Genomic DNA, 288,358 nt, shown 5'->3' with positions numbered 1-288,358 from the left:
CGCTTAACAGAATAAAAATAAGTCAAGTGGTTCAAAAGTTATTATAATTATTCTTTATTTTTCTTAAAAAGTGTGTCTGTACACATTGAAAGCATATACAGTACTGGGGGTATAAAAATAAGAATGTTTATATTTCGGAAAGCTTTATTGTTGAAAAATTGTTGCCTATTGTATTGCGAATAACATAGGCAAAAACACTTTAAAATCTGTTAATATCTTCAGCATGCGCTGAGCATTTGAAATTTACAAAAGCTTAAAAAAAATTTTAGTTGGCTAAAACTGATGAAGCAAGCACGCTTTAGTTTGATGTGCTTGTTTGAATAAACTAAATAAATTAAATTCTGATCAGTAATTCTTTACGTTCGTGCAGTGTTTTAAAAAGAAAGAAAAACATACATTTACAGACTTTTCAGAATTTTTACTTCACTCATTGTTTTAGATAAGAACAACTCGAATCTCGCCACGTGAACATGGTTGCATATCTAGTTCCCTCTACACTCTGCCAAACCGGCCATTCAATGTATTGGTGGGTTATTTATATTATGTTTACTTTTATACACAAGCATTTTAAATGCAGTAGGATTCTTTGGTATACTATTTTTCATCTACTACATATTTAATGTCTAGTTCTTTTGAGAAATAAGATAAATGATCTACATCTTAGTGTTATTTGGATATATCCATCTCATAGTTCGCATATTTTATTCGAAACCTCAGCAACATGTTTCACTTATCTTTCCCCAGCCTGAATGTGATGGAGAAATGTTGGTAATGCACGTAGTGACAGATAAAATTTGTAATTTAATATGATACTCAGTTAAGTCAGGAAAAATAATATCACACAAGAATAAAACACAAATTAATAATTACAAAGTAATTTGTAATGCGAAATTTTTTGCAGTCTTTTTCGCTTTGATGGCTTGCCTTACTTTTAAGATTCTTCGTATATGGGTCATTCTCACGAAAACTGTCATTTTTCAGTTCATAAAATCCCAAAAAAGTAAAGTGAATAAAAAGCTCTGAAACTTTTTATATTAATAGAAATATGTAATGACATTATAAAGAAAGTATATATCCTATAAATTATACTTAATATTTAAATTAATTAATTTTTTAAATAATTAATTTATAATTAATTAATTTATAATAATTAATAATTAATTAATTAATTAATTTAAAAAATAAATTAATTAATTTAATAAATTAATTTATTAATTTTTAGTTCATTTTTCAAATTAATTAATAAGTAAATTAATTATTTTCACGATTTAAAAAGTGAGGGAATGATATTTTATTTTAATACATGTTTTTATCTAAGTTACATCTACCTAAAGTTTGAAAATGATAACATACTAAGTATATCTAATATTTATTATAATTTAGTCTTATATATTTAATAGTTTTTACAGGTTTGGGAAATAAAATTGACTGGCACGATTGAACAAAAAAAAATTTAATAATATACTCATCTTGAATCATTCCCTCACTTCAGCGTCATTCCCTCACTTTATACACAAGTGAGGGAATGACGAATTCAATAAAATTTGAAAATAACAGTTAGGCCTAATGAATTTCTGAAATCAATCACATACAATTATATTCATACAAGAAAGCAACATATAATTATCCACTTTCTCGATGAAGTTGTATTTTATTTTACTCTAAAAAATTACATGAGGGAATGACAAATGTAAAAAATTTTACCTGGTTTGATTCATTCAAATTTATTTCACAGCAAAGCTTCTTTAAGTTGAAAATGGAAACATATACTGCAATTTTGTTCTATGATGCCAGTTGTTAACTTCTGAAGTTTTTATTAAAATATTTTTATTCTAAGAAGATTGCAGGTGATAAGAACATTGTTGTGAGGGAATGACGCGAAACACTGGGGACAAAGTTTAAAATAGTGCTGTGTTAATATTTTTATCAGAAATTCAATTTAAAATTGATTTTCTGAATTCTATATTTTAGTATTCTGAAATAAAAAACACGAATTTGTAAAAAAAATTTTTGTATTTCAGAAACAATTTTTTTCTTTTTTTAAATCAGCAGTGGGGACAAGTGAGGGAATGACATATTGGTATATTTTAATTACCTAAAATAAATAAAAAATAAAAATTGATAATTTTATTTTTATTATTTTGTTAGCTTGCATTCTGAAGGACACTTTCCCTGAATTTTTTTTCTTCGTAAGCTGTAAAACAAACATAAAATATACTGGGGACATGAAAATGACTGTTTTTGTGAGAATGACCCATATATAACCTAATGACTCCACTTATAACAGTTAGCTGTTTGGAAGTTAACCTAAACAATCAGTTTGTGTCTTCTGAACAATGTCTTAAATTGATTGCATTTAAAATGAATAGCAGATGTTATTGTTTGACAGGTATTTGTCGAGAAAAGACCCTATTTTGTACAACCGAAGATGAACCTTCAAGCTTTGGATTGCTTTGAAATCAATAATCGGTATTCTTGTGGGGTATATTCCCACCCAAAACTACAGGACTTGAATAAAAAATAATATTAAATCACTCTTAGATTCTGTTGCAATATGTATCAGAGAAATACTAAAATTTTGCTGCCACTCCCAAGCTATAGAAAGATGCGTCCAACTTGTTACTTGATATAATAAAATAAGTGAATATGAAGCTAGAGGTGGATGTATCCTTGCAACACTTAGATCTAGATCAGTTCAACTGTTTTATTCAACAAAAAGAAGTATGATTTAAAATTTTTAATAGACATTAAAAAGAAAGCTTTATAATTTAGTGAGCCAAAGAATCCTTTTATAATGAAAGTCTTTGTAACTAGCTGTAAATATGCTGTAATTAACACTCAAAAAAATTGGATAGTTGGTTGTGTAGGGTGTAGATAGAACTTGATATGCAACCATCTTTATGTCCAGTGTTGTTCTCATCTAACACAATGAACAAAAAAATATACCTTGAAAATTTACGAAAAATTGGCGAACTTATGTTTTATTCTAAAAAGTTGAGCGAAACTATAAAATTAAATTACTAATCAAAATTTAATTTACTTATGGTATTCAAATCATCAAATAAGCATAAAAACTAAACTGTGTTCATTTCAAAAGTCTTAGCCAACTTTTAAAAAAAAATTTGAAAAAGCAGGATTTTTTTCAAGTTTTTATTAATTTTAAGTACAATGCGCGAACGGAAAATTGTAATCAATTTCAATTATTCTCACGCCGATTTCATTCTTATTACGATTAGCAAAGCGATGAAGTTCAAAAATTCATTGTTCTCGAGCCATAATATGTATTCTAATCCATTTAGAAAATTTTTTTCTTTTTTAACCCTAATTTTAGAATAAATAAAGTTCATCGTTATTTAGGTGCATATGGTTGTTTAGAAAAAAATATATTTTCATAAATCTTAGTTTTAGATTAAATAAGCTTTTCTGTTAAGAAGCTTAGATGAATATATATTTAAAATATAATTTTAGAATGAATGAGCTTTTTCGTTACACAAGATAATATAATTGTTTAAAAATGTCCTTTTCAACCCTAATTTTAAGATAAATATTTTTCCTTATTATATACGGCTATACAGTTATTTAGAGAAAAAAATGTTCGTTATAATAATTTTTTGATAAAAAAAAACTATTTCTTTAGTTCACTGATTTGTTTATTAGCAAAACAAAATATTACAAAAAATATTTCAAAAAGTTATACGCAATTGTCTAAACAGTCTCTTAAGTTTCGAAGTTTAGCAAATATTCCACATAATGATGCCCTTAAATTACTTTTCCAGAAGACTTTGTCAAAACCAGCTGAGATACATAAATCTGGTATAAAAGGGAAGAAAACAGAAACAATATCGTAACTGCCTGTAAGTTGTCAGAAATCAAAAACGAATATAACTGGACTTCCCTTCAAGCTATAAGCTGTTTTCACATGACATTTTCAAAAACAAAGTAGAAGGAAATCAAATTGAAACGAAACTTTATAACTTTAAAAGAGAAAAGATATCTTCGGCTATCATTCGCAGAAATTCAAAACAATAGATATTTAGACATAAAGAAAAATAAAATAAAATTACTGCTACAGTCAGAACAAAATGTTTTTTATATATATATAACTTTTTTTTCTTGCTTCCTTTTTTCTCCAGGCAACAAAATATTGGTTCCATCAGGCAGAAATTCAATTTTGTGTTAGGCCAGTTCTACCTTCTTTTTTTCTTCCTTCAAACGAAGTAAAGAGAGAAATTCCAACTCTCTGATATGTGACCGAAAATATTCAAAATATTATTTCTTCTTTAAAATAAAAGAAATGATAACAATAATAAGAAAGAAGAAGTAAAGCCCACCGGGTTTGAGGATTGAAAAACCTTTGCAATATAGCCGGAAGGCAGGGGAAAAGTATTGGTCTGTATAGTACAGTCTGTTCGCGCTTGAGTTTCCTCTGGAGGGACATTTTTAAAAGAATAAAACAATTCAGTAAGAAATATTTACAAAGAATATATCAGGTGAAAGAAGGGAAGAACGCATTTCTTTTCTTTAACTGCTGAGAATGCGCATTTAAATCGCTGAATTGTCACTTTTTTCCCTTCATTTCTGAATTTCTTTTCTCTTTTCCAACCTGCATCTTTCACTATAAATACTCCTTAAACGTTTGCTTCTTATTTTAGAATTTCTAAAATACAGAATAGTCGAAATCATTTGCAATCATTTGAAACATTAATTTTTATTTTTTAAAGCTTTATTTCATTATTTTTTAGTGCATGATTCAATAACGTTCACGATCGTAAAATTATTGAAGAAATCGACAACAAAAATATACTGAATATTGACTGAATATAAACTGAATGTTCAGAAAATTCCAATGAAACTATTAAAAACTTAATTCTAAATTTATACTAATGCTTCGATTTTGGTTTTAAAAACGTTAAAGAGAATTTATAATATATATATTTCTCTTACACGGCGACAAAAAAAGCCTCATTACAACTCCTCGAATGGCAACGATAGAAAATCGACCAATGATTGCCGCTAAAAATGTAATTTGCCAAATCTAGCTGAGGTGGCTCAACATAAGCGCTTTGAAAAACGGAAACTGAAATAGCCTTAAGCTAGGCAGAAGTGAGTAGTCTTTGTCGATAGATCTCTATTTTAGTATTTTTCGAAAGCGCTTTTTTTCACGTATTTATATATTAGGAATTTATCTGACGATTTTTGATTTATATCACGAATTTATTTGTTTTATTATTGTTATTAGTTATTCATTGAAAAATGAGTCTCAGTCGTGCTGTTACGCTTTAAGATTTTATACTATAGCACATTTCTAATAGGTTTAACGAATTACATGTCATTTATTTGAATTTAAATTTATTTTAATGACTTAGTATTTACTAAAAAGATGTAATTTTTTTTAAAAAAATGTTGTTATATGGATTTGAATGATTGTTTTGAATTCTTAGAATTTTGTGTATTTGCAATGTACCTAAGTTAGTAGCGAGCGGAACGAGCTTGGTTTGCGAAGCATACCATATAATATTATGTAGCAATTTTCGGGAGTTGGCACGCGTTAGCGAACAGGGGGGGCAATCCACTAGTGTTATATACTACTTAAACGCTAGCTTTGTTTTGATTTTAAGAACAGAATAGTGAAAATTATCTCTATCTTTAGAACAATTACTTTTTTGACTTTCAAAAATTTCATTTCATTGCATTTTGTGCATGATTCATTAGCATTCATAATAATGCTTTAATAAGAGAAATTGACAGCAAAAATCAGCAAAATATTGACAAGTAATGTTCTGGTAATTTATTTCGTACTGTCAAAAACTTAACTCTAAATTTCTATGAATGTTTCTTTTTTGTTTAAATTTTCTTGTATAATGGTTAAACGTTTGCGTCTTTTTTTTTAATTTCTGGGAACAGAAGAGTCAGCACTATTTCAGCTATTTGACATAATTATTTTTATTTTTCAAGGTAATATTTCTTTATTTTTTGTGCAGAATTGATAGCGTTTACAATTGTGCTTTAATGAATTGACGGTAAAATTCAAATGAATATTTTGACAAGCAAAATTCAGACAATTCATATCCAACCATTAGTAAATAAACTCTTAATTTATACTATATGTTCGCAAATTTCTGTTTTTTTTCCTCCTTTACTCCTTAAACACTCCTTAAGCACCTGGTATGTTTTTTGAATAACTAAAAATTGGAATATTCAAAACTATTTTCACTCAATTGATCTAAACTCTGAATTTATATCATTTATTTTAAGACTTCTGTTTCCTTTTTGTCTTAATTAAAAAAAGGACTAGCTTTCATTACGGAATTTATTTTTATATTCTTTATTATTATTTTATATATTCCATTTCACTGTTTTTATTATTTCTAAGTCTTAAATTTTTCACACTTACACTTAATTAAATCTGTATATGTAAAAAATAGATGATAAAAAATTCTTTAAAAGAAAGAAAAATGCACCTCAGCATTCTTTGTATTTCCCCAACAGTAACATACATTAAAAATATTAATAATACGTGTGTATGTGTTTTTTCCTTGAAAAATAAATCTCCTTTTCCCTAGAAAAAGATAAGTCGAAATTGCTTTAAGAATTAAGAAACTCACATATACATTAAATTTTATTATTTATGTCTTTTTTTAAATCTGCCATTTTTCAAATTACATTGTTCATAAATTGTTTCCTATTCATTAATGCTTAAAAACTTTTCATGAATCTCTAATTCGAATAAAAAAAAATGTTTCATTATCCAGTTAATATCAAAACTTATTTATCCCTTGTGTTTATGAATCTAATATAAACTGAAAATACATTAAGAGATAAAAAAATCTGCAAAAATAAAATAAAAAGTAATAAATGGAAAAACATAAAAATAGCACACTATTAATAACTTTAAATCTAATCATCATCTATTTATTGGATTTTTACCAGATATAAAGTATAAATACGCTAATTAATCAATACAGACGATATTTTAAGTTACAAATTCAGGCGCAAAATTTTTCGACCTCTACAGAACATGCTTTTTGCGATGATTTTGGATTATTAAACCTCAAAGTTGAGGAGGTTGTCGCAAAGTTAGAAATATGTCACCAGTGTTCTTATCGGCAGAGTGAACAATAGTTTGAGCACTTTACTACTGATATCATTTTTTGTGAACTTTATCATATTGAATTTGGTCTGTGGAACTTTGAATACCGATCAAATTATACTTGCACGCAACCATAAAAATTGCTCTTCTAAAACTATTGTTGTAAAAGCAATTTTAAATTAATATTTATTCATTTTTTATAATCTGTGTTTAGAATATTTAAAATATTGTGAAATCTAATTCAAATACTTTTTTAGTTTCAAACTATGTGAAGTTAAATTACAAAATCTAAAATTTGAACGCAGTCAGTCTGTCGAATACTTTTTATACTCAAAAAGCCAAATTTTTCAAAAGTATTATATTCTATAATATGAATTTTTTAAAAATTAATTTTTCAAAAAAGATTTGTCCGATGTGTTTAAATTTTCATAATGAGATAAAATAAAAATTTTAATTGTAATAGCAATTCAAAAATTTCTATCATTATTGAATTAATTCATATATATACATTTAAATACTTATTTAAAATAATAACTAAAATTAAGCTGTGATCCTACACAAAGTTGGATCCCTTAGGAAAAAAGTTGTTTTGGTGGGGTAGCAATTTTTTAACTACTTCCTTACATGCTTCAGATAGCACCGTTTTCCTCTAATACCCTTTAAAAACAAGAAAATTTAGCCAACTTTTTACAATACGCGAGTGAGGGGAGAAGTCAAAACACCCTTCTATAATGAATCGACTAGTCACTAGACCTTCGAGACCTCTATTGTGAATCGACTAAACCTCGAGACCTCACAGAGGGAAAGTAATAAATATTTTACCATTTAAATTTCCTCTAAAGGGCCCTCAAATTGAGAAAAATCATTAAAATTGAGCGTTTTTTACAGTTTTTTTTCCGTAATTTTTTTAGATCATATTATATATATATATTTAAACTTCTATCGCTAATTTTCTATGACATAAGACTCTTAAATAAAGATAATAATAATAATTTTTTTTTTACAAAAACCGGGTGTGAAGGAGAGTTACTGATGTTCTCGCGAGAAAGTCTGGAAGATTCCTTTTCGAATGTTTCTCGATTCCTTCCCCTTCATCCATATATATATATATATATATATATATATATATATATATATATATATATATATATATATATATATATATATATATATATATATATATATATATATATATATATATATATATATATATACTGTAAGAAAACTCGGTAAATCTTTAGCCATCAGTACTTGGTGCAAAGTTTCTCATTATTCCAAACTTTAGTTAAATGATAGATCGTTTTATTTTAGTTACACCATAAATTGTGAAGTATGATCGAGAAATACTTCCATGCTGCAACTGAATGCACCAAACTTTGGTAAAAGATACAGGACTTTGATGGTGACTGTAAACGGAACGATACTTGTTTACGGCGGTTACTATATTACCATATATATATATATATATATATATATATATATATATATATATATATATATATATATATATATATATATATATATATATATATATATATATATATATATATATATATATATATATATATATATATATATTATATATATATAAATATATATATATATATATATATATATATATATATATATATATATATATATATATATATATATATATATATATATATATATATATATATATATATATATATATACATATAGTAATTTTTATTAATTTTTATTTCTTTCTCAGGTACCTCAACAAAGCATTACCAGACTACCTCCAAAGAAGCAAATAGATGGTCTTCTCAGCTCACAGCTGGGTCTCAGATTTGTTGTTGTTCCAAATCATCTCAAGAATGGTGTTCTCACACTCACATGTAGAGCGTATATTTCAAAAGCAAATATGACGACCAAGAACGAGATAACAGCCACGAACAAAGCTAAAATTTCAGAAAACAGAGCAAGTAAATGACCAATAGTTATATAAGATTTACCAGTATTTAAATTATTAATCAACCATTCATTATTTTTCTTACATTTATTCCACCTAACATATTCGTCTTTACATTCGACGTTCATATTCGACTTTAGTTTCGATATTTTTTAAAATTTTTATTATACATTAGCTGAATATCAAGAGAAAAATAAATTAATCAATAAATAAGGATAAGCATTAAAAAATCATGCAGAACACTGAAACACAATGCTGGTACAGTTAATAAAGCTACTATAAATTAATTTTTTTATTTATTATAATTCTTTTCGTGGTGGCCTTAAGTTATTAGATTAAGGTGAATCATCCTTTTAGAGGTTCATCCCATTAAAATGACGATTAATTGTATCTTGTATAATTTTTGGTTGAAAAAAAAACACTCGAAACTCATATTCTTAAAGTTGATTCACCGTTGAATTAGTTAGTGCTAATTAATTGGTTAATCTGTCACTAGTTTTTCAGTCAAGTCAATCTCTTTTGAATTTAATTCCCAATTTCCCAATTTTAAGGCAAAATTATTAAATCTAAAACAGTTTTTCAACCAAAATATAAATGTATTTTAAATTATGCACATATTATATATATACTATTATATATAAAAAATATAATATTTATGTTTAATTAAGAGCTATTTTGCGGCAATTTAATTGGTCAAAAATTGATATAGGGTGATTTCTCTTAAAGCTACATAAACCTTTCCTAAAATCTTAATAAATTAGTTGTTAAAAATATAGAGATATCTCCGTTTTGAAAGCCATAAAATGCCTTTACCATTTCATCTATATCAGTAAATTAAATACCTAATACCGCGATAATCATTACTGTTATTGACATTAGTAATAAATGCCTAATTATTGAGGCATTCATTACTAATGTCAATAAGAGTTTGGAAGATAGATAGATAGTTAGATAGATATATACAAATATTTTGGAGTTCACGGAAAAAATTCACCGAAAAAATAGTATGTTTATTCAGAGAAAGCTAATTTTTGTGCTTGATTTCATAGCTAGAAATATCTTCTGCTCTTGCTAATTGGCATATTGAAATCCCCCATTCAAACCATTAATCCTACATGAAAATTCAACCATTAGCTCCAAAGTTATTTAGGTTGATAATTTTTTGTTCTTATTGTATGTAGTCCACAAGTACATAAAATTAAAATGCTTTTTAATTGAATTCTTGCAATCATTCCATTTTGATGAGAACTACATGGGAATAATTTTACCAGTTTTAAATCAGTAGATTAAAAAATAGATTTCGATTCAATTCATGAAGACATTAATGATACTATAAACAGTGCATCTTTGCTATATTTATCAGTAATAATAAATCGAATATCGTATTGCGTGTTCGCTTTGTTTAAGACTATCAAACTATTAAAAATAAATTCAAATACAATCTAATTTTTTAATGAGATTTGTTCTCAATTTTTCCTTGTATTCAGCAGTTAATGAAGATGGACCGTTAATCACTGGTGGCCGTCTAAGATATCAAGAAGGCAACGTTGTAAATGTGAATTGTTCTGCTGTTAAAAGCCACCCTCCAGCTGAATTACGATGGTATATTAACGATAAAGAAGTAAGTCAAACGAAATCAGCACGTGAGTATAAGTTTCAAAAGTATCATAAGTATGATTAAATGTGTTCATAAGTTTCGTCATAAGTATGATTAAATGTGTGGTGTCAACGGTGGGTTTCGTTTCCCAGTTCATCCGGTCATGAGATTGACATATTAGGCCTTCCGGGTCAGGCATGTACCCAGGTTCAAGCAACTAAGCTGCTTCATATGGTGTTCACTAAACACTTATTATTATATGTTTATATAGGCATCCATTGTTGTGTTAGGCATCCGATGGTGGAAAATAAAAATATAAATTCATAATCCTTCTCACATGGCGTTACTTCTAGCTTTCGAAGAACATGCGCTCGATTCTCATTGGCTGTAGGCCAAGTTGGCACGAATAAAATTCTATTCTGGTTGTTTAAACGTATAAGAAGAAAACAGTCAATAAATTATTTGTCTCATAGTTTATAGCTTGGCTACCATTTTTTGGGGTAATTTGACTCTGCTGAAATGGTAAAATTGCAATTAAATAAATGGTTATTTTACAACTTATTAAATTTTTTATTTACCATATCAAATTTCCAACTATTATTCTGTTTTTTCTTTTTACAAAACTAAATCGCTTTCTGTAAACTCAGATGAAACATGAGGTCATTCTGACCAGTGGTTTCCTTGGTTTTTAAAAGTGAAACTTTAATTGTAATCATCCATTATAGGAATGTTTTTAATGTGCTTGGATATTGCTCTATTCTACTATGACGGATTAACACGTATTTTTTACAGATAATTCATTTGTGTAATTTTTGAAACAAAAGAACACCAGTAAATAATACCAATATAAGAACTGTGAGACCGCTTTTGTTTTACTTCAAGTAATTTAAACCTTTGAATAAGAGCAATGAAAATTTTTATTGCATAAACGCTATATCACATCTCTCATACATTGATATGTTGATTTTTTTCACGGTTTTGTTGTTGCTGACTTGATATTTATTGCTTTTTTAACGTTACTTCATTTTCGGTTTTAGTTACGTACTGGGAAAAATCGGTTCAATTTCAAAATCCCGATATTAATATCGTGTCGCATATTAAATTGCAGCTTTTATAATGGACAAAAATAAAACAAAATTCTGTCCAAATTGAATCTTAATATTAGATAATTAAAATTCAGAAGTGCAATAATATAACTCAATTTTGTATTTCATTAAATTTGCAGAAGACTCTAATTAACTCTAATCTAATTCTAATCTAATCTCATACTCTTACATTCTTTGGAGCATGACTTAACTTTTTGACTAACTAACTAACTTTTGGACTTTTTCCAATAAGTTAAAAAAGTCATGAAAATAGGTAAAATATAATTTCAAAAGCTCTGAGTGCAAACATTTATAAAACAAATATAATAAGAATTCAACTGTCTCATTATTAATCATATATTAAATTTGAAAAAAAAACCTCTTCTTTGAGTACTTGTGGTCGTCTGATGGTACAGAGTAATTTAAAGTTAAACTCAATGTTTGAAAGCTCCAGTCTTAGTTTCTGTATCTATCTTTCAAACAGGTTAATGTTGCAACTTTAGGCATGTTGTGAAAAAGGTATTCATAAAAGTAATATTAAGTATATAATTAAATATTAAATAAATATTAATAAAATTCAAAAGAATTTCTTTGCAAATTATGATTGACATAAAAATTCCCAAGAAATTATCAACACAACTATCATTTTTATCGATTCATTTTAGGAAAAGTCAACTAAAAGCTATAGTTAAAAATAGCTTTTCAGTAGTATTACTGGATAACTGAATGAACTTTTCTTTTTTCATTAAAAGTTAGACACATCTCTAAATATTATATCTCCTTTTCGTATCCCAGTGTCTATAGATGCTTGATAGAGATATACGGCACTGCTAAGAAAAGAAAACGTGCATTGAATATTCTTATAGAAAACTGTTGAGAACCGAAAATTTTCTTACATATTAGTGTGAGAGAATACAAACAACAACACTCGCAAACGTTAAAGTAATGAGCCGATGAACCATCTTAGCAAGTCTTCCATGAACATTGAAAATGGAGACGAATGCGTCTTGTATTCAAATATTTAATTTTTTTAATTTACATAAGATATCTGCTAAGTATTGAACCTTTAGGGTAAAAGAAAATGGTTTATATTACTTTGTTTATATTGAATACTCTGTTTAACTATAACAGTCTATTAAAGTATGTGCTATTTTATTGTGATGATGTTCAGTTCATCACCACAAACATTAAGATAAGAATAAAAATAAAACAACAATTAAAAAGAATACATTCTTAAGTAAGAGAACAAGATCATTAGAATGATCACTATTCGCAAGGTGTTAAAATTATTTATTTAATATAGATCAACTAAGATATTTAGAGTTACAAATTTTGTTCCAGGGAGGCATTCACTCCAATTAATAATACATAAAAATTTTACATGAAATTATACAATATGAAGCTGCACTGCTAATTAATAAATAAAAAATAATAATTATGGGTGTAATAGAAAATTTTATAATATGACTTAGCTGTTGAGGATCCTCATCTTTTTTGTATCTTAACCCCAGCTCTCCAAAACCATGTGTGTCCCTGCCTTTTCTCTCACCTCCTCTAACCAAGCCCCCAAAACCTACTCCACTCTTATTGGCTGTTACCACCATCACAAAATAAGTAGAGCTATACTCGCTATTTCTTTTATTTTTATTTTGGCTGAATTATTTAAGGGCAGAAAAGGGCAGGTGAAAACTTATGAAAGAGAAACTAAAACTTTAAAGTAATTATAGCAGTGCAGCACAGATAAAAGTAACAAAACATCATAAAAGCAATACCACATTATTTAATATAAGTTATACATTAATCTCTTGAAATTTCTTCTTTGATATGGATATTTATTTATGGATATTCAACTTCAGGCTAATCGAGATTACTTGCGACCACTTAGCCCTATCCGTTATCCAGATGGTCAAGAATCTACATTACTTGGCTTACGTTTCACTGTCCAAGCTAGGCATTTTCAAAGAGGTGAAATGAGGTTGAAGTGTGTGGCCACTCACTTCAAAGTGGAAAATGAGAGAAAAACAGACTTGATAATCAGCAGTCGACAAGAGAGCTCTGGGTTGGTAGTCATTATTAACAGGAGTGGTAATTATCATTTTATAAGACTTTTGAATGGTATTCCTTATTCACATATATTTTTTTTTTTTTTATAAGAGTTGAATAATGATTCTCTTTTAGTTTAACCGTTAAAGAGAATTGTTTGATTTAAAGAGTTCTAACTATATATTCTGACAACTTCATCTTTTTTTTTTTTTTTTTTTTTTTTTTTACAACAGAATTTCAAAATTAGAAACCAAAATGATGAATCTGCGTGTAAAGCAAATAACAAAACGCATAGGAGTATAGCATCGCTACTATCCGCAGTTGCTACAGGGAGTTGAAAATTGTGCTTAATATTCAAGGAATCTAAACAAAATCATTCTGTATTTTCAGACACGTTAGCCATTTACGCTCATTATTTCTGCAGGTGATGCTAAATGTTTTTCCAGATGCCACGAGAGATGCATTACACCATATACCTGGAGGCATACATATAAGCGCACGTTCTCAAATATACCAATTCTGCTGTCAGGAGACTAAGTCTTCCTATGATTAAACAGTCTTTTAAAAAAACCTCGAAAAACCAGATTTAAAAAATCTGGTGATCATGGTGGCCATGTGATTGGTGTTAGGCTTACGGTTACTAGGTTTATGGCTCTGACAGCTACGAGAACGGAGTGTGCGGCCAAATGCTCTTGAGCGTTTTTTTAGTATATTTGTATGACTGTGAGTAAATTTTTATAATTTATCTTAAATTTATGCAATAATTTTGCATGAAAAATGTACAAAAGAATTGTTCTTTGAAAAATATTATACGTAAAAATACTGTAATGCTGCCACTTGTTTTTTTTTTAAGTTTTAAAAATTTTAGATATCATTAATCTTTTAAATTTTCCTTTAATTATAATAGCATTTTTTAGAAATCAAACAATTTTCACTGTTAAAGAAAAAAAATAATGACGTGTAGGTTTTAACGGTGTATATTTTATTATACATTTATTCAACCAATTATATACATTTATTAAATAAATTTTAGAACAGATATCAAACAAAATAAAAACTTTAAATGAAACATTTCATAGAATCTTACATTTTTTCTTAAGATTATTCTTAGAATATGTTAACAGTTTCCAGGAATGAATTACTATAGTATGAAAAAATGCATTTGAAAAGTAATGTTTGATATTTCAGCATTCTTTGCAATAAGTTATTCAAGCAAATATATATAACACAAACCCTAAGTGAAGCATTAATAAAGTGTTTTTCTTAAGTTAAAATAATACATTCAAAACACTGCATAATGTTTTTTAATATTTGCTGAAAAATATTTTTCGAAGATATAAATCAGTTTCCAAGAAAACTTCCAACTAAAGAAAATTTAACATTTCTTCCAAAAAATATCTTGTACTATCCAAATAAAGTTATTCGAGGTACGTGTTTTTTTTTTTTTTTTTTTTTTTTTTTTTTTTTTTTTTTTTTTTTTTTTTAAATAATTATTCTAAAAGTTCTTTCCTTTGATGTTATTCACTGTTTCGCGTCACTCAAATTTCAACCTTTTTGACAATATTATGTTTTTAGAATAATTCCGAAATCCATTAGTTTTCAAATGAATAGCTTACTAAATAAAAAAATAATAAATTACAAATTAATTTAAATATTTGTAATTTAATATTTTATATAAATGAATTTAAAACAATAATATATTGAATACAAATCATTTGCAATTTAAATAAATTACAAATAATTTAGTCGTAATAACTGCTTAATGTGTGTATTAAGTTAACAAGAATTTAATAAAAACAAGAATTTACAAATATGAAAACAATGAATCAGGGTAATTGTTAAGTTTAAATGCCAATTTTTTGTTGAAAATATGCTTTGAAATGACTTGAATAATATTTTTTGACTTATATTACTTAAAATTATAGGTGCATTAAAAGTATCTGAAAAGTTTTAGGTTTTTATATACCTAAACGTCAATTGCTTTGAAAAAGAAATTGCATATAGCTATTTTTTATTTCTTACACGCAGACCCTAATAAGTGTTTTGAAATAAATATAAAAAATAATAATAAATTGCTTAAATGCTATAAATTTTTTCATGATAGTGTTTTAGATTTGAAAAAAAGGGCTTTTATGGATGAAGATAAGCTGATTCTAATACTTAAAAGAGAAACATCGCATTACTTATGTCAATATTTGCAAAATTATACTAGTTTTTGAAAATTGTTGGCAATCTTAAAAATATACAATGTACAATAACAATATTTGCTAACAGCGATGAACATTTCTAAACTAAAACATACCATCTGGTTAGATTTTAAACCTTTTATTTCTAAAATACTGATAATTATATTCGCATAAAAGCGCAAATAAGAAAAATGAAGTAATTTCTAAGAAGCTGATTTCTTCCTTCTATAATATTCGCTATAATACATAAGGCAAAGTAATATAACAAAGATAATTTAGTTAGTTCTCAGTGTTTTATATCTGAACCGTGTTGACTTAAACTGTTCAATGAGGTGTGATGGCTCAGTGTTAACTACTGAGCTCTCGTTGTGGGAAGAACCGAAGTTCGATACCCGGTAGTGGCTTGAAGCGTTCCCAGAATCCGTTGTATCCGTAGGAAAAGTGAGACAGTGTCAGTAAGAGCATTGTTATCATCATGCAGTTCTTCACGAAATTGTGAAACCTTAACATCTGGCCTTCTTGGCATTCAACGAACTGTTACGGGAATGCTTTACGAGTATTATATTTTTTCCAGTTGTTTAGTATGCTTTATCGCGATTTTGTTTTCCTTTCTGAATTTGACATTGTCCTGTTTAGACTAAAATTTTAAAGAAAAAGTTTTCTAAATTTCTTGAAGGTTTACAAGAAAACGAAAATAAAAACACAAATAGCGCCGAAGTAAATAATAGTCGAATTCAAAGACCTCTTTCCTTGAAAATTAAAACAGTATATATTCACTTACTTTTGAGCAAAATACATTGCGTCGAAAAAGATGGGGAAGGAAAAATGCCTGAGAGAGATGCTCGTTGGCTGTCGGCAGGATTTGAACGGAGGACCACCAGTTTCGTAGTTGGATACTCTAACCACCATACTTGTACAGCCCAATCCAGGAAAATTTAAGAAGATTTATGCTCTCCATTCACTTGAAAGTTTTTAAGACATGGCGAAATAAACAAAAAGTAAAATTATTGATCTATTAACTAAACAATTGGGACTACATTTTCCAAATTGCAACTCCTTGTACCATTGAAATTAGAAATCAGTATGTCATGATGTGTTATAGCGGCGGACACAATCTAAAGCTTCCTTACTTTCCCTGGACTTGGTTGTACAGCTGTAGTGATAGAAGCATCCTACTGCAAACTTGGAGGTCCTTGATTCGAATCCTGGAAACATCTCTTTCTCTCATTTCTTCTTCCCCATCACTTTTGAGACTATGATGTTATAATTAGTATATGATGTTTCAATTTTGAATAAACGAGGTTTTCAAAATCGACTATTATTTGTTTCGGAGCTCTTTTGACACTTTTTTTTTTTCAATTTTAGGAATCCTTTTTTACAGTGCAAAACACCCATTTGCATTTCGCATTGTTTTATACATACATTGTTTCAACAATGTTAGAGCAATTTTTTTTCTTTAAAGAAGCTTTTCTATTTAAAATTAAAATCTATCTATTTTCTCAGTAATTTTTTTTCCTAAAGTTTGATAAAGAATTGAAATAAAAAATAATAATTTAAGCAGGCACGCTAATACACATTTAAAGTTTTAAAGGGCTGGTTTGATTTGTTTCAAAACCTACTGTTCGAGACAGCATGTTCGTTTTTGGTCTACGTACCGTTCAACTTTACGTTCGATTTAATAAATCAGAAACACTTAGTTGAGCATTTGTAAAATTATATCTAGTCAGAGAATTTTCTGTGGTATAGAATAAGGATAAAATTCGTCGTGCTCTTATAAAACATATGAAAGACATATATTTCTTCACTTTTATTCCATAAACTGGTGAATGCACCAAGATTTCTCTTATTATCCATTTCAATTTATTTTTCAATAGATTTATAACCTTCTTAAAGCACAAGAAAAATAATTCAGAACACTTCTATCAAAGCTTCTGTAAGCAAAGTCAGCTTCCAAAGCAAAGATTAGCCATTTTCTCGATAATTAATCTGTCTTTTCATTTCCTTTTCAGGAGAAAGTGACCTGAAGACAAATGGGACTTCTCTTTGGCTTGTCCTGCTTCTAACTATTCTGATATGCATTCGGTAGCAAGAATTCTCACTGAAGCATAATTTATTTCCTCGCTGCTATGCAGTGACCGACTCTGTGATTGGAATTGCTTGTTCCTCCCCCCTCACCCAAAAAGATTAATCGGTATCTTTCATTTAATGAACAGCCCAACAACAACAAGAATGGTGTAGTCGTCAACCCCAAATAAAAATACAGAAGTTAATTGTTAAAATTGTATTGTTGAATATATTCCTGAATGATGACTGGTTATCCCGAAGTTAAGTGTATATATATAAATTGGAGTCATAATTATATACAAGTTAAGTGTAAATAGTTGTATGTAAACCTTCTGGAAAAACACTTAAAGCGTCAACTGAACCATAGAGTCTATGGGAAACTCAATATACTTTTGTGTTACCTCAGCAGCGCAAAATTATGAGCAACATTGTAACGAACTTCTCACAATATTGAATCGAAAAGTTGGACAAAATCAGTCAAAAGTCTAATAGTTTTCTGTATTGAAGGACTTTTTGTATTGTTTCCAACAGCATTAATATGAAACACATTATACCAATCTCACCAAAGCGTTAAACTAATTTTGCAATGGTGTACAACATCAATTTATGGACTTCTAATATTTATATTGAAAAAGCTTTTGTGTTATTTCAAACGAAAGATACTGTGCTATAAATAAAGATACTGTGCTGGCATAACCAATGTAATCAAACATATTTGAAACATCAATAGGGGTAATAAACAATAATTGCACTTCATGACCTTTTGGGCTGTTTCCAACAGCTCAAAAATGAGAAAGATGCTGTAGCACAATTATAAGCAAAGTTTTTAATTGAATTCACAATGATTTATAAAATGCATCATTAAAATGATGTCATGCAATATCTATTATTAAAAGATATTATTTAAACTTTTATGCTGTTTTCAGCTGCCTAATATTTAAAGGAAATTGTACCATAACGTTTACAGTTTTCAATTAAATTAGTGCTGTTGTACGCCATTCGTATGAGGTAGGTCATAAAATGTTTTGTGATTAGTGACCTTTTGTGCTGCACAAAAACTAATGCTACTATATATCATAATATTTCCAGTATTCAACAGAATCCCCAATGTTGAGATTATGTGTAAGAAGTATTAAACCTCAGAAAGAGGCTATGTGCTGCTTGAGGTATTATGATTTTTAAAAAAATTTAAAAATGACAAACAAATCAGATTAATATGTTAATGCTGAAGAGTAAAATGTTTTTATAACCCCGAAAAGGAGGTAGCATAAAGCGGCGCCAAAAGTAAATGCTGAAGCATATTTGAATTAGTAATGTAATAAATTTAGTACTCATTAAATTACTAAAGCGTTGCACGTTTTGTTTTTATTTTTTTTCCTTCTAATAAGCCAGGTTTCATCACGGATTTTTGTAAAAAATTGTATAGATGTTACCAGTTATCTAAAATTTAAAAAAAAAATATTTGCCAAAATAAAATAAAAAAATGCTTAGTTCTTGTTTACTTGTTTGTGACTTTATTACCATATAATGTCTTTGTAAATAATACATACCTCCTATTTTCCTAACATAAATATATGCCTGTATCTTATGAATTAAAATTATATGGCACAAATTGTTACTGAATTTCGTTTCAGAAATTGTAATACAAGCAAAAACAATAAAAACTATATACCTCGGTGAGATTTACTTGGTTATTTGTTCGCTTCAACTTAAACATTTTTTAATATACGATCGAAACTCATAATTAGATAAAAAATAGAAATATGAATAAAATTTTAATAAAGAGGAATTTATGTTAATATTTCAAGGTAAAAATGATGCAGAAATTTAAATAAAATTATAAATTGTGTTCTTTATTCGTTAGGTACCGACATTTATCAGAAAATCTTCCTTCCGGTGCTTAAAGAATCGAACTACAATCAGTTTGCTCTCTCCCCAAATTTTATCTCATTTTTTACTAATGTTTTCCACCTTATCAAACCAGAAAATATTTATATTACTTTTGTTGTCGTTGTTGTTATTGTTGCTTATACTCTTGGTCAAGAGCCTTAGACCAAGTCCAGAAGATCATGTCGCATCTGCAAGTCATAGACAGTCTCTCCATCACTCATCAGTTGCCTCACAGAGGCACCAATGCAATCCAAAAGATGAGATGGAGAAGCGATGGCCGAGCAATGACAATAATAAGTCTTTTCTTTCGCTCTGAAGGTCAAACACTTCATATGGCCGGTCCTAAGTCTTGACAAAGCTGTTTGAGCAAATCCGGGACAAGTGCACTGCAGGGATAATCCGGGGCATTTGGCGGCATACCAATCATGATCTGGTGGGTGCTTCCACGCTGAATTTACTCCAGCTAACTTCAGTGAGTGAACCTCAGACACTAGTAGTTTAGAGGAAGGGGGAGTAGCAAGTTCACTCCCTTCCTTGGCAAGCCGATCAGCAATCTCATTTCCATAAATATCCACATGGGAGGGTTTGCACCGAGCCGATCTGAGACAAAGTAGTCAATTTGATAACGATTTCCTGTCCCAAATTTTCCAAGACACTTGGCCAGTTCTTCAAATATTGAACTGAACTTTTGCTACCCGTTAATATGTCAGGTATGCCAGAGTCCATGGATTAATTTTATAATTACTCATTATGACGCAATGAATAGTGAATTCTCAAAAATTTTAACAGCAAACATTTGAGAATTGCTGTTCGTTGAATAAAATTCAAGATACTTTTAAAAGAATACAAAATTTACCAGCTGAATAGGATCTTGAAATTATGACTTGAAATATTGTAGATATAAAAATAAACTGGACTTACATTTGCTTAGTAAAATACGCTTATCAAAAGGAATGCATTTTCAATGACTTTACACTTCAAACCTTCCTTCAGATTCATATTTATTATTAAGTTACAACTGCAGAAATTTGAAACCGAAGATGCATATTTTTTTTACTCAAATGATTCAATGATAATAGGATTGCGTGGATTTAGATACGAAAGTCCAATTAATATGTGACATTGATCTGCAATCATTTTCTCAATAACATAATCAAATCGATAACTAGTTGTTTAACATATTGCAGCATGCCTTTTGTGGATAAGAGTATAGCTTTTATGCGTATAGGGAAAAAAATATCATGTTTTCACATGCTCTAGCTTTAAAGTAGAAAATCTTTATATATCTACTTTTCTGTGTTTTTAATAGATTGTAATAAACAGAACAATTATAAATTATAACTATAATCCATTATTTTATGATGATAGAGAAGATAACTGAATCGTGTCTGTTTATTATATGAATTTTTTATGATAAAAATAGTCAATTGGATCATGTCGTTTCAAGGTATTAAATTATAAAACGAGAAAATTGAATTACTCGGCAAGTTGCATGGCAAATAGAGCACAAAATATTACCTAATTAAAAAAGGCTATTCACACTGTTTTTTAAAACTCATTAAGCTGATCTGCATTAGTTTCAGTTGCAAGTTCGAAGTTTAGAATCATTTGAATATTCCAATTATAATTATTATATTATAAAAAAAATTATAAACATATAAATTGAAGTAACAACTATGTAGGGAATTTCGTAAATATCAGCCACAGTATGTAATTTTTGGAATGCTTTTCAAAATAAAGTTGAAAATGCCTACGTTTTGGGATTCACTAATTTAAATTAAAGAAGGAAAGAAGCAAATCAATTCATCAAAATCTTATGAATCACCGATGCGTAGGGAGAGATTGAAAGGAATATCCAGTTTGAGTGCTGTGAAACTTAGATGCGTTTTTCAACAATCACCTTGACAGTCTTCTTCCTCCTGACAATCAAACAGGTTTAGATGTCTTCCATCTCACCAAAAGTCTTCTAGATAACTTTTTTTTTAATTGGTTTGATTATAGATTTTTCAAACATTGATTTTCCTACTTCACATAAGTTCAAAATAAAAATTTGCTCCTCAAAGTAAGTGAGAAACTGAACGTAATCAATTAAAAAAAAAGGAAAACAACAACACAAATTTGTGAAGCCTTTCAATGAATGAAAATCATATTAAGATATTTGACCAATCACCACCATCAGCTTTAATCACGTGCCGTGAAATACAAAGCTTTTTAGTATTAAGTTTATGCATTAAAATGAAACTGGTCAAACGATAAAAGGGACTTGTTCCCTTTGTCAGAAAATTTTTGAATGAAAACTACAAACTCGGGGTAAAATTCTAACGTTAAGCCTTTTCTCATTTTATTTTTTTTCTCTGTTATAAATTTTTAAAAATCTTCATTCTAATTCATATTACTTAGTACCTACTAAAAGGCAATTTTACAAAATATTCTTCACATTTTAATTAGGCTTAATAAAAATGTATGCAAATACAATACTCAACAACACGTTTATTTAAATCAAATTATCAATAAAGTAATTTCCTAAAGGTAAAAGAAAAATCCTTTCTAACTCTTTATGCTGATTTTTGTTTAAGGGCCCCTATTTTGCTCTAAAAAAACTCTTCTTTAACTAGGCTATATATTAATCTATTAATATTTATTAGACGAAATAGTGTTGTTGAATATGACAAAAATAATGAATTCAGTTTATAATGAACCTATATATTAGGCAGAGTGTAAATACAGATTCCATTAATATGTATATAATGTAAATGCAGATCCCATTATCATTTGCATAATAAAAAGAAAATAAAAATAAAAATCGATTTTTTTTTTCTAGATTACAATTGTAAAAGATGCAAGATTTAAAATTTTTAGCCATCTACAAAAATTAAAATACATATTTTTATTATTGGAAACAGCTTGCTTTTGAATAGGAAATAAAAGTATATTTTAAAATTACTTTCAGCTAACCTAATTAACTGCTGACATTATTATATTTTAAAATTACAACTATCAATATGCATAAGCAAAGAGTAGCGAATGAATTACGCATCCAAGATACGACGCCAGAATAAGCGCATTAGATTTAATGAATGGCGGAAATTGAACAAGAAAATACTTCAAATGAATTACGTATTATTAGGGGAAAATCATCAGGAAAAGGAAATTATCATAAATAATTTAAACACAGAAAAGATCACGTTCGCTAAATTAGTGGAATGGATATTGCAACTACTAAGACAATAAATTACGTAATCCATCTGAAATTTAAATTCAGTATTTAAACTTTTGTGTGCTATCTTTTCATATTTTATGCTTTGGCTGAGTGGCATATAGCTAGTGATAAAAATCAAATAATTCCACTGATTAAGTCCGTAGATTAATTAAAAAGTTTCTTATCGTGTGAGTTTGATAATACTCATGCATTTTAGATCTTATTTAATATGAATTAAATTAAATTCATCTTATTATAATATTATGTCGGAATTTTCAACTATGACTAAATGAATCCATTACTTTCAATTTGGATAAAATTGGTGATTCAATTAAATGATGCAAATTACTCTGGAGTTCGGGAAAGGCAGACTTTAACCAAAATAATTCATATCTTTTAATAAAAGATCAAACAAAAACTACGAATGCAAAACAATTTTTTATTTTGCAGCAATTCTGATTTTATTTTCATTATATAACAATACCAACTCATGATATTTCTACCAGTGTCCCCGATTCTGAGTTTACGACCGTAGACTTTTAATTTTTAACCTAACCCAGAAGATAAGGCAACTTCTGGATCAGACATTAAGACAAACTAGCCCACGCGTAAGAATTTCTGATGGAACTAACCCTAACTTGCTTTGCATAGAGAGGAAAACTACGAAAACCTCCCACGGTAGCCCGAAGGATTCCAACCCTGATCCGTCTACCACTGAGGATATTTTATGTGAGAATTGCAGCCGAAGCGAGCCATGAGCGAGATTCGTGTAAACCAAACACAGCTGGAATTCGAATTTGGGGCACTTAATAGAAAGGCAAACTCTATACCCCCTGAGCTACCACAACTCAACACAATTTTATTCAATAAATTATTATTGTTTCTCAGAGTACAAATAAATGAATCATACTGCAACGCGAAGAATATGGTCTAATTAGTGTTGAATAATACTATTGTATAAATTCGCTGTGCCCTTAAGGCTCTGGGAGGCAGAAAAAATTGGAAAAAAAATTTCAACGAAAATTATGAGAATTGTAGTCAACGGATGCATATACAAAATGAAGTGATATGTTTTTCCTACTTTTTAAAGTGATTGATCAGAATCAGAAAACTTTATGAAATAAAAACTAAATACAATTTTACAATTTTAATGGCTTACACCAGGGGTGTCAAACTCGCGGCCCGAGATGAACATTTTTGCAGCCCAGTCAGTATATCCAACTCAAAGTGAAAATAAAATAGAAATGTGAATTAGAAAGGAAACTAGCATATAAAATTATAATATACTTTATTTATAAGCCATATGGATCATTTTAAATTGTACGGGCGAAAATGTAAAATTCTAATTGGCTTGTGGCATCTGCCATTTCAGGGATACTGCATCTTATCAAAAATACGCAGAAAAAATTTCAAATCTTAGAACAGAATTTGAAACAAGGTTTAAAGATTTTAATTCCTTGGAAGACAACTTTTGTTTGTTTTCTTCGATTTTCTCAATAAATATAGACTCAGTACCCAGTAATATGCGAATGGAAGTGATTGAGATTCAGTGCGACTCAAATTTGAAGACAAAATTCATTGAAGTGGGTGTGCCTGAATTTTACAAATATTTACCGGCAAGGTTTGAAAATACTCGAAAATTCGCATATAAAATTATTTCCATGTTTGGAAGTTTTTATCAGTGCGAGCAATTTTTTTTCTGTTATGAATGAAAATAAATCTCCTGTCCGAAACCATATTAATAGCTCTCGTTGGGTCAATTTTTAAATTGGTTTGGCCCATTAAAATTTCTCCCGAAATAGGATTGATAGTAGCAGAGAAGAGATGTCAAACAATAATTTTACTTTATATATGCTTATTACAATGTACTATTCAAAATAAAGATATTTTTTTCTGCAAACACTGATTTTTTTCTTAACTTTTATTTTGAGGCCCACCTAAAGTTAAGCATTGTTTATTAGGCCCAAGTTTGCTTTTGAGTTTGACACCCCTGGTTTACACTATATTTAAAAATATGCCCGATAGTTTTTATCCCAGTGTTAATTATTCACTTAATGTGGTATAGAGTTTTAAGATATACCGTACTTCTTAAAGCTGATTTTGCGATAAAATTAACTGGAATGGTAACGTTGTTCGATTTAATTCTTATTATTTATTTTTTGAGAGTGTGGGCAATCATCATAATTCATCTTATTTAATAATAAGAATTATAGTTTCTGCGGGCGTTAATTAAGGTAATAGAAATATCGATCGTTGTGTTCATTCTATTTTTTCTTTTAATCACAAAACGATTTACCCATTTACTATCCAAAACGCTATGTTTGTTCTTGCAATTTCTGCTACGCTAGGTAATAGAATTTTTACATTCGCTCAATCCTAATGCCACTCTATTTACTCCTTTTATATTTCATCTGTTAACACATAATAAGAAAAACATGTACGAGAAATATTAATTTTCGGAGGAGTATATGTAAGACATTTCTAAACTCTTACGAAAAAATATCTTTTTCTATGGTGGTTTCGAATTTCTGAGCCGAGCTCCAAAATAGAAGGGGTCGTCGCAATCTGAGAAATATGCTCCCCATAGTTTTCTCATGAGAGCAATCTGAAGTCTGGAGCCCTTAATGTTAATTATTCTTCTCATGCATTTTGCCATTTCTCGAGAACATTGTAGGAGAATTTAAAAACTTTTCCACATAATTATAAAGTTTGTTTATCTATAGATAATTCCGTGCAAAAAGTAACTTTATACGTATAATAAATGTTTACTATATTATATAATAAATAATAGTAGAGAAACTTTTGAATTGTAATGTATACAATTTTAATATCGTTTTCAAACACGTAATTTTACACTGCAAAATGCAAAATTTGGGCAAAATCAGTCAAATTAGTTCATCGAGTTCTAAATGTACAACTTTTTTAAACCGAACTATGGGGACCATATTTCCCAGATTTCGGGTACTCTCTATATTTTGGAGGTCATAAATCCGAATCCATCATAAAAAGGTATGTTTATTTCGAAGAAGTACGTTTTTGTGTCTGATTTCGAATTTTAAAACATCGTCTGTGCTATTTAATTAGCATATTTGAGGCCAACCCCTCGAACCATTAAGATAGAGTTCTAAAACGTAAAGATTCGATCATTAGATCAAAAGTTATTCTGAGTGGTCTGTTTTTTTTTCCTTTTGCTAATTATACACTTGATTTTTTTTAAATAATTCATTTTTTGGGTACTTTCTTTTAACCCTGATAATTTCACCCTGATATAAATAACCCTGATACTCATATTGAAAAAGATAATTATTCTAAATTTATCTTCTGTACCTATCTTCAGTAAGTAATTTCATAAAAATAGTAATTTTACTTTTAATCCATTGAAAACATTATCTTCAATTCTTTTATGAGAAAGAGTTTTTTTTTAATAATTGGAAAAGGAAAAAGGAAATCCATTCGAAAATTCAACATTTGAGCAAAACAAAGCATTAAAAGTAGATTTCGAGCAGTAACGTAATCATAAAAAAATTTGGACTTATTACTAATTAAAATGCTAATTTTTTTGTAAAATACTTCTGATTTTAAATATTTTTTTTTCTCCAGAAATTATCACTCTTATCATATTTGCATACAAGAAATTAGCGTATTTTTGTGCCTTTATCATAATGTAAAACGGCACAAATTATATTTTTTTTCGTTATTTTGATTTGATTATAAAAAAAAGTTTGAAAGATTTTTTAAATTTGCCTGATTTCTTTGATTTTAAGCCCGATAAAATTATCCTCTCAAAGTTGATGCATTAAACCAAACCAGCAAATGCCTTAAACCATATGTCACATCACTAATAAGGTGTTAAATTAAACCATGTTCCCGACGTTCACATTAAACCATACAATCAAGTCCCATACATAATCAACTCTAAAAAGTACAAAAATTATTGTTTGACTTATGGCATAATTAAGGTAATAGAAAATTTAAGAGATATCAAGTTAAGGAATAACAGATTTTTAACAGTATCTGCTATTATTTTTTAACAGTATTAAGTATGTGCTATGTCGATTTTATGTTTCATTATTTAGATACGGAAAAATCAAAGTTTCAATCCGTACATTTCCAGTTCAAATTCATTCAACAATTATACGATCTATAAATTTCCTTACCTTTCCTACTTCATTGCTTTTAGAAGGAGAGAAGTAATAGCGAATAACATGATTAACTTAGATTGGAGATCACATGTATGAAGAAATTTTCACAGTCCTTTAATTTTACAAATTGTTTAAACTATTTAAAACAAAAATTTGAGTAATCCTGAGTAGCTAAATTCAATTAAACTTTAAAGAGCCAATTTTCAATTTATACCTTCTTAAGAAAGAAATAAGAATAAAACTACCAACACCCAACCCCTATGGCTTAATAAAAACTTAAAGGTAGCGGGTACGTATCCCACCATAACAGTGGATTTATTTTTGTGCTACCCTTTTGTGCAATTTATCCTTCTTTAATTGACAAAATGTTTATTCCGTACTTTGTAATGATTACAAAAGCCTTGATGAAGAAATTAAATATTTGGTAATTTAATATTAGATCATATAAATATACGAAACAAAAGTTTTGAAATTCGTTTAAGGTCATTTTTCAAAAAAAAATTTATTTTTTTAAGTGTTACGTGTAAAGGATGCATATTGCTGCATCATTTATAGATTTTATAAACTGAAATAATTTAGTAAATGAAATTCACTATGAATTTTTAGGCAAAATTTATTTTTTTATATAATTGCATAAATTTTAAACAATTTATTAGAATTTCATAAATCTTGTTTTGGAATTCAAATAATTTCATTATGGAAGATAACATATGATTATATTTTATTGTTAGTTTTGAAACTTAAATGATAAATTGGTTCTATTTTAAACTCATTTATTTAACTCTAAAAAAAGCGCAAATTGTAATAAATACAAATTGCTCCTTTTTAGCTTTTATATTGAATCAAATATTTTCTTAAATTTTTCAGAACTATTATCACAAAAAAACTCGAAAGGATTAAAAGTAAATTAGCTTTTCAGCTGAAAAAGTTTTTTTTCTCATCCTTTCGTAAAAATCTTTATTTTGTTGATTTCTAAAACATTTTGCTTTTATTGAAACAAAGAACAGTTCTAAATCGCTTTTTATTTCCTCACCCATTTGTAAATTCACTTTAAGAGGAAGAAACTCAATTAATATAAATGATAAATAAACGCTGCTGCTTAATTGAATTATTTTTTTTCTGAAAACGTTTCAGGCATTTTTTTCAGAAATAATGCTTTTTTTTCTTTTGTTTCTCACTAAAACAATTCTCTTCTGCAATAAAACTTTATTGAACTTTTCACCGAAGTGAGAGAAAAAAATTCTTCAAATTGGGTGGAAACTATGCAATCTGTATATTAGTACCAAAACTATTAAGCTTTAATATACTATCTATACTTTCCCCTCTCCATAAAATAAGAAATCTTTTTCACTTACATTTTATAAAAGAAACTCTACTAAAATAGAAAAATAAGAACAATATTGTGTACTCATTTTATTGTGTATTTTATTGTAGAATTTAGACTGTTCTAAAACTATTTTTTGCTTCATTTATTCCCTGTCCTTTATAGTTGTGAAAGCTCTATATATGTTCGATATACATACTATATATATATATATATATATATATATATATATATATATATATATATATATATATATATATATATATATATATATATATATATATATATATATATATACAGTCAAACCCCGCTATAATGAACACGGCTTATAGTGAACTCCCGGATATAGTGACCCGAAAAAGTGAGGAAGTTGGATATAATAAACTTTTTTCTGTCTTCGACTGATTCCCCCCCCCCCCCAATTTTCTTTGTATTAATTTTGAAATTTCTACTTCAAAATAAATACATATACCGATTTTTAAAACCATCTATAGAAACTACTTTTATGTGCTCGAATGGCAGGTTAGACAGGTTTAGAAAGCGGAATAACAGAAATTCAGGAAAAATTATCTGAGAGTCGGGAAGCGTTTCCATATCTGATGTTGAGGATTGCTCATCAGCTAAAGATTACCAATTTTTATTTGTACGCAAGACGAAGAGTTATGAAAAATAACAAATTTTTTGCTACTACATAATATTTTTCAGTCATGTATACGAATACAATGTAATAAAAGGGAGGATTTAAGGAACCATTAGTTAAATTGCCTGCGTAACGGATATAGTGAACTCCCGGTTATAGTGAACCGAAATTTCGGTCCCTTGAAGGTTCACTATAGCGGGGTTTGACTGTATATATATTATATTACATATATATAAATATATATATATATATATAATATATATATATATATATATATATATATATATATATATATATATATATATATATATATATATATATATATATATATATAATATATATATATATATATATATATATATATATATATATATATATATATATATATATATATATATATATATATATATATATATATATATATATATATATATATATAATATATAAAATGTTTAGTAATGCTATTTTTTCATATTATCAAAAAAGCTTGGAGCTCTCAGAAGTATGAAGGAACGGAAATAAATTACTCAAAAATTAGTGCCTTTGAACAGTCTATGCCAGAAAATACAGCAATTTAATTTATAATATCCAAAAACAGCATATAATTCTTTAAACTTAGCTGAAATATTCATAGAGGTATTGCCATAAAGAAACTAAATTTTTTAGCATTGCCTTATCATACTGAAACTATAAAAATTTTAATAAAAGAATAACTAACGAGGAAAATAAAATTTGTTTAGCAAATTTGAATGAAAACAAAGTACTAAGTTTGAAAGTATCATTGAAAATTACGCAAGGTACGAGCATTTATAGTAGTACGCACATATTGCGCTTGCGCAAAAAAAATTTAAAATTGATTTTTCATAATTTTGTTGTCATTCATGTTCGGTCATTTTATTGAATATTTATTTTTTGACGATATTTTGCTTCAGTTCAACTCCAAAAAATAATTTTTTGTCAAACAATTCATTTTCTCCGGAAGATTAATTTAAATAAGTAATTTTTTCCCATATAAAAATAATCAAAAACAACAATTTTGATGTAAGGGCTACAAATTTTTACAACTTTTTAAACTATGATTTTAAAATGAGAAAAAATGTAATATATTAAATAATAAATATAATATAAATATAATTATAATAAATATGGTAAAAAATTAAAAATATAATAATAGTCTACACACTTAATGAAAAAACAATTTGTGTTTGAGTGTTTGCATACCGGATTACGGGTAAACCATAGGTACTAAATTTATTGCATCAAACATGAAGCTAAAATCGTAGAACCATGAGTGGATTAAGCCACCAAATGGGATACTTGCAAGTAACGTAGTGTGGGTATCTCGATCCTGATGAGTGGCTTTTGTTTAAGTAAGCAGCTGTTCTTTCCTTTCAGTTTCGAGTATGGAAAGCCATACAAGTATCAATTCTTTCAAGTGACGCATGCTATATTCTTACACAAAGATTTCAATTCTATTACTATATATTTCTTACTTTAAGCATAGACAGCCATGAAGAACATAAACACAATCATTATGCATTGAATTTGCTAGGTACACAAAACAAAAATGTATCACTCTTACAATAAAATTCATAAACAAAGTAATAAGTCTAAGTTAAGTAATAGACGCAGATGAGAATGAATTATATTTCTACTATTTCGATGCGTGATACGTCACTGTATTTAATTAACCTCACGTTAATTAACATTCCAACTTATGTGGAAAAACTTGGTCAACTTTAACACGCTATTTTGCTTTTAAGAATTAGCTGGGGCTGACGTAATGGGTCACATGCGTGAGTGTGTTTGACGTCATCATCTTGAAGCGCAAGTACCTAAGGTTTTAAGGTTTAAGTTTTTAAGTGTCTAATTCAGGGGCTCTACAAGTGCCCAATTGTTATTTCTAACGTTAACTGAAACCACGAGTTTATTTTGTCTATTTTTAAACTTTTCAAATATGTTATTTTAAAACTAAATAATTTTAAATCAACGGTAATTGTAATTAAAAAATAAAATTTTGTACGGAGAAGCAAAATTGTTGAAGAAATGGTTCTAGTAAGTTTTAGACAGAGTAAAAAATTAGCAAACTGTTGTTCACTTGAACGATTCTTAATTTCAGTAATGAGTACAAATTGAATTTAAAAAAAAATAATCTACGCATTAAAAAGCAAAATGAATGGAGATAGTGTACTAGTTCTTTATAAGGAACCGTAAAAAGCTGCCATACTGTTATTGACTCCAAAGGTGCTTAATTTTGATTATTGGCACAATTTGGCTTATGGAAGGCGCAGTTTTAATAGGAACCAAATATAGGTATAAAGCATTTTATGAGTAAATTTGAAGCTTATTACAGCTGCACCAATACGGTGCATTTTTATGATAGATGCTGCTGAAATGTTTTTAACTGCACCAAGAAGAAAGTATCTTGATTGTGGAAAATTTTAAATGTCATGTGGTGCCTCGAGCAACTATATTATGTCAGACGATATTGAATGCAGTTAATCTTTATTTTGATGAGATGAACTACTAAATACGTGTTTAGTTTAATCTAATAACGCAAAGTCACTAGGAAATGTAACAATTAATAAGTTTTTTTATTTGTGTTGGTACTTGTCTTTCAGCTTTGGGCGTGATTTTGTAGTGTTTATCATAACTGATTTATTGATTCTTTTTTTCATCCTGTACAATGTACAGTTATCCAAGTTTTCATTAATCATAACTTTATAAACAACTCTTTATTTATAAAAATGTAACCATATATTTACTAAGGGAAGGAGGAAAACATAGTTTTATGTACATAGACTAGTCATTAAGATTAAATTAGGATTTTTTGGAGTTAATTTTGATTTACTCATGAATATAAAAAAAAAGAGAAGAAAGAATACTACAGTTTTTAATTATTTATATTAAACATGCATATATTACCTTAATATGAATATTATGCATATATACCTTAAATACGCATATTGATCTGCATATGCAAAGATTTTTATTAATAATTTTTTCTTTTTAATCTTGTAGTTCAAAATTTTGCTTTTAGCTGTATCTGGTAGCATATAGGTTTTTTTTCGATAACTCATTTTCAATTATTCATGCTAAATGAACAATTTTCCTCCACTATCAGTTATAACAAGCAAGTCGATTGTTGTCATCAGCATGGCATTATTTATGATAGAAATTAGCTATCATGATTCAAGATCAAATTTGTTGCTGATGTTTTTTTCTTTACCATTATTGAATAAATAAGAAATCGCCTCGTATATTGCTTCTGGCAGAAGAAACTATTTTGGTAAACCATCAAGTATGTTGTTATTATTCTACACAACTTACTGCAAAGAATGTTTATGTGATCGTTTGTCTTTAAAATTATTCGCTTAGAAAGTGTTTACATAGCGCAAAATCTGTTACCACAATTTAACGATCAGCTTGGTCGCCGAAGTTGATCGCTACACTGAAAAATGTAATAACTACAAATTTTCAGTGAAATTGGTCGAAGAGCTCTTGAGAAATAAAAATATTTTTTAAATATTTCAATATTGGAATTTTAAACTAATTTACATTGCTTTTTTAAATAAACTTTTATATAGAGAGGATATATCATTAAAATAATCATTTTTTCACTCAATTAGGAGATCATAAGTATTTGTTTAAAATTATTCATACATCAAAACTAAAAATAAAACTATAAAAATATTATAATTATATTCCAAATAATAAAAATTAAATGTGAAAACTAAAAATAAATTTAGTTTGGATAAGCTAAAGAATATTTCTTTTTTATTTAATTAACTTATCTATTACTAAATAATCAAAATTGTCTTTGCATAAAAGTTACAGCTCTAAAACTAATGTTCTTTTTATTTTTATGTAATTTTTTACCTGCACTGAAACGTTTTATTTCAATATGAACATTATTTCCCTTTTCTTTTTGAAGAATAAAAGTTATTCTTACAATCTTAACTTTTATTTTTAATACCCTAAGCTTTAAATCTAATTATTTTCATCCATTAATTAATATTAAGGCAGAAATTCTAATCAAAACACCTTAAAAAGCTTGAGTTTTATGATGAAATCTATTCGAGCACTTGACAATCTTAAGCGTTGGGGATTTATGATCCCCAGTTCGTTTCTTCCAAAGTCAATTTTATTTTTATTTTTATTCTAGAAATAACTTTAAAAGAAAGAAAAAGTAACTTTAAACAGTATGGTCGTTGAGCGTTTTTATCTAAAATAGATCTGGCTCTTTCAATCATGCTGGTAGGCTGCAAAGTACCTAGATTTTGCATAAATCTTTCACCTCTCTCTCTCTTATAGTAAAGAGGAAAAATAGTTTCTATTGAAGTAACCTGCATTTTCTTCCCTTGACTTGGAAGAAAAACTGTGTTTCAAAGCTGAGATAACCAAAGGAGAATGTTTAATTTTATCTTGATAAAAAGTGATGTCTATTATTTCTACTTCGTTGCTCTGAATTGAGATTTTGTTCCCTATACTTTTGCATGAGTTATTTAGTAGATTTAAGCTATTCCTGCATTTGGAAATATACTTCATATTATAATATACAATTTATAAGATGTTTATATTTCTTCTCTCATATTCGACTTATCTTTATTAGTTAAGACGTGCAATGTTATGCAAATTCACTGTTAGAAACATTTTATCAATTATAGTTTAAAATATTTTCACTTTAAATTCTAAAAGGAAGACATGTTGCACTTAGTATAACAAGTTTTAAAAGCATGGTAAGTATGAGTGCTTAAGGTTAGCTCACATTTAGCATAAAAAACACAAAACTGAAATGTAAATTTTACCGAATAAATCGTTTTTATGTCATGCTCTGAAGTATTCTGATAAAAATGCGATATTTTGTCACCTTCATCAAATATTTTATCACATAATTTAAAGCCACCTTTTATTATTAAATTTACCAAAATCTTTACAAATTCTTTACTATGTTTTCATTAGAAATTATCGAATTTTATGATGTACCCATAGAGCCAGAAACATAGTAAATATTACCATATTCTGGTAGTTTTACGCCTCCTTCTTTCCTTAGTGAATAGATAAGTAAAACTTTAAAATTTAAATTTTTGCTTTAGTAACTTCCGAGTTATTTTTTTAACTTAAAAAAGTAAATATTTTTCAAACTTAAGTTAACCGAAAAAAAGAATGAACAAAAAATTATATGAAAAGATTTGCTTGATATAAAATGATGATTATTATCATTAATTTTCTATAAAGGTTTTGATTAATAGTGGGCTTGTTACGTAGTGGCAAAGTACAACTCCATTTATAAGAGCTTTATAACGAATTAAAAATACTCGGTGTTTCAAAAATGAATAAGGGTTTCAAAAATCGATTGTTCACCAACAAAAATAAATATAAATGCATAGTTTACTTGATGATTTTAACGGACGCTTAAGAAACCAAATAATTTATTCTCACCAAGTTTTAGAAATAGTTTTCAAGATCGTCAAAAGGTAATTTTGATAGGTGAGAAAGATTATGAGACCCTGTTTACGAAATTATTTTTTTTTAACCGCAGGCAGTGAACTTTCGTTCATCACCTCGGACGATGCAGGAAGTGTTGCTAATTTAACGTAACACAGTAAGCACCTGTAAACCAAAGTCACGGAGGCGAGCAACATTACGCACGCCACACAGCCACAGATACCCATTCATAGGATGGGCCACATTCACGCATTATACAGCAGAGAACAACACACAGAGAGGAAAACATCCATGCCCTGAGCGGGATACGAACCCTCTGCCACTGGCTTCACAGTCAGGCGCGCTGACAGCTCGACCACCTGGCGGGCGTTTGCAAAATTATCAAACTTTGAAGCTACAATGTGACACAATCAAAGGATAAATTTACCAAATGCCTTTATTAATATTTCACTTGAAGTGATTTGACTGCAACCGAAACCTTGTTTTATATTTTTTCCCAGCCAGGCAGTGACAGTTGTTTTATTATCAACTTTAAAATTTTATCAAACAAATGGATAAAGGCAATCTTTTAAACGGAACGGAACAAAGCGTAGTTATTTTTCTTCCATTTTTTAAAAGATTTTTAAAACTGTCGGTCACATTTTTTAACATCCCAAAAAAATGTGTAACGAAAATTAACTCAAGACGTATTCCCACTAAGTGCATTTTATGCGGTCAGAATGGATAAACTTAAATTTATTTGGTTCGTTTCATGAATGATGAATGCGAATGATACTTTATGAAATATTCAAAAGAAACTTGAGTACTCAGTTTCATAATTGAAAAATAAGTTAAAAACTGTAAAAACTTTTTTAAATTTTGAATTGAACTAGAACAGGTTAAATAAACTGTGAAATTATTCAAATATTTTTTTTTTTAATCTGATTTAATTATTTAAAAAATGCATTCTTTAAATAACAACAAAAAATTGTTTTTGTATATAAAATTGTATTCAAAATTTAATAATGTTTAAAAATTGATTTACGTCTAAGCTGTATGCTTTTAACTATTAGCTGATTCTACTTTTAAAAGACATCATTTTTCTATTGTTTATAAAAGTTGCAAAACTTTTTAATATGCATTTACTTTTATAGTAAGACATTAAACGAACAGAAACTCTAGTTTCTTTTTGTATGTTTATAATTAATATATTGTTACAATTCTTGTACTTATTTTCCATTACTTAAAGCAGTAAATTTATGTATGACATGGGATATATCTATTTACAAATCTTCCAGATTTTATTAAAATGTTGAGACTCTCACTAAAAACTAAATTACTTTTTTACACAAACTTTTAATTGACTTTGTCTATCGTAAGGCTTTGGCATGACTTAAAGGAGCTTAGAAAAAAATAGTCATCTAAGCTTTGTCTAGGTTTATTAGTCTGAGAAGCATCTGCAAGTGTACCCAGGAGGAAGTCTTAATAAGAAATTATGGTCCCAGGTTGAATGAAAACCATCAACAGGATCTCTTTTAATGCGCAACACGATCATCTGTTTCTCAAGCAGCAATGATCTCAAAATAAAAAGCAACTCTTAGATAGAGAATAGCCATATTCAGCCAAGGCTACATATATATATATATATATATATATATATATATATATATATATATATATATATATATATATATATATATATATATATATATATATATATATATATATATATATATATATATATATATATATATATATATATATATATATATATATATATATATATATATATATATATATATATATATATATATATATATATATATATATATATATATATCTTTGAAAGTAGACATTCTCAATGCTCATCGACAAATATGAGAATTGCCTCCATTTATTATCGCCAACAATTGTAAGCCAAGGTAAAGTAATAATGGTGTCATTATGGGAGTCAATCATTATGAGAAAACGAGTTGAAATTTGAAGAAGACATTAAGTTCTAATTTTAAAAAATAAAATTTATCACTTCTTATACCAATAATAAATTTCCAGAATATATTTTATAGTACAAGTGCTATCGTTCATATATATTAAAAATGATTGAGTGTAATATTAGAATTTTTTTTATCATTTTGAACAACATCTTAGAGGGGTGTAATTAAATGATTATTTGCACAATTGAGAAAATGTTATAAGTTAATATGGTGTAGTCATGATGTAAAATGCCAATGCAATTTAATGCACAATTTCCTACAATATATATCATTTAATTATTAACCACCTAAGAAGCTATTTTTAATTTATAAGTTATTTATAATAATGCTATTATATAATTGTATAATGTATGTACGATTAGAAAAATCAGAATTTGCAGTAAAAGTTCATTTCCGCAATCTCCAAGCCTTTTTAAAAAGCATCAATTTACATTCGAATAAATATTTAATAATATTGAATTTATGTTTAACAGCCTGAATCAAATCGATCATTAAATTCATGTAATTGTTAAAGTAGTACCTTTTTCTTCGATACTTTTTGCCAGTATTCTTTCTCCTCGTTTTTTCTTTCAGAGCTTTTTTCCACCTGCGTTTTTTTCTGTGTTTCCAGTACTATGCATATTCTAGTATTTACTCATTGCAAAGACATTCATAAACTCTTAGTGTCTGTGATTAAAATGTGTAGTCATAGTAGCCAATGATAGTAAATTCCATTGAAATTAATAAACTTAAAACAACATTTAACTAAAATTAATAAAATATTTAAACAGTATTTTTTTTTTAAAATTAATAAGGTTTCAACCGTTTTCCATTAAATTTAATCAAATTTAAGCAGTAGTTTTTCCATTAAATTTACTAACATTTAAACAGTATTCTGTGAAATTAAAATGTGCTCCTTGAAAATTAATTTTTGTCAATATCTTAAAATCCTTATGGGATATAAAGAAAACGGAACAACGAAGTTAAATGATTTTTCAGCTTGATATCAGCATAGCAAGCAACACTGGAAAATGTAAACACCATGTCAGATATCTATAGCTATATACCTATAACTATCTATATAAATCTATATCTATTTATATATATAACTTGTTGATCAGTGTTGTGAGACACTAATTTACAACATATTCTTTCATTGTTATTGAGTAATATTGATTAGGATTTTAATATCAAAAGAATTGAATGTCTTCACATTAATAAAAAAAATTAGGGTTAAAACTACCAGAATATGGTACAATTTACAATATTAGATCTAACTAAATGGGAACACCAAAAAGCTAGGGTTTTTTATAAAATAACTAACAAAATAATGCATTATAATGAGTGATAACGTGGGGAAATTTAGTAAATTTATCATTACTTAGATCATGGTAAAAAAAAAAATTTTTTTTCGATGAAATTTACTTTTCAGTTTTATATTTTTTACTACAAGTGAGGTAATAAGAATTTTAAATTTGAAAACCGGTACCATCTGAACGGAAAAATAACCAAATCAAAGGTTTAAATACCGTATATTTTAACTTTTTTAACCAGAATTACGGATTATTTTTTTACAAAGGAAGGTCATCACCAAACAGTACGGTAATTTTACCAGAATTTCTTTCCCCGTAATACCAGAAAAGTAACAGTTTAAGCTTGGGGCAGAACTGGAAGCTGCTATGTTTGAAACCTAGGATAATAGTGATGCTAACGGACTTTAGCAAATGAAACGCAACATCATAATCATATATTTCATGTTTGATATAAGGCTGACGGATATATTACCTGTAATCAGAATGAGTATCAGTGATTTTATTTCAATATGACAATTTTTCTCCGCATTTTTTGCTTTTTTTTTTTTTTTTTTTTTACATTACTGCTTTTTTTTCTTGTAAACACTTAATTAAATAAGGACTTTCCTATTATATAAGCTTGATTCTTATTGGTTTTCGTTGCATTAAATCATGACAAAAATATCAAGGTGGCCTTATTTATTTGAGACACGCTGTAGCTGAATTATCATTCTTCGTAAGGTGTGAAAAAGAGAAAGAAATAATCTAGACTCTGAAATGACGCAAAAAAATATGGGATACCTATACCAACATAATTATTCAAGCTGAAATGATTCATTTTTAGAATTTATTATTATTTCATCCCCTTACTGTTGTTTTAACTAACGTTAGATTAAGCAATACAAGTTTTTAAAAGCCCATCCCATCAAAATTAAGATTAACTTTATTTAGTACCATCTGGTATAATGCTGTAGCTCGGGATCAACTGTTAATATTTAAAATTTATCACAATGAAGTAATTTTCTCCTGCAGATTTCTTTCGAGGAGCTCTGTAAGCTCATTTCCACAGCATCTGTAGTAAAAATGTATAGTATTGGTGAAATTTTAAAAAGTATCAAATTGTGCTCATCAATTCTTCGTACATGCATATAGGAGCATATATTAACGCAATGAAAATGGCACAAATCACCATAATACCAGTGGTGCAAATTACCAAATCTCAATAAGCACCATAGGCGTCAATAATAATTTGGATACATTTTACGGTCTCCCATAATCAATTTCTCTCCTTTAAATCGGCTTTTTAGTACACAAAAAAAATTTTATTCCAATTGGTTTCTACAACTAAAACTAACTCATTGGCGTAAAAAAAATTATGCTTTTTTATGGTTTATCTAAAAGAATAAGCAGTATTTGTAGCTAAATTTTGCTATTGCTTAGTTTTTTATTTAAATATGCACCTCTTATCAAACTTAATTAAATATCATTGACCGCGACAATAATAATATTTCAGCGTTTTTACGCTTTTCTTCAAAGAATTAGTACCATTTTCCCACTAATATTGTTTATCAATGCAAAACATTTTTTTTATTACGATTACTGCTGATTTTAAATTATTTAGTTTTATAATAACATGGTTTAAAAGCATAGCTATGAAGAAAACTAACGTAGATTTGACAAAAACAAGTAACGTAACTACCATTACCTTTAAAAATACTAATTAACAATTTAAGAAATCATGCATGTAATTTACATGTGATATTTTCACAAATGCCCATGCAAAGATATAGTATATCTATTTTAACTTTTATATATATATATATATATATATATATATATATATATATATATATATATATATATATATATATATATATATATATATATATATATATATATATATATATATATATATATATATATATATATATATATATATATATATATATATATATATATATATATATATATATATATATATATATATATATATATATATATATATATATATATATATATATATATATATATATATATATATATATATATATATATATATATATATATATATATATATATATATATATATATATATATATATATATATATATATATATAAAGATAGATGCATAGGTTATGTATTAGATGGTACATATGCATAGTTTAGTAGATTCCTTAGAAACATCCTTTTAATTTGTTATTTAACTAAACAGTTAATGAAATTTGAAAATGAAAATATATGGAACTTTTTAATAGGTTTAAAAATGTGCTCAATGTTGTTTAACTCGTTGTTCGTTTTTAACGCAATTGTTTAAAAAAAATTGCCTTCCTATTTCCTTATTATTTGAAATCAGAACTTTTCAATTAAATATGTCACAGATACACTTTCAAAAAGCCCTTATTTTGACCACATTAGAATTGAAATTTTCGTAGTTAAATAAATTTAAATTCCATTCCAATAAATACGAGATTTGAATGAGGTTTAGTCATGTTTATTCTACCAATGTTTAACTTAGAACATTAATCTTGTTTAACTCTAAAATGTGTTTGCTAAATTGATCAAATAAAGTGAGTATTTGTATTTCAAACAGTTTCAAAAGTTTTGGAATATCAGAACAAAATAGAAAAATTCTGTTAAGGAAAGAGGTTAACTTAAAAAGTTTCTTATCAAATTCCTAGGTTCTTTTCATTTTGCAGAAATTTTTAACTTATTGTTTGAAAAAAATAATTGCTTTTAAGGAAGGATTACATGAAATTGAAAGCACGACTTTAAAAAAAGACACATTAAAGTTTGAAAGACAAACAGACAATCAATTTCCAAAAAATAACTCCTAATGAGTTTTAAAATATTAAAAGCAATAGTCCAGTTCATATTTATCATCTTTAAATTTTCAAGTTTTTACAATTTCAAGAAATAAATCAGCATTCAAATTCTTCTTACAAATAAAGTCAATTTTCTCGGGGGTAGATATTTACTTTTTCATTTAATTTGAGTTTTGTGTTCTTGACTTGAAAAGTATAGATGAATAAATTTTATTCCGCATAAAAGTTTATTTTTCACAAAAATATATAGTGTAAAACTGTAGTTTTTTCTTTTTAAATCGGAAAATAATGGCAAAAATAATTTTTTGGAAAAGAAATTAAAAAACTAAGCACATAAAAATATTCCAGCAATTCCGAAATGATTTTAAAATATATTCAACATTGCATTTTTATTTTTAAATCTTTTTGACTTCGTCTGCCATTCGCTTCGCTAATAAACCCCTTCGCAGCCATTTTTGATTCTTTAAATGTTTCCTCAAAATTAAAAATTATTAAATTCACAAATTTCAGCTCACAAATTTTTTTATTGTATTTGTAAAAAATTTACTAAATATCTATTATTTAAATACGCGTTTCATAATAAAGTTATACTAGACAATTAACTTTTAATGTAACAAGTTATTAACTCCTTTCTTTCACTCCTTAAATTTTGAATAGTAATCTGAAACGATATCGCAATAATAACAGAGAATAAAATGGAGCAAAATATATTTAAATAAAGAATCAATAAATAGTTTCCAGGTGAACATCTTTATAATTTGAATTAATTTTTTCCTGATTGCAGACAAATATCTTTTCTTGGATCTATATCTGCTTTGTTTACGAAATATTGCATCATGAAGTTTTTCGGTGAATTTTAATACTTGAACGATTTTTATTTAAGGCCAGTGTAACACTATCAAAATGTTTCATCAAAATTTTTTCTTTTGTACAGTTTAGTTACATTCTTCTCGTGACAAGTATAGTAAAGAATGTTTTACTTACATAAAATATAATAAAAATATTAGCGAATATGTAATAGTTAACAACAGTTTAGTTTAAATTACTTCATTAATAATCATTACAATTTTTTTTAAATAATAAAACTTCATGGTACAAAATTATACAATATTTTTGCACTTTGTAGTTAAAAATACAAAATATAAATACGTTTTAATAAATATAGAAGTTTAGAAATGAATAAATGTTATTAAGTCTATGTCAATTTTAATAAAAACTGTAACAGTCTTAAGTGTCCAAATTTGATCTGCTCATTACTGCAGAAAATTATGAATTTAAAATGAAATAAATGAAATATATGCTATTATTTCTGAAGCAAAAATGTATAAGTAAATTAAGTCTTTTAATTCATTTGTTTCATAGAAGTATGATATAGTATATTTAATAAATATAGCTTTCGAATCATATAGTTATTTCTTTTTTTTTAAAAAAAAGCCCATTTAGGACTAATGGGTCATGGTGGTTAATACTCCGTAATTCCGTGATCAACGGCATTGCGATTGAAATGCGGTCAGAATTTTCCACAGGTCACTATACTTACAAGACAAGCGTGTACCCATCGATGTGAAGTTGGGTAATCTTCAAGCTGCAACCGGGGTTCAAACATCAGTTAGTCAAAATGACTGTTCAATGCTTTAACCAGTGCAAAATTGCAGATCAATTTATAATTTAAATTGTTTGATTAGAAACGCAACATTTTTTATATTCAAATTTCAAAAATAATAAATTACAATAGAAAATTGGGCAGTGGTGGCTCAGGAGATGGAGTACTCGTCTCTCTAATAAGGTAGCTCGGGTTCAAATCCCAGCGATGGCTGATCGATACGAATTCCGCTACCGGCTTTCACCGACCACAGAGCTGACGTAAAATACCCTCAGTAGTAGATAAATATGGGTAGTAGTAGAAGTCATCTGGTCGTCCGGCTAACCATGGGAGGTTTTCATGGTTTTCTCCTTTATGTAACGCAAATGCGGATTAGTTCCATTTGCTGCTTCCACGAAGGCAAGTTTCTTCCAATACTTGATCCAGGAGCTCCCTTGTCTTCTGAATTAGATTCCAAATTACAAGGCTAAGGTGTTGAACATTGGCAATCGTAACATCAAAATTTTGTCGGCTGTTCAACGATGATTAAAATATAAAATTAAAAAATATATATATAAAAGTTTAAAATAAAATCTTCTGGAACTTTTCCTAATAATTATTTTAAATAATATAATTGGCGGACATAAAAAAATCTTTACTTAGAAATTTTCTTTCAAATTAAAAACCAATGAACAAAATGGTAATTTTCACTATTACATGCTGTTAGAATATCACCAACAAACCAGTCCATTTGTACAAGCTAAATGATCTTCAAATAGAAGGCGTTATAATGATATTTAAATTACTTTACTTTTCCGTACTTTTGAAGAAACGATATAATGCCAAAGGTATCTTTACAAAACTTTGATCATTTTAGATAGGCTCTTCATTTTTTACTGATCCACCCTTCTCCGAGGCATTTTCTGAAAGCGACCAAGATTTTACCGTTAATTACTTCCTTTCTTGAAACGCGTGTCTTGCTGCTTTTCTCTCAGAACCTCATAGAGCACCTCTCGCAACCTCATAGAATAAGTAACGCCAGCTCTTCCTCATCCTTGTCGACCCCCCTGTGATTGGGTTGGGGGTGTACGAAGGGAAATGGATCACGCGAATCGTCAAACATCCGCCTTCCTTTACGTCAAAAACATATGATGCTGCTCCCATTGCTAAAGGCTGCTCTCTCTCGATTTTGTTGTCGTTTATGGGGGGTTCCGCTTTCTCTCTTATGTGATGCTCACAATATTTTTCTTTTCCCATCGCTTTCTCATATTTTGAGTTCATGATTCGAAAGTAGGAGTCAAAACTTTCGCTTGGGGATCAGATTTTGAAGGGTGTAATGTTGTTGCCATGCCAGGTTATAGCCCGTAGCAATAAAGTTCTCGATAGATATTCGATGGTGTTGAATCATTGGAATATATTTGCTTATGGAAATATGCGTTATACTTATATGAGTTTGTTTATTTACATCTGAATTTGTTTTATTCAAATGTGAACTTTGTATTCATATTCAGATACATCATTATAGAAAGAACATTTTGTATTACATACGTGGCTTAGTGCAAGAATAATGTATATCAATGTGTGGTGAAAGCTTATGTAATCTATTATGGTTAGGGTTTTTTTTTCTGTTAGAAAATTCAATACTTAAGAGAATTAACAAAACATTACTTTTTCTGTTTCTGTTAACCAATACCATTGCATAAGCTTGTAATTAATTATTGTGATATTTTTTCGAACATTTCAGCCACAAATATAATATAATTAATATCGGACACAGAAACAAGATAGTAAATCTTTACTGCTCGATTCAAAACTCTGCTGCATCCTACTTTGATTTATTAAAAACCAAAGAAAAGCAAGAAAATAAAATGGCTTTTAAACATAAAATAAACTTGTTAGAACTATTTAAATTTTATAACTAACCAGAACTTTAGTTTAATAATATACTAAAATAAGAATACTATTATACTGAAGCAAGTTTTGTTTCAAGTTTCAATACAATAAAAAAGTTTAAAAACTTAGAAATTCTGACAATGACTGATACAATTTTATTACTTTTTTATTTTCATTAGAAACAAGAAAAAAAATCTATTTATAGCAGAGATACAAGAATAAAATGGAGCAATTATATTCTCGATAGTTGTTCAAAGAAGTTGAATCTTTCGAATGGTTTTATTTAAAGAATTATGGGTTTTTAAGGGATGACATTGCCTTACTACCTTAAGAGAGAATTGAGACACTAGGGGCGCACGCACTGATCACTCTGCTCTCCAACTATATTCTTCATTCATTTATTTCATAATACTGTTTAAAAAAATGCAGAGTATTGTTCATTCTGTAGATTTACATTCAAAAATTAACTAAGTATTTATTCCATTTTAAATATATTAGCAAGTAAATATATTAAAAATAAGTTAAAAATTTTGTTACAAAACGCGTTAATTATTTGATATTTTCCTTAAAATAATTATAATAAAAATAACACCTGAATAGACCCTTTAATTTATTCATTGAGAAAAAAAGTATGGTCAAAACAAATAGAGTATGGTAAAATTCACGGTACTTCTGACTCTATGGGAACAACAAAACGATCGATAATTTCTGCCGAACCACTTTTCCTATGATTATGAAAGATAAAATTATGTAAATGTCGTTCGATTCGCTAATTTTTTTCATATTGCCTTAGAGATCAAATCCAGGTATCGATAAAATTTATTTTTCAGTTTTATATAATTTAATAAATCAATGGTAATAAGAACTAAAATTTCGAAAGGAAGAATTTCCTTTGAATTATTACCATATGAATGGAAAAAATTACTAAATGAATGCTTTAAATTCCGTTCATTTTGGTAAATTAACCGTAATTATGGTTCGTTAACCATAACCATTAATTTTACCAGAAATGTGCCATATGTTACGGTAAATTTACCAGAATATTTTATATGCATGTACGTTGTGGGGAGAGTAGTTACAGACCATGTCAACCTTCATCTATGAAAAGGTACCCCAACATAGAGTCGAGTTAACATGTCTTATATACTAGTGAATTGTAGTTGTAATTTTGTAGTGGTAGATACTCTACAGTACTCCCCCACCAGAATTATAGCTATGATAGAATTCGATGAATGGATGCCACTTGTTGATTCATTGCTGTTTTGTGCGAAGCCGGGAGAGCTGTATTAAGATCACCGTATTTTTTTAGTGCTGAATGTGAGAGGTGTATTAACTTCACGGTTGTAATCGCTCCTGTGTTGCCGTTAGCAGTCGAGTGTATGCAAGCCAACGTTGTGTGTGATCGAGATGAGACTGAGTAACAACTGCGTGAGGAGGTGGATAATGATGCAGTCACAAGTAGCAAGTCAACTGTTCAATGTGGACCATCCAACGAAGTAGGCGTTACTGCCGATGTAGGCGTATCCAGATCAGACTGGGCGTTTTTTTTGCCAAGGTAGGCGTGTTCACATCACGTCCGAAGGTCACCAATGTGGGGGGTGGAGTTATCGACCATGTCAACCGTCATCTATGAAAAGGTACCCCAAAATAGAGTCGAGTTAACATGTCTTATATACTAGTGAATTGTAGTTGTAATTTTGTAGTGGTAGATACTCTAGTGGTAGATACGTATTCTTAGTAGCAAAATTAATAATAGAAATTAAATAATTCGTTCCTTTGTTTTACAACAGGCATACATATTTCAAAATTTCATTATGTATCTAAGAATAGCAGCTAAATTGACACCCATTTTCACTTAATATATTTTTATCTATATATAATAAAATATCTCGTAAAATATAAGAGAAACCTTTCTTTCGGCAACTTAATCAATAAATCTATAACACTGCTCTTTCTATGAAAATGTTCTAAAATACACTCCAACGGTTTTTACGTCATTTGTAACGTTCTAATATAATTTATTTTTGACGCTAACTTAAAGCTAATATAGATATCATAAATGATGTTAGACGGCAAAGAAAAAAGTTAAATGGATTTCTTCATTCCTGTTTGTGGCGTGAACAACTATCATTTTCTTTGTAGAACTTATTTGACCTTGTTTATTCAATATCTTCCACTTCATGTTCACCCTTAGCTCATAAAAACCGCAGCATCAAGCACCATCAATTTTAGTCCTTGAAAGATTAGGGAGGTGGTAGAAATAAGAACATTATTTTTCTTTCATTCGAGCTTCTGAAAGAGGAACTTAAAATAGAATTTTTCACATAAAAGTATTTTAATTCCGTAGACCAGATCCCACCAGCCAGTCCATTAGTGTTTCTGAAATGTTTAAGTTTGGTGATATAGAAAACATTTTATTTTCATAGAAATGTCATCTTTGTAGAATTTAATATCGGTTGTAATTGTAAACGTATCTCAGACCTTTTTTATGCAATTTTATCTTCATAACGCAATTTATAATTTCCAGAAATTCACAAATCTTTGTAATAAATATTTCATTAAAATCTTCATTTATGCATAAAATCTTCATTAAGTGCGGTTAGCATGTTTTTCTTAAGCATTGATATATATACCGAAGAGCCATTACATTATGACCACCCTGCTAATAAAATATAGGACCACTTTTAGCCCCCAAAACTGCTAGCACCAGCCGTGGCATTGATTCCACAAGGTGCTGATAGGTAGTCTGAGGTATCTGGTACCAAGCGCTCATCAACTGGTCCTGCAATTCCCTCACATTGCGAGGGGGTAGCGTAGCAGTACGAATTTGGTTTTCCAAGTAGGACCACAAATGCTCTATTGGATTAAGGTCAGGTGAATTTGGGGACCAAGACATGACTTGAAAGTCACTGGAATGTTCCTCGACGATTCGACCCTTATGACATGGTGCATTATCCTGTTGGCATCCCCCGAAGGAAAAACTGTTGCCATGAATGGGTGAACCTGATCTGCAACTAAATTCAAGTAGCTTACAGCCGTCAGGGATTGTTCTATGGGGATTATGGGTCCTAATGTGCACCATGAAAATATTGTTTCTAGGCGAGAAACCATGAAAACCTAGATGAGCACATAATTATAGAAGGAGGGTGATCATAATGTAATGATTCTTCGGTGTATAAAACAAATCCATTTTTTCAGTGAATTACAAGATAGTCATTGTTAAGCTCAGAGATTGTTTCAGGATATTGTTTCATGACCCCAAAAATGTTCATAATTAACTTTCAAAACACCTGCAAAACATTTTAAATCGAAGAGAACTCATGGCACAACGAAGTGTAAGGACAAAATGAAGATATCTGAGAGTGATTGCATGCCATCTGTAATCAGTACACTTCGCCAACCTACTACGGCTACCATGTTACGTTTTGTTGGTTTTTTTAGTGTTGGTTTTGCTGTGCGATTTGTTACATGTCGGTATAGTAACATTTGATGAATTTGCATCATCGGCGAAATGTACAAGTTTCTTTAATTTTCGAGGTATGTTAAACTGCCGTCAGTCTAATTAGACGTTCGATTGCATATATTTCTCGAGTAACCTTTACTCTCTGACCTGAGTCTTGTACATCGAGAGATGAAGTACTAAGTGAGAGTGTTGTTTTCCATAGCTTCTTATTTTTAAAAAAAGGACAAATAGGCTTTTTAATTCTTATGCAACTCTTATAATTTTTTTAAGCAAAAGTTTTACTATGAATGTTAAAATTTATACCTGGCAACTCGTAGTCTCCCTTGCACTCTACTCGAGCATCAACGTACAAAATAAAAATATAAATTTCTCGTGAAAAAAACAAATTAACTATTACAATGGATAAATAGTCAATATCTAAAGCAAAAAAAACTGAAAAAAATAACGAAAAAGCACTTAAATTTTCAATGACTTTCGAATAAATGAGAATTTTGAAGAAGCATCTCATTAAAATTGTAATACATAATTATCCTAACATCGCATCAAATTTCAACTTTGCATTTCAGCGGGCAGTAGATCGATCAGCATTATACTTTTTTGCTACAAGTTTAGCAGTTGTTAATAAAGGTTTCCCAAAATTAACACATGGTTTGAATTAAATAAAAAACGCAGTTTTTAATCTTTAGATTGTTATTTTTGCATTGAATCATAAAGTACAAAGGATAGGGTTATTTATGGAATAACACATCGGGGAAATGGCCTCCATGGCTTTGCTTGCACATACGCACTCTTTTGTCAAAATTTTTAATGACCTTTATTCATGACCATGAATTGGAGCTGAATTTCGTCGATGCAGCGTTCAATTTCCTCTTGTAATGCATGGGTGTTTCTGAGCTTGTTGACATAGACCTGTGACTTCAAATAACCCAATGAGAATAAATCTAATGGCGTTAAATCACGCGGTCTAGGGGTCAATTCTGATGACCGAAACTAGAGAGTACAGGACCAGGAAATGTCTCATGCAGTATTTGAATTGTTTCACTGACTGTATGGCATGTGGCATCGTCTTGTTGAAACCACATATTGGCCACATCAATAGCATTCAATTTCAGCAGAAAGAACTGTGTTACCATGTCACGATATCGCACCAATTACAGTTACTACTTGACCAGCCTTATTTTCATATAAAGTATGGCCTAATGATGCCTCCAGCTCAAAATCTGCTCCAAACAGTGACACGTTGTGGGTTCATTTGGTGTTCGACGATCACATGTGGGTTCTTCAAATCCCAAACAAAGAAATTTTGGCGATTAACAAAGCCACCAAGATGAAAATGTTCTTCATCGCTTAGGATGATTTTAACCGAAAAATAAGCACCCACTTGTTGATGTTCAGTAATCGACGAACAATAATCAATAATCGAATGTTCAATAACCGAATGTTCAACAATCGAACAATGTTCAATAATCGAATCCACGAACTCTCTTCGCTGTACATGGTCATTAGTCTTCAGTTGTTGTGTTAATTGAATTTTGTTAGCGTAGAGACACTTATCTTTTGTGAGTATACGCTGTAGAGAGCCTTTTGAAATTTGCAATTCTTCTCCATGACGCCGAATTGAGGATGCACTTGGATTTTCACGAACACTCTCCCGACATTTGAACGGCTTGTTTTTGGACGACCGGAGTGTGTATCGTCTCGATCTGATCCAGTCTCCCAGAATTTTTCAATTCATCTTTTCACAGTTGATGAGGTTAAAATACTATTTTGACCAAATGTTGAATATAAGTTTGAACTGCGACAGCCAAACTTTCGATATTTTTTAAATATCGTTCAATAATGAAAACACGTTGTTGTATCGTACAAAACTCCATTTTTACTAACCCTAAACTCTCAGCTGTCAAATTGTTCTTTTTTCAGGATTGTCAAGAGTTTACTGCAAAAATGGAGGCAAATTTAAATCTTACTGTAATTTTGGAACACCCTTTAATTTTCAATTAACAATCAACAACTCTGTAACAATTGAATTGTAATTTTCTTATTCCACCTAACTCGTTGATCATATCTCTGCACTCTTTCGTAATTTCAAGTTTCTTAGAATTAGTCTTATAGATTCTTAGAAACACAGCAAAATGTAACGTAAAGCAAAAAAAAGTGGCAAAAAGTTCACAAATAAGCACTTAAAATCCTAATACCTTTCGAACAAATTAGCACAAAAGAAAAAAGTTATGTTTAGTTCATAAACAAATGTTACCCTTTCATCATGTCAAATTTCAACTCTGTAGATGCATTCTCATGGCCTGTAGAGCGGACCGTATGGTATTTTTTCAAAAACAAGTTAAATATTTAATAATTCTCGAACAAATAATTGAATGTTACATCTTCTTTTTCCCTCGTAGTTCCTGTACACTTTTCTACACACTTTACAATTTCAAGTTCCTAAGTTCTATAGTATCTGCTCAGCAAAAGAAAAAGTGAGATTAAGTTGACCACCTAAGAGTAGTAGAGTCGTCTTTTGCGTTTTTTTTAAAATATGTGGTTACCTAGATATATAAGGTTTAATATTTTTTCCTCAAAAAGCTTAAATAAATTGCAACTATTCATATTGATATTTTGGGCTCAAAAATGTAGTGAAATACAGCTTAATTGATTACTAAATGAAAAGACGACTTAAAGCATGATATACAACTTTTTTTCTATTCATCTCATATACTTTAACATTCATTCTACAAAACCCATCCAACTCCACTATAACAATTAATTACTAATTTGAGAAAAATAAATGGTGCTAACAATGAAATGAAAGACCTGGTTTAGTTTACATGATTAGTCTATAAAATTTGATTTATTGGCCTTTTATAGTAAGCACAGTATTCTTACTGTCTTAAAACTAAACCCATTCAAATGCTGCTTCGAATACTTTGTAATTAATAATAACCCCTCCAACTAAACGTTTAGGCAACCATAAACAATTTTTTTTTTAATTTTATACGATTTCCCTAAAGATTATGAAAAACAACATTAAAATCCGTAATCAAATTTTAATTCATTTCAATTCTCATTTGGATATTTTCAGAAAAGTTAAGCAACTGTCCATTCAAATTAGAAATCTCCTGCTTCATATTTTGTGGTTAAGTGCATGAATATTTATGGCAACAAAAATCACGCAACTTACCTTCCCACAAACAGAAGAGCACAAAAAATAAATTTGTTGAATTAAGAATCATTAACCATGAAATTGTTATGCCATTTAATTTAACACAAGAATAAACACTACAATTTCCCGCCACATCGCCTCAGTCTTTTGAATAAAATTCAAGATAATTAGGAACCGTGAGGTTGTTTCCTTAGATTCTTCGAATGGTTCTGATTTGATCTTTCTCAAATAAGATCTGGAAGTAATTAAAATATTTGATCTAAGGGGATTGTTTGAAAATAGCTTTTGTTGTCTTTGCTAAATCAAAGCCTAATGCTATTTAAGCGCAACTAAAATTATTTGAAATTGATTATTTTAAGAGTTAGGCGGTTTCTTACAATCCCCAAAAGCGGATAAGTATCTGTTTATAAAGATTTGATTTTGTAAAAAAAATTTATTACCTACTATTTATTTATAGAATGCTTATTTTGATGGTCAAAAGGCAGCATTTTGATCAATAAAATTATATTTTTATGATTATGACTTAAAGCATTATCAAAATGTAGTATAAATGCTAAAGTTTAACCTCAAAGCAAAAAGAGTAGATAAAAGTTTGATGATAAGAACAAAACGCAAAATCTGAATCGAAAGAAACTGCAACAACAGTACCACTGAAAGCATAGCCGACCGGCCTGTGTAGGGGGCAGGGAACTATCCTTGCATCAGAAAGGTCCTGCTTTCGAATCCCGGGCAAGGCATGGATGTTTCTTTCTCTCTCTCTCTGTGTTCTATGTCCTTTCTCCTTTGAATGTGAATGTGTGCGAATGTGACCCGCCCTATAAACGGGTTGCTGTTGTGTGAATGGCGTGACAGAAGTCGAATTCCTGGCCATAGATGCCGCCATTGAAAAATAGGAACAATCGCACCCCCACTGCCTAAACAGGCATACGACAAAAGAAAAACTGAAAGCATAGCTGTTTAAATATAAGGAAAACACATTTTCTTTTATTATTTACTTATAGGAAAACCAGACAGCTTTATAATACATAATTATGATGGGAATTTATATTACATAATTACTTAATATAAGGGGTTTTTTTAATATGGGGGTTCACAGTTTATAGTAGCAAAAGGTTTATTATATTTATTAATTTTTATTATATTTATTATTATATTATATATTTTGGCAAGAGTTTTAGTAGCAAGAGTTTTATTATATTTATATAAGAAATGTGGTTTACTAGAAGAATCACCAAGAATCACTTATTAAATATCCTTATAATTTAATCCATTTAAAAATTGATTTCTCACAAAAATTTTAAAATGGTCATTGTCGGAATTCAGAAAGCACATTTCATGAAATTTGATAGAGTTTATCTTAAATATACTTAAAGTTCAAAATCTTAATCTTTTATCTTGAAGTTCAAAATCTCTATAAAAAATTATCAAAAACGATATTTATAAAATAATAAAATTCATTCTCAGTTTTAATTAAAATTCCTTTTAATTAATATTTGTATTTGACTTCTCATTTAAACTTACTTCAAATTTCGACAAGTTTTTTTTTTTTAATTTAAAAAGCAATTTGACTGTCCATCGTCCTAATTTTATTTTTCTCTTCAAACTGTGATCTAAGGGACTGAATTTTGGTTTCTTCACTTCTTTTCCATCCTATTCTGGTTAATGAACAATTCATAACAAAACTCCATATTTTTTCAAGCAACACACAGTTTTTGTTTTCCGAAATATGCATTTTAATAGAAAAACATCAAAATAGAAAGAAAAGTTGAGAAAAATAAGACAAATAAAAAATATATTATTGCATGCAGTCGTTACACTCAAACATTAAATTATTTACAACATTTAAAACATGACTGTCACTAAAAACTTTCAATGTATTTAAAAATACTTGAAAGTTGCCAATTTTAAGAAATACCAAAAGCAAGTTTCATACAATATTTGAGCCTCAATTCTTATTAATTATTTACCGAATAAATAGTTTTCACTTTCTTTTATCCCATTGAAAAATAATTAAGAGTGTGCTGAAGAAAGCATAAGGAAACGATGTCACGAAAAAAACAGTTGTGTGCGAATGGCATAAGTGTTTTTGTGAAGGTCGCAAAAACATCGGAGATGAAATTCGGCGATAACCATCGAAGATAACCATTGATGCTATTGCCCCTGAACTTTTAATTTTACATGGGAGTGTTCACAGCATTCTTCATGATGATTTAACGTGTTTGTTTGAATTATGGTTCCTTTTACACGACAATACTCCACCATACTGTGCTCTGATTGTGAACAACTATATTGTCAGACATTCTTATACCCTTTTTGGAACACCTTCCTTATTTTCTCGATCTAGAACCAGGGAATATTTATCTGTTCCCACGGCTGAAAATGAAATTGAAAGGACACCATTTTGTGAATTCAGATGAGGTAATCGAAAATACAACAAAGCACATGAAGGACAACTCAAAAAATGGATTCCAGGAGTATTTTGAACAGTTATACGAGCGCTGGAAGAAGTGTATTAATGCAAGAAAAAAGTATTTTGAAGGTCAATAAAGTAAAGTTACTGGTTCATATCTTAATAATTTGTAATTGACCTATTCCGGGAGCTTTTCGACCCTGCCTGATATACTAGCTATTTCATGTGATCCAAGCTTCCTTAAAAATATTGAAAATTTATGGAAACATTAATTAAAAAAATTTTTTTAGTTAGATTCAATTCCACGCATTCTTTAAACAACAATCTTCACGAAGTAATTTCCATTTATAAATCATTGTTCACAAATAAATAAGATTTTGAACATACGCCACATAAAATTATTTAAAGAGAAATAAAAACAATGGCTAAATCTTGACAATGTTCAGAAAAGGTTCAATTCTTGAACTAGATCTAATATTTTCAATTAGTCATGTATGGGCATCAGAAATTCTTTTCATAGCTATAAAATTGTAAAAAAAAAGTCAACGTATATATTTTTTGCACCACATTCTCAAATGTGAAATTATATTTTCTTAGCTTAATTCGATGTAGAATCGGTAATTTAGCATATTTTTACGACACATATTTATTGATAATAAAAACACATTTGTTATATTATACGATTGATCTGCTCAAGCATTCACTTTCTTGACAACTTTTAGAGCGTTACCATCATTCATAGAAACCATTAGAGAGCTTTCGATGTTTTGAAGAACATAGCAGAGATATTTTCCTCTGCATGCATAACTCATTTCATATTAAATTTTTTTCCACTGTAAAAGATTTCTTCTCTGCCTTTCTGCTTTCGTGAGTCTCTTTGGAGAAAAGAAAATCTTGATAACGCTTCCTTGAACCACGAGGTCCGGTTAACACCGGCCCTAAAGATAAATGAAGCAGGCGTAAAACAATTTACATAAGAAGAAAACCGGAATGCATAAGTAATGGAACTCAGATGGAAATCAACTGAATATTTAATATATAGACTTTTCGGTGAAAACCCAAATCGTAGTTGATATTACATTCATTTCATTTGGAGCGAATTTTAAGCGACAATCACGTGACGTTGACGTCATTTGCATGATTATTAATGCATTTTAAATAACATTGTTTTGACATTTGGAATAAAGGCGAATGATTTTTATTTCGAGAGATTACACGTAATGAAAGAAGTTTGATGTTAGCAATAATTTTTGGAAAAAAAAATTGATTTTTATTATGTACTTCATTTGAGAAACCTTTGGTAAACGGTTAGAGCCTGTAGCGATAAAGATATATTTCAAATTTAAAAGAAATCTATTTTAATGTATGAAATGTGATGTTTAAAGCTAGTTTGATTTATCAAGACATAATTCTCATTTAATGCACATTAAAATGAAGTCATTTATTTTCTTCTTTTAAAAATTTCCATTGAAATTTGGAAAATCTAAGTTTAGATTGAATAAATTCAATAGCCTTAATGATTGTGTAACTTTATGTGATAGATAATTTATTTTAAACATAGAACTAAATAGATTCTTAAATAGACCTACATAATAAATTCTATATCATAGAAATAAAAACATTAATGCTAATCTTTTTCTTTCAGAGGGTGCCTCATACCTGTCAACCTTAATACTAAATTTTTGAACGCTAATCACGCAAGAAATTATATATTAAGACACTCAAATTGATATTTAAGTGAAAAATAGATAAATTTGTTATCAAAATCTGACGGATCATTATCGAGGCCAGTTAGAAAAAAAGTCAATTGATAAACCTTAAACAGCAAACTGTTTGTGGAATAAAACTAAAATCAGATTCTCAATAAATGCATTTTGAGTGTATAACAAGAAATTATGCTTTTCATTATAAAAACTTGTATTCGATCCGTTTTAAATATATATTCTATATAGATATAAATAATAGAAAAATATTGATTTGCACTGAAAAAAATTTAGTCATCCAGACAGTCAATTTTAAATATTATTGATAAAAATTAATTAAATCATTAAGTATTCTTTGAGATATTTTGCGTAACCAAATGCTTTAATATTTTCGTACAACAAACATCGCAAATCTGTAATAAAAAAAAATTACTTTTATCTTAAATTTTAAAACGAAATAATATTTATACATTGTAAGTTTTAAAGGAAAAAAAAGCAAATAAATGATAGTTAATGAAAAAAATCTTTTTATTATAACTTGAAATCATGTTTTTCAATTAAAATTGAAACATAGTATCTAAGAAACATGCATTTCAACAAAAGATATAATAAAAATTTTCAACAAACTCGCAAAAAAGCATAAAAATAATTCATCTGGAAAACGGGAAAAAGATACAAATTTTAAGAACCTAAGATCAATAGTGTAATTCTTCAAAGAAAATAATATTTCTCTGAGGAATATTATTCTTAGAAAACCAAACACATACATTTATTGAAGTTATTAATATATTATTGCTATCTTGTAAGATGAATAAGTTAATTCTTGCGTTAAAATTGATTGAAAATTTTGAAATCAGCTTTATTTATAGCAGTTTTTTAAGTTAAGCAAATAATTGAGTTTTTTAATAAAATATTTAAGTATGTCTCAAGATCTGGATAATTTTTCTTTCAATTTATTGAATTAATTTCTTCAAAAACCACGTTTAAAGCACATTTTATCACACATAAAATTATTAAGGTTATTATAAAGGATCTTCAGTAATTAATGGCAATAGAAGAGAGAATGAAAAAGTTATTTGCATATGTCTTGTAATAGTTGCGCATTTTAAGTAATATTTTCCTAATATATTGAATATATTGAGGTATTACTCTTTTTATTATGCAGAAATATCGTTTTCATATATAAAAAATAACAAGCCATATTAATTAATTCATTTTCACTTTATTTAGAAACGGTTTACATCAGTTTTGTAAAAATGCGCTTACTCACTTAGTTCCAATAAACTCTCTAACATGGTATTTTATAAAGTAAACGTTTTTCAAAAATGTATTGAATTCATCCAATTACAGTTTTATGTTATTAGGCGTAAGTTCAAAATAAAGATAAAACAAAGGAAAATTACAGACATATGAAAAAAGGCGGGAAAAGAATAGTTTGCTTTGGTTATATTGATACAATATTAGAAAGCACTCTTTTTGCGAATATAATCGTGTGGGCTGATGAAAAGATTATATCTTTTATTTTCCGGATTTTTCAAAATTTTATCCTTTTTATTCGGATTTTCATTATTATTATTTTTTTCAGTTTTTGTTTTTCTTATTCCTATTATTATTTTTCTTTTTCCTCCTTTTGTCATATGTCTGCAATTTTCCTTTGTTTTATCTTCATTTTGAACTTATTTTATGAGTTCTATTTACTTGCAGCTTATGCGCAATAAATGAAACTTATTGTTTTTCTTAATTTTCTCCGTGTTTTTCTGTATTTATTTATTTTACTTTATATATATATATATATATATATATATATATATATATATATATATATATATATATATATATATATATATATATATATATATATATATATATATATATATATATATATATATATATATATATATATATATATATATATATATATATATATATATATATATGTTTACATTTTTGTTCGCTTAGCGAACAAAATTAAAATCGTTTTCCTGGTGATCAGCTGGCAATTTTTTGGCACCAACATCACATAGAGAGAATATAATAGGATTGTAATATATCAGAGGTCCTTGTTATCAGCATTATAAACTTATATAAAGCAATTTTAATACAGACAATAATATAAAATTATATAAAGCGAGGAAGCAATATTATTTAACAAATTACTATAGGGCATTAACCGGAGATTAATCTCCGAATTCGAAGCTCACATAGCACAGCCCAACACGTGGCACAGCTTAACTCGGGCCCCTTTATTCTCGCCAAGTTCTAATCGCGGTTGATCACCAAGCTGGACGATGTTGAAACCCAATCGTGATTCTGATTGGTTTAGATTTTAGCGTTATTTTTAAATGTTCAACGGTATATGTGATTTCAGAGGTCCGTTAGTTCTAAGTTGGATACCGGCTGGCAAGGTTACTTTTTCTTCTGGTCAATAAGATTAAAAGTATGTGGGCAGTCATATAAAGGGACTTTAGAAAAAAATGTCATCGCCAGTCCGGTACCACAGACGCAATTTTCGATTCGTATTTCGCCGAATTTATGTGGCAATGGAGGTTCACAGATTCTATTCATGATAAATTTAGACAGTATCTAACTGCTATTAGAGAATTCGGTGCACCTAAATCGGAGGATATTCAAGCTTAAAGAAGAAGTGAGTTGTTGTTTTTCCTTTTCTTTCTGTGCTTACTCCATTAACTTTTGTTTCGATTCAAAATGCATTTTCTTGGGTTTATTAATTTTGCTCATATCGGGTCCATTGCAATTTTATAAAGTTTTGGCCGATGTTTTGCTTTAATTTTCCAATGTTTTATCGCAATATTATTATATTTTGGCAGGCATTCCTGTTACAACGGTCCGCGCAAACAGGAATGGCACCAAACATAAGTCGCCAATTTCGCCAGGGGGCACCCTCTAGTACATTTTAACCCCTACTAACTTAAATCATTGTTGATCTTATAGGATGCCGGACGCTCCCTATATGGTGCCTTATCTCCCCCCCCCCAACCAGTAACTGAAAGCAATTAAAGTCTAATGAAAAAAAAAACTTAAAATATGGCAAACAAATTAAAACATGTAATAATAATAAGTTGATGCTGAGTAATATTTCAAAAGCAAAACCCATCGCAAATAATTATCCAATTAACTGCAATACTGTCAACTGACAAAATATTTTAGTTTCAATCAGACAAAAAGCAAATTATATAATAAAAACATATGTAACTGAAATTCGACAAATTAAATTAAGCAATTCAATTTTTTCGTCATATTGAATACTAATAAAATAACAAATGTAAAATGAAATAATTATGTTATCAATGATCAATAAACATTTTTGTCTGAATTGTTATAAAAAAATAAGGTGAAAACAATAAAATTGAAAATTATTTGCAATAGATCACTGAATATTCACAAAACCTAGCTATTTACATTTTTCATTGAGTTTTCTTTTCACATCATTTTGTGTACCAATGATTTGCACTTTTATGCATTATTTAAGAAATATCTCAAACAAATATGAGCTGTTAATTAATATTTTTTGCTGCACGATTTTTTGAAAGTAAGTAAAAAACAATAAATAGTAAGAAAAACAATGATAAAATTAAAAATTATTTACAAAACCTCCTTCGATCTATACAACATTTTTTTATCGATTTCTTTCCCGTATTATTCGACTCAACTCTTTAACGTTTCTTCGTCGAGCATTTCGCTGTAGCGCATTGATAGTACAGCGATTATTTTCTCGGTAATTTCGTACTGCTAAATTTCAGCCCTATGTCGCTGTTGATATCTCCTAAGATATTCACGGTGATCCATTTTTTTTAAAAGATATAAGTATTTTAAAATAAACTCTGTTTAATTTATTTCACACATTTAAAACAAACAAGAAATCGCCACAAGATTTAGCTGGTAAGTTTAGTTGTAACATTTCTGCAGACAGCATTATTAAAAATTATTACCTTTACACACACATGCGTTCTCAATTTTGATTGGCTGTTTTGTGCGTTACTAACCAGAAGTCTTCTGTAATTGGCTATGTGTTATCATTCCACTCTCTTCTTACATATAAAGACAAGAAGTTCATGAAACGAACTTTATAAAAATTATTAAGTTCGAAATTTTCAAAAGATTAAAAGATTGTCAATCGATTCAAGCATTGCAAAAATTTGAAAAGCAAAAAACCACGAAACACTTGACTTTATTTCCTTTAGAGACAAATTATGTATTTGAAACAAAACCATTTTTTTAAAAATTCATTTCGTATTTCCTATAAATTTTAAGTGTTTTTTATACATCCTTTAGCCTTAAAAATTTTCTGTTTAAAAACACGTCAGAACAGAAACTGATAAAGGTATTCTTTATACCAGATCATTATATATACATATATATATATATATATATATATATATATATATATATATATATATATATATATATATATATATATATATATATATATATATATATATATATATATATATATATATATATATATATATATATATATATATATATGGCAGTACTTTTACTTTCGTTACTTGTACCTTCGTTACTCTTTTAGAGAAAAAGTACAAGTATTTGTAACGGAAATGTCGAATGAAATCGTTACTTTTTTTCTGAAACTCGGTAAGCTTTCTAAAAAAAAATTTAATTAAAAAAATGCTTAGATTTTTTTTAATTTATAAAATTACAGTGCTATATGTATGCATTCACAGCTAACTTCGTGTTTAATTACCTTGTCCTCCCGTGGAGCGCTTATTCAGCGTGGATAAGCACGTTCTGAGAAATTCTCGCAGCAGATTCAGTGACACCACTTTCGAAATGCAATTATTTTGCAAAATGAGTGAAAATATTAATTAGCAAGTTATTTTTATTCATTTTCGAGTTTTATGCATTTTTCAATACATTTTAAATAAAAAATGTTGGATTTTGTTATTACATTTTTCAATTTTCTTTTTGATTTCACTAATAATACATTTTTTACTAAATACATTTTTACCTAGTGCATTTTTTACTAAAATTATGTTTACACCAAACCTTCTCAAACAACGCCCAGTCAAATCTCTAAGAACTCCAGAACTATTTGTGCTATTGAAAACTATTATAATTACTATTTTAACTCTTGAAAACTCGAAGGTATTAATTAAGCCGCTGATACTAAAATTCGCTTACAAATTTTAATTATTCCGTTAGGCCGAAATGTTTGGAAAATGATTTTCTCGCATGACTTCAGCATTAGCCATTGCTGCAAATAAAACTGTAGACTGTTCTGTTTCAACTTATACTGCACATTCAATTATTTTTTACTAGCTCAAAGATCACAAAGCTATCTGAAACACTTTGTTTGCTTTGTTTATGTTTGTGCTTTTAAAACGCGTTTCTATAGAGCAAAACAATTTTATATCAATGGTAATTTAAATAAATAAAAATAATAAACTAAAAATTAAAATCAGTAGATAAAATTTCTTTTTCATGCAAATCCATAAAAAGTTTGATATTAAAATTATATTTGATTTTAAAATTATATTATACGATTATATTATAAAATTATATTATAATATTCTTCCGAATTTAAAAATAAATTAATGTCCATAACTTTCAAAATTAAAAATAATTAAATAAATAACAACAATTTTGCAAAAACATTAAAAAACATAAGAATATTATTCAATAAAATTTCAGGTTACTTTGAATTTTCGATTTCCTAAAACGTACTTTTAAATCGTTACTTTTTAAAAGTAACGTTGCCATATATATATATATATATATATATATATATATATACATATATATATATATATATATATATATATATATATATATATATATATATATATATATATATATATATATATATATATATATATATATATATATATATATATATATATATATATATATATATATATATATATATATATATATATATATATATATATATATATATATATATATATATATATATATATATATATATATATATATATATAATTATATATAATTATATTAATATAATTAAATATTAATTAAATATTTAATTAAATAATATTTCATTTTAGCAATTTGAAACTATTTCCAATGGTATAGAACAATACAAAAACATTACAATTTTTTTCTTTCAAAATCAGAAAGAGTTTTGAACATATTTAATATTTCTATTTTAAAAAAATACAAGAGTTCTGTGAGTGTTTAAAACAAGTAAGAAATTATCCAAAAGTCGGAAATTTATTTGAGTTAACAAAACATTATAGCGTAAGAAACGAAACATGTCAGTTTATGAAAAAAGAGAAGCAAAACTTAAATTTTTCTCATAAAAGGGACGGTTCAACTTTAAACAATAATCATACTATCTTTGCCAATATCTTCATGCAAAATTCCTGTAACTTTAATAAGATGTTAAATTGAACTTTGACAACTAACAGCTCCAGTTAATTTGAAAATATTTAGCCAAATCTGCTAGAAAGTGTCTTATTTTTATGATAAATACAAATAAAATTCATAACAACTTATTAATTATACATTTTTAAAACAAATTATTTATAAAAGTTTTCAAATACATTTTATGCTATTTCAAGCAATTTGTTATTGTAATAAACTGCATGTTTGCTTTTTTTGTTTAAAATATAAACATGTTTTATTCTTTTGTAGCAAAATCTTGTACATTATGAGTATTTTTACGGATGCCTTTTTTTTGGAAAAAATGCTTATAAATTGTGTAAAATTCAAAAAGATATTTCATGCGACATCACCTAAAGAAAACTATATTTGAAATGAAACAAATTATTTATTAAATTGAAACTGACACTGCTCTTCTGTTACGAATTTCGTCACATTCGAGGAAAATTTGCCTTTTTATACATTCCATAACTTAATAATCAACCATTCTCGTTTAGCTCCCAAGCGTGCGTGGGAACTAAACACTGGGGGTTCCACTTTGGGCTGACCACCCAACCGGAACATCTGTTCTTGCACCTCAGAGCCCAATGGTCAAGAAAACTGAGATGGGCACAGTAGGCTTTGGCCTTTTATGGGCTGTCGCGCCACTGAGTTTAGTTTAGTATAACTTTTTGGTTGGTTCTAATGCCACTTGCCGCAAAGCAAGCCTGCTTGGTGAAACCGAGCAAATTTAAGACAGAGTGTGCGATTCTTGTTTTTCAGTGGTCCCATCTATGACCAAGAATTCAACTTCGCCAAATCATACGTCACACCTGTTTATAAGGCGGACCTATTCATACATCCATTCATTCATCCACAGATCGTAATTTTGACCTGAATCAGAGAACGATCGATCTCCAATCCAGTACCCCCAGAGGTATTTATTTGTTATGGGAACATGGAGGACTTTTGCGACTCGACAGATTTAACGTACATCAGTCACTTTACTACACGGAGAGTCTTCGGTCGGCTGGGTTCGAACCCACGAACTCTCGGACATAGGCCAGCACGTTATTTTAGAGCTGTGCAACTTATTTCCTAAAATTTCAAGCCTTAAAAAACTGATCTTAAAACCCCAGTTTTGTTTTATTTAATTTTTAAATAATGCTATTTGAATTATAATTATAAATTTAAATTTAATTTAATACATTAAAAAATTAGGAATTCTACTTAAATGCTGGACTGAAAAATATTTCACGATCACCAAATTCGTAATGAATCCAACAAAAGCATGAAAAATCTATGGCACAAAAAATTTTAATAGCTTTTAGAAGGAATAAACAAAATTGTTGAATAAAGTATTAAAATAATATTTAAAAATGTCTTTCAATAATAAAAAATACATTGTTTGAAAAATAATACGTATTCTTAAATAAAAAGTTTAAAACTGACATAGAAATATAAAAATTATAAACAATATGTTTTAAAACTCGCCAGTGTAATTATCTAAAAATATTTTCAAGACACATTCTCGAAAGTAAAATAATCAAAATAACCTATCATACACAATCCATCACACATTGTAATTTGAGAATTTCTTTGAAACATTTTTTGGCGATCAAACAAAAAAATATTTGTTGTCACATTTCAGAAAGAAAATTGTTTTTATTCTCACGCAACAAAATTTTAAATTGATATTTTTTAACACCATGTCACGAATCATATCAAGTTTTAAAAGCAAAAACAAAATAATAATTTTTAAAGTTTACTTTCCCTTTTAGAGAGATATTTTTTAACAGGCTCAAAACATATCTCGGTTTATTTTTTAATAAAGAATAATAGATAAAACATGAATTCATTTAATTTTGATGTATCCTCTAGAGATTATGTAACAAAGTACAATCCAAATTATTCTAAAAATGTCACAGAACGACAATTTTATTAAAATATTAAAAAAAAACGTAGTTTTCTGAGAAAAAAGTTTTCTATTTTTATATATATATATATATCAATCTTCTATTAATAAACTTCGAAATTTTATTCGAATAAATATTCCAAAAGTAAATAATTTGAATCGAAAGTATTTTTTTAATAACAATACAAAAATTTATATCCTCAGCATTAATCATGTTAAAGAATGCCATACTAAACATTTGCAACATTAAACATTCTGATTAAATTGGTTATAGTATAAAATTTTCCATTAAAACTATGTTAATATGTTAAATATATAATATTACTCATTTAAACAATCTTGAAAATAATAATATTTTACAAGGATAAACTTTCGCAAATTCATCAATTTCTTTTTCAATTTTTGAAAGATTTACTGTGCTCTTCTCCCTTAAATTTATAGTTTTCACTTGAATAACTGATAAATTTTTATTCAATTAATGTTAAATTATTTTAAATTAATTATTTTAATTTATGTTAAATTAATGCTAAATCATGCTAAATTAATGTTAAATCATGTTAAATTAATGTTAAATCATGTTAAATTAATGTTAAATTTTGTTTTTTATATTTAGAATTATCGTGCTCAATCATATTAGACTATAAATGCTTGAATAAATTTTTTATTATAGAATAGCATTAGATAACACTACATTTTGGTGAAACTGCCGATTTGAAAAATAAATACGTCTCTTTATTTGATTAAGAGAAGCAGGACTTGATATTTTTTAGAATTTTTATGGATTATTTTGCAAAAATGTAAAACAATAAAATTATGAGGTTAGTAATTTTGAGTAAGTACTGCTTTTAAAATTTTAAAATTCAAAAGCAGTACAATGGGGCAACTCCATGGTGTCGGACATAAAAAATGAACATTAAATATTCAGAAAAGCTCCCTCATAAAACATAAGTTAAACTTATAATCATAAAGTTTTTATATCAAATATTTAGTACATTATAACTTATTAAAAAACAATTTATTTTATAAAATTTGATTATAATAACTTCAAATTAAGCAGATTAAGTTGTTGGCGGACATAAATTATTCAGTTACAAATTGTCTAAAATCTGTGAATTTGCTTGTGATTTACATGTAATTTTTATTAAATTTTGAAGATAGCATTTGATTAAAGAATTCTATGCCGTTCATAACTTGTTTAAACTAATTACTTCTTTATAGAATAAGGAATTTTATAGAATAAGTATAATATTATAAGGATAATATGAAGACATTATTGTTGATGCCAATAATGCTTAATTAATTTTAATGATATATGCATATTGAAATAAAAGAAATAGGCTTTGTTCTAGAAACAAAAATAATGGAGATAATCTATTTATTTGTCTTGAAGAACCGTAAGAAATTGTCATATTATCAATGACAACAATGCTTAATTAATGTTGGTAATTTGTTAATTGACATAAGAAACTGATCAAAATTATAGCAAAAATATTGGAGAAAAGATACTTATTTATTTTGAATCGACATATTATTACTGACACTAATGCTTTATTAATACTGATAATGTGTATTAATTGAAATAAAATAATATAAGCTATGTGATAAAAAGCAAAGTTAAAGGAGAAAAGGTTAATAAGAAATTAGCTTAGAAAAACCGGAGAAAATCACCATTCACAGATGACGCTTAATTCATATGTATCCCTGACGGTAATATGTACTACTGGTATTATACTAATTGGTACAGTTTTGATAAGAATTCTACAACGGGTTTTCCGTGGTTCAAAAAAATATTTTTCCTGTGGTAGCAAAGATAGTTTATTAATATTTGAATGAATGAGAGCAAAAGAACTTTGTTCTTCCACTACTAAATATTTTAGTAGTAAGTTAAAAGTTAGATAGAGAAATGGCCATTCTCTAAAATCCTTATCAAGTTCTAATAAGAATTCAATTTTTTTTCTTTTAAAATTTCAGCTTTAGTTGGCCGTCGCTGACAAATATATTTTTCACAAAACTTAAATGTTGAAGGGTAATGTAATAAGTACCAAGTATGCCAATCTAGGTATGAAATATTGTAATGATATATTCTGTGATGATTAAAACAGAACCAATGCTAAGCTGTTTAAATACTTATACTTTAGAACGGCCCCTCAAAAAGGATATGCACCGGAGAAAATTATTTAATAATGATAAAGTTTGACTATTATGGTTTGTCCGCGAGTAATAGTGAGCCATGCCACGTGAGGCTAAATACATTTTATCTTTATTCTAATGAGATGAACTACAAAAAACAAGTTTTATTTCAATAACGTAAAGCCACCGTAAAGGGCAACAAATAATATTAAGTTAAAAAAAATTACATTATTTTATCGATATTAAATGAAAACCTTAGTAGAAGAAGCAGATAAGGGACATTTTCAGATTGAAATAAAAAGTTGCATCCGAACTATTTTATTGCCAGTTAAATAGAAGACGGGACTAACAATTCTTCGCTTTATTGTTCCTGATTTTAAATAATGCTTAACTACCTAAAAAATAAAACCATATTGCCTAATTTGAAATAAAAAATCATACCTGCATACTAAAAATGTATGTGATTAGTTGCGTTAAGATTTAAAGAAAGGCAAAAACCAGTGATTCATTAATTCTACTAAAGTATCCCTTACCCGGCTCTTCCATCAAGCTCTTTAATTGTGTCGGTATATGCTTTTCAGTTATGAGCATGATTTCGTAGTGTTTCTTTACTATGATTTGTTAATTCCTTACTTATTTTTTATTCACCCCGTGCGAAGAACGGGCATTCAGCTAGTTCTTCAATAAAAATAAACATCTAAGTGTAATAGAAACTACATACAATAGTTACGTATACTATTCAATTTTAAACCAAATCGAATAAATGTTTTTACATTGTTGAGTTACGTTGATTTAAAATTGCAAAATCTCATTCAATGTAAAATTTAATTAATGAGTTTAGTTTCACAGAATCAAAATTTATAACAGTCTCAAGCCCAAGTTCTGTAAGGCCCAACAACATCTTAGTTTGAATTAGCAAGATTTCGTACTTTATATCTGCACGCATATGGCAACCCTTTTGCTAGCATTTGTGCTAACTTAAGTAAAAGCATATGCTGAAACTCAAGAATGTTCTAAATGAAGTTAAATTGTTTCTCAAAGAATTAAAATTGAGTTGTTTAGATTAAAAAATAATTTTAAAAAATAAATTATTTAAATGAAATGAAATAAAAATAAATAAATAAAACTTTATCAATTTTATTTCCAGTGATTAATTTTAAATTCTAATGTAAATAACTTTAAGTATTGCATAGTTACGCAGATTTTATTAGGTTAGTGAGAGGAAATACGTTATTTTAAATTAACCTGAAATAATATTTAGATGGTTTCTAATCATATTTCACTTCATTTTATAAAGAAAAAACAAATTATAAAATGAAAATAGAAGAAAACAAATGTAACGAAAAGGAAAGCAGTGGTGTCGGACGAAAAAATAATTCATTATTAATTTACATTAAAATAGAACGCAGATCTTATTAGGTTGAGATGAAATGCGTTATTCTAAATTAACCTAAAATAATATGTAAATTGTTTCTAATGATATTTCACTTCATTTTATAAAGAAAAAAAGTATGAGACGAAAATAGATGAAAACAAATGTAACGAAATGAAAAGCAGTGGTGTCGAGCGTAATTGGTGTCGGTAAAAAAATTAATTAAAAGTATAATTAATTAAAAGTAAAATTAATTAAAAGTAAAATTAATTAAAAGCAAAATTAATTAAAAGTAAATTAATTAAAAGTAAAATCAATTAAAAGTAAATTAATTAAAAGTAAATTAATTAAAAGTAAATTTAATTGAAAGTAAAATTAATTAAGAGTAAAATTAATTAAAAGTAGTAAAAATAGTTCATTATTAATTTACAATAAGATAATCATTATTTTCAAAATCAACATAAACCATAGAAAGAAGCCTTAGACTTTTGCTTTAAACAGAAAAAAATAATTTAATTATGTTAAATACTAGTAGAAAAGTACAATTAATTATGCATTTCGGTATCGTCCGTAAAATATCAAAACTACGTCTGGGAAATTTTTGTTAATCAAAATGGGAAATGAGTAAGATAATCTACACATTTGTGCAAGATAATTTTTTTTATTACAATTTATTCTAACTATCATTTATTCCATTTTCCCATAACTATCATTTATTCCATTATTCTAACTATCATTAGTGTAAATTCGAAAAAACAAAGAAAACAGTACTTGTTCAAGATTTACTTACCATGGTTAAAAATTTCAAATGATGTAGCCCTTCATTTAACAGCCTATATTTTATTGAAACCAGACATTAATAAGATAAAAGTCATTATTTCTAAATCTTCAGATTTTTACCTTGAAAATAATGCCTTGATTGCTTAAAATTATTAAGTTGAAAACTTTGGACATCTGCCTGATCTTCGTTGAAATGCCCTATTGCGATTCCTTAACCTGTGATTACCAACTTGATTTGATGCAAAGAAAAAATAATGCATATTACGATGAGTCAAAATGGAAGTCAATCACCATGCAGACAGGATTACGAGGAATAATGACCTCGATAGGAGTTCACGAGTACAGACCAACAGGCTTTCGTAGATACAATGCAGCAATCATTAAATTAGCAAAAATTTAGTATAATTATTGTAAATTTAATGACTTCTGTATTGTTAAATTTCCATTGAAAACAATCATCATTTTAATACCATTTCCATAAACTTCAATTTCATAATATTGAAAAAGATTCTATAAATATGAAAGGAAATAAGCGAGAACAAACATTTTAATTAATTTCTTACCTTGCTGATCTAAGTTCGTAGCCTGAGGACAAAATCAAGGAAATATTTCTAACTATAGACTAGCACAAAGATGTAGGGAACAAAACAAATTTCGATGAAAACATATCAATGTTGTTGTTGTTTTTTTTTTTTTTTTTGGATGTAAGAAGGAATTCTTTGTTGAACTAACTATTCAAGTCAAAAAATATTGAAAAGAGTAACATTTTTCTTGCACAATGCTAATGGACATTAAGATTATTAAAGCAGTATTTTTTTCCTTCAAAGAAGAAACTGTTGTTTTTTAATGTTGTCAGATAATATTTAATTCTTTTTTTATAATACTAGGTTGTATTATTGGCCGAACAAGACTATACTATATATGTTTTAGTGTTACAGATAATAAATAATATATATATATATATATATATATATATATATATATATATATATATATATATATATATATATATATATATATATATATATATATATATATATATATATATATATATATATATATATATATATATATATATATATATATATATATATATATATAGACCATATGTATGTACCATGACTGAGACCATATATATATATATAGGGACTGACTACACAGGGACCACCAAAAGCGTGGTATAAACGATAACGTAGTATGATCAATTTTTACTTTCAAAAGTAGAAACTAACTCTGTTTTCAGTTAATTTTAATGTTTAACATATGGATTTTCGTAAATTTCTAAATTAGATAAAGCAACAAACAAATAACCATAAAATCAAAGAAAAATTACAGTATGAATGTACGTTACCTTTATTTATTTTTTTGATACTACAATTTTTTTTCCTCTTTAATCATTTTACGCTAAGTTTACAGAAAAAATTACCTGCGGTTGTTTGATGTGATGATTGACGTTGAACTGTAATTAATGACTTGTGCAATGAATCAAGGTTCTGAAGAGTTTTTTCGCCAGTATTGTGGTAAAGAAAATAAGTTCTTAGTGTTTAAATGGAATTTATTGCATCTTGAAAAGATGGCGGAGCAACTTCTTGGCATTCCTCGTCATCCTCGCTGTCACTGTGGCTCAGGCTTTGTGTTCTGAATAAGCTCATCAACTGTGCAAATCGCAGGTGTTACTACATTCTCATCGCAATCCATGTATTCATCACAAGTTGTCTTTGTTGCGAGCAAATTCCAATCATTATCATAGATTATTGTATCATCATCGCTTACGTCATCACCCCCATTATCATCGGATGTTTGATGGGCAAATCCGGCTTTTATAAAACAATTCTTTATTGTTGTCTTTGTAACCTGAGACCACGCCAACGAAATCATATTCATTGCTTGAAGAACACTTATTTTCTTAGGATTAGGCTCTGCAATGCTTCGAATAGTGAGTTGAACTACCTGCTTTCCATACTGCAATTCTAGATTCCAAATCACGGCCAAATCTAATGACTGAAACACACTTGTGCAGTTTGCAGGAAGAAAGTGAATTTTTACATTTTCCAAAAATTAGTATCCGATGGGTGAGCTCGACATTGGTTGATAAATAGCAAAATTTTTCGTTTTTGCCTCGTCATAGCATTGTCATTTTTCAGAGATCTAGTAAAAATTTCGATCGTCATCCACGCATTCTTATTGGCATCATAAACCAGCGGAAGCGTTTTGATATTCTTTAGATATCTGAGATTTCTTGATTTTCCTACCACTAAAGGAGTGATCTTTTCACTTCCATCAGAGTTTACACAAAGCAGCACAGTAAGGCGATCTTTGCTTTTTTTTTTCCTCCTTTACATTTTTCGTCTTCATAAGCTTATGTCCGATTCGGCAATAAATGATAGAAAGGACCCGTGTTTAGGGTGAAGAATAAGAATAAAATAAACGTGAACAAAATCTGGAAACTGGCGCATAACTGATTCTGTGCGTCGTATAAACGATACATATATATATATATATATATATATATATATATATAGAGAGAGAGAGAGAGATAGATAGATAGATAGATAGATAGATTGACAGATAGATAGATAGATAGACAGACAGATAGACAGACAGATAGATAGATAGATAGATAGATAGATAGATAGATAGATAGATAGATAGATATTTTGGGCAAATCCATGGGTAAAATTATTTACTAAAAATTTCTTTATTAATTTATACAATTTTTCCATGTGCAAAACAGGCAGTTCATGTTTCTATTTTATATTTTATATTTTTTTCTTAAATGAATATTTATTTTCTAAAATTATGTATGGTCAACTTCTTTAAATTATCCAGTATAATATTACCATGCGCACATCCGTTTCGGGCCCCTCCTTGGTTACTAACAAATCAAACGCACTTCAGCAATGCAGTAAGAACGGCACTTTGAAACAAAACTCCTTTAGTTACGCTCAATTTACCCTTTTGCTTTCATATTTTGCAATCTGGCAATCTTGTTACGAAAATATTTTTTAAATCATTCTTGAAAAAATTTCCATTCATGTAAGTACATTTGAATTCGCTACTCGCTATATAGATTCTGTGTTATTCTGATTTTTCGTCTTATTTAATTTTATTTTCTGTTTTTACGTGCTATTTTTACTTATTGTGTTCTATTTTATTTGGTGCAATTTTTGTAAAAAAAGTGTTGAGTGCTCCTCACACTATTGTGTTAATATATTTTGCTTTGGCTATATTGATACAATATCAGAAAGCTCTCTTTTTTGCGGATATAATCGTGTGAGCAGATGAAAAGATTACATCTTTTATTATTATTTTTCTTCCCCCCCCCCCTTTTTTTTCATATGTCTGTAATTTTCCTTTGTTTCATCTTTATTTTGTACGACACGAAATGTGCTTTACCAGTATATAAATACTTTTCATAATAAACCAATGGATTAGGTATTTTCTCCCGTACAATATAGAGGTTAACTGCAATTTAGGAAATATGGTCCTAATAGTTTTGCTAGGAGAAGTGTCGAAAGTTTGGGTAATGTAAGTTAAATTCTTTATGTATTTTGCCATTTATCTTTAACTCCTTAAGAAAATCAGAATCTTTTATCATGCAGTTATAAAAATCCTCTTCTTAAAGATACAAGACAAATTTGCAATTATTTACGATTTTTTTTAGTTAAAACTTAAGATATCGTTTTCGATAATTAATAAGCAGATTTTTGGTCTAACTCTTATGTCATCAATATTACATCCTTGCACGGGAAAATCTGCCTATTTGATCAAAGTTCTTTAGGGTCTTCTATCTTTGATTTAACACACTATACAGCTATCATTTGTTTATGGAAATAATTATTTATAAAATCATCTATCCATGCAAAATATATTTTTATAACAGAGTTAAAGGCGCCTGATGCGCAGTTTGCTGTGTATTCATAACATTGTTTCAAATAAATTGTTTTTGTTTGTTATAAACAAGTCAGAGTTTAATTTCTAATTGAATATAATTCTGTTTACTTTTTTAAAAGCAGGAAAAAGATTGCAATTTCCAATACAATCAATAAATAAGAATTTAAGAATCAATAAGAAGAGTTTAAAGACACATAATTCATACCACGAGAAAGAAGCTTTGTCAGTTTCTCGCATTTGAAGTGGAAGATCAACACAAACTCTGCCCCATCACAAATTGATACTCGGTATCTGTCACAAAAGAATGACTATTCTAACTTCCGACTGTCGGAAATAATTTTCTTCCGTGCAATAAGAAAATAAACTGCGGTAATTCGAAGATGACTATGTATTTCAGAAGTGTTGTCGTTATCAGGAAATTTAAGCTTTTTATTTAAAACAAATTCACTTCTAACAAATTTCAAACAAATTCATTTTATGATATGAAGTATTTTTAATTTTCATAACAAAATTTGTTAGGTTCTAATTTATTACACACTTCTTGCTCGGTTCAACATGTAGAATTCTGTATTCTAAATCAACTATTAGAATCAACTTTTTCCTGATGGAGCTGCAGGCAGAATTTGTTACTGTATCACACTATAAAACAAAACTTTTTTCTCTAGTTTAATATAAACAGTCAGTTTTTTTTATCATCAGAAAGTGCTTGATTCATATATGAAAGCAAAAATTATGCGTTAAGTACAGTTTTTGTGGAGAAAAAAAATCGCCAAGATTCTCCGGAATTCTAGGGTACCTTTTTATAAAGCAATTCTTATAATTCTTCTTGGGAATTCTTATCATGCACTTAGAGCCCCGGAACTTCGGGAGGGTAGATAAGGGTATTGTTATAAAAATTGCTACTAAATTCGCCTAGATCACTTAAAATTGTAGTCAAGTTGTTACGATTCCATTGTCAATGAGAACGATTTCATCACTTGCCTAATGTTATTATTTACTGTTAAAAAACATAATTTTCTAGGATCTTTGGGTAAATGGTACTTAGCAGCAAACAAAAAATATTTGCAGATTTGTGAATTTCGGCTAAACATATATTTTACATATACAGCACGTATTTTTCTTCTTTTTAAAGGAGTTTTTCTCGTTTCACAGTGCCGTTATAGTTATCGCTATAGTTAATAATAAAATTTATTGTTCTTTATTGAAGATTTCTTATAACTATAATTATTATAAATGTACTTTTAAACTTATTATTAAAATTTTCAAGAATATTTAGGCTTAACTAAAAATTTAATACACTAATTTAATTATTAGTTATGGTATTTAATAATTATGATACAATGCAAGATTATATTTAACAGGTTAATATAACACAGACTAATCTCAAACCGTCACTATAGTAGTTAATATTATGATTAACAATATTTTTTTAAAAAACTGGAAAAAAACAGTAAAATTAATGTATAGTTGTTTCATCTTTCCAATAATAAAATAAATCCCACTAACACAATTTTTATCAAAACATTTCATATAAATGTTTGTGTCATTAAAAATATCTTTGAAATATCTTAAATCCCTTTTTACTCTTAAATTAATTTAAAATGTCACTGAGTAAAAATGGTGGTGCCACTTATCTATCTACATTGAGTTTCTATTTCTTTCTTAACTTTATTATAATTTGTGATTAAAATTTTGCTAACTACTATTTTGAATTAATCTTTGCAAAAATTCTAAAAGTAAATATTCACTTTGGAGAATATGGAACACTTTCTATACTAACAATGATATATATAATATATTACAAGAAAAATCTGTAATCAAGATTTGATCTTCAAAAACATTTTAGGGAACATATATTAAGATAACGTATATATATAAATTTGGTAGTATATAAATCTAACATATAGTGATAAGAATATAAATATATGTTTGGGGAATATTTAAAAATAAATTTTTAAAAAATATTTAAAAAGAAATAAATAATATTTTCTCTATAAAATTCATTCTTTGAACGAATTTATCTAATGGTGCTTTATTGTCTGTTTCTTTTTTGTTTTTATATCTTTCTTTATTAATTTTATAGCATCATTTTTTTTCAAATTATGATCAGTGTCACATAATAATGAATAATTTTTTGCAAGCAAATTATTATTTTCATCATTTTTAAATAACTTTTCCTTTTTGAAAGTGGAAATGAAAAGGATGCAGAAAATTTTTTTGTTTCGCTGCATTCTTCGACACAAAAAGAAACGTTATGCATTAGTTTTTTTTTTTTTCAAAATGTTAAATTTGACTTTAAAATATCGAAATTTTATTCTTTCAAGTGCCGCCTATAAACTTTGTTAAAATTCTTCAGAAATTCTTATAAGAATAAATTTTAGGGACTAAGTCTTTTGATGGATTTTTTTTGTAAGGGAATATTCTTTCAATAATAAGATTAGAATGTATTTTTTAAAAACATCATATATTCTCTTGCATGTATGTTCACAAATTGCTGGAATTTTATGGATTTAATAATAAGACAGAACTTTTTATCTTCTTATCAAAATACTACTTTATATTTAAACTAATAAAGCTACAACGTGGTTAAACTTAGGAATATTTAAAAGCTAGAGAAACTAATTAATGATCAAATAACAACAAAGCTTTTGAAACCAACGAATTTTTTAGATCAAATATCTTTTAAAAGAAAGCATTTTTAAGATGAAATAAACATCTCAGATTTATACTCAAGGCTATGTTTGCTAATAATTTCCTTTTTCTAAGAGAAGAATTTTTTAAAGAAATTTAATTTGAATTAAAAACTGCGAACAAAATATTACATTTGACACTTCGGTTTTTTCTTAATAAAAAGTATTATATTTGAAAAAATATGCCAGTCTTTTGATTTAACATAAGAATTTATTATTTTTATTATGTTATTATAAAAACTAAAAATTTAAGCTGACGCATTTTTAAAAATAAGTTGAAAATCATAACAGGGTTTAAAAATAAATAAAACGTTTTCGTGTTATTTTTTTCGCTTGTATCTGTAATGCAACATTCTGTTCAATTAGAGTGAAAACGCTTTTGTGAAGAAATTAGGATCTAAGTTTTAAAAAAAAATTGACTAATATATCATGGAATTTGAGAAAAAATATTTTTAAAATATTTAAAGTGTTTACAAAAATAAAAAATATTAAAAGACAGATTATAATGTTTGATTTCACCCTATTTAAAGATTACGAAACGCGAATCTAGGTATAATAGTATACATTTACAATATATGTCCTCATTTATAATATATATTGTTCATTTAGAGAAAAAACGTTTTGTGAAGAAAATAAGATCTTAGTTAGAAACGATACTGAGTGACAGATTAGTAGATTTGAGGAAAAAAAACAGTCTTGAAATAATTAAATTGTTTGTTAAAAATAAAGAAATATTAAAAGACATATTTTAATTTTTTAATTCCACCTCATTTAAAGATTTAGAAACGCAGATTTTTAGAAACGCAAAGTATACATTTATTATACATGTTCATCAAAATCTTAAAGAATGTGGTTTATCACATGAAAAATAAGATTACAATGAATAAAAAAAATGCTTAATTGATTAATGCAGCTATTGAAGACTATTCAAGCAAAAAGTCATTAAGAGCGATTTGTAGAAAGATGATATCTTTCTATAAATAGCATAACCATCTTAACAAAAGCCAATTATTTGGCTTCAGTTTCCTAATCAAATTTTATCCAAAGTTTTGGATTCGAATCATTATTCTAATGACTAGGAATACTAGATCGCTGGTAAAGAACTAAAAATTAAGACCGAAAAGAAAGAACTAACTGCATAATTATTTCGATCAAATGATAAACTAGCATTAAGTGCGTGGCAAATCCTTTTAGACTTACATAAATCGATAGAAGAAAGCAAACATGGACGACACAATGCCTTATAAAGTTGACAATATCGCTTTGTAAAATTTATCGAGGATACTTTAGAAATGCATGTTTTCATAACGTGAAAAAGTATAGTATAAGGTGAAAAAAGAATGTTCCAGACATTGCGGGCCTGATTAGTATTCCTTTAAAAGATTCAAAACTATTCAGTGCATGCTATGATAATTAAAGAAAATTGCTAGTGTTACAAAATCCCATTTCTTGTTTTCATTACATTCATTTAAATGTTTGATATTTACTCTGAATTTGATACTATATTTATATTCTCTCTGTTAAAATTCATTTAAAAAATAGTACCTGTTTAAACTTCAAAAGGAAATTGTTTAAAATCAATGTAAAAATTATAAAAAATATAATGCATTCTAATTAGGAAAGATTTATTTTAAAATAATCTAAATGTATTTTATTTCAATATAATTATATTGCAAAATTAAAGAAGCAAACAAACATTTTTTTTGTTTGTTTAAGTTTTTTATATTTTAATTTATAAACTTGGTTGCTCTCAATTTTGAGTTTACGACTGCCAATGTTCAACTCATGGCCTTGCAGTTTTGAATCCAGCCCAGAAGACGAGGAAAATCCTGGATCAAATATTGGGAGAGATTTATCTTCGTTAAAAACGTTTTGAGGGAACTAACCCGCATTTGTGTTGTATGGAGAGGAAAACTACGAAAAGCTTCTACCGTTAGCCTGACGGCAAGGGGACCCTAACCAATGATCCGTCTACCACTGAGGATATTTTGTGTAAAATTAGTCCATCTGCATCAAGAACTTTATTTTAACCCACCATTATCTTTAATAATACCATAATACGCCTGTTTCTTTATTATTATTAAAACTCTAAGCACCTGGATAGGTTCATAGGGAATTTCCTTTTATAATTTATCTTTTTTGAAAAAAAATAAGTTAATTAAACCTTGTTTGTTAGTACCAACCATCGCTGAGAATCGAACCCTGTTCACCTCATTAGAAGGCGAGAGCTCTAAACCTTGAGCCACTAAGGCTTAATATTTTGTATTCTAGATAATCTTTCAATTTGGTATGAAATGCTTAATATTTATATAAAATAATAATGTTACACTCAATTTTAAAAACTGATGAGTGCCTTAACCGTCACCGGCACTGCTTTTGTTATTCAGATTTAGGTCACATTTTGTTTTGTTGCTCACTAGCTATAAATTATGAATAATAGTGCATTGGTTAAAAAATTTGAATTACAACCTTTTGTTTACGGTTGGTATATTATTAAATTAGTATATTATCAAATTATTGAATAATCAATTAAAGCTATCGAATAATTTAATACTAATTTTTATATGGTATAAAAATTAGCATTGAATGATTCAATAACTTTTTTTATTATAATTTATTATCCTTCTCAATAGCTCTAAGTTATTAAATTAAGCAAAACACATTTTTGTAGTTTAACTCATCGAAATTAAGATTAACTAAGTATCATTCATCACCGAAAATGATGCTATTGTTGGTTGAAGCTTGTCAACTTGAAGCTTGTCAAAACTTATAATCAAGCAATAATTTCCGGTAAAGCACATATGAACGGAAAAATTACCAAATGAATGGTTTAAATGTCGTATATTTTTGATTAATGAACCTGAATCAGGTTTATTTGTTTTGTTTTTTTACCAGAAATGTCATTATCATACAGTACGATAATTTGACTAGAATTGTTTTCTCCGAGTAGAAACCAGGTGCTTATAAAAAAAAAATTTAAGTTTTATTGTCTTCATGTTTAAAAACTTAAACAAATTAATAGCGCAACTAAGGATATTTTCCAATCTATGAATCTGGTGATGTTATCCAATGTTTATTTTTTTTAATCCTTACCTGACAGTATTGATAAAAGTTAAATTATTAATAAAGAAGTTGCATTAAACTTCATGAAAACCAATTTTAACCATGAAGAGCCTTAAGACAACAAATATACATTGTCTTTTGAATGTTTTCAAAAAATATAAATAATTGTCCACATTTTAATCTAAAAGAATGTCTGATGATAAATCCAAGCGAAAAATTTATCTTTTGAACATTCATTCCGAAAAAATCTAAAGTCTTTTCACCCACTGTTTAAATTTCAAGACCCTAGCACAAATGCTCTGGACCTTTAAAAGTGATATACTTACACAAAACTAAACAAGTGCAAAAACTCTTCCTTTTATTATTATAAATAAATTAGTAAAAAGAAAATTATTTTTAGCCATTACTAGAGTACTTCTTTGAAAGTAATTTTAACCACATTTGTCGGAAGAATACTTTAATCTTTTTCGTTCAAAATTTTCATTATATATATATATATATATATATATATATATATATATATATATATATATATATATATATATATATATATATATATATATATATATATAAGTAGTATATGGGGGGGGGCTAGAGGACACTTTTGCCCTTCCCTATATACTACTATTGATTTCCTATTTTTATATTAAAAAAAATTAAAATAGGCCTATATTTTACATTTTTTATTAAATATTAAACAAAATCAGCATATTTAAAAATTCTTATTTTTATATTAATAATTTTTATTTTATTAAAACCTTATTGAAAATATCGTTTTTTATTTTACATGCAATTCATAATCGTAATATTTATTTTTACCTTTAAAATCAAAAATATATTTTCCACTATTAATTTTTCTTATAGCTTTATCAGATAATTCACCATGACATTTCGAGAGATAAAAATCTTTCTCATCATTGTCTACTTCTAATCTAGCTATAATAGAGTCACCGTATTTTGTATTTATTTTTCTCAATGATATTAAATTATATTTACCTATCTCGAGTTCATTTAATTTGTATGTTTCAGGAAATCGTTTGAGGTCATTAAATTCTTCCATTTATTTAGAAACATTTTTTGTAATATAATTTCTGTAATACATACACTTGTATAACGAACATTTTACTACCTATAAATGGAAAGTATTGAAAAAGAGAGAAATAAAAAGTTGTTAGAGCAATTAAAAAATGATCTAAGATTAGTTAAACTACAATCAGAAATTAGGAAAAATAATGAAATAAAATTAGAAGAAGATATAGGAATACAAAAATCATTAGCCGATTTTCACGAACCTGTACTTCATCAAATGGAAAAACTAGAAACTTCTAGACAACAAAACTTGCTAGGTATAAAAGATGCTGTTGATAATTTATCTTTCACTATGAATGAGACCTATAGATCTTTACCTCAGATAGAGAATCAGTCAGAGGAAGATTATACTGAAGATGTAGGAAGTATGTTTTTAAAAATAGATATAGACAAAAATTTAGATAAAGAATTATTAGAAGAATTAGAATTTGAATTACCTTCAATAATGTGGAATAAAACTGATGAAGATATTGAAGAAGTTATTAAAAGGGCAAAAGCAAAAAGAGATCAATTTAAAAGAGAAAAAGGAAATGAAACCAAAAATAGAAATTTAACAAACAACAAAGATGAGTATCAGAAAAGGATTGATAATGCTGATTATAAAATGAATATGATGAAAAGATATTTAGAAGCTTTATCAGCTATTAAACAAGGTAGACATTACACAGGAAAAGGTTTAGAAGATAAACTGAATATCTTAGTTGATCTGACAGATAAAATTTGTAAAGGTTCAAAAAGTAAAAAATTGTATAATAAAACTGTAGATTTGTTGGATTTACTTTTAAGAGAGGGAACTATGACAAACGATCAGGTAAAGGAATACTATGGAAAATTTCTTAGTATATAAATGAGTAATTATATTGTAAAAAAAGTATACTTGAGCGACAGTCAGATTTCTAAATTGAAATCAGCTTATAAAAATGGTGAAGAACTTAGTTTACAAATAGATAAAAGTAAAACACCCAATTTTGATTTACATTTAACAGCTACACAAATTAACCAAATTGATAAAGGTAAAAGAATTAAAATATCAAAGACTCAACTGAAAAAGAATGGAGGGTTTTTACCATTTTTAGTACCTTTACTTTCTACTTTAGCATTAGGAGCAGCTAGTGGAGCAGCTGGTTGGGGTACTAAAAAAGTATTGGACAAAATTTCTGGATCAGGTAAAAAAAAAAAAAACTTGTGGAAAGGGAGTCTATCAGCCATGGGAATATCCAACAAAATGATTGAAAACAATATGAAAAATGAAAAAGGATTTAGAGGTATATTTACTATAGATATGTTACCTAAAAAGATAAGAAAATTTGAAAACGGAATTATAAATTTAGATGTATCTACAGGTCCTGGAACTCATTGGGTTTGTTATTATAATGATCCAAAATATAATTTTGTTGAATATTTTGATCCTTTTGGAGAATATAAATATAACAATAGAATAATAAAAAATGATTTTCTTCCTCAAAACATACTAAGTTATTTAAATACTTCTGGAAAAGAAATTAGATATAACGATAGTTTTTTACAAAGTCCGAGTTCTGTAAGATGTGGTTTCTATTGTATGAAATATATAACTGAAAGAAATAAAAATAAATCTCCTATTGAAGTTTTATATTCATTTACTCAAGAACCTAGTAAATTAAATGAAAAAATTGTTCTTTATAAATGAAGTATATTATATTAGATTCGAAAAACGTAGATAAATCTGAAGATTTCACCATTGAGTATTCGAGACCTTTTCATTTTACAGAGATAGCTCTTCAGTCTTTTTCAATGTATATTTCATGGAATAATATTACGGAGAAAAACAATAAATTTTCATATTTTGATGGAGTCAAATGGACAGATTTCATTATTCCTCATGGTCATTACAATATAAGAGGTTTGAATCGTTATATGGTAAAATATTTTGGAAATGATTCACCTATATTATTTGGAATAATAGAAGAAAGACAAAGGTTTAGTATTAAACTCGAGAAGAATTATAAAATTGATTTATCTAAAAGTGAATTGTACAAAATTTTAGGATTCGAACCTAAAATATATGAAGAGGAAGAGCAAGAAGGTAAATTTATTGCGGATATAGCTAATGGTAATGATAATATTTATATTCACTGTGATATAGTGGATGGTGCTTATATAAATCAGTTTCAATCTCAAGTTATTTATTCTTTTACATCATCAAATCCTCCTGGAAGTTTATATGCTAAAGAATTTGATAAACTAATATTTTTTCCGGTTAAATCTGATTCTATTAATCGAATTAGAATGAGAATTACAAATCATAGAGGTGAACTAATTGATTTAAATAAACAAGAAGTACAGTACAAATTTATTGCTAAATAAATGAATAAACAAAGATTGTACAGAAAGAGTAAAAAAATACAAGGAAGAGGCTTCTTTTCAGACTTTATAAGTCCTATTGTAGAAGATAAATCTAAGGAATTTGTGAGAGAAAAATTGAATGAAATATTTTCTAAAAATAAAAAAACATGGTACTGGATTGAAATTTTTTATTCCTAAATAAATGGATAAAATTTACGATTTGAAAGACACTAGTTATTATTATAATAACGACGTTGAAAGTTTTGAATATAGAGAATTAAAAAGTGAAAATAGAAATAATATTCATGAAAATGCTACATATAATTTCTTTATCAATGATACAAATGCTAATATTTTATATTCTGCGGGATATCTGCAACAAGAATTAAAAATTGTAAAAGGAGATGGAGGTGTAATAAGTAATGAAAATGTTACTCTAGTGAATGGAGGAGGTCTCATAAATTCAAACAGGTTGATTATAGGAAATACTGAAGTTGAATCCACTATAAATTATAAAGCCATTATGAATCAAGTATTAGGGATGATACACTTCACCCCTGATTATTCAACATCGGAAGCTACTAACATGTTCTTTTATGTAGATACAACTGATTCTGTAGATAGAAACAATTTCAAATATAATGGAAATCTGATAGATACTACCAAAATAACTGATTTTTTTAAAAACCTTAAACTAAATGAAAGTTTTAATGAAGGATTTTCAAAAAGATGTAAATTTACTAAAAATAGTCAAACAGTAAAAATATGGATTCCTTTAAAGTATATATTTGATTTCTTTAACGAATATAAAAAAGTAATGACAGGTTTCCAAGTTAAAATAGAAATTCAAAGAAATGATAGTAAAAATATGCTGTATACAGATATTCAAAATCCAGATTTTAAGGTTCTTGTTGAAGATTTATCACTTTGGTTACCTTATGTTAGATTTAAAAATTCAGCATCTGTAAAATTCAATGAATTAAAATTATCAAATACTCCTATAGAAATAAATTGGGATCATTATAACATTATCAAATCAAATGTATTTTATAAAAATTCCAGTGGGTCTTATTCTATTCCTGCTACATCTGATGAAGTTTTGAGTTTATATGTCATTCCTCAATATGAAGATAGAAATGAAAACATGAATCAAAATAATATGATGTTTGATCACTTGGATATGATAGAATGTTGGTTAATGATTAATAACATTAAAGTTCCCACTGTAAGTTATATGATGGACTTTAATAAAAATGATTATAATCGATTATATTATGCTCTTTTAGAATCAGGAATGAATAATATAAATTCTGAAACTGGTTGTATGATAAACTATTCAAATTTCAGTAAGTATCCTATAATTTGTTTCAACTTGGCAAACCATGAAAATTATACGAACTTGAGTAATTTAATGATTGAATTCAATTGGAGATTGAGAAATAATACTACTAAAAATTATGTTTTTTACTTTATTTTGAAAGAAAGAAACAAATGCTCCTTGAATATGTCAACTCAGGATATAAAAATGATTAAAACTCTGAAAACATAAAGGATTTTTTCTATTTTAATAAATGGCTGCTTATTATCCACTTTACGACAATGAAATAAAAGAAGGACCTTTAGGACCACCAGGTGTAGGATTTAAATTAACGAATGATGGTAATTATGATATGGAAAGTAAACTATTAAAAAATGTTTTACATCCTCAGGAAGATAATGATTCTTCAACTAAAAAATATGTAGATGATTTAAAAAATAAGTGTTTGATTCGTAATAACGGTTATTTTAATGCTAGAAATAAATGTATTAGAAATATAGCTACTCCTCTAGAGGACAATGATGCTTCAACTAAAAAATATGTCGATGAATTAAAAGACAAAAGTTTAATACATGATGAAAATAATTTTGATGCTAAAAATAAAATCATATCAAATGTAAAAGAACCTGAAAAAGAAGGCGATGTGGTTACCAAAAAACATCTTGATTATTATTGTATACTGTGGGATAAAATTAATAGAAGTTATTATGCTCACAATCAAAGAATATCGAGTGTAAAATGGCCCATAAATGATACTGACGTTGCTAATAAATATTACGTTGATAATAAAACTTTTTGCGCTACCACAGATAGACTTGTTCAGTTTACAGGTGTGGGTTACAAGACTTTTGAATTCAACGAAACTACTTCAAAACTTTTAGATTCAAACTTGAAATTATCACAAAACATGTATATGAAAATTACAATTTTTTTAGCCTGTGACAAAATGAATGAAAAGCCAAAAATACGTTTAGAAAAAGTGAAAGAAGTACTTCTTGATAAAGAGATAAATGTTAATGAAGATGCGATAACTATGTTTGCGTATGGAAAGTTAAATGAAGTTTTAACATTATCAGTGCTAACAGGAGGAGGTTGTAAATTAAAGCCTTATTTACATATTGAAAAGATAAATTTTTCTTCTTAATAAATGGCCAATGAAATTAATTGGAACGACTTTTCTAGAAAGAAACTTTCAGAAGATGTAATTATAAGTTTAGCAGATTATTTAAAATGGGAATATGTGTTTCAATTTTCTGAATTATCTGAAGTTTTAATCGAACGATATGTACAGCCAAATGATTGGTATATTATTTCTCAATATCAAAAACTCAATGAACCTTTTATTGAAAAACATGCCTCTGATGTAGATTGGGAAAAAATATGTAGATACCAAACCTTATCTATCCGTTTTATTGAGAGACATTTAGATAAAGTGACTTGGTATGAAATATCAAGATTCCAAAAATTGGATTTAAGATTTATAGAAAATTATTCTGACCGTTTAAATATGAATGTTGTATCTAGATATCAAAAATTATCAATGGACCTTATAAGAAAATTTCAAGATTATGTAAATTGGGATTATATTATACAATATCAAGATATTGATAAAGACTTTGTAATAGAATTTGTTTCTAAAATAGATTTCTGTCTTTTAATAAAAAATAAAAGTAATATATTACCAGAAGAATTTTATAATTCAAACAAAGAAAAAATAGTTTGTATACTTCTTGCGGAAATTTGTCATAATACACGAGTACCGCTATATGAACCATTAAAAGAATAAATTATTTAAAAAAAAATATTTTTATTTTAATAATAGTTTTTACTCGTAGTAGATTATTTTTTACTCGTAGTAGATTATTTTTTAATTAATAAATGTATTCTAAAATTGTAATTAAAGACTATAATGAACCAGATGAATTTAAAGATCCAAATCAACATCCTCTATTGCCTATACATCCCTTTAGATTAATCATAAATGGTTCTTCCAACAGTGGAAAATCAAACTTATTAATCAATTTAATTTATGACTATTTACACTTTGATAGACTTTACATGTGTACAAAAGACATATTTGAATCTAAGTATGAAAAATTACAAGAAAAATACATTCAATTTACAGATGTAGAATTAGAAGATATTCAAAAATGTAAAGGTTTAAAGAATAAAAAAGAAGTTTTGAAAGAATATAAAAAATTTAAAAAAGATCAAGTTTTGTTTTCTTCCAAACTAGAGGATTTTATTACCGTAGATGACTTGGATTCTTCCTATATGAATTTAGTTGTATTTGATGATTGTATATGTGAAAAAGATCAACAATCTATAGAAGAATTTTTTATACGAGGAAGAAAGAAAAATACATCCCTTATCTATATAAGTCAGTACTATTATAAAATACCTATAACCATCAGAAGTAACAGCAATTATTTTATATTTTTCGATATGAAACAAAAAGAAATTAAACAAATAATACGAGAAATAGATGGTCAATTAACAAAAGAAGAATTTAATAAAATGTATAAGAACTGTATCAAAAAACCATATGATTTTTTAGTTTTAGATTTAGTCAATCCTAATATGAGGTACCGAAATAAAGAATTTATGTATATATAAATGGAAGAATATTTAGAGAAAAGAATTTTTATTCACAGAAAAAGTTATAATTTCTATCAAAAGATTAGTATCGCACTATCTATGAGTAAGTTTTTATTTAGTGCGTCTGGCTTATCTGGTTTTATTTTAATCCCTTTATCAGCTTTGAGTTTAGGAGCTGGTGTTATTGAAGTGGTTGACAGATCTTTAAATATATCCGAAAGAAAAGAAGAATATAAATATACTTACAAATTTTATAAGCAACTACTGAATTTGTTTAAAGCTAATACATTAACTGAAGAAGAAATTCATAAAAAAGAGGCTGAATTTATTCAAAGTTTGAAATATTTTCCTTTAGAGAAATACGTTAAAAAAACTCAATTGAATGGCTATAAATACATATAATTTTTTATTGCCTATAAATGACGTGTAAAAGTAATATATTCAAAGTTGGAAAATTAAGTAAAGACGGAAAGTTCAAGTTTTGTTGTAAAGAATGTGGTCAAAAAGGATCTGGCTTTATCAATTCAACAATTAATAATTTACCCTTTGAAATGCATTTACCAGGACATCAATTTACAGGACCTGGAACACAATTATTACATGGAAAGAAAAGATTAAACGATGATTTAACATATAAAGAATGGAGTAAGCCCATTAACAGAGTAGATGAAATAGCATATAAACATGATGTTTGTTACCTTAAAAATAAAGATACTAAAACTAGAAATGATGTATGTGATAAAAATATGATAGAAGAGTTAAATACAATTCCAAATCCTACAATCAGGGAAAGAATAGAAAGAGGAATTGTTAAACCTATTATCAAAGCCAAAAGAACATTTGGTATGGGAATGATTTATTGTTTAAAATGTAAAAATTTTACTAATACTAAAGATGTTTATGAAGAAACTTCTAAAAATGGAAGATTGACGAGGAAAGGTATATGTGAAGTTTGTGGATCTAAAAAAAGTACTTTTTTAAAGAAAACGGGGTCATAGAAACAGTATATTATGATCCCGAAAAAGGTTATTGTGGTATCAATGAATTAAAAAGAAAAACAGGTTTATCTCAAAAACAAATTACAGAATTTTTACATGAGCAAGATGTTTATACTAGATATAAACCAATTATTCGTAAATTTAGAAGAAGGAGATGTTACGTTTCACATATTGATGATCAATGGCAAGCCGATTTATTATTTATAAAACCATTTAGTAAATATAATAGTGGAGTTAATTATATTTTAACAGTTATTGATATGTTTAGTAAATATGCTTGGGTTATTCCAATAAAAAGAAAAACAGGCGAAGAAGTATCAAATGCTTTCAAGTTAATATTTAAAGAACGAATTCCAGAGAAACTACAAACGGATAAAGGTACGGAATTTATTAATAAAGATACTCAAAAATTATTCAAAGATAATAATATTCATTGGTTTACTACTGAAAATGTTGAAATAAAATGTTCTATTGTTGAAAGATTTAATCAAACAATTAATGGAAAAATAAGAAAATATATGGCAGCAAATAATACAAATAAATACTTAGAAGTACTAGATAAATTAGTTTGTAATTATAATAATTCTTATCATCGATCTATTAAAATGACACCCTCACAAGCCAGTCGGACAGAAAATGAAAGTATCGTATACAATAATTTATTTTCTAAAAAAGAAATAAAGAAACCAAAGTTCAAAATAGGCGATAAAGTTAGAATTTCAAAATATAAAGAAACATTTACCAGAGGTTATCATCCTACATTTACAGAAGAAATTTTTATAATATCTGAAATATTGAAAACAGATCCTATAACTTATAGAGTGAAAGATTTAAATGGTGAAGAAATTAAAGGAACTTATTATGAAAAAGAATTAGTAAAATATAATAAGAAAAATGAAACATATAAGATTGAAAAAATAATAAGAAAGAAAGGAAATAAATTATTAGTGAAATGGGTTGGTTACCCTGAAGAATTTAATAGTTGGATAGATGAAAAAAATATTATTCTAATTTAGGAATCAATTGAATTATATCATTTTTAAATCTTTCCATATCATAATCTTTTAATTTTAAATGATTAAATTTAGTTTCTATATAAGAAATATTTTCTTTTATTCTGTTAAATAAATTAATAGCATTCGGATTATATTGAATTTCATGAGCTATTTTTAAATTAGGATATCTAAGTTTTAAATCTCGTATAGTTTTATTATATAAACCTCTTTGACATCTAATAACATAATAATGATAATCAGAATCATTTTTATTCTTTTCTATTATTGTAAACATTGTTTTTCATTTTTTATTTTTAAGTCATTCATTTTAATTTTTATTATATCTAATTTCTTTTGAAGTTTATCATTATCATTAAATTTATTAGCATAATAATTAATTACAACATCGTTTACTTTTTTAGAAAATTCAGGTGAAATCCAACATTGTAATTAAATCCTTAGAAATCCCATTATATTTTAATTCTTCTACCTTTAATTTCATAGTCTCTAGAGGGCCCGAATTCGGGCCTTCTAGGAATTTAGCTAAATATAAAATTAACTCTTTAGATTCTTTATTTTCTAAACAGTGTTGCTTATAAAGTAGATTATCATCAGATAAGAACATCACACCACTCTGCGGTTAGAATCCCACGAAGCGGTCAATTTTTATCGCAAAGTGGCATGAAAAAAGTTTCTTCGATTTTCCTCCCGCTGATAAGGTCAGAGAGGAAAGTGTTTTAATTATTATTATGTAAATAAATGGAAAGTCATTATTTCGAAATATTTAATCAGATTAAAAGGAATAGCCATTCAAATTTAAAAATTACATTTGATAAGGAAGAAGAAAAATATTATTATGATACGAAAGCCTTTGACCAATATTTAAAACAGAGATACAATTCGAGAATTAGTTTTTTTAAAAAGTTAAAAAGAAAATTGAACTTGATTTTTACAGTTGAAGCAGATGAAATGTTTTTAAACTCTTTAGATTATATGTATTTTAAAAAGAGTTTAAATTATAAATATTTTATGAAAAAGATATGTGATTATTATAATATTCCTAATAATATTAAGTTAGGTAGTCCGAAAAAACAAAACATTTATGATGAAATTTGGAATTCGTTTCTTAAAGAGACAGAAAAGTATTTATAAAAACTCCATTTAATAAATGGAAGATAAATTTTGTTGCGATTGTAAGACTTTGAAATCAGCTGACGAATTTTACAAATATAAAAAATATTTATTTAAAAGATGTATAGATTGTGATCTTAAAAGAAAATATATATATTATGAATGCGATTGTGGTAAAAATTATACTTATTCGCATAAACAAAGACATTTTAGAAGTAATTTTCATATAAAACGTATGAACTCCTTTTTATAAAAGTATTTATAAATTTTCTTCCTTATAAATGAGTAACATGACAAAGGAGTTCAAACACTTGAGTAATGTACTCTCAACTTTCAGTATTAAAAAACTAAAAGAATTGATAACTAAACTTAACATTCCTGTCCTGACTGATAAGAGATTAAAATCAAATATTATTGAATCAGTAGTTTCTTATATCAAAAGTACAGTAAATTATAAATCTGTTTTATCAGATTATTTAGGATTAGATGCTACTAACTATTTAGATCGTAAGAGGAAAATATTTATAAATCATCCAGAAAGAAGAAAGAGAATCAAGAATTTATTTGATTCTTATAATTTAAAATATAAAGATGGTAAATTTATACCTAAAGAAGAAAAAAATATAATAACTGAAACTAATTTAAATGCTTTGTATAGGCCTCAAAAAATAAAAGATAAGGTAAAAGTAGAGGTAAATCTTAAAAATTTCTTTAAACCAGATTATAAAATTATTGAATTCAGAGGTCAATATATTGAAAAATATAAAGTTTATAGAAAACAATATAGAGTGGCAGGATCTAAAATTTTACCTGAACAATATTATAATATTTTAAGAAATATATTTAAAAGGGCTATTGGAAATATTACAGGAAAAGTAGATGTAATTATACATAATCCTAAATTAAATGTACCTTTTCATGATAAAATGATGTCAACTAAAACTGCTTTTAATGAATACATTGATAAATTATCCAACCAAATTGAATATAAAGAACTCGATATAACAGAGTGTATATTTGATTTTAATGTCATCGAATTACCTCATGGTGGTAGACACAAGGCTTTAAAAATGTATTCTGAAACAGATCCAGCAAAAAAGAAAAGTATTTGTCAAATAAAAAATGATGATAATATATGTTTGGCTAGATCAATTGTAACAGCTTTAGCTATCCAAAATCCTGAACTGTTAAGTGATAAATTATGTACTGAAAAATTATCAAGTAATGAAATAATTTATATTAAAAAAGGTCGTGTTTTACAAAAAACATTAGCTATAAAATTACATGATGTATGTAAAATTCCTTTAGAAGTGTGTAGTTTAGAAGAAGTTAAAATATTTGAAAAATGTTTAGACATTCAGATCAATATAGTTTGTAGAGAAAATGGTAATGAAATTATATATAATGGTGATTATAAATCAACATGTATTTTTATATATAAGAATAGAAATCATTTCGATGTCATTACATCAATGACAGGATTTTTAGGTAAGAATAATTATTGTAATTATTGTAAAGTGGGTTATAAACGTTCAAATCAACATAAATGCCCTTTAAAATGTGATAGGTGTTTTGTTGAAGAATCTAATTGTGAAGGAGAGGAAATATTTTGTAAAAAATGTAATCGGAAATTCTTAGGAGAAAATTGTTTTGATAATCATAACAAGAAAAATTCAGAAGGTTTTACTGTTTGCAAATTACTATGGAAATGTCTAAAATGTAAAAGAAATATTAATAGAAATGAAAGGAAAACAGAAGAACATATATGTGGTGAATATCGTTGTAATAATTGTTGGAAATGGGTTATGAAAGGTCATGAGTGTTTCATGAAATATGAAAACAGTAAAGGAGGTGTATGTGAAGATAATTGTGTAAAAAATAAAAGTATTAAATTAGATTGGTGTAAGAAATGTAAAACAGGAAAATACTTATTTTTTGATGTTGAAACCAAGCAAGATACAGGAATTCATGAAGTGAATCTAGTTATATGTCATGATTTTCATGGAAACGAAACAGAATTTAAAAATGAAAACGATTTTTGTGAATGGTTATTTTGCGAGGAACACGAAGGATATACAGTTATAGCTCATTATGGAAAAGGATTTGATTTTCAATTTTTAGCTAAATATTGTTTCAAAAAGCATATTAAAGTATTTACAATTTACCAAGGAAATAAACTAACATATATGAATGCTGATGGTTACTATATAAGATTTATTGATTCTATTAATTTTACAATGTGTGCACTTAAAAAATTTCCTAAAACATTTGGTTTAAATGAACTGGTCAAGGGTTATTTTCCTCATTTATTCAACAAACAAAAGAATCAAAATTATATTGGTAAATATCCAGATAAATATTACTATGGATATAATTATATGGTTGATGAAGACAGGAAAAAATTTGATAAATGGTATGATTCCATTAAACATGAAACTTTTGATTTCCAAAAGGAATTTATAAAATACTGTAGATCTGATGTAGATATTTTAAGAAAAGGTTGTTTAGAATTAAGAAGATTATTCTTAGTAACTGTGAATATAGATCCGTTTAAATATGTAACTTTAGCTGGTCTATGTATGGCCATTTACAGAGATAAATTCTTGAAAGAAAACACAATAGCTATTGATGAAATTGTCATTCAAAAAGATCAGTACAGTAAAAAATCAATAGCTTGGTTAGATTACATATCAAAAAAGGAAAATATTAATATACGCCATGCTTTGAATGGAGGAGAGAAAAAATTACAATTAGGTGAAAAATGTTATAAGGTAGATGGATTTTATAAAAATACAGTATTTCAATTTAATGGATGTTTCTGGCATGGATGTACCAAATGTTTCACTAGAACAAAAGTAAACACTGTTAATCAATTGCTCATGGAAGATTTATATAAACGAACTAAGAAGATCAATAAAAATATAATTGAAGCGGGTTATGAATTGGTAAATATCTGGGAGTGTGATTTTGATAATAATAAGGATATGAAAAATTACATGAAAAAAGAATGGAAGAGAGATTTTATAGAACCTTTAAATCCTAGAGATGCTTTTTATGGTGGAAGATGTGAACCTACCAAATTAAAATATGAAATGAAAAGTAATGAAAAAGGTAGATATATTGACGTATGTTCTTTATATCCTACTGTAAATTATTTTGATAACTATCCAGAAGGTCATCCAATCAAAATATTTAATCCTAAAAAATACGATGAAAATTGGTATGGATTAATAAAATGTAAAGTACTTCCACCTAGAAAATTATATCATCCAGTATTACCTTATAAAGCAGAAAAATTAATATTTTCATTATGTAGAACTTGTTCTGAAACAATAAAATGTAATCATTTCAAAACCACTTTAGAAAAGAAAAAATGTAAGCAGTGTTATGAGATAAGAAATTCTGAGTGTAAACACACTGATAACGAAAGATGTCTAATAGGAACGTGGACTACCGATGAGATCAGATTAGCTGTTAAAAAAGGATATAAAATATTGAATATATATGAGGTTTGGCATTTTGAAAATAAAACAAATGAATTGTTTAAAGAATATGTTAAAACGTTTTTAAAGATTAAACTAGAAACATGCGATAAATGGAAAAACAATTTCAAAAATGAAGAAGAATACAGACAAATAGTTAAAGAAAAATTAGATATAGAATTAGATAAAATTGAAGAAAATCCAGGTTTGAGATTCATAGCTAAAATATGTTTAAATTCTTTATGGGGTAAGTTTGGTCAAAGAAATAACATGAAACAAACTGAATATGTGATGGAAATTGAAGATTTTTATAGAATTATTCTAAATGATACTATTAAAGATTTGAATATGAATTTTTTGAATGACGATTGTGTGGAAATGAGTTATAAAATGAAAGATATATTTGAAAAAAATAACTTCAATACTAATATATATATAGCTGCTTTTACAACTAGTTCTGCCAGAATTAGATTATATGAAATGTTAGATAAATTAGGAGATAAAGTACTTTATTATGATACAGATAGTGTAGTATATATAGACGACGGAACCAATAAAATTGAAACGGGATGCATGTTAGGAGAATGGACTGATGAATTGGGAAATGATAAATATATTACATCTTGGATAGCTGGAGCCTCTAAAGATTATGGGTATAAATTAAATGATAAATCTGTATATGGAAAAGTAAAAGGATTTAAAATGTCTTATCAGAGTGAAACCATATTAGACTTTGATAATAGGGCTAAAATAATAACAGGTGAAACAGATTATTTGGATGTAGAAATCAATCAGTTTAAAATCGAAAAAGATAGAAATATTTCAAGTATTAAAACAAATAAACGTTATACCTTTGGATACGATAAACGTAGACTTTTAGATAATTATGATACTGTACCTTTTGGCTTTTAAAAAAATGTTTCTTAATAAATGGATAAGATTACAGTCATCCTAAACATTCAGGGATTTATTTTTCCCAGTCGTAAGATTGTAAGAGAGATAGGATGGGTTCATTTAAATTTACCAATCGGTGAATATATTGGCGTATTTACACCTAATTGTGAATTGAATGATCAAGAATTGAAGATTGTACGTAAATGTACTTCAGAAGTACACGGATTAAGATTTAATAGAAATAAGAATAGTTTATGGATAAATCATCAAGATGTAAAAAATTATATAAATAACCTATATCAACTATATGGTGGTACATTTGCTTATAAAGGAGGTATTTTAGAAAAAGAGATATTAGATGAATTGAATATACCATCTATTGACATTGATGTACCTAAATGTACTAAAATTTTAGGACCTGGATGTTCGTTATACAAGTGTATGTATTACAGAAATTATATTACAAAAAATGTTCTTAAATAAATGGAAGAATTTAATGACCTCAAACGATTTCCTGAAACATACAAATTAAATGAACTCGAGATAGGTAAATATAATTTAATATCATTGAGAAAAATAAATACAAAATACGGTGACTCTATTATAGCTAGATTAGAAGTAGACAATGATGAGAAAGATTTTTATCTCTCGAAATGTCATGGTGAATTATCTGATAAAGCTATAAGAAAAATTAATAGTGGAAAATATATTTTTGATTTTAAAGGTAAAAATAAATATTACGATTATGAATTACATGTAAAATAAAAAACGATATTTTCAATAAGGTTTTAATAAAATAAAAATTATCAATATAAAAATAAGAATTTTTAAATATACTGATATTTCGTATAAAAATGTAAAATATTGGTCTATTTTAATTTTTTTTAATATAAAAATAGGAAATCAATAGTAGTATATAGGGAAGGGCAAAAGTGTCCTCTAGCCCCCCCCATATACTACTTATATATATATATATATATATATATATATATATATATATATATATATATATATACAGAGAGAGAGAGTTACCTTAATATACTGATAATTATCTTCTTAATATGTCCTTTATACACTTGTCATTCTAAATATTCGTTTTCGTGTTAGATAAATGATTTTCATAAAGTCAACAAGATATCGGAAAAATCCGAAACATATTTGTCAAAATAAGAGGTAAACTTTATATTGAAATTAGAGGGACTAAAAATTTATTTTCTTATTAACTATTCTAATTAACAAATCCGATTGTTTCCTTCCATTTCCTACAGTAGTTTATTACCGTTTTAAACGTTATATGTATGACATAGGAAAATCAAAATAATATATTAAGTATAAAATTTCGTTTGAGATTATGGATCCTAAAATTTTCTCTTTGTTCAGTTTTGTTGCATTAGAGAAACTTTTTTCTACTTAATCACAAAAATAATTTCTGTCTTTTTTTCTTTTTTTTTTTAGTATAGCAGATAAAATTTCAAAAAGCAAACAAAGCATTCCAAATATAGTACAAACCCTGCCACTTAAAAATAGGTATCTTAAAATTTTCCTTTCCTATTAAATTTGTCTACATCAAGTATTTCCTATTTATTGAAGAAGTATATTAATTATTTTTAACGCTACAAATATGATTTTTTAAAAATAAGCAAAGAATCATAAGTATCAGATCCACCTTTTTTTCCAGATTAAAGGTCTTGAAATTTTCTTTCTCTTTTTTATTAAGTTGTTCCATAGTAAGTGAAACACAATTGATTTTCTTTTTTTTCCTCCTTTATTGTAATAGTTCATTTATTCCAGTACACCAGATGTGGATAAGTATGCCGTTAATGTTATTCTTATAATGGGATTTCCTCTAAGTCGTTAGTAGCAAAAAACAATTTTATCTCAGTATGGTATCAGATAAAAAAATAAGAATATATCTAATAGCGAATGAAATTATTGAATTGTGAGATTATTCTATAAACACCTTGTTAAAGATATGTCATTTCTCTAAACACTTTAGTAAAATATGCAATATTTTCTTCATTTTGAATAGCATCTCAATTCATATATTTTTATTTTAAAATATATATCATGAAATAAAAATCAATTTCTGAATTTTCGATTAAATTTTGAATTCTTCTCTTAGTTTTTATGCGTTATTTTTTCCCAATGTTTATTGTTTGCTTTTCATCGTCCGTATTTATATTATAAAGGGATGCATAATTCAGTAGAACCAGAACTATATCACTGTCCCATCCAGAACTATATCAATGATTGGAATAGATCAGTCAATTGTCGTTAGCACCATTCCTATTGGACGACTCAGGTTCACATTCCAATAGAATAGTTTTTCTATTGGTTTCTATCTGTAACTGAGTGATCATTTTTCTATTACCAGTGAACAGGTAAGTGATGTGAAGTCAGCTTAGTCATCTCTATAATACACTTGCACGTGCGTGTTTGCAAAATCACAGCATTTTCTTTCCACCCTCTGGATTAAGCATTGATTAAAGCAATTAAGAGGTGTTTCATTATTCCATATTTTAAGTTAAATTATGTTTTGTTTTAAATTGAAAGCAAAGCAGTTAAACGCAGTTTCGTTTTTTCACATTTTAAGCTAAATTTTGTATTCTCCACTGGCTTTTACGTCAATTGGTGCTGAACGGAGAAAAATTACTGTAATGTATGTTAAAGAGGTATCTGATAAAAAAAAACATAATTCTGGTTAATAAAACCATCACTTATGGTTTTTACACAAGTCATACAATTATTTTTTTTATTCAGATGGTAATGGCTTACCACAAATTCTGGTTTTCAAAATTATAGTTCTTTGTTATAGTTCACACATTTAACGGAGTCAATTATAGTTCACATATTTTACGGAAAGTACAAAACAGAAAAATAAATGTAACGGAATACATGGTTCTTATGATATTTTCTAAGATGTTATAATGAAATTATTAAATTTTATCACATATTATAAAACCATATTTGATTGTTAATTTTACCAAAATCATTATCAGTGTGTCTCAGTAAGAATCACCGAGCTTTACGGTGTTCCCATAGAGCTAGAAGTGCCGTAAATTTTACTATATCTCGATAGTTTTGACCATACTTTTTTCTCAGTGGGAAGTAAAATGACCTCTTGGATATAACCCATCTAGTTCCCACATTTTAGACAGATCTCTAACAGAGTTTCTTTGCCGTATTCAATATGTTCCGAAGCATTTCTTACATCTTCTGTCAGAAGTTCATATGTTGTTTGTAATCAACTACCATCAGATTTGCGTCACATTAAGCTAGCTTTCATATATTATTATCGTGTCATGTCAAGTAAATTACATTGTTTACTGTGTGTTATTATTTTTTAAAGCTAGGAGATATTGTATGCAACTAGATCTTCACCTTCACATGCAGCATTGATCTTCACATGAGGTGTTACTGTACTTACATTTTATCTTGGTTACTCACTTTTGAAGGTTACTCATTTGATCCCGGTTACTCACTTCACCACATCTGTTACGTCGTATATGGTTATATGGTTTTATAAATGCCATGTGTTTTATTAGTCCAAAACTGTAGCATGCATTTCACTTACGATTTATTTTTAAGCCGTTTGCGTGGTGCACAGAGCCGGAATATACCTTTCATAGGCCCTAGGCATACCCGTTTTTGAGTCCTCCCCTCCTTCCCCCACTACTCCCCTCTTTTTAAAATATATGCTAAAACTTTCTTGCATGTTTTTTTTTTTTTACATTTTTATTAATATGGATTTTAATTTACAAATTTGTTTATCGAACTTTATCTGCCAAAAATCGCAAAAAAGTAATATATTAGATCATAAGATTCTGCAAAATAATTTATTACCAGAAAATATTATATTTTTATTTGTATCTTCATAATTTTGTGCAAAATACACTTGTTGTTTTTAAGGTTAAATTATTTTTGTCAACAAATTTTTTTCTCCCAAGTTTTTCGTAGGCCCCTGAATTTTGCAGGCCCTAAGGCACGTGCCTAGGCCCTGGATCCTAATCCGGCCCTGGTGGTGCACCATGGACTTTCAGGACTTTGAGCCATTAGACCCTATGTTCAATTCGCTCAATTCAATTCCAGTGTATTCAAAAGAAAAGAGCAAACTTGGCTACAGATGACTGTATATTTTCAATACTTTTGAAGAAAGCAGCAAGCGTTTAGTGAATAATCCGATGCGCTTCGCCTTCGTGATTGAAAAATTTGATAGAGTGCTACATTCAATAAATCCTTAAACTGAAAAATATTTACAAATGATTAAATTAGTTCAGACTAATCCAACAGTAAGCGAGAAAATGGTTTTTACTGACTTAGATATGCGTCGTTATAATGCGCTTACAGCCAGGACTAAAGTTGCTGCCATGTTTCTTGGAGATTAAAGTGAACTACCAAAAGTAGAGATATATGTATTTATTTAGAAGTACAAAGTTGAATAAATATTTCTCCTTTGAATAATTGCAATGATCCTGTGGGTTATCCTCTCCAATGGAAAACAGGGATGGCCAAATCAAATTAAGCAATTGAGCATGTTCAAAACAGACGTTCAGATGTAAGAAATGGAGTAGCTCAACTACATTTCCTATAGGCATTTAGTTCGTGGTGGTTCCAATATGTTGTAGATGCTTAGGCTAAAACAGAAGTATCTAGACTAAACTATACCAGCCTAAATCCAAAAGATCTAAGAGTATAATTTTACCAGAGACGAATCATAGTACCTTTTTCTTTTCAAGGAAGATCAAGATTTATGTAAAAAAAAATATCAAGAGGCTATAGCTATGATGAGAAAACTAGAGTGTTCAGTCCTATTTGTCACGTTTAATTGTAATCCGATCTGGCTTGAACTTTTTTATGATGCAATACTATTTTAATTTCATGTACTTTATTGCTAAGATCTTTTTACATTTTTCCTTGTTTTTTATACATTTTACGCCTTCATGTTAAACTCGAGGACTTGAAACAGTTGTAAGTCTGAATAATATTTACAATTGGTTCAAAATAATCCAACAGTAAGCAAGAAAATGCTTATCACTGACGTAGATATGCGTCGTTATTATGCTCCAACCTCCAGGACTGAATCCGATGCAATATTTGTTGAATAATAAAGCAAACTTCCAGTAAATAAAGATACATGAATTTGCCCAGTGGTACAAGGTAGTATAAATATTCTGCCCTTAAATAATTACAATGGTCCTACGTTTTATCCTCTTCAATGGAAAACAGAGGTGGCCAAATGAAATTAAGTGTATTCAAAAGAGACATTCAGAGGAAAGAAATAGAGTAGCTCAACTACATTTCCAGGCTTTCATTTAATATGTTGTAGATGATTATACTAAAACGGAGGGATCAGGACTAAACTATATCCTCCTGAACCAAAAATCCAATGTCCTTTGTGATAAATCCGCCTTGAGGATTTGAAGTTGTTATACGTCTGAATTCTGAAACTTAGGAAATGTGTACTAAAATGTGTAAATAAAATTTCGAGGTTAAGAATTTAAGAATTTCCTCAGAGAAATTTGAATTGTTAACATTATTTCAATGTAAAGTTTTATTTCAGCTACCAAATTCTACTTTAACCTTTCCATGACTTTACTCATTCTTTGATTTTTATACATTTTACAACTTTGGGATGAAATAAAGGACTTATAGCCGTTTTGCTTCAGAAAACTGAAATTTAGAATTTCGTATTCAAGGAAACTGACGGTAATTTCTAATTAATGTGAAATGTATTTCCTTAAAATTTTGTAAGGAGAAATCAAATATATATTTTGATTTCTGTACTGAGAAAAGTTTTATGAACTATTTATTCTGAACATCTGTCTTCAAAAAAGTATACAAAGCTAGAAAGAAGTAACGTACCCAATGAGTGAGAGAAGCGAGCTTTGATAACGGAGCAATCGGAAGGGAACTAAAAATGCAGTTCCAGGGGTTGGGGAACCTTAGCAAGCAAAGTGGTCGAACCTCCGAGTAGGTTTTATCGGAATTAGAGGTAAATTTTTAGATTAGAGAATTTTTTAGACTTAAGATTATCGAGAGAAAAAGTTAAATTGTTTATAATTGCTTTATTTGTTTAAGTTATTAAAGTTAAATTTTACTAATTTCATAAAACAAATAAGTTGCTTATTTTAAAATATGTATAATTCATAGCTCTAAAAATGATGAGTTTTTGTGAAATTTTCCCATTGCTTACACATTTTTTAGTTTATTTTCATACATTTGAAAAATTAAAATTAAATATATTGACTCTTAAATTTCGTAATTCGTATGAATAAAAACACTTGTAAAATTTCACGGTATAATGCAACTTAATATATAAATGTTCTTCTAGTAAATTTTATCCTTGAAGTGAAAAGAACAATTGTTTAATCTGCTGCAGTAAGGTCACAGGAACAAAATATGTAATGTTAATTAGTTTTTGACCATTCCTTTGTTACTATGGAATATTAGTAAGTTTATTTTTCAGAATCTAAAAGTTATTGTAATAAACTAATATTTAATTTTAAATAAACTTTAAAAAAATTAAGGTTCTGCCTTTTTTATCTGAGTATTCTTTTGAGAATTCCGAATATTTTTATTACTTAGGAAATACTGTTAAAAATATTTTTTCATGTAGTCTCTCAAAACTATATTTTAATTATTAAAAGTGACACAAACATGAACTATTAACAACAAAATATGACATGGATAATTTTTGAGAAATTTTTATTTATTTTTTTCATTTTTTTATTGCGTAAAATTTTAGTGCATTCCAAATAGTACAAAATACCTAATGAATATGTCAAAAATATTTTTAATTTCTAAGTAACATGCCATAAATTTTCATGTTTAGAAATGCATCCATAAATATCCTATTAATCTAAGAGATATAAAATTTTAATAATGAGATATTTAACATAATTGTTATTAAACATTATCGTTATCGATTTTCATAAAGAAAAAAAGTGCAATATACTTATTTTGCTTCATACGTTCGCGCATATTTCTCTCGTTCATAAATTTTCATCAATTAATTTTTGACAGTGCATATACGAAGGAACTTTTAACGCCAGCGTGTGGCACGCCATCTCACCAATTTTCTCATTATCTTAGATATGGCAACATTCTAATAAATCTATTCAATGATCTACCGACTGACATAGACTGATAAACTGGGAGTTGCAAACATCTCATTGTTCAGCTTCCTAGATGACAGAAAACTTGGTGATTTCGATTTATTTCTGACTAGTTATGCTTTTTTATCCCTAGTGCCTTTTATTATCCGAAAATGAGAGTTAGTCTTTATGGGGCAATAAACCCGGGTATTAATAAAATTGGTGTCCCAAACCCTACGATTCGAAATTCTTTAGCGATCGCTATCTGTATACATCTTTATTACTTAATTTTTGGTACTTTGATGATCTTTATGTTATTCTTTTGATATTAGTTTTCTTTTTTATTGGAAATGTCTTTATGGATTAGTTATATTGCAATATCACATTGAGGATCTGCATTTTTCTGGAAAATATGAAGGAAATTAATACAGTGCAATTCTAAATTTTCTGTTTGCTCATATACGGGAGCATGGGACAACTAAAAGTTAAAAGAAAAATTGAGATTTTTATTACTTTAAAAAATATTGCAAACAAAGTTCGTTTCGAATTCAATAAAAAGAAGTACATACCATTTTAATTGTGGAATATTTTTAAGTACTATAAACATTGATCACAAAAAGTATTGAAAACAAATAAAAGTATATATATTTTAATTCAAAGAAAAGTGAAAAAAGTTTGAAATCATATCATGATATTTTAAGTTAAAAATATGGATTTTGCTAAATGTTTAATTTGTAAATGGTTTTAGAATGATTCTTAGAAACTGTGTGTGCTTTTTGCAAACTCGTTGTATTATACAACATTACAAAGAATTTAAAACAATAAAGGCATTTTTAAGAAAATCTTAAAAATGTGTTCTAGTTTTCTTAACTGTCACAGAATAAATTATAAAGTTTTAAATTTTTCTGAGATTTTTCCTTTACACAAAATGCATTTCAATAATAATTCCATTTCGAAAAATAATTTTTTGTACATTCTACTTGTAATTTTAAGCCTATAGAAATGTGAACAGAGATAGAATTTTATTTATATTAAATGCAAAGAACAAAAATATACAGGAGCTAGAATAACTTCAAAATGCTGTTATATTTAACATAAATAATAATAGAAATCAGGAATCGGGTTTCTAGCTTTTAACACTTTAGATTCGGTATGACAATTGAACAAAGCCATAATAACATGCTTCAAAATGGTGGGTAAGTTCGATGAAACCGAGCTTCTGCAACGCACTTCATATTCATTGTCCCTCAAGATACGTTGAACTGTCGACTATTCAAACACGAATCGAAGTTCGAACAAGACTTTCCATGGGACACTAAAACTCTTTATTCAATATTTATTTTTCTACTGATACTGTAAAAAATGTTGATATTAAAACAAACTTATAATAGAAAAGAATAACATAATTCAGTTTGTGATTTTAAAAAAATTAGAGACTATTTTGCCTTAAATATGCAAATCTCACTTTCAATTTGTTAATTCATATGTAATCTGAATTATCATGAAGAAGTTACAGTCGACAGCTAGAAAATAATTTGCATTAAAATTTTGTTTTCACGACATTTTATTTAACGCAAAATCGGTTGCTCACGTTAATTGCATTTGTATTCCGCTGCGTTTTTATACTTCGTTAATTATGAGAATCATTTCGTCATGAAATATAGGGATTTGTGGCAAAATGCGAGATCTCAAATGTATGACGAAAATGCTTCCTTAACTTGGAACCTCAACGCAGTATATTCGGGGGGAATCCTAAGTAGAGTGAAGACTTGACGATCGGAAATTAAATCAGGAAGGAAAACGATCGGCTGTATGGTGGTTAAGAAGTTGGCCTCAAATCAGGAAGGTCCCGTGTTCAAATCCCTCTTTGGTAGTGAGTGCAATTAATTTCTCTTCGTTATCTGTCTTTCTTGTGTTGTTTAAGCTACAGTGAGTCACCTGCTTGAAACCCACGCTAAAATGGTTTTTAGAGAAGTTGAATATATTAAGCATTTAGAATTTTTTTCTTTTTCTGAAAAAATAAAATGGCAAAATATTTCTTTAAATTTAAAAAATTTCGTTTCCTCAATGAAATTTTTTCTCGGAGCATATAACTGGAAACGGTTTCTTCAAAAACGAAGAAAGTTTTCTGAAATTTGAGCATCCATTTTTTACAATGTATAAAAAAATAGAAAGCCTTCTCTTGAATTTGAAATCAGTTGAACTTTTTCTTTATTGTTTTTAAATGTGAGAGACCAAAACATTTTGGAGTTCACTTCAAGAGCTCCAATCACATAGATTGCCAATATCTTCAGCAAGCAATGACAGACGAATTTTAAAATCTTTTTCAAACTTCATACTTATATTAAAAAGTAATTTTGATTTTAAATAATGTATGAGCAAACTTATAATATAATTGACAATAAATGCTTGTCAATTAAACCACTTATTATCTCCATCGAAATAAAATAAAATCTCCTTTTTTATCACATGATTTTTTTTCAAATAGTTGCAACAAAAAAAAACTTTTATCCCTTATTTGGCAAACATTTCCTCCAAATGGTTTTTGTTAAAACATGTATTTTTAAAATTGTATATTTCAAAACCAAAAAAGTCGGCGGCAGTTTTTCTCTATATAGAATCTCAGCTGGTTCGTGCGAGTGAGAAATTGCGTATCCTTTTTGTCAGTTTATTATTCTGATATGCTAAAAGATAACTTCCAATTGATTGCATAAAAATTTAATTCTATTGCTTGATTTAGAATTGATTTCATAAAGCGCATGCATATTATGTAAATTTATTTAAATCTTTTAACACTAATAAATGGCAAAAATCGCTTCTTTAAAATGAAATATCACTTTTTTAGTATTAATTTAATCAATCACAAAGTGCATTTTCTTTACATTTTAACGAATCTAAAAAACATTAACATGATTTAATTTACTTTACAGTGTCCAAACTAAATAAAGCCACCATGATTTTATACTATAACTGGGTGTGAAAATAAACAACGAGAACCAAACCTATATATCATGAAATTCTACATCTAAACAGATATTTGCAAGGAGTAACTCGCTTCCTGTTCTACTTGGACAAAAGAAAAACACCAAATAATTAAGAAGGAAGGAAAAAAGTATCCAATCGAAGTGTCTCTCTCCTGCTTAGATACAACCAAAATTCCACCATATTTTCATCTGACTTAAAATATGTGATGATGCATATCATTTAGCAATCCCAGAAGAACAATAGTATCAATATTATGTTAATTTTTATTGATGGTAGTTTTCAATTTTGCCACAGACTGAAATAGCTTCTTTTTGTACATGCAGCCTTACTATAAATAACTCATCGTGTTTTGCTTTTGTGTGTGTGTGTGGATTGAGGTCATAGGAAAGGGCAGATCATTCATAACATTATCCCTATTGTACAAATACCACACATAGATGATTTTGAAGCGTAAATAACGACATTCTCCAGCTGGAAAATCTGACATGGATTGACACCTTTGGCTTAATTTTCAGTAAATGAACTTCTAGCATTTTTTGGCAATCGATGCCCATAAGTTTACCATCATAGCGAAAGCTTTTCCCCAAAATTTACAAGCCTCCCTATTGCTGACCATATAGAGAAGATTTCCTCGAATTTTTTTTTTCTCTTCTACTGCTTCGTTTTATGCATCCGACAAAAACATTTGCTTTATGAAAAAAAATAACAGTAGCCCATGTTGAAAGCTAACCACAAGCAAGTCCGAGTAGAAAATGAAAGAAATAAGACAAGACTGTTTTGTGTACGATTAGAATTGCATGAGAAAAAGAAGATGATTTCTTTTCCATTATACTGCGAGATAGAGGCTCATTCATTGAGTAGAAAGACTTCAGATATGGTAGAAAATAAAACCTAGCATCTCCCTCAGGTTTTATGGAGGCTGTTGATGGTAAAAAATGTCTGGAAATCCATTTATTACCATTTGCGGAGAAAATTTTTGGCCCAAGTCAGATTTTCTAGTTGACTCTTTTTGCGTTGCAAAATCTTCACAGTGTTGCTTTTTGGGTGCTAGGATGCATCCCATGATTGGCACTAGGATGCATCCCATAAAATTATATACCGATACATTTTTAAAAATCAATTAATGAGACAGAAATATACGGTTTATAAAGTTCAGATTAGTTATATATAGATAATTTATCTTTCCTGAGTTTCAAAATAAACTTGAAAGTCCATGAACATATGGAGCGGAGCTACTAACTGAGTAAAACTATAAAATAATGTTTTCAAAATTCTGAGAGTTCAAAATTAACAGTTGCTTACACAAATATTTACGTAGGACATTCAGTTGGATTTTACATTGTTTTATAGTTTTTCCACCGAGGATTCCAGTTATATGTTGGCAGTTTTTTTTTAAATAATTTTGAAACTCTATGAGAATAAAAGGCTGGTTTCCTAAGCAAAAATCAGAAAACCATGCATTTTGTTGGTTTCCTCCCGTTTTTCTTTAATCGTGTTTCAAATCACCAGACGGTAATTTTCCCGTTTTCATATATATTTTTTAACACATAAAACCCTGATAACAGTCATTATAAAAAAGTAATATTATTAATATATAATAATAATGAAGGAAGAAAGATTTGAACAGCTATTTAGTTCCTAATTCAGCATCATAAGAAGTTTTAAATGATGCACAAAAAGTTAAAATTTCGTAAAAACAAATAAGAGGATTTAATAAAATTTACCATAATTTCTTACAGCGAAGAATATCCAATTTGATATGTCTAATGAGTTTTTTGTTTCATTCTCTCAATTCATTTTTCAAAAAAATTATATTTATAAAATGTTTTCTTTGAGAAAATCCCATTTCCTAACGACCGTATAGGGATACCAACTTACTGGTTATTAAGTGAATAAAACAATTTGCTTTGATAAAATTTTCATAGAATTCTTCTCTAACATTGCAACAGGGGAACAGTTAAGATATTTTTATGTTTCCTCTGTGCATGCTTTAGTTTTGACACCATTTTTCATTATCTTTTTCCTTGGTTAGAAGCGTGCCTAACTATTTTAGTTGAAGAAAATACTATCAATCTTATCATAGTCGCAGTCACTAAAAAAATGAATAATGAAATAGAACATTAAATACGCAATTTTTTAAACGTATAATCTGTATAATAGTTAATTTGCGTCACAGAAAAATAGAAAAACATTTTTGTATCAGTACAAAAAAAATAATAAAGAATTTGTTAAACCATATTTCAGCTTTAATAATCATGCACCTATAAAGTCTGCATTAAACAAAAGGAAATCAAAAAGCAAAAATTTTTTGTTTTAAACTCTATTTTTGTAAATTTATTTATAATTGACTTGCTGCCGACCGGCCTGTGTAGGGGGCAGGGAACTGTCCTTGCATCAGAGAGGTCCTGGGTTCGAATCCTGGGCAAGGCATGGATGTTTCTTTCTCTCTCTGTGTGTGTCCTGTGTCCTTTCTCCTTTGTGTGTGAATGTGACCCACCCTATGAACGGGTTGTGGTTGTGTGAATGGTGTGGCAGAAGTCGAATTCCTGGCCATAGATGGCGCCACTGAAAAACAGGAACAATCGCAACCCCACTATTAAACTATAAAATAAAGTTTTCAAAATTTTAAGAGTTCAAAATTAACAGTTGCTTACGCAAATATTTACGTAAGACATTCAGTTGGATTTCACATTGTTTTATAGGTTTTCCACGGAAGATTCCCGCTATATGTTGGTAATTTTTTATTAATAATTTTGAAATAAACAGCTGGTTTCCTAAGCAGAAATCAGAAAGCCATAATTTTTTTTGTTTTCTCCCGTTTTTCTTTAATCGTGTTTCAAATCACCAGACGGTTATTTTCCCGTTTTCATATATATTTTTAACCTATAAAACCCAAGAAGTATTTTAGGAAACAGGCATACGACAAAAAAAAAATTTATTTGCTTTTTTAACTTTATTTATTTTTTACTTATTTTTTTATCTACTTACTATTTATTTTGGCTTTTAGAAGTAAAAGTTTGTTCACTTTTCTAAATCCGTTTTCTTTTCAGCATTGACCCAAAGTAATGTTTTATTCCATAAACAATGCCGACCGGCCTGTGCAGGGGTCTGGGAACTGGCCTTGCATCAGAAAGGTTCTTTGCTCGAATCCCGGGCATGGCATGGATGTTCTTTCATTCTCTGTACTATCTGCCCTTATTATGGGAGCAACGTTGGCCCACCAAATAGGGTACCCCTGGAAAATTGGTCAACAAATCTGCCCTTCAGATCCCTGTATGACTTGGGTCATTCCCCAGTCGGGCATTGAAAAAAAAATATTCTATAAGCAAAACCCCATTGAATTTATTATAAGAAGAAACTTGAAATTGAATAAATAATTTTGTAGTACTGAAAGAAAATAATAATTGAGAACAAAAAAGAGGATTTTTTTTTTTAGTTAAAAATTAAAATGTAGTTTTCATTACAACATAACATTGCAATACATACAACATAACATTGTTGTTATTATATCATTAACTGATCATTATACCTAGCGTAACATATCAAGCTAACACTTCTTCTGTTTATTAAAAAAAAACATTTATTTCACACCACAACAAATACAGTAACAAATATAAAGTACCCGTAACGGGATAGTTAAATCTTATAAAACAAACTAGAAAAAGTGCCCGTAACAGGATATATGAAAACTCACCCGTAACGGGATAGATAGATGAAATATTATAAAACAAAACTAGATAAACCCGTAACGGGTTACATGAGAACTCAAATTCCACAACCAAATCTAATCTCTAAAAAATCAACAACTCTCTGTTGTTCTAATTTTATCGTCTCCTTTTATTTTTTAAATTTATCTCTTTATGTGTTTATTTTATTTAATTTATGCTTTTGCCATCCCGTTATTTTTTAATATTTTTACTTTTATTCATGCTTTTGATAGCCAATTATTGTTTTAATATTTTTAGATTTTATACTAGTATTAATTAGTCAACTTCATGCATTTTCTCAAATAATACGTAAGGAAATGAAAACATTACATTTAATTCTTGATTGATTCTGACATACTCCGTTTTACAAAATCAGAAATAAAACCCCTTATCGAATAAACAAACCCTTTGATATTAAATTTAAAAACAAACATGCATTTGGAGAAATACAGTGGAAGAATCCAAATCCAATTGATAATCACTGTGGGTGCAATTCCTCTCTCTGATTTAACCCTACATTACTGTTACACTCTTCTGCCTCGCGTTTTCCGAGAGTCCGGCAATATTGGGTCCGGGAGTATCGACGTGACCAGAACACACAATTATTGTATCAGATGGAGTGGAGTCGTTCATTCAGCCTTGACTCGGACGAATTGTTGCCAACCTGGTACAAGTAAAAAAAATTCTATTGGTGTGAAGAAGATTCACTCTTACTTAAGGAAAACCGAAAAAAATAAAATGTCGGCTTATGTTCAAGTGAACTATTACTATGCTGGTCCACGGCTATCTCTTGAAACAATAGAGGGAGATAGATCGAACATTTATCTTGACCTTATTCTCTAAGTCGAACTTTCTTATTGAGAATTTTTTTTTACTTATCAGAGATAAGTAGATCCATTGACATAAAGAAGAGAAATTAACTTAAAGTAGGAAACTTTGTCTGTGCTACTATTTTTCTCTCATTCTCCATTTTTAACTATACTGCCATGACAGATTAATGTTTTTATCGTGTGGATAATAAAAGAAAAAGTATGGTTTTATTATTTGGAGGCATTTATTATCTGTGCCTCTTCTGCTAATTGAAGGGCCAAAATTCACTGATAAAGTTACGCATATGGATGTTTGCTATATTATTTGGTAGATGACTGTCAAATATTTATGAAACCTTGCATATTTATGCAGACAATAACATTTTTGCTACTTTAATGTTCTTATCATTTTAGTTGCAAAACTTTGTGTGCTTTTTTAAAATTCAAATGTTTTAAAATATACTTAAATATGTTTTTATTGTTAAAATTAAGGATAGTTTGTAATTTCTAAATGTCTTCCACAGTTATAAGCTCTTTGCATTCCTATAATGCAACTCGCTGAAGATCCTTATGAATACAAAATGCAAATTAGACTAATACTGCTAAATTTCTTCTGGTGTTTTTAGGAACTATTCTTCAATTGTTGTAAAAAAGTTATGAAAAAATGTGATTTGAATTAAAAATTTGTTTTCTCGAATAAATCGTTTGCTTAACTTAGGACACAATTACTTACTCTAGATTTGCTTTTGCTTTGCGTGGGGGAAAAACAATCTTTAATAAAGCTATCTTGAACAAAATAATATAAGTGCCTGCTTTCATGCAACTTCCGTGAGACCAAGTAATTAGTTAGATCGGCAAAAAACGATCCCCTTAGTGTACATCTTCATCAATTTCCATCTCTGTACATTGAAATAATTTAAGGTATAAGCTATAGTTGTATTTTTATATGATCTAGTTAATTTTTTGTAAAACATTTTTAAGCATATTTTTTTCAAATACTTTCCAGAAAATTATCCATTCAAATTAATCGCTAATTTCTTTAATTAGTGCTGCTAGTAGTCTGCCTCTAATAAACTGGATATAAAAAAAAACCTTTGTAAAATCAAACCAATACTTCTTTTGTCATGATTCACGTATTACCGACTTAAAATGAAATCTTCTTTATTTTGAATCCACAAATACTCAATGTTATTGACTCAATGCTATGCTCAATGCTATAATACTCAATGCTATTGCAACTGAATATTTCTAAAAAATATTCAGTTTTATTTACATTTCATTTTATTTATTTACCCACTACGTTTCAAAGAATCCCAGATCAATTCACAGTATGGAGTACCGGTACTTTGGGTGCACCAACCGTAAAATCCATTTTTACCGTAAAATATTATATCTGTAAAAGTTACGGTATATCAGTTTTTTTTCCGCAAAGAAAATTCATTTCCAGTAAAAATGGCTTTTACGACAAAAATCCCGACCATTAATTTTTACCGTAAAATCCATTTTAACGAAATTTTTTACAGAGTATACTTGCCCGACATATTGAGATTCAGAGAAATTCAAAACTACCAAGATTTAAATTTGTTCTGCGTCATTTAAGATTAAATGCAGTGCAAATCATTTAAGAATTTCCTACTGATAAACGCATCGAATTAAATACAAAAATGAAACTATGAAACTTTAACTTTCTTATAATAGTTAGCAATCGTCAATAATAGTTAGCAATAGTCAATAATACCTTAAATACAATGATCATTTGACATTTTCAGATATCAAATGGAATGTAAAAAGCATAAAAGTTTTAGCTTTTCTAAAAATGTCACAATAGCACTTGATTTTTTTTTCAGATCTTCTCACTAAATTGGATTAGGCAATTTATTTACCGCAGTTTTTTCCTGCACATAAATTAATTATTTTTTTTAAACGGAAGGGAACGAGAATTATATCAACATAAAATCACATTGAAAATTCAATTAATAAGCTATTCCAATAACCAAAAAAGATAAAATTATCTAAATAAGCATCTAGGAAGCTCTCAGTAAAAAATATGCCCAAATATCGATAGAAATCTCATTTTAATAAAAAGAAAAATTACTTTTTTATTTAAAGCAACAAAGCAATAAAAAATATTCACTTTTATTTAGTTATAATTTTATTAAGCTTATTTTATTAGAATACTTTTCTTTCCTTTAAGTGGATTATACAACTTGATAATTGCATTCTAAGCTTGCAATTATACTTTTTCGAAAGTTAAGAAACTTGAGAGTGTATTATACGAAATACCTCTTACACTGAGAAAAAAAAGAATGGTCAAAACTACCAGAATATGGTAAAATTTACTGGGTTTCTGGCTCTAAGGTCACACCAAAAGCTCAGTAGTTTTTACTGATGCGCTTTGGTAATGATTTTGGTAAAATTAATTATAAAATTAGATCTCAAAACAAAGGACAAAATTTTTTTATTTCATCATAATGCTTCAGAGAATTGCATAAAAAAGCATTTATTCGATTAAATTTACTTTTTAGTTATAATTAAATGCGTAGTAATAAGAAACTTACTTTTGAAAACTAGAATTTTTGGTAAACCGTTACCATATGAACAAAAAAATAACCAAATAAGTAACGTATATTTTGTTTTTATTAACCAGAATTATGACATTTTTTTAATAAATGTCGCTACAATACAGAGCAGTTATTGTGCCGCAATTTTGTTCTCCATCATATGCTCCAGAGAATTATTTACAAAGATAGTTTTATCAATATGTTAATATATATGTACGCATATGTTTTCCTGCATTTTTTTTTTCTTTTTTGCCGATATCATCTTGCTTGTTACTGGACTTTTTTTAGTACTAGGTTTTCTGGTTTTAAATTTACTGGGTTTCTGCTTCTATGGGAACTCCAAAAACCTCGGTAATTTTTACCAAAACGCTTTGGTATCGATTTTGGTAAAATTAGCAGTAGAATATGCTTTTATAATATATGATAAAATTGCACAATTTTGTACTTTTATCACGATACCTTATACAACCATTATTCGATTATATTTACTTTTCAGTTATGCAGTTTTAACTAAATACGTGGTAATAAGAGAAATAATTTTGAAAATCAGAATTTGCTGTAAACCGTTGTCATATGAACTATTAAGTAATTAGTCTAAATACCGTATTTTTTGGTCTAATTAAGCAGAAATTTGCTTTTATTTCAGAAATCTCATTGCTAAAAAGTGCTGTAAGTTTACCACAATTTTTTCTCCGTGTATGATTTTTCAGATATTAATTAGTTAAAATAATTACGACTGAATCCAGTACAGTAGCAATAAATAAACTAATTAAATTTTGCGATTCTTTTCAATAACAGCAATGACATCCTTCTTAAATTGTGATTCCTTCTGAGAAAAAAAAAATCCTTATTAATAAACCAACACAGAATGTCGGTAAATCACTTTCTTTATATTTTAAAACAAAGTCATTTTTTGAATCTCAATCAAGCCTAATTGAGAAGCAACAAATTCTTGAGTATATAACCAACGTTAGATGCATATATAACCATTCAAATCATAGCTAAATACATATGTCTTCTTGTTATGTTATTTACATGCATAAAATATGATAATTTTACACCATGATATTAAAACTATCTTACATTTTAAATGCATGTAAGATTATATGAAAGTTTAATTTAAATAACTACTTAAAAAAGATATACTTCTAATGGAAATCATTCCTTAAAACTGTATTAAGCTTTCAAAACAATCTTAAGAATTAAATGCAAAAGTGCTACAATATTTCTTTCATAGACTAAATTGTAACTTTAAAAGTAAGCAAACAATGAATAAATTTACAGAAATGTATTTTAATCTGGTTAAAAGAATCAAAATGATACAAGTTTAATTAAAAAAAGGAATAACACGAAAACAAAAAGTTATTATTTAAATAGTTATGTTATAAATCTAAAGTAACTACTTCCAAATACAATTAGTTTCAAAATAAATGAGATTTGTAACCACAGAGAAATGCAAATTTTTTTTCTAAATACCTCATTTTAAATTCTAATGAAAACTTCAAGTTAGTTGAGAGATATAATTTATTTTGGGGGAAATGTTTTTATAATCTTATATGTATTCCATTTTATTGTGTAATACATATCTTCTTATTTAGACATTCTTCCGCAGTATCTTTATTGTTACATTAAACAAACTATTTCCATTTCTAAAAGAGATTCATTGATTGTAAAGTCTGACAAAACTAGTGAGAAACAGAGATTTGAGTTTCGAAAGTTAGACTAAAGATTTTGGTTTACATTATCATACTACTTAAACTATCAAAAGTATTTCATCTGCAAACTAAATGCTCCCGATAAGATTCTGTTTTACATAAATTGATTTAAAATACAAATATTTTATTATTATAAATAAAAAAATGATACTAAATTTTAAAAAAAAACAGGAATGAATTTAAATATTAAAACTTAAACTTATTATTTGTTAAAGCAATTTTTAATTTTGATTTCTAAATTTAGAGTTCTATATTCTTTATGGAATTATTTTTTCATAATTACTAAACAAGTAGTAAATATTCTTTTTTAAAACAATTGTGCCTATTTTTTATCTTGAAAGTCCAATCTATGCCATTTAAACATTTATGTTTCTGATAAATAAGAAAGATAAAACATGTGCCGAGTAAAAAGGCATGTCCATCAGCTAAACACGGATTTCAAAAGTTCAGGGGACCGAAGTTCTCACGTGATCTTTTCTTTATTTGCGTTTTTTACTTTAAATATAGTTTATAAGTTAACTTGATCACTTAATTACAGAACGTTATAGGGTGACTATAAAGATTCTGTAATTAACGTTATAACGTTAATTACAGAATCTTTATAGTCATAATCCAATAAGATCTTTCAATCCACAATATATTGTACACTGATAAAAATTATTGTCAAAACTACCAGAATATGGTAAAAATTACCTTGTTTCTGGCTCTATGGGAGCAGGGTGATTTTTACCTAAATGCTTTGGAAATGATTTTTATAAAATTAAAAATAAAATATAGCTATATAATCTATATTTCTATCTATATTTATGTTCTTAATCTATATTATAATCTATACAGTAGCTATATTTACATTCCTTAGAAAAGGTTTGCGCAGATATACAGACTCTAGTTATGGAGATTTTTATAATCTTAGTAAAATGTTTATTAAGTTTCGTTAGATAAAAGAAATCTTTTATTTTTCAGAAAATATTCTTTATAAGAATCCTTTTCCGTAACACCACACCCGATTTTGTTTGTCATTAAACAATAGAAGAGGAATTCAAATACAAATATTATTATGTTTTCTGTCTTATTTCAAAATCGTTAATAAGGCAGTAGTTAATGAGACTATTTTGGTCATAAACAGATGATAAGAAAACTTTTGAGTCAGATTAATCTAGCTACTATTAATGGTGCACTATAAAAAGACCCAGGATCAAATTACAGAATAAAGTATCCACACTTTGTGTGCATTCGTAAAACCCATTTTGCGTCATTTTTGCACTAATATTTATTTAATAAGAGAGATTTTTCGATAATTATTACTGTACAAATTACAGTGTATCAGATGTTTTGTTCCATAACATGTTCTGGTAAAAATGGATTTTACGATAATTCTCTACATTCTCTGGGCACAGAATATAAAATATTTGTTTCCTATACTATAAAATATATTGAAATAAAATTACCAACAAAGGCTAAATACTTGCCTGTTGGTGGAGTATATATGGTCTCTGTTGTTATTCAATTCTTTATTCAAAGAATAATACATTTACCAATTTAATTTCATAAAACTGTTTTTTTTTAAATCCATTTCAATGTCAATTTAAAACTTTGATTTATTGATGTTTTAAAACTCAAAATAAGCCGCAAAACCAATTTTAAAAAGTAAATTACTACAGTATCCCGTAAACTGTTTAAGAAATTCGAATATTTGAGTAATAATCTGCGTCTTCACGAAACTTTTCAAAACGGAAAAACTATTTCCTTTAGCAATTCTGATCAATTTCCCTTTTTAAAAGAACGGTTCCGTTTTTTTCAAAAAAGAAAAAAGTAATTTTTGATATATTCTTCTCAAAATGTAATATTTTACAATTCGGATTTATTTTGAAGAAACAAGTTCTGATTAGCATAATGTGTATAAATATTTATATTCTGATCAGAAGTCAAAGCATGATGATTTCAATGCTCAAACGGTAGGTAGCACAAGAAATTAGTAGTACACTGTCAGAATATCCCTTCTAAAATTGCGATAAAATAACTGACAACAGTCTATCCTTCAAATTCACTGTAAAGTTCACGGTAAAGAACATTTTTACATCCTTCCATCTAGTGAATGCCAAATCTGCAATTCAGGAACCATGAACTCAGACCACTTGCGTGTATGCCCTTTACTGGACAAACAATCTCAAAAGCGGGGTGATCTCTGTAAACTTTCCTGGGATGCCAGAGATCACATGAACTCTCTGTAAAGACTACTCCTCATTCTTCACTGTATATCTATTTTTTTTCTTGCTTTAATTTAATCTATGTGTTCTTTTTGAGTTAATATGCGTTTGTCATGTGTTTTCTTTGTTTGTTAATGTAATTTTGTTCCTTTTCACTCCTTGTTTATGTCCACTTAAAGCAGAACATTGTATATGGATTAATATTTCCAATAAAGCCATATGTAACAACAACAACATTTTTACCTTTACGATTTTGAAACTGTTTATGACTAGAATGATTGAAATGTCACATTCTAATACTCCAAGGTCACACTTTAGGGAGAGCAGGACTATGGAAACTCTTCATATGAAATGAATTGAGGACTATTGTTGTGTCAACGCTGGGACTCTAACCCCAGTTCTGTCGGCCATGAGAATGAAACATTAGTCCTCTTGGTTATAATATGTACCCAGTTACAAGGAACTAAGTGACTTCATTAGGTGGTGATAGTCGGTTCAATAAAATTCTGGTTGCTTGAATGTATTACGTAAAAGCAGTCAAAAAACGGTTTTTCTCACAGTTAACAATTTTAATACCATCTAATTTATGGTTATTTGACTGATTTGTTTATAGATGGTAGAATGGCCGGGATTGCCTGGTCGGTAGGGCGATGGGTACATGTCCTAAAGTTCGTGGGTTCGAACCCCGCCGGCCGAAGAAAGTGTAGTAAAGTGACTGATGCACGTTAAATCTGTCGAGTCGCAAAAGTCCTCCATGTTCCCATAACAAATCAATACCTCTGTGGGTACTGGATTGGAGATCGATCGGTCTCTGATTCAGGTCAAAATTACGATCTGTGGATGAATGAATGGATGTATGAGTGGGTCCGCCCTATAAACGGGTGCGACGTATGGTGTGGCAGAAGTCGAATGAATTCTTGGCCATAGATGGCGCCACTGGAAATCAAGACCAATCACACCCCCTTTGCCTAAACAAGCATACGTCAACTACAATATGGTAAAATAACAATGAAATAAATTTTTATTTACCTATTTTTTCTGAGAAATATCTAATAGTGTAAGTAATTTATATGAGAAAAATTAACAAAATCTTTGTTGGTTATTAAATAAATGATAATAAACTATTAAGAATATTTTAAATTAAAATAATGAGATAGTAAATTCAAACCTGTTTTAGAACTTTTTATTTAATCTGAAAATGCATTATACATTTAAAAAAGCATAATGAAAAAATAACAAAAATGATGAAACATATTTATGAATAATATTGTCAAAAAGTGTAATAAATAATAATAAAAATAAAGTAATTAAATATACTATAAATTATTGAAAAAAATATTAATAAAAACATAGAATATTTCAAATAACCCTTCTCTTCCACTACGGATCACCTTCACTAAAATTCTAAAAATATACCATAAATATTTTTTTTATTTCACATTTGATATAAAAATACAAAATATGAAATAAAATTACTTAGTTTATCGCAATGAGTACTGATACACGTGTCTTAAAATGAAATGAATACATCAATAGAGTAACTAAGAGCTTTACCGAGGCACTCCAAATGAATAATTAAACAAACAGGAAATAAAGTTGAGTGTTTTTGAATTCATTTCTGGCATGATCTATTTTTGATCAAGGGTTTCTTTTTATTCAATGCATTTAGAACATGTTATAAAAGCTATCTTATCGGTAAAAGGAAATATTTTGCTAGTTCTATCTACTAGTTTCTTCGTATTTTTCAAAAAGGGAATTTTTTTTAAAAAAATTAAATATAAAATGATATTTTTAAATCTTTCGAAGAATAAAAAAAAATTATTTTAAGTTTTCTAAATTCAAACTTATAGTTATCATTCAAACAATTTTCGTTGCAATAATCTCTTGCTTAAGACTATAATATCTTTTAATTGTTAGCGTTATGTTCCTTTTAAAATGAACTGAAACATAAATCTTCAATTTTCTTCTATAAATTACTTATTCCAGATAATAACAAAAAAATATTATTAAATTTATTACTTATTGCACAGAGAAAAGAATTCTGATAAAATTACCGTATGTATATACTGTATGTAGTGGTTAGCGTGCCTGACTGCGGAGCCGCTGGTCGCGGGTTCGAATCCTGCTCAGGGCTCTTTCTTTCTCTCTCTCTCTGTGTTCTATGTCCTTTCTCCTTTGTGTGTGATTGTGCGAAAGTGACCCGCCCTATAAACGGGTTGTGGTTGTGTGACGTTGGCGACGCTGCTCCACCGCCGTGGCTTCGCCGCAGGTGCCCACTGGGTAACGAGAAGAGATTAGCAGTTCTGGCATTCCTGTGGCCAATGGGACAACCCCCAAGTGCCCGCCATTAAAAAATAAAATAAAGATATATACTGTATGGTAATGACAATTCAAAATATACAGCATTTAAATCATTCATTTGGTAATGTTTCCGTCCGTATGGCAATGGTTTACAGGAATTTTCCGGTTTTCTAAATTATAGCTCTTATTATCACACATTTGGTGGAAAATACAAAGCTGAAAAGTAAATTTAACCAATAGAAAAGTAGATTTTTTTAAATTTACTATGCCATGCTGTAAAGTAACGTTTCCCACATGATGTTTTGCAGTACCCAAGGGTTCTGAGGAAGGGATTGTAAGGGTCCCGAAATGTATGTAATTTTTAATCAGCTTTAATTTTCGAAACTTATATTATATTTACATCCGATCCGTTATTTATCTTATATTTCCATTACTTTCATGAAATTATGTAATTGAAATACTTCTAGAGAAAGAAAATTAGCCAAGAACAAAACAAGATATTACTCCAGAACTGGGAATTCTGACACAAAGCCCAATTTTAAAACTAATGTTGATAAAACAAAATGATGAAAAAACTTCCTTCACTAAATATTTTCAAAATAATAAATAAAATTTAAAGCATTACATATTTTTAAAATAATTAAATTGTCTTTCGTTAATCAATATGTTCACAACTGCAATTGAAAATTCGTATTTCCGCCAAAAGAAAGTCATTCATTAAGCCAATCCACAGTAACAGCTAGGCCCTAGTGAGCAAGCTACCACAGACCTAAACTGACATTATTCTGGGTCTATATCATATACTATTCTGTACTCTAGGTCATGCTACTATTCTGGAATGGAACTGCGAAAGCAGTTTCAGGAGTTGATGAGTGATTGTGAGCGCGGTTTTTAGGTCCCTAGTATTTATGAAACTAATGAATATTTCAAAATATTTTTTCTTTTCTTTTTTTCGTTAAAGTGTATTCAATTGAAACTATTTGCCAAATTTTAAGGTTGGAAGTGCAATTGAAAATTTAGTTGTTATAAAAAGTTGTTATAAAAATTAGTTGTTATAAAATTAGTTGTTATAAAAAGTTTTAAAATTTTTTTAAGCAATGAAAAACTTACACTCATCAAATTTTTATCAATTTAAAAAAATTCCAAGCTTGTTTTAATTGCAATTTCCATTATTTTTCAGAGTAATCCTTTACAATATGTTATATTGCAGGACATTAACAGACATTATTATTAACATGTTGCATTGCCTAACTGAATATGCAAAATCAGTATTCTAGATTTAATTTCAGTGAATCGAAGTTTCTATTCACAAGCAAAAAAAATATCTAAATACATAAATGAATTTGTAAAAAGAATAATAAATCCACTAAAACTTCCATTGAGAATAAACACACCTTTGTTTAAATATTCTGGAACATCTTGCTCCTTGACATTTTCTGAGTAATAAATAGTAGGAAATCTTCTATTTCAACTTCATTAATAATGCAGCTTTAGATTTCAAAAAATAAGCTAACATAAAAGATCTTACGAAGCTATCAATAAAATGGAATACGAGCATCGCTTAACACTAATGATTGTCACAAAGAAAAATTGTTGAAAACAACTCATTGTTTATTTATTTGTCATATTTAAATTGGCGAAAAGCTTACTTCTTAAGAAAGGTCTGTTTTTATCGTTTAAACTAGGAAAGCCTTGGTAATATTGATTATATTATCATGCACATAAAATATTATTCTTATTGGTAATATTTATTTTTTTACATCTTCATTCAAAATATGAAATCTATAATAATGTTGAGCCTCCTTCTTAACAGCAAATTTAAATGCGAAATTATTTTTACTTCTTTTCTAAAACTCAAGACTATTTAAAATTCCTCTTTTTTTTTATCCAAACACTAAAATTTTCCTGAATCGCAATTGATTCGAAATTCAGAAGTTTTTGTTTGTCCATTTTCTTCTTACACAATGGAAACATTCCAATTATTCAAAACTTACAACTGTTTAGGTTCTCAATTATTTTCGCCAATTTACATCTTATTAATCTCTTCAATTACAGTTCATTTCAAACTTAAAATTTTTTAGTTGTTCAATTCTTCTTTTATGCATTATAACATTTTCTTTCTCATTCAAACCTTACCATTATTTAAAATTACAACTTTTTTCGTTTTAAATCTGATCAAATACTTATCCTCAATCTAAATTCATTCTAACAGCATAATTTTTCCTTAGGTCAATTTTCGTTGAATAGATTTCATACATAGCCATCAAAAGCAAACACTAACGGTAGTCTGAACGTTCTCAATTATTTTTGCCAATTTACGTCTTGATATTTTTTTAATTACATTTCATTTCAAACTTAAAATTTTTTAGTTGCTCAATTCTTCTTTTATACATTCTAAAAATTGTCATTTTCTTCCTCATTCAAACCTTACCATTATTTAAAATTACAACTTTTTTCGTTTTAAATCTGATTAAATACTTATCCTTAATCTCAATTCATTCTAACAGCATGATTTTTCCTTAGGTCAATTTTCGTTGAATAGATTTCATACAATAAGAGCCATCAAAAGCAAACACTAACGGTAGCCTGGCCGGATGGAAATGATAGTGTCTTGTTTTAGTTTAAAAATGCGAAAAGTTTTGTGTTATTTAAATAAATTTCATTTTTAACCAGGTCTTTAGTTTTACAATTGATCTAACATTTCAAGTCTATTTTTAGTTGTCTTTTGTTCACATTTAGTTGTACAACTTTTGTTTCCAACGGCTTTTCTTGAACTTGGAAACTATTTTCCGTAACTGCTCATAAAAATTTGAGAATATTAGAGTAGGTTTTTTTTTCTTTTACTAAAACGTGAACTACAAAGCTATCTATAACCGCTACAACAACCACTAAACAGTATAAAAATTATAATGAAGACATAGAAAACACAGGAATATACTATTGAAAAGGTGTGGTTGAAAATGTCATTATCTGATTAATATAAGAAAAAACGGAGAGAAATTGAATGTCAATCATCAAAATCTCATTCAGGTTCAAACAGTTAGCCGAAGAAATATATTTGCTTTTTGACTCACCTTCCTCACTAATGATTCGGTTAATTTTGATAGTTTAGCGTTTCCGATCCATTTTCTTACCTAGAAAATAAGTTGCGACTTCTAGTAAATACTTTTTTGGCTTTATTTCTGATGAATAAAATTTTTAAAAAAATGTATGTTGTAGTTCGTTATTATGGAATACATGGTATATTGCAGAATACTTTCAAATCAAGCTAAAACTATCAGCACTCAGCATAAATCGTGGAATGCAAATCAATAATAGTGTGAAAACTGACAAGAGTCAAACTCCGTCGACAAAACGTGTGTATATTCAACGAAAGTTTTTTTTTTATTTTATATTGTCGTCTGCGCTAATTATTTAGCAAATTTAAGGTTAGGCGCTCAAAACATCAAAAGTGCTGATTATTAAATGAAAATTCGATTATTTAATTGAAAGTTCTAAAGGTTTTGGTTCTTTTCTACTTTACCACTATACGTAAAAGTCCAAATAGTAAAAGGTTGACACTCAGAATCCAGATGTAGATGTATGCCAATTTGATTGCAATCGGCATCGTAAGATATGTAATGGTAATCATGCATCCTCTTTTTTACACAGGTACTTTAAAAAATAATATTGGATCTATATTTACATAAAAATTTTAGTTTTTCACCTGTAAAGTAACATCAAGCAAATATAAAAAAACATCGAAACCTTTTTTTAACCAACATAAATTTCTGGTTTGTACTTGGTCACAAAGCAAAGATTTGCTTTTAGTTTGCTAAACAATCCAAATTATTTGGAGGAGAAAAAAACATAGTGTACTTTGTTGCTAGAAAATAAGCGTTACCCAGTAGAGTACAAGTGGTATTTACATGTGACACAATATTATATGTAAACAACAGCTCAATATGGCAACCAGGCACACATTAGTGTGCATTCCGGCCCTAGGAAACAACTGCTCACATAAATGACATTTTGAAGTAATTTAAATGTATACCAATTCTCAGATAAGGTATGCAGATTGAATGTCTGTAATAGAATCATATTCTACAATCATGAATTCAGTGTTAAAAGACAGATATTAAGATTCAGAGAAGGATAGCACGAAGATACATCCAGGGTTACAGCGGGAATCGAACCCACTACCTCCCCTCCATAGGGCGTTTTATAGGCAGCACTGCTGTAGCAGAAAGGACCCTTGAATTTTGATGAAACATAATTTTTAAAACACTGGATGTGGTGCCATTCATTTTATGAAATACTTTTATCGAAAACTGTCAGCAATTTTGGTATAGTTTGCACAAGTTTTGTGTATTTTGCTTTAGAATTCTTGTCAAGTGTAGTTTGTAAGTGTGGGTGGTAATTCGAACACTTTGAATTTAATATGCCAGTTTTTAAACTTATGAATCATTCAGTCATGTTTGATTACTTTGATGTTTAAATTCATTATCAGTCAAATGCATGATCTAGTTTGGTCCTGTGTTTACTTTCTTCTGCCATACTAGTGTGGGGCATGGGAAGTTTTCGATTAAATTGTTAAATGATACTAGTACAAAAATCAAATTTTCTAACACTTTTTCAAACATCTTATGTGAAACCATTTTTTTTCTTCTAGTGTAAAACTTTTGCCTTCTTTCAAACGTTCTAGAAACTAGATTTGCTCAGTAGAAAAAAGAAGGAAAGAAAGTAAGAGTATTTATTGAGTCCTCAGATCTCTTTTATTGGAGGACAGTGAAACGTGACTCGCGGACCGATTAAAAAGGCCAAAACCTGTCCAAGCCACATCTCTAAAAGATTCCACGTTTTAATCAGTCGCTCTATTCGAGAATACACGACTCATCGATCCAGTTTAGCGTGATAAGCAGGGTTAGGGATTACCAGAAAACTGATTGAATTTCCAGGATACTGTGTCTTGTTTTTATATTCCTCCTCATTTGAAGACTAAAAAACGAATCTGGGAAAAATAATCTCCAGACCGGGTAAGTGGTTGTTGAATAGAGAAAAATAAAATATTCTGTCGTCGATTCATGGGCAGATTACGACCGAAAATAAAGTGGATTAAATAAATACACTGGCTGTTGCCAAATGAAGTAGCAAAAATAAGATTAGATTGGATTAAAACCAAGGAATAAAAACGAAGAATCCTTTAATTGCTCTTCTTTAATTACCAAACTCTTGTCTCCTCATCTTGAAATCGTTAAACATAATTCCCACAAAAATTTCATTAATTTCCCCATTCTCAAGGTACACGTTTGTTTTTTCGATTTTTTTTCTTCATTTGTGGTTCATTAGTCAACTGTTTTCTTGCCAGAAATTATTTTTTATTGGGCAATTGCAATAACAGCGAATTTCATTTGAATGAATTAACTGCGGTTGCATTATCAGTTCAAATTATTACATAATGCTTCCTTATTGAACATATTATCTTTGTATATCACTAATAGAGACATATTACACAGAGAAATTATTTTTTCTCACAGTAAGTGTGCAGCTTAGAAGCAACTCGAGCGAGAAACAAATTTAAGAAGTAAACGAAACGGTAAGTTTAGAACTTTTTTAAAACAATCCCTTACTGAGTGTTATTTGTTTCTGTGCGAAAAGAATTGTCCTCCTGACTTGCAAATTATGTTTTAAATTATCGGTCGTGATGGATGGTATTAGAGAGCTTCGTCTTCTGCTGGCTTCATATCATCAACCCCTAAATTCGCATTTGGACTTTCCGGATCGCTTCGGGAATCCAGCTCGCTGCACTCACCGATTATCAAAATTATTGGTTCACGAAAAAATGCTTGCAAGATTCGTACTACTATCTCGTTTAGAATGACACTACTTTTTTAAATAAAAGTTTTGGAGGGCTTTTAACTATCTGTGGAATAATTGAAATATTCGGAAGGAAGAATTTATCAATCAATAGTTGAATTTTTTCACATTTTTTGCATGGTGGAAACCACGATGAGTAATATTTTTTATACCTTTGGAAACATTTTATGAAAATACTATATTTGTTTACTGTCAATTTATAACGTTTTTGAACTTTGATGCTAAAATTTTTGCAATGAACAAATTTTTTTTTTATTTCATTTTTTTTCGAAAACAATACTTTGTTGTGGAGATGAGAGTCAAAACTAATTATTGTGATTTCGCCCATATATTAGAATTGAGGAAGACAGTAAAAATTAATCCACAGGTTTGTCTCGCATATGATTAGTATATTTTTCAAAAAAAGACATTTTGTGAATGTATATTTATGCCTGAAACATCTTAGTATCAAATGTGAATACATTAAAATAATTTTATTTACATGCTTTAAAAACTCACTGTACATAATAATTTCTGACTGTCTTTCTGTCATGAAATCAGCCATAAAAAAATCCATTGACAGGAAAAATTTTACATTTCTTCCTTAATTATACAAATCTTTTGTTTGTTGTGTAAAAATGTATACCATCAATATATATTATAACAAACAAAAACGGAATTTGTTCTTTTTGTCTTTTTTTAACTAAATCATTAAAGCCAAGCTTGCAAAACTTAAAAAAACCACGAAATGCAATATTTTTAAAAAAATGACAACAAATCCATGAAATCTAGAAAAGGTTTTCTGACATAGAATAGTGTCAAAACAGGCAAATTGAATAACTGTTGTTTGATATGTAATTAACGATACGTTGTTGGCTGTTACTCTCTTAAAATGAAAGAGTTATTTCCCCTACTCAAAAAAGAGTTAAATTTTTTTAACTCAACTTGAGTGAAATATATTCCTATTTGAGCGAAATTCTTGCTTTGCGTTTACTCAAACTTGAGTGGTATTTATTAAGCAATATTTGAGTGCTTTTAGCTCAAACTTGAGTGATTTATTTATTATTTAATTGTGTGCGAGCTATAAGCTGGAATTTCTAACGTTTTATTTTAAAAAAGCAAACGATAATAAATCTAAATAAAATTGTTATGTTCTGTGATCTAAATAGATTATGTCTTCGTTTTTATTTTACGTTTAATTTTTTTTCTGGAGAATATGTCATTTAATATTTTGAACTAAGAAGAATTAAAACAACTTTTAGTTCACCGCGGTATTTCTGAAGAAGACGCTGTTTTACTTTTTAGTAAGTAGATATACCTTTTTGCTTTTATTTTGAAAATATACTTTTATTTTGAATGTGTTATATACACATTCCATTTAAATTAGCATTTTTTCAGCGTTTTTTAGTAAAATACTATTCATTTAAATTATTTGTCAAAAAAATTTATTAAAATTGAAAGTGTTAAATGTAGATGATTATGGAATATTAAAGAAATCTGATTCCATGCTAGCATGTGGGAATATATTATATCTGATAAGAGTTTTAGAATTTTTTTCAGAATTCATATTAAAGTTTTAACATTTTATTTTAATATAATAAATTTATATCCATGTTTTAGTTTTTTTTATGCATAATTTTGGTACAAAACATTTCTGGATAATTAATTTCATATCATTCTATACTTCTTTTATAGAAGATATTTACGAAATTATTGCTTATACAGTCTATAATTGCTGTTATTTAAATTGCTTTCCATTAATAAAGTTGACTGTCTTTAATTTATGAAAGTTCACATTTGCAACATCCATTCATTCAAATCAGAATCTTCAGATGTTCAATGCATTTTATTATAGATATATCATTTAACGAAGAAGTGGAAAATATTACATTTAAAAAAATTAAGCAGTATTTTGAATTTTTCTGTTTTCATCCTGTTTTTAGCTTTTATTTAATTGGAATTCAGAATTAATACTATCGTCGTATTTCATAAAGTATTAGTATTGTAGAGTACTGTAGTTTTTCCACAGAACTGAAGTAATTTCGTAGTTTTTCTAGAGTTAACTGCAAATTTTCTGCAGAGCAATCTTAACTGTAAAAACACTGCAGCTATTTTGCAGCTAATGCGAAGTAATTTCTCAGTAATTTATTTCGAAAAAACTTTTAGCTATTGTCTACAAAATTACTGTAGTTTAAGTGAGGTCACTTTAAAATCATAAATTTAGAAAAAGCTGAAACTTTAAATCCGTGGTCATTCTGCAGTAAATTTGAAGTAATTATGCAGTGATTGTTTCGGAAGTATACTTTCTGATGAATCTGCAGGAAAACTGCAGTTACTTTACATTGTTGTAAAATTGAAAGAGTTTGATGTGTTCAATCTTGCTTTCCTGGCTGGTATATTAAATTTTTATAATGTTTTTTTTTCATCTTTTTGATTATATATTAATTTCTTTAATTAGGTAAAAATTCTAAACATATACATTGATAACGGAAATAACGTACACTATCTATATTCATAATAGTTAAAATTCATAAAATACGTACTTGATTTAATTCTAATTATTTATAATTCAGAAGTGATACAATTTAATTAGTTTAAAATATGCCTAAAATTAGGTATTTAAATATTTCTGTATTTTAGTAATTTTATTAAAACTGTCGTTTTTATTAATTTTTAATATTTATTTCTTTTTGACTTAAGAAAACTATGTTTGAGCAAAGTTTATGGTAAAAACAATATTAAAGTAAAGTCAAGTAGTTAATGTTAATCAGTTAATTTTTTTATTCGAATTCATACTAAGCTAGGATTATTGCAGAACAAAAATTATACTTATTTTTTTCTAATCAAAACAAATATATAGTTTGGATTTTAAACAAATTTATATCAAAAGAGTTTGCAAAATTTAGTTTGAAAAAGGGTATTTAATACAGATTTTTTAGTTTCAAACGTCTTCTTCAAAAATTTATTAATTTCACTTAGTTTCAGAAATTTGTCTTAAAAAAATTTAGGCAATTTAAAACAATATACTTTTTTTTATTGCTTGAAAATAAAGCTTTATAAATTAAACGAATAAATTTGTTCGAAAAAAAAATTACTCATAGTATTTTCAATTGAACCTAAATGAGCATAATATTTATAAAACTGCTTACTTTAAAAATTCGTTTAGAGCTTCTTACTTTTGAAAATTAAACTTAAAAGAAAAATGACAAAACTTAGGGGAAAGAAAAAAAAACTCAAATCTACAGTGGTTAGGAATTTTTCATAAAAAAAATCTTAAGTAATAATTCATTTAATTGTTGTTTTACCGTATACAATCAAAACAATTGGATAACCATAAAATGCTGCTATTCAAATTGTTAACTCTGAAAAGAAATTTTAACTGTGTTTTCACCTTATTTGATTTAACAAATAAAAACTTTATCCTCGCCAACAAGACCCAGCTCATGAAAGTAATTAGACAGTAAAAATTTTGACTGCAATTTACAAACTGAAATACTGAAAATCGCTCAAACACGAGTTAAAATCACTCAAGTTTGAGTGAAAACGATCCATTTAGGTAATACTGAAAATCATTCACACTCCAGTGAAAATAACTCGAGTTTGAGTGAAATTTTTTTCACTCAAATTGAGCTATTTCCATATAACTCTTTCACTTGAGTGATTTTAACTCAAGATGAGAAGACCGGTTTTATCTAGATGAAAGAGTTAAATAGCACTCAAGTTGAGTTATTTTCACTCGTTCATTTTAAGTGATTATATACGCAAATTCTAATAGTGTGCTTTTCAATTGATCGAATCGCAAGTTAATTCTTCCCAAAACGTTTTATCATAGTTGCTAACATTATTTTTGCTTAAATTGTTTTTAACGCAGAGTATGTTTACTCCTTATATACTCCACCACTATAAGGAAGACGAGTGCGTTAAAATTGAAATTAGTATTTTTTAGTAAAGGAATTTTTTAGTAAATAATTTTGATCATGGATTTGCCCGAAATGGATTTGCACATGGAAAAATTATACAAATTAACAAAGAAATTAATTAGTAAGTAATTTTGGCCACGGATTTACACAAAGGAAAATTATATAAATTAACAAATAAAATTTTTAGTAAATATATCCACAAAAATATACGATTAATTCAACGATTTTATGTAGAATTTTATTACTTTAGCTGTGTATCCATTGTTTTTTATCAAATTTTGAAAGAGTTTATCGATTTGTTTTTTGGATAAATAAATATTACTACATATTCTTTTAATTCTATTCACTTATGTATATATATAAGAGTAGGCGATGCCATCCCACCGTTTTTGTTTAAAATTTCTACAGCCATCTATTTCTTTGATTAGAAAAAAATCAAAATTAAATCTAAATAATTACTTCCTAACTTTGTTTTTATTTCTATAAAAATGCAGCATTATTCTGAATAAATATTTAACATCTAACTAACTATTCGAATTTGCCTTATCGGAGAAATATTTATAGAGATTATTTTATTGAACAATCTTTATATCACGCCAACTCTTAGTAAAATCACGCAAAGATTACATCAGTCATAAAAGAATGATATTACTTAATAGACGATAAAACGATGTTTATTTGCACAGCTTTCCAAAAAAAACTTCAGCATTTTTTATTCCGTAGTAGATTCAGTAGTATTTTCCAATAACCGTTCTGTTCAAATAGAACGCGCGATAACATGATGGATAAAAAATTTGCTTGCGTACGTTTTACTAATTAGTAAAGCTTCTTGAAGTAATCTATATATATATACTTATTCAAGTTTTTTTTAAATTTTTGTAATATTAAACTGAATTTGAGAACACAGCTAACCAATTTGAGAGTACAAAAATCATAGTTAACCCTTTGCTTTTGGGGTGTCTCTCAGTCAATGCTGCCACCTTTAAAATACCAACCAATGGGGTGCTTGTAGCTCGAGATAAAGAAATTTACTTCACGTGACCTACGACCTCAGCGCCATCTGATCGTCTATAAACAAGATGGGGTGTTAAAGTTTCTCCACATGAGTTGGGATGTTAATTAACGTGAAGTTAATTTGTGGTGAGCAGAGGTCAGTAAAATCACAAGCATCAAAGTTTTAAATTATATGAATGTAAACTGCGTGTTGTTGGAAAAAGTAACTAAAATTACAATCCTTAGATTCTATAATATATTTAAATATTAAAGAAATAATGAACGTAAATATTTTTCCTCGATAATAATGATGTATTTAGTAATTGGATTTAATTATGCTCGTAATTATATAATTTAACTTGCAAATAACAGTGGATATTAAAAGTTATAGTGTCGTCAATTTGCCTTCGATTCATTGATCCAAAATCACATGAATACTAAGTACCTTCTCTAACCCGAACTTGATTACTTCATTACCAAGATTTTAATTAGATAAAAAAAGGGTTTGCGCATTTAAATTTCACTATTATTATCTGAATAATTTTATATTAAGCATGGAAGAAAGCACAAATGATAATAATTTAAATTTACCAGTTCAAGATAATGTGAATTTAGAAGTAAACAAAGCGTTTATAAAGCCACCTATTTTTTAGCGACATAAACCTAAATTATGGCTTTTACAACTTGAAGCACTGTTTTTTAATGACAATATTATACGTGATTTAGCTAATAACATTGTCTTTGCCTCATTATACGAAAATATTACAGATTTTGTGTGAAATATTCAGAGATGGTTCATCAAGTCAAGAAGGGTCACAATATCTTGAGTGAACCATTGGGCTGGTTGCTACTTTTTTTTTTCTTTTTACTATTTTCAAGATTCACATTCACATTTTTTTTTCGGAAGCGAATCTGACAAATCCTAGTTCAAATCAATACTTTTTCCCAGCTGAAATATTAATACATTTGATGTATCGCAAAGAAGTTGCAAAGGAGATTGCGAAGAAAGTTCATCATATCAAGAAAGTTAACAGTATCGTGTGTGAACCATTGGGTCAGTTTCTACTTTTTTTCCTTTTATAATTTTCAAAATTTATATTCACACTCACATTTTTTTCGTTTTGGAAACGAATCTGACAAATTCAAGTACAAATCAATACCTTTCCCTAGCTGAAATATTAATATATTGTCCCTAAATGTGTACTCTCTTTTCCTGTCATTTTTTAGAAAAATTTTAAAACTATATCTTAAAAGCATTCTTGACGGAGCGCTTTGCATTTATTTTATGTCCTCTGGAGGAGAAAACGTTAAGTTTTTAACATCAAAAATATAATTTAGTCATTATTTTTTTTCTGACAAAAACTCTATGTTGGTTTGAAAAAGCTAGTTGATGAGTAATCATCAGTAGTTCTAAAGCAAATGAAAAGAAGAATAATTATTATTAATAAATAATAACAAGAAATCATGCTCGTTTATCTTCCTTGTTTGAGGCGTGGTAGAAACTAAAAACTTTCATATCGAATATGAATACAAACTCAGTTAGCACTTTGCCAAGATGTAAAAAGATAAATTTTTCAATAAAGTTACCATAAAATTAAATTGATAGGTAAATTTGGAAATCTAAATGCTGTTTGATATTAATGAGTTCATTTATGAAATCATTTGTTTTTAAAAATCTGGGATAGTCAGATTTGATGAACCTATATTTCTGAAAAGTAATAATGTTAGTAAGTAATATTCTAAAAATAATATCAGTAATAAAAGTGCGTTTTTGACGCTAGCCAAATCGGATGATTTCATAACTCCAATTTATCTATCAATGTTTTGTGCTTAGTCTATATTAACCACGAAGCTGTCGCATGATATATCCAGTTAAATTATTCCCTAAGTCTGGTCGAATTATCCCAGCGATAAGAGAATCTAACTCTTGTCCGGAAGGTCCGGGGTTCTATCCTCAACTCCGCTAAGAGCCACCGAGTATATGTGATATACGTGCTCGTAAAATCTATGAACTGGAGAAAATTTCCTTCCCCTTCAGATCTATGTCTAAATTGAGGAAGGGGACTCAAGACTGAGGCTCCATCGATAGAGGATCAAATTTGTGATTGCATGTCTTCGTATCATCCTCAGAAATGTTTCCCAAACAGTCTCCAGTAGCCCATTGTGCAACTCTAGAGTGACGTAAATAAATTGCCTCTCCACCTAAGTTTTGATTCATCTTGGATCGTAAGTACTATTAGATGCACATTAACAGTTCAAAGTGGATAGTTCTGGAAATGAAATGCGTGTAAACGATGCATACGTACCAAAAAGTTACTGCGCACGCGTGTGTCATCCTCGCGTATCTCTTCAAAAGGAACTTCGCTGCTCTAAGGACACAAGAACGCGATCAATTGCTTTTTGTACATTTCAATTGATGAAAACACGTTGTGTAGTTTTTGATTTACCATGTGTTCGCTGTATTTTTGAGGAGCCATTAGCAAAACAAAAACGGACCACCCTTATAACTTTTGAACGATTTGACGGATTTTCATTCTGTAAAATGTTATGACAATGACTCAAAATAATATCTTAAATTATATATAGCAGTTAACTGTAACTGTGATGAAATATGCTTTTTTGTCGAAAAACTTCGCTTTCTATGAAGAATCGTATGATTTTTTTTTTTAATTGCATTCAATTTAGCACTACTGAAGTAGTAACTACTGAAACCAATTTCCGTACAAACAGCTCTCTGGAGTAAACCCCACTCCGGATGAATAATATAAATGAAAAGTGATAATAAGATTTTTTTTCCACGAAGAAAAACTAAGAAAAAAAGCTTTTTGCCACTTTCTTTTCTGGATGTTCGAATTCAAGCGGATGGTGCAATTTTTCCTTACAATTAACATAACATTCTGTTCCGGAGATAAGTCCTTTTTTATTCATTTAAATCGTATGAATTAAAAAAGAAAACTTAATGTTGGCATTTTTTTTATCCTTGAAAGCAATATGCTTTAAAAAATAGAAGATTAAACATAACAGGTTTGCTCCCGTGTCTGTTTAATTATTAAAAAGGATAAAAACTTGTAGCATCGTAGCTTTTATCACATAAAGTAAAGAGCGCAAAATTATATATTGTGGAAATAATTTAAATAAAGTTTTGAATTCTAGTATGAAATAATGTTGCTATCATGTTTTAAAGACTAAGTAGTAGCTTATATAATAAAGAATTGCTCAATATGTTGACATTCTTTTCATTTATCACTTCTTATATCATTGTAAATAAAAAAAGAATCAGAGCTTTAGTAGGTATGTTATGCAGATAAAAATTTTCATTTCAAATTTCTAATGATTCGCTGTTGTCTAGTCGTTCCTTCATGAAAGACAATATTCTTATTTAAAAGATAATTACTGACATTAACAATATTTCATTAGTCTCACGTTTAACTTGATTAAACAAATCATTTGCATTTAGCATTAAAAATTCATAATAAAAACTTTTATACATATAAGATAATATCTCCATATTCTTCTTTATTAATTTAAAGTGGAGGCTAATGCTCACTTAGTTTAATTGTAAAGATATAGTCATTTTTATTATGGTAGCATTTTCAACGGTATTATATAACACTTTTATAATGGGAGCATCTTCAGTATTGAAATTCGTGCTCTAGTGTACGAAAAACAATTGGAATTATTCATTATTATTATCGGAATTATTCATTAACCCTTCAATGAACCAGTCATTTCTAGTGAAGGTAAATTAAAATATCTTTTGGAATTGAAACTGATATACGAAAAATAATTTTTTATCTCATTGAGATTAAATTAAATTTATTTCCATCAATAAAGGCAAAATTAAATTAATTTAAACTTGTCTTTATTGATAGAAATCTTAACCACGGGCCACTAAGTGTTATGAAAATGAAATAAACTTACTGGCTTTTATTTTTTTATTAATAAAATAAACTTTATTAATGCTACAAACCTCACAAATATATTATAACTCACGGCTATAGGATGATTTCAGCGACAAAACTTGAATAAAAGAACGCGAATGCTGACTTCTCTAATTTCTCATGCAATATTTTCTTCAAAGAGTTTATTAATGTGACTTCAGTTTTTATGTGTGCCTTTCCTATATTCCTTCTGAGATTGTTATTATAAACTTCGATCTAAAGAAGTTTAAACGTCCTTTCGAAATGTGCAAATTTTAAATATAAGACAATAATAATATTAAAAATGATATCTGATACGCTGATGCTTATTCAAATGAATATTGGATTTTTAAATTGCTTTCTTATAAAAAAGTAAAATCAGAACTATGTTTTTATTATCAATATGATAAATTCTTAGCATATCTAAAGCTGTACAAGTTTGTTTCTTTTATTTTATGCGCGATGAAAACTAAAGAGAAAAAAGAGTAAAGCTAAGTAAAGTGGAAACGAAGAGGAAATAATCACGAGCATTTTCATATTCCAATTTCAATGATTTTTTAAGCAATAGCAGCATTTTATTTAGTCTTGAAATTATCAAACATATTTATAAATGACTGAATATTGCACTTCATATCATAGAACTTTTTTTAATAAGAAAGCATATAGCTGACTATTTCTTGAGGTATTTGTATTAGTCAGTACGGCAGAAATCGCTTTATTTTTGCATAATTTATGAACGGATAATTCATATATTCAGATTATTTATATATTTTATTAATTTCTATATCCCAAAGGTTTAACTCCTTTCAAATCATATTCAGTAACAAAAGTGGCAGTTGGCAGATACGAAAAAAGAGAAAAAGAACTTAGCTTTATTACAAGATTTTCTGCAATTTTTAATTGGCTAAAACACTAAAATAAAACGGCTGTTTATGAATTGACAAGAAGGTTTTAGTAAAAAGTACATTGGTTCCACAGTTTCGCCTCATCTAGTTTCTGAAAACGTAATTCTTTAAAATTTTAAAGCAGTAGCTCTATTTGAGGAGAAAGAACGTTTTAACATATCTGTTATTCGATAACTAATGAAGACGGTTGAAAGTACGGTTGAATTCAAAACCTAAAACACATAGTTTCAGGAAAAAGAAAGCATCAAATCCAAAAATTATTAATATCTGCTAATTTTCTATCCACCAAATTCTTAAAATTATGGGAATTTCTTAAGTCTACAGATGTTGAAAGTACGGTTGAAATCAAAACCTAAAACAGTTTCAGGAAAAAGAAAGCATCAAATCCAAAAATGATGAACATCTGCCAACTATCGAGCAAATTCTTAAAATTATGGGCGTTTCTTAATTCCACAGATATAAATCATTAAAAAAAGAATTAATTCTTTCATTTATAGGTTAACTCGTAAGACGTAAAATATGAAGTACTGCAAATTGGCGATTGAATCTCAAAATGGGATGTCATTTCAATATCATTCTATCATTAATTTTTTTAATCAATTTTTAAGCACCTTTTTATTGATTAAATGGTATAAAAATCTAGATTTAGATTTTAAAAAATAAAAACGTTTTGCACCTTACAAGTCAAGAAGTTTTTCTTCATTAACAAATTAATAGATAAAAATTATTTAATTCCGTTATAGTCTGCATTATATTGCTTATTTGTCCTTAGGTTGAGGTCCTACTTTTTGTAAAATAATTATTGTAAAATTAAACAATCATTCAAAGGATATGAAGAGATATGTGATACTGTAAAATAACGTAAAAGAAATTTTTAACCTTTTTTGCAGTTAAACTGTAAAAGCCAGCTGTATAAAACTTTGTCTACATCCCCCCTTTACATTGGAGAGGATAAATCCGAATTTGAGGGAAAAGTACGTATTTCTTCTGAATTGACATACATATCCTTATCACTCCGGATTAGAGCATAGGACTTCTATCAGAACTGTCCTTGCATCAGAAAGGTCCTGGGTTAGAATCCCGGGCAAAGCATGGATGTTTCTTTCCCTCTCTGTGTGTTCTTTGTCCTTTCTCCTTTGTGTGTGAATGTGACCCGCCCTATAAACGGGTTGCGGTTGTGTGAATGGCGTGGCAGAAGTCGAATTCCTAGCCATAGATGGCGCCACTTACAAACAGGAACAGGACAAAAAAAATCGTCCTGGGCAAGTATTTTTTGGTCTTCCTCTCTTTCTACTGCCCTGAGGTTTCCAATTATAAACTTGTTTACGTAGAACATGACCAATCCATTTCCATTTACAGTTTTTTAATTTCCATATAAATCGGTTTCTGTCTTACTTTTCTAAGGATTCCTGTAATACAAATTTTATGGAACGACTTGATACCCTTCTGAAGCAGTTGCTAATAAACACTTGAAGTTTTTTATGTTATTTTTATTGTCTCGTTGTTCTTTTATTATGCTGTCTCAGTTCCATATAGTTGAACAGATTTGACATCAGTATCAAAAATTCGAGTATTTGTTGAATTTTTTATGTTTTTTTTTCCAGAATTTATTGAGAATATCGTAACTGCATCGGACTTTGTTCTATTTAGTATACCTTCATCAGTTCCTCCCTTGTTGTTAATTATACTTTCAAGATACAGAAAACTGCTTACCTCCTCTAATTTATTATTTTCTATGAATTTGTCATTTAATTGTTTAGGATTAATTTTAAAATTTTAGTTTTATTTTATTTCATACGAAATCCCCTTTTGATTGCCTCTACTTTTAAAATGTTTGTGTTACTTTGCATGCTCTAAAGTGTGTTGGTCCGTAAACTTAAGTGGTCTGTAAATTAAAGATCAAAAAGATATTCAGCAATGTTCCATCTTATACCCCTCTTATTCTCTGATACTTTTTTAATAATCTGGTCATAAGCAATTAAAAAGATAGTTAGAATAGTTAGCAATTAAAAAAATAGTAATACACAAACCAGCCTAAAACCGAAATCATTCTTGAAAGATTTTGATCGTTAACTGGCACGGATTTTTCGCATAGGGTAGTTTTTATATGCATTTCTGATAATGCTTGCAAAACATTTTGGAATTCCATAGTACTTCAACACCATCCAGATTGTTGCTCTATGTAAACTGCCGAAAGTGTTTTCAAAATATATGAAATTTAAATATATTGTTCATTGCCATTCTATAAGTTGCTCGGCTATAATCCTTAATGTAGCAAAGTGGCCAACACATGATCTATTAAGTCTGAAACCTGCTTGTTCCGGTCGCAGGCTTTTGCATTTTTTATTCTTTCCTGCACTATTGTAGTGAAAACTTTGGTACATACATTTAACAACGCTATTCCTTTCCAATTGTCACACATTTTCAAATCACCTTTTCTGTTAGTTTTATAATCAGGCCTTCACCCCTGTCAATAGATAACTCTTCGCTCTTCGTGATTTTATTAAACAGGTCAGTTACAGGTTTGATTGCAGCTTTTAAACTTTCCATGAAAAGTTCATCAGGTATTTTAACTCCGACAGCAGCCTGCTCGCATTTAGGCAATTTTGTTGCTTGTTGCACCTCAAGCTGTGTTATTGGACCAGGGTCTTGTCTGTCTGAACACAGGTCCAGACAGACAAGACCAAATAATAAGGCTTATAATAATAAGACCCAATAATACGGAGTCCAAATTTTGGACGGCTTTCCTGCCCAAACTTTTGGAACCATATGGCTACCCCCTATATTCTAGGGGTCATAAGTGTGATCAGACTAGACACACTGAACCGGCAAGGGTTTAAGAGAATACACAAAAAATTTTAAAATGTTCAGGTTTTTTTAATATATGAAAATATTACAGTTAATTCTCTTTCACATGATGAAAATTTTAAGCTTTTATTACCCCATTTTTATTAGCATGATTTATGTCTGTGAGAGAAACCTTTAATTAAAATTTTGACATTTTTCCGATTATCTAGAGCACTCAAATCTTCACTGAAACTCCAAGCTTGATTGAAACGCGCTTTTAATTACTTTCTTGCCGCTTCAAGTAGAACTTATCGTCATTTTATATCCGAATGAAATTTATTTTTAATCTAAATTTTATCATTTTATGACTTCCTAGTAAGCACAAATTGCAACAGCATCTCATTGTCTTATGACAGCTGAAGTCTCAATCGTTTTATGCCCACTACGATTAGGTGCTTTTAATCACTAAATAAAGTTTGTCACCAAGAAAATTCCAAACACTTTTCAGGCAACTAGAGTGCTAAGAATCCTAGTTCTGCGATTAATACGAAAATCATCAACGTTAAACTTGTTCCCCGAATTAATCACTGGGTGTCAGATCGAATTTCAATTTCTACAAACGTATCTTAATAGGATGAAGGAAAAACTAAATAGACTTACTGTAGTTTCACAGACAAGAACCTCATGTCTAAACATAAAAAATAAAATGATATTTAATCCGTGAGGATGGTTCTTGTTTATAGAACAGAAACTATCATGTATCCATTGCTGTAAATATATTCATGCTTCATTCACGTTGTTTTTGCACAAAATATACTCTTATCCTCATTTTGGTATTTTGTTGTTCGAGTGCTTGAAATCATTGTGAGAAATTCGTGTGATTTCCATCACTATGTTTTCCAAAGATATGAATTTTGATATGTTAATGTGCAGCAGTGTTTTCTTTAGATTATAAAATGAATTCCAGACTATCGAATACTGAAAAAATATGGTAAAAACTATCAAAAAGTTCAGCAATTTTTACAGAAGCGCTTTTTCAATAATTTTGGAAAATATTAAAAGTAATACTTTGATTAACTTCGGAAAATGTAGTAAAGTTTGATAATTATATCATGATACCTTAGTGCATGGCATAAAAACCATTCATTTGATTAAGTTTACTTTTCAGTTTCGCATTCTTTACTATACACTAGGTAACAAAATTTATAATTTTGAAATCCCAATTTTACGATTAAAAGAAAAAGTAACAATTGAATTTATTTAAATTCCGTATATTTTGGTTTAATTAACCACAATTATTATATTTCAGAAATGGACGATATTTTTAACGAAATTTTTTTATCCATGTAGTAAATCTGTAGTGTAAGCCTTGAGCTCAGCTAATGTTACTTTTTTTTACTTCATTCCACATAACTATTTGTCCCAAATGCTAGAAAGCTTAGAAAAAAGATCATGGGGTCATAAAAGACCATTAATTTTAAATCACAATTCCAAGAAATTAAATTCCAAGTCCATAAGAAAATATAATCTTTATATCAAAGAAATTCACAAATTTTAGCTAATGAAAACAGAAATACAACCAGGTATTTTTATGAAAGTACATTTAAAGATTATCATATCGTTCCTTATTAGGCTTCAAGATACGAATTGTGTAGTACAGTTCTTTTGGACGTATCCAACTGTAAGAATTATCAAACAAAATAACATCTGAAAGAAAAATGAAAATTATTTACTATATTAATCATAACGTAAATAATAAATCATCATTTACTTTATCCTCTTGTGCAAATACTAATAATCAGTGTTTTCATGAATACAAATAGATTAAACAAATAAATTTTCTCATTTTAAATTACAACGGGAAAAATGATTTTACAAGTAGCTAATGCTTTGATGTAACTTTTACTAGTAATAATTTGCTAGTCAGATGTGTAAGAAATCTATGCATCAAAACAATTAATTTTCTTCAAAAAATAATCTTTACATGATTTTTTAAATTTCCTTTGAGGAAATTTGACAAAACGATAAGGTTTATTTATACCAAAAAGAATCTGATTTTTTTTCCTTATCAGGCCTGTCTAATTATGCTTATAAAACATAGATGAACATAATTTTTGAATTCAGGTGAGTGCTCTTTTCAGAGCACCCTATGAGTTTTTTGATTCAGGTTTGTTTCGTGCTGTAATTATTTGTTAATATTTGTTCTTGAGGCTTCTTTAATCGTAAAACTAAATAAAATTTGAATGGGGGTTTCTTTGAGATTTTAGCTGTTAAAAAATACACTTCATTGGTATTAAATATTGATTTAATGTCAATACGAAATAGTTCAAATTAAAAAATTAAAACAAATGAGGCGATAAGTAGTGTTTCCTTTCTTAGCCATGGACACATAATGCCGATAAAGTTTCCAATTCTAGGTTTTGGGTCCTTAGAATTTTACATGCATTCAAATCATATAACATTTATCTTGAATTTCATTTTAAGAAAATTAATAGCTCTATAACTCAATTAAATGTTCCATAAAATTAAATTTTTATAAGATAAGTGTTGAGATTTCCAGAACTGGAATAACTAGCCAGTCATGCTGAAAAATGCATAACATATTTCCTAACATTTAAAAAAAATTATTATCTTTTTTAATATTTTTTTCCATAAAAAGAAATCAGTAATGTAACAGTAATATTTTTATACCTCAACCTTGAATTAAGTGCAGATTAAATTTCTTTTAAGAGATTCCCTCCATACCTGCCTAACACATTAGCATAGAATTCGAAAACCACTATGTGGCTGCTAATGTTTTGGATCCATTAGAATTCGCTGTTGTTTCTCTCGCTTTCTTTTAAGCCAACGCATTTGAATATGCAAGGCTAAAGAAAAGAGCCTTGGCATTTAATTTAAACAATTAATAGCCAATACATGGATTCCTTAACTCTTCTTGGCAAAATCTAGTTCAACGTACATTGGCATTTTTGATTTCTTGGTGGATGCAGGTGCCATATGGGGCTTGTCACTGATAAATTGTCACTGATAATAGTTGGTTGTTACTGATAAATATATTTCACCCAAAACTCAAATGTTAAAGGGTTACTTAATAATACGAAATATATTAATATAGGTAAAAAATATTCTATTGATATTTGGTGATATTAAAACAGCACCAATACTTAGCAGTTTTAATGCCGATGCTTTGGATTTAAATGCTTTACTGTCACTCAAAAGGGAAGTGTACCATAGAAAATCACCTAATAGTGGTAACTTTTAACTATCGCGAATTTGCCGCGAGAAATAGCATCATGCAAAGTGATACTAAATACATTTTATCTTTATTCCAATGATATGAACTATAAACAACGAACTTCAATAACGTAAAGCCAACGAAGATTACACCATATAATATTAAATTTAAAAAATGAAATTATTTTAGCTATATTGATTGAAAACTTAGTGAAAATGCCAGGTAAGAGACATTTTCAGAACGGAAAAAGAAGTTGCATCTGACTTATTTTATTACCAATTTATTAAAAGGTTGGACTAATAATTCTTTGCTTTATTTTATTTTCAACTGCCTAATTAGAAATTAAAAGCATGCGAAAAACTAATATGGATTAGTTATGTAAAGATAAAGGTAAAAGCAAAAACAGTCCTGCCACATTAAACGTACCCATATTAAGGACCACCACGTCATGTTATTTTCTCTAATTCATTAATTCTCCTAAAAATGTCATTCATCTGGATCTTCCATCAAGCTCTTTAATTGTGTCGGTGTATGACTTTTAGTTTTGAGCTTGACTCGGTACTGATTTATTGATTTTTTTTTTTATTCACCCATACGAAGAGAGAGTATTCGGCTGGTAATAAACAGAAATGTTTTATTTTAGAAATATGGAATCATATGGAGCTACTAAGTAAAAAGAAACGATTCAGGGAGGGGCCATATGCGGTTGCAGGGCCAAGCCCCATGTGGCACCTCCGTTCATCAAGAAATCAAAAATGCCAGTGTAATGCGTACGTTGAAATAGTTTTTGCCAAGAAGAGTTAAGGAATCCATGTATTGGAGATTAATTGTTTAAATTTAATGCCAAGGCTCTTTTCCTAAGCCTTGCGCATTCAAATGTATTGGCTGAAAAGAAAGCGAGAGAAACAATAACGAATTTTAATGAATTCAAAACATTAGCAACCATATAACGGTTTTCGAATTCTATACTAATATATTAGGCAGATATAATAAAGGGAATTTCTAAAAATAAATTTATTCTGCACTCATTTCAAGGTTGAGGTATAAAGTTATAGCAGTTATATTACTGATTTCTATTCATTGAAAAAGGTTTAAATAAAGTAATTATTGTGTTTTTTGAAGTGAAACTTCTAATGCGACTTCCAACAAGGTTGCGTTAAACGTTTAACGCTACCATGGTAACGAGCTGCCTGTGATCCTTGCAGGAGATTTTAATGTGAATTTCTCGTTCCCTGAAGTTGAATCATTATTAACCTTCCTTAAAGACAAATTTGGATTGGAAATGATAAATGGTAGGAATGATCCAACAACCAAAGGGGGAACTACCATTGATGCAGTTTTTGCAAGAAATATTGAAAAAATAGAACTCAAACATTTCGTATCTTACTTCAGTTATCATAATTCCATTGTAAATGTTATAGATTTGGATATTTTTCCACTCGAAAATGATAATTAAAAGATGCGATCAATTGTGAATTGTAAGCAATGTTAATAAAGTTTGTCTTAAAGAAACAATATGATTTCACTAAAAATCAATTTCTACCCCTTCCTATTTTCATTTCCACATTACGAAGTTTCACTTTTTCCGCGTGGAGGGACTTCACGCACTATTTTTTTTGTTTTTTTTTTTTTGTTTTTTTTAAAAAAATCTTAAGAAATGTGTTATACATATTTCTGCATGACACCGCTTTAGCTACTTATCCCAGCTATAATCAAATTCACGACTAAAAACTATTAACTGTCCAAAATGAAAGGGTGATTTCAAGTGTATATTCTGGATTGAGTTTCAGACTATGAATTAACAAATTTTTCATTTCAATGCTATAACAAATCAGTTCCAATTCTATATCTACCATATACCCTACATAAATATAAACAATACTTACATGTTCCAATTTTTCGGCATTGGTATAGACCTGTTTCAGGTGCTAGTACAGTATCAACTTTTTCTAATGGAATCAACTCTTCTAAAACTGTTTCGACTGTAGAATTGTCTCTGTAAAATAGACCGAAACCTATATCCCTTGCTTCAATTTCGAATCGCCATTCAATTTGCGAATCTTCTTCGAGAATGTTAATAAGAATTTCGGAATATGAAGATCGACTTAGTGACAGTTTCTTTACTCCATCAAGATTAGCAAGTGCTTTTTTGCTTTTACGGTTTTTCCGATACATCTCTGTAGGAACTTTTCCGTCATGAATAATCTGAAAAAATTAAACGAATTTTAAATAGATAAAAAATTTCATTAAAAGAATTTATATTTTAATATTTATAGAAACATTTATAGTTACAATTTTTTTCATCAAATATTTTTCCAATGTTTTAAAACTTTTAGAAAAGCATTTGTTGTGCGCAATTCAGTATCTAATGAAATTTTCTGTTATATTATAATTATTATGTCTGTTAACTTTTAATAGTTACTCCCTCGTTTTCATGGTGAAATTTAAATAAATATATTTGTAACGAACGCGAAAGAAAATAAAATATTTTAATTTAAATGATCCAGATTTTAACGCCAACTTATTAAATATTCTTTTATTTTCTGACATTTTTATAGAAAAAGAGTGTAACAAGTTTACTTTACCTCAATTTAGTTGTCAAAAATTTTTTCTTTAAAATAATTTAAGCCAGTAGCCCTCAACCTCCGACCACGGACTGTTACCGGTCAGTGGATTAAATGGTACCGGGATACCTAAAAGCATTCAATTAATTTCATTTTATTTACTGTGATTATATCTCTGGGGTTTGAGTAACTTTCTATGGACGAGTGGCTAACTGGTAGCTGAGAGACGTCACCCAAGGCCGCACCAATACCACGCACCTAACTATATTTTATTTTGAAGGCATGTTTAAATCTAATAATATTAAAATTATTGAAATTAATATATTATCAAACGTTGACCTGCCCTGGCAATAAAGAAGTTGACGAACACTGGTTTAAACGATAAATATTTAAAACTTTTTAAGTGTTTATTTTTTTATTTTATTATTTATTGATTGATTGTTTTGTTTTTTAAATAATTATGTTTTTTTGTTTCAACCCCATCATATTAAACAAAAATATTAATATATTGGGAATACTGATAAACAAATTTTTCCAATTTTGCTTAAAACAAAGGGATAAAGAAATGTTTTAAAGACATTAATTCCAGCCGAAAGAGTAGATCGTAAAGTAACAAAAATTTTTGGCAAAACTAAAGTAACCTACATTTTTGCTGTGATCCTCGCTAATGCGTTAAACCAACTTGTGGAGAGAAAAAACTGAGTTAAGAAACAACCGAATTTAACAATATAGTTTATATCACCAAATATGAAATCACAATTGATAAAATATACAAATATGGAACCTCAAATGGTAATACCAATCTTTATTTCATCCTGTCAGAAACGACGTAATTTTTATCAACATAAGAAATGCTGGTTAGAATAAGTTCGATTAATCTAAATCAAATGCTATAATTTATTACCATAATAAATTTCGTAAATTTATTTTAAAATTCACAAATTAGCAATTATGTAATTAATATTTGTTTACAAAACTCTTATGCATCTTTTTTCTCAAATAAAATAAATTAATTTCTCATCATAATAGCTCATTTATTTTTTATCCTCAAAGTGTAATAAGACTTAAAATGAAAGCTAGCAGCTTGACAGATTGTACCTTGAATATAATCTGGGTGGATGATAACTTAATACTTAATATTTGCAGCTAAGAAAATTTTTGTATGAAGTTTAAACTTACAAATGTGTTACAGTTGGGATTACCGTCAGGATCTGTTCTATTTCCTCCCAGGAAAGCGGGTAAAACATCGGCATCAAATTGTTCTAAAAGAGCTTCTTTATACCCCTCTAAAATGAGATAAAATTAAATTAAGTGAAAATGTAAGTTCGGATAAAAAAAAATATTCGTGAGGATATAAAGAAATTTTGTCAAATGCATTTTACCAATTATATGGGCGATTCTCAGACATGGGTGATTCTCACGGAATACGACAATTGACAGTCTTTTGCTCCAAGATCTAATAATATACTACTAAAAGAACTTTTTTTAAAAAAAATTTATAAATATCATTGCTGTTGGCATTTTAAAATGACTTTGCATTACCAGTGACTGTTTTGTATATTTAAAAAATTAAATTGAATTTCAAAATGTCATTTTCCTGGTATGTCACAAACAATATTTCCAATAATAAATAGCTTCAAAATTTACCATAAAATTTTTAACGTCTAATTTTTTTTTCTCAACCGTTGTAAGCATTTCTAGAATATATGCAGAGGGTATTATTTCCAAAAACTCTTTGTTAAAAATATTTTTTTTCTGTCAATAATTTGTCTGTCACATGAAAATCAGTCAATTTCCTGGCCTCTTTTTTTTAGTAATTTTTAACCAAAATGTATAAGGTCAGCAATCAATGACTTAGGGCGCTTTTTCATTACACGACACGATAACGACAAAACGGTTCCGATTATCGGCGAACGACATAGGGTCAAGTAAAATACATGGTCAGCAACGGAGCGCTTTTTCACTCACCGATACGATAACGATTATGTCGTATCCGACAAGGCGATACCGTTTGTCGGAATCAAATGTCGGCTAGGCAAGCGAATTTCTCCTCAAATCGTGGCGATTTTATTAGTTGTTGTGTATCTTTCCTGTTTTATCTCCTCTTTTGATATCATATTTTATTCTTTTAATCAATTTTAATATTTTATTAGATCATGTCAAATGTAAAATTCGAAAATAAAAGTTTTATATAATTTATTCTCATGTCTGGTTATAAATTTTTAATTTCATGAAGCTGCATTTTTTACATTATAATGAGGTTGAAAGACGTAAACAATCATAAAAGTTTCATTGAAAATTTTTATAAATTCATTATATGCTTTAATGAAGGGATGATATTTTTTATAATAGTAATGGTTTGATAAGAAGGCAAATAAAGACCCTTATGCATTTCAAACAGAACTCGATCTAACTACTGGTTTCTGCTTGATTGATTAATATAAAGTCTGTTCCCTGATTCAACTGAAACATTTTTTTAAAACATGATAGAACGGCTTCATAAGATAAATTTGATAAAACTCATTTAAAAAATCATCTAAAAAGATTATTCTAAATGAAACTAATATTTTAATTCGATTTGAAAAAAACGTTAATACTTTAAAATATTTAAAGAATTTAAGTAATGTTAAGTGATTACAGACATAATTTTAAGAATAGATTGGCGGCACTTAAAAACCGCCAAATCTGTAGCTGTGGTGGCGTTAATCTCTAAGTACCATTTCGTGCACCCAAAAACGTTTCTGCACTGCTAGCTTTTTTCTTCTAAAATAAAGTAAAAAGTTTGAGACGACGATTATCATCCGGCATATTTAAAGTTCGCAGAAAAAAAACCCAGCAGAACACAAGCAACTGCTCACTTGTTGGGTCTTTGTGCCAACTAAATTAAATGAACGCCAATTTACGATACTACCAATAATTTTATCAAAAAAATAACATATTTTATTTCTTAAACATTTTAGAACACAACAACATTTATTATATATCTAACTCCGTTGCCAAAACGAATTCAAAACTAAAACTTATAATTTTTCAAAACACGTTCAAATAAATTATTTAAATTTTATGTGTCTACACACTCAAGCTCAAAACATTGAATGAACAAGAATTTCTACTTCTCGCACTAACGATATCGGACAAGTGAAAAAACAATTGCTTAAACGATCCGGCGACGACATTGTCGTTCACACATTTGTCGTCCGATTTTGTCGGTATCGTGTCGTGTAATGAAAAAGCGCCCTTAGGCTAAGAGATTGATTAGAATTCTATCCTATCAGAACATGTCTTATTTCAGGAATAAAGAACCAACTTTCTGGTTCAAAATCTATTTCAACAAATTTTACAAGGTGAGTAGGTTTTTATGTTGTCATTTTCCTGTCTTCTTGAAATCATTAATAACATGAACTACGTAGATTTACCTGAGTTATTTCAAGAAATCCTGTTGTTTTCTGCGGAAAATAAACTTCTTAGGCCGAAATGTTAAATTAAAGTAAAGTTAAATGCTGTAAAATGGCAAATCGTCATTATCCTGGCTGGCATTTTCCTGGTTTATGAATGCCATCAGTTACCAGAAAATTTTAAACTTTGTTTAACAATGATACAAGAAAATGCTTGCAACTCATATACCCTTGTAATTTTGAACCTGATTCAGAAGACAAGGGAACTTCTGGATCAAGTATTCGAAAAAATTTGCCTTCGTAGTGGACTTTTTGATGGAACTAACCACATTAGTGTTACATGGTGAAGAAAACGACAGATTAATGATAAGATTTATTATAAATCAGATTTATTATATGTTTAACTGTATTGCATAAGTTTTGAATCCTTTAACTTTATCTATTAATTAAAATAACAATTAATATATGATTATCAAATTTTTTTCATAAGAAATTGTTTTCGAATAACCGAATTGAACAATTCTCCTTTCAAATTCATGAAGCCATATTTTTTAGAAACTATATTTCCTAAATTTTGAATCTGAAGCCGCAAGAATGACATTTTGATGGAACTAGCCCATATTTGTGTTACATAGGGAAGAAAACCATGAAAACCCTTCACGGCTAACTTGATGGTACGACTCTAACCGATGATCCGTCTACCACTGAGTACATTTAACGACAGCACTGAGCCGGTGCGAGCCTGGTACGGATTCCCAGCCATCTCTAGGATTGAAATCGGGTATGAGGAAATTGTGGTGGCTGATTTGAGAATCTAATTGTTATATTTTACATCTTATAATTATCTCAAAATAGAGACCATGATGTAAGGAAATTATTTCAAAAGTCAATATATCCACTTACCGTCTCCAAAAATAAAAATTTTTTTCATGACAGCTCTTGAAAGAATCGCCTTAATGATATTAAATGCAATATAAAAATACACAGAAGCTGAAATAAGAAAATTCAAATCATTAAGATACATACATGAAAAGTATTTTAATAATTTGATTGTATAATTCTTAAAACCTGATATACACTACTTTCATCAGTGCTCAGCGTCATTGTTTTGCTTTTTTTAATCTATATCTATTTATTGTATCTATATTTTACCCAAAAGCAATGAGCATTTTTTAATAAATTATATTAACAATAAGGATTATAATTAAGAATAATCTTATGCCACTATATTAATGAAATAAGGGATAATTTTTATCTTAATTAAATTCTTAAATTAAATTTGTTTACTTTTAAAACGTTAATTTAACCAAATTATAAACAAAATTAAGTTTCTATAATTTCAATATAGATGTTAGGAAGATAGATCTAGCAACATTTACTTATTCCACCCTCTATTTTTTTCTTTTTTCAATTTCGGCATCAACTTACGCTAAAGCTTGTAAAATTAAGATTTGATAGACATACATATAATTTTCTGCTACAAAGGATAAATTGTCATTATTCGTAAAAGCATGACATAATATTGCCAAAAGATGAAGAAAGTGAAAAAAATTTCAAAAAAACGTCGTTAAAAACGTAGTAAGTGCAATTTCAAAAAAAAAAAAAAAAAAAAAAAAAACACTGGGGTTAAGTCCATAAATGGAAGTGACCGCAGAATTCAACTCTTTAGTTGCATTCCTGGAGGCTACAGAGTGGCCTTCATAGTATTTTTAACATCACCTTAAAAAGTTAATAATTCGCGAATGTAATTTTTTTATTTATCATATTTTAGATAAAGTTTTCTACACACCTTAATTTCTAGTGTTAGACTTTAAGACTTTACAAATGTCAAGTTAAGTTATGTAAAGCAGAAAATTTTTTAAAAAAATGTAAAAAGAGCATTTAAAACAGCAACAACTTTCGAAGAAATTAGAATTTAAAAAAAAAAAAACTGGCAGGAATAAATGACATTTTTAAAGTACAACTCAGTAGTAATTTCTGCGAGCTGCAAAGAGACACATATATTAGTTTTTACTTTACGTTTGACATTTAATAATTCTTGAACTAATTTTTAATTGTTAATCTTTTTATTTCATCTCAATTCTTGTACATTTTTATAGACTATCATGTCTTGTACATTTTTATATTATTTTCAAGTATCAAAATCTTATAGTTTTTGCACAGCAAAACAGGATGAAAAGTTTAATACCCAAAACAGCGATATTCGTTCTAACCATGTTTTTTTTGGTAAAAGAGGAAAAAAGTTTAACATATATATTTTCTTTAAAAATCTTCATTTTAACATAATTTTCAGAGTGTTCACATGATAAAACAAAGATATTCTATCGGTATATGTTTTATGTTCCCAAAAAGGACCTCAAAGTTCCCAAAATTCCTCATTAAATTCATTCATATTGTTAATTTTTGAATATTTATGCGTGGAAACATGCATTCTGGACACATAATAATTGTTTAAATTTATTTTACAGCGCAAAGTTTCATTGAGTACTAACCGACGCAGGCTACCAGCTTTGTCACTTTCAAAATTACCTTGAACAACATATACACTTCAATGGTAACAAAACCGAATGCACAGCCCACCTGTACTTAAATATTCTTATACTTATTATGAACTTAAATATTTTACATGTTCTCCAATCCTAACAGCTTATTTAGTTTTAAGCAAAATATTAACCATTTCTTTGTCACCCTCTAACTGTTGCACGAGGCTTTTCCAGCAGCTCGGAAGTACTTCGATTTCAATTTTAAGTATTTTCAGGCGATGTCTACAATATTGTCAAAGTTCCTTATGTATTGAATTATAGTAATAGTTCAAAATCTGTCCGGCACAAATTATTAAATAGCACAAATCACCGTAAGTATGAGTTCCGGATTTTTCACCATTTTAGGCAGCAGAAGTATTAAAATTATTTCCATCTCTCCCGTAAGATAAGATTTTAAAAATAAACTCATCCCAATGCTCCATTACTTAATATTTCTTCAAGCACCTTTTGAGCCATAACTAGAGTATCGTATATATATATATATATATATATATATATATATATATATATATATATATATATATATATAGATAGATAGATAGATAGATAGATAGATAGATAGATAGATAGATAGATAGATAGATAGATAGATAGATAGATAGATAGATAGATAGATAGATAGATAGATAGATAGATAGATAGATAGATAGATAGATAGATAGATAGATAGATAGATAGATAGATAGATAGATAGATAGATAGATAGATAGATAGATAGATAGATAGATAGATAGATAGATAGATAGATAGATAGATAGATAGATAGATAGATAGATAGATAGATAGATAGATAGATAGATAGATAGATAGATAGATAGATAGATAGATAGATAGATAGATAGATAGATAGATAGATAGATAGATAGATAGATAGATAGATAGATAGATAGATAGATAGATAGATAGATAGATAGATAGATAGATAGATAGATAGATAGATAGATAGATAGATAGATAGATAGATAGATAGATAGATAGATAGATAGATAGATAGATAGATAGATAGATAGATAGATAGATAGATAGATAGATAGATAGATAGATAGATAGATAGATAGATAGATAGATAGATAGATAGATAGATAGATAGATAGATAGATAGATAGATAGATAGATAGATAGATAGATAGATAGATAGATAGATAGATAGATAGATAGATAGATAGATAGATAGATAGATAGATAGATAGATAGATAGATAGATAGATAGATAGATAGATAGATAGATAGATAGATAGATAGATAGATAGATAGATAGATAGATAGATAGATAGATAGATAGATAGATAGATAGATAGATAGATAGATAGATAGATAGATAGATAGATAGATAGATAGATAGATAGATAGATAGATAGATAGATAGATAGATAGATAGATAGATAGATAGATAGATAGATAGATAGATAGATAGATAGATAGATAGATAGATAGATAGATAGATAGATAGATAGATAGATAGATAGATAGATAGATAGATAGATAGATAGATAGATAGATAGATAGATAGATAGATAGATAGATAGATAGATAGATAGATAGATAGATAGATAGATAGATAGATAGATAGATAGATAGATAGATAGATAGATAGATAGATAGATAGATAGATAGATAGATAGATAGATAGATAGATAGATAGATAGATAGATAGATAGATAGATAGATAGATAGATAGATAGATAGATAGATAGATAGATAGATAGATAGATAGATAGATAGATAGATAGATAGATAGATAGATAGATAGATAGATAGATAGATAGATAGATAGATAGATAGATAGATAGATAGATAGATAGATAGATAGATAGATAGATAGATAGATAGATAGATAGATAGATAGATAGATAGATAGATAGATATTATATAATGATAAGCTTTTTATATGCACATAGTGGCAAGTTAATATGACCACCTGGCAGTTTTAAACAAAGTGAGCTATTACATCACAGTGTTGCTTCTAGAGGGCCAGATAACTACTAAAAGAGAATGCAAGGCAAGTGAACCATCAATTGCACTGTGTTACGTTCGGAGATATGGGCAAAAAACTTATCTTAACTCTGTTTGAATGTGGGATTATTGTAGGTGCTTGAAGCGTCGGAACCAGTATCAGAACTGGTAAACAGGAGTTATTAATGTGTACAGAGGGGAAACTACCAAGCAAAAAACTAGGTCTCAACATCAGGCTTGTGGTCCTTCACAGGCTAATGAATGCTCAAGCTCAAAGGAGACTTGTCAGAGTTGTCCAGTGCAACAGAAGAACAACAGTACTTCGAATGGAGGGGAATAATAATGAAGGCCAGGCCCTGAACGAGACCAGATGCCTCCAGTTTGCAAAGAAGCATAAGGATTCGACAGTAGTCAAGGGTCAATGGAAAAGGGTCACGTGGTCTGATGAAATGCATTTTCAATTACGCTATGCATATGGCAGGGTTCGGAAATGGCGAAAACAACACGAAAGCATGAACCACAACTGCATTGCCACGCTGGTGGAGGCAATGGTATGGTTTGGGGGATGTTTTCTTAGCATTGCATAGGTCCTTTGATTCGTGTGGAATAACGTCTAAATGTCCATGAGCACTTAAGTGTTATCGCACATCAAGTGCATCCTGTTATACATCCTGCCGGAGATTCCACACGAGCATTCAGCAAGACAATGCGGCTTCATACTGCTACGAAAATCATACAGCTCGTATTATCGTCAGATGGTTTGACGATCATGACGGTGACTTTAGTTTGCTTCGTTAGTCCTCACAATCACCAGATCTCAATCCGACTGAGAATTTGTGGGATGACATCGAACGAGGCATAAGACAGCAGGATCCTGTGCCATCCAATCAGTTGAAACTGAAAAGTCGCATATGAGATCAAATTCCTCCTACCGCCTACCAACATCTCATAGAATCAATGCTTAGAAGAATTCAAATATTATTGCGGGCTAAAAGTGGTCCAACAGCGTATCGAGGGGGTGGTAGTAAAATATATATATATATATATATATATATTCTAAGGAAGTTTCGAAAAAGACAGGTTCCGTCATCAATAATTGATAAAATAGCATGTGATACCATGCAACCGCTTATGTTTAAAATTTCTACGACCAGTTTAGAAAATGTCAAAAAGAAATAAAATAATAAAATCATTCTATTTTTTGCTGAAAATTCCAATTAATGAAAAAAATGCAATAATTTTTTTTTATTTTATATCATAATTGAAACTTCGAATAACACTATGTAAAATTAGTAAATTGGATCAATATATTATTATCTAATGTATCTTGGATCAATATATATCTTCAACTGTTACATATATTATGCATTTAAATACCTTTTACAATTTATATGCATTATTATATTATTATGTTCGAATTAAAAGATTCGAATCCAGAAAACAGGTATAATCATAATTTATAAATCAATTCAAATTTTCGTTTCAAAGGAGATTAAAAGGGGGGGAATGTGATCACCGCAAGGCGACCATATGTTATCCCATGGCAAAATGGTTGTTGTCTAATTTTTTTTAGGAGAGCAACTTTATTGTGTTTTCATCTCTAACTGTTAATCCTGAACTGATCGGTACACAATTTCGCAGACATATTTGAATCCAACTCAGACACATTCTGAGTAAATTCTTTTGATGACTGAATAGACATTGAACAACCAATCGAGATCAATATTAACATTTTCGGATTGGTAAAATGGTGTTTGAAGGAGATTGTAAGCTGCATCATACACTCATTTAGGATTCAAACGCTCCTACATGAAATATGATTTGAGAGCTAGGCTTTTTTTTCAATTTTACATGAATAGTGAATGAATCGTTTATATTGCGTGGAAGACAGTCTACAATCTTTTGCAAGTCATCGGGTACGTTAACTTTGGATCTTTTTATCCCTAACTGAAGAAGATCAGCACCCAGTTCTCGTAATTGCATGAAAGGGTTTCGGAAAGCCAGCATTCGCTCTTCGATAGGATTCAATTCTCTCAACCACTTTGGTGCTTTTGTGAGGGATGGGCTTAAGTTTAGGCCTTGGCCTCGTTTTTTTTCTAGCTTCAACTCTAACTTTTGGGACTGTGTCAGTCAGTTTGGACCCTCTTTATTTGTGATATTCACCTGAATTAGTATTGAAAACGATCCAGTTTGAACTGTAGGTTAGAATTTCTGATTCTTAATTAAAACATTAAAAACAAAAATATAGTTCAAATGACAAATTATTCTCTTATTCACTACTCAAGAAGTATTTATGGGATCTCTCTGGTCCCATATCTCAAAAATAAGCTCACCAACTTAATGCATAACAAAATTAAAAGTGAGAAAAAGAATTCTAAAAAAACTAGGAGTCTTCGCCCCCTGCTCGCTGGCGCTCGCCAACCCCCGGAACTGCTTTCGCAGTTCATTTCGGATTGCTTCGCAATCCGATGCTCGCTTTGCTCGCTCATTGGATACGTTCTCAACGTCTAGCTTTTGTATACTTTTTTGAACACTGAAGTTCCGAAAACTTTTCACTGTAGAAAATTCTAAACCTGTGCATTTCAATATTAATTTGAAACTGAAAACAGTTCGCATATTTTTCTTAATCACACTATTCTAAATTTCAGTTGTTGAGAAAAGTAACTGTTGTAAGTTTTGTTTTAAAGTCTTTCCCCCCAGAGGGCTAAAACCATGTGTTGTAAAACAATATGAAATAGTACTGAACGCCGGATGTAAAGCATCGGCTTCGATGAAGATAATTTTGTGAGAATTTTCTTGATAATTCGGTGAGAATTCACCCGATTAGACATATGAAACTCACTACATGCTCTTTCGCGCCGAAGCCTATCAATTAAAACGTATTAGCGTTTTATATAATATAGATTAGCCATATGATGCTCACTACGTGCTCTTGCGCGCCGAAGCCCATCAATTAAAAATTAAAACTGTTGCCAACGCGAGAAAAGAAATATCATCGGTTTTATTGATACATACGTATTAGCGTTTTATATAATATAGATTATCAAACAGCAGCGGTCGCCATAGCAACACATGCGGACTGTTTACTATTACTCCTGATTATTGTAGTTGAAAAGTGCGGACGTCATGAATTGCAAACCAAGAACTATTTTTCCAAAGGGTAAAAAAACAGGCAGCTTATAGCTTGTTTATTACAACCTTCTGCCTTTAAGCGATCATTTCTCTTTTAAGATTTGTTTATAGACCAATGAGCGCAAAACCCATAGTGAATTAATATACACTAGTGGTCTACGCCCCCTGCTCGTTAACGCTCGCCAACCCCCGAAAATTGCTACGCAATCTTATATGGTTTGCTCCGCAAACCTAGCTCACTTCGCTCGCTACTGACTGCAAATTCACACTGACATTGCAAATGCACAAAATTCTAATTATTCAAAACAATCATTCAAATCCATATAACAACTTTTTTTTAAAAAAAAAATTACATGTTTTTAGTAAATACTAAGTAAATATGCCATTAAAATAAATTTGAATTCAAATAAATGACATGTAATTCGTTAAACCTATTAGAAATGTGCTATAGTATAAAATCTTAAGATAAAACTTTTAAAACTGATATCTCTTTAAAAAGGTTGAAATTTTGGCTATAATTAAGTCTATTAAAAATTGAAACAAGTGAATTGCAATGGAAAAACCTGCATAAACAAATAAATTCTAGTAAAGCAAATAAATTCGTGATATAAATTAAAAATTGTCAAATAAATTCGTAATATTCGTGAAAAAAAGCGCTTTCGACAAAATACTAAAATAGAGATATATCGACAAAGACTACTCACTTCTGCCTTGCTTATGCTCTTTCTGGTTATTTCAGTTTCCGTTTTTAAAAGCGCTATATGTTGAGCCATCTCAGCTAGATTTGGCATGTGGTATTTTTAGCGGCAATCATTGGTCGATTTTCTAGCGTTGCCATTCGGGGAGTTGTAATGAGACTTTTTTTGCCACAGTGTAAGAAAAATATATATACGTATAGAAAATTAGCCCAAACATAAGCGTTGCATTTTTTTCTTAAAACAAAGCAAACAATATTTCCCTGGACAAAAAAAAAATTCGAAGAAACCTTGTGGAAAGCAGCACCATTTATGACAAAGTAAAAAATTACAAGTGTTTTATTTATTTTGATTTTCAAGTATTAAATTTATTAAAATTTCATACTTGATGCAAAACTTACCATTTAAAACATAAATAGCCTTAATTCTTTCTGGATAATTGTCTTGGAATAATTTGAAACCTTCATACATTTCTTCAAGAGCTGCAAATAAAAGTTTTTTACAATAATTTTATGAAAAGACGTTTCTAAAAGTGAACCAATAAGGCAAATTAAAGCAGAAATTAAATTTTCGCGTGAATAGTCACAGCATTCCAAGAACCAAATTTTACTTGATATATGAGATCACTGACAGAGGCGTTGTCATATCATCAATTGATATTATAAGTATGTTGATTGTTTCGGAACCCAAAACCAAACTCATTTACAAGTTGAGCGTATCTTTATGGAAATTTCTGACAAGCCACTTGAGCTGCTTAGATGTTCTCGTATTGTGGTATAACAATATAAAGGCCCCTACTAACGCATTGAAATAAATAAAAATTTGTTTTGTAATACACTGGTGTAAATAATTACGAGAATTTGCAGACTTGGTCGATTACCTCTAGAACTACGCGACCGAATTTAATGAAATTTGATTTGTACATACATTGATACAATAACTATTCAGCAATTGTACAAATAATTCTACAAATTCTACAAATAACTATTCAGCAATTGTAATACACACGCATGATCGTGTGTAACACTCGTTGGTGTGAGAAGGTATGAAATTTCCACAAGACAATTCAGGACAATTGCCACAGGAAATAATTAACTGCCTTATTTGAAGTATGAAATCACACTTCAAGGCCTATATATCTGTAAGCGGGGACCATGACCCCTATTGACCCATTTTTTTCTGCTACTGCTGCTTCATACCTTCCTGTTGAAACTAGAGTTACGCACGATATTACGTGTGTAATACAATTATTGAATGGTTATCTATCTATATTATATAAAACGCTAATACGTACGTATGTATGCATCAATAAAACCAATTATATTTCTTTTCTCGCGCTGGCAAACAGTTTTCATTTTTAATTGATTGGATTCGGCGCGCAAGAGCACGTAGTGAGCAACCAGATAACAATAACCAGAGTGAGCATTATCAGGTTGTTCAATTCAGATTCATGCACTAAAAACATGACAATATTTAATTTAAACTCAATTAGGAATTGAAGTGAGAATGCTTTAAAAGGCCGCTGTTGAATTGATATTTTTCTACTGGGAGCTACCTAAACGTCTAAAAAACGTTTAAGTGCTTATATTGAATGCATTGAATTTTTTTATATTTCGCGTTTATTTATGCATTGAATTTTCACGCTTTCAAATGCAGAATATTAGTGAAGCAATATTTGATAATTTATTTTGCTAATATGTTTCTTATTTAGCTAATGTTTTGATTTTTTCACCATGTACAATCTAAATAGCTAATATACTTTTTTAAAAGCCAATAAGAACATTGGTAGAATTCATCTACATAAGTACAATACTATGTCTTTGATGATAATATATTATGTCTTTGTGCTAGAACATTGTGTTCATTGGCGAGTGAGCGCAGCGAGCCATGGTTCACGGTGTGAACCACATAGGATTGCGTAGCAATTCTCGGGGGTTGGTGAGCGTTAGCGAGCAGGGGGCGGAGCCTCCTAGTTTGTTTTATATTGTATCAATGTATGTACGTATCAAATTCCATTAAAATCGGTCCAGAAACTCTAGAGATAATCGACCAAGTCTGCAAATTTTCGTAATTTCTTGCACCAGTGTAAATAAAGATTAAGTGATACATTTTCCGTAAGTAATTAACACAATATACAGGTGATTATCAAAATAATGGAAACACTTGTGAATAAAAGGGACATTTAAGAATTCGCTTCATAAGCATTAAAATATAATCTTAGCTACCAGTTTTTTCCAATGTAAAAAGTACACATATTGGGTGGTATGAGAGAGTTTTAGCAGAGTTGTCTACGTTTTGATTTTTTGTCAGAAGCGTAAAATGTCAGACCTCACAGATTTTCAGAGAGGCCAAATTGTAGGAGTCCGACTAGTTGGAGCAACAGCGGCCGAAACATCCCAGCTTTTAATCGTTTCTAGAGTTACGGTGTTTAAAGTCATGACAGCATACACACAGCGCGGAAAGACAAGCTCAGCAAAGCAAAATAGTGGACGGAAGGAGAAACTGAGTGAAAGAGACCGACGGGTATTGAAGCGGATTGTAATGTCTAAAAAGAAAACAACTGCAGCCAAAGTGACTGCAGAGCTCAATCAGCATCTGGATTCTCCAGGGTCAACAATTACAGTTAGGAGATACCTTCATAATGAGAACATTTACGGCCATATTAATAAGGGATTCCTTCAAAATCCAGGGTGTTTCCATTATTTTGATAACCACCTGTATTTTTTTAATGTTATATCATATTGTGCACTGTAAATCACTGATCTCACCAGGCCTAAACAGAAAGTGTGCCTGTGTAGTGTCGAGTGAAAATTCAGTGTCTACGAGTCATTACGAAGTCTCTCTGCGTTATTTAGTCTCTGTGGGCTGATCGGCTAATTAAAAGCGTCTTTGCGAAAAAGTCAGTCATTTAATTAATTACATGCTTCCTATCAATGTTAGTAAGAAATATTTAAGTTCATATATTGTTTGAAAATTTGCGCAGAAAGTTTACCGCATAGACTATTAAAACGCAGAAGTTTTTGTAACATAGGATAAAACAAGTGAAAATAATAAGAAATTTATTATAATTTAATAATTAAAAGAATCAGATCAGATTAAAATTGGATTATGTCAATCATTTAAAAACGACAGTGATTTAGAACTCACCCAAAAAATTGAGAACTCATTTTTATGTAAACACTTTTCTATAATTTCACCTAAGTCTGCAACCATATGCGTTTTTTTTTTTAAAAAAAGTTGTGTTTTGACCATCAAATCCCCCTTAACATTCCGGTATATCGAAAAAATTATCACAGGATTCTTTTTATTTTATCGAATGCATACATGAAACTTAATAGTATATTTAAAAATAAGATTAAAATGATTGAAGGTTTTCCATTTAGCTTCCTTCACTATAATGGAAAACAATGATATTGCAAAGAAGGTTTATCACGTCAAGAAGGTTCACAATATCGTGAGTGAATGATTGGACTGGTTTCTACTTTTTTTTTCTCTTTATTATTTTCAAGATTCATATTCACATTTTTTTCATTTCGAAAGCAAATCTGACAAATTCTAATCCGGGAATTCAAATAAATCAATAACTTTTCCCAGCTGAAATATTAATATATTGTCCCTATATGTGTACACTCTTTTTCTGTCATTTTTAGAAGGATTTTAAAAATATATCTCATAAGTATTTTTGACTGAATGCTAGGCAACTATTTTATATAATTTGAGGAAAACAATGCTAAGTTTTTAATATCAAAAATATAAATTTTAGATTGGTCACTATTTTTTTTTCTGGCAATGACTTGATGTTGGGTTGAAATAGGTTGGTGATGTGTAATTTTTAAAAGTCAAAATAATAATTAGTTCTAAAGCAAGTGAAACAAAAAATAATTATTACTTATAAATAATATCAAGAAATCATATAATTCGCTTACCTTCCTTGTTTGAGGCCTGGTATAAACTAAAACCTTTCATATCGAATATGAATACAAACTGAGTTAGCACTTTGCCAAGCTGTAAAAAAAAAAGAAATATTACTATAAAGTTAACATAAAACTAAATTTTTCGGTAAATTTGAAAATCTAAATGCTGTTTGATTTTCATGAGTTCATTTATGAAATCATTTACATCTTTTTAAAAATCTGAGGTAGTCAGATATATTTTGAAACCTGTCTGAAAAGTAATAATGTTTGCAAATAACATCGTAAAAGTAATATCAATTATAAAATGCATTATTGACGCTAGCCAAATCGGATGATTTCATAACTCCAATTTATCTATCTATATTTTGTGCTTAGTCTATATTAACCGCAAAGTTGTCGCATGGTATCTCCAGTAAAATCATTCTCAAAGTCTAGATACCGGCAGTTGAAGCCCAGTGATTGAAGAACCTAACTCTGGTTCGCAGAATTCGAGGTTCGAACCTCAACTCCGGTAAGACCCATCGAGTACATGTAATATACGCGCTCGTAAAATCTGTGAAATCGAAAGTCATTAAGTCGGTCATTGAGCAGTACCGTGAGTACAAGATTCTGTTTGCAAATAATATCGTAAAAGTAATATCAATTATAAAATGCATTATTGACGCTAGCCAAATCGGATGATTTCATAACTCCAATTTATCTATCTATATTTTGTGCTTAGTCTATATTAACCGCAAAGTTGTCGCATGGTATCTCCAGTAAAATCATTCTCAAAGTCTAGATACCGGCAGTTGAAGCCCAGTAATTGAAGAACCTAACTCTGGTTCGCAGAATTCGAGGTTCGAACCTCAACTCCGGTAAGACCCATCGAGTACATGTAATATACGCGCTCGTAAAATCTGTGAAATCGAAAGTCATTAAGTCGGTCATTGAGCAGTACCGTGAGTACAAGATTCTGTTTGCAAATAATATCGTAAAAGTAATATCAATTATAAAATGCATTATTGACGCTAGCCAAATCGGATGATTTCATAACTCCAATTTATCTATCTATATTTTGTGCTTAGTCTATATTAACCGCAAAGTTGTCGCATGGTATCTCCAGTAAAATCATTCTCAAAGTCTAGATCCCGGCAGTTGAAGCCCAGTGATTGAAGAACCTAACTCTGGTTCGCAGAGTTCGAGGTTCGAACCTCAACTCCGGCAAGACCCATCGAGTACATGTAATATACGTGCTTAAAATCTGTGGAATCGAAAGTCATTAAATCGGTCATTGAGCAGTACCGTGAGTACAAGATTCTGGAGAAAATTTCCTTCCCCTTCAGATCTATGCCTAAATTGAAGAAGGGAACTCACGAATGAGGTTCTCTCTATAGAGGCTCAGAATTGTGATTGCATGTCTTCGGATCATCCTTTAAAAATGTATCCAGCAGCCCATTGTGCAGCTCTAAAGTGACGTAAATAAATTGCCTCTCTACCTAATTTTAGATTTATCTTGGAACGTAAGTGCTAGAAGCACATTGACAGTTCAAAGTGGATAGTTCTGGAAATGAAATGCGTGAAAACGATGAGTGCGTACTGAAAAGTTACTGCGCAGGATCAATGAAACAAGTAATGAAGAAGTCAATGGATGAAAACAACTATAAACCACGAACGAAAAAAGTTGTTTTTGAGCTCATAAGGTCATGAACAAACTGGAAATAAATACTGAATGTCGCAAAATATAGCAATAAACTTGCAACTTCCATTGATGGCTTTATTTATTGTATGCAATAATTGCAAAAAATTTCGTTAGCTAAGATAAAATGCTGGCTAAGTCTTGACCAAGGAGAAAATTCCATTTTTCAAATAGTTCTCTTAGATGATCTATTTGAAAATTTCAAATACGAGGCTAAAATTTTCTCCTAGTAGCCGCTGCCAATATTTCAAGATATTAGAACAAATAATTGTTCACTTCAGAAAGAGAAATACGACTTTTCCTTTTATTATTATAGACTAACTGAACATTCATTCATCGGACGGGGAGTAGAAAAGCAGGAAATCAATATACTAATAAATTAAAATCAAGAGCTGAACAACGCTACTCAATCTTGCGCGAAATTGAGAACATGCAAACAAGACTAATAAAGCAAAAATATTTCAATTTTTTTTTAAATTTATTATAATATTTTGTACTTCTAGTGGTTCCATGTTATTAAATCAAGTAAAACATGTTCTTAGTAGTTCTTCTCATCAAAATAAAGAGTAACAGTGTTCAGATTCAATTGGCATGATGCTGTCAATCGAGGTCAACTCCTGGCAAAATTTACCTCAATCGCGATTTTCTCCGGCACTTAACACTTTAGAGGGACTTTACCAAAATTCATTTCACAGCATTTATATTAGAACATCCCAGTCTGGATTTAATTTTAAAAGGCATCACATATACTGAACAATAATCAATTGGCTACTATGTTCCTGCATTTGTACATTTGGTACCAATGAAACAGTACCAATTACTATGATACTAGTAGTGCATATTACTAAAATTAAGCATCATTGACAGCAATAATAGGACGATTTTGTGCATTTTTTTCCAAAACGAGTTAGTTCTATTTCTCTATAAATTTTGCTTTTTTATAGTACTTAGATTATGGAGCTTATTTTTTTTATTTCAGTTGTTATTAAAATCCATTCTGCATCATTAACGTCAATAATTGTTCGACGATTTGTTACGCTTCTTAAACGGCTTAGTTCCATTTCTCCATTAATATTGCTCTTAACATAGCTTATTTTAATTTCAATTAATAATTATTACACAATATCGTCAGTAATAATAAAACATAAATTTATGTTTTTCCTAAATGAAGTACCTTGACACTATTAATTTAGCTTTGTAGTACTACATAGCATATCTATCTTATTATATAAAACGCTAATGCGTACGTATGCATCAATAAAACCGATGATATTTCTTTCTCGCGTTGGCAACAGTTTTCATTTTTAATTGATAGGCTTCGGCGCGCAAGAGCACGTAGTGAGCATCATATGTCTAATCGGGTGAATTCTCATCGAATTATCAAAAAAATTCTCACAAAATTATCTTCATCGAAGCCGATGCTTTACATCCGGCGTTCAGTACTATTTCATATAGTTTTACAACACATGGTTTTAGCCCTCTGGTGGGAAAGACTTTCAAACAAAACTTACAACAGTTACTTTTCTCAACAACTGAAATTTAGAATAGTGTGATGATTAAGAAAAATATGTGAACTGTTTGCAATTTCAAATTAATATTGAAATGCACAGGTTTAGAATTTTCTACAGTGAAAAGTTTTCGGAACTTCAGTGTTCAGAAGAACGTATCCAATGAGCGAGTAAAGCGAGCATCGGATTGCGAAGCAATCCGATATGAACTGAGAAAGCAGTTCCGGGGGTTGGCGAGCGCCAGCGAGCAGGGGGCGAAGCCTCCTAGTTACTTTTATTACAATTGATACTTATTGCTAAAATTAATCTAGTATCATTGGCTTACAAAATAGTGTGATATTTTTACGCTTCTTTTAAACGAATTAGTACCACCATCTCTTTAATTTTTATTTTTAGATTGCAGCTTGTTTTTTGTCTCAGTTCTTACAGATTGGCAAATTTAATTAAGCTCATTGTGGTCTATAACAGTAAGGTGATTTTTCATACAATAAAAAGAAGTAATTTATTATTAAAAGATAAATATTTCATTACTTTTTCAAATATTTTTTTAATCTGCTTTAAAACATTTCAGTTAGTATTATTTTTATAAATCTTCTGATGTGTCATAATATTAACATAAACGTTGGAATTGCGGAGGAAGGAGTTGAAATTAAAACATATTTATTGAATGTAAATTTAAAATCAAAAATTTTGAATGCATATCTTTTTTTAATACTTTCTGTCAAATCCAAAAAACAATTGATTTGATTACGTTAGCTAGATTTATTCAATTTTGACTCTCTGAGATTAATTGTATATTTAATTTCCCTCTATTTATTTGTATTTTATTTTATATCATTAAAGTTATAGTTGTTTATTTACATTGTGCTAAAGATCGGCAATGGGCTATTGCCGACGGTCTGAAAAACGACCCTGTGGTTGATCCGAAGGCATGCCATCACAATTTTGAACTTCCGCACATGGGATGGTTTTCTCGCTTTAATAGTCCAACAACCTGCTAGCAAAGCCATGCACTTTACGGTAGAACAGTTTAACGAGATCCTACACCGCTTTTCCTCTGTCCCGTCGTAGCCTGATCAAAGTGCTTCCATAACCGCACACTGATCGCAGCCAGTGATGCTAGACTTTCAACTGAAAACCATGACTTAACCATCAGTCACTTGATATCCTTGTATCCTTGCAACAGAAAAATCATCTATGTACCAAAGGAAAAAAATTCTAGGCAAAATTTCCTCATACTTACTTTTTTGCTTTGTTCTGTTAGCATTTTAAGACTTTCCTGCAAATACCGATTTACACAATGATAAATTTGTAATATTGTATAGGCGGAAAGAATACCTAGAATTTAAAAAAATAAATACACAGTAGCTAAAGCAATAATAATAATTCAAGAAATACGATTCACTACAAAGTGAAGAAAATTGTGATTGCCGCAAGGCAATCATAGGTTACCCATTGGCAAAATAGTTGTAGTCTAATGTTTTTTTGGAAAAGATACTTTATTGTGTTTTCATCTTGGACGTCTTTAACTGTTAATCCTGAACTACTCGGTACACAATTTCTCAGACATATTTAAATGCAGATCAATTGATGCAAATTGATGACTGAATAGACATTAAACAGCCACTCGAGATCAATGTTATCATTTTCAGATTGGTACAATGGTGCTTGATAGAGATTGTATGCTGCATCATACACCCGTTTCGGATTTACGTCTTATTTTTTTTTGCTTTAAAATTATGTTAAAATAAAATAAACAGCTAAAAATAAGGTATGATATTTTTTGAAAAAAATCACTACTTTTCAATAAAATGTCACATATATACTCACTACCCTACAACAATGAAGAGATACATTCAGTTTTTGACATTTGTTTTTAAAATTCTCACGAAATACTTAAAGGATTAATTTTAACTTTAAAAAATCGCATGTACTAAATACCTTTAAACTTTCACTTTTCAGGTTCTCTTCCTTTTAGTTTCTTAGACACCTCTGTCTGGTGGTAAATTATTCATTGAATTGCAAGAAACTGGAATCTTCATAGTATTTTTTTCTCACTTAAAGTAGAGATATCAAAAATATTTGTGACTTAACTGGTTAATTTTTTTTTACTGGTAATAAGTAACTGTGCCTACGCGGATGAATTATATTATCTGTGCGTGCAAGTTTTTGTATGTCATCACTTAAGTTCTAAATTTTAAAAAAAGTATTTCTACTTACAATTGTATTGGGTTTTACCAATTAAATTTCCACCGTTTTTTTCCCCTTAAATTACTATTCCGCACTTCATTAAATATTTTTGACATAATGTTCTGAAATGTTCTGCTCAATTCGAATCTCTGAGGAAATGATTTTTAAATCACAAACTTTTATTTCCATAGCCTTCATAAGCATAAAAATCCAGGTTAATTAAAAAATATAACCAAATTTCCTTTTTTTTCTGTCTGCTTTCATAGATAATGGTTATTAGTATTTTAACTCAATCACTTACACACACATTTTAATAGATGAGTTATGCAAATTTTTAGCCGACTATCAGTTTTCTGAGGCCCCATATAAACTTAAAGCTAGGCCGATGCTTTAAAATAGGCTCAGCTCAGAAGTGAAGAGGGAATTTGAAAACTTATTCGTCCCTATGTATTTATTAAAATTGCATAAATATTTCAATCTTTATTGCCTAAAATATTTAGTTGAATGCTCGTCATTTGTACATGATCAAATTGTAGAGATATTTGAATAGCCGTGACTGTCGTTTATCATAATTTTAGTACAAGGACAAACTATAATTTAAAAACTTGCCTTACCTTTAAGATCTGTTCCTCCCATGCAATTATAATGAGCCGGACATCCGTCTTTATCAAATCCAAAACATTTGAAATCTATATATATATATATATATATATATATATATATATATATATATATATATATATATATATATATATATATATATATATATATATATATATATAGATATATATATATATATATATAGATATATATATATAGATATATATATATAGATATATATATATACATATATATATATATATATATACATATATATATATATATATACATATATATATATATATATATATATATATACATATATATATATATATATATATATATATACATATATATATATATATATATATACATATATATATATATATATACATATATATATATATATATATATATATATACATATATATATATATATATATACATATATATATATATATATATATATACATATATATATATATATATACATATATATATACATATATATATATATATATATATATATATATATATATATATATATATATATATATATATATATATATATATATATATATATATATATATATATATATTTCAGAAAGCACAGTTACTTTTGTAATAAAATCTTTTTACAAAATTCTCCACGCCAATTAGTGGTAACAAAATACCTTAGATAAATTTTGAATTTTATTTCATGATAAAAATAATCAACTAAAACAGAATAAAATCTATGTCAAGTCTCTTTTTTCTTAACTCACAAAGCCCGAATGGTAGAGTAAAAATTTTCTCTAATTTTATTTTTATTAAACTGGAATGAAATTTTTATCTTACGAAAAATTACTTACAATATTGAAAAAAAAATTAAAAAATGGTAAAAACTTTAGAAAACGTGCTGACAGTATAAACTCATAAAAATTTCAATTTAAATCAGTGAATGTGAGCATATTCTACTCCATTCTGTTGAAAGTTCAATTTTCGACTATTAGGTGAAAAAAATGGAAAGGATGCAAACAGTTTAGAAATTACAATTCATGAATTACATTTCAAGGAAACTGCGATCACATGTATAAGCTTTTTGAGATAGTGCAATTCTATTGCAGTACCGAACCCGTTATCCGGAAATCAGAAAACCGGAAAACTAAAAAACCGGAACGAAATTCCATAAATTTTCCCACCAAAAAAATTTTTTTCCTCATAAGATTTTAGGATTTTTCTTTCTTTTTTGAAAGATGTTTACCTTACCATCATTTTGGAAATAATCATTAGTGTATTACTTTATCGTTTTTTCTTCTCTTTAAGATTATTTCCAAATATTTTTTTTCTTTTTTAGTTCGGTTCAACAATAAAAAAACGGCTTTTTGTAGCGATTCAGAAAACCGGAAAAATCAGTTATCCGGAATAGCGATGGTCCCGATCGTTCCGGATAATCGGCTCCCTACTGTATTTATGTCATGACACACAGTAGCGTTTGAGTACAAATTATAAATGATTCCCAGTTTGTTAAGGTTTTATTTTATGAACTTAGTTTTATTTTATCTTATAACCGCCCTTAAACAACTGACCCAATTTTTTGGGTTTTATCTACGACTACTAATGTTCAACTCCGTAGCCTTGTAATTTAGAACCCAATCCAGAAGACAAGGGAAGTCCGAGACTAAATATTGGGAGCAGTTTTCGGGAGGAGTTTTGATGGAACTAACCAGCATTTGCGTTACATGGAGTGGAAGACTACACGATTATTCTAAAGGCAAAGGGACTCTAACCTATGATCCTGTCAGCACTGTGGTTGGTGCAAGCCTGATGCTGATTCGTATAGACGAGTCATCACTGGGATTCGAACCCGGTTCACCTCATTGGAAGGCGAACGCATCGCTGCTCTATAAACTTGGTATAGAGATTTTTTTCTCTCTAGAAAATTTTGCTCTCAATCAAAACGCAAAAAAAAATTTCTATCAAAATAATAAAATTAAAAGTACGCAACAACTAATTGAAATAATGCAGCTGATACAATAATGCACTGTGCCAAAAAAAATTATAAAAATATTGAGATGCACGTGTATATAGCTAAAAAAATTTCATCTTACTTCAGGTGGATCATAACTTATGGACACCTCATCAATTTGAAATTTCTTAACATCAGACATATGCTAAAATATCAAACACATTATTTTATAAAATTACATGTTAAAATCAGTAACAACATGATTTGTTTTTGTGAATCAGAACTTCCCTGACGGGATCAAAACCATGTTCTCATTGCAAGTAAAATGGACCAATGACCGTTGCCGTCATGATTTTTATGAATTTTTTTTGCAATAAAGTACACAAAAAAGGGCACAAATATTTTTTTTTTAAATTTTTGGACAAAAGCTACGATAAAGAGATCATTTTGAAGTTTGACTCAATTTAAGAAAATGGCATATAAAGAGAAAGTGCTTCACGTGATCACCAGCACCTATTTTTTTATTTCAAAGGCCAGTTCTCTTATTATTAGTGTCATTCAAAATAAAACGTTAAAAGTATGAAATTAAACAATTAAAATTCTATAAATATATGCATAAGTAATTTTAAAAGATTATTCAAGTAATTTTTTGTAAAAAAAGTTTTTGAAAATTTCAAAACCTTTTTACAGATAAATCACAGTTTTTATCAATTTAATTTCATTTATACGTAATGTTGATTATTCTACTTTTAAAGATAAAATCACGAAGGGTTTTCTTATCATAAAAAATAAAAGCGATTTTTAATCAAAAATTGTCAAGATTATTTTATAACACAAAAACAATATTTTTTTCTTATAATATTAAATATCATATTTTCCAGCGTAAAAAAAATAAGAGGGTGCATTTTATTTTTCGCCACTAAAAAAATAGTAAGTCATTATTAGCCAAATTATTTCATATTGAAAATTCCTTCATTATTAGAAAAAAAATTAAGGAAGAAATTATTTTTGTGCTATAAAAAATATTGAAATATATTTTATATTTCAGATAAAAAATTCGATTTTTTATTGCTTTAATAACAAAAGACACTTTCTTGATTCTTTATATTGAAAAAAAAAGATACTTAACGCTATGCAGAAAAAGTTGCAGCGCATTTTTTTTCCTGTATTTGTGTCAAGTTAATCTGTGTAAAGTTTTTCAAAAAAGCTTGTATGCTTTCCTAAAAAATCATTTTAATAAAATGTGTTCGTTAATAATATTATTTTTGCATTATAATACTTGACTTGCACAGTTCTGATTTTCTAATGACTCCAAAATTAAGAAAATTGACTAATAAATAAAAAAAGATGTAGTCATTATTAGCATATGAAATTCACTTAAATTCCAAAATGTAGACATAGACCAAAAATTTTTAGAAAATTTCTTATTCGCTTTTTTATAAATACTTTTATACAAAAAATAACATACTTCATAAAAATCTGAGAAATAGCGTTAACAAGATTTTCTTTAATTTAGCTCATTTTTAATAGGATGAGCCATATACATATTGTTCCATAATAGCCCCAATTAACATATATTTTTAGAACATTAATAGAAAGCGTTAAAAGTGAAATATTAAAACTAAACCATTACAAGTAGAACATTAAAAGTAAAGACTTAGTAGAAAAATAACCCCTTGAGAAAAAAAAAAGTTTACGACTTTTAACGAATCATTATTGAAATTGCTCAGGATTTCACAAGATCACAATTGGTAAGTCAATATTTTAAAATCATTTTACTTTTATAGTAAAACAAAAATGCCTTTAAATTTTGTTCAGAACTGCCTTTAAAATAAATTGTAACTAACTTGGTTTTATAAATTCTTGATCTATTACGCAGATTAACCAATAACTCCTCAGAGTTTATAAAGGCTTTTCTTCCCTCATTTAGATATCAATTTACAATTCGCGATCGCAACGAACTATAGGCGGCGTTGTTGTATGAGACTAATACCTGCGATTTCTATATGAACAGTCATTCAGTTACTCTAGAGACGTCGTTAATGTAGCACGTAGCATTGCAACGTTCCTTCTTTATTGTGGCTAATTAAATTTAAAAAAGAAAAATGCTTGATATTCTTTCTTATGCAAACGAAAACAAAATGGTATCTCTTTTTATTAGAGAAGAAATATCCATAACACATCGGAAAAATATTTGTACATAAACAGAAAAAAATATGTATATTCTTATAAGAGTTAAAACCTAATGCCCGAGAAATAGTTTTACTAAATTTAATGATATAACATGAAAGGCCCATTTAAACTTTACATTCTATAGTTTTAAGAATCATATTACTTCAAAAATTAAAATGAACAAAAAGTATACATAAGTCTCATAATTTTATGAAATTTAATTTTGTAAACAAAGTTTTTTGACAACAATTTTTATCAAAAAACTTCAAGTTTCAATAAAAATCATTACTTAGAAACTAAGAAACGTAAAATAAAGAAACGAAACAGAAACAAAAAAACAATTCTTTTTTTGTCGCCATTTTTAGTGCTACAAAAATTCGTCTTTGGGATTTGCCAAAAACAAAACAAGATGCAATTGTATTTTTTTAGGAGGGAAATATTTTACCGAAAAAACGAAAATGTACCAATTCCCACAACATAAAACTTTATCTTGGTAAACGTACGTTTTAGAAATGTTATTTCATTTGGAATCTTATTTATCAGAGTTCATATGGCGATATGATTGCTTTGAATCTATGCTAAACTCTATATCGGCTCATTTTCCACCGAAATCCGATTGACTATTTTGATTTTAAATAAGTGTTTTATTTTATGAATTGTCGCAAAAATTTTAAGTGTAGATTAGCGGCACTTAAAAACCGCCAAATCTGTAGCGGCGGTGGCGTTAATACGTAAGTACCGAATTTTTATTCCATACTTTTCTGAATCATATTACTTCAAACATTGGAATATACAAGAAGTATACATAAACACATAATGTTATACCATTTAACGTACCACATAACAGACGTAAAAAACCATTCTGTAGAGAACCATCATCAAATGAAAAAAAAATATTTACTGGCAAATTTTTTATTGTAAAAATCATTGCACTTACCTGATTTATAATTCCCGGAGAATTCCAAAATGATAAGTTCCTTGTTTGAAAACTTTATTCTCAAATAATAGATACATAGTTTATCCCTTCATTACTTTTAGATAACATACTACACAGCAGAATTTTATAATTGATATGAATTTGAATATGTAGCTAAAAACAGAATAGCTGAATTCTAGTTGAACTTATTCTTTCGGAACTAAAAAATACTTACCAAGAAAATGATTAAAATTAATTAAGAATCAGCACAAATGGCACTATTTCAAGTAACTTGGATAATTTTTATTGTTGTTTTCCGAATTATATGGATACAGAAATATATACTATTCTATAACGAAGAAGAATATGTTATAACTATTACAATTCTGTATGTTCTGAATTCATATTTATTCACTGGAATGACGAAAGCAATGTTGACTTCACTTTAATTCGTAATGAATTGAAGACAGAAGAAATGCATTTTACCTTAATACACACATCTGTAACAGTATCCGAAATCGGAAGTCATCAGTTGCAAGTTTGTTGATAATAGAAATTAAAAATTATTGAGGAATTTTTCTTCAAATGTTTGGCGTGTTCTGTTCCTGAAAGATTTACTAATATTCTAGAGATTTTTCTCAAGTTCTTCTGCCTTTTCCTTAGGGAAATTTTGTTTCTTATTTGCTGCTAAAAAATGGAGTCTGATTCTGTCAATGATTTCGATGGAACTAAATGAAAACGTGATAAATTAATGTCTGATATTTACAGGCTCCCGCTAGACAGCGTACTCGAGCGTTGCGATCGCGAATCCTACTTCACAAACAGTTTATTTTACTCAATTTTTTGAAACAGTTTTGAATATTATATGTATATATCATAAATGGTAACTATGGAATACATTTCAACTCTAAGAAAAAAATTTTATTTTTCAAAGTTTTTCGAAAACCGAAAGGACAATTTTGCATCTAAGAAAACTAATAATAACTTTTTGAAATACTTTTTAAACTTTTTTTAACAGTTGTAACATATTATAAATTAATTTTATTAGATATGGCATCCAATCATTTAACTGATACAATAGAAACGATACAACTACTAAAATAATATCACTATACTGCAAAGGTATACTAAAACTTTTTAAAGTCAAATTTCTTCATCGATTTTTAGAACTTTTTAACTTTAAAACTCTAATATTTTGAATTAAAATCAACTACATTTTTGCATGTATAAGTGATTTAATAATGTATACCTGAAAAAAAAGGTTATTATTAAGTGTTGCCATCATGCAAAAAAAGCACCTACACTCTATAACAAAAAAATCGACGCACCAAGAAGGAGTTGTCCGATTGAAACGAAAATTGGTGGATAGGAAGACAATGTACAGAATAATAAATGATTAAAATTTCAGAACAATTGAATAGTTTATTGCAGAGTTGCAGTAACAAGTTCAATAAGATGTTGACCCACCTCTAGTCTGGATACAAGCTGCTGCACGGCATGGCATAGACCGATAAAGCTCCCGGATGGTCTCTTGCGGTATTTCCTGCCAAATTCGATCCAATTGTCGAACGAGGTCATCAGCATTCCGTGCCAGATGCAATTGCCTTCCCATCATATCCCAGACATGCTCGATGGGAGAGAGATCTGGTGATGTGGCAGGCCAAGGAAGAGTTTGAAAAGCTTGCAGACTGTTCACAGCAACACGTGCCGTATGTGGTCTGGCATTGCCCTGCTTAAAAACCACCCCAGGGAGCTGCAAAAGGAACGGTAGCAAAACAGGTCTTAGGAAGTCGTCGACGTACCGCTGTGCTGTAAGTGTACCTCTAATGATGACCAAAGGGGTCCGGCTGTCAAAAGAAATGGCACCCCAGACCATAATGCCTTGTTGAAGGCCGGTGTGGCGTGCAGTAGTGAAGGCAGGATCCTCCCTCTGCCCTGTGCGTCTCCAAACAAGTCTTCGGTAATCGTCAGGACACAGTTGGAAGCGGGATTCGTCGCTAAAGACTGTACGTCCCCAGTTCGCATCATTCCAGCCTGATCGAGCATCGATTTTGCGCGTCTTCCTTGGTGTGTCGATTTTTTTGTTATAGAGTGTATTTGTATGGATGTAGGGTGTGAAAAAAGATCAAAGAGTTTTAGGTTGAACAAACAATTAGTCATCCAAATTTCACTTTTAATAACCAACAATAAACTTTTCTTTCATTTTGACAAAAAATCTCTTTTACTATGTACCTTCCATTGATAATTTAATTTCTTTATCACTTGATAATTTCGAAGCTATCTTGAAAAAGAAGCTATAGCATTAACCACCACATCCTTCAAATTTCGGACTCATCGCAAAAAAATAACATTTTTGTTTTGAACCAATATAAATAGCTTTTAATAATTTTTTTAAAAATGTATACCCTTAGAATCTGATTAAATGTATATTCCATACTAAATTAATAAATTATGACCCATACTTTTTTTTCCAATGAGCTGCACAATCGGTCTTGCCGATAAGCAGACCTAGTGCGTTCTCCAGAGGTGGTATCCACTCTTTCAGGACCACCACAATGGGTGAGATACCTTTGGTCATGTTAATTTGGACGTCTAGTTTCTGCCACACTAGATGGCAGCACCGAGACTCTATTTGGATGCTAAAGTGCACTAGGAATTTAATTTTGCCGGAAATGCCAAGAGCCAATAAGGCACTCCAGGGATCTTTTACATGCCGCTTAATCATACGACATGGCCGCTGAGGATTTTTTACATCCCGAAAATCCGGTGTCTGGGCCGGGGGTCAAACCCGCAGACTTGGGCTCAGAAGGCCGACGACAAACCAACTGCGCCACCCAGCCACATGATCCATACTAAATGTTAACATGTAAGCAGCTAGAAACGCTGCTATAATATTGAAAAACCTTTGTGTAAATGACGAGTTATCTCGTCTCCAGCGCGCTATGAATATTCCCGGAAGACAAGTTATCTCGTCCATGGTGATGAAAGAGTTAAAATGCATTTTCCTTAAATGAATTTAATAGAAAATAAACTATTTGACCCCTGTAAAAGTTGTTTTAAACAAATATCTTAATATTACGTCAAATGCTTAACAAGTAACATATTATTACCTTTCGTAACATGATTTCCGCTTTTTTCAGATCAAAGTCTCTAGCTGTAAAAAAAATTTAAAACTGTATCTTCTATATTAATACAACTTCATTTTTCAACCAAAGCAGATACAAAAATATACAAACTTTAGTTTAAATAAATTTCGAATCTAACCTTAGAATGTATGCATGTTTCGATAAAAATTTATTTTAAGACAAGAATTCCAGAAAGTAAGAAACTACAACTCAGCTTTATAGAAACGTTACTAGACCGGAAGAACTGTAACGAAAACATTTAATGTCCCTAAAGGTTACTTATCTGAAATTTTATTGACAGAATCACTAAGTCAGCGGTTATAGCACTAATTGTGTTTGCAACAGAAAAAGAGAGTTTGTAAAGGTTTAAAAGTTCATAAAAATTAGAAGACTTAAAAGGCAGAAATGTAAGCATCCTGAGCAAAATTATTTATCAATTCTCAAACATAAAATTTTTACAGACACAAATGAGATATCAGATCCAGCAGATGGTAATGGGTTTTTTTTTCAATCTGGGTTGTCAATCCCAGAAGTGCTGTTAAAATTTGATCTCTTAAACTGGTGTGAAAGTGGTTGAAATTTATAATGTGGTAATAGTTATTTATTTATTTTTTTATTGTGAATAAGAAAACTTTTTTACACTGTAAAGATTCCATTGTCATTAGATATAGAATTCTAGGAGAAACTCTATCTCATTAGCAGCTCGAAATTCCTATGAAGAGGGTATTCTAAACCTAGTTGTAAGGTATAGTAAGCGTTAATCAAATTTGGTAACTATTTTGAAGAAAAAAAAGCGAAACCTGTAAAGAATTCAAATATAAGTGTGATTCATAAATATATCTTTCTTTTAAGAATTAATAAATATTTTTAATCTATCTAATCCATAAATACTTTTTTGTTTATTTCCAGACGACCTTTACTTAAAACACAGCACTCGTAATATAAATCACCTAAGTTGAAGTTTAAAACATAATCTTGAATGTAGTTTAAGTTTCGTGTTAAAGAAAGTTTTTCAAAATTTATCATTGAATATAACTTTAAAAACTTTTAGGAATTAGTTTTTGTTTATTTCCAGACGACCTTTACTTAAAACACAGCACTCGTAATATAAATCACCTAAGTTGAAGTTTAAAACATAATCTTGAATGTAGTTTAAGTTTCGTGTTAAAGAAAGTTTTTCAAAATTTATCATTGAATATAACTTTAAAAACTTTTAGGAATTGGATTAAATAAATTTATTTTCAAGTAAGTGAAAATAAAAAAAATTTATAAATACCTTTTAAAAACCGATACCACAGCGATTTATCTTGACGTAGAAAGGGCGTTATTTCAGGTTCCATTTTGTGTTTAAACTGAAAAAGAAACGTTTTATTCTGCGTATATTATAATGTTCAAAATCTTGAAAACAATGCTTCAAACATTCATTATTTATATGTTTATTTATGGTGTTTATTGCTTTCTAAATATATTTGTAAAGCTGAACGTTTACCATCGACGAGGATTTTACGAAGAAATACGAAAATCTTCTGAATTGTTCAAAGTCAAAACCGTTTGAAAATATTACTAAGTTTGAAATACCATGAAATATTTCTAAGTACGAAAATCTTCATAATTTTTCAAAGTGAAAACCGTTTGAAAACATTATAAAAAATTAAGGAAGTTTCAAATGTAATTTATAATTTTTCTTTCAACCTGATAAAATGCAACGCGCTTTTAGAGTTTTGTCGAAAATAGTTTAGTTTTGTCAAATATGTAATTAAAAAACAAAAAAGGTGATTGCAGCTCTTATTTATTATAATATAGTTTAAACAAAGTATAATTTAAGCTATTAAAACAACTTAGGATATAATTTAGCTTCGAGACTACAATAAAATGAAAACTACATTAAAATTCATTCATATTTATAAATGTCAAAGATATTTGTTTCGGGGCTTTAGTCTCTAATCGTCAACTAAACATAATCTACTGCAAACATTAATTGACCTTCACCTAAAGGATTTTGTGGCAATAAAATCAAATTTAAGCTTAAACACAGCTATGAAGTTTTCAATAAATTTACTATATTCTTTTCTTCTCCTTGGTTTCGTGTCTGTTAATTTTTTATGTCGGAAAATCGTGGAAATTTTGATTCGTAATAAATATCACTTCCTCTCTTTAAAAAGTAATTACACTGGTGGATAAAATTAAGAGATGGAAAGCATTTTCGAACATTTATTCGCACTTGCAAGATACCCGCACACCGCTCCATGTGTTTGACAATGGTTACGTGAATGCCCAGAAGTACAGGCAGGAGATCATAGAGCCCTATGTGCGTCTTTTCAGGGGCGCTGTCGGACCTGAGTTCATTTTTATGGATGACAATGCGCGACCACATAGGGCTCTCATGGTTGATGAGTATCTGGAAAGCGAGGATATTCAACGAATGGATTGGCCAGCCAAATCCCCTGACCTGAATCCTAGTGAACATGCTTGGAATGCTCTTGGGAGAGCTATTGCGATGCGCCAACCTCCCCCCAGAACCATTCTGGAGTTAAAAATTGCTCTGATGGAAGAATGGGAAGGTCTTCCACAAGTCCTCCTTAACTCCCTTATTAACAGCACGCATACTCGTTGTGCATGCTGTCTGTCTGTCAGGGGTAACCATACTAGAGGCAACACACACTGTACAAGCCTCACTTTTATTGTCATCTTTATCCTTAAATTTAGACTACATTGGATTTATTGACAATAGGTCTTGCCAGTGAATGGCACTTTCATTTTTGTTTTGCATATTTTATTATCATGGAATAAGCTATATCCATACCAAATTTCATTTAATTATATTCAGTATTTTTTGAGATATTTGGGAAAATGTCTTCTATCTCTTAATTTTGTCCACCAGTGTATATAGCTTACATAGAACTCCAGTTTAAATTTGAGCATTCTAGATAGTCGGAAAGAGGTCAAAATGTTGATTGGTGATAAATTCCATTTTATGCATAATAAAATAGCCAAATCTGCTCTTAACGGTAACAAAATATTTGAAATCTGTATAGTTTTCCACCACAGAACTCAGATTTAGTTTTAAACACTTTAACTAGTCGAAAGTCTAAATTTAAATTAACCATAAATTATTTCGCAAGTAGTGATGAGGAAATAATTGATCTTTATAATTTCTCCATTAACTGCATTTGTAATAATAAACTCCATTTGTAATAATAAACTCCACTTGGGAAAACTTCATTCAATAATAACTCCACCAATAAACTCCATTTGGGATATGATCACACCAGCTAGTTGGAAAATGCCCAAACTTTTGATTAACAAATCAATATTATTTCGTCGCTTTGAAATTAAACCGTTGTAACTCAAAAAATTAGAAAAATGAGATTTTTGGGTCATTTTGTGTAAAAAAAGTCACCCTTTTAAAAACACAACCTGTTATCTTTATAGTTCCATAAAGTTAATTTAGAGAGCAAATAAATCGTCATCGCATTGCAACGATTAGCATTAGCGCGGAAAGTTTGAAATCGCTCTCCTGAAAACTTGCTTTTTTGAGTTACCACGGTTTAGTTTCAAAGCGATGATTTGTCAATAATATAACAACAAATCCCTCATTTAACGGACAGGAAACTACAAAAACTTACATTGTTATACTTTATAAAGAACCAGCATTTAAGATACTCAGAGAGTGGTAGAAAATTCGATTGGCCATAAATTCTATATCTTGCACAATAAAATAGTGAAATCTGCTCTTAATGGTAGCAAATATTTAAAATTTGTATTGTCTTCCAGCACAGAACTCAAATTCAGTTTTAAATACTCTAACTAGCCGAAAGTGACCGAAATTTAATCAACCATAAATTATTTTGCTTGTAGTGATGAGGAAATAATTGATCTTTATAAATTCTCCATTAATAAACCAATAATAAACTTTATTTCGGACAGCTTCATTTAATTATAACTCCATTAATAAACTCCATTTGGGTTATGATCACACCAGCTAGTTGGAAAATGGCCAAAATTTTGATTGACAATAAATTTCCTTTGTCTATAATATAACAACAAATTTTGCATTTAACAGACAAGAAATTACGAAAACTTATATTGTTATACATAAAAAAGCATAAGTTTAAATTTTTGATCATTCAAGATACTCAGAAAGTGATCGAAATTTCGATTTACGATTAATTTCCATCGCCGATAGTGTGGCAAAATGTTTTGCTTGTAGTGATCAAGAAACAATTGAAACTTGCACAGTCGTCCAGTTCAAAACTCCAATTGAAATTCGACTAATTTTACCTGTCGATTTTTGGTCAAAAAATTTTTTGTCGGTTAAATGGCAGGAAAAATCACTGAAGATGATGATATATGTACACAAGTTTAAAAACAATCTCTAAGAATATAGCAACATACGTTTTTTAATTTTTTTTTTTTTTTAATCCGTAAGTCCGCAAGAAAGGAAAGAATTGCAAGACTCATCTTCTCAGGAATAGCCGTTCTCATAGATAGCGGGGGATTCCGGGTGAGTCATCAATAGACAGCTCTAAGAGTGGACTCATCTCTTTATCTTCTTAGCACTGGAAATTTCAACTGCTCACTTTCACCCTCATTTGGAGATATATAAGACTTTTTTTCCCTTAAGATGCAGCAGTGCGCTTATAAGAAAAATTTTAATGTTATGTAGTATGAAAATAAATACGATCTTTGGATGAATAAAGGGATGTATGATTGCTTCCGCCCTATGAGCGGGTTTGGCGTATGGATGTGGCAGAAGTCGCCATAGTATCAATTCTTGGCCATAGATGGCGCCACTTTAAAACAAGAACAATCGCACCCCCTGTGCCTTAATGGCAGACGACGACAACAAGTTATGTAATGAATTGATAATATATTTTTTTTAAATTTAAAACATAAATTATCTAAAAGCCGTGCAAAATTTATCTTGTTATACCTAGTTAATAATTTATTCCGAGTTAATTTTTATCACCCTGTTCGTTTTTTAAACGTTCTAATTAGTTAACCAACATTAATGTTAGTATTCCTTTTCATTGACCTTAGTTTGCGTATCTGGCAACGAATTCGATAAACATTTTGTAAAAGATACTCAAACTTGGCTAGAAAGGATCGAAACTCAATCGAGTAAGGTATTTCTCTGGGGGAGGGGGAGTAAGTGTTCCGTAAAACTGAATGCTCTAAACATTCTGACTGAAATAGTTCTATCGTATTTAACGTCGGTTGAGAAATCTTTAAATGTAAAACACGTTTTGTTCATCTAAATTACGAAAACTATTTATCATTAAAAAAAATAACTGATTATTTACTTATAATTTTTTATTTTCGGTTTTGGAATTGATTAATTATTTGATGAGTAATAGAAACAGAGTGAAATAAAAGTACCACATTCTTACTTCTTCAATTGCTTTTCTTTCATCTTCTGTCACATCTTCAATTTCAATCATCTTTGATCGTCTTCTGTAATATTGGCAGAAAAAAACTTACTAAAATTAGGTAGGCATTCAAACTATTTAATATATTTCATTCACTTACCGTTCCGTAATTTATAATTCCTTAGTCAACATTTTGGAAATCCTCGTCAAAAAGTAAAATAAGTATAAATGGTACATGGCACGGGCGCAAGTAAATTCAACAATATTTTGATCATTTTGCCATTTTTTCCTTTTAATTTTATTTGTTTTTTATTTCTATTTGACTTTTATATTTATTTTTTCTATATTTTTTCAATTATTTATTTTTCTTTGGATCGGGGTGGAAAATATCTATTTAGTTTTGAATTCACAGAAATGAAATTTTTCTTCCTCTCTTTAACTATATATATATATATATATATATATATATATATATATATATATATATATATATATATATATATATATATATATATATATTAGTTAACGTGGGGTATTTCTTTGAATTCTCAGTTGGGATCGTGACACCAGCAGGGGTCACCAAAAGTATGGCAATTTTGATATTTCTTCAAATTTTTATAGTAATTTTACAATTGGGTATAATATGAAAAAAGCACAACTACTTCCACTTACTAGGAATAACATTTACCTTTTAGTTTAATTAATAGACTGAGTTTTAAATATGCTTACTAAATTCATAAACTTCGGTAAAACAACAATATAAATTATTTCCAAAGGAACTAGACTAATACAATTCCAACCTGGCGAGTAGCGACTTATAACAAGACACTTCGTTTGATGCTTTTACTTGTTGCTAGAAATCAGGTTCGCAGAAAATGCTGTTTACTAGTTAAATTTAGTAGGAATGACACGATCTGTGACCTAGGCTATAGTATACCCAATTAGGTACTTGCACTCCAAGACGAAGAAGACAACCGATACCCATGTATGTGACCTATGACGTCAGCACCAGCTAATCTTTATCAGCAATATGGAGTATTAAAGTTGAGCTAAGTCTCTCTACATAACTTAAAATATTAATTAACTTTGAGTTAATTAAATAGAGAGCCGTATAGCAAATCAAATTTGCTGAAATATAATTCTTTCTAGTCTACTTCTTTTACTTAACTTCAATTTATTATTTGTTCATGTATTTAATTGTAATTGTTACATATTTTTGTTTTGTGTACCTGGCAACTTCGATGCATAATAAGCTTGTTTGTGTTCTACATGGCTTCGTGCCTGTCCTTGTGTTATTATATAGTGGTAGAATTGAAATATTTGTGAAAGATTATAGGCTGCGTTACTTAAGAGAATTGGTACTTGACAGGCTTGGCTTCCTCGAAGTAGAATAAAAAGAACAGTTGCTAGCTTAAACAAAAGCCACGTTTCAATAACCAATCAGGATCGAGATACTCACACTGCGTCACGTGCAGGTATCCCATTGCCAAATATTTTTATTCAATGTATCAATTTTACTCTATGTGGGTAAATAGATAGCGATAAGACAAAGAAGCAAGCAATATTAAAATAAATTAAAAGTCGATTCCTACTTAAGTCAAAAAAGAAAATTTTTATTTAATTTGCTATAATGCAAATTATAACGATTGTGAGCTAATAGTAGGGATTGAAAAACTTATTAATTAAATTTAATTAATGAATTAATATTTGAAAAGGAAAACTGTATTAACATAAAGTGTCATCTACAAGTTTAAAAAAAAATGTATTTGAATTTGAATAGATGAATAAAATTTATGTCATTAACGATTGAAAATTTGAATAAAATAAATAAATATATCTAGGGAGAATGTGAACTAATAATAGGAATTAAAAAACGGCATGTGAAACGACATTTTCGCCTTTAACCACCATAAAATTAAATCTAAAAAATATTGAGAGCTGCTTCGTTCTGCGGTGTTAGCTATTTTGCCAGAATTTGATTATATAATTTAAAATAAATCGACACACTCTTCTCTTTGATACTTAAGCTTTGCTGTTATATAGAAGTAAGCGAGTTTTCTTAGTAATGTCCTTCCTAGTGACTACACAAAATGGACTTACAATAGAAAATGTTTGAATTTACCTAAGTAGTAAATTTTATATTTATCATTCTATTATATTATCAAGTTTATTACTTATATAAAATTTCCCCACTGTTCTATGTCTTAAAGTTAATGACCTAAATCTAAAATAATATATTGCAGTTAAGTGAAGTAACTGACAGTAACCACGCATGTGTCGGATTTGGTAATGGGTCAAATCTTCGCGGCCGAAACTTCACTTGGACTAAACTTCGTGTGGACGAAACTTCAAATCGACAAAATTTCGTACAAACAAATTCTAAAATTAACAATTAACATTAAATTATAATTAGTTTTAATTGCAAATATGCAATTTATTATATAATTTAAATAAATTCAAATTCCTAGTTAACTTAATTTTAATAAAAGTAAAAATATTAAAATTAGTATTTTTTATTTATAATTAAGTAATTTTTAACATATAATGCTAAGCGTATACTTATTTGTGTACTTTAAATATATTTATTGATCAGTAGAAATTACGATCTGAATAAAAGCATATCATATCAAAAATGTTAAAATATTCATTAAAATTTATAATTTATTATTAAAATTTATAATTTATTATTAAAATTTATAATTTATTATTAAAATTTATAATTTATTATTAAAATTTATAATTTATTATTAAAATTTATAATTTATTATTAAAATTTATAATTTATTATTAAAATTTATAATTTATTATGAAAAATTAATTTGCTTATTAGAGTGTTTAATCCGTTCGAGGAAATCGCTTGGAAAGTAAACTCAGTCCCCTCCCCAAAAAAATTTTTAATTAAATCCTTGCATATTAAGTTTTACGCTACGGTGAACTTTTATCAGTGAAGTTTCATACAGATCAGTGAAGTTTTGTAACCGCAAAGTTAAGGATCAGTGAAGTTTTAGCCGTGAAGTTCTGACCTCGAACCGTCGGATTTGCATAATGCTTATGGGGTCCCAAAACCAAAAAAAAATTATTAAAGCCTGTATTATCGATTTAGTTGCTGTTAAATATGAGTGTTTTCTTTGGATATATTAATTCACTATTAGAAAGCACAATTTTTGCCAAAATAATAGTGTGAGGGAATGTCAAATTTATATCTTTTCATTGCTAATTTTTCAAAATTTTATATATATATATAAGGTCACCCTAAGGGACATCGCAAAAGTGACCTTATAAGAGGGGTGACCTTTTAACCGATTCATTAGCAGTTCGCAACTAAGCACGTAAATAGTACACATTATGATTTTTTAAAAATGGTAATACAAACGAAAACGATCAGCCATAAATTAAATATTTAAGTCAATAAATTTTAGTAGCGAATTAAAGAAAGTTAGATTTTTAAATTTTTTAAAATTAAAATAAAGCTGTTTACAAATTTCCTCAAAGTGTACATGCATACATTACATCTTACCTTATTTAAAATAATCATTTATGCAGGTCTGTCTCGTTTTTGGTTTCATTTTTCGAGCAATGCTTTCTAGATTGTGTAACCTCTCAAAATGTTCCTCAGCTCCATCATGGTTTGCAAAAAAATTTCGTATGACATTTGTTGCATTGAAGGCTTCCACTTGGGTTACAGCTACAATCCCAGGATCACTGTCCACAACTTGTGAAACAATTTCAGAAATTGTAGCTTGTTCGTTGGCTGCAACATTTTCGTAGAACTCGAGAGGGGTAATTGCCTTGTAAGGAAGTTAAATAGGCTTTTGTTAGAGAAGAGCTCCCCTCGCCTCAGATAAAAATGACCTTATAAGCGATAACGATTTTTAAAACTTGACCATATATCCAGTGGCCCCCATCCCCCCCAAGCTCTTGGGCACATTCATCCCGCCCCCCCCCCCAAAAAAATTTGCTAACTTCCCCCTTCCATGTTAACTTGTTCGAAATAGTGCTACGTTGCTTCTTTCATTTACGTACTTAAAAAAAAAATTCTCTCGTCTAAATTCCTTCCCCCAAACTATTCGTTTTATTTAGTGTAAAAATTCCCCCCCCCCAAGCTTTAAGTGGGCGCATCGTGCGCCCACCTTCCCCCCTGATGGGGGCCCCTGCATATATCCGATAATCTGTAACAAAGAATTCCTATTCAGTGAGCCGGGACATTGGAAAAGTGACCTTATATGGGGGGTGACGTTATATGCGGATGACCTTATATCGAGTTCTGACTGTATATATAGTTATATATATATATATATATCATTAAATAAAATTTGAAATTATATGTATACATATATATATGCATGTTCATATTTAGTTGAAATTTCTTCAGTTCTGCTCTGCTTAGATAGAACAGTTCAAACATTAAAATCTAAATCCATTAAGTGAACCACTTAAATATTTAAATATTAGAGAGTCAAAATGGAAAACTAATGCAGCAATAACATCAAAATAAAATGAAACGACAGTTTGACGATTTTTCTAACTTGAAAAACAGTTATGTCTGATGTTAAGTTTAATATGAGTTGACTAGTTGAAGTTAGTATTAAGTAGAATGCACAAAATTGATATATAACGCAGCAATACGGTCAAATTTTAAAAAGATGAATACAACTTGTAAAAGAATTAAGTGAAGTAAATTTAGTAATTGGCTGTTTTTCCCATTTTAAAAAGAGTTAAGATTGATGCTAACATTAGGATGAACAGACTAGATAAATTCGAGTCAAATTTAAGTAAAAATAAAGAAAGTTGTTACATAACGCAGCAATATGGTCAAATTATAAAAGAATAAATATAAAGGCATAATTTTCAGTTCCAGTCTATATAAACTCCTATTTGTGAAAATGGCAACACCATGAAGGAATCGTCATAATTGAGTGAAATTTAATACACAGTTGAGTGGTAGTGGTACAAATAAATGATTAAACTTTCAAAGTAAACAAACAATAACAAGAGATAGAAATCAGTATTTTGTGTAACCACCACGCTCCGCAATAAGTACTGCTACACGACGTGGCATGGAGTCAAGCAAACTTTGAATGTCTGTCTGAGGAAGAGAATTTCATACTGTTTGTATGCGTACCCTAAGTTCGTCTGTAGAAGCAACAGGACGAGGATTACGAGCGAGACGCCGACCAACGAAATCCCACACATGTTCAATCGGTGACATATCCGGGGAATACGCTGGCCAAGGAAGAAGTTGTACATGTCGCGATACAAGGAAGGATTGAACAGTCCTAGCAATATGAGGGCGGGCATTGTCCTGCTGAAATACAGCACCTAGCAAGGCTTGAAGGAAGGGAACAGTTTGGGGCTGTAGAACTTCACTGATGTACCGGCTGCTGTTCAGATTACCCACAATTCGTAGTAATTGAGATCGTCCATGATATGCTATGCTACCCCAGACCATAACTCCGGGTGTTCGTCCACTGTGGCGTTCGATAACGCACTCCGGAAGATGGCGTTCACCGGCATAACGTCTGACACGAATGCGGCAATCATGGTACCACAAATTGAAGCGAGATTCGTCAGAAAACACGACACGCTGCCTATCAGCAAGCCAGTCCCTATGCTCGTTGGCCCTTTGCAGCCGCAGGCTGCGAAGGTTTAGCGTGAGGGGGATCCATTATAAAGGAGTCCTTGCGCGCAGTCCACACTGCAGCAGACGTCTACGAATTGATAAAGCACAGACCACAGCTACTGACTTACAGACTTACAGCTACTGACCACCGTGCTGCCAGTAGTCTGGAGGGAGCCGTACAGTCCGTTAGCGCAACGCCGAACAGGTGTCTATCTTCGCGAGCTGACGTGACATTTCGGGGTCCACTCCCGCATTTCCGAGTTGTCCGACACTCGTCCATCCACTGCTTTCAAACACGCATCACTGTGCTGCTGTTACGCTGCACACGAACGGCTACTGCACGATAAGATAATCCAGCTTAACGAAGGCCGATGATTCTCCCCCGTTTGAACTCCGTAAGTTGTTGAAATCTCGCTCTCTTTCGTCGAATAGGCATAAGTAATGACTAAGCTTACGTTTACCACTAGCAGATAACCATACTTGCTTGGCTACAGCCGTCTATTTATTCGGATCCATCCGCCGTTTAGAGGGCGCTGCTCAGCATACGCATGCACTACGGGTCTGAAATTCTAATCATTTGCATATCATGCTCTACTTTGCATTTCCTGAAAATTTCAGCTCACTCGCGTAAGTCCTTCATGGTGTTGCAATTTTCACAAACATGAGTTTAGATAGAAGAGTTAAAAATTTAAAATCCATATCCAATAAGTCAATTATTAAGAGATAAGAAAATTAGAGAATCAGAATTTAAACGCAACATATTATGTATGGTCAAATTATAAATAATAAAAAAAAAACAATCAGTCAAATTATTGAGTGAAAAGAAGCGAAAGTTTATCTATTTTTCCAATTTGAGAACGAGTTAAGTATACAGTTAAGTTTAATATGAGTTGAATACAGAGCCGGATTATACCTTTCGTAGGCCTTAGGCATAGCCGTTTTTGGGCTCTCCCTTCCTTCCCTCTTTTCAAAATATATGCTAAAATTTTCTTGCATATTTTTTTTACATTTTTATTAATATGGATTTTAATTTACAAATTTGTTTATCGAACTTCATCTGCAATACCGACATACTGCCGATATTGCAGTTGATATCGATAATACCATTATGATTAGTTCGATCGTTAGTACTTTTCCTAACGTTCACATTGCATTAAGAATATATTTGTCGATTCTTGGATCAAATGCAGAAGGAGAAAAATCTTTCTCCAGATTAAAATTGATAAAAAAATTATTTGCGCATTGCGTTCAACAATGAATCAAGATCGTTTGGCATCGCCCGCACTTATGTCTATTGAATACAACATTTTGCGTGGTTTGGAATTCGACAGCATAATACAAGATTTCGTTGAATCCAAAAAAGTAATATATTATATCATAAGATTCTGCAAAATAATTTATTACCGAAAAATATTATATTTTTATTTGTATCTTCATAACTTTGTGCAAAATACACTTGTTGTTTTTAAAGCTAAATTATTTTTGTGAACAAATTTTTTTCTCCCAAGTTTTTCGTAGGCCCCTGAATTTCGTAGGCCCTAGGCACGTGCCTAGTGTGCCTATAGGTTAATCCGGCCCTGGTTGAATATTTCAATTCAGGTCAATATTAGGTAAAATGTAAAGAATTGTTATATAGTACAGTAACATGGTCAAATTTTGTAAAGATAGATACAGTTTGTTAAAAATTGAATAAGATAAATTGAGTATTTGACTGTTTTGGCAACTCTAATTAGTTTAATTTATGTTAAATTTCAGTAAAAATACAAAAATTGTAAGGCAATATAGCAATATAGTCAAATTGTAAATAATTAAAAACAACTAGCCTTTTTTTTTTTTTGAGAGTGTAAAATAAATTACATCATTCAGTTCTTGTCAATAATTAAAGGAAAGTACATATAAATTAAGTAGATGAAATTTCAAAAAGCGTTATCATAGTCTAAAATAAAGTTGTTTGAAAAAGAAAGCAACGGTTGGTCTGATAAGAATATTCTCTTCTAACATTTTAAAATTACAAATTTCGTTAAAGTTAGCAGCGCTAACATTCGCTATGTGTTAAGTTTCGTTAAAGTAGGTATCCAAATTATCTATCTTTAAATCTCTGTAAATATTTTTGTTCAGTAAAAACCATGGCACATTGGTAATTTTGTGAAAGTTTTTTCTTTTTTTTTATCAGTTTGTCCAAGAGGGATTTATTGATATTTCCCCAGGTAGACGATGCATAAGTCATGATCGGCCTGATCAGTGATAAATAAAATAGATTCTTTAAGTTTAAGTCTAGATTAGGATTGTGAACTAGGCTTGAAGTTTATTTGTTGCAGTATGTACTTTGGCTCTTGCTTAAATTGTTCGTCCATGTCAATTCAGAGTTTAGGAATAGGCCTAAATAGGTGGTGTAAGACTAACTTCAAGCGTTAACTCAAATGTATTAACTTGCTTAAGATGTAGTTATTGTAAATGTTTATATATTGTAAGTGCTTATAGATTTTAAATGAAATAAATGTAAATACGTAAAAACTGTAAATAACTGTCCTCCATGACTACAAGAAATATAGATTCTATATTTCTCGATGGATGGGATGATAAGGGAAGTACTTGAAAAGCAGCCGTGTCCACGAGGTGAGTTCTGGTTCGTTTATGTGATAAATTAAAATTACATAACAAGCAAAGAGCCGAAGAGGAAGCATACAATCCAAATGATGTAATGCTGGACTGTGAAATTAAAAAAAAACCTGAAAATCGTAAGAAAACCAAAGGAATCAAATTTGTGCTTCCTTTTTCGTAACAGGTTTTGCTCTATCTAAAAACTGTAAAATAATGTGTATTTTTAGATGCATAAGAAGAATATAGAAATAAAGTACATCCATTGTAATAGTGCAAAATCTAATAATATTTGAATTTCATTAAGAAATATGGAAACTCGACCTTTTTTTGTACATTTTTCTTAAACTTTGAAAGTCCTGCGCGAACTAAAAACATAAATATTTATTTTTTTATTATTATTATTTCTCCCGAATTCAGGATTTTAAAGTACTTACAGTTACATGGTTAGCACTTGCAGTTACATGGTTATAACTAACAATTGGGTACTTGCACTCCAAGAAGAAGAAGACAACCGATACCCACGCATGTGACTTACGACGTCTGCACTAGCTGATCCATATCAGCAATATGGAGTATTAAAATTGAGCTAAATTTCTCTACATAACTTAAAATGATAATTAACGTTTAGTTAATTAAATACATGGCCACATCGAATTTGTTTGTAGAAATATAATTCTTTCTAGTCTACTTCTTTTGCTTAACTTAGATTTGTTATCTGTTTATGTATTTTATTGTAAACGCGGTATATTTTTCTTTTACGCACCTAGCAACTTCGATGCATACAAAATCTGCTTATGCCCTTCATGGCTTCGTTCCTGTCTTTACTTTAAGTCTTTGTGTAAATATATAGAGGTAAAATTGAAATCTTTGTGATAGATTTTTTGTGAAAGAATATAGGTTGTGCTACTTAAGAGAATTGGTACTTAAAACGCTTGGCGTACTCGAAATAGAATGGGAGGAACAGTTGCTGACGTAAACAAATATCGCGTTTCAACAACCAATCATGATCGAGATACCCAAACTACGTCACTTGCAGGCATCCCATTGTCACAGTTTTGTTGGCGTTTCGTGATCGCCAAAGTATTTTCAATCCATACATTGATTATGAGGGGTTGGCTCTGTTTTGGCTGTGTTATATTTTGATAATTCGCAAATTTTGGATCTCCTATCATTCTTCTCCTGTGTCCGTTGCGAACAAATGCATTTACTTTCAATTTTAAAATTTGTGGAGACTGGGGGTGCCCTTGCAGGCCACCCAGACTCAACAGTTAAATATCATTTTGATGCTAACATAAACTCTCGATGTGGGAGAGTGCTTTGCATTGATCCCTTTGGGGGATTTTCTATCCAATATTATACTATTATATTATCCAATATTATACCTTATATTAAACTAATTCTTACTTTAATAAATCGATTTTTTGCGTAAAAGATTTTATTCATCTTTTCGGCCCACTCTACCACTCTACTCCATGTACTTGCAGCTAATGAACAATTAATGAAACTTAATAAATCCTAAATTCTTAACTTGTTTTAGAAATTTTCTCTTTTCTTCCTGTTCCTTATATTAAAGAGATTATAATTAGATTTAATTGACAATAATCCTTGGAAGTATTAAAAATTAAAAAAATTTCCTGAAACATATCTGTCAAAATTGAGTTGAGTAATCAAGATACTTAATTTTTTTTTTTTATCACATACAGGTAGGTAATTTAAAAACCTTGCAACCATCAGCCTAAAGAACTCATTGAAATTTAACGAACCACAACTGAGAAAGGCTGATTTTCAGATTGCTCGATGGAACAGTTTTTCTTTTACTTCCTCTCATTTTTTTCTCGTTAAGGGATATTAAAATTTTACTAACTTTTTTCCTTACTTAAATAATAGTAAAAATTTCAAGTTTCTTAGGGAGATTAAATTGGTTTTGATGTATTTAATTCTACTCTTTTCGATAGTGATTCTTGATAACACTCAATTAGATGTTTATTAACGGCATTAAATATACCAACTTTTTTCCGTGTCTTGCATGGATTCTAAAAATATATATCAAAGGGGATAATTACAAAAATTCATATTTTTTATGCTCCCCTTGCCATTGGGTCAACTGTGGGAGGTTTTCATGGTTTTCTATCAATGTCTCTAGTTCTTTAAAAAAAAAAATTCACCCATGAAGGCTTGCTCCTCCCAATGCTTGATCCAGAAGTTCCCTTGGCTTCTGGATTGTGATTATTCTAATTTGGAAAAATCGGTAATGTTACAACTTCAAGTAATAAATTTACACTTTTAAACGCAAACAGTAAATGATATAGTTAGAAATATAGCGTTTAATAGAGGATTTAAAGAAATGAAATAGTCTAGACTCTAGACATTTACACATTAATTTTTTTTGAACTTCTATTCTTATTCTGTTATGAAAAAGGTTTTAGAACATGTTAGACATTTCGGAAATAAATCCTTCAAAATACAAAGATCAAAGTATAACCAAATTTACCTGATGTCTTCTGGTATGTATCTCTTACCCTATTATATCTGAAAGTATTTTTATTTCGAGACAAATGAGTATAAACTTACAGCATTACTCTCTTACACAATCAAAACCATTTTTGTCGACAACTAACTATAGATTTTATAACTATCTGGATGGGAATTTTCAGATCAGATTTGTGATAATTCTAAGCCTCGTATTTTTCCCTATATTTCAAACTATAGTCACGTTTTATCGTGATGTCTATTGTTAAGCGGTATGAAACATTAGATAGGAAAATCGAATTCGTGCAAAGAAGGATTAGTTATGTAAGGTGATTCCACAAAATACATGTTAAACTAAATACTACAAGATTGATTTGAAATAAGCTGTTATGTTAATTTTTATACTTTTAAGGCATAATTTTTCCTAATTAAATCCATTTTTCGATTATTTTCAATTTCTTAAGCAAATTTTAAATTTACCTAACAGTCACTCACCTGGGCTGTCCGAAATTTTTTATTTACTTATTAAATTCATTTAAAATTTTCGCTCACAAAAGTTATTCAATAATTAAAGTATATTAAAAAACTATGTTTACTTAAAGGTGTTAAATAATATTTTTGGTACTGTTTTATCATTTAACTCATTAAGTTGTATAATTTAAAAATTTATCTAGTAAAAGGACATCACTAAACCTAAATCTGACTTAAAAACTTTTCAGCATGTATAAAAGAAATTGAACGCTCCTACAACATTTCTATTACACACAAAACATTTTTTTAAAAAGTAATAGGGGAAGCCCGGGTAAGATGAACAGCTTAAGGAAACTTGGTTTGAAAAATAGTAAACTAGAGCAATTTTATATATTTTATATTGTAAATATATGGTGGGAACAATTCTCTTACATATCTCATACAGAAAATAAATAAATAATAAAGTTCAATAATAATAACTTAACATAAACAAAAATAGAACATCGTCCCATCTTGCCCGGGTAGCCCGGGCAAGATGAGACACATAATTACATTTCAAAAATCAGAGAAATTAATGTCAGAATAAAATAATAATCGACATAAACCGTTCCTAAACATCACAGTTACTTCATAAGAAGCGGCCAAAACCGGAATAAGCACTGTACGCTTCATGAGCACATTCTAAGCAATCTGAACATTGAATCCAGTCTTCAGTAACAGTATGTTATATTTGCTAGTAGGGGAGAGTCGGGTAGCCCCGCCCACTTAAGGAGTATTGCTTATATTTCTATATAATATTGAGTAATAATCAATATTTTTGAATGTTTCTATTGTTTTATCATCTAATTAAATAATGCAAAAAGAATAAACCAAAAAAAGAATAGTTTAACTTAGAAATTTGAAAAAACATGTTTTTCAGCTCATTTCAAAATGTGTCGGGTAGCCCCACCCAGTTAAAAAAAATTTGTTTTTTGACTGTTTTTCCAGGTGTAAATGAAAATGACCAATGTATTGACAATAGATAAACCTCATTTATCATTTTTATCACAAAATTATTTTATTTATTACATATTTATGTACTTTTAGTGAATTCTATCATTCAATAACAACAAATGTCATACTTAATGTCATACATATATTTGATGTTAAAAATGCATATAACATTCAAATTTGAAGGAATAAAATAATAATCTTTGCAACCGTACATTTATCGACGAAGTAAAATTGGGCGGTGATACCCGACATTCATGTGAGCGGGGCTACCCAAAATTTTTTTGTAAATTTGTAATTACTCGAACAATTTTTCACATATAAACTCTTCTTTCTTTGTGCAAATTAAACTTAAGACTACATACTCCAATACTATATGTATAGAAAAAATTATTTTTTTAGTATTAAAATGAAGTTTAATCGAAACATTCAACCAATTTTTCTTAATTTCATGACTACTGTATTCAACATATTTTCAAAACTATTGTTTACCATGTTGCCAGCTGCATAAATACTTGAAACTTTGAAAAAAAATCGTTTTTTAATATAACAATTAATGTCCGATGGCCCATTGACTTGAAAAAATATTCTATACATGTGAAAGTGACAGTGGGCGGTGTACCCGACACTCCTCTACTTCCCAAACGGACTAAATTCTAGTAATATTTAGGATCAGTGACATAATGTGATGATTCCCGTAAAAAACTTCCTTTAACCTAAATATATCTTTAGAACTTTGTGGCAGAAATAATATTTAAAAAGTGTCACTACCCTGACATGCTAAAAACGTCTCATTTAGCATTTTCTCAGCGTGAGGGTGAACGAACCAAATAGCTAAGGTGAGTTCCCAGTATTTTTCTCGTGTTAAATACTTCATAAAGATTAAGTATGAATTCTTAAATTACTACAGTTTTTTAAGAGTTTGTGATTTGAAAATGTCAAGTTTCTGATAAATCCTCCATTAACTATTAATGAAATCATAATACGCCTTATTCAAAGGATTTGCTGATTAAAGTAACATCCTATATTTTGAAATGGAAAGTTCCTAAGTCTCTTCATTTGAGAGTTCTAAAAATGCCCTTACCCCTTTCTTGCGCAGAAAATTTTGTTTGAAAATTTTATGCGAGCTGCACATTAAAAAAGCAAATGCTACCATAAATCATGAACAATAAGTAAAGAATCTATGTTGTCGAAAGAATTGTTTTTGCTTAAAAAAACACTGCATGTTGAGAAGTAAAGAGTTTTGCATTTCAAGTATCTTGTATTATTTTTTGATAAATGTTGCCAGACTGAGCACACTGAACCAGCAAGGATCAAAGAGATCACATGAAAATTTTGAAAAAGTTCAGGTTCTTATACATAAAAATATTACAGTTTATTTCACATGATGAAAAAATTTTTTGCTTTTATTACAGTTTTATTAGCTCGATTTATGACTGTGAGAGAAATCATGAATTATAATTTCGACATTTTTCCTATTATCTAGAGCACTCAAATCTTCACTGAAACTCCAAGCTTGATTGTAACGTACTTTTAATTACTTTTTTGCCGATACAAGTAGAATTTATCGCCAATTTATAGCCAAATAAAATTTATTTTTAATCAAAATTTTTATCATTTTCTGACTTTCTAGTAAGCACAAATTGCAACTGCATCTCAATATTTTATGAAGACTGAAGTTTCAATCATTTTTTGTCCACTACGATCAAATCCTTTTAATCACTAAATAGAGTTTATCACAAAAAAAATCCAAACTCTTTTCAGGCAACTAGAGTGCAAAAATCCTAGTTCTGTGGCTTATGGCAAAACTAGTTTCATTATTTCCTAATCAAATTTTATCAATATATTATCAAGGCAAAGAACTTATTGTTCTACAAAATTGCAACAACTTTTAGACTAGCTACTATTTCCAAAACGTCATTAAAGCTCTTTGATGGATGACAACACAAATTTCAGTCGTTTTTTGACTACTATAAGCAGAATTTGAATTGAATTCATCGAATGAATTTTTCATCCTAACTAGAGTGCTGAAATTTCAACTGGAGCTCTATGCATGATGTCAGTACAATGCATAATGCCAAACATATAAAAAAAATTTCAATCAAAAACAATTTAAAAATACTTTATTATTTTTGTACCTATTTCTTAAGCCTATTTTCTTAAACTATTTTGATTTTCAAGGAATCTTTATTTTCAATTACAAAATACAAAATTTGAACAAAATATGATGAATAGTTTTGAGTTACAACATTTTAAAAAAACTGCGTTTTTAAATTTCTATTTCTCCTGTTAGTGTCCCTGCTTTAACTACACCATAAGAGTCCCTTAGTTTATGAGTTTAGTTTATGAATTAATTTAGATAGTTCATGAATTAATTTTAGCATTTAGCATATGTTTATAGACTGATGTTTTAAGCACATGTTTATAGATGTTATATAGAGTACCCTTTTTTGCAGCATTTCTTCCAGGCAAAGACATCGAACTCTACCATTTTAGAAATATTGTAACATAAAATATCAATCGTTTGAAGCTTTCTAAAAATTACCTTTCACTTCTCGTCAATGGTATCTGCTACTTTTTAAAACTTGAAAATCGGGTCCTACGCTTTCGATTTGAATTACATGATTCAGCCACAATGATTATTTTCTAAGTTCATCAAATGAGTCACCAAAATCTTTAGAGTCTTTTTTTTTATTTCATTAAAAGCTTTTATACTCTCTTTTTCAACAAATTAGGTGATTTCCCTTTGTAAAATAATTCGCTGAAATTTCCGAAATAAGTCTGAAACTAGAAAAGAAATTCAAAATCTACTCCTGTGATAAAATTCTCAAGCCCTGAATATTCAGTGCCGGCTGAAGACGTTCTCGCGCCTCGGGCTATACTGAAAACGGCGACCTTTACTCAATTTTGGAGGGGGGGGGGACTTAATTTTAAAGGAAGATTTTTTTTTTTCTTCGAATCGTCTCGCAGACGTAGTCTTAACTCTGTTGAAAAAAATTGCTTTTTGTATTTCTAATTACAATACTTCCACCAGAAAATTATAAAATCTATATCAATCTTGATCAATGTTGATTTAAGAAACACATCAACTAAACAAATAACAATGAGAATAAAAATTCTCAATATTTTTTACCCCTTGCATTTTTTTTCTTTTTTTTTCATAATTGTTAGGAGATCATTTCCCAGCCCTAATTTAAAATCTAAAAATTCATGAAATGAATAATTTCGAGAGCATTAAATTTAAGTCTCGTTCGCTCCCCCATAATTCGGCGCGCCGGGTGATGGGGGGGGGTAATTTTCCTTTGTTTTTGAACTCATCTAATGAGTTCTGCTTACTTGCAGCTTATGCGCAATAATTGAAACTTATTGTTTCTCTTAATTTTCTTTGTTTTCTTGTATTTATTTATTTTGTTATATATATGTATATATATATTCAAAGAAAGTACTCATTTGTGTTTGATCTTAGTAATTGAAAACTCAATCACTAAATAAAAAAATATTTAGATGATCACAGTTCCTTTAATTTACTCATTGTACAGAAATAAAAGAAATTAAATGAAAGATAAATTAACGCTGAAAGAAAAAACAGCATGGACCCACATTGAGGTCCAAAATAGTATTTCTTTAAATTAAAGTTTCAATAAAGGAAGTTTAAATAAACTTTTTTAGTTATAACAAAAGTACTATTTTGTTTCGTCGGAAAAATTACCTTTCACAATATTTCATAGTAGATAAATAAATTAAAAAAAGATACACTTCTTTTAATTCAACGTGAGCTTTTATATGCTTTTCTTGTGCGGGGGAATAGTTTTATTGCTTTTATAGAAATTGAACAAAAATTTTGCTACTCGCCTGTACTACTTCAAAACATTATATTTTTCAGACATTTAAAAATAATTCACTCTACCTTAAAATTATTTTTTTTACAAAAAATTAAATGAGGTTTTGAATATGATGTGATGTAAAGCAAGCTTTAATAAGATAAATAATTTAGTGCTATTACCAAAAAACACTTGACGCATTTTCTTTTCAGTCATTTCATTCATTTCAAATTTTCTACGTATTTACAACTATTATTATAAAATATAGATGGCAGCACTACGAAAATTCAAAGAGTTAGATAAAGTCAGTCTAAATTTTCTTCACGTTTAATAAATTTTATTATGAAATTAGATTTGATTATGTAATATTGAATATTACGCAAAAAATTATAAAAAAAAATTAAAATTTTTTAAAAGAGGCAAAAAAACAAATAAACAAATTATTAAGTAGGAAGTTTACCTTAGGTTTTTTAGCGATTAGTTAAATGAGATAATGTTCGGGGTTTGAGAATTTTAGGCAGGAGTCAAAATTCATTTTGGAATAATTTCACCAAAAAGCACCTGGATATGACTTGATTGAAACTATGAAAAAAGCACAAATATTTTAATTTAAAAAAAATTCATAAAAACAGCTAATCCGAACAGGTGGGGCGAAAGACATTTTCATGCCCAGGGCGATGCTTCGAAAAAGGGATCTGAATTTAAAAAAATAATTATGATTATAACTTATTTTTTCCCTTGAATTGTCTAATTGGTGTAGTCATAATAATTGCATACAATTTCTTTTTATATTTTAAATTACAATAATATTTCCATCAGAAAATTATAAAATCTGTATCACCCCTAAATAGTGATTTAAGGAACATACTCGTATGAGGAAGATAAACTATAATTACGATTTCAAGGTTAAAAAAGAAAGCCGTTAGTTTCATTAATGAGAATATCACCTCAAGTGTTTTAGAAGAAATATCTAGAATAAATAATATTTTTCAAGAGCATAATCTTCTATGACATACAAATATAAAAGCATATAAACATTAAAATTTATATTTTCGTACTTTAACAGACGCAAATAGTTTTATAAACTTTTCAAAATTAATCGTTTTTGCGGTTTCATTTTTGATAGAAATTATTGCTAAAAAATTCTTATTTTATTTTCTTTTTTTTTTTTTTTCAATGTTTGTTTATAGTCTCTCTTTGTATCATTGTCTACCTTAAATAGGTTCTTATAGCTTTTAATTTGGAACATTACGAGATCAATTGGAGATATTTTATTTTATTATTTCTTTCTTCTAATTGTACATGCTTGAATAATATTCTAAAGTTATTTTCCATTATTATACGCCATATTGTTAAAAACTATTTTAAAAAATGAAAAATTGTTATCGTCAAATGCTATAACACAATTTATATGTTTATGAACATTTTTGTGAATTTTTAAACTCATTCTCTAATTCGACTGTGCACTAAAATGCCTTTTATTGGATCATATTGCCGTCTCAGTAATAGATAAATATTAAATGATTATTGCTATCAAATAATTTTTGGGGAGGATTTGATTTCTTCTACCCAGGCTATTTTATAGGTTTATAAAACTATATACAAAAATAAAAACGTAAATTATAAGAATAATAAACGTATAGATAAATCAGATGAATTACTATATTATTGACTCCTCTACTAGTAAATATTTGTAGAGAAAAGGAAATTTTCTTTTAGTATTTTGGAAAATCTTTCAATAACTATTTTAAATACATATCAATGAACAAAATATACAAAATGTTTTAAGAAGGAATCGATGTTTCTCGTTGTTAACATTGTGCTAAGTTAACATTGTACATGTACTAAGCTGTTGGTAGTTATGTAATCTTTACTAATTATCTTGGAAATTAACCTTTTCGTCTTGTTTCTTAGTAACTACCTCAAAAATTTCCGCTGAAATTGTGATGAAAAATTTTAATTAAAATTACATTTGAAGACGAAATAAGAGTTTTTTCAACATCAAATATAAAGATTTATATAAACGAACTCACATTATATTAAGAGAGTATTTGTCACACAGGTTTACGTGTACAGTGCGCAAAAAAAGAGATTTAAAGAAACGAAACAATTTGAATAACTTTCGATTTAATGATCAAATTATAACATTCTAGGACTCAATCTTTATGGTTAATATCTTAAACAGATATATTTAAAAAGTGGCACCCCCTTTTATTCTAAATTTAAATTACAAAGTCTCTTTGTAATTTATTTCAAATGTTTCCTGATATCAGTTAATCTAGATCATTCATTTCAAAAACTCCATTTACATGAAGCAGTCGAAATTAAATTAAGCTTTATAGCTTAAAAACTATTCCTATCCTTTCATTTTTTTGTTTAATGCTGAATTCTCATAATATTCAAACATTTTACTTTGATTTTTAGACTGCAGAATTGTTTTGAAGAGTAAAAAATCCATAAAAAAAAATAATAATAATAATAGTCTCCCAATTTAGTATATTCTTTTATATTCTTGTAATGTGTTATTCATATAAATTTATTGTAACCTGTTAAACTGTGTGCAACTCGGTATAAAATAAATTTCCTAAATTACAAATGTTATCGAATTTTTTTTACTCATATGGCCTTAATTATAAGTGCCCTTTTCAACATTTTAAAATGTTTTCCTCTAAGATATGATAAAATTTATTTAAAATAATCCAAAATACTTTTGCAATAATATTTTTATACGTTTTATAATCTCATATAATGAATTTAAACTCAACCTGCATAGTTTTTATTTGTTTGGTTCTGCATTCATATTTAATAAAATTTAATTAACATTAAATTTAAATTAGAGATTTTAATTTTTAAGAGCATAAGGAGCTTCATAATACTATTAAATTTGAATAAAGATTATTAAATGAATGTACATTTAAAATCAATTCTTATATTTATTGCACTAAAGCTAACTGAAATTAATTTTAAAATATATGCACAAAATTTATGTTTAATAATTATTATTGCACTAATTTGATGTTTTAAAAAAAACTGTGTTCTTTAATTAGCATTTACCTGAAAAATCCTTAACATTGATGTTAAAAAGTATTATACGAGCATTCAAAACATTAACATTTTAAACAAATAACATTTTAAACAAATAACATTTTAAACAAATAACATTTTAAACAAATAACATTTTAAACAAATAACATTTTAAATAAATAACATTTTAAACAAACAAGCAATGATATAAGAATAAAATTTGAAGCAAACTAGATTTCAATAAATGTCTGTCATTATTAAAAGAACATTAATGACGCTATTTTATTTTCTATGAAATTTGATGTTTTACAAAACACCTTGTTATTTAATTAGCATTTACCTGAAAAATCCTTAACATTAATGTTAAAAAGTATTATACGAACATTCAAAACATTAACATTTTAAACAAATAACATTTTAAACAAATAACATTTTAAATAAATAACATTTTAAACATACAAACAATTATATAAGAATAAAATTTAAGGCAAACTAGATTTCAATTAATGCGTCATTATTAAAAGAACATTAATGACTCTATTTTATTTTCTACGAAGAAAAACTTTAACATTTGATTTAAAAACTAATATTAAATTTTAAATGACATTATATAATACAATAGTTAAAAATTTAAGAATTGATTTATGATAAATTTACAATTCGTGAGCAAATTAGGGAGGAGCTACAAAAAGACGTAACAGAAGGCATTGCAGAACCCGCCCCCCTCAATCAGCACTATCAAAAATCTCTCTTCTCCCTCCCTTAATTTTCATACATGCGTACAAGCCGCATTCGTCCGATTCGCCTAGCACTAGCAACAGAGTGGTCACAACCAAAACCAATTTAAAAAAGTTGTTGAGAAAGATTGAAGAAAAAAATTTATTTTACTAATTTGCATCGATCAAGATATTAATTAATAATTAAAGGAAATACATCTAGACGTTAAATTCGGTCAACTTAATTGCGAAAAGTGAGATGAATATAAAATCTGTAATGTTTTCAACTGACATATGTAATAATTTTCATATCTTTTTTAACGTTTTCTGGCTGTTGCCATCTTGAGTAATAAAGCAATTGATTTGCCAAAATTCCTTCATTTTACAGCTCGTTGTTTTAGAGAATTGCCCTCATTCGTTAAGGGGTAATTCTTAACCTTCATTTTGCTCAATAAATGGGACAAATGTATGACTGACAAATAATTTTTGGGTGATAGCAAATTATTCACCGCAAATAAAATGCAAATTTAATATTGGCAGATATCATTACGGAACCAGAAACTGGTGCAATTTTTTTTACCATACGTAACCATAGTGTCATCTTTTATATGTATAAATTTATTTAAAACTGGCGGGCATTAAAATAATTTCTTTATTTCAGCTTTATGATGCAGCATGAAGATACATTTCGGAAATACATTAGATAAAAGGACTTCGTCTAAGATAAAAAGGTATCAAAACGCAAATCAATACATCCATAATATCGAAATGAAATCTTGTTTTCCCTACTAGATATCTCCGTGAATTTAAAACAAAGTAATTGGAAGCAAATTTTACATTTGCAGCGAACAACTTAAAACTGTTTGTTGTCTACAAAATGCAGAATCAGACTACCGTTATGTAAGTTTAGCTTCCGTTTTAATTTCTCAGAAGCATTTCTTGTTCCCGTTGAGCGCAAAAATTTCGCTTCCTTCCTCATAAAAGTTATTTTCACCAGTTAAAAATGAACAGAGAAAACTTTATTTGTCTATTGATTTAAATTAGAACATTTGTTTTTCATTTATGATGAGAAATTTCCTCATAATTATACTAGTTACTTTTATAGGTTCTTATTCATCACAAAAATTGCTTTTTACATCAGAAAAAGAAGATAGACCAGAAACAGGTAAGATTCTCTTTCTTTTTTTTTTAAATATATTTTTTAAGTTTGAAGTTAGACTTTCAAAGTTTTCAACAATTCTTTCACTTATCTTACCATTTATCCAACCCCTGCAAATTTTCTAGACAACTTGAGCAAAGACTCTTTGAAAAAGTGATAAATAGATTATTTATTTAATAAAAGAAGAAAAAAACAGAGTTCATAAATATGCTACGGCACCATCACTCATATGCTTTGCAATCATATTTGGATATCACGATAAACAGATCGTTACATCAAAATTAATAATATTCAATTGAAATATCCAATATTTATTATTATTATTGTTGTTGTTGTTCTCATGCATTATCACAGGTTTAGTTTCAGATTCTACTGAGATGAAATTTAAACCTTATAATAGCCATCAATTACTATAGTCATTATATCCACTTTTTTGACTTTTACTTAATTTTTGGAAACTATAAAAACTCGTTAAATGTTTTCCGTCATTTAGCCTGAGTATAAAAAATAAGTTTCTAATGTTCCTTTATAATTTAAAATAGTTATTTTGAATTTATTATTTTTAATTGCATGCGTTGACTGGTTTAGGTTTTACATAAAATTTGTTACAAAAGGAAATATAACTAATTTACCATTCAATACGTTATGCACCGCATACGCTACTGTAAACACGGTAACTTAATATGTTTTATCATAAAATATTGCGTAATGGTAATATAATAGGATCACTGTAATAAAATTATTTGTATTATAAAAACCAAGGAAAATATTAAGAAAAGATGATAAATAAATATTACTGGTAAATAAATGTAAAAATACGGTTAAATAAAAAATTTACTTGTAAATACCGTCATAATTTTAAATAACTTTACGCTAAAGGCAAGCAGATATTTCTGGTTTTTTTTTTTTTTTTTTGTTTTTTTTTAAAGTTAATTATGTTTAAACCAATAGATTTATCAGAATGAGAATTTATAAAAATGATATGTTACAATTATCTTTTTACGGTATATAGAAAAATGTAATAATTTTTGTAAGATAAATGATTGAACAATTTATAAGTAATTTAATTCATTAAAAAATTACGATTTTATCCCCTTTTGAGAAAAAAATGCCACATCTCTTTTCACGATCCAGCATTAGAATGGAAGCATTCCATATATTTCTTTGCGATTGAATTTCTGAGTAAAAAACATAGTTGCGTAAATCAACACTCATGTCTTAATCAAATTGTAAAAATAATTACATGTATTCGTAACACATATGTTTTAAATTTTTGCACTTGCTTAGAATAACTTAGTATTTACTTACTACATGGTGTTTTATTTATTTACAATGCTTCTTTATAATGTGGATAAATTAAAAAAGGGAATCAAAAGCCTGAAGTTGAATTGAAGTTGCAATTGAAAGAAAAGTCTTTTTTGGTAGATTTGATAATTTTTTTTTCCGTGATCAAAATTTACAAATTTTACAAATAAATCGATTAAAATAGGTGAAAAATTTTAGAAAAGCTTTATTTAATATCTTCATTTTCTTAAAAACAGAATACTCTCAACCTTAATAACAATAAGAGTTGCTCGAGATTGTTAGTAAAAGAGTTGCCAATCGGTCTAAAAGTTACGACTCTTTTTTTTTTAATTATTATTTTTTAGTTTCCACAAAATCAAACTATACATAGATATAGTTCAATTCTTAACACTCATATGTATGAAACATTTGTGACTTCGGCTCCATTACCAGCTTATCAACAAAAAGAAAAAACGTCGAAGACTGGATCATCGCGTCACTTCATTTATAAAAGCATACATTGTAGTGCAACATTCCACATTCTATTTTTCGTAATTTTAATTTTTTCTTTTTCTCCCCAAATGCGTCTTTTCTGTCCAGCTGTTCGTTGCCAATTTGAGAAGAAAGTTCATAGGTTTTATGACAACGTATGATAAACATTTTATGTAATGTAGATTTCATTTAATCAATTAATTTGGCGATTTAAACATTTTAATGTCAAACTTTTTTAAATTTAAAAAGAAGCCAAATTGCTTGCAAAAAAATTTGCCTTAAAATTTTATTTATTCTGAATAGTGAAGACACATTTTAAATGTAAAAGTTGTTATTATTCTATGAAACGTTGTAGTGAAATCAATATTAATCGATTTCACTACAAATATATGATTTCGCTATATATATATATATATATATATATATATATATATATATATATATATATATATATATATATATATATATATATATATATATATATATATATATATATATATATATATATATATATACGAGGGCTGCTGAAACCCCTCTCGCTCGTCGTAGTGCTGGCAGAAACCTTATAAGGTTACAATCTTATAAGTATATATTTGCATGTTTATTGCAACCTAATGTATCAAAATTGAATCGTAATCATATTCTAGTTAGTAAGTAGTTTACATAATTTAAAGATGGCAATTTTGCATAATTTAAAGAGGGTTTGAAAATATGCAAATAATAATTACTTAAGGTTTTGTAGTAACGATAAGGCATGTAAAATGTTTTTCTAAAATGCAAAAAACATTCTCATAATTTATAGATCTTAAAGAATAATTTATGCAAAATAAAAATAAAAAAATGCTTCATTTTCTTAGTGGCTTTCCTGAAACAAGAATCATGTAGCGTATTAACTTTTGTTTATTCCACAGATTTTTCAACCAAAAGTAGACTTCATAAAAGCAAATTATTCGCCAAAGAATGGATTTTAAAAAATATATCGAAAATCTTGCATGAATATCAAACTTACGATGGTTGGTACAACAATCCCTGGCATCCGTCTTTAGGATCTGCTGGTAAGAGTTCAAAATTAATTTATATTTTATTATTTATATTTTATAATTTATATTTTGTTATTTCTGTTTTTTTATTTCTGTTTTAATTTTTTGTTTTATTTTTTGTGTTTTATTATTTATGTTTTATTATTAACATTATATCTCTATCTCAAAAACCTCGCAACCAACAATAAACTTGATTTATTTATTTATTTTTTTGATAAATCTTTCTTTTTTTCGTTAAAAGATTAAACCAACGACAGTGTTTACTTAATTGAAAATATTAGCTTCAAAATTTATTAATGTAATTTTTTAGCAGGTTATGCGTATGCAAATTCAATTTCCATATTTGTTGAATGTTTTTTTTTTTACTTTCTAGCAGCAATTAATTCAAATTTATAATTATCTTACATTTTGTACTAATTTGACGATTATCATGTCCATGGCGATTATCTGGCGATAATTCATGTCCATGACTGGCCATGATGGGCCCATATCCAAGAGGTCGTGGGTTCGATCCTCACTGGCCGAAGACTCCCCGTGTAGTAAATGGTGACTGATGCACGTTAAATCTGTCGAGTCTCAAAGTCCTCCATGTTACCACAACAAATCCTCTGGGGGTACTGATCCAGGAGTTTCCTTGTCTTCTGGATTGGTTCAAAATTACAAGGCTACGGAGTTGAACGTAAGTAGTCGTAAACCCATGAAATTGGGTCGGCTGTTCAACGACGGTTATAAAATAAAATACTTTAATAAGACACTATAAATTTTTAGTTACATCAAAATGGCTTAACCCTCTTAAAGCATTTTTAAAATTTTAATTGATGTCTTTTGTGATGAAACTTATTTTCTAATGATCCTACTTATTAACCTTTACTTATTAATATTTTAAAATCATTACTTGATAAAATAATAAATATTTATTTAACATTATTTTTTACACAACATTATCCTCAGATACTTAAATTTTATAACTGTGAGATAAAATTTCCCTTAACTAGTTCTCGAAATATTTCGAAATACGCAAAAATTTTAATTAACATTGAGGGGTCTAAATTTTTCCTAGCTTTCCTGCTTAAACTATTATGATTATATTTTCCAGATTACTGCTAACCCATATTTTGAATCTCAGATATACCAATCCGTCGAAAAAAAAGAATATATATTCAGAGAAAGTATATTATTATGTCTGATTTCGTTACTTAAAATATCGTGTCTATACTAGTTAACTAGCATATTTAAGGTTAAGCCAGAAACCATTAAGATTGACTCCTAAGAATCCGAAGAAAAAAGAATCTGATCATTAGATCAAAAGTTATTTATTATTAGTTACACCTAAAGTTCGTTATTTATTTACACTTTCTTATTTTGCGCGCCGTACAGATTTAGAAAAATTTTAAAAACAAGTATTTTTTTATAGAAATTTGCATGTTTTTAATCTCCAGTTTGATTCGTTTCGAATTTTTGTTTGCAATAAATTCTAAACAATAGCGTTGAGCTCTTTAATATTTTAAAAAAATTACAAAAAAAAAGCTTAAGTCCCCCTTTTTTTTAATGCAAGGAGAGTGGCTGTAGAAATATCGCAACTAAACTTTTTTCCCAAATAACCAAAATAGGCAATTTAATTGTTATGCTTTTATTAGCATAGCTGCGTTATATTTAGTTTTAATCATTTATACTTAGCTCTTTAATTAATTTATAACATCATGAGAATTTTATTTCACTTAATCAGAAAACATATAGTGAGAAGCTTTTTTTGCTCTCGGCAAAAAATTATTATTTCGTAAAAGAAAAGCTTCCTTTAGTTTAATTTCTAATAAAGAGAGATATTTATTTCTATAATGTGTTATTGTTTTTTTTAAAAAAACTCAGAGCAACATTTTTGTAACCATGTAGTGTTTTTTGTAAAACTTTAAAATTTAACTGTACTTCATTAAATCAATTAAGTTGCCTTTACTTTTGTATCATTTCATATGATAGTGAATGGCATAAGTATTTTGTAATGACTTTATCTACGCAGATCGAATATACTCATAAATGCAAGATTATTAAAATTTTAAATAGTACAGATTTTTTACTTTTCTATTTTTTTTTTTATTTATTTATTTATTATTATTATTTTTTTTTTTTTTTTTTTTTTTTTTTATTTACTTTTTTTTTTCAAAATTTTTGGTTATATATAAAACAGTTTTTTTACTTTATCGCCAAAATGATTTCATTCTTCAAGTCATGCTTTAATTGCAACTTAAAAAATAGAAAATATAATATTTTTTAAAGGGCACTATGATTCGAGATTCGCCACAAGCACTGTTTCCCCTAGATCAGTGATTCTCAACCTTTTTTTTTGTGGCGGCACACTTTTAACGATTTCGAAATTTGACGGCACACAATGAAAAAAATTAGTTTAGAGGTTCTGTACTTACCTATAATACACTGTGTTAAATAGTTTGTGATAATAATTTTGAATGTAAAATAAAATAATATGTACTACAAAAGCACGTTTATTAAGGGATTAATTATTTCTTCCGACTAATTTTTTATTAGTTAGTAAGAGTTATTTATTTTTTTGCTGGATTCCAATAGTTAGATTGTTTTCTTTAGTTATTAACTGTTGTTTTTTTACATTATTATTTTTTTGCGATTTCTTGTTAACTAGTTTTTTTGCTAATTATTAATTGTTAGCTTATTTTTTTGTTAGTTATCCTTTGTTAATTTGTTTTTATAATTGTTAATTGCATATCTTACTTTAATGATTAGCTTTTATTTCTGTTTTAAAGTTGATATTTAGCTTGCTTTCCTTTATTAATTAATAATTTATTAATTAATAATTTTAATAATAATTAATAATTATTAATTAATAATTTAAATGTCTTCCTTATTTCAACATTTTTTAAAATTGTGTGTCAAAGTCAATTTAAACACTTCCTTCTTATTTTAACCTATTTTAAGATTGTCAGAGACAAGGCAATCGCCAGCAAAGATGTATATATATATATATATATATATATATATATATATATATATATATATATATATATATATATATATATATATATATATATATATATATATATATATATATATATATATATATATATATACACACACACAAATTAACATGAAAAACATGAATAAAATAAATAGAGAAACAAGAATGGTAAAAGCAAATAGTCGTTATCAAGACACATCTATTGCTATAAATGCGATATTTCTGAATAAAGACCAATTATCCTAAGATAAAAATTATTCTTTATATGTGTCGATATCGCAAAAAACCTTATGTTGTAAAAAATCATGAAATAAAAGAAAAATGTAAAAAGAAATCAAACTTACCGGCGTGAATTAAAACGCGGTTTAGGTTTAAAAGTACAATAATAAAACAGTTAACAAAAATCGCGAGATGATGAAGATGTAAAAATTGGAAGTCGTGCTTATAGCTTGAATCAAATAAAATAAAATTAAAAAAATATATTTGATCGAAGAAGAAGAAAAAAAATTTTTAGGAAAATATTAGTGCTGCCATCTATGAGAAACAATTAGTAAAAATGTTAAACAATTGAAATAATAATAAAAATGTTAAACGGATTGATTAAATTAGCAGACTAAAAAAAAAAAATCATTAATAGGGAAATTAATTTAAAAGTCAGTCTGTCAGGATAGAAAGCCGTTTATATATTTATCCTTCATTCATAAATCCTTACATAATTTTACAGAATACACATATCCAACTTTCATAGGGTGACTTATTTAAAAATCAGAGCCTGCATACAGGGATAGAAAACCGTTTATAGGTTTTATCCGTCATTCATACAACCTTACATAATTTTAAAGTATACACGTATCACCTCCTGCATTCATTTGGGGTGGTTCTTTACGAACCAGAGCCCATTCCACTTATATATATATATATATATATATATATATATATATATATATATATATATATATATATATATATATATATATATATATATATATATATTATAATTTTTATTGTATCATTTCTAATATTTGGCGGCACGCAAAAGTGCTGCGGCACAGTGGTTGAGAATCACTGCCCTAGATATTTAGATTTAGCCTCTGGAGGTCTAAAACAACGGCGCAAGCAATGTTAGCGGCTGTCGAGAGTGATAACAAGTAAAAGGCTTAATTCGAAATATATTTATATTTAAAAAAAGGAAAGAAATTAAAGTATAAGAGCTGGATGTGTTATTCTAAAAGTTGAGGAGTGACAATGCACAGAACACCGTGCCCCTATAGTTATAAAAAACAACGTAGTAAGACGAAACAAAATGTAATAGAAAATGCGTTATGACCAGATCATTTTTACTTTTGAAAATAGTCACTAATTTTTTATCTTGTCACTCATTTAGAAAATAATATAGTTCCCCCATCCGGAGGCTGTGTCTTGCGTCTATTTAACGGCTTCAAACTTTCGGAAAGATTTGTTATTATTATCTGTTTTTTTAATCACATATAAATTAATCGCACATTAAATAATATTAATACTCGCATTGAAAATCACGCATTAAAATCACACATAAAATGAAATATATACTTAAATAATAATATAAATCATCCAATTAAATACTTTGTCGAAATTTTTCATTCTAACATAATAATGGGAAACATAAGGTGCTTTTTTAAAGTTTATATGTCACATTAAAATGGAGAAAGAGGTGGCAAAATTTCCTCATTTCTAATTAATTTTCGGGGAGAAAAATTCTCAAAATATTTATAAGGAAAAGTAATAGTTACTAAAGTAGAAGTTATAACTTCTTTTGAAATAATTTTTTTAAACTTTCATGATGATAAAACGAGAGATTATTTATCGAAACGTATTTTTAAAATTGTAAAAGTTTTTTCTTTCAGTTTTTCCCTTAATTCTCTTTCAATTTAATTTTTTTTTCTTGTTTTCATTTTTTAACTAAGTTGAAAAAGAATAATAATGTTTAATTTTAATATTTAATTTTAATACTTAAAAATCGTAAAGAATGTAACTGACACGAAATTAAAAATATATGTCATTACAAACCAAATAAAATTCAAATGTGAAAGCATTAATCAGGTTATTAGTTTTCCATCAGTCAGTTGAAAGTTCACTCGATATTTAAAAAAAAGTCGTTCATGTATAAAATTTCAGATGAAAAAAGTTTGCCTGAGGCCCGATTTTGTTCTAGCCGGCCCCATAGAGCAATAAATAGGTCTAGCCGACCCCATAGAGTAATAAATCTTATTTATAACTCTATAGCCGGCCCTGCCAATTTTGGCTCAGGAAAATATAGCGTCTGCACAGAATAAATCCATCGAACCAAATGACATTGCTATAAAGGTGGCATACATAAATAGAATGACATCTCAGTATATTTAAGGAAACTAGTTTGTATATAATCATCAATAAATTATATAAAGCTATTTGTAAACTATCTTTTTCATTGCTTTATTCAGAAACTTAGCTTAAAAAATAAAATGTTGATTTCAGGAATTTAGAAAGAAAAATATAGAAAAAGGTACGAAAAATTATTCTACTTTTACCTAGATATCATATACATGTAAAATGCAATCATGATAAACTGCTCATTCAGGTGTGAATCGCACTCACGTGCGATTACATATGCGAATCGCATGGAATGCAAATTCACCATTACAACTTTCATAACTTACCGTACGTTTGGTAAAAAAATAGCATTTTCTTAGTTTTACTATTTTTTATGCTTTTGTTTGATTACTTGGGAACAATTGTATCTTCACACACGCGTCTGTGCCAGCCTCATGGAATGTGTATGGCCCCTAAAAGAAGTCAGTGGCACTTCTCGAGGAATTCGGAATACGTGTCGTGTGAATCAGAAGGTTTGGACTTGTTAGGAACATTCTGAAGGTTTGGACTCTCCCCCTAGGAAGTGACGTTGTGTATCTATAGTTATAAGAAAGTGACCTAGGGCTTTTGTTTATCCTTTAATCTTTCTCTCTTCGCTATTAGGTCGAGACCTCCTTCACAGAGTTCACAGTGTTGTTTCTGAAAGGGGATGAATTTTCCTTTTATTTTGACAATTATAAAGTTTAAAATAAAATATCTATTTATTTTAATTTTTGATCTTTCTTCAAGAATTTAAAATGTAGTATTTGTATTAAATTTATCAGCATTATTGTATTTATTATAAATGAATCGATTCACTTATAACTATATATTTACTAACAGTTTGTGAAAAGAGAAATACTCTTAAAATAAAAAATACCAGCAGTTTACAAATTAAATACATCTTTATTTATAACCTTTTCTAAAAATCATACTTTGAATGTTTTTTTAAATAAGTGTAATTAATTCATTCAGAAATTTCATCATTAGATTATGAAACTTTAGAAATTAGAAATATATTATCGAGAACTTTTAGATTTAACGAACTAATGGGGAGTAAGGGTTATTTAATTTGTCAAAATTTATGGCTTTCTATTCCTATTTATTTTATTATTTACAAACATTTTGTTACATTTTTGATTATTTTACCATTTTCTATTATTTTTTTAATTGTTTTATTTTATATTTGCTATTGATAAAATTCGTAGCTTTATACCACTAAAATCTTTTAGTTTTAAAGGTATAAGTACCAATATTACGTGCAATAAGTAAGCTTTGATAAATAGGTAGAATGTGTGAAATAAACTTTAAACTATTTTGAAAATATTTCGAGGTAGTTGAAATAAAAGTTGATAAAAACACGGGAATAATTGTACTAAACATATTATGGGTAAGAATACACAAAAATTTGGAACAAAAAAATTCTCGCATTTTGTTTAAAGTTGTGAAAGATTATTATACATTTTATTATAAGTTCTGCAAGACGCTAATTATTTAATCGATTTATTATATGATTTGTTGTTGTTGTTGTTAATTTACATCGCACTAGAGCTGCACAATGGGCTATTGGCGACGGTCTGGGAAACATCCCGGAGGATGATCCGAAGACATGCCATCACAATTTTGATCCTCTGCGGAGGGGATGGCACCCCCGCTTCGGTAGCCCGACCACCTGCGCGCTAAATTTATTATATGAAATAATAAATTTGTGAGAGAAAAATTATGTCTGAAATATATTCATGAAATATCTAAGTAAATGATTACGAAAAATCATAAAATATCTGGGTAAAAATTATCTTTGAAATCGGAAATCTAATTTAATCCCAGCGTTAAACGCATCCTATCAAAACGTTCGTATCGCTTTGACCAGCAAATTTTTAGGTGACAGGCATCCGATAGATGGGAGGATCAGTTTCACGCATGTACGAGCCATTATCACTACATGTGAAGAATTTGCGGGTGTCGGATTTCAGATGCAAAAAAAAAAAAACTTGATTAGAGATTTTTTTTTCTTTTTTGCTGATAGAGAGTCATTTTTATTTAATGCAATTTCTTGGAATGCGATCGTGAACCTGATTAGCAAGTTTTTAGTGAGAAGATATTTTCCGCAAATCTTGGTTCTCATTCATATGTAAAAGTCATAGGCGAAAAGAATGGCCCTTAAATATATCTCATCAGTAAATTCTCATTTGCAGCTGTTTGTATGAATGCACTGAAAACTGTCCCTTGGAAGTATTTTCATTCAGGGGTCAATTTCACTGCATACGAAACATTCAACAAGACAAATATTATATAGATCTGTGAGTCTTCTCGAATATGCATGTTTAACCAATCAATTTTTCTTTTGCATCTCCAAATTCACATCCTCCAATTCTTGGTGTGCAGTGAAAATGATTCCTGTCCTTCCCTGAAGTACTCCTCTACTCCTCTCTGTTTTACTCCTCTTTGATTTAAACTTATGTAAATCTCTACCATAATAGGCGATCGCAGCGCTCGAATACGCGATCTGAGAAACATACGTGAATGAAACATAGTTCTAAAATAAAGCAGTATGGAAATGTCAAAGGGTATTTTTATTAGTTAAAAACGAAAAATATTAAGAAGAGGAAAAATATCACTGTATATTCCAATACAGCTGAAAGGAGGATTAGAGGGAAGAGAGAAGGGCTAACGGCATGGAACCGCAACCGATCTTTTCCCCAGATGTTAATGATAAAAGCATGTGAAGTATTGCATGGTTAGATAGTTCTGTTTTGCGCCATCTGTAGCTCATTTTGATCGCCGATTGGCAATCGCGGTTAAATTAAACTTCATCACTAGCGTATTTGCCATTTACTCATAACTGTGATTACTGAAAAAAAAAGAAAAAGAAACTGGTCGTTTGTTTATGTAGAGATTTTCCGTTTCTCTTAGAGAAATTTTTTCCCTTTTTATATTATGTTATACGCTCCCTTGTTTAATTTTTAGTGTCATTTTCCTGTTGAAATAATGGCTGATACAAGTTTTGAATGGCCTTGGCAGTACAGTTTTCCTCCATTTTTTACCCTTCAACCAAATTCTGATACCAAAGCTAAACAATTTGAAGCTTGGAAGCATCTGATATTAGATTATCACAAGATTAACAAGAAATATGTATTGGATATTACCGAAGCTCAGGCATCTCCTCTGTTTTCGAATAAAACCATAAATAGAAAATTGAACTTGGAAACTATATACTTGATTCTTGATGATCTGCAAAAGCAAGGGAATGTTGAGTGGATTGATAAACAACGTCAGCGTTGCTACGTGTTTTGGCGAACTCCGGAAGAATGGGGAAAACTAATTTATGATTGGGCCGAGCGTAACGCTCTCATAAATACTGTGTGCACTTTATATGAAATTACCAGCGGTGATGACGCCGAAAATGAAGAATTCAAAGGTCTTGAATCCGGTGTACTAAAGAAAGCACTTGCTGCTCTGGCTCAAGATGGACACGCTGAATTAATCTTGGATCCTGATAATGAAGGAGTAAAATTTTTTTGAATTAAGCTACATATAAATGTTAAATGAAATGTGTATATGTGATTTCTGAATAACGTTAGATGTATGTTGACTAACTGTGATGTTAAATCAAATTTATATACAAAATGAAACTTTTGTGTTGAATTTGAAAGAGTTTTGTGTGAAACTATTGAGCTAATTCTGTCATGCAGGTCAAACTTATTATCATTCTTATATGCCTGCTCTGTATGCTTTAAAGAACTCTAGATTTTGTAAATTAAATGAAGCAGTAATTGCATTTGTTTATTTTCTTTGTAAGTATGCTGCCACCATATGATACTTCTGTGGTGAACAGGAGAGGTGCTTTTTTCATTTTAAAAGCTTTGCCAGTAGTTTCTGAAAATAATATACGATAAATAATAAAAATATGTATAATAGCTTTTTATAAAAACTGTAAATGTTGAATTATTGTCATCTTTCAGGTCCATGCTTTAATAAGATATGTATCAACATCAAATTATTTTATTAAGGAATTATTATATTGGTTTGTAATTTTTATTACATAGAGTTTAGCAACAGAAGGGTAGTTAGAGTTTACTGCATTAGGGGTCAGCTCTTGCGCCCTTTTGCAATATGATGCCAGACTTATCATAGTTTTCGGAGTTATTTTAAGATTTGGTATTGTAAAAACTGTATTATCGAGTGTATAAATGATAAAAATTAATATATATTGCAAAATTATGTTATTTTAAAATATGAAACTGAAGAAACATCACACTGTGAAAATTCTACCTTCAATCATAGAATAAGCTTCTCATACAAAAATATATTTCTGTTTCAAGTTACTTTCAGTGGTTTAAAAAATTTACCATGTTATTTTGTTAACTGGTAGACTAGGGGTGCACAACCTTTTTGAATGAAAGACCACTTGCACAACAGGTAGATTAACGAAGGGCCGCATGCATATTTAGTCATGTTAGCGGCAAATATGATGATTTTTATGTAAATATTAGTGTTCTAAGTACTTAATATTTTTATCAGTAAACTTAATAACATGTTAGCAAAAAATTAAATGCTTTTAATTATTTAAATTTATTTAAAACTAGCAAAAACTGATACTTTTTTCAAACAACTTTTTCAATTTCTCACTATAATTTATCAAATATATATAGATATACATAAATATTAGGGGCGATATAAATTCTAACCAAAAAGAAGCATACAGAATGAAAGTGCAAAAAATATAGGCATTTTTGAGTAATATAAATTTGAATTAATTATTTTAATTTAAGAAAATTTATATTGTTTAAACAAAAAACAAATTAGAAGAATTTTTTTGTTGCGTACAGAAGTTCCTGCGGACCACAAATCAGCAGTCGATGGGCCGCAGGTTGTGCACCCCTATGGTAGACCAATTTAAATATATTTTCTGCAAAGTGTAGACTTATTTTCATTCTTACGTAGGATATGCTAGCTTATTCAATTTTTCTTACAAATTCTTTTTTTTTTCAATAAATCCATGCAAACTTTTAAATAATCTTGAGGAAGGGAATGATTATTTCCAATTGCTGAAAATCTTATTAAAATGTAATTTTATTTTCATTCATCACTTATTTATGATAAATATTAAGCTGAAAATAAATATATATCTGTGAACAGAATAACGTTTCAAAACAGTGAAAAAAGGTAATTTAACTTGGAAATCAAAAATTCTAGTGAAATAGAGTATTCTAGCCCTTGTAGAGATAGCAATCTTTCCTCTTGATTATTCTTTAGATTTGTGAAATTCCCAAAAATTATGGTAAGGCAGTTTATATTTAAGTCTACTTCTGCATGTTAAAGCACATATTTCTTCATTGGCTATCTTTTAAAATTACAATATCTTTACTAATTTTACTTAGTTTTAATTATTAGTTACTCCTAGGAAACTATATAAGGTAATATTGTGATAAGGACTGGGCCGTAAATCGATGCATCACAAAATATCGATTTAATGCATATATCGGCAGGCCAATATAATGACTTTCGTTTTAGGTGATGCATCAGAAATTTGATTTCAGCTACCGAGGGTGACTCTCGTTTTAGGCGATGCATCAGAAATCTGACTTAAGCCGTCATACAAGGCAACGTTCGGTTTAACGATTTAACATGCGAGACTCCATAAGGCTGTCACTGCGGTAACGAAGACCATTTTGATTTCGTCTAATTGCGAACCTGTTGATAGCATTTAGCTACGAAGACTATGTTAGTTTCGTGATGTTGAATAACGAAAAGCGAATTGAATCAGAACTCCCGGTTTCGTGCGAAGATCGGAGTTGAAATAGAACGCTATGCGTAGTTTCTTTATGCGCCATTTTTGTCTTTGGAAGTTTACTTTTCTTGAAGATTATTTTCAGCTGGACTTACGTTATTTTGTGATCGCTGTGCACATTATTTCGTCAGGATTTAACGTTTCTTGTAAATTATTTTCGGTGAGACTTTTGCTGCTTAGCGATCGTTTCATTGTGCATTATTTCGTCACTTTTTCTTCTTTTTTTTTCTGTCGGGATTTAACGATTCTTGTCAATTATTTTTAGTAGACCTACTGTTACTTGGTGATCGTTGCGCAATCGCTGTTATCTTAAATTTTCGTTCTGAACTCAATCTATAAATGAAAAGCAAATATGAATAATGAAAGAGATTCTTTATTGTTTATTTTTAATTATTATTTTTCATTTTAAGCTGTACAATTTAAAGGGAGAATTTTGCATTTAACTTCTTTTTAAAAAGATAGTTTTTTAAAAAATTTATTTAATGCATGTAAGTATAATAATTTGATAGCATTTGACTATTTTTAAACAAATCTTCAGTCATTTTTAATAGTAAAAAAATTGGCCATTAGTTGAAACAAACTTTTTTTTTAAATGAATCAAAAGTTAAGCAATGTTTTGACGCTTTATAATAATTTAACAATAGTACTTAAAAGTTTGTTTTTTTTAATTTCTCTTAAAATTCTTTCAATACTTCTTTGTTTCATAATTTGTTTGACAATTTCATTTTTAAACAAATAAATCCTTAGTCAATTTTATTTTCAAAAAAGAAAATAATAATAAATAAATAAAAAACTTAAAATTATTTTTACATTCATTAAGTATGGAATTAGACCATTAGTTAGTGCAACTTTATTATTTTAAATAAATTAAAGAAGGTCTAACAATGCTTAAAAAGCGAGGTTTTTTTCAACAAATAATTTAAAAAATGTTTTACTAAAGTAAACATTTTTAGTTTGTTTTTTCACTTTCATTTTTTTTTTCTTTTAATTTTTAATGCCTGTATGTAAAATAGTTTGTTAGTTTTATTATTATTTTTAAACCAATAAATCTTAAATCATTTTTAATTTTAAAAAAAATTAAAATAAAGATTTGGTTTGTTTTTACTTAAGAGATTTTGTTTTATAATAGATTTATTCCTTTTATTTATTTTTGATTAATTTAAAGATTTCTGATAGATAATTTTTTAACATATGCCAAATTGCGATATATCGCGATGTCTAACAGACGATGTATCACAATATAAAATTTCTTCCATCGCCCAGTCCTAATTGTGATCAATCATTGATAGCAAGAATCAGGATTTAAGAAAATAATTATTAATAATACTTAATATTACTTTAAAACAATATTGTAAGGAAGGAAGCTTAATATTTCCTAGTAAAGTGGTTTAAATTATCACAAACTTATCTCTAAAATAAATAAAACCTTTTATTTTAAGTCAGCGCCCTCATAAATTTGTAAAGACTAGGAAGCAATTTGTCAAATATTAAAATAAGAATAAAGTAATATAAGTCAAGAACCATAACGTATTGATTATTCTGTATTACTCTTGGCGAAACAAGTACCTATTAATTACATGTTTAATACATTTTACTGAATGAGTATATTTAATCTATGTTTTTTGAACTTCAAATTATTTTGTTTACATCTAATGAAAAATTATAATTTAAATTTCTTATTACTTCCCTTCTCTTTATTTCTCTGAAAAAAATCTTCAATATCAGTGAAATCAGATTTTCAAAAAAAAAAAATAATAATTGACTTTAAGAACATATTTATAAATTATACTGTATAAAAACAGAGTTTCTATGCTACCTAGAATATCGGTGGATTTAGAAAAATGTAATAAAAATTGGGGAATTTTTCATTTTTGAGCCAAATCTGGAAAAATCAGTTAGTCTAGTTTGATTTGGGGAATGCTGAGCTTGTGATTTTTGCACCAACGTTTTTCACGGAACGCACTTTTCAAAGAACACATTGTGCAGGATTTTCTTTTCTTTTTTTTCTTTCCATTTGGCATTAATTAAACAAATATATCAATGGCAGAAATGTTTTTTTTTTTTTAATGTACCCAGTAAAGACAGAATTTTATTCTTCCATTTGAGTAGCAGCAACCCTATAAAAAATATGTATGATTTATATCATGCTTTTTTTAAAAAAAGTTTGTGATTTATATTATGCCAACCCTTACAAGAATAACGAATTTGTTCTTACTATTTAAATATGCTGCTATATAGGTCCTGTCAGACAATGTTCTTGTCCTCTATAATTAAATTTCTGATTTTCGAAACTTTTAAAATTGTTTCTAACATTAACATAAGAAAAACAAGCATACTTTTTGTGTTGCATAATTCTGTTTATATGGTAAAATAGCTGCAAAATAAATATAGAAAACTTTACTTTTAGACCAACAGTGAATATCTTACTAATATGTTATTAAGATGCATACAATTATTTTATTATTTCTTCTTTATTATGTATCTCAAGAATTTTTTTTTTTTTTTAACTTGTTACTTTATTTATTAAATGCAAGTCCTTAAAGTGTCAAATTGTTTTGTGCTTCAAGTGCTATTCTTAAATGATTATATTGTATAGAAATGCCTGCTTTTGATCAATTTATGTTCAGTTATGAATTTCTTATAACTTACTATTATGTTATCTTTTATATTTACTAAATCATTGGGTACCAAATATAATTTGATGATAGTATAGATTTTCTAATGCAGTTTTGAACTTAGATTTATTTGGTTTTAACACTAGAAAGACGAATTGGGCTATTTTAGCCTCTCTCATTTTTTGTTGCTCTGTAATTTGAAAAATAACTTATTGAAAGTATTGAGTATTTCTAGCTTTTCATTATTTGATTTATTTTAAGTGCTTATTTCATCATTTATCTGTTAGCGATATATATATATATACATATATATAATTAGCCCTATTAGATTCTGTATTTATATATGTAGAACCTTATACCAAGAATGAGGAAAAGGGCAAAAATGGCCTCTTAAGTATTTTGGTAGGTATTCCATAACCCTTGTTAATTTTGGGTATAAGGTACCCTTTAGTGTATCAAAGACTGCAGTTTTGTTAAAAAATAAAAAATAAAAAAAAAAGTATATTTCAACACACCTATAATTATTATTTATAGAGATAAGGAGATTAAATTATCTGAGAAACTAATGTCTACATATAATTGAAAAGCCAGTGTCCTGTTGAATCAAATATTTCTATCAACCCTACTAAATAAAATACATTATATAGCAATGTTCAATCTTTCTAGTGTTACTGCTAAATATACATTACAGAATAATTTTTTTATTATTCTAGTCATAGATACATATAACATTGTTATTGGTATATAAGGTGTTAAAAGAAAATTTATTTTAATGATATATCTATGTTATAAGAGCTGTCAATAGAGCTTAGTATCAAATTTTGCAAGATCATAGTTCTGGCCTGGTGACTTCGCAGTATTATAGTGTTATTGTAGATTGTTACAGTGACTATTATTTATTATATTATTATAGTCTGTGAGTTAATATATTTGCATTGTTATTATATATAATGAAACTGTAGGTAGATATGTGTTGCTGTCTCTTTAATTGATATTTAATATATATTTCAGGAAATACTTATTTACATATAATTCATGTCAATTGTCACATTAACGAATAATTAATGTCTTATAAACATTGCTTCAAAAACGACTTGGTAACTAAATCAACAAATTGTGATTTATAGTTTCGTCAATGTCTTGTGTTATTTTTTCAAACTCGATAGTACAGAAGATATTTTAATTGCAGAATTTTAGATAATGCTGTTTATTGCTTAAGGATGTCCTTTATGCCGCATTACTACTTCTTGTATACCTTATTTTTCATATTAAACTTATTCATTTAGCCTGATTTGTGAAAAAATATTATATAATGATGTCTAGAATAATATAATACTAATGTAAGTTAAACAATATTTAGTGCTATGACAAGGCTAACAACTAGTAAATTATAGTTATTTCAATTTTTTTTAATTCATTAATTGTTCAATTAGTGCAAGATTTCTTTTTTTTTAAATTAAATTAAAATTTGCTCATTTTATAGACGCGTATGAATTAATAAAAAATACCTAAATCAAAATTACGTAATTCTCAGTTTAAAAGAATATTTGAGGCATACATTTTTTAGAATGGTGTTTCCTCCCTTCAGTTGGTTGATAAAATAAGTACTGAGCATGCTTGGAGACTAAACACGGGGTACCACGTTCAGAAGACCACCCAACAGAAACACCTGCTCCAACACCCCTGAAAAACTGAGAAGTTCAAAAGTACTGGGTTGGGCAAGTAGGCCTTGGCTCTCCATGGGCTGTCACATAACTGAGTTTAGTTTTAGTTAGGAGATAAAAATTATGCAAGTCTAATTCTGTAAATTATTTTGAAACTAATGGCGTCATTTTGAATTCTATGAAACCTGTTTCCTTTCTGATACATATTCTTATCTTTGTATAAAAATATCTTAATGTGCTTTCAATTATATTTTTTTAAACTTAGGATTGATAGTTATATATTTCATTTATGTTGCTTATTGAAACAATTATGCTCAATTAATTTGCCAAATTTATGAAAAAGAAAAAAATCTAATCAAATTAAGTGCCAAACAAATTTGCCAATTGGTTGCTGACTTATATTACTTGCATGAGTTACAGGATTGAGTGAAAAAATTTCACGAAGAGGCCCATTAAAAAGAAAAAACGAAATTAGAATTATATAAGTAATAACAATTAGTTATATATATTCATTCTTTCTTCAAATTTCATTTTCTTTTTAGGAATTTGAAAAAATTCACATCTCAGCTCATCTAATTTACCAACTTGGATTTACTTTTTATCAGAAATTTCTCTTTAATTTACCTTTTCCCAACTTTGATTCTACAGATACTTTGTTAGAATCTGCCTGATGATAAATATTATGCTACTTAAATGGATCAAATTTCTGCAGTATCATATTTAGTCAATAGCTTTTATGTGCATAATATTAACATTTGAGTAATAACAATAAGGTAATTCTGTTGTAAAAAATATGTATTTTCCCTTTATTTATAAATTTGTTTATTTAATACGTCATTATACGTTTATTTAATACGTCATTATTGTATTGCGTTACTCCCACTGGTTCTCACCAAATAAAAGTTTTTACTTAGATTTTTTTTTTCAACTAAGCAATTACAGTTCCCATGCAAATGTAATGCAGAAACTGGGTGCTTGACTTATGGAATGGAGAAATTTAAATTTCTTAAGATTTGCAGGAATTAACTAATTGAATCGGTATAGTTAAATAAACTGTCTTTTGGCAGCTGTTCAATATAAGCTTTTTTATGTTCCTGGTTTGTTACTCTGTAAGATAAATTATCCTGAAAACAAGTTAATTTGATGTGGTAAAGTCCTGTAAATTAGTTAAGTTTTTTTCTGAGTGTTTAAATAATGATAACAAAACTTCATATTGCTGTATAATTTTTATTGTACTGTTTTTGATTGCAGCATCTTTCAAACGTCATTATATAAATTACATACTATTTTAAAAAATGCAATATTCTATCATTATAATTAATGAGATTTGAACATAATGATTTTATTTCTTATTGTAGAATAAGTTTTTAACCAGTATTTTTCCAAGACTATTCACCTTGTCTAAAATCTAATTTATGCATAACGCATGTTTACTTTCCTTTTGTTTTCAACTTGCTTCTGTTTCAAGATATCAATATATGTATTATTCTCATTGTGGCTGTGGTAATTAAATAGGAGCTTTTTAAGAATATTGTACTGTCTACTATCTATTTGCTTACCAACAGAAAACTGTTGTAATTTTATTAATTTGGAGAAGATATCTTGATGTATTTCTCATTACTAATAATTAAGAATCGTAAAAAAGATAATATTAGACTTGAAACACAAGTAAGTTTAAACTGCGTTTTATCAATAATTGCAGAAATTTTGTAACATGAGATTGTAATGGCTGTTAAAAAATAAATGTGCTATAAAAAAAAATCGACGTAAGCGACAATAAATTTTGAGATTACTATATTTGGCATCTTAAACGTAAATTTCATTTAAGAAATTTTCGAATTTCTTTCCAACAGCTTTCTGTTTTGTAATTGAATGTTTTTCTAATTTTATGTATTTCTTGAGATTGCTTAGCTGTGATGATTTAACTTTTCTATGACAGTTTCAAATTGCTTAATTATTCTGTCCTAATAGTGATATTGTTGTGTTACTTGTGACAGTTACAGTTGATTATAATTTTTTAAATTGATAAACTTGTGAATTTTAAAATTATTTTTGCGTGCTTTTGAAAAAGATTGCTATTTTTTATATTTTTTTTCTTTGAAAATAAATGGATTTTTAAATTCATGTTCTCTCTATTTCTTAAATGAAAAGGGCATTTAATACTAGTCGTAGTCATAATCGCAAATGAGCAATAAGGTAATGATTGCTGAATATTACCAGAATCTTAAAACTTAGCTTTGATTTGTTTTCCTCCGAAATTGTTTGAGTTAAAAGTTTTTATTCAAAAATTTTAAGTTTTTAAAGTAAATTTTTTACTGCACATCTTGGATATTATGTGTTGAGGGATTGTACATGTGGAATTACAACAGTCTGCAGCACTCTATTAGTATTTCTCAAGATGTTTCGCAAAGAAAGTCTGAATATTATACTACCAAAACTATTTATTTATAAATAAATTACATTTTGTATTAATACAAAAACACTAACACCTACATATATAATGTATCGTAGGTAAAAATTGTGCATGCACTTCTCCAACCATTTAAAAGTTTCATATCTAAACTGAAAATTTTCCAAATTAAGGACATTTTACTTTAGCTTCAAAGAACTGCGTGATCTGCTCAGGGCTAAAGAGAAAATAGAAGGGCTAGTTCACTCCTTTAAAGAATCTCTCGCCGCTCCAAACCTCCGATTTTTACCTGTGACGTCACGGCGGCGCAAAGCCTGAATTTTTACTTCTAGAACGGGGCGGGCGTTCTGTCTAACTAGCTCTAGCTAATATTGGAACATTCCTTTTTGTGACATTCCAAAACATTCGTTTTCTATAATGATTTTCCTCAGTTTTTTGCTGTGAATTACAAAAATTTAAAATTATTAACGAAATGCCAGTTTGTGCGTTTGCAACTAGCAAAAATTCTGATAGAAATACAAAAAGAAAAAATATAATTTCTCATGTGTTCTCTAAAGTAAATGAACAACTATGTAATTAATGGTTTCAACCTTGCAAACAAAATGACCCAGTTAATACAAAATATGGAGTAAGCATTTCTTGAAAGAAGATATGAGAAATCGTTTGCTTGGGTTGCCGATTAGAATGATTTTAAAATATACTACTATACCGAGAATAAATTTTTTTCTTTACAAACAATTTCTTCTCGACAAGAAAGATTGAATAAACGCAAAGTGTTGATTCGTGGTTTGTTTCAGAACTTTTATAAGAATTCATCTAAATTGAAACTACCCCCTGTTACTTTAAAAAGAAAGACAGGCAAAAAAATGAATGAAGTCAAGGAAAATGAGAGCTTAAAGGAAAAGTATAAATAATGAACAGTTAAAATTCTCCTAATTTCATTACATAGTTTTTAATGTAGTTATTCTACATATTTATGATTTTTTTAGTGATATTCTTTTAAATTTTAACATCTATAAGCAATTGTAAAATTTATAATACCATTATGAACCTAAATTAATTTTCTGTTTCAGTAATTAGCAAAGTTTGTTGTTTCCTAACGATTAAGTATAAACAAATTCTCATTTACAGCATATTTTAAAATCAGGATTCTAAATTTAATTCAACTTTACAAATTATAGTTATCGAACAATATGTAGCTAAAAAAAAGTGTCGATATATGTTTTAATTTTTTTTTTAATAATAAAAATTAAAACTGCGAAGTTTAAAGTAAAGTATTTATAGCGTTATTTACGACAAGTAGTAAAATATTTTATTACTTTAAAATGGTATTTAATTTAATATGGCCAAGAAAAAAAATTTTAAACTGTGTTTTTGAACGGAAATAATGTGTTAATTGTATAAAGTTTGAAAGCTAATATCAAGAAAAAGTCGAACTTATTTTTACAGAGAGAATGATGCGAAGTTTTCATATATCTTTGCTTGCGATCTCCGAGATCTGTGTGCGGCGTGACGTCATGAGGAGGGAAATCGTAGCTTCAGCTCTATGAACTAGCCCTTCTTTTTTCTCTTTAACCCTGGATCTACACAATGGGGAAAAAGTTTAGTGATTGAAAGGGTATCTCAAATAAAACGAGTTGTAAATGCCGCGATGAGCAGGGGCAGACCAATGCATAAACTGCAAGTAAAAAATTGAGGCAGATATTGTGTCAAAATGGTATGGAGCGCTACGAACAAACATAATTTTCTTACAAATTGGATAGTCTTGCAATGTTTGTTTTCGTATACGAAGCATATGTCGGTGAGGAGAAAATAAATTTACCACTGATTTAAAAGTTTTCTGATGGAAAGGAAACCCTGGAACCACGTTTGTTTCGATTATGTCGACCTGCAGGGTTAGACAGGCGTTTCAATATCACCAACGGATATTTGTGAAATTTGGAATTATCAATGACAGACCATTCAGGAGATTTAGGTAAGTGCAAGATCTGTCGCAATTGCACTCATTCCTCATCTGTACTTGAATCAATTTCAAAAGAGGCTTTCATAGATCCATTTTATTAGTTTTTATTGACGATGTTAAAAGTGTATGTTAATTTGAGGTATTGTATTTTATTTTACCATTCATCGAATTTTTTCATGCGCACCATTTGTACGTAACAGTTCCATTATACTATGATGTTATGTATTCTTCATTTTTTATTTCTCTATTTAGAAAGTACTTTGATACGCTTATTACCGTCAGCCTACGAAGGCGGAGTCTATCAACCTAATAATATATCTTCTGCAAACCCTTTGGAAATTAGTGAAAGTTTCATGCAAGAAAAACTGTCATGCGATGGACATACAACGGTGTCTTCAGAAACAGGAAGGAATGTGTTTATGGTGTTCTTTGGTAAGGAATGTTTATTTCATTTAGTGTAATTTTTAAATATTCATATTGGGTTTTTGCTTTCTTTATAAATACGTTTTTTCCTTCCACTAGGCCTGTTTGTAACAGAAGAACTCGTAAATACGAGAAGACCGTCTTGCCCCCCTTCTTATTTCAACGTAGATATACCGTCAGAGCATGATTTTAAAGTTACTGGATTGAATCAAATGCCTTTTATTCGTTCCAGATACGACAAAAAGAGTGGGAAATCTCCAAATAATCGACTAAAACAAGTAAGATCTGGAGAAATTTGATATTTGTGCCGTTATTTTTGAAAATGGAATACATCCATTTTTTATTTTTACATTCTTAAGGGTTAGTGATTGAATGAATTTAAAAAGATAAATATTGCTAAAGATTAATTAATTTGGGTGAACATTTTAACATCGAACTGCAACAATAATTATTAAAATCGTAAAAAAAAGAATTCAATAAACTACTTACATCACAGTAAAAATAAAATTCTTTTAAGATGTTTCGGGATGTTTGAAATAGTTTAACTCCAAAAATAACGGCTCATATACTAATACCTAACGTTTTAATGTCATTATGGTAAAGTATTAAGTTCTAATTTGATTTTAGTAGCATATTATAATGTTGAAAAAGGTAAGCAAATCAATCATGGGCGTACTCAAATGTAAATCAATCTCAACAATGTCGAGTTTGATTTTAATGGGAGGACCCAAAAGATCAATAATCGCTTCTGGGTTTGATTAATAAAGTAAAACATATGTAAGAAAAGGCAACTCTTCTCTGCCTCCCAGACATAAAATGTCCAAATTGATAAATATTTTAGTAAAAATTTTGCTAACATGTATCTATGCCTGAAATATCTTTGTACCATATGTCAGTACAGAAATATAATTTTATTCATATTTATAAAAAATGTAGATTTCCTACATTTATGATAAATGTAGGAAATTCTCATGGGTTATAATGTACGATGATATCTGCAATCATTGCAGAGGTATGGTTAAATGTTGGGTATGTGCAGATGGTTGATAATTTAATCAAAATGTTTGTATAACGTTTAATATTAATTTACTTGTGCAAAATTACATCTAAATGAATGTGATGGTGAAAAGCAATATTTATCTTTTAACTTGTGTCTGCTTAAGTGAAAATTCTGTTTAAGTGAAAAAGTAAACAATATCTGTTTATGCACAAATACAAAAATTGTGAGTGTCGCCACTAAATAGAGTTTTTGAATTGATTAAAATAAATTCCGAAAGGACGTTTATTAATGTAATAGGTATATTTTTGTTATCGTAATTAACTTGTTTAGAATTTGTGATATCATATTTGCTAGAGAGAAAGATAATTGAAAAACATTTTTCATGTATATCTAATATCTAGTGTATCAAAAGTCAAATTTTTAAAAAAGATAAATTTTTAATGGATTGGAACATTACAAAATCAAAGCGAAACATTGACAGTGAACTTAATAGAATTCCTGTAATCTATCTTTTAGTGTTTTTTTTAAATTTTTTTTATCTAAATATGTCTTATAATTGCACAGCTTGGGATTATATAATGTTTTATATTATGGATTACCAAATTTGCAATGATCTTCTGAAACTGTTTAAGATATGGAGGTTACAGATAATATGAATGGGTTTTGATACTTCGAAATGATTGAAATACAGGGATCACAATTTCTGCTAAAGTGAAAAACAAAATTCGTATTGTTCCTACCAATTAAAGTCTCATCAGTGTTTAAAGTAAATAATGAAATATAGGTCTTACTGGGATTTTGCTAGAAATAAAAGTAAAGGAGGAGGGGGGGGGGGGGAAATATTTAAGATTTTTTTCTCCTAAATATTTTTTTATTTCAATATTCGTTTCCACCTTTCTACACCCGAGCTGTTTAAATATGGCTTTCAAAAACATTTTGAAAAATAATTAATAGAAATTTAAATTAAAAGAAGCGTCAACTTTTTTTTTTAACTGAGTACATCATTTAATGACATTATTTCGAAACATTTTCTTGCCTTTAATAGTTGAAGTCGAAATGTTTTCTTGAATTTAGAGAAGCATTTATGTTTTTGCAGTTAAATGGAGCTACTGCTTGGATAGATGGAAGTGCTATTTATGGAACAACAAAATCCGAAGCTGATGCTTTACGATCTTTTCAAAATGGATGTTTGAAAACTATGGACAAGGAAGGATTATATCCGGTTTTAAATGAAGAATTTTTGTCTTATTTGTCACCTTCTCGAAATATTTCTGACAGTAAAATTAAAAAAGAAAAATTTCGTGAGTATCTGAACTCTTTCCTTTATTTTTAATCCGACAAATCAACAAATTAAGTTTTCAGAAAAACTAAGGTAATCATTATTATCAAATCTCCTCTTTCAATATCCTTTTTTATTTCTCATTGATTATGATTACGGGACAATTAATTCTTAATCTAGCCTGAGTTTTATAATTATTTTAATAACGGCAGGCACTGAAGTTTCGTTCTCTGCTTTAGAAGATACCGGAAGTGTACCGGTGAGCACCTGTGAATTAAAGTTTACGGAAGCGAGTAACATTACTCACGCCACACTGCCACGAATACTTTTTTTTTCGTAGAGTGGGCCACATCACAACACACAAAGAAACATCCATGCCTTGAGCTGGATTCGAAGCCGCAGCCATTGGCTTCACAGTCAGGTACGCTAACCACTCGCCACCTGGCCGGCCCTGAATTTGATTATGGATGAACTAAAAACTGTTCAAAGTTTTTTTTATGAATAAATAATGTATAGCACCAACAATCTTAACAGTATATTATCTTGTTTTCAGATCGATCGTTGAAACCATTTTGTAGTAAAGATTATCTTTAGTTCTAAATCATTTTATTCCTTAAAATACCTGTTCCTTTACGAACTTAAAATGTAGAGAAGGGAGGAAATATTAAGTACGTATTTTATCATATTTGTTTAATAAACTCTAAATAAACTGACGGTGGATATTTACAGTACTCGGCAGTACCTTTAAAAATGCAATGCCCTTATCAGAATAGGAAATATGTAGCGGACCTTACTGTACAATTTTCACGGATTTTTTTTCTTGTATAATCATAAGAATGCAATTCTGATATCAGAATTTTTCGAAATATACTGCCTTTCAATTACGAATTGAGCTTTCAGAGAGATTGTTGTCAGTGAAGACGGTGGCTCATAATATGATTGTTCCAGGTCGTAGTTCAACATTAAAAAAAATATCTGTTTTTAAATTTTAGGAAACTATCCTGTGTAATTTACATAAAGAGAATTTTTTTTCTTTTTTTGGTTATCTAAATTAGTTTCTGTTAGTTTAAACAGCAATGAAAATAAATTTTAAAAATATAAAAGCAATCAGATTTACAGTATTTAATTAACGATCTGAAATAATTGCATAATTTTATTGCTTTCAACTTTCGAAATTTTTTTTTAAAGTTCTAAGAGTTACCACGCGCTCTTTCCCCTAATCTATTAAAAACCTTTTCAATTTTTTTGAAGTGCATAGTACTATCAAATGATGTTCTATCTTCAAAAGTTTTCAAAACCCTGAAAAAATCAAAATCAAAAATTTTACATAATATCCAAAATGTCGAAGGACGAGGTCGTCGTAGAGCTAGAGGCAGCATATCTGCTGCAAGCCTCGATTCATGTTCTCATTTTTGTCTGTTCGTTTATGTTTATATACAGGGTGTTTATAAAGTCCCGGACCCATTTTGATATTTAATAACTCATAAAATAATAAAGATAGATTAAAATTAATAACATAAATGGTCAGATAGACTCAAAAAGTTTTATGACCCTTGTCAATGAACTTCCACGTGTGCCCCCTTCGCCGCACGAAGAATATCAAGTCGATAGTCAATTTCACGCAGGTAGCGGCAAGCATGTCGGCATCCACAGAGGCTATTGGGGTTTTCTGAAGTGCATAATGTTCTCCGACGAAGCATCCTTTCATGCTTCTGGCATTGTTAATCTCCACAATGTGCGCATATGGGGATCTGAAAACCCGCGCGAATACCGTGAGACACAAAGGGATTCCCCAAAGGTTAATGTGTGGTGTGAACTAATGCACGACCGAGTCATTGGGCCTTTCTTTTTTACAGAAAAGACGGTCTCGTCAGTCCTATACTTAGACATGTTGGAAAGCTTCGTATTCCCACAACTAGAAGAGCTTCAGCCACATATCTTTTTGCAACAAGATTGTGCACCACCTCATTGGGGTATCATCGTTCGTAGTTCTTTGAATGACCATTTTCCAGGAAGACGGATTGGGCGAGGAAGTCCAATTCCTTGGCCACCCAGATCACCTGATGTAACACCGATGGACTTTTTTCTTTGGGGATTTATAAAGGACAATGTTTACAGGAGGATCGTGTCGAACATTGATGACCTAAAAGCCAGATTTACAACTGCAATAGCCTCTGTGGATGCCGACATGCTAGCCGCTACCTGGCGTGAAATTGACTATCGACTTGATATTCTCCGTGTGACGAAGGGGGCACACGTGGAATTTCATTGACAAGGGTCATGAAACTTTTTGAGTCTATCTAACCATTTATGTTATTAATTTTAATCTATCTTTATTATTTTATGAGTTATTAAGCATCAAAATTGGTTCGGGACTTTATAAACACCCTGTATTTCTCCAAATAGAGTAATTTTGATTTTTTTTTATAGGGGTTGGCAATCATTTTGCGCATGAAAGTCCCTTCGTTTTAGTCATGAATATAGTGTTTTTTCGTTTGCATAATATTTTGGCTTCTACAATGTGTGAAAAATTTCAAGATTGGAATGATGAAAGATGTTTTAATGAAGCTAGGAAAAGGGTGGTTGCGATTATGCAGGTAAAGTTATATTTTTATTTATTGACTAGGCTGAATGCCCGTTCTTCATCCAGGAGGGGGGGGGAGTACTGAACAACACTAAGAAATCTTTCGAGGCACAATAAAAAAAAATTCTTTTCACAGTTTCTGTATTAAAACTGTATAGCATTGATGACAGGTTCCAAATAAACTAATATTGTCACTTTATTGGTATCTTTGGAACCTATTGAAACAGAGTACCAAATCATTATACCAGTAGTACATAATACCGACACTAATTAAGCATCATTGGCGTCAATAATAGTACAGAGATTTTTTTCGTTTCTCCTAAACGAATCAGAACAATTCCTCCATTCATTTTGCTTTTTAATGCAGCGCATTTTTTTTTTTAATTGGAACCTATTGTCAAAATTTATTAAGCATGAGAGGTTTTCGTGGTTTTCCGCTTCATGTAACGCGAATGCGGGTTAGTTCCATCGCAAAATCCTCCACGAAAGCAAATTTCTCCCAATACTCGATCCAGGATTTCCCTTATCTTCCGGATCGGGTTCAAAATTACAAGGCTATGGAGTTGAACGTTAGTAGTTCGAAACCCAAAAATTGGGTCGACTATTAAACGACGGTTATAAAATAAAAAATTAGTAACTATTAAAAAAAACTTATTAAGCTTCACTGGCGTCACTAATAGTAAGACGATTTTTTACGGTCCCCCTAAACTAATGAGTTCATTTTCTCTATTAACTTTAATTATAGAATGACAAATTATTACGTTTGTTCTAAACAAACTAGTACTATTTATCCACTAATTTTGGTATTCAGAACGTAACTTATTTATTTTCATTTCAAAATCCACTGATTTTAAATTATTTAGTTTCATAGAGTCACCTTTTAAAAGCATAACTATAAACACGCGTTTGATATTACTTAGGAAATACAAATTTGGTGACGTAGTCTGTTTATGTCTCCACGTTCACGTTAATTATTTAGTTCATCTGACACATCTGATAAGAAATAATTAGATATTAAACAACGTACAAGAACTCTTTTTTTTATTAGCGAGAGCTATAAGCTAGAAAACAACAGTGATCATTAGAATATTCGAAGGAAAAAAAAAACAGGATCGTCTGCAATTCAATTTTTATGAATGCCGAGTTCAAAGCCAATAAGAAAATTTTATTTTTCAAACGTTTCTCAAGAATGATCTTACTGAAATTTTTGAATGATTTTCAATATCGGATCGGAGGTTAAAGTTACTCCTTTTGACCACTGTCTAACTTTCAGGACGTTGGCACAAACGGTTTTGGAGTTCTAAGATAGACAGATACACATATAAACGCTTCATTTTATTATTATAGATTATTTTATTGAATCTTCGTTAGATTAAAATGTTTTTTTTCACCAAATATTTCTATGAAACTGCTTGTACTGATATAATACATCTCTGGACTTAAAAACTTTTTCGAAAAAATTATCGCCAATCAATATATATTGTTTTAACACTAATACCAATCATAATGGGTTACCTCCAAGGGACGTAGTGTGGGTATCTGGATCCTGATTGGTTGTTGAAGCGTGGCATTTGTTTTCGTTAGCAACCCTTATGAAAAAATCGAGGTATAAATGAGGTATAAACGAGGTATATTTTAAAGGTATAAAGGAGGTTGTTGTTTAAATACGTCGTAAAGGTTGAAAAGGGTGCAAATGAATACCTCAAATATACCTTAAATATACCTCCAGAGGTATATATATTTCAGCCTGAAGTATATTTTTTTACACTTGTGGAAGTATTTATTCAACAACCTAAGGTGTGTCATTTTACACTTCAGGTTATTATAAATCAACCTCAGGTGTATTTTGTTCGACTTCAGGTAATTATTTTTCAACCTCAGGTATCTAATTTTATGCTTGTAGAGGTAGATATTTTTCAACCTATGGTGTGTCATTTTACACTTCAGCTTATTATAAATCTACCTCAGGTGTATTTTGTTCGACATCAGGTAATTGTTTTTCAACCTCAGGTATATAATTTTATGCTTGTAGAGGTATATATTTATCAACCTGTGGTGTGTCGTTTTACACTTCTGGTTGTTATAAATCAACCTCAAATGTATTTTGTTCTACCTCAGGTAATTATTCTTCAACCTCAGGTATATAATTTTATTCTTGTAGAGGTATATATTTTTCAACCTAAGGAGGGCCATTTTACACTTCTGGTTGTTATAAATCAACCTGAAGTGTATTTTCAACAATTGGAAAGGTTATTTTTAATTAGCGCCATGTGTTCCATGTTCTACCTTAAGTTATTATTTCGTAACCTCAAGCATATATTTTTGTATTTTTAGAAGCATTAATTTATCAACCAAAGATGTTTTTTTTAGCACTTACGAAGGTGAGGTGTTATACGGACCACCTAGTTTATTAATTTTTAGACTCACTATATAAAAAATATAATATATATATAAAGATATTATATATATTATATGAAGAATAATGTACATTACATTTTTTTCACTAGTAGAGATCATTTATCAACCTGAAATTTTTAATATTAAACCTTCGGCAGTAATTGCTTCTTTTTTTAAGCTATAAAAGAAAGTTTCAAATGCATAATTCTTCTATAATTTTAATAGATTGATTTAAATCGTCTTAAAATAACACTTATCCAAATTCTACAGTTAGTAAAAATTATTTATGGGACTCATACTCGTATTTTTAGAAGATAGTTGTCTAAGGTGCTTGAATTTTTAAAGCTATAAAACTACAAATTTAAATAATTAGTCAGCTGAAATTCAAAGTTCTTTTATTTAAAACTAAAATTTCACTTTTTTTACAAACCAACAAAATTATTTTAAATACTGTTTCCGTCTACATGTTGAAACTTGTAATTATTGGAACCTAAAAGGAAAAAAAATATAAATTAGTAAGAAAGTCATATTTACAATAATAGTGGCAGGATGAAATTAATTTTCCTTTTCAGATAAATATCTTCTGCCATTTCTATTCAATCCTCGGAGCTAAAAAGCATGACATGTATCACAGCCACAAAATAAAATACACTGAAGACAGTATTACCATTAACAACATTTACCAAAATTCAAATATACAGGGTGTTTATAAAGTCTCGGATCCATTTTGATGTTTAATAACTCATAAAATAATAAAGATAGATCAAAATTAATAACATAATGGTTAGATAGACTCAAAAACTTTCATGAACCTTGTCAATGAACTTCCACGTGTGCCCCCTTCGTCGCACGGAGAATATCAAGTCGATAGTCAATATCACGCCAGGTAGCGGCAAGCATGTCGACATCCACAGAGGCTATTGCGGTTGTAATTCTGGCTTTTAGGCCATCAATGTTCGACACGATCCTCCTGTAAACATTGTCCTTTATAAATCCCCAAAGAAAAAAGTCCAGCCGCTTTATATCAGGTGATCTGGGTGGCCAAGGAATTGGACCTCCTCGCCCAATCCATCTTCCTGTAAAATGGTCATTCAAAGAACTACGAACGATGATACCCCAATGAGGTGGTGCACCATCTTGTTGCAAAAAGACATGTGGCTGAAGCTCTTCTAGTTGTGGAAATACGAAGTTTTCCAACATGTCTAAGTATACGACTGATGAGATTGTCTTTTCTGTAAAAAAGAAAGCTACCTCTCGTGAAATTGACTATCGACTTGATATTCTCCGTGCGACGAAGGGGTCACACATGGAAGTTCATTGACAAGGGTCATGAAACTTTTTGAGTCTATCTAACCATTAATGTTATTAATTTTAATCTATCTTTATTATTTTATGAGTTATTAAACATCAAAATGGGTCCGGTACTTTATAAACACCCTGTATAATTCCAATCTTATTATGCAATTTTAACACTTTTTATTTTTCTATACATCTGTAACATTATGGTACATGTAAGTTTAATAATTAGTTTTCCTTCCCTTTCTTTTTTAAATATCTTTAAACTCAATAAACCTAGTCTATATTTTTCAATTTTTGGTTAGACTTCATGAAACTAGCAGCTTTTTTTTAAATTTTTGACGCTGATTCTGAAAAGAACTTATGTTATTGTCAATCACATCAGAGTTTCTTAGAAAATAGTTATTTTAATAATTTTTAATCAATGTAATCAAGAATCTACAATCGTTTAATAAATTAAAATTTTAAAGTTACGTACCAATTTTTATTCTTTTTTTACACTCAATCGAATAGAACAAATTACAAGCTGATTAAGGAGCATTTATTTTAAAGTTGTGAGTAATTTTATGTGAGGAAAATGTCTAGGAGAGAATGATTTGAAATAATACTTTTAAAATAAGCTGAGTATAATATCTCCTATATAACTTATAATACCGAGCAGAATAAAATTAATAGTTAGTTGTTACAAACACTTGTTTAAATATAAATACACATCCCATAGGGTGAAACTCAAAATAATGCATATTACTTTCAACAATAAATTTTTTTATTTGCAATTGATTTTACTCAATTCAGGATTAAAATTGCATACTATACTGACTTATTTCTAAAATATTTAATATTTCCGAAATTCGCACATTTTTGAAGTAGTGAACCATAAACAGCTGCATGAAAAAGCTCATAACCTTGAAACAAATTGTCATATAAACTTGAAATCGGATTTAATTTCATTCTGCCCAATATTCTAATAAGTAATAACAATCTGCTTAGTAAATAATTAACGTGGGTAAAATGCGAGAAAATAACATGTAATGAAAATAGCAGTTTCGTGATCAAACATAAAGAAGTGAGCTAGCACAGTTACTAGTTTTCAATTATCAAATATCTAGCAAACTATTGTTATCAACAATTACATAAATTCTGTAGTTTATTAGGAGAGATTACTTTTTCTTTTAGGTATAAATTCAGAACTATATCCTAGGGGAAGGCTGAGCAGTAGCTTGCTTGTCTCTTCTTCTGCGCCGCCGCGCATGTGCTATTTACAGCCTAGGTCATCTCAGTAATATCAGGGAACTGTGGATAAGCTCTGCAAATAAATATATATATATATATATATATATATATATATATATATATATATATATATATATATATATATATATATATATAAACTTTGCAACAAATATCCAAACGATAAGCATACAGCTATAGTAGAATTTCAAAGCAAAATTGCTATTTTAAAAATCTTTCAATTTTCAATGATTTATTTATAAGAGAAATTGTGAACATTTTTCTCAATTAATCAGCGTGCATACTGCTACGTTAAAACATATACATTTAAGCAAAATAAAAAGAATAGTTCTATTTGACTGAACTACAAACAATAAAATATACTGGGCATAACCTGCTGTAACGATTCACCAGTAATGTTACCTGAAACAGTGACGAGAAATATTTCGGTTATTCTCTCTTATTGCTAAGCCTACAACGATAGCCTCTAAGAATATCCTCCAACTCAAATTATTTAAGATCAGGACGCGTCGTTAAAACAAAAATAATAAAATTAAAGTTTCAAAATTGAAGCATATTTGATTAAAAGTAATAAAACTAAATTAATAAATGTCAAGCACACTTACCGAATTTCGAATAGACTTTCGATTCTCAACACACACGCCATTTGCCGGCTCGCATGGAACTCTGGGAAGTGAGTTAGTTAATATGAAGTGTACTTTAAGCAACCTTAAAACAAGCTTAGGTATAAATTAAACGACTTCAACTCCTCAATAAATACCTCACTCTCTTTAGTTGAAATAAGGTATATTTTTTATACCCCATAAATACCTCAATATCGTTAGTAGAAAAAAGGTATATTTTTTATACCTCGTAATTACCTCACTCTCGTTAGTTGAAATAAGGTTGATTTTTTTATACCTCATAAACACCTCTTTTGTTACAAGTGTAAGAAAAACAACCTCGTATACCTTAAAAATCATCTTATCAGTCTGGATGATTTGAAGTGAATTTAAAACAACCTCAAAATAAGCTTAGGTATAAATAAAATGACTTCATATACCTCAATAAATACCTTTTTATCGTTAGTTGAAATAAGGTAAAAATTTTTATACCTCAAAAATACCTCTTTTGTTACAAGTGTAAGAAAATAAACCTGGTATACCTTAAAAATCTCCTTATTAGTATGGTTGATTTGAAGTGAATTTTAAACAACCTCAAAACAAGCTGAAGTATATATAAATCAACCTCGTACACCTTAATTACAACCTTTACGAGGTATAATTTTTATTGCTGTTTTCTCTGCAACCTTAAATATACCTCAAATATACCTCAAAACAACCTTAATACCTCAAAAATACCTCAAATCAACCTTAAATATACCTTAAATTTTCATAAGGGAACTGTTCTTTCCATTCTATTTCAAGTAATCGAAGCCGGTCAAGTATCAATTCTCTTAAGTGACACATTCTAAATTCTTTCACAAAGATTTAAATTATTTAACTAAATATTTCTTACCTAACCCAAAGACAACATAAACTATCATATCGTGTAGAGCATAAACTAATTATACATCGAAGTTGCCAAGCACACAAAACCAAAATATATCACAGTTACAATAAAATACATAAACAAATAATACATATAGGTTAAGTAAAAAACCTAGACCAGAAAGAATTACATTTTAATAAATTCGATGTGAGATGCGTCGTTGTAATTGATTAACTTCACGTTAATCAGTATTCTAACTTGTGTGGAGAAACTTAGCTCGACTTTAACACGCCATCTTGTTTTTAAAAAATCAGCTGGCACTGGGATCATACGTCAAGTGTCTGCGTATGAGTGATCGTCTTCTTCTCGGGCTGCAAGTACCCAATCGAAATATTTTTTTTTGTACTTAAACTTACTTTAAAATTTATATTATTTCTTTTTAACTATAATAAATTAAAAATTGATATAAATTTAATTATTTAATAAATAATAATACAACTCAATACCTTTGTGCTCATATTATTTTTTGCTGTTAGGTTTAAACAGTAAAAAATTATTTTTTGGTGGTTTCAGATTTTCAAGCAGAACTTTAATTTATCTACTTATTTATGAGTTACAAGTAAAATATTTTGTTTAATACTCATAATATACTTTAATTTTGTTTTGTTTTTGGATTTTTTTTTTCAGAATATTATTGTGAATGAGTGGCTCCCCGCATTCTTGGGTGAAAAACTTCCGGAATATAGACGTTTGTTTTCTATTTTTTAATATTATTCTAACATTGTATATAGAGAGTAAAGTGATTCTTAAGAAAAAAACATTTAAACATTTATTTCAGGATATGATCCTAGTATTGATCCCAGCATTTCGAATGTTTTTCAATCAGCTGCAATGAGATTTGGCCATACCATGGTTCCCCGAGGTGTTTACAGAAGGTTTTTTTTCCTTTATTCTCAATTATATTTATGTCACAAACATGAATTTTAAAATTATAGTTCGTTTTAGAAAGCTAAGACATCCACTTAATCTGAGAAGGAGAGGTCGACTTGGGCGCTTTCGGGCGATCAAATTTAAGCCTATTTTGATAAAGATGGCTTGTGATAAAGATAAGCCTATTTTGATCAAATTTAAGCCTATTTTGATAAAGATGGCTTGTGATAAAGATAAGCCGATTTTGATCAAATTTAAGCCTATTTTGATAAAGATGGCTTGTGATAAAGATAAGCCTATTTTGATCAAATTTAAGCCTATTTTGAAAAACATTCCTGACGTGAGCAACATCGTGCGAAATATTTTACGAAACTAAAATGAACTTAAAAAATGTGTTTGTTACTAGAAATATATACAATGCTTTGCGTTCTTATTTAAAGTATGAAATATAAGAATCGCAGGGGAAAAAAAGGCACATTTTTTTTCGCGCTATTTCTAAAAATAATAATTAATGGATGATCGAAGAAAAAGAAAAATTTTGTTATTTAATAAATTAACTAATATTAATAATTAACTGTTATTCAATAAATCAATTAATTAACTAAAATTCAATAAATTAACAATTCACTTTTTTAAAACGCACATTAAACTGTTTTATTATGTTATTTATTAATAGTATATGATTACAAAATTACTAGTGTAGGGTTTGCCTTATAAATACTCCAGTACGCATCCATACCTTTGCCATGAAAAATACTCCAGTATAATGAATAAAAGGTGATGTCCCTTTACCTTAAAATACATTAATGTAGAAAATACCGGATGAATGCCTATGCCAAAATAAAATTCCTGTCTATAGAATAAGAAGCAATGGCCGTTTATCTTAAAACACATCGATGTAGAGAATACCGGATAATGCCTTAAACTTAAAAATAATTCTATCTATGGAATAAAGGGCAATGGCTCTTTGCCTTGCCAAGTGTGTCATGGGCAATGGCCCACGCATCCCAACCGGGTTACAGCTTTATTGTTAATGCAGATATAGCTTTATTATTCATAAAGATGTAATTAATAAACATCTTTATTATTAATAATGCATGGTGATAATTTAAAATTCATGTCTTTCTTATTCAAGAAAACAAAATAAAATATAAACCTACTTGTAGTATCAAAGAATTATTTACTGATACTAATGAATCATTATCATACTAATTTAAAGTAGGAAATAATCGTATTTCATACCCTGCATTGGCATTGTGAAAAACGCTTATTCACTTTATGATTTGTCGGTCAATTATGTCACGTGGATTATGGAAAAAAGAAATATACAATAAAAATCTTTCATTTATCGGCTAATAGATGGCGCGTTTCATACTAAGTTGTTAAGAGCGGTTTAAAAAGCCAATAGTCACTGTAGAACCATCTTTCTGTACCATGCTATTACAGAAAAACTGTAAAAGGGGATTGCAAATTGCGGAAAGTCTTTGCTGGAAGACGAAGGAAGTGGTTTTAACTTACATACAAAACTGAATTGACAACAAGCATTGCTGCAATAGGTTGAGAAATCCTTCGTGTTACTGTTAAACTCGCAGTGACGCATTTTGAATATCTTTTTAACGAAAATGCCCATTAAACATTTACTATGATTATATATTATTTACTAAGATTAGGATTATTTACTTAGATTTGGTATGTGAGGTTTTGAGTCTCTCCAGTTGATGTGTTTTTTTATTATTATACTATACTTGTCATTTTCATCTAGTGGTCGAACTTTGAACTAATTTTATTTTATATTTCTTTTACCCGTAGTCCATGAACCTCTCATACCAAATACCATAGACATTCATCAACCAGAACAGACTGTGTTGATCTAAATTAAATTACTTTAGCTATGACCTCTCTTAATACTATAATACTTAATACCTCTAAGTTGTATTATAAAAATTGTAAATCAAATTGAATTTTTACTTCAAAATTTTGTAATTTTTCTTTTATTTATTTATTTATTTCAGATCCAACACCGACAAGTGTGAAAACTCAGTTATTCGTTTGTGTGAAAGTTTCTACGATGCCAAGGTAATTAAAAACTTAACTAAAAATATATATTAAATTAATATTTGAAGAAATATCCGATTAAATATTCAAGGTAATTAACTTTTCTCTTTCATTTTAAAGTGTCTTCGCTTCTTCATAAAAATAGTTTGTACATTAAAGAAGGGAAATCGTATAAAGAAAAAGATAATCAAAAATTGTTAGATTTAAAATTAGTATGAAAGTTATGACACTATAAAAAAGAAAGTACGTGCACACATGAATATTTGAGTTAATGTTCGTCCATGTATTCAATCATGTTCGCCCATCTATTTTCCTAAACAAAATATAGTTCCTGTTTAGGTATAGAAACTCTTGATTTTGGATTGTTTAGATTTTGAAACAGAAAAAGCGCTTTTTAAACTTATTTTATTGCTCCTTTTCAGGCAGGAAAGTGATACTACTATCATTTTGACGTACGGAAAAAGAATATATATATATATATATATATATATATATATATATATATATATATATATATATATATATATATATATATATATATATATATATATATATATATATATACACTGGTTATCATAAATTAAGGAAAAATCACAAAAATAGCGATAACTCTTTCAAAAGTAAGCCAAACCGTGCAAAATTTGCATATGTTGTCCACTAAGAGTAGCTGAGTAAAATTGCAATATGCAAATTAGTGGCGCTGCACTCGGCTTACGTCATCTGCCTGGAGCATAAAAGTCCAAGTTTGAGAGAAAGCACACAAATTTTACTGTGATTGCGACATTGAAAATCTGAGATAGCCAATTCGTAATAATGACCTCTAGGCATCATTTGCCTGAAGAACTACGATGGAGAGCCATCGGGAGACTAGAGGCAGGGCAGAGTCAATCAGAAGTGGCCAGATGGCTAAATGTGAGTCCATCTGTGGTTCATAGACTTTGGAGGCAATTTCAAACCACAGATTCGGCATCTAGGAGGTTCAGTCAAGGACGGCCAACTGTTACGACCAGTGCCGATGACCGATATTTGACATTAAGTGCACGCAGGAATAGAACCGCTACTCCGACACATCTTAGATCCTCTCTTGCTGCAGCCACCGGAAGGTTGGTGTCAACGTCAACTGTGCGCAGAAGGCTCCACGAAGGTGGTCTGTATGCGAGACGACCAGCCATTTGCGTGCCGCTCACATCACGCCATAGGAGAGACCGTTTGCAGTGGGCCCGACAACATGTCCACTGGACGTCAGATCAATGGAGGCCTGTTCTCTTTACGGATGAGTCCAGGTTTAGTCTAGAAAGTGACAGTAGACGTTATTTGATATGGAGAGAACCTGGGACCCGTTATCATCCATCAAACATCCGTGAAAGAGATGCATACGGAAGAGGCAGTGTCTGTGTTTGGGGAGGCATATCCTTAGGAGGGCGCACATACCTCCATGTCTTTCCAAGGGGAACCGTGAATGCTCAGGTTTATCGAGACAACATCCTTGATGCTTATGTGCGCCCATATGCCGGGGCAATTGGTGATTGCTTCCTGTTACAGGACGATAATGCAAGACCACACAGAGCTCGCATTGTTGATGATTATCTTCAACAGGAAACAATTACTCGCATGGAGTGGCCAGCTCGATCCCCGGACTTGAATCCTATCGAGCACGTTTGGGATGCTCTAGGGAGGCGTGTATCTGCCATCAATCCGCCCCCTCAGACCCTTGCCACGCTTGCAACTGCTTTACAAGAGCAATGGCTCTCACTTCCTATTGAACTGATAGACCGCATAATTGAAAGCATCACACATCGCTGTTTGTGCTGTATTGCTTCTAGAGGCAATCATATTCCATATTAAAGGTACTTTTTCTATTGCAAACCGATACTTCCAATTTGTTTATTTTATACATGTGCTAATTTCTATACTACTATTAATGTCTGATAATTTCTTTTTATGTTGTTTAATACCTTACTATGTGTTGTATATTGTGGGTAAGTTTCATAAAATTCCATGTGTAATTTCTTGAGTTATCGCGATTTTTGTGAATTTTCCTTAATTTATGATAACCAGTGTATATATATATATATATTAACACAATTTCCTTATTTATTAAGTAAAACACTACCGTAGAAACCCTTTTTAAGCAATCGAGGATCATGGAGGTTAAGACTCTAGAATCTACAAGATTCAATCTGATTTGAACAATGATCCCCAGGGAACTCCTGACTGGATTAAGTATTTTATTTTATTTTATAGCTGTCCTTGAACAGCCATCCCAATTTTATGGGTTTACGACTACTAATGTTCAACTCCATAGCCTTGTAATTTTGAACCCAATCTAGAGGAAAAGGGAACGCCTGGATCGAGTATTGGGAGAAATTTTGCCTTCGTGGAGGACTTTTTGATGGAACTAACTCGCATTTGTGTTACACGGAGAGGAAAACCTCCCACAATTAGCGTGAGGGCGAGGAGACTCTAACCCCTGATCCGTCAACCACTGAGGATATTTCACGTCAGCACTGTGGTTGGAGCGAGCCGGGTGCGGAATTCGAATCAACCAGCCATTACCGGGATTCGAACCCGGTTCATCTCATTGAGAAGCAAGCGCTCTATCACCTGAGCTAATACGGCTGTCTTTTTTAATTTATTTTTATTTTTATAATCGTTGTTGAGCAGCCGACCCAATTTTGGATTTACGACAACTAATGCTCAACTCGGTAGCCTTGTAATTTTGAACCCACTCCAGAAAAGGAATCTCCTGGACCAGTACCCCATAGAGGTTTAATTTGTTATGAGAACATGGAGAACTTTGTGACCCAACAGATTTAACGTGCACCAGTCACCATTTACTACACGGAGAGCTTTCGACCGGCGGGGATCGAACCCACGACCTCTTGGACGCGGGCCTAGTGCCCTATCTACCAGGCTATCCCGGTATTTTGAATTTATTGTAAAGATGCATATTATTGACGTTTGCACATATTATAAAAATAAAAATAAAAAAACACTTTTTTTTTTTACTTCATAGGAAATTGTTTATAGAAGTGGCATTGAAAATCTAATACTTGGGATGACTTTTCAAGCTGCAGAAAAAGAAGATACCTCTGTGGTTGATGATTTGAGAAGTATGTTTTATGACTAAAATGTTTTATTATATTATCATAAACAATTTATGAATCTTTAAACTTCTTTTTATAATCATTTAAAAATCCGAAAGAACAACAAAAGTTTGCTTGCAGTGAGCAAAAAAATATTGTTAAAATATAGCCGAATTTTTAAAAAATATTCTAAATACAATCATAATGTATCAGGAAAATTAAACCCAATAGTTCGGGAAGTGAATTTTTTGAGATTTTTCAGTAAAATATTTCTTTACTTTATGATATTTTAGAAAAATGACTTCAATTGTTCACATGTGCCCCTATTGGGGGCACATGTGAACATGCCTGGGGCACAGATGAACAAAATTAAAAACACAAAGCAATCATCATATTTCAAAGAAAAAAATCTTTAATATAACAGATATAGATGCGTATTATACTGAAGGGGTTGTAGCTTACCATGTGAATTTAAATTGTACAACAGTACTGTCAACGGGAAAATAATTTTTCAGCTGTACAATAATTTTTCCGCTGTTGGGTTTTTCGCAACTTCATGTTCCTCAGGAGTTGTAATGGGCCTTTTTCTTTCTTCTCTAATACTCCTTCATGCTTTTTTTTTTTTTAATCATTTTTTCATTTTTTTCATTTGTAGCTTTAGCAATTCTATCTCTCCCAGGTGTATCAGTTAATATACGTAATGCGCGATCAACCATTTAATTTTTTAAAAAAATTTTAAAGAAAAAATAATAAATTAATTATGGAAAACTAAATAATATGAATTTTAAATGCATACATATTTTTTAAACTTATAATATCATGAGGATAATAATCTTAATCTTAATACTATGTAGGGGCACATGTGAACTGTTCACATCTGCCCCAGATGTTTTGTTCACAAGTGCCCCATCATCCTTCTTAAACCTAACTTGAAAAATCAAGAATTTTTAATTGAGTAAAAAAAATAAATTATTGTCATAAACTAACCTGAATGTTCACATAATGGTCTGCAATAGTTAATTTTAGTTCATGAGTTGATTTATACTATGCTTTCACTTGAAGAAGCGAGTGATTATAATATAAACAACACCAGCTGGTACAAAGAAATTGTCAGAATGGAACAACAAAATGTCTCATTGTTCTGAAAGTTTTGCAGAGAGGTAGGACTAATACTGCCATCAATTGAAAATAATTCAAGATTCTTTATTTCAGATCATATTGGTAAAACATACCATGTTCACATGTGCCCCCCTCTCCCCTACATTGTTCTATAGCTGATCAATTTGACTAATTGCCAAAAATTTGTGATCTGTAAAACTCCGAAAGGAATAACGTTAAATTTATTTGTATTCGATATAATGTTAAACTGTATTTTCTTTTCCTGACTTGAACAGAAAGAAGTTTTTTATTTGAGTCGATGGAGTATTTTGCGTACGGTCTACATTTTTTTAAAAATTATAAAAGATTATTTTTTAGATATCCAAAATTAAATCGTATTAATTTTGATATCGTATCAAAAAAGCATCTAGAAAAGTGAGTGAGCCTTGCCTCTTTGTGGGCATATAGGACATGAGGAAATATATATATTATATAATAAATATTTCCTTAAACTGAAATATATAGAGAGAGCCCTTAGCAATCCGCTAGTCAAAAAATGCGCCACAAATCGCTAAAAATTTGGAACCACTTATCTAGAACATAATGCTTTATAATTGGAAGCAATTAACAATTTTATTGTGATTGACTAGGTTATTTACATGGTCCACCGGAATTTACACGTCGAGATCTAATTGCTCTTAATATTCAACGTGGTCGAGATCATGGTCTGCCTGGTTATGGATTTGCTAGAAAAATGCTTCTTCCGCAAGAAAATATAACAGAATTTAGTTTTGAAACAATGGCCAATCTAAGCTATCCTGAGTATGAACAGGTACGCATGGTTAAGTAAAGTAATCTTAATGTGTATAATGATTTTTTATATAATATATGATGATGAATTTAACCAATCTCGTGAGATGTTGAATAATGCTTTTAAGATTAATACAAAAATGATTGAATTATTTAAAAATTTGTATTCCTTATAATTCGAAATCTTTTCGACTGTTAAATAAAATAATAAATACTTATTAGAAATTGTTTTTTGTAATGAATTTTTTTTTCTGGTTGAACGGATTTTAATGTGCAAAAAGCTTTCGCTTTTCTTAAAAAGTACACGAAACAGGCCGAAATACACAAAAAGAAAATATAATTTTAAGAGGTCCACATTTTTTACCGTTCTCCTGCTTAAACTTGCGGGCAATTTTTTTGAGATTGCGGCTAACTCCAATATTTTATGAGTGTAAAAATGCAAGGGTATTTTTTCAGAGAAAGTACTTTTTGTGTCTGATTTCGTAACTTAGAATATCGTCAGCACTGAAAATTAATATATTTTATGTTAAGCTCTCGAATAATTAAGATTGTGTCCTAGTTCTAGAAAATCTTGTCATTAGATCAATTTTCAATCAATTATTGTGTTCACTTTTATATTCTGTGCACTGGACACACTAATATTTACGATTGAAAAAAATATTTCTAGGGAGCTTAGGTGGAACAATGCGTAAAAATATTACACATTCAGCAACAAATTCTTTAACTGAGAAACTAATCGAACATTTTTTACTGTCACAGTTAGCGATTAACAACACACAACCACTTTAATGAATGTACAAATTAAACTTATGGCTCTGGTTATCATGTGAATTTAAAAGGGAACTTGGTTAAATCTCAAGTGTTCTATAATTGATCAACGGATGCAAATTTAAAAAAGAAAAAAGCTATTTATAATTTTCAAAACAAATTCAGATGAGAAATTTTTAGTCGAAGCAAACGTCACAAAATGATCGGAATAAAAAAGAATTCAGTCTCGTGAGACTTTTTAATCCAAAATATTAGTTTTAAAGTTTCTCTAAATAAGTTAAATGGGCCGGGATATCCTGGTTGGCAGGATACTGGACTCACGCTCGTAAGAACGGGAGTTCGAATCCAGCAGGCCGAAGCCTCCCCGTGTAGTAAATGGTGGCTGGTGCACGTTAAATTTGTCGGATCACAAAATCTCAATAAAAAATTAAATTAAAATATTACATAAAGCACAAAAGTGTACTATATTTAATCAGAAATTTGCTTCTATTTTCTTAAAGCTTATAAGAGCTGAATGAACATAAGCTAAAGAGTATTTATAAATTTTAATAATTATATTTTACAGAGTTTTTAAATGAGCTTTTATGGTACATTATTTTCAAAGTGACACGACAAGGTTTGTTAAACATTCTGCCTATACTTCATATTTTAAATTAGCTAAAGTAAATTAATAAGTCAAAATAAATAGGTCAAATGAACAAAAATAACCCTTAGGAAAATTTGCCATAGAGAAGCCTATGGTAATCTATGGCAACCTATGGCTACCATAGAAATTTGTATGGCCGGATGCCATACGCCTATGGTTACCATAGAGATTTGTATGGCACAACCCCATAAGCCTATGGCTACCATAGAAATTTATATGGCAAGATACCATACGCCTATGGTTACCATAGAGATTTGTATGGCAAAACCCCAAAAGCCTATGGCTACCATAAAGATTTGTATGGCAGTATACCATAGACCAATGGTAACCATAAGGATTTGTATGGCACGTCACCATTGGGCTATGGCAACCACAGAAATTCGTATGGCAGTATACCATAGGCCAATGGTAACCTTAAAGATTTGTATGGCAGTATAACATAGAGATAATATAGTAATAAGAACTACACAAGCAGCATCTCTATTCAGAGCTCCAAAAAATCGCTAATAAAAGCGTTAAATATCTATTTGTTCCACCCAATTCTTAATAAAAACAGCATGTAACACCCCAAGGCATTCCTGGTGAGTCTTTCCCGGCCTCTGGGAGGCCCCTTTTTCCGTTTTCAAGTTATAGATTTTCGATGTTCCTTTGATTTAGGCTTAGAGTGTCATATCGCCATTTTAACATGTCATCCACTGCAAGTGGTAATCATTGCTATCTTTGGCTTAAATTTTCATTAACTTATCGACTCTTTTCAAATTTAAAGCATTTCATTTCAATCCTTCATGCGATTCTCTATTCAAATATATTAACTTTTTATTTTCCAGTGGTCTGGTACTCTAATTATCAGTATCTTTAAATTTTTTGACGCTCCTAGGTATAGGCTATCGCTATGTTAAAATTAGTATTTTGTAAACTCTGACTTTGGACACTCAAATTTTTATCTTAGCGTTTTTATTTCTATCTAAATTTCTTATATGTTGTTCCCCCAAATGTTTTCAATTGTCCGCCACCCTGTTTTTAATTTTTCATCCATCCTTTGACTTTATATTAAATTTCAAAGAGACATCACTTTCCCATGTTAATTGGTGTTCTATTCCCCATAACAAATTGTAAACAATTTCTATGATCGCAAACACAGTTAAGTGCTTTAAATCACACCATATTCATAATTCTTTAATCAATTAAATTTATAATCGACATTATTCATTTAATAGCTTTTCCTATTCCATGCTGTTTTTAAGTTAATACCAGAGTCATTGTTTACAAACCTTTATTAAATTGATTCGATCATACATTTGTTGTCTTAGTTCATTTTTATTTCTTTTTACATAGATTAGGGCCATTTTATTTATCTTTAAGTGTTTTTTTTTAATTATGTATCATTATATTATTGTCAAAATTGTCTCCGAGTGCTTTATTTTGTTTTTTCTTTGCATTTTTACAATGTTTTTTCTCAAATAACAAAGCTCAAGTTAGATTTACATACTCATATATAGCTTAAGGTCATTTAGCAATATTTTGCATCAGCCTACCAGAAGGTTTTGGATATTACCAACCAATGGAATACCCAGGTCAACTCATCAACAGTAGTACTTATTTATACTTCGGTTTGTTTACTCTCACCATTTTTAAGCACTTAGAAATTGTTTGTTAACATAGCGATGGCCTATCCTCCCTTTATTAGTACATTTATTGATATAACTTTTACCGGCCTAGTACCAGTTGTTATCTACTGTTGCATCTTATCTTTTTAGCACTAAATTTGATATATAGTTAACTGTCTTAAATTATCACATATGTTTCTAGTTAAATTTTCATTAGGCAACTTTTAGTACTTGTATGCCATCGCCAGTGTATCCATTAATGACTGATCATTCTGCTTCAACCAATTAAGTTTCCTCACTCTGCCTAGAGCCGCCTTCATTGTTTCCTGCATTCTATCAGGTTTTCAGCACATCTAATACGCATGTATCCTCCCACACCTCCTTTCTTTGGCGGTGACATAGCTTATCAATGGAGCATCGGTTCTCAATTAACTTCTATTCTGGGTTTTCTCAGGGGCCAGGCTTTGACTCACCATTGCCACTCTTTTTAATTTGTATTTTTACATTAACTAACGTTCTTAAAGAGCTCCATTTACCCTTTCTGCTTACATATTGACTACCTTCTTTCATGACTAATTCACAAGTTACAGATAATTTTCAAAATCCTGCAAGGTCAGCAAGATCCCAACGCAGAGTTACACAAAACTTTCAAAGAGTTGACAATAATATTTCACTCACGGAAACTCCTTCCAGATCAAAAAATTCTCATCGAAAAGATAATAAAACCATACAAGATCCTGATTCTAATACATCACCTTCAGTAATCGTTGATCTCACTTCTGTCTATGAACATACTTCTCCGGTAACCAACGACTGCATCATCAGTGATACTCCAACTTCTACCAACAAAAATACCTCCATCATGTCACAGACTAAAGCGGATATAGAACGCATTCTTCATATAATAGAGAAAAACATCAACTACAGCAATCATAAGAAAATATTCCTTCCGCAAGAACCACGATCTGCTTGTATCCACGCAATTCAACAAATAAGGAAGATAACTTCGGAACAAGAAACTCATGACTTGATAAATTCTAGAAACTCCCAAACATCTTTGGACAAGAAAATTGACTGTATGCGAATAAAACTTGATGACTTTCCATTAAATGTTCACTCCTCAAACCCACTGAATCAAATTGAAGAGAATCTAAAGACCATCAACGCAAGACTCGAAAAATTAGAAAATACCACCTCTATCAATGTTGATGTTCCACGAGTAATAATACCACCAAAACCAATAATAGTAAAACCACAAGAAGACTGCTCCACAACTGATATTGTGGAAAGGCTGATTCAGGAAGAACCTAAACTGCCCGCGAAAAATGTCTATAGATGCAGCAAGATACTAGAACTAAAGTTTCATAACAATCAACATAAGGAAACGGTCCTCTCAACCTTGCAAAAGACAGGTATCCAATATCACGACAAAGACGTAAAGTTGTTCTCTCTAATTCTTCTTAACACACCTGTCACATTCACAGAAACTGAGATTATTAACTTGATTAAAATCAATGGCAATTTCAACCCTGCCTATGATATCATCAAACTGACCAAAGAAATCCCACATAAAAGAGATAATTCTAAGAGACACGTCATCATAAGAGTCAACAGAAAACTCTCCATCAAGCTTTTGAATCTTAATTATTTCTACGCTGGTCTACAACGTTGCACAATTAAAAAAAGACTGGTTTTATTAAGGTGCAGAAAATGCCAGACAATAGGTCATCACCAAAACACATGTATTGAGTCATACTGTTATTGTGAGAAGTGCGGATACAAAGGTCATAGTATCGAAAATTGCACAGAAAAAGAAGAATTCTGCATAAACTGTCACTCATCCAACCAAGACTCCAATTTAAATCTGGACTGTAATCACAGAGCCTCCTCACCTTCCTGTCCAACTTACTTGCACGATCTAAAGGAGCTACGTCAATCCAATCAAGTCTATACACATCCCTACTAAAAAGACATACATTTATATATATATTTGTTTATTAAGATTTCTCTATATCTAGTAATACTTTCATCTCTATTAGTCTTTTTTAACGCTATATTTTTTTTCCCTTTCTTTCTTATTAATTTATTTTATTCATTTCTTTTTACTAATTTCGCATTTCACATGTATATTTTTTTTGGTCTTATTTCTTCTTAAATTCCACACATTCAGTAAAAAAAAATATATATATACATATTTTTTTTAAATATCATGTTATGTAGGCTGGAGTGGAGCTGGATTAGTGGCCAAGTCTTGGGCTATATGGTTAAGGGTTTTTCATAACCTAGGTACATGCCCAGGGCTTGGAGGAAAGAAAAAAAAAAGTATAACATAGAGAAAAGCTGATCTAGATCTCCACCAACGAAACAACAACTTCTATGGAGTCCTCAAAAACATCTTCTAAAAGAAATAAATATCCATTATTTCACCCCGAAGTTAATTAAATTCAACATGTAATCCCGCAACGCATTCCTGGTGAGTCTTTTCCGGCATCCGGGTGGCCAATTTTCCTATTTTTGAGTGTTTGAAATCCAATGTTCCATTCTTTTAGGCTTAGAGTATCAGAGCGCCATGTTAACGCGTCATCCACTTCAAGTGGAATCTTTCGCTAAATTTGGCGATTTATTTTAATATTTTTTCAATCTCATTCTTGGTCAAAAACATTTTATTGCAAACGCCTATGCGATTATTTTTCTGAATTTATTAAGTTTTTAATTTCCGACAGTCTGGTACTTTTATTATCTGAATCTTTTTAAAATATGGTATAAGTTTGGTATAGGTTTTCGCTATGTTAAATTTTGCCATTTGTTGACTTTGCACACTTTAATTAATATCTTGCTGTTTATATTTTTATCTAAATTTTTTATATTTCTTTCCCCCAACTGTTTCTGATTAAACGACATCTTTTTTTTATTTTATCCTCTCCCTCTGATTTTATATAAATTTTTAAAGTCACATCACTTTTCCATTATTAATGGTGTTCTATTCCCCACAGCAATTTGTAAACTATCTTCATGATGAAAAACGCGGTTAAGTAATTATGATCAAGCCAGATCATCATTTCTTTAATAATTAAAATTTTTGAATTCTCTTAACTTGTTCGGTGATAATTTCATTTTATTGCTGTCATATATCAATATCAAAGTCAGTGTTTACATTCTCATTAGTTTGTGATTTTAATTCCACTTAGGTTCTTGCAATCCTTTTTTACATTATCTTACATACGTTAGGGTTTTATATTTTTATTTCGTGTTTAATTTTTGCTTGCCATTAAATTGTTTTTATCATGTCTCTGTGTTTTACTATCTTACAACTAATATTTCTTAACTATATTATAACATATATTTGTACAATGTTCTGTTACATATTTATACATAGCTTAGGGTCATCACTTAACTAGATTTGCTGGATTACTGGTTGACAATTATTTTGTCTCAATATTATCAACGGGACAGTCCCTGGCCATATCATCTGCTGCTGTTACCAAAAATGCTTTTAACAATTTAATCGTTCCTTAAGCTTACAACTTTTCGTCATAGCAATGCCCTATACCCAATGAATTTTTATTTACTATCCCTGACCAAGTGTAAATAGCAATTATTAATTTTACCAATTTTAATCATGTCTTAAACATGTTTTGTATTTACCAATGTCTCTATATTGCGTTCTCTTTTCTAACTGTGCTTAGCACAACTCAACATAAATTTTCTGAGTTTCATATCCCTCACTAGTAGGGGATCAACTAATTTAGCCTGTTTTCTATTCTTAGCTTTTCATTGTCTAATACCATCTTTTTTATAGATAAAATTTTGTTCTCATGCCACCACTGGTAGCACCGTTACATACTTTTGTCCCGTTTGGTCTATTTTAAACTAATTTCGCTTCGACCACCGGTCCCACTTTTTATCTTTTGAGTTTTCATAGTATTTTATTGTTTTAGTAGTCTGTTTAATTTTTAGCTTAGTATCACATATCGAAATTTAAAAAAATTTCATACTCGCTCCGACCATCGGACCATTATTTAAATTTGCTTTCTTTTAGGTTCCTCTAATATCTGACTCTTATCTAACTAATTATGATACCAATCAATCAAATTAACGTTTTTTATACTCGCTCCGACCTCCAGACTCACTTTCTATTTTCTTGTTTTTTACAGTTTTAACAAATATTGGTTGCCTGTACTCAATATATTTTGTTCCTAATCAACATAACCAATACTTTCCCCACTCGCTCCGACGGCCGGACCCATTTTCTAACGGTTAGTACTAACCATTTAAAATTTATTTGAATAAGAACAGCATTCAGAAAGGATTCTGCAAGTGAAACAAGAGAAGTTTATCAAAGAAATTTTAAAAAAAAGCTTTCTTGATATATATTTATTCTACAATTATTAAGTTTTGCATTTTTAATATCCATTGCGAATGATTCTTGTAAGTAACTATTTTTTGATGTATGATAAAATATCAACGAGAAATGTTGCCATAGCTGTATGGCAAAGGTGTACCATAGCCTATGGAAAAATATTTCGTCATAAGCTGTAGCACATCTAAGTTTCATGGCAAAAATTTGCCATATAAAAAATGCCATAGGATATTCCTATGGGGTTTTGCCTATGGTAAAATTTTGCCATACACTTTTGCCATATACGTATGGCAAAATTTTGCCATATAAAAAAATGCCATAGGATATTCCTATGGGGTTTTGCCTATGGCAAAATTTTGCCATATACGTATGGCAAATTTTTGCCATATAAAAAATGCCATAGGATATTCCTATGAGGTTTTGCCTATGGCAAAATTTTGCCATACATATATGGCAAAAATTACAAACGTTACAGAATTAAAAAAAACGTTATAGAAACGTTACAGAATTATTAATAACAAAAGATCAATACGAATTTATTGATTATTTACTTATTTTCCTATTATTTGCATCACGTTTGAAGAATGTTACAGAATTAATAACAAAAGATCAATTCTAATTTATTGATTATTTACTTACTTTCCTTTTTTTTTTGCATCACGTTTGAAGAACTTTACAGAATTATTAATAACAAAAGATCAATACTAATTTATTGATTATTTACTTATTTTCCTTTTTTTTGCATCACGTTTGAAGAACATTACAGAATTATTAATAACAAAAGATCAATACTAATTTATTGATTATTTACTTATTTTCCTTTTTATTGCATCACATTTGAAGAACAATAAATAAAATGAAAATATTTGCTTTTCCCTCATTGAAGCATTCAAAGACCGAAAAAAGTTAGTAAAAGTATACTAGCTGGAAACTTTTCAGGCTACTGTAATTTGTAAAGAAATGTGTGTTAATATTACTATTTTACTTATTGTTATCTTTTTCCTTACCTTTTATGCCATTCTAAATTCTCCGCATTGAATGAAATAAATGCATTTATCTGCTTCTGTTAAAATATTCTAAGACAAATTACTATTTTATATTTTACTATAATTTGTTTTTTTTTTCAGCTTATATTGAAAGTTCTTCCAAAATATTATACGTCAATGGATGAAGTGGATATATTTTTAGGTGGACTTTTAGAAACAAAAAATGGAATGGGGCCAGTATTTAAAGAAGTTATCCGTGAACAATTTATACGTATTAGAAATGGTGATCGGTTTTGGTTTCAAAATAAGGAGAATGAGTTAGTATAGCTTTCTAACATATGCATAAGTATTTTTAAATTTTAAATTACCTAGTAAAAGAACTCAAGTGAGATCCTTGCCACACAATTTGTTTGTAACTTTTGGTGCAAAATAAGGACCGCGGTGCACGCTATGAATTAGAAGAATTCTAGTTACAGCTGCTGTAGTGTGTGTTCTGAAATCGCTGCCTTTATATAGATTCTAAGCTTTCTAACATATAAGTATTTTTAAATTTTAAATTACCTAGTAAAGGAACTCAAACGAGATCCTTGCCACACAATTTGTTTGTAACTTTTGGTGCAAAATAAGGACCGCTGTGCACGCCATGAATTAGAAGAATTCTAGTTACAGCTGCTATAGTGTGTGTTCTGAAATCGCTGCCTTTATATATATTCTAAGCTTTCTAACATATGCATAAGTATTTTTAAATTTTTAATTACCTAGTAAAAGAACTCAAGTGAGATCCTTTGCCACAAAATTTGCTTGTAACTTTTGGTGCAAAATAAGGACAGCTGTGCACGCCATGAATTAGAACAATTCTAGTTACTGCTGCTATAGTGTGTGTTCTGAAATCGCTGCCTTTATATAGATTCTTTTTCAAAATAAAATCAGAAGAACAAAGCTATACATTTGGTAATGCAAAATAATGCTCAATTGCGAAAAATTTATAACTTTATGAAAATTAACTATTCATAATCGAGATCAATCAGAGCCAAGGAGAGATCAAAATAATTGAGAAACAGTTGATAAATCGAATTGAACAGAAACGTGTTAGCCTTTCGTTTGGATCTGCCGTTCTCTCCTTTAATTCGTTAGTTTTTTTATATTCTCAGATTGAAATCGGATTGAACTGAAAAACGTTAGCCTTTCGTTTGGATCTGTCGTTTTCACCTCTAATTCATTAGTTTTTTTTTTTTATGTTCTCAGATTGACTTCGAGAATTATTTATAAGCTTTTAATAACTTTGTTTTTTATCCTTTTAGAATTTTAATTATTGGCTCAAATGGGTTTTATATCTGACTTTATTTCTAATAAATATTTTCAAAATACATGAAAATGGATGGTTGGCAGTGTAAAGATCCTCACAGATGGCGCTAGGGGTTAAAATTCGAATGATATCAACGAAACAAACAACAAATTAATTCGGAAGACTCCGCAAGCTTGGTGTGATGCTACCGAAAAAATAACAAACGGTGCTATTTTACACAAATGTAGCTAAATAATTGATAACATTCAAAACATGGCTATTAATTTTGTTATTGTTGTTCATGAATATGAATTTTGTTAAATTTGTTTCTGTTAGAATTTATAAATTATAGAAAACTCTTATGAACTGTAAAATTACGAGTACATTTCAACACAAATCACAATAATAAAACGTAAGCCTGTTCACACCTCGCCTCGTAAGCATAACATAAGCGGAGGGATACACCGGAAGTCTTCTAAATTTCTTCTGGTCTTAGGAAACTTGTTATTGTTTACATTCAGTCAACCATTTAATGGTGGTAGGATTACGGAACACTATAATGTTAATCATTAAAAATCAAATAATGTTTTAGTGATTTACTTATGAAACCTCGGAATTATTTTTTTCTATTATATGAAGCCATTTTTTCTTTTGCCTTATATTTGTATGTTTTACAAATATATATGTATTACATTATTATATTTGTATTATATATATATATTACAATATTATATTTGTATTATATATATATTACAATATTATATTTGTATTATATATATATATATATATATATATTACAATATTATATAACTTACAAATATTTATATTTGTAAGTTACAAAAATATTCATCATCAAATTTTAAAAACGGTTGTATTTTTTAAATAAGATTAGGTCGATCTCAAAAAGCAAGTTTAAATTTGGTAGCAAAAATTTTTATATCTCTCCTTTTCCAATTTTATTTATTAATTTTTTTTTTCAAAAATCCACACAAAAAGTTCAAAATCACATACAAAGAATTTATTATTAGTCCCTGGTGTATTCTCTTAAAAGAAAAGTTCCTTTTAAATATTTTTGGAGTATTTTTATTTTTTTAAAATTATTATTGTATCATAAATTTAAATTTCCAGGTTTTTCACACGACAAGAAATTGATATCATTAGAGGCATTAAAATGTATGATATTATACTGGCAGTTACAACTGGTCTTAAACACAATGATTTGTCTCCAGATGCATTCCATGTTCCTACTTCTGGTGTAGCTCCCACTGGTACAAAGATTACCTATGCTTTAGCTCTAGAAATATACATGTTTCATTTAAACGAGTATTTACATTTGCCCTTATATTTTTAGACAGTGTATCTAATCTAAAGTGCTCCGAAAAGTTAACAGCCTTTCGATGTGCTAGAAATGGGCAGTTGAAGAACTGTCATGCTCTTCCAGTGGTCAAGAATTCCGGACAGAATTGTCCTTCACATTTTCATGTTCCTGTCTGTGCACATTCTGAACCAGAAACATATGATTACTTCACTGGCAGTGGTGCAGCATATGCTTTGTCTTTTCTCTTCCTCTTTTTATTTATTATTGGTAAGTTGAAAGTAAGTATTTTGACTCTTTAAATACATTTCAGAGAATCTCTGATGTAAACATATTTAGTATTTTCTAAGCTCCACCTTTATATTTGCTGCTGTTGCAAACAAGTATAGGTCACTACGAGATAACTAAAATACAGTTTAGTTTTGAGATTCAACTATACTTACGGAAGTGCATGTCCTGTTATAAAGCCTTCTATTCAAATTAGAGGGATCACTCCCGGATCGCTGCCAACTCCGGAAGCGTTCTTCCAATACAGCAGCGTTTAATGTCCCGCTTCCGGATTTAGGACGTTTTAAATTTTTTTAAAAACTTGTTGACATTGTTTTAGTTCTGGTAACAAATTTTAAAAGAAATCAAGGCTTGTATTATAATTGGAACCAACTACAAATCTCTCTTAAGAGAGAGAGAGAGAGTCGTTAAGGACTCCTAGATTGTAAATTAGCCTCCTAGAATTGCTTACGCAACTCCTTTTGGATTGCTTCTCAATTCGAATTTACTTGGCCCACTCATTGGATACTTATGCATTTTAGCTAAGCTTTGCTTTCTTATAACTGAACTTAATTTAAAATTAATTCTATTTCATATCCATGTTTCCTTTTAACTAGCTAAGACATTTGGCAAGTTTTGTTTATCACTATATATGTTAATATGTTTTGTTACTTTAAGGTTGCGTAATAGCATTATTTGTTTTGGTACAAATTCGGAAGAAAGATATAAAACGTATGCGATCTTCAGTCAAGCTGCAGAAGAAAGTACAGTCAGATGAGAATTCATTAATTGGTAAGCTTCAATCGTTGCTTTTTTAAACATAAAGGGCTCAGAGCAATGTAATGATAAGCCACATTTATGAAATTTTTCAACTGAGCGATCTTCTCCAAAAACATCAGGATCTCTATTTACGCAACAACAAAAAATCTCCTTCTATTTACTGTTACTTCTGCCTTCAAGCAAAACTTGTAAAGTACCTATTTGTAAACAGTATTATACAAAAGTCTGATGAAAAATATACTTCTATAAAAAAGCATATTATCCTAAGCCCCTAGAATCTATAGTAATTAAAGAGGATGATAGTGATGAAGTGTGTTATGAGTGACATTTTAGTATCGAATAAGAAATCGAATAAATAAGAAATCGCTTTTATTGTATGTAGTAGAATTAAGAAACTTCTAACGAAGCATCTTTTCCGCTTAAATCTGACTTATTAAGAAAAATTAAAATTTTTCAACTTACAACCAAACATAATATGTTTTTTCAAACAAATTCATGTTGTGCAGTTTAGAAAAAATAACTTTATTTGAGATGAGGAATATTTTTGTGTTTAGAATAAATGGATATTTTTTACTGCCCCAGTTCCCATAACAAATCAGTACCTCTGGGGGTACTGAATTGGAGATTGATCGTTCTCTGGTTCAGGCCATTACGATCTGTGGATGAATGAATGGATGTATGAATAGGTTCACCCTACAAACCAACTATGACGTGTGTGTGGCTGAAGTTGTATTCTTGGCCATAGATGACGCCACCCACTCAAAAAAAAGAAACACATCCTCTGTCTTAAATTCGCTTAGTTTCACCGAGCAGACTTGCTGATATAGGCAAGTGATATTAGAAACAACAACACCATTAAGGCAAAACAACACCTTTTTACTCACAATTATAAAATTTTGTTTCCAAAGATAATAAGATAAGATTTGTTGCAAAAAAAAAATTATGAAGATAGATCCAAAGCTACTTTAATCCTTTAATTTCATGCGAAATTTTTTTATAGTTAATTATTTCAATGTTATAATTATATTTAGGTGTACAAATTTTTACATCATTTTTAACACGTTGAGCGCAGCATCAGCCATCGCTAGCTGACACTGGACTTTCCATTTAAGCCGCGTCAGCCGCCGGTGGCTGACACTAAAATTACATTTAAGCCGCGTCAGCCACCGGTGGCTGACACTAAAATTACATTTAAGCCGTGTCAACCACCGGTGGATGACATTGAAGTTACATTTAGGCTGCGTCTGCCATCGATTGCTGACACTGACTTTTCACATAGGTCGCAACAGCTGGCTGACAGCGTATAACATGATATAGAACTATAAAATTTACACTCTTTTATGGAATTGCAGAAAATTTATTCAAAATGTGCTTAATTATTGTGATTCTTGGTTTAATAAATTCAATTTACTAGGTTTTTATCCACCACTATTTTTAAACAATTCGTTGGCTTATATAATTCAGCACTTTTTTCAGATATGTCATGCTAAACCATTTAAAAACTAGCAAAATCTGTCTAATATTTGCAAATTTAGTTTGTAGTTACTTACCGTTGTGGGCAAGACATGTTGAATTAGCTTGGCTTTCAACGTGTTAACTATGTAATTTTAAATTAAAAAGTACAAAAATTGAACACAATCGATCAAATACACTGGTTATCATAAATTAAGGAAAAATCACAAAAATAGCGATAACTCTTTCAAAAGTAAGCCAAACCGTGCAAAATTTGCATATGTTGTCCACTAAGAGTAGCTGAGTAAAATTGCAATATGCAAATTAGTGGCGCTGCACTCGGCTTACGTCATCTGCCTGGAGCATAAAAGTCCAAGTTTGAGAGAAAGCACACAAATTTTACTGTGATTGCGACATTGAAAATCTGAGATAGCCAATTCGTAATAATGACCTCTAGGCATCATTTGCCTGAAGAACTACGATGGAGAGCCATCGGGAGACTAGAGGCAGGGCAGAGTCAATCAGAAGTGGCCAGATGGCTAAATGTGAGTCCATCTGTGGTTCATAGACTTTGGAGGCAATTTCAAACCACAGATTCGGCATCTAGGAGGTTCAGTCAAGGACGGCCAACTGTTACGACCAGTGCCGATGACCGATATTTGACATTAAGTGCACGCAGGAATAGAACCGCTACTCCGACACATCTTAGATCCTCTCTTGCTGCAGCCACCGGAAGGTTGGTGTCAACTTCAACTGTGCGCAGAAGGCTCCACGAAGGTGGTCTGTATGCGAGACGACCAGCCATTTGCGTGCCGCTCACATCACGCCATAGGAGAGACCGTTTGCAGTGGGCCCGACAACATGTCCACTGGACGTCAGATCAATGGAGGCCTGTTCTCTTTACGGATGAGTCCAGGTTTAGTCTAGAAAGTGACAGTAGACGTTATTTGATATGGAGAGAACCTGGGACCCGTTATCATCCATCAAACATCCGTGAAAGAGATGCATACGGAAGAGGCAGTGTCTGTGTTTGGGGAGGCATATCCTTAGGAGGGCGCACATACCTCCATGTCTTTCCAAGGGGAACCGTGAATGCTCAGGTTTATCGAGACAACATCCTTGATGCTTATGTGCGCCCATATGCCGGGGCAATTGGTGATTGCTTCCTGTTACAGGACGATAATGCAAGACCACACAGAGCTCGCATTGTTGATGATTATCTTCAACAGGAAACAATTACTCGCATGGAGTGGCCAGCTCGATCCCCGGACTTGAATCCTATCGAGCACGTTTGGGATGCTCTAGGGAGGCGTGTATCTGCCATCAATCCGCCCCCTCAGACCCTTGCCACGCTTGCAACTGCTTTACAAGAGCAATGGCTCTCACTTCCTATTGAACTGATAGACCGCATAATTGAAAGCATCACACATCGCTGTTTGTGCTGTATTGCTTCTAGAGGCAATCATATTCCATATTAAAGGTACTTTTTCTATTGCAAACCGATACTTCCAATTTGTTTATTTTATACATGTGCTAATTTCTATACTACTATTAATGTCTGATAATTTCTTTTTATGTTGTTTAATACCTTACTATGTGTTGTATATTGTGGGTAAGTTTCATAAAATTCCATGTGTAATTTCTTGAGTTATCGCGATTTTTGTGAATTTTCCTTAATTTATGATAACCAGTGTAGTTTCTGAGAAATAAAAATTTAAAAATACGACTTCTCGAAATTTTAATTCTCAGAAATTTATGGAACAATTACGTATTTTGTCATTTAATATTACAAAGCTTAAAGTTATTTAAATTGCGTTCACCTATCAATTCAAAAGTCTTTTTGGCGGATATTAAATTAAACAATAGGAAATATGAAAAAATATTAAATAAAATAAATACAAAAATCGCTTACCCATTTTCCGAGATATGGCGAAAATATTGAAATTTACATTAAACTTCTGATCCCCCTTCTGCCAAAATTATTGTGACTATATTTTACTGATTGTGGTTTATAGTTTTAGAGCATATATGGTTTAGATAGATTTAAAGCCAAACCCTATAGTCAACCTGAGTAATTTTACATACATAAACCGCTTCAATCTCTCGAACAAAAGCTATATTCATTCAATCAAAGTACATTCAGTTCGCCTTTTTTAGTTCGCTCGTGTTTTAGTAACTAAAAATACCGTCTGCATTGATTATTCCGCATATTTAAGTTTAGTCCTCTGAACCATTAGGATTGCCTTTAGCATGTGACAATCCGGTCATTAGACCAAAAGTTCTTAAGGTGTTCCATTTCTTATTTTTGCTCACTGTACCAATGATACTTTGTATTGCAGTTACAGAGTGGATTGGTAAAAGGGAAGGTCTCAAGGATATTATCATCCGATTTATTCCAGAGAAAAAGCAAGTCACTATTAGTCTTTTAAACAAAGAAATTCTTCGATCTATTGATTTTAAATATGTTCAGAGCGTTGAAATCCACGTTAGTACTGGAGGTCACCTTCATTATGTCCTAATGCGCATATCTCGAGAATATGATTTAGTAAGTAGTTAATCCCACTTATTCTCTTTTGAATTTTTGTTACGTGGATATAATAAAACTTTAACTTGTGTGTCGCCAAATGAAAATTACATCGCGTATTATGTGAGGTCTTAAATGAAACATCGATGTTCTGCTGCGTATGTAAAAAATGAGAAAATCACAAAACAAATTTCACGTCATTATTTTACTATTCTCTAGTTTTTAATAGGGTGGCAAAAGAGGCGTAATTGATAGGAGTTTATGTTTGTTTGTTTTTTAATCGTGTCCATGGACAATTAAATGGCCTCGTGTGCCTTCAAAACTGCAGACGCTAGCTCCAATACATCATTACTGTAGAGGATCTCACGAAGTTCTGAAACCAGTGTCACCATACCTAGTTCTAAAACATATGGGGTAAGGGCTGGGCACTCGAAAATGCAATCCGGGGTAAGTTGGATATCGGTGCAGTTCTTGCAGGGAATATAAGTTCTTATTTTGTCGGGAAGAATTTTCATCCGCTTAAAGTGGTTTGTTCTTAGTCTTGTAATTGTTGATGTTAAGATTCTGGAACAATCAAAGTCAGTAATGAGGGGTTTCCTGAAGGAATGGGGCAGAAGTCTGTGTCTTGCAACTGCATTTGCGTCTGCAAGCGTGATGGTGGTGCAAGGTTAGTTTATGTTTATAATTCGTTAATAAATTGGTCAGCTCACCGCTCCTTTCAGCTTATCATAAAACTCCGGGGAAATTCGATTAAATGCACAAATTAATTTTCGACGTATAATGTACCATCAAAGGTGTGATGTACCAATTGGGCAAATATTTTACCTTTTTCCGTTTTAGATTTTATGATAGAAATGAGTTTTTTATGGACTAACTTCTTCGAGTGGGAAAAAAGTAAATTATCAAATTAATTATTCGGTATTATTCAATTCTACGAAATCATACAAAAAACTGAAATTAACTTGACTTGATTAACTGAACTGAAAACTTAATTTTTTTATTTATTATTATTTGTTGCATTCTCGTTTACCTACGTTATTAGGTCGAGAAAACCACATAGTTAGAAGTTCATCCCATCAAAATAAAGATTAACTATTGATTCAGTATCATTTGGAATGATGCTATTGCTCGAGCGTCCAACTCATGATAGTTCACATTTATAACATCTAAGCAATTTGTTCCGGTACATGTCCCTTTCGAGGGGTCAAAAATATCTGCTGCAGCAGTACCTACATTAATTAACCATATTTAGTATCTATGAAAACAGCACCTTATAGTAATAATAATAATAATGTTAGTAGTACTAGTTACAAAAATTAATTATGGAATGTAGGCTTCAATAATGGTATGGAGATTTCTTCCTAACGAGGGGATTTCCCTAAACGTCTAAATGCATTTTCTCCATTAATTCTGCTTTTAGTACATAACTTTTTTTTTCAATTTCAATTACCGTTGGTTTTAAATTATTCAGTTTTATAGAAACACATTTCAAAAGAGTAGCAATAAACAAAATAAAATTTAGGTTTCAGATAATTTCAGAAATGCTAACTCGGAGATGTAGCCTTCACACGTCATCCACGTTTATAATTTAGCTTACCATTAAATTAAATATTAAGGAACGTACGGTATAATTTTTTAGTTAAATAGAGCTCTAAGCTTGCGAACATCACTGGTATTATCTTTTTAATATTTTAAGGGAAAAACAGAATCGTCTGCAATTTAATTTATAACAAAAGCTAACACAAAACCAACGAGAAAAATTCTTTTTTCAAACGTCTCTCCCGAAGGATCTAATTGTAATTTTCGAACGATTTTTAAGATACCGGGCTAAAATTCCTTTTTTTTTCTGCTATTCAAATTTCAGATCCTGAGCATAAACTGTTCAGGAATTAAAAGTGAGCTCTCATTGAGCAATTCATGTTCAATTTTTTCCTTTATGAAGTTTCAGAATTCAATTTTATAAATTTTCTACGTAACCAATTCTTTCACATTACAACAACCAACTCTTGACATTATCTTTAAAATTATATGTGTTATAGGCATTTAACTGGTATAACATATTTTTAAATGCCCAAATTGTTCGACATGCGAAACTGATGTTGAACAAGTTGAATATATTTATAATTATGATAATGGTAACGATGACATTCCTGGGTCATCGGCTATTCCGTAAAATTATTCCTATTCCACTATACGTTTATATTTCAGGTTTTAAAATTTGAGACCCAAGAAGAAAAAGAAATATTTGTTGAGAGAATTGAAGCATTTCTTGGAAGAATTGGTATAGGTCGACAAAGATATGAATCTAATGCAAAGCATATGTTGAAATCTGCTGTCACTAAAGCTCACAGACAAAAACAGTTGGAAAAATTTTTCCGAATTGTCTTTGCACAGGTATATTTCACTCGTAATTTCCTTTTTATTATTGTTAAACATAAACATACTTGAATGTTTTTTAATGGTTTACTTGAAAACATTATGCTTATCACAATAATACGTGGAAAGATATGTAAAGCATTCAGAGTGATTAAGGTGCCCATTGTAGTCAGATTTTGATAATTAATTCTTGACTTTTAACTTGCAATATGAATAATATTGATAAACCAGAACTCAATTCTGTTAGAAATTTTAAATGTATTGAATCTTAACGTCTTTTAAATTTTATGCAATCTTAATACGTTGCCAAGTTTTACTGTATTATCATGCAAATTCTTGAACTTGATTAGATGATAATATGGTTCAATCTTAGAGAAACATGGTTTAATTTAGCCCTTTGATAAAGTTGTACTAACTTTGCCCGGTATTATGGTTCAAAGCACCGATAATAGGGTTCAATATTGACAATTTTTCTGACAGTGTACTCTTTAGATCAAATGAGATTTTTGTTGAAAAACAATCAAAATTAATGATTTTTGAGACTTGAATTAAACACTCTGTTATGTATATTATCGTCTTGACTTAAGTATATTATCGTCTGTTATGTATATTATCGTCTTGACTTAAGTATATTATCGTCTGTTATGTATATTATCGTCTTGACTTAAGTATATTATCGTCTGTTAAATATATTATCGTCTTGATTTTTTTTTTATCCATTGATTTTTTTTTCTGAAAAAATCAAGGCTTGAATCTCTATACTCCGAAATTTTCATAAAAAAGAAAACTTCCAAAGCAATGTAAAGGATTACTTTTATTTCTTGAAAAGAATAAAATATTTATTCCGATTTAGGCTTTCTCAATCCATCACGAGCATACAGAGGATTTAGACATTGACTATAATCAAGCGAAGGATATTGTGAAAATGGAATTGACTCCCTATGAATTTTCTGAAGCCTTGTCTCTTCGTCCTGACGCGCTGTTTGTAAAACAAATGTTTTCTTTAATTGATGCTGACGGAAATGGATACGTATCGTTCCGAGAATTTCTAAATGTCATCGTAATCTTTGCTAAAGGTACGAAACTAATAATATCTCATTTTGAAATATTTGTAATTAAAATTTGCAATTGTAGTTAAAAAAATTTGTCAGGTTCTATCAGAAAACTCGATACTCTTTGAAAATTTTGTCAAATATGCATTGAAAAAATCTCGATTATTTATTTATTTTTTTACAATTTGCAACTCATACATTGAGTGAACAGCTTTATTTTACAGAAATACTCTCTTTTTACTATATTACTATTTTATTCACACTTAAAAAGATATATTTCTCTGTTTAAATCGATGAATTTTGAAATTAGACCTTCTAGCATTAAAACTTTAGTCGCATTTTTTTGCAAAAGAACAGATTTATTTTTTAATAACATTTCTTGTTAAGTTTAAGTTTGGCAATACTTTGCAGAATGATTTTTCTATCAGTATTTGCATTCAAAAATGATAGATTATGTAATGCAAAATTTCGAAATTAATTCTTAAGGTCCCCATTTTAACCTTAAAGCCACTGTAGTTTATGAGAGGGGGGGATCTGAGTTCTAGTTCAAAGTGTATAGCTCTTATCCAATGAATGGCTGTCATAGAAAACATTTATGTACAAGAAAATATAGGTTTTTTCTGTTGAAAATTCTGAAATTTATTGAGAGTGGTTCATAAGTAATAATATGTGGAAAAAACTCAGATATTAGTTAGGCCGTTAGACAGATTCAGATATTTGAAATTCAATATTACAGTCGTATAAAAATATCTAGTTCATTTTATGCTGTAATATGTAAAGTAAGTAAATAAATAAATAAATAATTTAAAAAAACGCAATGAAAGCAAAAAAGGTTTAAGATTATATATTGTATATATATATGTCTATATATATATTTGATACTTTGAATATGCATCTTGCTCAGTCCGGAAACACAGAGAGAAAGAGGAAGGTGCTTGTTTATTTTAATGTTTTATTAGTTTAAAAAGAAAATGCATTAATTTATTTTCAGTAAAATGCTTATCATTAATTTTATACACTAATTTAAATTAATTTTGTAAAATGTAAAATATTTCATACAAATTTTTCACTTTATTTTCATTCGTAGGGAGTCCAGAGGATAAAATAAAATTGATGTTTGATATATATGATATTGATCATTCTGGCAAACTGACTCGACGAGAATTTTCAGAAATGATAAGGTACATACTCATCTTTATTAATTAATTAATATAAATAATTAAAGTAAGTAACTTATTTGCATCACATTTAGTATTTCGTGCAGTAAATTAATGATTGTCATCATTTTTTTTAACTTTTTAAAAACTTATTAAGTTACAAATATTAAAAATGTTTAAAATTTATTATTTTTCTAAGAAAATGTATTATGTTGGATGGAATATTTGCCAGATTTTCTTAATGAGCTTTAAAATTCTATAAGAGTATATTTCCCTAATATTTTAAACTAATAATTAATAAAATATTTAAAATTCAAAATATTGTTTGACCGTGCAAACGGAGAGAAGTGTCTACTACCCAAGATGCATTTTTATATTTGATTCAATCCATATTTCACGAACTTCGCTGTATTTTCATTGTAAAAACCTAATTCGTGGAATTCATTTTTACTTCAAACTCATTATTTCATAAGGACTTAACACTTTAAAATACCACAATTTATTATTTTTCAAGAAAATAAAATTCGTTTTACATAAAATAAATTTAATTTGTATAAAATCAAAGATAATCAGCACTATTTAAAAATTTTCATTTTAAAATTACATTAATAAATTTGCAAATAAAGACTAGAATCAAGAACCTCGGAGAAATTATATTATGTATTACAATAATTTTTTTAAAAGAAACATACCTGTTTCTTTTATGATCTTATTTAGTTTTAAGGCATTGCAATTCCTCCTATTATTTTAATTCATAATGGGTGTTTTTTTAAACATCAATAACATTGTAATTATCACACTAAAAATTAAAAACTCAGTGGCGTGACAGCCCAAAGAGGGCCAAGGCCTACTGTGCCCATCTCCGTTTTCTTGACCTTGGGCTCTGGGGTGCAGGAGGCTGAGTCAACCTTGCCCGGCCCGAGGATCAAACCAGGGACCTGTGGCTACCGTTATATACCGTGCGCTATCGCTCAGCCACCGGGCTTCATTATTATTGCAATGAATTATTGAATATAATATTTCCTTTCATAAAAAAACCTAAATCTTCAAGTATAGTTATAGATAACTGTTTTCTTCTATAGGTCACTATTAGAACTGGCAAATCAATCCTTGACCAGTGATCAATTGGATGAATTGACAGCAACAATGTTTACGTCTGCAGCTGGTCTCCAAAACAAACATGAAATTACTTTCGATGATTTCTCCCACCTGTTAGCTGATCACAGAGAAGAACTTGGATACGTGCAGCTAAGCTTCAATAGTAAATACTTTTTTGTAAAACTTCATATGAGAGAGATGTTGCATAAATCCGCATAAATATTGCATAAAAACAGAGAAGAACTTGAATACGTGCAGCTAAGCTTCAATAGTAAATACTTTTTTGTAAAACTTGATATGAAATAGATGTTGCTTAAATCCGCATAAATGTTGCATAAAAACAGAGAAGAACTTGAATACGTGCAGCTAAGCTTCAATAGTAAATACTTTTTTGTAAAGCTTGATATGAAATAGATGTTGCTTAAATCCGCATAAATGTTGCATAAAAACAGAGAAGAACTTGAATACGTGCAGCTAAGCTTCAATAGTAAATACTTTTTTGTAAAACTTGATATGAAATAGATGTTGCTTAAATCCGCATAAATGTTGCATAAAAACAGAGAAGAACTTGAATACGTGCAGCTAAGCTTCAATAGCAAATACTTTTTTGTAAAACTTGATATGAGAAAGATGTTGCATAAATCCCAATAGTTGAAATTACACTGTCTAATAATTTAATTTTACATGAAGAAAAAATGTGGCATAAATTGAAATAAATAAATCCATTCAATCTATTAATTTTATTATTGATTAATATAAATTTCAATAATTAGAATCATTCGATCTACTAATTTATTTTTGTGCAAGAAAACTGTGGCATAACTTGCAAAAATTAAAATCGTTAAATATATCAATTAATTTTTTTTTTATTTTGTACAGGACTTAATAAAAAATAGAAACTATAGATGAAAAGAAGAAAAATTAAGGGAGAAGCTTCTGTAATTACGACATTAAATATTCCATGAAGTTTAAACATATTAGTGTTTAAATTTCATCAGTGTCGCCTCGTGTAATTTTTAGTTAAAAGAATTGTATTGTTAAAAGAATTTTGTTTAAATAATATTTAACATGCATTTTGTTACAATTATATTAATTCGGAATTGGGTGTAAAATTGTCTCATTTGCATCAATCTGAAGCATTTACCAGAAAAAAAAAGAGTTTTTATTGCCAACTAAAGTATTTCTTACATAAAGAAAAGTACATATCGCAGAATATATACGGGAAAGTGGGGGTAAGTACCTCAATTGTGTAGTACCTGATTATTAATTTCTCAATTGTGTAGTACAATTGTGTAAATACTCTATTGTGTAGTACCTGAGTACTAATTTCTACACAATTGAGGTACTGAGTACCTCAATTGTGTAGAAATTAGTTCAGTTTTCTAGCTGACAAACTCTGAATTGCGCTTTATTAGTCAAGTACTATATTGGCGTGTTGTTTTTTAATTCACGGCGTCTGTGTAGATAGGTTTGTTGATCTATGTCAACTCTGTAATGCTCTACTGTTTTCACACTATCCTTATTTATTGGTCCTTAGAGTTATAAAAATTATTTTCAGTCCAGCTTATTATACGTTTACTATTCGATAAACTCTGCTCTCGGGCACAGACCGGATACCCCCTTGATGCTTGTCTATGTAGAGCCCAAGAAATCTACATCATTTTGGAGGAAGAAGAAAGCTACATCTAAGACTGGACATAAGTTTTACAAGCCCCCAGCACAAAATTTAATGCGTGCTCCTTCTTCAAAGCACCAAAAGCGAAATTTAATGCGTGCTCCTTCTTCAAAGCAGAAAAAGCAAAATTTAATGCGTGCTCCTTCTTCAAAGCACAAGAAGCAAAATTTAATGCGTGCTCCTTCTTCAAAGCACAAAAAGCAAAATTTAATGCGTGCTCCTTCTTCAAAGCACAAGAAGCGAAATTTAATGCGTGCTCCTTCTTCAAAGCACAAGAAGCAAAATTTAATGCGTGCTCCTTCTTCAAAGCACAAAAAGCAAAATTTAATGCGTGCTCCTTCTTCAAAGCACAAGAAGCAAAATTTAATGCGTGCAATTCAATCAATGCGTGCAATTCAATTCAAAGCACAAGAAGCAAAATTTAATGCGTGCAAATTCAATTCAAAGCACAAGAAGCAAAATTTAATGCGTGCTCCTTCTTCAAAGCACAAGAAGCAAAATTTAATGCGTGCTCCTTCTTCAAAGCACAAAAAGCCTTATTTTCATATTTAGTAGAAATGAAAACCCTTTATGCAAAATCGTAATTTTTATATCGATATAAAGAAATTCTCTGCAATTTTCTTAAAAAAAAAAAAACTAAAAATTAAGCCCTATATTTTTTGTAAGGAATTTTTGTAGGGCCCTCAGCAGTCCCTTGCCCCAGAATGATTGTCCTTCTCTCTCCCCTCTTTGAGTACGGTCTTGATTACACAAATATAAATTATATGCAAAATTTCCTTTAATTGCCATTTAAAATAAAAATGCCTGCAACTTTTTAACTGAAATTCTAGTATTTCTAAATTCCCAGTTAATTCGGTTTTACCCACTAGTGAGGTATTACCGGGTGCTTTTACTTTTTCTAGGGAAAAAAAAAGAGTCATTTATAAAAAAATAAAAAAAAGGGCATCAATGATTTCTCAGGACTGATGTATTGTACACATCTAAACAGCGAATATCTTGATTAAATGACAGTTTGACAGTTCAGCTCCAACAGCTATCCAGTATTACCCCTCTTTCTCTAACATGGTTTTACGAAGAAATAAACTATAAATATTATGATTCAAAACAGTTTCGATTTTTAATATATCATGACCCATTTTTATGAATGAAATCAAAATAATGTGGTCACTGAAATTTTAATTTTATTTGTTTGATATTTGTTTCTGTAGACATATTTTTCAGAAAAAATTGAGAATATTAATTTTTATTTATTTATTTTTGTAGTTGGCGATGGATTTAAGACAAGCGCTCCAGGAAATCGTAAAAGTATGGCTGTTAGAGCAGAAGAAACTGTTTTAAGAGCTTACAGGTACGCAATCTTAAATTTTTTTTTCTTACATCAAAAAAAAAAAAACTTATGAAATTAGTAATAGAAATATTTTTTTCACTAAAACTCTTAAAATTGTTATTGATGATGAATGTTATTTTATAGCGTAGTGGGTCCGGAAAATGTTCCTCATCGAAGAAGAGCAGAAACTTGTCTTCGAGTTGAAACAAGGCCAAATTTATATGAGAAAGATAGAACGAAACAGAAAGTTAATCAAGTGATTCGTTTCATTGAAAACTACCGCCAACACATATTTTGGATATTGATTTTTACTTTGGTGATTTTTGGCATCTTTATTCAAAAAGCATACTGTAAGTTATTTTTATAATTCTCTCTGAATTTAATCTTCAGTAATCTAATACAAATTAGGTAATGTTTGTATGCAGAAAGGCCAGGTGGCCGAGCGATCAGCGTGCCTGATTGTGAAGTCAATGGTTGCGGGTTCGAATCCCGCTTAGGGCATGGATGTTTCTCTCTGTGTGTTGTTCTCTACTGTGTGAATGTGGCCCACCCTGTAAACGGGTATCTGTGGCAGTGGGTAATGTTGCTCTCCTCTGTGACTTAGGTTCACAGGTGCCCACTGGGTAACGTTAAATGAGCAACACTTCCGACATCTTCCCAGGTGAAGAACAAAAGTTCAGTGTCTGCCGTTATTTTTAAAAAAAAAGTATACAGAAAGGTGTTCTATAATCATCAACCTTAATATACATTTTTAGAATACTTGTAAAAAATGAAGCCAAAAAGTAGTTATATTAGAGGTCGCAAATTAATAAGTGAGAAAGATACAGAAATACTATCAAACTCTGCTGCATTATTATTGAGAAAGGCAAGGTAAAAAAAATAAAAATATAGAAATTTGTAAAATTTCAAGTCTTTTTTTTTGCGTAAATATTAATTTTTGACCTCTAGCGAATACGTTTTTAACTTCATTTATTAATATGTTTTATAGCAAAATAATAGAAAATTGGAACGAGTTTAAGTTTCTACTGGTAATACACACAATATAAATATATGAGAAATATTAATCCCTATAATAATTTCCTTCTTATTTGTTTATTTAATTCATTAAGGCTTTTGTTTTCTAAAGTATAGACAAAATGTCAAAATATTTTTTATTTAAATTAAACACTTCAAGACACTTTTCTGGTTAGGCATCATTTGAACATTAATGGTTAAAAATTATCAAAATTTGAAATAATGTTATTATCAGAAAATTAATAAATAGATAAATTTTCTCATCATTCAACATTAATGGAAACCAGCCATTATTGTTAAATAATGTGTTGTATCATTATTAATAAAATAAATAACACACTTCGTAGAATTAATAAATGTATAATTAAATTACGACAAAAAAATTTCTTGTAACATGATGATCTTTACAGCCTTTTCTTAAACGATACGATTCCTCAAATGAATTATTTCGAAACGTCCAGTTTTAAGTTTAAAGTCCAGTTTTGCGATAATATAATGTTGCTGGTCAATTCTTCGTTAGATGGTCAATCAGAAAATAGAATCTTAAATAGTTTTCTTTTAAAATACATATGAATAAAATTATTTTTACGCGTTCACATTTTGTACTAAAATATTTTAAGAACAGATGCATGGTTACAAAATATTGCAGTTTTTCAAACATAAATACAAATCACATCGGGCAAATCTCTGAAATTACTCTGTTGCAATAAATGATTTAAGTAGAACATGCAGAGTACCCCTACTCGATATCATTTACCAATCTCCATAATTGTTTCTCATCAAAACAAATTGTGAAATATTTCGATTAACATTTATGTTTTAGTATTTCTTTTCTTTTTGCTTACTTTCATGTCATGGTTAGATTTGCTTTGTGATTTCATCTATAGGGGCTCCTTTGTAACTCAAATGATTTTTTTCGATTGTCATTTTTTAGTAGCATTTCCAATCAATGCTTCTTTTCATTTCATTTTCTTTTATTTAGTTTGTTTTAATACTTATTTACTTCAATTCACTGCAATGCATTTCCCATAGATTTTACCTTTGACAAGTTTTTTAAATATATAATAAAGAGCTGTAAATAAAGTAATATTGTGTGACGTTGAAACAGACAGTGTAGTTTTTACCACTTGAAATCATATGCCATGCCATGGTAGTTCAGGGGACAGATTGTCGTCCAGGTGACCCGGGTTCGAATCTCAGCGGTAGCTAGTTAATACGAATTCTGCTCCCTGATCGCATCGATCACAGTGCTGACGTAACATATTCTCAGTGGTAGACGGATTATGGGCTAGAATCCCCTAGCCGTTGGGCTAACAGTGGGAAGTTTACGCAGTTTTCCTCTCCATGCAACACAGATACTGATTAGTTCCCTCGAAAAGTCCTCAACGAAGGCAAGTTAGTCACAATGAGTGATATTTTGTGTTCTGGGTTGGGTTCAAAATCACAAGGCTACGGAGTTGATTGTTAAGTAAACTCAGAATTGGGTTAGCTGTTCAACTTCGGGTATAAAAAAATAGTATGGCATGTCAAAGGATTTAAATCATGGCAAAAAATGCATCTAAGGATTACATTAAGCCTAAGAATGTATAGGACAATGGGTCTACGAGTTGATCTGACTAAGAATGCGTATTTGAGTAGTCTCCTTTCCACAGATTGATTATCTGGGAATTATCCGTTGAAATTGGGTGATCAAACAATATGCCATAAGGAAAGTTTTAACTGTAGAGCGTTCCACCGCTAACATTAACCAAAAATACAACTGTACTTTAGTGTCTCTTGTTATCTTGCACAAGGCTTTTCTGCAGAATATACACCGAAGAGCCATAACAATATGACCTCCCTGCTAATAACATGTTGGACCACCTTTAGCCCTCAAAACTGTAAGTACCCGCCATGGCATTGATTCCACAAGGTGCTGATAGGTAGTCTGAGGTATCTGGTACCAAGCGCTCACCAACTGGTCCTGCAATTCCCTCACATTGCGACGGGATAGCGTGGCAACACGAATTTGGTTTTCCAAGTAGGACCACAAATGCTCTATTGGATTAAGATCAGGTGAATTTGGGGGCCAAGACATGACTTGAAAGTCATTGGAATGTTCGTCGAACCAATCATGACGATTCGACTCTTATGACATGGTGCATTATCCTGTTGGTAAACACCATCCTCCGCAGGAAAACTTTTGCAATGAATGGGTGAACCTGATCTGCAACTATTATTCAAGTAGCTTACAGACGTCAAGGATTGTTCTATGAGGATTATGGGTCCTAATGTGCCCCATGAAAGCATTCCTTCCTGGGCGAGAAACCATGAAAAGCTGGGCGAGTCCATTGTTTTAGATGGAGATTGGTCATAATGTAATGGCTCTTCGGTGTATGTATTAAAGGAAATCAATGCAATTTTGCTTGGACGTTTTCCAAGTATTTTGTTTTATTTACTACCCTCCATTACTTTGATTTATTTACAACCTTCTATTACTTTATTTACAACCATCAGGTCAAGGGGCAAGTTTTAGAACTCTAATGTATTGATTATTTTAGATTATTCAGTTGAAGCGGAACATACAGGATTCAGAAGAATTGCAGGATATGGTGTTACTGTCACTAGAGGAGCAGCAAGCTCAATGATGTTTTGCTTCAGTGTCATTCTGCTCACTATGTGCCGAAACACTATCACTTTCTTAAGGGAGACTTTTTTCCATAAATACGTGCCTTTCGATGCTGCTATCTCCTTTCACAAATACATTGCATTTTGGGGACTCATATTTACTCGTAAGTTAAATTCCTTTACTAGTATCAGAAAGTGAAATTCAAACTTTTGTGCACAATAACTTCACGATGATATGTAGCGTGATATATATTTAACTCATTAATGTGCAAACACAAAAAGTGGTATACACTTGAAAAACATCTAATGAATATATTTATTTAAATCAGTGGTCGGTAAACCTTGGTTTGCTAGCTCTTCTGCAAAACAGCACATGTTTGCTTGCACATAAAAGCAAGAAACATGAAACTCAAAAACTTATAAAATGCAACGCAAAGTCGCGATGGCTCAGGAAATAGAGCGTTCGCCTTCCAATGAGGTGAACCAGAGTTCGATCCCGGCGATGGCTGGTCGATACGAATTCTGCATTCGGCTTGCACCAACCACAGTGCTGACGTGAAATATCTTCAGTGGTAGACGGATCATGGGTTAGAGTCCCCTTGCAGTCAGGCTAACCATGGGAGGTTCTCGTGGTCTTCCTCTCCATGTAACGCAACTGCGGGTTAGTTCCATCAAAAAGTCCTCCACGAAGGCTAATTTCTCCCAATACTTAATCCAGGAGTTCCCTTGTCTTATGTATTGGGTTCAAAATTACAAGGCTACCAAGTTGAACATTAGTAGTCGTAAACCCAAATGTTGGGGCGGCTGCTCAACGACAGCTTTTGAAACAAGAAAATAAAATACAACACAAAAACTGTCAAACTTTACACAAGTATGAGAACAACTGAAAATACACCTAATTTTCACTGTATCGATAAATGGGCCAGTACGGATTTCAGTACAATTGAACCAACGAGTATCAATAACACTGATATCCGCGTTCGATTGTGTCCCTTCCTTGACTTACGACATGAACCTACGAAATACTTAACCTCCTATCTGAGCTCAAGTAAGTTACATAATTATAAGAAGCATAAGACTAATTAATATTTCAAATTTTACTTAAAATAAAACAAGATAAAAGTTAAATATAGTTAGTTATTTCATTTGAAAAGAGATTATCTCGTTTTGCTCTAGTGTTAGAAATTTTGATTCACTTTCTAAGCCTTTTGAAAAATCTCTAAGAAAATAATTCTATTATTGAATTTTGCTATTTCAAAACAGCAATTTTAAATTAGAAAGAAGTTTGTCTGAATAAGTATCAGAAATTCAGAAACAACGAAGAGACGTTAGCTTTTGTTAAAAAAATAAATAAAATTTTAAAAAAACACTTCCTATTACTATTGTGACAGAATTAAATTTTTCTCCCTTTCATATTGGCATTGGTAACTTTAAATTCCAGTGCTGGATTAAAAAAAAAACAAAAAAACAAAGAGTTATGGAACTAGAAGTTTGAACGTTTTAGCGGCTGGTATAGAAATATTGGAGAAAAACAAATGTCAGCTTTAGTTTGTCTGTAGAAAGAACTTCCTTCGCCACAAAATCTGAGGTCGTCTGTTGCTATGGAAACAAGAAGCAACTCACTTTAAAGATGGGAGCTTCTCTTTCCTCTGACTCGAGCCAAAACCTGTCTTAACCCTTTGACTACGAATTTTAAAAAATGATTTTTTTTTTGTCCCGTTTATTGTTCAAAATGACAAAATAGGTCACAAATAAGGCAAATTTAGTATTTGGGATTTTTCTGACCAGCGATTATCAATTTAGAGGCTGGGACAGACATGTCCCAATGGTGAGATACATATGTCCATTAGTAATTTTTAAACATTTGTTGGGACAAATGAGTCCCGTTAGTAGCCAAAGGGTTAAATAGATTGATCTAACATCCTTCGTGAAATAGTTAATCCTCGTAACCGTAGTCAGGGCCACTCAGACGAATGGCGAGGGGAGTTCTTTCCATAAACAGACTGTAAGTTCTATCTACAAGTGGTCTGCTTTGGCAAAAGATGTGTTGATTTTTAACAAGTGGTATTATATTCCTGACTTATATAATCAGCTGAAAAGAAACTAGCGTTTGCTGTACTCTCCTCATTCAGGTCTACATAATCACGCAAAAAAAAATTTTCTAGCATGAACCTTATCGAGAGTAAATTTGGAAGCCGTCTTATTGATGAAAACGTGGAATTATTCTTAAAATTAAAAACATCAACATGCAAGCCTAAGTCACACACACTTTCTAAAGAGAACATCACTTTAGCTTAAAAAAAAACACTTTGCTTTTACTTGAGATCCGAATAGAAATATATATATATTTATATATATTTTTGTTAATATACTGAGAAAGATAGAATTATCTTAGTTCTGTTAAATAAATCCTAATAATGACCACTTAGCTACCACTTTTCTCTTTTTTTATAAAAAAAAAACAGAACTATCTTTTTAAAAGAACGCTAAGAACAAATAGTTTTTATTATTATTATTTATTTATCTATTTATTTTGTGCAGAAACATTTACTACATATTTTATTGTGGTTTTAATCCCCATCGGCTTTCTTGGACATACACTTCAAAATTGTTTTTTACGTAAGTGGTGAACACGTCATTCCCATCAAACTCATTAAAGAATATACCCGTGTATTTAAATTAAAAATTTGCTACAACAATCTTTGAGCAGCTGGTTATCCATTTGCTTAACCCTATATTTAACATGTTGATTACTCGACGAATTTAGTTGTGATTTTAATCAATAATCGATCAAACTGAACTTATAATGTGTCCACATTAGTTTTCTAAGAGATAGACAAAAAAATTATGCACCACGCACGCCATAGATTACCTATCAAGAAGTTTAATCTTATCAAAAATCATATTCCTGCTGTAATTTAAAATCCCGATATTACATTTCCGTTATCCGTTTGTGTAACAATGATAACATGTCAAACCACTTGAGAAGTTTAGAAATTGAGTAATCTTTCAAAGATTCGATATTATGTATGCAATATAGTATTTGTTTCAAAAATGTCGATATAAATATGAATATTAGTTTAAATACACAATGCATCCAACTAAACAAATACATGAATCTAAAAAGAAATTTTTTTTTTTATATTTTTGTATTTAATGGTATCAAAACCTTGCAAATCACTGAAAGTTTGAAATAGATCTTAAACAATTTAACTTAAGAATCTTAAGTTTGCTGTAATATTATTTAATTTTTAATTAAAGTTTTAAATGGTGATTCTTTTTTTTTTCTTTACAGTGTTTCATATCATTGGACATGGTATTAATTTTTATCACGTTGCTACTCAAACTGTGAGTGATCTACAATGTCTGTTTCCAAACTTTCATTTAAAGTAAGAATTATTTCCTTTGCAACAGTTTAAGAAAGGATAAACCTAATTAAATTATTAACTTAATTATTCAGGAAAGAAGTTCAATTATAAATGTAAAATAAACAATCCTCCTCACTTTAGAGGTAAAAAGATGTATTATTTTCAAACATATTATTCGGTTAAGACATAATATATACACCGAAGAGCCATTACAATATGACCACCCTGCTAATAACATGTAGGACCACCTTCAGCCCTCAAAACTGCTAGCACCCGCCGTGGCATTGATTCCACAAGGTGCTGATAGGTAGTCTGAGGTATCTGGTACCAAGTGCTCACCAACTGGTCCTACAATTCCCTCACATTGTGAGGGGGTAGTGTGGCAGTACGAATTTGGTTTTCCAAGTAGGACCCCAAATGCTCTATTGGATTAAGGTCAGGTGAATTTGGGGGCCAAGACATGACTTGAAAGTCACTGGAATATTCCTCGACGATTCGACCCTTATGACATGGTGCATTATCCTGTTGGTAAACACCATCCCCTGCAGGAAAAACTGTTGCCATGAATGGTTAACCTGGTCTGCAACTATGTTCAAGTATCTTACAGACGTCAGGAATTGTTCTATGAGGATTATGGGTCCTAATGTGGCCCGTGAAAAAATTGTTCCTGGGCGAGAAACCATGAAAACCTGAGCGAGCCCATTGTTATAGATGGAGGGTGGTCATAATGTAATGGCTCTTCGGTGTGTGTATATATATATGGAAAAAGTATGCAGGTTTCAGCGCCACACTGAAAACAACTACAAAAAAATTCATTTGATAAATTATTTCAATATTTGCTCAAAATAGCATCCGGCTTCATTTCAAAGATTACAACGACGTAAAAATGATTCGTGATTGCTCTCAAAGATATCAGGCATACTTTTAGCACCTGCAGAAGCGACGACAATAGGCACTACAAGATCTACGTATCACCCTTTCAACGTTGTCCGTGATCACTTATTCTATGATAAATTTACATCTCTTTGATATTTTTTATCCCCCCTCTGAAATTGTCAGTTGGATTTTGAAGCACTCTGTACAGTGCCTTGTCCGGTATTTAAGTCAGATAATTTTTGAATGACTATTTTTTTTTTTTTTGGATTTTTAGATTTATATTGAAGTTTTCTTAGAAAAGTAAAAGCATTCCCGCAACAAATCATCATTAACCAGAAGCGTCATGGAAGTAAAGATTCTCCATTTTTCATTTCTAATAGTATGATAGTAGTAATCTAACGCACCGACCACCTTTACTTTTCACACATTCAATTCCATCCTTCGATCTGAAGCTAGGTGAGCATCAAGCCGCGACTAGGGATAGAACCCCAGTCCTTTACAATGACAGCTTAGTGCCTCAATCATCATGCTATCGAGGCTTATTTATTAATAAGAAACTGAAATTTAAATTTTATAGCTTATAAAATAACAATAGTTTATAATCCGTAAAAATAACAGTGACTAATACTCTATAAAATAAGAAGTTTATGTCTTGTAAAATAACGGATGTATGGTCGAGTATGTTTTCAATTTAATTAATTATACATTAAAATATTTCGCAAATACGAAAAAGAACTTTTAGTTAATTATTTTTACAACTGATATCAATTTTCTCCTTTTATATTGTTTTAGTCCAATAGACCCACCTAAGTTGCCATATTGGCTGTTTCAAACCGTTACAGGTAAGTTAGCATTTTTATTTATTTATTTAACAACTTTAATGTTATTTTTTTTATTTCTTTTTAGAGGAATAAATATTTATTGTAAATTAACTTCACATTATAAATTCTTTATAAAAGTTGCAATGAATTCAGTGCATATAAAAAAAATTGCTTCTTAAACTTAGGCAATGCGTGATTTATAAATCCAAATGTCTTAAAAAAAGATCGGTGAATTGAAAAATCAAAGAAAAACAGGAGGATATACATATATGTCTGTAGCTATTTTCTGCTAAGGAAACTAAGTATGTATTTTTCACAAAATATCAATAAGCTACAAATTTCATCAACAGATGGCACTGCTAATTGGAAAAAAACCATCAAATAATGTTTTTCATAGCGTGTCAGACAACTCCAACTGAAATCTTTAGCAAGATCTCTTAATTTTGCTATCATGCTGCACCATGTTGTTTCTGAAAATGTTGGTAATTGGAAAATATTTTTTAATTTTTTAGTTAGTGGCACCATCTGTTGACAAACTGTGTGATTAATTTTAAAATTTGGTGAAAAATTTTAGTCGAACGCAACAAACTGTACATTTCTAACTTCTTCCGTATTTCCTCAAGTAAAATTTCGAATTGTTGGTCACCCGGTACATTCACTAATAAATGTATTTGATTTACAAATACAAGGTGTACATAAAATACTGCCCCTGCTACTAAATTTTAAAATTTTTGAACAGACTGTATTACAAAGTAAGTTATCAAAGATTTTTTTTATTTCAAAAAAATAAATATTCTGTTTAAAAAATAAAATAAAAATATGTTTGTACTGAATGTAAGAAAAACGAATTTACGAGGTGTTATGACCCTTGGATAGAATGCAGTTCGTAATTAAGGAATAAAATAAGATGTTGCGATAACTCTATTCTTAAACATTTTTTAATAACTTTGTACAAAATTGTACGTCTTCTTGAATGAAATGCTTTGCCCTTCAAGTTCTTTTATAATCTCTTGTATTTAGCTCTTTCACTAATTTTTACTCTCCTAAAAATGCTCCCGAAAATACTTTTTTACTGGCCTTTTCAATTACATAAAATGTGTATGTTTTTTTTTAACTACAGTAAAAATAAATAAAAATAATAAATAAATAAATAAAATGGGTAGAAGTTCGCGAGTTAAAACAGTTTTTGCCTTTTGATCCAGGAATATTAGAAGATCGGCGACTGTTGCTACATATGTCCAGAATCTATGTATTATGAAAAATCACTGATTCACTCAAAATGTGGGTCTTGTTTAATTGAAAAAGGCGAAACGTTTGAGGGTTTTTAACATCCTTATAAATATATCAATGGAAAATTGATGCATAAATACTTTATCATGCAGCATTCGATTAAATTTTATCTTTGATAGGATTAATCATGTATATTTTAATGAACTAAAAAAATAGTGTAATTACTTATGTGATTATTCTTGAATGCATGAAATAATTTGATCAAATCATTGCTTTTCATTTCAGGAATTACTGGTGTATTTTTGGTGCTGGTTCTAAGTTTGATGTATGTGTTTGCCATACAGTTTGCTCGGCGGCATGTTTTTAACGCATTTTGGAAAACCCACAACTTATATCCGATATTATACATTTTGATGTTTCTTCATGGAATGGGACATTTGATTCAAGGACCGATATTCTATCACTACTTCTTATTCCCATGTGTATTGTTTACAATCGATAGATTAATCAGCATTAGTAGAAAGACTGTTGAAATTCCTGTAGTAAAAGCTGAACTACTACCATCAGGTAGAATCACACATATTTCCATTTTTAGGCATAAATATATATATAAAACAATTATTTAAAATCGTATCCATCTTAATCAGTCACAATAAACTTCTTCAAAAACATTTAGATGAGCCGTTCCACATGAAGAACACAATTTGTTAAGCATGTCAAACTAAGTTTAAGTTCAGCTTTAAAAACATGATTTTTATGTATAGAGTGTTTTATGTCCAAGCCAGAGGCTGAACTATATCACTTGAGTAAGAATAAATCAATCAAACGTAGTATGTTTTATTCCGATTGGATGATTCGGATTCCCATCCCCAAAAAAAGGTATTTCTATAGGTTGCTATCTGTAACAAATTCATCATGGATTGCCAATGGAAAGGTAAGTGAAGTGACGTCAGCTTAGACATCTCTATTGCATGATTTCAATAGCTTTTGTGCCTGAATCGCATATAAACTGTGAACGTTTGCCCATAGTTGGTAGTATTGCAGAGGAATACTGGCTTTTTACAGGGTTTTTTCCGGTTTAATAAAGAGTAAACACTGAAAATTCTGTGATTCAACTACATCAGTTAACTAAATGTTGAAATATAAGCAAAGCATCTAAATTTTTCATCCTTCAATGTTGCATTGACAGACGACACGTCCCATCCCGGCAATAAAATGAAGAGTTGAAATGGGAAGTGCTCAAAATATGAAAATCCCTATTTCATTTGACAATTTTTCTATAGATTTATAACTATTCCGTTTTCTGCAAAATTTTGCAGGGGAAAAAGTTGATTTTAACCACGAAATGAAATCTTACTTACGACGTTCTTAGAAGCAATTTGAAAACATATAAAACGTTTGAAAGATATCGTAATAATGGAAAGTATATATCATAGGTAGGAATGAAAATATGTTCAATTTATGCACAAATGTTTGCATTAAAACAAAATATTAAAAACTAAGAAAGAACTAAGAACTATCCTGAAATTAGTTGATTCTACAAACTATGTAATATGCTTCTTTTAATAGTGGCCAAATCTGAAAACTAATTCATTCCATCAGAGGATGTATAGAGCTTTAAAAATAAACAGCTTTTTCATTACGATTTTTAAATAGGTTACTAATATTTATAAATATTTTCCCAAAAATTTGAAACAATGTGCTTTTAGTGTTGGCTATCTTTACAGACTTCTTTAATATTTACTTAAAATTATTATCGACAAAAATACTTCAGGATATAACAAAAACAAGAAAAAGTTTTTAATAAGTTGTTTTGAGCGACTATACTTTTCTATGGTTAAATAATTACTCTGACTCTTAAAGTGCACCACCTTGTGTTACAGTATGGTTATACTTACATAAATATTTAGTATTTAACAAAAGCATTAAGAAAAAGGAAACTTGAATTAAATCTTTCTCATTAAATTTTTCTTTACTTAGTCTTATGAATAAAATTGCAATTTTTTATGAGCACGTATGAATTACAGTTAGGCCTCCTTATTGGCTGTTGATATTATTCTCTCTATCTTCTAAAACAGTAAAAGACTAAACTAAAATTTTAAAATTATATCAATTTTTTCTAGATTTTAAAAATATGATACAATTTCTTTTTATAATATAATTTATTTTCTGTTTGATTTTTTTTTGAAGCAAATGATACATTAATAAAACAATTACCTAAAACTATTTACAAAATTCTGCTTTTAAGTTTATTGAAAGCTCTGCATATATTTTTTTTCCTTCAGAAAATCAAGTTTTTGAAAGCTTTGGGCTTTCTAATTAAGTTTTATTATATTGAGTATTAAAATGTATAGTAATAAAATGTATATGTTTATAAAAAATATGCAAAATATTCATATTTTGCAGGAGTTACACACCTAGAATTCAAGAAACCACATAATTTTGAATACAAGAGTGGCCAGTGGGTTCGAATAGCTTGCCTACCTTTAAACAAAAATGAATACCATCCCTTTACTTTATCATCTGCTCCCCATGAAGAAAATTTGAGCTTGCACATCAGGGCTGTTGGACCTTGGACTTCAAACTTGCGTAAAATGTACGATCCCAATAATTTACAACGTCACGCTTACCCAAAGGTAATATTTTCTGTAACAATGCCACCATTCATAAATAGTTACCTTAATTAAACTATATTTATGTTGCAAAATTTTTAAAAAAAACGTTCTACATTAATTTCATTAATTATAAAACTTTAACAAAAAAAAAACTTTATACATTAATTTTATTAATTATTTAATGTTAGAGATGTTAATCAACTGTAGCTCAAATTCTGTAATTGCTCAATCTGTAATCTGCTCAAATCATTACGTAAAAGCACTGCAATAAACTTATTACAAGGTTTCAGAGATTTTAAAATGTCACATACTTTCATATCTATTTACTTTTTAATATTACAAATAAATATTCCGTGCCTTAGTATTAGCCTACATGGAGAGTCTTCGGCAGGCGGGGATCGAACCCATGACCTCTTGGACATGGGCCCAGTGCCCTACCAACCAGGCTATCACGGTCTGACTCCGTGGTTTATAACCGTCGTTGAACAGCAGACCCAATTTTTGGGTTTACGACTACTAATGTTCAACTTCGTAGCCTTGTAATTTTGAACCCAATCCAGAAGACAAGGGAACTCCTGGATCAAGTATTGAGAAGAATTTGCCTTCGTGGAGGACTTTTTCATGGAACTAACCCGCATTTGCGTTACATGGAGAGGAAGACCACGAGAACCTCCCACGGTTAGTCTGACGGGGAAGGGACTCTAACCCAAGACTCCGTGGTTTGTATTTTTCACTCTTAGCAGAGAATGCAAATGCGTTGTAAATTAACAGGGTTAATTACTAATAAGTAATTGTGCCAACGAATTGCGCTATTGAGGTAATGGAATATGTGTTTGATACACAAACCATCAGGAATATGCATTTTATGCTAGGTCGAGAAGATGGCACCGCGGCTGATGTATCAACAGCGATATTGATGAGACGTTGTCTGCACCATAGTACCTTCGCTACAATCGATCGTAGACTACGAGAGATGGGGACCTTCCATTCACCATGGCTGGTGCAGAGAGACCGTGCAATGTACGCAGTCCTCTAATGGAAGAAACCATGATGCAGCAGTTTGCCAATTACCCGCCAATTCCTGTCAGTTTTATATTTATTGACGAAGCCATGTTAACTCTTTAACTGATTTAGCGATTGCCCCGGTTTATCAGTGCGCAGTTCGGGCATCCATATTTTTTACCTTGTCTTTTCTGGTATTTCATTAGTTTTAATTCTAAGTAAATTATGTAACATCAATATATTTCAACAGATGGTGTCGTAACTTGTCTATGGTCCTGAAATGTTTTTAATTCGATTTTCTCTTTATGAAAGGTCACATACAGAACATGTGCGTAATTGCGATGATGGGTTACTTTTTTTTTTTTTTATGAAATTTCAGTTTAGCTGCGTGCAACGGTCAAGAATTCCAAGCGTAGTAGTTTTTTTTTCTTCCTTTTTTTAAAATTCTTTTTTTTCTTTGGATATACCAGAAAAATACATTTAGAGGGGTTTTGAATTCCAATTAGTGAGTTAAAATTAAAAAGCAAAATCAATAGCAATTAATAGCTAAAATCAATAAAAGTATAAATCTTTCTCGTTTTCTTATTCTATCAACTATTGTGTTTAATTATACTCAACAAAAAAAAATTGTCAATTTCTTCTTCTTAGGCACTACAGTCAGTTTATCCCATCTAGATCTATACAATGCTATATTTCTCCATCTGTTGAATCCCAAATCCTTTAACAACTTCTGTACTCTATCTAACCATCTTGTTCTATGTCTTCCTCTTTTTCTCTATAGTATTTGAAAGGTTATTTTTTTAACGGAATTTTCAACGCTAAATCAAAAAAAGTACCTAGCCACCTTATTTGAGAAACCTTGATAATTTTTACTATGTTAATACTTAGTATTTTGATTGAAATATATGGTTGTAACGAATTCTCCAAGTATCGTTTTCTCTTACTGCCCCCAAGAATTTTTCTTAATATTTTTCTCTCGAAAGTTATCAGTTCCTCTTCGTCTGCTTTGTTAATTGCCCAGCATTTGCTGCCATGTATTTTGTCAACATATCTGGTAAAAAAAAAAAAAAAATATTAACCAATTATAGAATTAACAGAAGAAGAAATTTTCAACACACATCATGCCAGAGTTCTATGGAAATCTCTTTGCAGATTTAGTGTCTGGGCAAGAATTCTCAGTGATTGTCTCTTAGGGGCCGTACTTGCTGCCAGAACATAGCAACGAATCTTGCTTTTCTGCAACTAGTTTACTTCCTGAAGTGAATTAGCACCCACCGCTGAGCAGAAAGCATACGATTCATGCATGATTGCGCGTGACTTTTTACAATGGGATCAACTAACTTTAAAGTATTAGTTTGTACGAGGCCTGTAGACACACCGGGGGAGGATGTCACATTGAGGACTATTTTTGCTTTGGCAGATCAAAAACACACCTGACATTTTCGTGCACATTAAGGACTCTATGATCTTAGACATGTAGTGTTACTGGAAAGGCATACTTAATCTCTTAGTTGCTTAAAGAATAATGGTAAAAATTGATGAACATTTAGAAGCAAATAGTTTTATGTTTCTAGGGGTTTCTGACAGTTATGGATTAAGTGTTGGCAGACTAGTAACACTGAGCCGGAAAGAGATAACAACGTCGGTGAAGACTGTGCAACGATATCAACAGGGACTACTTCGAATAACCCTTGTAATAATTGATTACTGAAATTTTTTTTATTAAAAAGTTTGTAGTTGTTTTCCAGCTGAAGAAATAGAGTAGAAATAATTCAAATATTCTTTCCTACCTGGTTCTATCTTTTTACCAGACTTCGATACTGCGTCGCTTGTCTTCAAAAACGATCATCTTTCATCGAAGCTATGGTAATCAACACTGAAACAAAATAAAAACATTAATATTCATTCAGTCTGCGCGCCATCTGTTGGCATTAAAGTTAATCTGTTACACCAGCATGACATCCGAAATCTGATATGTTTTCCGGGATTTTCACTTTCTCAGCATCTTTTGCAACCCCATGTTTCACAGCAAATTTTCATCTTCTTGATGTTTTTTATCACCTCTATGAATTTACAGATAATTTTTTTGGATCACCTTGTGCATTCTTGACTTATATCAATCTATGTTCGGCACAAAATTCTACCTCTAATTGTATGTGATTTAGTATAGACTTGTGAAATGACATTAAAATATTGTCATCAAAGTTAAAGTAAAAAACTGGATTTTGTAAAGTTGTTCGATAAAATTAATTCTTCATCTCTTTAGATTTATCTCGATGGGCCTTATGGAGAAGGGCACCAGGATTGGTTTCGATATGACGTGTCCGTTCTCGTAGGTGGAGGTATTGGCATCACTCCTTTTGCATCCATATTGAAAGATATTGTATTTAAAGCCTCGTTGAAACACAAGATCTCTTGTAAAAAGGTATTTTGAATGATATACAGTAAATTATATTTCATTAATAACATCATCGTTAATAACGTTTCTTTTGCTCTTGCCTTAAAGTATATTATAAACTAATACGAGAGTTCCTTTACAGTTATATTTTATCTGGGTCACTAGAAGTCAAAAACAATTCGAATGGATGATTGATATCATTCAAGAAGTAGAAAACAGTGATAGAAACAATCTTGTTGACGTCCACATTTTCATCACACAATTTTATGAAAAATTTGACTTGCGTACAACAATGCTGGTAAATTTTTTTCATATTACTTTTGAAATCAAGTAATTGTCTAAATACTTAGATTTAAAATTTTTGTATTTTATTTCAGTATATTTGCGAACGTCATTTCCAGAAAGTATGTGGTAGAAGTTTATTTACAGGTCTACAATCAAAAACTCATTTCGGCCGTCCAGACTTTCAAGTTTTTTTTAATTCATTGAGAGCGGAGCATGCTGAAGTAAGCTTTTAACAGATATGAAATGCTTGTAACAATATAGCGATAAGCCACATTTTTGTAAGGGTGGTAACGTTTAACATCAAATTGCTCCTTAATATTTTCTCGTGCTAGAAACTTTATAAACTTCCGGAATTTTCCCTGATTAACAGTACAGCAAAAACATCATACTGCCTTTTTACAGACAGCTTTTTTTTTAGGAAAAAAAAATCTGAAACTCTCTTTAAACATTTGAAGATGTGGCCTATCATTGTATTGCTCCAAACAGTATATTAAAAAATAAATAAAAAGTAGAAGGCACAACTGAAAATGCGTGTTTACAAAATGAACACAGCTAGAAATGCGTGTCATAAGAAAATGAACATAACATTTAATTCCGTTTTTCACGTTTCTCCAACGAATTATTATTTTTAAAAGAACAAACAAATGAATCCAAATAAATTCGTAATTTTTTTCGTCCATTTTGCATAAATGACTCTGATCCTTTTATTAAAATACATTTCTTTTTTTTTAAAAAAAAAAACAAAGTCAACAGTCGCTTTCGCAAGGTAGAGTGCGGCTTTCAGAACTCCTCCAGGCACCCGTCTCACGTCGTGGCGGGTACTATGGTTACGAGGAAAGGTCACTTCGAATAGGGGTGTGGGGTGAATTCTTAATCTTGGCGTAGGTCATCGTGAGTAAACCAATCGACACCTTCTTTCCTCCATTTCACCCCCATTAGTAATGTACTCTCGCTTGTTACCATAGCAGCAGACAGCTCCAGACTTTCAGTCCGGAGGAGTTCTCCTCAAAGCCGTACTATACATTCATAACAATGATAGTAAATTTACGTGGTAGGAATTTTCAGATTTAGAATCGCTTTATCGCTCAGAGTTTGAAGACATTACCTGAAAAGTTACATCGGTAATATACCTTGCACCATAATAACTATGCTTAGTGTTTAAATATGTAAGGAAAAGCAAGCACGTAATTCCATATTCTGTTGTTAAATTAGGATAAAAAAATTTGAAAAGGCGCTTTATATCCCAATTCATTTTCGTAAACACGCATATCGAGCCGTGCTGGCGAGCTTTTGAAATTTGGATTAATTATTCCACATTAGGAAAGTACATAATTAGTAAAATATGCATAATATCAGGTGAAAACTTTGCTTTGATCCGGCTAAAACTAAAAGTTCAACCACTTTAAAAAAAGGTCCAATAATATTTTTTTTAAAGTGTTTCGCTCTTATAAACAATCATAATTTGAATTTGTAAAAGCAGTTACCTCAAAATTGTTTTAAACATCAGTGATCTGATAATTTTTTAAAATTAGTTTTCTTACAGAAGTTTCTTTCCAAAATGATAGCTGCCAACATGGATAAGAAAAAATTCAGCAGATTTTACAAAATAATATAAATTTCATGGTAGTTGCTGCATGATGCTCTAAATATTTTACACATAGGGAAATTCAGGGATTTTCATAGTCATTAAAATAGAAAAACTGCACTAATTTCCAGTTATGATGGACATAAAACATACTTGAAATGTTATGTATTATGTTTATTCATAATTTTGAATATTAATAGGCATTTAATTCATCAAAGACAATTAAAAAAAAATTTTAATTCATTTAAAAAGAGAGTTCTGAATAAAAACAAACTGAACATTTTAGAACCAAAAAAAGTTCTGTATTGATTTCTATAAATGAGGTTCGCTTCATTATACATTAGTAATACTTATTTAAATATTCAAGCAATAATCTACAAAAATTCTATTTCAATAGGGATTTTTTAAAGAAAATTACTGAATTTTAGGGAATTTTTTAAAATGTACAAAAATCAGGAGAATTATTATTAAGCCAGTAGAAACTAACAAAATCCAGTAGTCTACTGGTAAATCCAGTAGAGTTGTACTGCATTACAATTAAGCAAAAATTACACAAAGCCATATATATTTTTTATAGAGAACAATGAAAAGTAAAACGGTATAACTGAAATATTTTTTTAATTAGCTAATTTATTCTAAAAATACTGATATAATGATACTCCTAATTTTGTTTCAGACATCACCTTAATTTTTACGCATTAATTACTGTATTTCAGGTTAACAAAATAGCTGTTTTTAGCTGTGGGCCACCTCTGATGACAAGAAGTGTTCAAGCTTCTTGTGAAGAATTAAACAAGCGTGAAGGAGCCATCTTTGTACATCATTATGAGAATTTTTAGCACAATTTTTTTTTTACTTCAAAATCTTTCGCCAAGAGTTAAGCCTCCAAAATTAGATGAATTATATCCAGCTGTATTATAAATTGAAGTATTTTTATGAAATCAAATTCTTGTCATTTTATAGTGATTTACTTATATGCATATTTTCCTTTAGCTAATAAAGGAGAACGAAAACTCATTTTTACATCAACCGATTATAAAATAAAATGATGAAACAATTTTTGAAAATCAAATTAATTTTAGCTATTAAAAAAGTTAAAACTATATATATATCGAAAAATGGAATAACGTATAGTGACATTTAAATCAATCTATGATATTATATATATATATATATATATATATATATATATAGCATAATAAATGAATACAACAAAAAAAAAACACGAAGAAAAACAATAAGTTTTATTTAATGCGCATAAGCTGCACGTAAATAGAACTCATAAAATAAGTTCAAAAATTTTCTGTTCACGTTTTCTTTACATTTTGAAATACAGAATTTTCATTAGAACTTTAAAATTGTAGTGTAATTTTATGTATAGATATATATATATATGTAATTACATTACAATTTTAAAGTTGTAATGAAATATCTGTATTTCTCTATCAGTCAGTTAAAGAAAGGAAATTTATTTCGAGGCTTTAGAGTTGATCTATAATCTTTAAAAATATTTTTATTATTTTCCGTCAGTAAAAAATTTTAAAAAAAATTAAAATGCCAAGTTACCCAAAAAACCGGAGTACTTTTGCCCACTTGATGTTTTTGATTTAAAATTGCCTCTTAACTCAACTACTTTGCTGAGGGCGACATAAGCAAAAGTATACTTGAGTTACAGTTCAAATAAATTCATTACTAATTATTTTTAAGAATTATATTAATTGTTACATTCCCGCTGTAATAGCTTAGATTATTGTTATTAGAAAGAATGAAAAATAGAACATATGTGTTTAGCATGTGAGATGACACGCTGTATGAAAAAAATCTTTGGAAATGTTCTTTTAAAAGGAATTTACCTCTTCGTTTCCTTGGCCACGAAGGTCCGAAAATTATGTCCACTTTCTGAGCAAAAATTAACGACTTTCCAATGTATCAGATACGAAATTTTCGAGTAAAGTTATGGCGGGAAATGCTCCAGTTTTATTACTAGCAGACCTGCCTATATAGTGGTCAGGGAGCTGACCTCATGTCTGAAAGCTTTCGGGCTCGAATTCCGGTTAGACGCATGAATGTTCTTTACTTCTTCGTACTCGTTCTGTACTATCAGTCTTTTACTGTGAACGTACCCTTGGCCACCTAATACGTTATCCCTTGAAAGAGTGGTCGAAACATCTGCATTTTTGATATCCAAGCGATGAAATGTCAATACATGGGTTGGAATTAGAAAAAAAGTTATTTCTTAAAGAAAAAAAACTTCTAAGTTCAAAAATTGAATCGTTCTTTCTCCGGAGAACTGGCAGTCTATCAGTAGAAATGATAGCATCCTTTTCGCTACGAGAGTCAATATGGCATATTAATCGTTATGACAATTCGTGACAGAAAGAGGTGAACAGAGTAGCTTTATAGTATAGTGAGTATGGGGCCGTTCAAAAAGTACGTACACAAAATTTAACCCCCTCCCTTCCTTCGTACCTTACCGTACATAAGGTCTTACTCCCCCCTTAGAGTACGTACATTTTATTAGTCTACTCCCCTTTTTCATAAAAATTATTTAAACAATAACAGCCAACTTTATCTTTGGTGTATGCTCATAATGTACGTACTTTGTATAATACCTCCCCCCTCCCCATCGTACAAAATAGCAAAATCCCCCCCCTCGGGATGTACGTACTTTTTGAACGGCCCCTATTCTTATCAAAGATGACGGGGTCAGGGACCAAGGCCTACCAAATTTTTCGGGTCCCTTACAAGATATTTTGAAATTAAATTACGGAAGAGTAGTCCTAACAATGAAAAAGAATCTATTGAACTGCATGATTCAAGAGAAACATTCTAAGAAATTTTGAAAACAGGCAATTGAAGATTATATTTCTAAAATAAAGTTTACATATATTAAATTAAAGCAAAAAATAAAAAATTGTTTGGTGGTCACAAACAATTAAAATCAGTGATTTTTGCAAAAAGTCACTGTTTTTTTATTTAATACTTAAAACACAAAGCTAGCCCACCTTTCATTAGACTTTTTACTAATTTTTTGAGGCCCCTCAGAAATTGTGGGCCCTAGGCCCATGCCTATTGGGCCTAGGCGATAATCAGGCCCTGGACGGGGTCACATTGCCCGACAAACCAACGTCATAATTAAGATAGAAAAAATTTCACAATCTTATCCTTCCACTTGCTTATGTAACACAATGCAACACAAATAGATTATAATTATGTTAATGTAAAATAATGTGATAATAATGAAGAATATTATTATGTTTATGAAACATAAATAGAAATATAAAAAACTTACCGGCTGTCCTGGTGGTTCATGAATCAATGTTGATAAAAAATACTCTGAATGTTAATTCACAATAACTTAACAAATGGGTTAGTTTTCTACTCGTAAACTATTAGTAGATGGAAAAACTCCTAACATTACAATAACAGGCATTCTTATAGCAGAACAACGAATGAGTTAAGTACTGTTAGGGTTGAAAATTTTTATTTGAAAAATTGGCACTGTAACCTCAGTTGACGGATCAGATATGGCAACCTTGGAAGAGCGTTATTAAGAGTACGTTTAAAAAAATATCAGAAATAAAATGGCTATTTTAGAGAGTGAAAAAAAATAGACGCCATTGAATATGTAAAATTTTTCGTTAATTCCCCTTTATCGAAACGCCATTGAAATGCTTCACATCCAGCCTCGTGAAATAACACCAGTAAAAACTTTACTTTTTCTCGTCTTTCAAGAGAGTGAAAATTCTTATTATAAATTCAATCGACTGCATACAAACAGTTATCCTCATTACAAAATGCTGATTTTGCAATGACATAAAACTTCTCAACTCTTATTTCCTCTGGCAATCGAACAAGTTTCGACGTTTTCAGTGCAGCCAACTTCCGCAGTGATTCGTTTATATTTCATTAGTTTAAATATTAATTTATAAATGTACACTTTTTATACGATACTTTAGGCAAGGATTCTAAAAAATTTTTTAAAGAGCAGCCATTACAGAACATGTTGTACATTGAGTGCAAGTAATATATTTGAAAACTTAGTAATTAGTAGAATTTGTAAAAAACGCGTAAAAGTGATCATGGTCTATAATAAATTCTAAAGATGAAAAAAAGAAAATTCAAATACTAAGGAAATTAAATAAAGCAATATCCAATTTAGGAATTGTAACATAATTACAAAGCTTTCATTTCAAAATAAAGCACTTAATAAAAACTGGTTTTTAATTACATGGATCTTACCGAACAAAGAAAAGACAAAATAAACCTTCCAATTAAAACAATAAAATAAAATCTGATTTACTTGCAAATCTAAACAAAGAGTTAAATTTTTAGAAAAGTAAAGAAGAATTTTTTCACTTCCTATTAATAAATATTAAACAGCAATAAGAGGAAGAGAATTTTAGAGATGTATACATACTTTGGGAATAGTTACTTACAAAAATAAATAATAAATACAAGACTTCAATGCAAATATTATCAAAAATTTTATTAAAAATGTACAATGTGTCACAAATTTACATAAATACTGTCATTTAGCTTTCAAAATGGCAGTTTATAAAAAATTTATTTAAATTTCTAAAGAAATATAAACTAACACCAAAACTTTGAATGAATAAATAAAATAAAACTGTATAAATATATTTGTTTCAAATAGACTAGTAAAAAAAATCAATTGATAGGAATCCTGAAAGCAACTAAATTATTTGAGTAAATTTTGATACTGAACATGGTCATTTCTATTCCGTTGCCTATTTCTTGAAAACTAATTCACTTGAAAATGGCATTTTAAAACAATCCCCTAGATATCTATATTTAAAAAATAAATAACTCACTGAGAAAATAAGTTAAAATGAAACCCAGAAAGTTGAATTCATCAGTATCCATTTCTTTTCTTAAATAATTTCATTCTTTTTAAAGATCAGTTTTAAAAATGCATCAATCTCTATTGAATAATTTTCTGTTATTTTTAAATGATTCTTTCTTTTAAGTTTTATAAATGGAAGTATATGTAAAACATTACTTAAACGCATATACAATATATTTATAGAACATCCAGCTTCAGTTACAGGAGAAGAGAACAGTTTAATTTAACAGTTTTTATTCTTTTAATTGCCTTAAAAAGTTTTCTTTTCTTGTAACAAGCAGATTACATGAAACCTGGTTACTGGAGAATAAAACTTAAGTTTGTTCAGTTAACATCAATTAGTAAATTTATATTTAGCAAAATACTTTAGAAAATGTACGAAAGAGGCATGAAGAAATAATGATAAGCCACAATTTTAAATTAATGAGGTCCTTCTTGGTTGAAAACACAATTTCCATAAAAACAACAAAATATTTATGTATTGTGCTGCTATGTTAAAGGAATTTAATTTTTTAAAGTATCTATTTGGAAGCAATACTAAGGAACGATTTGAAGTTTTGGAGAAAAGTGTGGCCTATCACTACATTGCTCCAAGCCATTTAATTACAAGAATCTTTTTTTGAATTACATCTTAATTTACATTTTCATAATTCCATTACATACCAAAATCTTAGAATTACTCTTTTTTTTCTTAAATTCTTTTGTTAATTTCACAATATTAATAAGAAATTATGACTTTGGCAGTAATAAATTAAACATATTTTAACACAATAGATGTTCAGCAGATTTCGGAATACTTTTCATTCAACCTATCAACCATTCAGAACTAAAACCCATCAAACAAGAAGCAAAGTATATAACAATAAAGTAAGAATATTCGAATAAAAAATTTTCTGCCTTACACCTTGCTTCAGGAAATAATCTTTTATCAATGAGTAAATACCAGTTAATAACAAAGTCATTATTGACCCTTAACGAACCAATGTCTCCATTCAATCAGCATGGCACTTATACTTATTAGGCCCAATAACAAGCAAATGATGGTTAAAATCTTTTTATCACACCTATCATTATCATACTTAATTGTAATTTATTATTATAATTAATAAATATAATTATACCTGGCAGGAAGTAAACAAGAAAGCAGACCCACTTAGTTACTAAGCTGATTAAAATAGTTGCACGGATCAAAAACAGACTTAGCTGCTATGGCTTCTTGGTGATATAAATATAATTACATTAATCTCAAAAAGAAAATTTTTAATCGATCAACTGTCTATTATAATACTAAGTGTTAACAGCAAGTGCTTATTAAGTCTTGGAAGAGTGTGCTGATTTTATAAATGCCTAACTACAATGTTTAAGCCTTTGTGTTGCTGTAAAAAGCTACAAAGATATTTGTGCAAGGAAAAAGATAAAATATTTTTCACTTTAAAATTTAATTCTTAAAATGTACTGTAAAACAAAATTTACAGTGGCTTACATCTGTTATTTAATTCATTTAATAAGAGGAGAGTGAAATTTTAAAGAAAACTTTTAAATAATGATTAACTGACATGTTACTTGAGAAAATTTGCATTAGTTTTTTTTTAACAGACAGAACAGATTTTTTAACAGACCTAAGAATGTAAAAATTCAATGCTTATGTTTAGTCATTAAAATATACAAAATAACAATCATTTCAGTCAATTATGTAGAACAGGTCTAGTAGGAATTAATCTGAGTAATTAGAGTTCTACCGTAACTCTATTTAGGTAATGAAATTCGATTATGATGCATAGTAAGACATTTATAATGAGAAACAATTATGATAAATTTATAATTCATAAAAACATATTATTATTCATAAAAATATTCATAATAATATATTAATTCATGAAAATATAAAATTATAATACATATATGACAAACTTAATTTTCAATGGCATTCATAGTTACAAGTTGAGAATGAGATAAAATTGTGTAGAACTAAATTATTCCAATAGTATGATATATTTACTGAGATTACATAACAAATTTTTCCAAAAAATACACCATGAGGAAATATTACTATTAAAAATTTTAATATAAAAACAGTTGCAAATGGCGCGTCGACATTATTTACTAAATATGCATTATGGACCACAAGAGATCATTAGTTTCCAAAACCATCTAATATTGAGAAATCAAATATAACACTCATTCAAATTTAATAAGATGCTTTAAAATTGCTAACTTTTTGCCAAAATCAAAAAATAAATTTGGTTTCTATTCTCTTCTAGAGAAGAAATAATACATAACAAGATTAACCCCTTGACATACGAAGACGTCATTTGTTTCTTACGTCAAAACAATAATTGACGTGCTTCAGACGTCTTCAACACAGAGATGCCAACTTGCTATGGACAGCAAATAAATATTTTAAAGTGGTAGTTTATCAATTGTGATTCTTGGTTTAATAAATTAAATTTAATAGATACTAAATTTAATTAATAGATACTAAATTAATCCATCCACCACTATTTCTAAATAATTCGTAGGCTTATATAATTCATCACTTTATAGCAGTTATGTCATGCTATACCTTTTAAAAAGCAAGCAAAAATAGTCAAATATTTGCAAAATTAAGTTTGTAGTTATTCACCGCTTTTTTTAAATTATTTTGGCGTGTCCAGAGCAGTTGTCATCTCTGTCAACATTCCGTTGCAAGTTCTTGTTTACAGTGCAATCAAAGATCATTTCTATATCAAGAAATTAATAATTCTACACAGTTTAGAGTTTTAAAATGATAGGTCACAAAAGGAAACTTCTATTAGATTCAACAACTAAAACTTAACACAGTTTAGAATTAGTTTTTCAGTTTTGTTTTATAAATATGCTTTAACCCTTTCGTGACAGTAGTTGCAAACACACTCCTATTGCTGAGGGCCGCAGTTTCTTTTATGAGCAACTGTGCAGGGCCAGAGGGTTTTTGCTGTTAAGCCTTAAATCCATGAAGTTACTAAAATATGTACGCATTCTTCAATGATAAGAAAGACTACTGTAAAGTAGATAAACTACATATTTTTTATTCACATACTTTATTTACTTAAGTTTTTTCTTTCTATATTAAATCTTTAAATAAATTTTACAGTATTTATTTACCATTTAAATGATATTTAACATTATTGACTTTGAAACTATTATAACAAAATTTTTCAGAAGAATCGGGATATTCTTTTGGAATAGTATCAGGGACCAACGAA

At 29.2% G+C, this 288,358-nt stretch overlaps 4 protein-coding genes across 8 annotated transcripts in view; 3 read left to right on the top strand and 1 right to left on the bottom strand.

Moving 5' to 3' along the window:
* LOC107445498 (uncharacterized) overlaps positions 1–19,678 on the top strand; it is a 172,381-nt gene extending 152,703 nt beyond the window's left edge. Inside the window, exons 5-8 of one of the 2 annotated variants that reach the window (XM_016059899.4) lie at positions 8,823–9,036; positions 10,514–10,644; positions 13,562–13,790; positions 17,944–19,678. In XM_016059899.4, the coding sequence (XP_015915385.2) occupies positions 8,823–9,036; positions 10,514–10,644; positions 13,562–13,790; positions 17,944–18,020 (651 nt within the window). In that variant the 3' untranslated portion in view covers positions 18,021–19,678. Of the gene's footprint in view, positions 1–8,822; positions 9,037–10,510; positions 10,645–13,561; positions 13,791–17,943 lie in introns of both variants that reach the window. The other variant, XM_016059898.4, reaches the window with a different exon arrangement.
* Positions 19,679–120,224: 100,546 nt separating this feature from the next.
* On the top strand, positions 120,225–281,282 carry LOC107445505 (dual oxidase 2). Of its 2 annotated transcripts, XM_087168640.1 has the most exons (32): positions 120,225–120,910; positions 195,450–195,509; positions 198,191–198,334; positions 218,365–218,544; positions 218,635–218,813; positions 220,632–220,836; positions 223,245–223,411; positions 230,500–230,560; positions 230,651–230,747; positions 232,755–232,818; positions 235,814–235,910; positions 237,632–237,813; positions 246,300–246,475; positions 248,572–248,711; positions 248,795–249,028; positions 249,704–249,817; positions 253,597–253,802; positions 255,990–256,175; positions 257,011–257,233; positions 258,297–258,390; positions 259,449–259,627; positions 262,403–262,487; positions 262,611–262,816; positions 266,021–266,251; positions 269,383–269,476; positions 271,124–271,173; positions 272,668–272,949; positions 274,789–275,018; positions 278,266–278,424; positions 278,540–278,695; positions 278,775–278,903; positions 280,984–281,282. In XM_087168640.1, the coding sequence occupies exons 4-32, from the start codon at positions 218,466–218,468 to the stop codon at positions 281,104–281,106; spliced, it is 4,428 nt and encodes a 1,475-aa protein (XP_087024766.1). In that variant the 5' UTR covers positions 120,225–120,910; positions 195,450–195,509; positions 198,191–198,334; positions 218,365–218,465; the 3' UTR covers positions 281,107–281,282. The 2 variants fall into 2 exon arrangements, with proteins under 2 accessions (XP_087024766.1, XP_087024765.1); XM_087168639.1 differs by lacking the exon at positions 120,225–120,910 and having other exon boundaries at positions 195,273–195,509.
* LOC107445506 (SEC14-like protein 2) lies at positions 135,206–185,514 on the bottom strand. 3 transcript variants are annotated; one of them, XM_071183534.2, is made up of 13 exons: positions 185,345–185,514; positions 174,654–174,717; positions 170,540–170,615; positions 169,249–169,292; positions 163,193–163,255; positions 161,117–161,191; positions 159,556–159,591; positions 155,139–155,217; positions 151,614–151,694; positions 143,793–143,879; positions 140,674–140,780; positions 138,817–139,135; positions 135,206–135,402 (listed from the first exon to the last, which is right to left on the bottom strand). In XM_071183534.2, exons 2-13 carry the CDS (start codon positions 174,702–174,704, stop codon positions 135,299–135,301), a joined length of 1,122 nt encoding a protein of 373 aa, XP_071039635.2. In that variant the 5' UTR covers positions 174,705–174,717; positions 185,345–185,514; the 3' UTR covers positions 135,206–135,298. The 3 variants fall into 3 exon arrangements, with proteins under 3 accessions (XP_071039635.2, XP_071039634.2, XP_071039636.2); XM_071183533.2 differs by having other exon boundaries at positions 185,425–185,496; XM_071183535.2 differs by lacking the exon at positions 159,556–159,591 and having other exon boundaries at positions 185,425–185,497.
* Vps25 (vacuolar protein sorting 25) lies at positions 206,396–215,863 on the top strand. The gene has a single exon (XM_071183539.2). The coding sequence runs from the start codon at positions 206,658–206,660 to the stop codon at positions 207,189–207,191; it is 534 nt and encodes a 177-aa protein (XP_071039640.1). The 5' UTR covers positions 206,396–206,657; the 3' UTR covers positions 207,192–215,863.
* Positions 281,283–288,358: the final 7,076 nt, after the last annotated feature.

The sequence above is a fragment of the Parasteatoda tepidariorum genome, chromosome 7 (assembly GCF_982258835.1).
Source record: "Parasteatoda tepidariorum strain Cologne lab strain chromosome 7, Ptep-v5.0, whole genome shotgun sequence".
Classification (NCBI taxonomy): domain Eukaryota; kingdom Metazoa; phylum Arthropoda; class Arachnida; order Araneae; family Theridiidae; genus Parasteatoda; species Parasteatoda tepidariorum.
This window is presented reverse-complemented; position numbering and strand designations above follow the sequence as displayed.

Coding starts and splice junctions, on each gene's coding strand:
- LOC107445506 (XM_071183533.2), bottom strand. Junction 155,218..159,555: donor TAACAGAACAAAGCAAAAAA/GTAAGTATGAGG, acceptor TTTTTTTTACAG/CTTGGCAAAGTGCTAACTCA. Junction 151,695..155,138: donor CCAGGCCTCAAACAAGGAAG/GTAAGCGAATTA, acceptor TTTTATTTGCAG/CTCTTGAAGAAATGTATGAA.
- LOC107445505 (XM_087168639.1), top strand. CDS start 195,407: ATGATGAGAAATTTCCTCATAATTATACTAGTTACTTTTATAGGTTCT. Junction 248,712..248,794: donor TTCTGGTGTAGCTCCCACTG/GTACAAAGATTA, acceptor TTATATTTTTAG/ACAGTGTATCTAATCTAAAG. Junction 257,234..258,296: donor CATCGTAATCTTTGCTAAAG/GTACGAAACTAA, acceptor TTTCATTCGTAG/GGAGTCCAGAGGATAAAATA.
- Vps25 (XM_071183539.2), top strand. CDS start 206,658: ATGGCTGATACAAGTTTTGAATGGCCTTGGCAGTACAGTTTTCCTCCA.